The sequence below is a fragment of the Chelmon rostratus genome, chromosome 8, assembly GCF_017976325.1.
Source record: "Chelmon rostratus isolate fCheRos1 chromosome 8, fCheRos1.pri, whole genome shotgun sequence".
Taxonomy (NCBI): Eukaryota; Metazoa; Chordata; class Actinopteri; order Chaetodontiformes; family Chaetodontidae; genus Chelmon; species Chelmon rostratus.
Genome location: NC_055665.1, coordinates 18,993,443 through 19,253,182, shown reverse-complemented (window position 1 = coordinate 19,253,182; position 259,740 = coordinate 18,993,443). Strand labels below are relative to the sequence as shown.

Here is a 259,740-nt window from a genome sequence, read left to right as displayed (position 1 = left end):
CCCTCTCACTCTCTGTCCTCCTCGCTGCATGTTCACGCACAGTGGTTGAGAGGAAAGGCTTGATTCACGCAATAACAAAAATTTACAGCCTCACAAAAGCCTCACTGAAACGCAGTGTTGCTGAAATGTTACAGTCAAATTATTTTTGCATTTTTCATTTTGGACGGTGCAAAATGGAATAACACTTTAAGCAAAAATAGTGTTCCTTGTCAGTGCAATTTTCAGTTATCTCTGTCACTACTATGTGTTTCTATTCCCGCACTCTTCCCTTGTTTTCCATTTAGCCAAAACGCTGAATCAGGCTTTTGATGTGATAATTAGGGAATTTGATTGAGGATGAAGAGAATGATTTTATTGTTAAAATAATTAAACCATTTATTTACCCTACAAATCTATCTATCTATCTATCTATCTATCTATCTATCTATCCATCTGTGTCAGTAGGACACAGATTTTTATATTTATATTATCAGTGGTCTGGGTTGGCTCCACGGAATATTATTTATGTATTTGAGGACGATGTCAGCTGTCAATTGTTTTAGTGAGAATAGAGCAGAACTTGAGACAGGTTTTGTAGGCTACCAATGACACTGTATGTGTACGCGTGGTGAAGGATATCAGTGCTGCTGCAGCAGGCTTCAAAAGGTAGCCGTCGGCCAGCCCTCCGCTGCCACAGTGGAGCCGTCATTATAAAACCTCCACCGGTAGCGCCGGTGAAAACGCAGCGAACGAGGAGGATTTTGGTTAGAAGCACCTAAAGTAGAATTTGAATCAACTGATGTGCCTTTTCTGCTCTAAAACACATTTGCTTTTGAGAATAATTGTTCTGATATTTCTAACCATGAGTGAAGCTTTATTTATTTGTTCCACTCTTGTTGTCAGGATATCGAAAGAGTGTTAGTTTTTCCCTCTGTCTGTGGGACAATGTCCCCATTCTGAGGCGAGTGTGAGTGTAGTGTTGACACATGTTAGTGCTGGCTGATTAGTCGACACATAAAGGACCACGCAGCTCCTCCATCACTATTCAGCCATTTTGTCTCCCTGTCTGTCACACTGGTGGAGTGGATGTATGTGTGTGTGAGAGGCTTTTGTTAAGGTAATGCAGGAGGAGAGAGAAAGAGCAAGGGAGAAGACACCGTGAAAAATTACACAGAGCACAGCCAAGTCCCGATGATACAGGGATGCTTTTTTCCTTTAATGTCTGCCCATCGGGATCGCACACTTTCAGTCGTTTTCCCTCAAAAGTCATGATTCTGTAACAGTGGGGAAATACGTGAAATAAAATGTTTTTAATGATAACTTGGTAAGAACGTGCAGCATGGGTCTGTTGTCTTTTGTGTCTTAAGTGGATTAACAGAGCGGTCAGCGAGACAGGCAGCCAGAGTGGCAACCATAACCGTTGTTTACAAGCTTGTGTCGCTCTGTCGCTTCACATTTTCATACGATGCTGGTTTGTTTTTCTGAGACTTTCTCCTAATAGTGGGGTGGAGTTTGTGCAGAATCGCTGTGTAATCTTTTTGATAAAAGCATGCAAGTTTGCACAGTCATATTTCACGTATTTACACTCATTATATACATTTAAAGCTTCTTCAATATTGCTGCATGTGCTCAGATGGGATTCCATAAAATGTATTGTAACCTGCTATTATTTGAACATAGTTTTTATAGCAGATACAGCACCAAATCCATGATGCTAAATTCAGGATTTCTGATCCTGGACTCTAAACAGCATGCAGCATTTGAAAATAAAAAGTATTGTTTGCCGCATTGTTAGCCTTTCTGCAGAGCACTGCATATATTTTGAAATAAAATTGTTATTGTTAAATTATGTAAAGGATCACAATGAAATCTGTGTTTACAATGTTTTTTTTTTATTATTTTCACATACCATAAAACTGGACCTTCACAATCTCTATTTAATAAACAAATTTCCAGTATTCCTAAATGTGACATTTTAGCATTTTATCAATGATATAACAGGGAGATATGTAAAAAATATATAGATATTAGTCATTTTATAAAGCATTCAGTAACCTATCACAAACACACATTTATTTCATAGAAATAAACTATGTGATAACAGCAGTTCATTCATATCAGTATAATTTAATACCAAGTAAAAAATCATCTCTATTATAACAAATAAAAAATCTGATCATTTCCAGAACATGACTAATAGTTTACCAAATTTCTGAGCAGTCAATCTGCTTCAACAGTGGAGCTATTGTAAATACTTCAAAAGTTGATTACATATGTAGGGCTGATCATGAGCATTATTAGCACCTTTATTTAGTATATACACCAAAATGTTTTAAATAATTGACCATCAACATCAATACAATACTGTTTTAACTTCAGAAAGTAAACAATTGATTATATGATTCCAATATGACGAAGCATGTGTCAAATCCCACAGTGATGCTCCTGTGAACCATATTCAGATTGAACCAAATAAGACCTTCTGAGTGGCTTTATTATTATTATTATTATTATTATTATTATTATTATTATTATTATTGTTAACAATATTATTATTATTATTATTAACAATATCATTAATAATACATACATACATACACATGTTACAGGCAGATTGTCGTAATTCATTACCACAATTTTACAATTGTTGTAGTAGATAAAAACTAAAAATTGTATCTAATAAATTGACTTGCTTGTGTGTTTGAACAGCAGAGCTCCCCCTCTGGCTTTCAGGTGGCCTAACATCTTAAACACACCTCAGTTGTTGGATCCAGTTTGTGGGCAAAGTCAGATGAATGCTGTGAATGTTTGTTCTCTCTGTTTTTCAGTTTGGGCTCCAGTCTGAGTCGTCCGTGCTTTTATTCAAACGTTATGAAGCAAAGGAGTGTTGTTTCAGCTGCGTAACATATGATCAGTTCAAAGGAAAACACACAACAATGTGTTAAATATAAGAATATTGAACTATCGCTCTTCTTGCTCTCTCCTCGAGCCATTTTGTTCCTGTACACAATCGCACATAGGTTCCTAGAAAATCAACCACCGTGCAATCGCCTAAAACAAACGGCTTGTAATCCAGTACAAGCATGAGCTTGAAAGCGCAGGTTTTGTGCTGTGACGTGACTTGATGTCTGTATCTATTGTGTGTGTTTGTGCTGGGTCACGTCAGTGTGGTGATGGAGATATATCAGGAGCCAGAAAGCCATATATTGACGGCACTTGTGATGAAAAACACACTCACACACACACTGTATTCTTCCACTTTTGATCAGACTAGTTACAGCGATCTTTTTTTTTTCTTTCATGTTTCTAATCATGCTGCATAGTTTTTATGAATACACACACCTTTTGGATTCATTATTATGCTGCGTGCTTCTTATCTCTACCGATAATAAACACTCACATCTTTCAGATTTATTATCATGCTGCATATTTCTTATCTCTACAGGTAATACATACCTCTATATGTCTACACTTAACCTTGCCCACCAAAATGATAAGATTTCTATAGTTTCTCAAGTGCTGTGAATTAGATGACGCTGTGATTTACCTTCAAGGCCTTGAAGTAACCTCAATTCAAACAGCATGTTTTATTCTTGCTATTTCCCACATATTTGCCCTCTTTCTGCTTTTTGTTTTGAAAGTGATTTCAATAGACACAAGTTGCCCAAGGTTGTGTGCGAGTACGTGTGATGGAGTCTTCAGTATTAATTAGTATTAGTATTAATGTGTGTGTTACGTTGTCCAGACACATTTGTGTTTGGTGCTTGGGAACGTTCTGTGCAGTGGATAGTTGTTCTGTTCTATCATTAACAACATAATTAAATTTGAGATCATTTTCTGTAGTTATGCATAAAAATTCATTTTGGGTTGAGGCTCATTGGATTTTGGAATCTATTTAGATTCATGGTCCCCTACTTAAACATTAAGACAGAAGATAAATAATATCCACCTCTCCACTGGTGTCTGGTGGCTTTCTTGCCTTCTCTTTTTCACCTGCTATCAACAGGAATATAAACAGCACCAGCTTTTGTTTGTCTTGCAACAGCGCTGAATGAGTTGTAGATTAAGAGCTTAGCGTGAAGGTGCATGAAGTCTATGATAGCATTAAGACGACGGCCTGTTAAGCCAAATTATCTTTTCGCTTTTAAAAAGAGCGTCTTCTCCACGCCATTGAATCCATCAGCTACGTTCAGTCCTGTTAGCTTTGATTGAGGCCTGTGCTATGTGCTGCTATTCACGTCCAGCCGTCTATGTAAACAGAGAAGTGATGGTGTGTGTGTGTGTGTGTGTGTGCTGCAGCCTTTTAAATTGAGGTTTAACATCCTCAATACATCCTCTGTTGTCTATTTTTTTCACACTCTCTTTTTTCTGTCCATTCTCCATATCATGAACACACACACACACACACACACACAGTCAGTCAGTCAGACCTACGGAGGATCAGTCATGCTAGAGGTCTTCTATGGGCAAACATGACATTGTTGTCTATAAGCTGCTTTGGAGCAAGAGGAGAGCTCTAAAGGACAATTCCAAATAGTTTGTTCAAGCAAAAGCTTTCTCACTTCACATGTAGCCTCGGTGTCGGTGGAGCAGGCTTTGTACGGAAGGGGGAGGGCGTCAATTTATTCTCGGTCCAACCCTTCCCCAATGCGAATAGAAACAGCAATTGATTTGCTAATGATAGAGCATTCAGTCTTAATAAGATGGCTATAACAACCTTGTCCTTCTCAGTATTGGAATGTTTGGAAGAAAATTGGCTTCCTAAATTGATTAAGCTGAAGGTGAACTGGAGCCGGCCGTGCAGGATGGCGTTCTACGCTGCGGAAAGATGATTTGAGATAAATGTGATACAGCTGTTTATGTCAGTGTTACTGCTTGAAATTGTTGGGGCTAACCAAATTGTAATTATTGAATGAGTGGAAATATACGTTCAGTCCTGATTTATTAAATGAATCTGAATGTAATCAATGCTCTCGGGAAGCGCTCTGCTCAGCTCAGAGGAGGACGTCTGGCTCCGGCTGCCAATATCAGCATCATCTTTTTTTGCATGCAGACTTTCACATGGTGCAGTTTTACAATTTATATTTGTAGGTGCAGTATTTTCACTCATTTTTGCTTTAACTATTTTTATTCTAAAGTAGTGAATGATTGTATTTCGAAAGGGATTTTTTTTTTATTCTCTGTTCATGTTCTTATTCTATTCATGAAAACATTCAACTTTTTGAAGATATATTTTTGCTTGAGTTATCAGGTTAAAGTGGTCGGATATAAATTTTGTGCATGTTAAATATTAATCAGTGATTGTTCTCTTTAACACAAAAAACAAGACAGTTAATGATTTTTGTTATTTGTCACATTTGAGCATTTTTCGTCCTTCCACACACATCCAGCAGTTGCTGTAACACGCAGTGCTGGCTGGCATCATTTTAGCTTCACATGATTTATGTTTTCTAGTTTATCTATCCGCACTAAAGCACATCTGCTATGTCATGACTGAAAATCAATGTGGAGCACCATTTGAAACTGCACATCCCCTGCTATTTCCCATCAAGCTAACATTCACACTCTCTCGTGGCATGTTAAAATTATTTCTTAGTTTGTAATGATATGACAATAATAATGACGGTCGTTAGGACATGCTGTGCATGTGACACAAATGGCATATAAATCCAGATGTGACTGGCTCTAATGAGCAGCTGTTGACGATAATCCAGCTGATAAATGACTTTTAGAAGCTTTAAACCCATCAGCTCCAGTATCTCTCCATGTGGAGTTTAATTTGAACATGACATCATGAGATGTAATGAAGTATCAGGGAGCTGTGTGGTATAGCTTAGCGCACCAGCCATATACTCGCAGTGTCATGTTGATTGCAATCCAGGGTATGGCCTCCCTCCGTCTCTCCCGTCGTCTCTCTTGTGTTTAATAAAACAGAGAAATGTCATAGAAATGATCTCAAAAACAAAGCAGTGCTGAAGCCGCTCAGATATCTGTGAACACGATCCCTGGCCTTCTCTGTCCGTAGGCTTGCTGTGCTAGTCGCCATGTCGTTGCTTCGCACCGAAGGCGTGATGGATGCAGTGCAAGAAATCTCAGCGTGATCTTTCAAGTCGATCTCAGTGTAGCACATCACACAGCTGTTCTGTGTAACTGTGAATAGCTGTCATTGGGTTTCAGCTGTTTCTTACTCTCAGACCCTCAATTTCCTCTAGGAGAAATCGGTGTGAGTGTTGCCTCTCTGTCTGTGCAGGATAGATGCGGGATGGAGGACTTTTTACCATGGCAACCACTAATGCAGTATAGATGCAGGGACTGAGCCTCGGCTAGTGTTGTAATAATACGGGATTCATGGAAGGCAGGTGAAATGTCATCTGGGCTGTTGTTCTAAATGAGCAAGGAGTGCTTTTGATGTCGACTGTGGTCAACACTAAATCCCACTTGGCTCTGCTGTGGAAATCAGGGTCCTGTATTAGTTCAGCACCACAGCATCCTTTCTAATCAGTTTCCTTTCAGCAGTTTGTAGAGAACATAAGACTCTCTCTCCTCAGCATGGCTTCCTATATTGCATTATAGCACCACTATATAGCATCACTCATCCAGTATTGTCAAGTGCCTCCTTCACATTGTTTCCTATATCGGATTATACTGCCCAATCCTCATAATCCCACTGTAGCCTGAGTCAAATATCTGGTCCCTGCAGTGTCCTCTCACCTTCTTCTAGGATGTGATTTCTGTACCCTCCTCTTCCTCCTCTTCACACACAGGATTACAGCTTTGAAAAGTGACACCTAACAAGTTAGCATTGAGTTTTGATTGAAGTGACTTTCTGGTTAATGACCTTGTCGTGCGTTTGCCGTCAAAAACGGTTTCACCACTGTATATTCTGTGGGGAATAAGGTGATGTTTAGATGATGCAATGTTTGCATGTCGTGTGTAAAAAAAAAAAAAAAAAAAAAACATCTCAGTGCGGTGCAGCAAACTAAACAAACTAGCAGATGCAGACGTAGTGCTGCTTGATAGTGAACTTAAAGCTAAAGCTATAATTGTGAATATTCAATTCACAGTGCATTTTATATGATACATAGAATACACCAGGCCTCTTTCTTTTCTTTCATTTTCCACATCTAAATCAGTCAAATCTAATATTATATGCACAACCAAAGTGGATTTATTACCATGAGAAATAAAGACAGTGTAATTTGACACTGGTCACAGATTGAGACATCCACAGTTTCTTTAACAGAAATGATATGTTTGGTTTGCTCTGGTGCGTGAGAGCCACTTCAAGAAGGCCGTAAGTCACAACCCTCTCCACGAGACTGTCAGTCCAAAACAAACATTCCTTCCATGTGGACCTGTCTTTTTCGCTTCCCTGACCTGCGCCACAGTTGCTGTGTGTGTGTGTGTGTGTGTGTGTGTGTGTGTGTGTGTGTGTGTGTCTCCCTTCGTGTGGGGGTGTTTGTTTTGTCTGCCCCTATCTATAGCTGTGTCCTGCCCCTTTTCTTTCACAGTGAGAAAGGAACCACACCCCTCAGGCCTCTGCCTAGTGTGTGTGTGTGTGGCATTTCGCTCTCTTGGGAATTTAGGATTCTTACTGCAGTCTCTGTTCCTCAGCAGTAGCTACGCAACACCAAATACTTATGCAAAAAATCAAAATAGCAGATTCTATGAAAGCTACAATATGCATCACATAAAGGTACAGGCTTACACATGCTGTATATGTATGTTTGTGTACAATAATATCCACATCTGAGCACACACACTCCTCTATCCTCTACTGCACGGCATACACACATCCATACAGGAAGTTTTAAAAGAATTGTATTTACAGATAGAGGCCCGTGAGTGCACACATACATTAAAGAATACGGCACACAGACACTAGATTGTACACACACATGCATATGTAAACAGTCGAAGCTTGACTGTGACCTGTGCTTCCTTCGTGAATATTATCCCCCAGGGAGACCAAAACCTACCTGTTTTTTATGTGTTTGTGTGTGTTACCTCTGTTATCCCGGGCTGCGCGCTGTCATGGGCTCGTCCTCTGTTTAGCGAGAGCTGAATACACATACACATTCATGCAGTTTGCTCACAATCGTGTATTAAGCTGGATGAGAGCACAAGTCAGGATAATTGTTGGTTCTGCCAAGGTGTATGTGTGTGCGTGTGCGTGTGTGTGTGTGTGTGTGTGTGTGTGTGTGTGTGTGGTGCAAGCAAGTAACAATGTTTGCAGTCTCTGATGGTTTGCTCATGTGTGCTGGTCTGTATTATATTTTTTAATCTGCTTTAGCACATTTCTGTTTTAAAACTGTACGACACACACGGAAAACGCCGTGCTGGACGATTGATTCAGCTGAAGGTGCACGTGGAATTTTTCAGTACTAAAACTCTGACAGTGTTTCAGTATGAGAATATTGCCAGACCAGTTCCATGGAGGAATGATGAAAGACGAAGGCTTCATTTGAACCCTATGAACAGATTTATACAATTAAGAGATTACTTAAAGTGAATTTAACTCAGGCTGCAAGGTGCATAATGTTGGATAGCAGCCAAATATTACCAGCAAAGGCACACAATACTCAGTCAGTATGGACAATACATGCAGAAATCAATCTCTGCATTTCCTGCATTGCAAGTGAGCATTTGACATTTTTTCTGGCTATTTTTGATAAATATTAAATGTACTCTATCAATTACATGCTTTAAATAATAAAATATTTTTATGAGCCACATTTATTCACACATAAGCAAATGTGTTGTTACCATTAGATCATGCTTTCTCTAAAATGTGTGTCTTGATGTACATACCAATCTGCATTTATTAATAAATTGCAGGTGTAAATACTCGTCCAGCGAACCCCTCGCGTTGCCATGATGGAAAATGAAACGGCCTCTCCAGCTGGAAGAACAAGTGCTGTGTGGGCTCCCTGAAGTGGTGCAACACTGGGTCATTGGAGAGCCACAGCATGTTTGGGAACAGAACAGTCTGTGTTATTTCAGCACAGCCTGTTGGATGAAGGGCCATTTCACAGGCATTATGGATTAATCTTTGGCAGGATCTCTCCAGGATCAAACAAAATTGCATGTTTAACCCACGTGTCCTAGAACTGAGATTTCGCTTGTGATAAACCAGGATAGAGAGGATTGAATCTGACCCACATTGGGTTAAACGTCACATACTTCTAAATATATTTAAGCAGCCTGAATGAAAAGATTAAAGTAGTGAGTCTACACATCCTTGCTGAGGTGAGTGCAATTTAACCCCTGAAAAAAATGTTAAATTCAAAACATTGTGTTCCACTAAGTCAGACAATGCAATGAGAAGACGTCAATGGGCCTCTGGCCAGTCTTTTTGCCCAGCCTGCTTTATTATTTGTTATAAATAAAATATTTTTTAATATACAGTAGTGTTGTAGTTTCTGCACTTCTTTCCTTTCACTTGATGTGTAACTACTCTTCCACAAACAGATGCAGCCACCTTATTGAGTGCCTGTTCAGGTAAAAAAGTGACCATTTCAAATGTACAGTTGTATTTATGGCTCCACTTGGTTCATATTACACAGAAACACAGATTCACATCTGAAACCCTAACTTATTTAAAACTGTTTGTTGTATTGGGCTGAGCGTAGAAATATTACCAAGTTCAGGTTGACAGGAGCAATGATTGACAGGTCTAAATTTAACTGGCGTGGTTCAATTTAACATTTCACATGCAGAAAGAACTGTAAAGCAGTGTAGGCCTAGAGATGTGCATATGATAGATTCATTGTAAACACCAATAAAATGTGCACTATAATGAAGTTACATGCTTGTGATCTGTTTTCTTATATTATCAGACTCAAACATAAAAACTGAACAAAGATACAGTGAATGCATACACAGTTTACTTGATGCACAGTGACTTTCGCAGACATCAGAGATTACACTTCAGTAGGATTTTCACACACTGTAAATCTGATTTTTAACCCTGCGCTCTTAATCCAGACCCAGTGGCCACAGAAGGATATATGGTGACAATCTGGTTCTGATTAAAACTTTATTGTAGCTAAAGCCCAACTCTAACTTCAGTGTTGCACCATGTCTTGAAATACTGTCAATCCTCTGCTGTCTTTGTTTAAAGAGGACTTCTTTCATTATTTATTCATTTGGCTTTTGGTAAAAGTACAGGCATTGTGTAACAGAAATAACTTGGAGTTTTGATTAATAATAAATCTATCACAGATACATTTACATTTTGAAAGGTCTGTAAGCAGTGGAGTAAAAGACATCTGCATTTTGATTTATGATGGGTTAACACAGTTCCTTCAGGTAAAAGTGTGCAATATAAATACTCTAACATATGCTCTTCTGATTTTTGTCTTGTACTCGTAAATTCAACTTGAGACTTTAATTATAGTAAGCACAGATATAAATATATGGTTTTAGAAGTGTTATATTCATAGAAATGCTCTGTTTAGTTTATGTAAGCTCTTTTGCACCAATCTTTTCTGAAGGAACTCACATGTGCATGTATTTCATAAGAAGGTGAACAGGTGAACTGCTTTAAGGATTACCATCTAATACAAGCATGATTATGTCTGTATGTGCTGTCCTCTCTGTTCAGAGATACAGCTTTCATGATAATATGTTTAAATGTATTTTATCCTAGATTCTCTTTTGTTACACCAGAACCCACAACCAGCCTTTACCTTTTGGTACAAAGAATATATACTGGAGAAGTTGGAGGCTAAGCGCCTTGCTCAAGGACACTGAGAGGAGACTACATGTCTTATTCAACTCTGACGTCTTCAGTATAATTTCAACTAGAAACTGTGCGTATGCGTGCGTTTTGGAAAATAATCAAAATATCTGCAGCCGGGAGTGTTATGTCACCCTGTTGAATCCTTGTTTCAGTGCATCCTTGAAGTCCCTCACTGTGCCATGATTTTGCACCTGTTTGCTTTTATCTGCATACCCCTGTGAAATCACGTGATCACACGAATCGCACCATTTGATTACACAAATCACGGCGATATATTACAGTGACTGACAGCAGCAATTCTCACTGTGGTTTGAAAGCCATTCAAGATAGAATCAATCATGCTCAGTTACGGTAATTTTCCATGTTGCAATCTAATGACACAGGGTGGACTCACATGTTGTGTATGCTGGCTGTGTTAACATAGATACATTCCCGTAAATGCTAACCAAAGACTGCTGCATTGACTGTTTTGAGTTAGAGTTTGGCTTTCAGTAACCTGTTCCACCCACATACTGTAAATAACGGTGAATGAAATAGCCTGTAGACAGATGACAAGAGAGGATTTTACCTTTGTTTGCTCATGACATTGCTAGCTTTAGAATGAAGGGTCGGTGTGAAGGTGGCACATTACCTGATCTCCACCTTTTATAACGCAGAGATTAAGGGACCATAGAGGACTTGTAATGCATATTTGAATGTCCTACGTGGCCCAGCCACTAACTTACTTACTATTGAGCCAAATAGAAAGTCATCTGGAAATTAATAGCGAAAACTGTGTGATCTCAGAATAAAAGGGAGATCACACTATGCACTTAAAGGACTTCGGCTATGCCCATAGATCACAAATAATTTTAATGACTGAATCTGCTTTCTAATGGAGTCAGGAAATATGATTAATCTAGTCGTACAATATTTTGAAGAAATAATCCTTTTAGCAATGCATGCATTGTTTGATCAATTAAGACTATAATGCAATTGCCTGCACTTAGATTTCCTCCCACCCAAACTATGAAAACAGTAATAATGAATCACTTCCTTGCACTATTTCATTAGTATGTGAGATTTGATTTAATTCACAAACACAACTTAGCCTATTTCAGTAATCAGCAGTTCTGCAGGAATCACTGACAATCACTGACTCACATATCCATCACTGTCTTCATCACTATGAACACACAAGGTGTTCCAACCTGCTAAGTGACTTGTGCTTTTTTTTTTTTGTTTTGCCTGTGGGCTTAGTCACACAGTTTTGTTTAGGAGGCTCATAGCCAAAGAACTGTTGGCTGAACTGATACATGTAGGCTACAATAACAGCATATCGAGTCTATTGAGTGACTGCCAGTCTAATAAAAATATGTCTTGTTGTTGAGTTTTTGTGGTTTGCAGTGTTTGTTCTTCTGTTTTTCATCATAATTTGACCCTTGGCATCACTTAGCAAATAAATGAATAGTAGCTCAAATGAAAAGCAGATTTTTGTCTCTTGTTGCTGACTTTCCACGACTGTGTTTATTGCCAATATTGTGGACAACTACGACTTGTTTTAAATCTGTTTGGTTATTTGTTTATTCTAATGGGGCAGGAGTGATGCTGTTTGCGCTGAAATGCTCACTGTGTCACTCTGCATAGATGCAGGAAATTATCCGTTTTTTTCACTGTCCTAGAGGCTTTACTTGGGGAAAGGAATCGGATTTCCCTTTTCTAGTGCGCCGGAACTTCATTCAATTGTGTATTCATACTCATGCTGTAGACATTGATTTTGGCTAACTTTACTTTAGTAATGCAAACTAAAACTCACAACCAAGGCATGCAGTCATTGTGGTAGGTAAATGTATGTCAAGACGCGTAATAGTGACATGAATCAAAGATTCTTCTGATTTTAGTTTCTATTTTATCTGAGCTCACGGCAGGATATGTGACCACTGGAGGTGTTCTCCGGTCTATATAAACGCGCCGCCATCTTACATTTTTCAGTCTCTACTGTTCCGGCGAAGTTACGACTGATTGACTGCAGAGGGAGTGGACGAGGGCTCCCGCTGACGCTCGTCCTCACATTTTCCTCGACTTTTTCCATTACTGAGTGGTCTTTACTCTCCAGGATCCGAGTGGACGGACTCTCTGTGTTGACAAGGGTAGGCTTCAACATTCAAACTATCGGCTCTGTTCAGTTTCTCCCTCTTTTCTTGTCGGGCTCTTGCCAGTAGGAATGGAGACGGTTGTTGTGTGCGGGCCGGCCGGGGATGCTGCTGCTGCTGCTGCTGCCGCCGCCGCCGCCGCTGCTGCCGCAGCTAGCGAGCCAGCTGCTTTCACGGCACATATTTGGGATATGCCAGCCACCGCCTAAAGGGAACATACATATTTTAGAGGCGATACTTACTGACTTTATCATAGCGCGGGGCTGGCGTTGGGTGATACAAACAGTAGTTGACGAATAGCCAGATGTATGAGATGGATTTTATTGCCGTCCAGTTTATACGCAAACCTTAAACGGGATTCGGGAGTAAGCGCCGATGTTGTGTCCTCGCTTGTTTGAATAGTTAATGTTAGCTAACGATAACCTCGGTTAGTTAGCTTAACTACTATTAGCCCACTTTGCAGCTGGCCACATTCCACTATTCTGACTCATGTTTGCTCCACTTGAGTTTCGCCTTTTGGTGGGTTGTTTTTGCAGCTGGTTTATCTTAACATGCAGTAAGTAATTGGGGAGCTACACGCGAGTAAAGCTCGGTGCATTTGGACCATGCGTACTGCTCTACATGGTAAAACTAAGTTAGCAAACGCTAATTAACGTTAGCCAAGTCACGAAAGCTGTTGAAGTGGGCTAACGTTGACGCCAGCGTTTCATCCAAAGTTTAGCCGGAACTTCAGAAAGCTGAAAACCGATGGAAAGTTTAATGTTTAACGAGGCCTTTGCTGGCGTCGCTCTTAACTCATATTTATGTTTTATATTCACGTTTATTTTAGGTGAAGGGCCCGTGAGAGAGTGTTTTCCTCTCGTCCTTTTAAACAAAGACCGACAAAATTCCTCCCAGCCGCGGAGCTCTGGGAGGAAGACGAGGAGGAGCCACAGTGTGAAATTTGAGTCAGTGGTGTTAGCAAGAAAGTCAGGGCCAGCCAGCAGCTGTGGGGGGACAGGGGGTGCAGCACACTATTGTTCGGATAGTTGAGTTTGTGTAGATATGTTTCTTTTACTTAAATGTTATATCGGGTGTTAAACTTTATCTCATGGTCCCATTGCACGATCATACGTGCGTTTGTTTGCCTGCTGGAAGGAGGGACAGGCGGGTTTTCTACGGGGGGAAAAGTTGGACACCTGGCTGCTTTTCGCCATCCTGCCGATGTACAAAACAAGTGCTGGGATGGCGTGAGTTTGTTCAATGTGGTTTGGTGACTCAGGAGGATCGGGCGGTGGGGTTTTATGGTATTTCTTTTTACACGTCATGGGTTATGTTTTGGTTTCATTAAAAACAATGAGTTGGTCGCCTGACATGTCACCCAGCGGCTCCAGATTTTCTAGTGATTCACGGCTGCTCTGAAGCTAAACTGCGTGCTTTATTTTAGATAATAATGACAAGGCAGGGTCGAGTTTTTACACAATTGCCGGGGTGATATCATCTGTCTGTGGTGTTTTCATGCAACAGAAATGACTGCATTGTGTTTGACTGTCGGGTTTGTGTTTTTGAGAACAGGTTAAAGGTATTTACTTTATTCGTCTTTCTGCGGTCCCTCCTGTGAAATCCCCGGTCAGGTTACACAGCGGAACAAAAAACAAAACTGAACAACCTGTCATCTCGTCAGCAAAAATTTTCTTCTAATGGTGCATTAAAATTTTTAAGACGGATGCGCGGGTGTAGCCTACATCCGAGACCGGTAGTGGTTTGAGGTAATCCACTTGCAAGGCGATTGTTGCCACGAACCTTTCCAGCGGTACTGTCATTACCTAAAACTGTGCGTTTTCTTTCTTAATGACCAACATCCTGTGTGGGTGCGCATTTAGATGGTAATTTGTATTCCGCTTTTAGGTCTGAGCCAGATTTCTAAACGTATGACCTTACATGAAAATAGTGATGTTCATTTAGATTTTTCCCAAAATACATTTCTGATAAAATCACCTGTGCCGTCCATGAAGTGGCAAAGAAAGGATTCTCAACTATCTATGAATGAAAGTTCTTTAACACCTATTGACAATAAATACAGATTAAGTTTTAAGGATTTTTATGTGTTTTTGTGCTGCACTCAGCCTACGCAGTCTTATTTTTCCCATTTTAAATAGATTAATAAATATCGAGCAGAACAAGGATAGGCGTTATCAAGTGGAAGTTGCTGGGATGTTTCCTGGAGCTCGCGTGTCTCTGTGGGCATCCATCATTGTGCAGTTGAGAGACACACCAAACGCTGCAGCGGCTGCAGGCATTGAGCTCACTGTATTGTTGGCAGCCAGCAGTGAGTGTTGCTGACCCTGCACATTAGGTGGCTAGCACTAAGGCCCGTGGCAGCTCCTGTCTCTCTGCTTGCGCCGATAATGCGGCTCGTTTGGGTCATTTACTCATATGGATGTATTGAACTCAGTGTTTTTTCACTTGAGAGGAAATGGGCTGTGCAGAACTTAAGATGGATTTAGCTCTTTTGAAGCCCTGTTCTCTATAAATAGTTCTTTACCCCATGCACTGTATATTTCCTCTTACAAATTAATTTTGTGTTATTGAAATGCCACAGAATGCCAGGGAGAGACTGTGAAATTAGGCCACAAATGTCTGCAGGCCAAAAGAGTGAAATGCAATTTAGAGGAAGTGTGTTTCATATAATTTTTTTTCCCCTTTCTTTGCAGAAAGTAAACCTTGGGGCTCACCTGAACGCACTTTGTAGCAGTCTGATTCAAATTTGCTGACAGAATGCCTGTTTCTTTCCATTCATTGAGAGGAAATGGGATTGGAGAGTTTAGATGTGTTTAGCTGCTTTGAGTTCCAGCTATGAATAAATGGATATGATTTTTCCAACTCTCCTATGATTGAGTTATTTAAAGTTTCTACAAATTAAAAAGGAATGAGCTGATATTCACGGTGCAGGGATTTGACTGAGGATTTTTTTTAGTGTTGCTGCATTTGTAATTAATATATTCTTTTGCTTGAAGGTGTTTTTTAAAATGCTAGATTTCTCTCAAAGCTTACAGGTTTGTTTCACCCATGCTTAGTTAGCTGCTGATGTTTTAAGATAATTGGTAAAACTTGGTATATTAGTCCTCATCGGTGTCACTGAGGACCTGTAATAACCTTTTTTTTTTTTTTTTAGATTATTTGTTGGCGTTGAAATGAATTTCTCATGATAGTTGTCAGTCATCTGGCTTCATGATGCGTAATCCTGATTGAGATGCCCTCTGAGCAATTTAACAAGCTCTACATGTGGGAAACCCTGATGTTTCAGAGAGCCAAAGTTATTATCCTGTATGTGATGCGTCAAATCTCTTTCATTCATACATTCTTTGTGGTTGAAATAATCTTTTCTTGAATCGTTTATATTTGTTTTAATTTCCTGCCTTTGTGTAGTACCAAGGTCTTAGCTTTACTTCATCCAGCTCTGTCTGTGAGTTGTATTCTCTATGCTTTGAATAGAGCCAGCCTGATAGTCTACATTGGTAGCCTTGTCTGCACTGTGAGGCAGCATTAAAACCAAACTTCCTCTCAACAGAAATCACCTTTATGTTCTGTTGATTCTTGTTCGACATTCACACATTATGAAGTCCGGCGCTCTAAATGAACATCATGTTTTTCTTTACAACGTTCAGGGCAGTAAGACTGAAGTACGCTATTCCTGGCCATCCCGTTCTGTGCTGGAACAGTAAGCCTGTCATTTGAGGGCTTTCCTGGGACAGTAGTGCTGTGATTACACTTCACTTTAGAGGGTTTTTGTGCCTGTGTGTGCATGCACATTACCCTGCCATCTACATTCACATTTGTCTGTGCCAAGAGTATAAAATACCTGTTTGATGGATCTAGTAAAGAATGTGACTTCTGCCTTTTCCTCAGCTCCCGATGGGTGCAAATACCTTGATTCATCCCACATACCACAGCCAAGACAACCATCTGACTGGTGTGTCACTCATTAGTCATCTGGTTTCAGTTAGATGGCTTTTAACTGGACCAGGCACAACTCTACATATTGTATTCCACATCTGGCTTCAAAGAGACCTCTCGCTCAGTTTTTTTGTGGCCGGGCTGCAAGCCTGATATCTAGGAACTCTTACTGGAATGGGTTTTTTTGTGTTAACGCTCAGAGTCTGACTGTAGGGTAAGGCTGCCATTTGAGTCTCTCAATTGGAGACCAGACTCTGCTTGTTTGCCCATCAAAAAAACTATCATCGGCTCAGCTTCCAACGCCAGATGTAAAGACCCACATTTTCCACTTGTATGAATGATAAATGGTTCCACTGTGCTCTTTGATTGAATGTTTGATTTGTATGCAGCCTTGTATGGGACATATGGCTCCCATTAGGGCAGGGTTAGGTTATGTGAGGGCAGGCCCGCAAAGCTTGGCAGGATGGTGTGTGAACAGTGAATTTGAGTTGGTGCCTTTGTGGTTAGAAACAGCAGTCCTGGAGCCTGACTCAGAATTGTGTTTTAATGACACAGCTGAGCTGGGGTGGTGTGGGTGTGAGAGGAGGGAAGTAATCCAGAGCAGTGTTTTTAGCTATCCTTGGGTGTATTTGCATATTGGTAGCCATTTAACTCCACAAAACTCCTACACATTCACTGGCACTCATGCCAGACTGCTTTATATCACTTTATGCCTGGCTGTTTCTGCATGTCCGCTTATAGGTCATTTACTCCTCTCTTTGTGCTTTATCTGATTCAATGATGTTACTGTTTTGGACTCCTTACAACGTAGAGTGTTTTGCAGGAAGGAGAAAAAGGAAAGGCCCAAAGAAAAAGCTATTAAAACTGTAGAACAAGGGGAGCAACTGCAATGGTGATCTTAAATATCAATTTTACGATTCCTTTGGCCAACCAGTTTAAAAAGAAAAGGCACTCTGTATTGTTTGTATTGTGGCCTGTTTTTGCTTCTGAAAGAGTTTGTACAGAAACAATCAAGGTGTCGCATAACATTAAGACATGTTGACAGCTGGCAGCCAAGGTTGATATCTCTGAAACGGGGGCTGTGAGGTAGTATTTCCTTTCAGTTTGTGCAACAAAAATGAGGTCACACCTCTCAAAGTAGAAGAGAGCATTTTATGGTATGCCACTCATATTTCATCACCTAAAATGTGTGAATGACCACAAAAAACTTGAACTAGCTAATTATATTTCTCGTGGCCTTTTGAATCTAGCACAATTACTTTACATAGGGACAAAAATCTTCAAAAAAGAGTTGATTTTGGGTTCATTCAATATGAGTTCATAGCTAGTTGACACAAGGTTGGAGTGAACAAAAGCCTGTTGTCTTGAGACTTTTAGCCACTAGTACAGCGGTTGCTCTGGCAGGCAAGAGCATAATGCTGATGTTAAGCAGCTTTTTCTTCCTGTATGTTATAATAGACATATAGAAAACAAAGGCTGTACACTTGGTTGCGCTTAATTCAGTGTCTAGTGCTCATTTGCATTGTCTGAATGTGTTTTCCGAATGGTGCTAAACATACGTGGGCACAGTATCAATGTCTGGTCTGTGGCAGGTCTGTGGTTTTATCTTTGTCACTTCACTGCAGGAAAGTCTGTCTTAGCCAGCACATCTTTCTGTAGTGAGGTGTGAATCAGTTCATGGCTCTTTGTTTGCCATACTCTCGTTTTCCTGTAGTGTGCCTGTTTGGTACTGAAACATGTCCAAACTGGTACGCCATGACTGAAAAGGATTTGGTCTCTATTTTCCTGTAGAATCCATCAAGGAACAACCACTGATGAACTTTTGAAATGGTCTGACAAAAGGTTTTCTGATTCTATGGATACACAGCCCCCGTTTCTGTCTCCTTTTAGCCAGGATTTTCTTCTGCATTTGTCCCATTTCCTGCTTTTGTGCATGCTGTCATAACATTTATCTTTGAGTATGAATTTATAATACCTCTGTTTAAATTTTCCTTGTTTTTCTGAATTAATCCCCTCTCAATTGCTCTACCTCTCTCATGCCATTGCTAGTGTTTACTTTCCTGCAAAGTGTAGTTTCAGCTTCAAAGCCAGCACAGGAATGTGTATGCCCACCCCACCCCCCCTTCGCTCCACCCAGTGCTCCACTTCCCCTGTCCTCCCTCACCTAAATAGTGGCGAGCTGTTTCGCTTAATGGTGGCTTTGTGTGTGAACTGCTGCTGTTTGCATGTCTGACTAAAACAGAGGGAGGAAATCCAAGAAAGGGAGGAGGCAGGAAAGGAAAGAAGGCACTGGAAAGTCACTTGTCTGGACCGTTTGTTTTGAAGCAAGACTGCCGTTCATTTCCAACAGTCTCTTTTCCTGCTTTTACCTCTGCTGTGATCTTTTTCTGATGTTGGACTGGAAGGAAAGAGGACTGGCAGTGAGCAGGGTAGAGGAAAGGTAAAGATGGAAGGTGAGATGCCACTGAGGCAGTTTGACTGACTGCTTCTTTTTTTTTTCTGTTTCAGATCAGGAAGCTGTGTCAGCCGTGGTTTGAGAAAGGAACATGGCTTCCCAGGGTGAGTTAATAATTTTCAGACACACGCTCAAACTCTTTCACCTCCTTGCTTTCTGTAGCTTCAATTTCATTTGTCTGCATTAATCTCCTCACACACACACACACACATGCATTGAGCAGAATGCAGTGTGTTAAACATTGCAGCAGTGCTCCTGGTGTGGATTTATGTTCTCATTAGATCAAAGTGAATTAGTTATTGATTTCAATTTGGGTCTTGGAGCACATGTGAAATCAAACTTTATGCTTTTACTGGTAAATCACACATATCACTACAGTATGGAAATGTGGGGGAAAGGTACCACGAGAAGCAGGTTAGAAATCCATTGATTTAAGTGGCTAGGAACCATTGTTGAGGCAGCTGATACCCTCCAACATGAATATTTGTAGAAATGTTTCAACATAAAGTGGGACACTTGGCTTCATATGACTGGATTAATAATTGTGATTACTATTCTTGGCAATCATTTTGTGGGTGTTGTTATTTTCATTATATCTGGTATATTATTATTATTATAACTCCACACTCTTCCTTAGAAATCACTGACAATAGCTGACAATACCTATTCTTTGCTTTGTGATTTTGTCATTGACAGTGTATACAAGAATTTCATGTGCATTACCAAATTCAATATGTTGATTTCTTCTTATAATTGTCTACTGCAAGCTTAGTTAGACTGACTTTTGCAAATGTTTTTTCCATTGGTTGATGTGTATTTTCTAATGCTTTGCCTCTCTCCAGCTGATCTGATGGAGTTAGACATGGCCATGGAGCCTGACCGTAAGGCGGCAGTCAGTCACTGGCAGCAACAGTCTTACCTGGATTCAGGCATCCATTCAGGGGCCACCACAACTGCTCCTTCCCTCAGTGGAAAGGGCAACCCTGAGGAGGAGGATGTCGACAACCAGGTCATGTATGAGTGGGAGCAGGGCTTCAACCAGAACTTCTCCCAAGAACAAGTACAAGGTAAGTCAGATTGTTCATCTTTTCAGGAAGACCTGTTTGCTGCCCAGATAGCAGCTTGAATCCCAATATAACAAAACAGCTTACAACAAAACAACTATTGTTCTGTCTCTGCTAGACATAGACGGTCAGTATGCCATGACGCGCGCCCAGCGGGTGCGTGCAGCGATGTTCCCAGAGACTCTTGAGGAGGGCATGCAGATCCCCACCACACAGTATGATTCAGCAAACCCCACCAATGTTCAGAGGCTGGCAGAGCCGTCGCAAATGCTCAAACATGCTGTGGTCAATCTGATCAACTATCAAGATGACGCTGAGCTGGCGACCAGAGCCATACCAGAACTCACCAAACTACTCAACGATGAGGACCAGGTGAGTTGCCCATGAAACCTTTGGCTCAGTACTGACTCTGAATAGTTTTTTTGTGTGTCTTGTTTTCCTGTCATTCCCTAACATTTGTGTCTACCTCGTCCAGGTTGTAGTAAACAAAGCAGCAGTGATGGTCCACCAGCTCTCAAAGAAAGAGGCTTCCCGCCACGCCATCATGCGCTCCCCTCAAATGGTGTCTGCTATTGTCAGGACCATGCAGAACACAAACGATGTGGAGACAGCTCGCTGCACCGCAGGAACACTCCACAACCTGTCCCATCACAGAGAGGGTCTGCTGGCTATTTTCAAGTCTGGAGGAATCCCAGCTCTAGTTAAAATGCTCGGGTATGTGAAAGGATACTGTAGCTCACCGGCACAGGAAGGCAGAAAGCTCTGTGGTGGGATGTTTCTATGGTCAAAAACTTTTTGGCCAAAACTAGTTTTTGTTTCAATTCAGAGCTTTTCAAAATGAGCATAATTTTATTTTACTACTTTTTGGCTCAGTGGCCTGTCAACTGTCAATCGAGAAACATGAAAAGTTTTAACTGTCAACAAATCAAAGTCAGAGGATGTGGAAAAGAAGGTCTTTTGAGAAACCTAATCTAATACAGATGCAGTTGTTATTTCCCCGTGGGACCGAAATCTAATAAGTCTTGTTTGCTCTGCAGTTCACCAGTGGACTCTGTCCTGTTCTATGCCATTACCACTCTCCACAACCTCCTCCTGCACCAGGAAGGAGCCAAGATGGCTGTCCGTTTAGCTGGGGGACTACAGAAAATGGTGGCTCTGCTCAATAAGACCAATGTCAAGTTCCTGGCCATCACCACTGACTGTCTTCAGATACTGGCCTATGGCAACCAGGAAAGCAAGGTGAGGGGTTTGTGGCAGTGTGTAGTAAATTAGCCTCTTTCTTACTGTAAAACTCACCCCTAACCCTTTTGTTCTCTTCTTGTGTAGTTGATAATCTTGGCCAGTGGTGGCCCCCAGGCGTTGGTTAACATCATGAGGACTTACACCTATGAGAAGCTGCTGTGGACCACAAGCCGTGTTCTCAAAGTTCTGTCAGTCTGCTCCAGTAACAAGCCTGCTATTGTAGAAGCTGGTAGGTTTGGTCTCCCGAACATTAAATATCATTTTATCTATACTACGTATTCATGGCTGAAGTCGTTTCTGTTGGCTTAGTTTTAATGCATTTATAATGGAAACCATTGCCATGCAAACAGAAAACTGTAGTGATGTGAAATATGTTGTGATGTTTCACACATTATATACGTATGTAAACACAAACTTTCCACCTTTGTCCTTCTCTCCAGGAGGCATGCAGGCTCTGGGACTCCACCTGACAGACCCCAGCCAGAGACTGGTCCAGAACTGTCTCTGGACTCTCAGGAACTTATCAGATGCTGCCACCAAACAGGTGATGAGAACTGCTCCCTATACCATTGAAATCTTTCTTCCTCTGTACTTAAAAAAAAAAATAAAAAAAAAATAAAAAAAAGCATTTCTCAGTGGAAAGATGAGAGAAACACATTAAAATTCTTGAAATTCTTCTGACCAAAACATTGACAGAGCTCTTGGAAAATGTACCAGTCTTCCCTTCGCTTCCTTTTTGCTGACTTCACCATTGTGTTTCTCTCCAGGAGGGAATGGAGGGTCTCCTAGGAACTCTGGTCCAGCTGCTCGGCAGTGACGACATCAATGTGGTGACCTGTGCTGCCGGCATCCTGTCCAATCTGACCTGCAACAACTACAAGAACAAGATGATGGTCTGCCAGGTGAGTGCACACTCATCATGAATGTACACTTAAATCAATGATAAAATTAGTTGGTCACTGATTTCGACAAGTGCTGTATGTAAATATTTAGGTCAGACAGTTTGTCCCGTATAAATTTACAATGTAAGACTAGAAGATATATCCTCCTCCCTTGTACTTATGTTTTCATATCACCTGGTAAAAATGAATCTCTAGTGTCTCTGTTAATCTGCTGTATCATCCGCTTGTCTGTAGGTTGGAGGTATTGAAGCGTTGGTTCGCACAGTGCTTCGCGCTGGAGACAGAGAAGACATCACAGAACCAGCTATTTGTGCCCTGCGTCACCTCACATCTCGACACCAGGATGCAGAGATGGCACAGAATGCTGTCAGACTGCACTATGGCCTGCCTGTGGTCGTCAAATTACTGCATCCGCCATCACACTGGCCACTTATTAAGGTGCACACACACACACACACACAGACTTGCCAGCAGCAGTCAGCCATATAAGCTCTTCATACTGTTGTGTTGGTGGTGAAAATCATTTTACCCTTGACCACACCTTGACTCCAAAATAATGGGCCAAACCTGGTTTTAAATGCACAGTATTACTTCTGTGGAAAGGCGTAGTTGGCTACTCATCCATAGGCAGCCTTGGGTCAGGACTGAATGCAGCGCCTGACTGCTGATGTGGCTCAAACCCGTGGCACATTTTACTTGTTTTGGGCCCGGTCCAATGCAGATACTGCAAAAGTATACCTGAGCGACAAGTCCAGGCCTCTGGTTTATTGAAGTGTATTTGTACCGATGGACACAGAAAATGAGCATTTGCCCAATCTTGCTCTTGTCACAGTATCAATAGAGACAAAGCTTGTCTCAAATTATAAACAGAGTCCTCTCATGATCTGTCAGAAGGAAGGACTATCCAAATGAAAAACTGTCAATGTAACAATGCATTTTTAAATTTATACAGCGATTCTGCTTGATGGCCAACTTAAGTTGAAAATCGGCATAACTGACATGTAATTATGTTCATCCGTCAGGCTACAGTCGGTCTGATCCGTAACCTGGCTCTGTGCCCTGCAAACCACGCCCCTCTGAGGGAGCAGGGGGCCATCCCCAGACTCGTTCAGCTGCTGGTCAGAGCACACCAAGACACACAGAGACGCACCAGCATGGGAGGCACGCAGCAGCAGTTTGTGGTGAGAGCGTGCGCACGCACACACACACACACACACACACACACACACACACACTGTTTAATACTTCTGTGAACACGCAGCTCCACAACAAAACACCAACATGACAGGATTAATGGGATATGCACCCAGTTCCCCAGCACAATTTAAACCTGACCTAGAACTGAGTTCAGATTTGTTACTAACTAGTTGTGCAGCATTTCTCTTGGTCACTTCAAAAAAGATTATCACCAGACAGTTCCCACCACAACCTGCTTAAACCCAACTAATTGTGTTTTCTTTTGTCATTAGGAGGGAGTTCGTATGGAGGAGATTGTGGAGGGCTGCACAGGAGCACTTCACATCCTGGCCAGAGACGTCCACAACAGAATAGTCATCAGAGGACTCAACACCATTCCACTCTTTGTACAGGTACGAAAACATTTTGCAGCTCAGGCTCACTCTGTTCGGTTTGTGTCGTCACGTTCCCATCACACCAAAACACATTATTTAAGTACATTTTAAAAAGTGCACCCACATAATATGACCTTCAGCTCTGCAATGGGCTAAAGGTTCCAGGAAGTCTAAACTGAATATTGTGATTTCATTGTTTAAGCTGTCATTAAGGATTGAACGGGGACTGTGGATATTAAAAATGTCTGTCAATTTTGTCACATTGAAATAGTTTGTAAAACACTCCCTACCGTGGTTTTAACCAGGATGTCCACAAGTTTAATTTATTGTGTGTATGTGAATCTGTGCTCGTTGCATCTGTTCAGATCATGTGCGAGTACTGTGATGGTTGAGAAAATGTTTCTAAGCATCCTGTCTGTGCTTGTGTGTGCAGCTGTTGTACTCTCCCATTGAGAACATCCAGCGCGTAGCAGCAGGCGTCCTGTGTGAGCTGGCCCAGGACAAAGAGGCCGCTGAGGCCATCGAGGCTGAGGGAGCCACCGCCCCACTCACAGAGCTATTGCACAGCCGCAACGAAGGAGTTGGTATGTTCACAAAGTCGCTCACTCATTTTACAAGCTGCTTTTTCACGTAAGACTACTCTCTGGCTACTTAGATGGTCACAGTAGCCAGTCTGAGTGCTTATGATTGGGTAAAACTCTGGCACTTATAAATGATGTTTTTGTGGAAGTTTTCCATAAACTTAATTGATATGGGCAAGTGAAGCAACATGAATGTTGTAACCATAATCATTGCAATACCTGGCCTCTTGTCTGTGATAGCTGAGCATTGCTTCTGTTTGTAGTAAGTATTTTTTTTTTATAAACCGTCTTCCCTCAGCCACCTACGCTGCAGCAGTTTTGTTCCGTATGTCCGAGGACAAACCCCAAGACTACAAGAAACGCCTCTCTGTAGAACTCACCAGCTCGCTCTTCAGGACGGAACCAATGGCCTGGAACGAGGTATGGAGCGCTCAAATTCAACTTAAATTGCTAATCAGTATGTTTGTACAAAATGCTCAGATGCGTGTGCCCTGCTCATCACTGACTGTGTGTGTGTGTGTGTGTTGCTGTGCAGACTGGAGACCTGGGTTTGGACATTGGAGCTCAGGGAGAGCCTCTGGGCTACAGACAGGAAGGTAAGTCACCTCCTCACCTGGCTGCTGGGAGGAGAAACACGGGAGGGGACAGGGATGTCACAAATGCCACAGGCTGCGACAGAAAAGTTTTTAGCTGAGTTTTTTTTCTTTCACTAATTTGACTAGATTCAGTCATTGTCCTCTCCATGCACCTCCTCTGCCCTCTTTTAGTTGATACACAACCACATTTCATCACAGTCCAATGACTGAGCTCCATCGGTCTATTGTTGGTACTGCTCATGACAGGATTGGCTGTTAAAGGTGACACACAGGCAACTTGAGACATTGGTTAAAGGGCAATAAAGATGAGGAGGGAGACTGATTTTATCCCCGCTGTCAGTCAGGAGAAGACAGCTGGCTCTGAAGAAACACAACACTGCTGCTTTTAGATATTGTCACAGTTGGCCATCTAAAAGTTACAGGTGTACCAGGACCTTAGACTGTGTACGGATCAATAGGGGCAAGGGTTGGCTGTGTATTTTCATTTACACTGCTCCTCTTCCTCCAGCACTAACAGCTTTAATTGGCTCTTGGCCAGCCGAATGAAAACAAAGACTTGAAGTTGCTCGCTGCACAGCAGATGGGTTTCTGTTGGTGGAACCAAACTAAACAGAGTGAACTGAGCCACAGGTTTAGCTGAATCCTGTTCAAAGTCCTTAACAGCTGGAGTTTGAAGTGGTTGCGCTGCTAGATTTGTCTGCTGGAGGATGGACAGTGTGCTGTGTTGCTGTGTAGTGTCACGTTTGAATGATCATACTACTGTGTGACCGCTTGGTTTGTTAACATGCTTCTAACAACTGCTCTGCTTCCCCTGCCTCTCCTCCGTCCACTCCTCCCTCCCCCAGACCCGAGCTACCGTTCCTTCCATTCGGGGGGTTACGGAGGGGACTCGATGGGTATGGAGCCCATGATGGACCACGATCTGGGCGGCCACCACCCTGGCCAGGACTACCCCCCTGTAGAGGGGCTGCCTGACCTGGGACACGCCCAGGAACTGATAGAGGGCCTGCCTCCTGGCGACTCCAACCAACTGGCCTGGTTTGATACCGACCTGTAAATACAACGTCAACATTACACTACACTTTCTACTAGGTAAGACTCATCACACTCAGTGGCCTTTTGTTATCCGAAAATAACTCTGAGCCCTTTTGGTGTGGAAACACAGTGGGGAGTTTTTCTGTCTGGATGAAGAGGCTGAGGGGGGAGGAGTGGGTTCACTCACTGTGGCTGCTGCATGTTCAGACTGCTCCTAATTGCAAAGTTGTGTGATGTGGTGTGTGTTTGATGGAGTTTGATCTGTGTGTGTGGTCTTAACCAACGCCTGTGCCCGGTCTCCTTCCCCTCACCTCTTGTTTTTCCCCTCATTCCTCCTTTCTTTTTTTTCTTTTTTTTTTTCATTCTCACTCTCCTCCCTCTGCAGCTGTATCATGTGATCTGGATGAACCTGCATCGTGATTCGCCCATATGGAGGAGGCGGGGTTTCAGAAAGTGCCTGAAGACGACTCAACAGCAAGCAGAGTTTCCTGTCTATGGGAACTCCATTGGGACAAACTAGATTTAAGTGCGGTTCTGTTCTGGTCTCTCAGCCTGACGGAGGGCTGACTTTAAATCCTGACATGACACATGGATTTTGAGCTCAACAGTTGATTTTTGAAAAACCCTTTTTATGTATTTTGTTTTCATTTTTACTTCTTTTGGTTGTTTTTCTTTTTTATTCTGTTTTCCTCAAGTCTGTAATGGTACAAACTGATTCTAGCTTGCTTTTTTCATTCTGAATTATGATACTCATCTCTTGTTTTTGCAGTCCCTTGTATTTTAAGTCTCTGGTAGTGTTGAGTTTTTTTAGTGGTAATGCTCCATCAAAGTAAAGAATCTGATCACATTTTAAATGGTGTCCAAACACTAAAGTTAATCAGTTGAATTGTATTCTGATGATCAAGTGTAACATTGTGTAGCTTTTGTATAAAAAAAACATGAATTGGAAATCATGGTCCAAATATCAAGCTATTTTCTTGCTTTAAAGGTGGACACTGATGTGTCTCTGCTGTTCCAAAGGGGGTGTAGCTGACCTAGCTGGATGGGTGTGGCTGTGGAAGAATGGGTGTAGGAGGGCTCTTATTGGTCTGCTGTTACAAAGGGGTGGGGTAGTTGGAGGAGCTGGTTGCTGTAGCCTGCTGTGTTCTGAAACAATAAAATGGACTGTCATTTCACCTGGATGCCTCCACGTCTCATTTCACCAGCACCTTCAGTCCAGGAGGACACAAGTTACACAGCAAGACAACACTTTTCTTTGAATGCCATTGGTGATGTTCTCAGTTCGTCCATATGTCCGTCCCATTCTCGTCAACACAGTATCTCAGGAAAGCCTGAGAGAATTTCTTTATATTTGGCACAAGGGTTCACTTGGACTCGAGGTTGAACTGATTAGATTTTAGTGGTCACAGGTCACTGTGACTACACAAACCCATTTTTGACCATAACTCAAGAATTCATATGTTTCACACAAATGTCTCGTATGATAAAATGAAGTGATGACATTACGACAAGGTCAACTTCACTGTGACATCATGAAGGTCTTAACCAACATAACTCAGGAACAGAAAGGGATCTGGTCAGATACTGAATTGGTGACACTAATCTTGGGCTCCACCTTCAAACCGTACTGATTGTGGAGACCTTCTGTGCTGCCGGGTTGAAGATGTGTGTGAAACATCTACATTTGAACAGTTTGTAGCTTCTGTGCAGCAACATCCATATTTGAAGCCTTGTAGTTCACCACAAGCCCATTGGTTCTGCTGGTATTGATCTTCAGATGGTTGTGGGGGGGGGGGGGGGCATAAAAAATTTTAAGACTGACTGTATTCCACAGCCTTCTGCAGCAAAGACCATGCAGCACAGTAGAAATACAACAGGGTTTGCAACATGAGTCATACTGGTTGCATGTACAATTAAGAGCAATCTCTTGCCTGCTGTTTAAGACGTTTCCACATAGGTATGCAGTATGTAGCTGTTTCTTACAAGTAAAAAGCCTTAATAACCAGTCAGCCTGATGATTAACACAAAATGGCTAAAGGCACATTTCTAGGTAAAACTACATTTCTCTGATATCAGAAGCTAGAATTAGGCCATCAGAGGGTATGTGCAGAACAAATTCCAGGCATCAGATAACTCAACAACACAGGTGTGACCCTCAGTTTTGCACATCAAGTGACAGCGAGGTGGGGAGGTGAGAAAAACTGATGATCCACCAACTGTGAAAACAAGTGTCCACGTCCACCTGTGGAGGCCACGCACTCTGGCAGGATGCCAGTTCAGTTCGCCTCTCTTCCTCAGATGAGAAAGTGTCAAATTGCAGTTAGTATAACTTGGTGGATGATATTACACAAGTGATCAGTGACAGCTGCGTTTGCTGCAGCATTCGTGAGATTAGTAAGATTTGCATGTAAAATGAGGACCTGGAGTGAAGGACTAAAAGCCTGCAAGTGGTGACCATGTGTACTTTTTTTTTCAGAGGATATGATGTTGCACGGAGGGCAGCTGGGGTGCTTAGAGGGCATTTTCCAGGACTAAACGCAACTTTTCCAACAAGAATAAAAGCATTGCCTCACCCTCAACTCTCCCTGACCTCATCTGGCCTCTTACCAACACACACCTGTTTTCACACAGATGCCCCCTGCAGTGGTAGATTAGATTATTCTTTGTGACAAAGTCCAGGTTATACAGCCAAACCAACTGGGAATCTAATGGTTGATACCAGATGTACCTGGGATTTCTGTGCCGCTGTGACATCAGACCTGTCTTTGTCGAGCATGACCTCAGCCTTAAACTATGCTCGTGCTGCCGGTCCCTGCTGCAGCATGCTCTGTGGCATCGCAGTTCCTGATAAAGAGACGGGTTTTAGCGTGTGGTGGCATTAAGCAGAAGAGAGAAGCCAGCAGTAGCTGAGCAGTGTGTCGCTCAGAGCTGCATTCACCATCAGGCCAAGTAGAAATTTGTGATTATGTCACATTGCAGACACATATGATGGCAGACACGCTAACTAATGAGCTAATGTTCCTCCATTAACGCTGACTGTAAGTGTCTCGATAAACCCAGAGGCCAGTGCTGTGACACTCTGAATTAACTTTCATGCTGTAATCCTGCGCAGTCTGATGGACACTGGATGGATGTTTTGATCGAGCTGTCAAATTATTTTAGCGATACAGCAGCATTTATTACTGTCATTGATCCAATATGCAGATTAGATGAGAGTCATGTAGAGGGCCACACTTACTGAGTGCTCTGATACCAGATTCACTCACGTCTCAAAGCTTTTAGGAGCCTGTCTCAGCAGCTGTTCAACACGTGTTCAGACAAAAACCAAAACTCTGTGAATTTAAACCTACATACGACATTATTGTTTACATCCAGTCCAGTTTCTAACAATGAACTCAGATCAATCAGGAGACTTCAATAAATAACTACACACTTTATTCCAAAACTGACATTTTGAAAGAATGCCTCTAGCTGATTATTCAGAAGAGCTTACATTAAGACAGAGAGAAAGTCAGAAAAGCACAATACCAATCATAAGTGTTTTGAAAGTCCTGAAATGGACTTGAACCTGGTTCTGGTTTGCATCAGGGTTGGTGATTAAAAGCTTTTAGGATCCAGAGGACTCCTGGAGGATTTCAGCAGCCAGTGGGATCACATCAGCATGACACCTGGGACAACAGAAAGAAAAAGAAAAGTTATTCCCTGTAACACTGGCATGTTAATAACCTTGAGACATAATGAACTTAAAGCATTGTCCTTCAGAATGTGCAAACGATGGAGCGTCCTGACTCTCGGATTCCAGCTGAGAGCTCTGTTGCATGTCATACCTCTCCTTCCTACCTCGTGTCCTGTCTACCTCTATACTGCCCCATCTGATAAAGGGAGCAATGTCACATAACGTACATATGCTTGAAAATCAAAGTCTTTCCACAGCTCTGATGTGGCTCCATATTTCTCTAAGTCTTCTGACTCATTTTTTCCAGTAAAATACAGCACAGTTCAGGCTAATTCTGAAGTCTGAATATGGAATTCATTTCTGTGTTATCCTGGACAAACCACCTACATGCACATCAAGAAATGGTTCAGCACAGACTGAAATAGATGTGATCATGAAGTAAAAATCCGAGCTGCAAAGCCATGAACTGCAGTGCCGTCTGAAATCCTGATCATCCCGGACATCAGGCCCTTGACATATTCTGTGCTGCTGCTGGTAGACGCGCAGCCGTCTGGCGTTAGTTGCGTCGTCGTTGTTTGTTGGAGAATGTGCTCAACGTGCTGCCTGACCTTCATAAAACCGATACAAACCCCTCAGCTCAAAGGTCTCAGTGACCCTGTGTGCATGTAAACTGCACTGGTGACTTCAGTTTGTACACCTTGGCACCCCATCAAGTCTCTATCGATACTTTCAGTGCAGGGCTACGTGTTTAATAGCTGTAATGTCTCACCTCTAAAGTCAGTCAGTCAGCCAATCAGTGGCTGCAGAATCGATCCACTTTATTAACATTAGATGGCTGAAAGTGTTTTTGCTTCTTGTCATAACAGCCATGATGTAGCTGTTGTACTGAAATTGTACAGAGGGGTGATGGTCGGGTGCAAACTGGCTCTGCAGTCACAGTGCTGAGGCTCCACTCTGGTCCCGTCCTGGTGTTTAGTTATTTCCTATTTGTGCGGTTGCCATGAAATAGTTACTGTAGATAACACTTGATAACGGTAACAGAAATAACATGCAAACACACACACACATTGAAAATGCTGCGGCTTGGCGAGCACAGCCAACGTGCTCAGACCCTACAGGCTGTCTGTAATCTACTCCTCCTCTCCCTCCCTCTCCTATCTCCCTCCCTCGCCCTCCTCCCCTCCTCTCTTCCTCCCAGGTGTCTTTGAGGGCAGCCTGACAGCCAGGCCAGCAGAAGCCCACCCCCTTAGTTGATTAAAACCTCCATAATTAACCTAATTAACACAGCTCCCAGAGGCCTAAGAAATCCTTGAAAGTTTGTGAATTTGGACGGCATAAATTAGAGCCATAAAAAGTTTTAGAATTAACTTTTGCGGCGCCAAATTGACACTGAGCAGCTGCACGGAGGATGGTGGAAAATGAAATAATTGGTTTTAGATTATAGTGAATGGCTATTACAGAACAATCATTAGCCCCTCACTTGGCTCACAACAACACTTTTTTTCTGTGTAAAATTTATGTTTTGAACCATCTGAGACTAAATCAGCAGAACTCAGTGGACAGGCAGGTTCCTCGCTCTCGTTTCCTTTATCTCGGCGGATTCTTTACAGGAATACAGCAGACTACTTCACTACGATGTTCCCTCATGGATTTATGGATCTCTTTAGAACATGGTCCTTAATACCTGGACTGACCATGTGACATCATAACGGTCTTGTATGAGGGTTCAAATATAGAGTGGGTATAAAATGTACTTCTAGCAGGGGTGAGCTACTCCCTAAACCAGTCGTTCATGACCTTTTTTCTCTGACGAATCCTCAGACCTGACCTGAAGTTGCCCTCCAAAATGTTCCAAATGTGTTCTTTTGAATGGATTTTATTCAAGACTATAAATCATACTAAAGTTCATGAAGTAGCAATCTTTTTTCAGACAGTGATCCTGGGATTGTGATATTTGGCCTTTTTTGCAATTGGTTTGTGAAAAACATTAGTTTATCATCCACAGAGAGCCAGAGTGCTGTGCTATTGTTAACACACTGAAGATGAATAAGCACCTCATACAGCCCACTTCAAAAAACACATGCCTATGCCTTGAAGCAGCACCAGGCGACTTACTAAGTGACAGTACAGTCTGAGGGTATTAATGATGGTGTTCTGGTAAAATCCTGCATAAACTGTAGCTGCTTCCAACATGTTGAGTTGAGTGCTTGCAGAGCAGTTCTTTGGCTACTGATGGCTTCATGTCTGACTGAACGCAGCAATAAAGTAAGGATCAGGTTGTGGGCCTCAAGGCTTTTCTTCAGGATGGAGGCGTGTGAGTGACGCTCCTCCCCTCCTTCTACACGGTTTGAAAAGGCATTCCTCAGGTTGCCATGGTAAAAGCTGAATGACATCATCTGGGTTTGGATCTCAGGCCAGACCTCCCCTCTCCTTCCGTCTCCTCTATCTGCCCCAACTCCTCTCATCCTCTCAATTAACCCCCCTCCTCCTCCCCTCCCTTCCTCTCCTCTTCTCTCTCCTCATCACTCCTTTCATCTCCTGCCCTTTCTCCTAAAACCTCTGCTCCCCTCCTCCTACCGCTAAACCAGTGGGAGTGTGCCAGTCTCAGCCACTTCAAAGGCGAGAGCTGATCTCTGCTTTCATCTGCCAGAGAGGGAGAGGAGAGAGAGGAGACAGGGGGAGAGGAGAGGAGAAGTGGGAGAGCGAGAGCGAGAGAGGGAGAAAGAGGTGAAAAAGAAATGAGGGAAAAGGAAAGAAAATGGGGTGGGGGGGTGGGTATAGAGGGTGACAAAAAGGGAAAAAGGGGGTCACTCCTTTCTAAGGAGAAAAGAGGGGGAGAGGGAGGGGAGAGTAGGAGAGGCCTCTTCAGCAGGACAACAATACACCTTTATTATCGATCTGACAGGGTGTGTGTGTGATTGAGAGACAGAGGGTTTGTATAGAAAGGGGTGAAAGCGACTATTTGTGTGTATTCATTCTGCGTTTGTGTGTGTATGCGTATGCACTAAATGCGTGTGTTTGTGTGTGTGTGTGTGTGTGCGTACATGCACTAAGTGTGTGTGTGTCTGTGTTTGTGTGTGACAGGTCGCTGGTCTCATACATCAAGAGATCAAAGGAAGCACGGCCTCTACAGCGACAAAACCCTTGGCTCAAAGAGGGAACACACACTCGGCCCACATACTCATAAAAGGCAGCCAGATGCAGAGATACAGGTGCGCACACACACACATAGAACACACACACATACACTGCATTTCACAATTGCTGGCATCTTTGGTAAATAGGCAGACGTAACAATTAGTCTGTTTCTGGTATATTTTTAAGCATGTGCCACAATAACATGATCATTTGGGCTGATTGACTGTTTTAAAGCGAGTGAAATGTAATGGACGCGTGTCTGAGATGTCACAGACTTTATTACAGCCCCCTGCTTCACACTAGATCTCACTGTCAATAACACAGTGAAAGTGGATCATTTTGTTATAAATAGGTGCAGAGTGGACAACGCAGTTAGAAATATACATATAAAGATATATGACTTCTTGCAAATCTGACTAATTTATGCCTCCATAATAAAGCATCCTTTGAAACATTGTTTCACAAAGCTGTAATGTACATTACTGATGTACATTACCAAACTCATACATTTTAGAAGGGAGGGGTTACTTTGTCAGGTGTGTGTGTGTGCTGCAGGTCACGTTTCCTGTCATCGATATGAGCTCTTAAGAGACTCCCAAACAAAGATGAATTTTTGTTTTTAATATATGTACATATTTGATCTCCCAGCCCTTTGTGGGCCGTTAAGTGGACACTAGTCCTGTCAGAAGCTCGCATCCTTTCAATTAACAACTAGAAAGAGCTCAGTTTGGACTTCTGTAATGCATAGACATGTTCAGACATGCATAAAAATAATAAGATGAAGGCACGGGATGGAGGAGACATGTACATCCACGATGACTTGTTTTTGGTATACTTTGAGGAATGGTTCCAACACTGGTGACAGAAACTAGAGCCTTATATGAACAGCCAAATATCTTGTTTTGCCACACTTATTTGAAAAAATATGATCTGAGATCTGTGCGTCTGTTATCTATCAAAATGGAATAATGGAAGAATCTTCCCTTATAAATTCCTATTCTATATGACACACACACACAAATGCATTTCAACGGCAGAAACTCCCACCTGTTGGATGTAGATATATCCTGCAGGAGACTCAACAGTTCCGCCCCTTCAGCACATTCTAACCAATCAGATCGCTCTGTTGTTTGCACCTGAAGATGGGAGGAGAGAGAAAGAACATATCGTCAAAAAGCAGGAGACGACACACTGAAATAAGCAGAGTCACGCAGTGAGAGTGGAACAAAAGTGAATGTTGACCTGCTAGAAGCCAAAACAGGAAACACACTTTACACTTTTTGTCTTTTTTTTTTTTCTTTTTGTATAGAATGGGATGTTTAAGTAGTTTTGCCAACACAAAACTGACCACCATGTAAAGTGATATTGGCTGAATCTAAGTTAACAAAAAGGTCTTACCAATCCCCTGCAGGCTACCATGAGTCATCCTGCGCGAGATCAATGAGTTACACTTACGATGAGCTCAAAAACCCGACACCTCAGTGTGGCAGATTAGCGCGGCATGACTTCACTATGATGTCGTGTTCCCAAGCCCGACAGTCATATGATAATACATCACTGTCAACTGAACAAAGCCATACATGCAAGAGGATTTTAGTTTTGTGTTTTCGTCCTCTTTTTCCTATTATTGGACAGATTAGAAGACAAGCACCCAGGACCATCATTTCATCAACAATCAGAAACCAATGATGGCACATTTGTACATTTGAAATATAATTTTCACATTCTCTGTTATCTTTCCACAGCATCGCTCAAAATCATCCCATGGAGCGCTACATTGTAAGAACCACTGCTGCTCTGTGTTATCATCACAGAAGCATTTTACAAGGTACCACGACCAACTGCTGAGTGACATCACACTCATTTGACAGTTCAAAGTAAACAGATCAAAGAGCTAATTTGCCCAAAATACAGTTGAATTGCATGCGCGTGCAAGTACAAACACACATACACACACACACGCACACACACACAGACACACACACACACGCACACACACACACACACACACACACACACACACACACACACACACACACGCACACACACACACACACACACACACACACACACACACACACACACACACAGATCCTGTTGCATTCATCATAATTTTGTTGCTCCAACGATTCATTCTACAATACTGATTCCAAAAAAGTTGGGACTTTTGAAGTGTTCCTGAGTCCATGTAGTAACTTTCTTTATACAATCCTGTGTTCACTAAGTGGTGAACCTCGCTCCATCCTTGCTTGTAAATGACTAAGTCTTTCCAGGATGCTCCTTTCATACCCAATCATGATACTATCACCTGTTACCAATCAACCTGTTTACCTGTGGAATGATCCAAACAGGTGTTTTTGGAGCGTTCCACAACTTTCCCAGTCTGTTGTTGCTCCTGTCCCAACTTGAAACATGTTGCTGTATCAAATTCAGAATAAGCAGATAGTCACACAAATCAATGAAGTTGATGGGGTCAAACATTAAATGTATCATCTTTGGAGTGTTTTCAGTTGAGTATGTATCGAAAAGGATTAGCAAGTTATCACATTGTGTTCGATTTATGTTTTACACAGAGTCAGAACTGTTTTGGAGTTGGGGTTGTATGACTCGACTGCTGAACTTGGACACCTCTCTCATCCCCCCTCTCTTCCTTCACTGATTGTCTTCACTACATCATTTGTTTCTTCTTTTTGTCAAGCTTCTGCTTTTTACTCCTGTCCTGACATGTCTCCCCTCACCATGATGTCTACGCTCCACACCCACCTAGAAACACCTGGTCCACAGACTGCTGTGTGTGTGTGTGTGTGTGTGTGTGTGTGTGTGTGTGTGTGTGTGCAATAAGGATAGTTCTCACATCAAAAAGGAGTCATTTATAGTGTTTGAACTCACAGCCAAGTGAAGTTCTGTGTTAAGAGCTGATTTCATATTACAGTGACAGTTTTTTGTGGAACAAAGGTATTCTAGTAAATAAGAACTGCCAGCAAATGTCAAGGTGTGTGTGGTAGTGACTACGTATGTGTGCGTGCATGCGTGCATGTGAGACCGAGTGGATGTGTGTCCATGTGTTTGGTGAACAGGTTCTCTCTGATCTCTGGTGACATCATCACCTCTGTCTCTGTGGCGACACAGCATGGCTGTTGCTTGGCAACGGGGTTAGGAGGAGACAAAGACGCTCCCCTCACTCGCTAACTTTTCTCACACACACACACACGCACATGCATGCGCACACCCACACATACACACACACATGCACACACACACACACACACACACACACGCACGCACACACACACACACACACACACACACCTTGTCTTTCCCCTCAGGGTGAGGGGACATTTATGTGTGCCTTCCAGCACTGCTGAACACACACACACACACACACACACACCTACTTATAATCCCTCCTCTATCCAGGTTCTTCACCATGTCTTCACCCTGTTCTCCCCCTCTCTACCTGACCAACACATTGACTCTATGAACTATTGAACTCAATGTCAGATTAGAGGCACATAGACAGACAGACAGATTAAGACAGACAGTCACTCAGAAAGACAGCACAGGGCTGTCATAATAGATATTAACTTCAAACACGTGATAATGGACCTGCCAGAAGAGAAAGATCGAGTAGAAGAATCATCAGATCATGCATAAGACTATATATACTGTGTGTGTGTGTATATGCATGCATGTGTATGTATGTATATATAATATATGTATATAAATATCTCACATGTGTGAGTGTGTATGTGTGTCTTTAAACATTTTGTGCAGATGTCACTGGTCACAAATGCACTTTTCTAGCTGCAAACTCACCCCATCTATAGAGAGTTTGAATGGAAATAGATTATTTTTGCCTGCGTTTGACCCTCATGGTGAGCTTTCGGACACATTCGTCCAGCTGGCTCCAGTCCTCATCCGCAGATGAGGGACTGATGGATGGATGGATGGATAAATAAAATTTCTGTGTTGCCATGGAAAAGGTTACAATAATTGGACATAATATGCTTTGGCATTTTGGAGACTCGGCGTTGAGATATTTCAGCCTCCGGAGATGAGAGAGTCGGAAGCTTCTAGACACAAGAGTGGGATTAACAAGCAGTGTAAGGAGAAACACAGGACAGCATCGACAACAGTCATCTAAACATCCTGTCTTGCCTCACAGAACCAGGTTTGTCATGTTGTGTGTGAACACAAGTTACATAAAAATAATCCGTATTAGAAACATTATTTCTGCTGGACAAGTTGACGTTACAGTTCTGTGGGGTTTTATGTGAGAAAGAAAGAATTGAAAGAATTGTGCATGCACATTATGAGACCAATCACGGAACACAATAAATTCTATGCTGCCAGAAGCAGACTTCTAAGTTTAAAAAACATTGTACACTGACAAATCAAACTGCTTTAAAAGAAATAATAAATGCTTATTGCTCTGACAACTTCTTATGAATGCTTTTTCATTTAATTAGCATTCCCCTTTAAGTCTTTCCAAGTTGTGTGCCTTGGAAAAAAAGACAAGTTGAAAATTTCACTAATTCAGACTTGATTCATTCTCCCTCTCTCCTCCTTTGCAGTTCCCAAGCTATTAGCGGGATCTTTGATTGAGATTAACAGAGCCCTGAAATCAATGAAAGATAATTAAAAAGCCTTTGTTGAAGGGCAGGCACTTGTCTGGCTGTGTAGGTGTGTGTCTGAGAGAGAATATGTGAGTCATTGTGTTTCTGTGAACAAGTGTGTGTTGTGGATAGTGAATGTCTGTTGCATTCTTTCAAAGGCGCACATTCTTCTCTGCCAACTGATTGGCTGATTGATAATGAGATTCAAGAAAAGTCGGCTGAGCAAACGGTTCTAAGGTGTCGATTTCTGTTTTTCTATAAAACAGTTTCTTTAAAACTTGAGCTACTAGACTCAAGTACAAAGTGGGGAAAGAGTACTGCAACAGTACTGTGAGGGAACATTTCAATCTTTTAAATTAGCTAATGAGGCGAATGGCTAAATGTGCAGAATGGTAGATGGGTATTTTTTGAGCAAATAAATTAGTTCTGCTCCCAGCACTGAGCTGCTTAGTGACTCATCCAGTAGCTACGAGGAAATGGCTGAAACACCACACATTTTCTGTGTGTGTTGCTCACGGTGGTGAGCAGGATAGAGAATACACACCTCCATGTTACTGGACCTCTTAGCACAGGGGGTAATGAGGGAGTTTGCACAAGAGGACACATTTCCTACTACAGAGGTAGACAGAAAAAGAGAGGGAAGTAAGTGTGTGTCTCTGTGAGCTTGTGTGTGACAGAGTTTGTGTGTGGGTGGTTCAGGTAGCTGGAACTAATTGGTGAGAGAAATCAAACACACACACACACACACACACACACACACACTATTGTACACACCAAACTCCCTCCACCCACCCACCTACATAATGTACACACAACGCACACACAACACATCCATGTACGCCAGCGCACACACGCACAGCCTTCAGTCATATGATCTCAGGGTGACAGCTGACCTTGTGTCGCACGTGCAGAAACTATTTCATGACCCTGCGGCCAAAACATTAGGAAGGCATTTTACATAATTCAGGGGGGTCTGCAGAAAAATCATTTTCTCAAACTGGTCATGTTGACTTTATAAGATGTATTTTCAGTGGCCTTGACCAAGCCTGCCTCTCTTTTACCGAATTGTTCAAATCTGCAAAGCCCTGGATTAAATTCAGTGACTACATTTTTAAAACAGCCAACATTTAAAAAAAAACGTACATCTTAACCATCTGTATCACAACCTAAGTATGGTTGAGTTCAGCCAACCAAGACTCCTTGAAATACTGCCATCATGGTTTCGCAGCCTGAGAAAGGACACAAAACCTGGTCTTTGGTGTCAAAGTGAAATGCTTTACTGTCACGCCCTTATTTTCCCATATACGACATAATCAACATACCGCTTCTAGCACTGGCACTGAGTGTGGGCACTAGTTGTAAATTCTGTATCGCTGAATCATCCAATATGAAATCGCTTCCTGGGAAAACTTGGCCGCAGGATGCATACCAAAGATGTTGTTTGACTGCTTCAAAACTGGCTTTGTGGTATGGGTTTACTTAACTTTCATACTGGCTTTTTAATTAGAGTGAATGAGTAGGGCTGCCAGTGAAAATTCTCTGTTGGTGAATTGCTGCGGTGTCGTTTTATTGTCGTATGTTGTTTCTATTAGGCCAAGAAACTGCCACCTTATCCTGGTGAATGTTAGCTGCAGCTGCTTCACTTTTCTCCATGTCACAGGATGGAGCTTTTGTTATTTAATACGTTTGAGGAGAAGAAGCTTCAGTAAATCTCCACCTTCTTTACCGCAGTGTGCTCTCTTACGAGTCAGCCGTCTTTGGCCTGTACTACAAATCATTTTGACTATCAGACAAAATTGGACAGACACTCAAACAGAGAGTGACAGGCAGATACAAACCAACACTTTTTCTCCCTCTCTGGTTTGCTCCCTCTGTCAGTCTAGTTCTGGTGAAAGTACACTCTATTTTCAGAACAGCAGCACACCAGGGCTGTCTCTCTGAGTGTGTGTGTCTACACTGGGTCTGTATCTATTATTCCAATATTTTCATTCTGCAGTGGCAGCAGTTAATATTTCAACCTCCAAAATACAAACAAACACAGGGCCAAGATTCTTGAATAAAACAGAGGTATTCGAAAATGTTTCAGTGCGGCGATATGAGAAAGGACACACGGAGCACAAACTGATATCGGATGAAATTTCAGACAAGCAAAGTTGACATGTGTGTGAAAACTTCCATGAATGTGCACAGATGTTGGTCTGTTTTTCGTCTGTGTGAGTGTCTACGTGCCTAAATGTGCGCCGTACTCACCAGTCGTCTGATGATCCTAAGTGTTGTGCGTTGGATTCGGGGGGTCTCCGTGTGCATGTGTGTGCGCAGCACGTGTGAAAAGCTTCGCAAACAGGAGGGTGAAAGGCAGTCATAACCCTCTCCTCCGTATAGCTGGACCAGTAGCGACAGACACTGAATACACTCATCCCAGACATCTTGGTTTTCAGTTGACAGCTACAAGGAGAGAAAATCAGTTAATAATTGGAACGATGAAATAACTCCATGCACCATGTTTCTATTTATATTACTCTAGTTACTGTGGGCCATGGGCTGAAAAACAGTGTTTTTTCTTCTACATGTACTTACAGTATATATCATAAATAAAATATCTTTATTAAGATGACTAATTACAGTTGGTGTCTGAGAATGGTATTTTGAAGCTTTTGTGTATACTAATCAAAAGAATATTTTACACAAACACTGCTTGAAATGATTTACTGTATTTCAAATCATTTGAATCAGAATCAGAAGATCCCTGAGGGGAAATTGGGAAATTGTAGGCCATATCAAGTAAATATCAAAAAATGCTACACAGAAGCATCCAGGAGGTTCACTCTAAACTGCATCTTAGCAAGATTGCTACTGGCAACTGACTCCTAAGTAATTACGTTAATGCAGAGTAAATCATAATACTTGCCCATGCATCAGTGATTAGCCCACTACACTTCAGAACTGTACTCGTTTAACACGAGCAAGTTGTGCAGTTTTAATGATATTAGATTCAGGGATCATATCGACGCGTCTGCTCTCTCGATCCCACTAATCTCCCAGGGGGCAGAGGCTGGGGGTGAGTCAGCTGCACCCTCAACCGTCTCATACGCGAACACACACAGACCCCCATCCAAAACTCAATGTGTCAACTATAAGTAAAAACCTCTGTTGTGTCCCTCGAGACCTCCTCTTCTCCCCCTCCCACTCCCCGCCTCCTTTCTTTACATCCTCAACTTCCCAGGATGCCTCACAGCACCCTCTCTCTTTTGCATAGATTCTCTCCATCTTTCCTCCTTTCCTTTCCCCTTTCCCCGTAAATCTCATTTCATCCTCTCACCTCTTCCTTTCTACACCTTCTGTGATTCATCTCAGTCACTGTTTTGTTTTGAAATATTTACAAATCATCTTTAATTTTTTACTGTCCACAAATCTGCAGAAGGCAAGAGACAAAGACCATCATTCACCAGGCAATTCAATTTGACTGTGACTCTAATACCCAAGTTCAATCATGATTCTCAGATTTTGAGTGCAGATAGAGGAGGGAGATATTTTGCATCACATTATTCTTTAATATCTGATTTTAAGTGATTATTCAATCCTCAGTAGTGTGTATGGTGCCAGAAGGTGTGGATGTGTGAATGGCTTTTGCAGCAGCGGTTCCACATTTCTCTCAGCAGAAAGGCCAAGATTGTATCCACAGTTATCTTCCTATTTTTCAGATGGCATCACATTTTGTGCTGGCTCTTTGTAATAACTGTGGTATAATTACTTCAGGTAACTACAATTATCTTCTCTTATCGAACAGACAGGCGATGTGCAAGGAGCATACTGCATTTATATAACATTCATATTAGAGGTCGATTAATCCATTTGGGCAATTGATTGGCAGCAATAGGATGTATAACAAACTATCATGTAGTGGCCGATGGCTGTGCAGCATCCAACAGTCACAGGGACATACATGACTGTTTTACATGGAGGCTCCGTACAAAAAAACAATGTAATGTCACTGTGTGTTGAGGTAATTTGTATTTCAATGACAGTTAACTTTATGTCAGACTTAATATATTTACTTGTAAATTATAAGTGTGATGAGGTTGTTGGATACGGTTGTTGGCTACAGCATGAAACATACAGCATACAGCTGAAAGCATGCTGTCTCTTTATTTATTTAATATTCATCACTTTTACTTAGTTGTCCAATTCAACAGTTACAGTTTCTAATACGGTCAAAGACTGTTCATCTCCGACAGTGCCCAGTTTGTTTTTAATTGGCTGATTAATTGGCTTTTTCCTTCTCCAACTCTTCATTATTACATTAACATTAAAAATCCAGTACGTCGGCAGAAAACTACCAAACCTGTAACTTGGTTGCTTTAGCAGAACTAGTTAAAAGAATTTGACAGAGGACACAGAGTCCAACCATGAAAGTGCATTTTGAGCATTTTACTTGTCTCTTATAAAATACTGTTTATTGTAGGAATGCTTGATTAACTTGATTACCATAAAAAAGACGTACACACTTCTTTGGAAGACCGCTAATTAAGTAAGAACTTTTAAACAAGATTGATCGGTAGTGTTGCTGTTCACAGTGCAGTCAGACGTGGGATTACGTTTAAGAATTCACATATTTAGTCTGAGAGAAGGCTGTAGATCTAGTGACTGGTCTTGATACATTCATCCAGTGTTTGTGAAAATCAGTCTAACTTTATAGACCAGGTCATTTTGCTCTGACACCACGCAGTGGTTGGTGAGCTCTTATGCTCTTATCAAAAAGATAATGTCGTACTGCTGTTGCAAATCATATAAACGCAGTGAATCTGACAATTCAATATCATTTCACAGCTTCCCGGTTGATCAGCAACTAAAAAGACGATTGATAGTGAAAATCCAGAGGGACATTGGGCCATATTTCATGATAAAACAGCATACTTGGGAACCCATTAGCTACCGTTAGACAACAGCCAACATTAGCATTTAACCATTTCCTATTACCGTTTGATAGTTTTAAATGATACGATAGATAAGATGGAAATGAATTCTGAAATGTCAACACACATTTTGGACACATTTATTTAAGCCTGGAAGTAAAACGCACTGGATGTAATCTAGCTTGCAATGACTCAGCCTGCTAACTACTACAAAATGTTACTCAAGGGTAGAAATCATACCCACAGACTTCACTGGCACAACATTAACAAACACATACCCAGACAAACAGGCATGTTCTCTCTTTCCGTATCTCAGTCTCACACACACAGCACACACACACACACTTCCTTGCATAAATAAGCATACATACAGTTTGTCTCACTGTATCAGGCATACATTTAGACACGCATGCATGGAAAATATTTATGTATGCATGCAAGGCATTCACACACACACACATCGGTCTCCGTGAGTGTTGGCCTCACCATGTGAATGAGGTGTGTGCTGAGTTGGCTCAGGGGTCGGTTTTCTAGGAGCAGTTTCTCTGCTGCCTCCATCTCTACTGCTGGACAAGATAGCCTCTGGCTCTATACACACACACACACACACACACACACACACACACACACACACACACACACACAGTTAAATCATTTATAGAGATTTGACAGTCAATAATGATGGATCCAGAGACCTGCCAAGACAGATTCTGACAGACTGATAGATACACTAAGAGAGAAAATAGATTGTCTGCATACGTTGTGTTATTTTAACCCTTCTTTAATATAAAATGTGTTCAGGACAACACAAAATAGAAAAAAAAAATCTTTATTCGTTATTACAAGTTATTTTTGCATCTCATTATGACTTCAGTCTTCTCACCTCTTCCTTCTTTCTGCCCCCCTCCCCCTTGTTGGCACCTCTGCTCATCACTTTGGCTTATTTTAGTTCAGTTCATGCCTACAGTGGAACTTCAGGCTAATTAGCGCTGGAATAATGTGATTAATACTGCCACATATTTTCTCTCTCTCTTCCCAAAGTCACCACTTCTCTGTTATGCTCTCTCTCTCTCCTTCTCTTTTTTCATCTGTAGCACATATAATCTCTGACTGTCTCTCTCTTGACCAACAGAGTAATAGTTTGGGGAGAGCGGTCTAGTCACGTCCTCTCTCCTTATCAGACCTTATTACCCAAATGAATTTGGTTTGGGCAGAAGTTTTCTTTTTAATGAGCTTTGCATTTCTCGTAGAATTGATTTCCGCTGCACATTCTGCTTGCTCCCTTCCCCATCCCTGTCTCTCCTTCTATCTCTCCATCCTTCCCTCTCCCTTTTCTGTCCTTCTCTCTTCCGTTCCATCCAGTCTTTTACCCTGCCTCCCCTTTAGCACCCCCTCGCCCCCTCCCCGGTCCAGGCATTAATATGTATGCATTGGGCTGGGGTGCACACTATGGGGAGATGGGGGCTGGTGTGTATGTCTATATGTGAGCGTATGCGGGTGTGTGTGTGTGTGTGTGTGCGGGGAGGCAAGCTGAGGACAAAGCCAGTGGTGATAATGAGGCCGCAGGGACATAGCCAGACAGGCCCCTCTGTGTATGCCTGTGAGTGTGTGTGTGTGTGTGTGTGTGTCCCAGGGACTCAGGACCTCATCCGCTTTCTCCTGAGTCCACAACTTCAATATTGCAGTTGCTTAAAACTGCTAGCTTCCACTGCACACATCAATGGACACACACTCACAAACACACACACATATACACACATGCCTTTAGGGACATGATACAAGGGCAACATTTTGAGGGAGTTGACTTTGTGATTCTGTGCTCAACAGAGATGAAACTGGTAAATAGTGGTGAATCAATGTGGGAAATACACCAGCCTATAAGGTCCAAATGTATCATGATACAGCAAAACAACTGACACAAGGCTAACAAGGATTTGAAAAATATTGAAAAATACAAGACAAGCCATTGTGGTTGTTTAAAGCTTCCTTTTCAAGGACTGTAGCAATGCGGTGATTCTTAGAAGTATATAAAGTATAAGTATATAAACACTGACATTTACACGACAGATAAATTTTGAGGTAGTTCAGAGCTGAGATCACATCTTCGTGAACTTCTGTTTAATCAACATAATAATGAAAGGCCATTTATGTGTCTTATCAATGGGCTTTTATTCCTGAAATGCGAGAAAGAGACTTATATTTAGTTTGCTGAATTTCCTCAGAATGCAACAGTGACTGTCGTAATGACTGCAAGCGACCGACCATAATCTCTGTCACTCGGGTGGAGCATACTTTGAAAAACAGCACTAATACATGTAAGAACTGAAGGATAGCGCTGGAGGTTAAATTGTGTTTCTCTGCATTTTCTGATCTGTTCTATGCCTTGCTCAAAGGCAGCTTGGTGACTGTTATTTGGGATAGGGCAGAGAGTTCCTTGATCTCATTAGCTGTGTTTGAGTGTTCAAACCTTCAGTGCAGAGCGGACGACAGCAGATGTCTGTTTTAAGATGTTGTGAAGCAGCTCCAGAAGGGCTTGCAAAGAAAGATGGCTGACCTTCCTCCCAGCATGCCCCTCCCCATCCAGGTGGAGTAGTGCAGCTTCTGAGAGGGTGCTCACCACCACTTCTATGAGGTCTGTGTAGAAGAAGAGAAATCATTGCATAAAGTTACTGGATTTATGGATACAATGACTTGCCGTTACCAAAACGTAGCATTCACACTCAAGTGACAGATGATAAAAATACATAAACACTGCAGAGGTAACATCAGAACAGACCCTAACACAAAGCTCTTGAGCTGCCTGTTGCCGCTCCATTGCCATTATGACACATCAAATTTACAAAAACATCAGTGTGCTCACAAGCTCATTAATTCATTAATATAGGCTCACATCATGTATTATAGCCAATCAAACCAAACTACTTCTACATTCCAAACAAACAACACACCTCCTCTGTCTCCTACCTGTATGTCAGAAGTATAAAGAATAACAGTATACCTGAGCCTGACTTGAGTAAGTGTCTGTGGCTGCAGGCTCCCATTTGACTCCGCAGTGGATCGATAGATCCAGCACAAGATGAGGGACACTCTCCCTCATAGGTCGATTAGCATTTCATTGTCACCAATTTGCACAACAGAGAAAAATAGCTGAATTTGACATTTAAGTATTTAAACAGAACTTGAAGCTGTGCTGGGTGAGTTCTTCTATGAAAATCCGATGGCAACACACATCCGCTACCGCAGGTCCTTCATTCCAACAGCCATCAGGTTATTCAACTCAGACGCTGTATAATGTAGCACTGTGCTCAGGCATATACTGTTTGTCTTTGCACTACTGCAACACATCCTTCTACCTCATACATGCTATAACCTGTGCAATATTACATTATTTTCCTGTTTCCTTAAATACTCCACTATGCATTTATATATGTATAGTTATCTACTGTGCAATAGAGCAAATACTGTGCTTAATTTATCTTATCTAACCACGTGCAATTTTTGTTTCAATCCCTGTGCAATTTTTCAATTTCTCAAGTACTTTCCATTGGCAATATATTTTCTATAGTCTTTTGTATCAAATGTACATATACAGTATATAGTCAAAATCTTATTTTGTATTTTTTACTTGCATTTGCTATTTGCCATTTTTATAGATGCTGTCTGTAACACCAAATTTCCCTAGCTGGCGATTAATAAAGTTGATCTTATCTTATCTTATCATCCAAGTGCACAGAATTGAACACATACAGCAACAACAAAAGAGAACTCAATTTAGACACTCATCTAAAAATACATTCTGTTCTTCTCTTCAAATCTCTTCGCCTTCCCTGCCATCTCACTCTATCCCTCCCTAGAAAACTGTCCAATGTAGAACACATTCTTTAGCTGCTAACCCTTGCTAGGCCATGAATAAATAGCTCTGACTAAAGTGCAAAACCATGTTCCTTTGCTCATTAAATTTAACACGACACAGAAGATACTCTCCATTTTGCAGCTCGATCTGTGTAGTTAGTTATTGTAGGCTTCTGTCCCTGAGGTGTTCTCACCACACATCTCTGGAAGTGAAGACTGGATATATTCTGTCCTGACAAGGTGGACATGACACATGTGGTCCAATAAATGTGCACTATGCCTATCAGTAAGTCCAAAGTGGTGCTTCATTTTCTTTCCTGTACACGAACAGTAGCAGTTAAATAACAAATGAATTAAATAACTCACAGTCTTCACTGGGGAAAATACACCCGCTGTTATTTTCCATTCTAATAGATCTTTATTTAGAAAGTAGATGTTGTGTGTGTGTGTTTATTTTTGTGAGTGAAAGTGCAACACTGCAGACACTAGAAAGCTATTAAGCTAGCCCGCTGTCAGTGAGATGTAGTGTTACTTTGTCAAGCTGCCTCACAATTAAATAAACAGACTGTTCTACTTTGGACTGTTCAGTCAAACAAAGACCACTTCTGCTGTTAATGTGATTCGACAATGCAGTCCTGTTCAGATGAAAACTCTGCTCCAGATAGTTACTCATGTATATGTTAATAATATTATCATGTTATTTTCTTTTGACAATTGCTGCCATCACTATGCACAACTTTACTAAACCAAACAAAGAAAAGAAATTACCCAGACTTTCCTGATATTTCAATCACCTATCAACCAGGCTTCATAGCAACAAACCTATTAATCAAAAACAAAATTACTCTGTGAATGTGTACTGAAACATTTAAAGCATATGTTCATGTTAGGAACATACATAAATAGCACAGAGTACATATAAGTACAAGTATATATCCTTCTATAGTTGATATTACTTTGTACCTTTGTTATTGTCTATTCTGTTCTACCTATCTTATTATGATATAAATTGATCTTTAATTTCATAACTGAATGAGTTAAAGCTGTAATAATCTGCTACAATTTTGTATAGACAAAACAGCACTTAAAATATGACCCATTTTACCATGATTAGTTTGACATGACACATGCATTTCACAAGAGTTACAGCACAGCAGAATCCTTCAAAAATATCTACAACTAATCTGCAAAGGTCCCACTATGCACTCATTTGAAATGGGCTATGAAGACAAAGAAAAGTTCTGTTGGAAGGGGAGAGTTACAACTGGGCTAAGGAAGCAGTGAAAAGTTGGAAATTGGGAAGGGAATTTGAAGCGTATCCAACATTATTTCAAAATGCATCCAGTGTTTTCCATTCTGTCACACACTGGCAGTACTCTCAACCATTCAAACCACCTGTCGACATTAAAAATGTTTTGATTTTCTCATGGCGTCAGTGCATTTAGATTAGACCAGCTGTTCCATCCAAACAAAACACGCCTGATCACAGACCAAAGACACAAATCACTAAGCCTGTGTTTTTTTAGGGGATAAAGTTGCACATACTTGGTGAGCCACTGTAAACACACTAGTACCATGTGAGATTATAGTGGGACAGATACATGGAAGTCAGTGGCATTATGCATATATTTGACAACTAAGGACTATGCATGTTTTTATTACAATGCCACTCCTGTGACTGAATTTCACCAGGAACGAAATGCATTTACATTTTAAGATCAACAATATAAATAAACAAATTACTTCAACTAGAACAGACATTGAGATCCACATCAATAATACCAAAGAAATATGATTATGGCAACAGCGCCAGCAAAGCAGAGTCTGTACTGCAATGTAGACTGATAGTGAGATTGCCAGTCGTCTGAAAACCATGGGACAGGTACACGTTCTACTGCAGTCTCCGATTTAAAATTTTGCACTTGCATTTCCAATGCACAAGGCATTTAAGCAGGCTTGAGCCTCTGTGGGTATCCCATGATTAAATTATGCACAACAAGCACCAAGCTGCTGCTGTCATGCAAACTTTAAATACAGGTTGCTTTTAACTCCATATCCTACACAGATTCCCAAATTAAGCTGTGCAAATCATAAGGAGTGTGGGAGAGAGAGATGTCCTGGGAATGCATTGAGCACAAACAGTTCACATAGGCCCATGAAAAATAATTTGAAGAGTAATGTGTGCAGCTAACACAATGACCCTTTTATTCACAGAACAAAAATAGCAAGTGCGGTTGGATGTGCGCTTCGGTTCATTGCACACATGGCAAATGGACTGTATTTATATAGCACTTTTCTAGTCTTACTGACCACTCAAAGCATTTTTACAACAGACAGCAGAGCAGCATTCACCCATTCACACACACATTGATGCACTGGTGGTGGCAAGGTGCCACCTGCTCATCATGAGCAATAACCATTCACACACACACTCACACACAGATGGCACAGCATCGGGAGCAATTCGGGGTTCAGTATTTTGCCCAAGGATACTTTGACATGTAGACTAAAGGGGCCAGGATCTCACCACCGATCTTCTGACAGGATGACCACTCTACCTCCTGAGCCACAGCCACCACATGACACAACTCTTGTTCTAGTCATTATGAATCCATGTTTAAAACAGGGACCCACATTTATTACCACTGCAGATTAATTATAGATTAGAGCAGCCGCTATATTTGTCTCAACAGGAATCTCATGAGAGCATCATGAAGACACATCATGATTTAGTCTTATCTTACTTTGACTTTTCTCTAAAATGACCATTCAGGAGACAGGGGGCTTGACACGCACGCATACATGCACGCACGCACGCACGTTTACTGTGGATGCCTTTTGAAGGTACATGAGGAATGTTTATAGTATCATGGCAGAACACCCAGTAGGAGCTCTGTGGATGTGTGTCTGTGCAGGATGTTATGATGAGTATTGCTTTGACTGACAGGTATGGATGTGTATGCATTTCTAGATTGTTGGGGTGCGTTTGTGTGTGTGTGTACATTTCTGGTTATACATAAGTGTAATCAGAGGAATGGCAACTTCATTCAGTCAATGCAAACAAGTCTGGTTTTAAACGTTATATGTACAAATGTTACTTGCTCATTTTAAGACTAGAAGAATCATTTATGAGTAAACCACTGAGCTCTGTCCTATTTTGGAGTTTGGACTTTGGTTAAAAATAGACAGTCTACAATGCTTTGCAGTATTATCTATTTAAAAACCACTGTAAAATGAGTTCTACTGGGAATCAACAGGATGGATGGCTCAGAGCATTGCTGTATAAGCAAAGTCGGAAAATTTTCTGGGAACAGAAAAAACTGTGAAACTGACAACATATAATCAATGGATAAGGTTTCAGTTAATTTAAATAAGGTTCAATTAAAGGGTGTACATGGTTTCAATAATGCAATGATAATGTAACTTTCCCCAATAATGTATGTGGCATCTGGGTTGGTCTTCTTCAAGGATGGAGTGAAGCATGGTACAGTCAAATTATTTTTAGATTTTATTCAGAATATGTTGTCTAGAATGTAGGCAACCAATTCTTTTGGTTCCAACTTATGTTTGAAACAAGTCGCAACTACCACCATATTCTGTAGTAGACTCAGTATTTATGTACTGCTCAGAAAACAACCTGAATGAATCTACAGGACTGTAAACAACCTGCTAGCAGCGAAACTGTTGCATTCTACTTAAAAAGACACCCTAACAGTATAAACAGGTTGCTTGTCAGTGCCTTCCAAAATGCTAAATATGTAAATATCTGACATGATAGACTTTTCACTGGTATTCACTGCAATGCAAACTGCACCGTATCACTGCAATCTATGCATAGCAGAAACTCCAGATACACTGCAAAACTGTCTTATTGATTTCCATTATGTAAAATAGTCAATACAATGACCTCTTGGGTGCTGGCTAATATGAAGATATTAATATGGAAGACAGATCCTTGTGGTATAAATTATGCCAGAGGGCATTTTTAGTGATTGAACACATATGGACACCGTGTGGAAGAACCATTGGAGAATTCTTTAGACACAGTTTGGGGAAAAGAGTCCAAACCTGAATCTCATTTCAAGTGGCAATTTATAGATGCAAGTTCCATAGAAACACCAGCACAGAGGCAATTACCTAAAATATTCCTCTGAGCTTCTCACAGAAGGTCAAAAGAAATAACAAGGATTGGTGACGGATCAAACCTGGAGAGGAACCTCAAAGACCTTCAAGGATTCTGAAGACACATGGAGCCCCTGAAGACTTCTTTAATTAATTAAAGGACAAGCATGCTTTAATTAACTGACACTTTGTCAGCACCTCGGCCTAAAACCAGCCTCAGGGGTTGCTCAGGATGTGAACACTGCTGAATTGTTGGGGTGTGTTTTCACTGGTCTACATGCTCTAGATGTATACATTTCCTTATCAAATCACACAGTCTGCTTGTCAATGTGCCTACAAAATGAGTCTCAAATTCACTCTCAGTAGAGAAGCTCTATGCTTCATATCCTTATATAATCAGACTGCAACCTAAGCTTGCTACATTAGTTTGCTACATGTTCACAAATTAAAACTGAGCCATCCAGAACCATATAAAATAATAACTTTGTTTAGGAAGTGTCCCTCACTGCCCCATCAAGTTATTCATACCCTCCCGCCTCTCTCTATCTCTCCCTCTATCAAATTGTCACTCACTTCAGCCTCATATTTTCTCCTCTATTATCTCACCCCCCTCCATCCCCACACCAAAATGCACAACATTCTCCCTCTCTGTGTATCCCATTCTGCCTTTCTGTCACCTCTCTGCTAGCCTTTTTACCTCCTATTTTGCTTTCCTGGCTCTATCATCTTTTCCCTCTCTCTTCTCTCTCATGCTTTTTTTGCCATCTTCTTTTCCTTTCTGCTGTTCTGTTCTCCCTCCCTATCTCTGCCTTTCTCTCTCTTTGCTCCCTCTGTCTTCGTTCCCCAGGGGGTATTATCTCAGTCGGAGGCAAATCTGCCCAATTATAAACCTCATCTCCTTTCTCTCTCTCCCTTACACACACACACGCACACACACACACATATCTCCTCTCTGTCTCACACATACGCAGAGGCATAAGCACAAATACATTCACACAAGCCCAAGAAACCACCTCCCTATTTTGCTCTTCTTCACTGTCTATTTCATTGCCTTCCAACACTCACACACACACACACACACACACAAACACACACATGCATACACGCTCATACACCACCCTTCCCCTCCTCTCTCTGTCACACCTTAAAAAGCCAATTATACACGCTTCCTCCCTTCTCCTCTTCTCTCCTCCTCTTCCTCTCCCTTCTTTCTTGCCATCGCCACACTGATCTGGAGTGAACCACAACTACAAGAGGGGAGAAAGAGGAGAAGGGGAGATAGAAGAAGAGCCCAAAATAGAGGACAGGGTAGAAGGTAAAATGGGAACAAGGAAGGAGGGAGCAAGGAAAGGAGATAATGGTGAAGCTGTGCTGACTGAAAAGTGGATGGTAGGAGAAGAGGAAAAGGAGGGACAAGAGGAGGAGAACAATCTTATATAGCAAAGGGCAACAAAGTAAGAAAAAGGAGAGGAGAGGAGAGGAGAGGAGAGGAGAGGCGAGGAGAGAGAGATAGCGTTAATTGCCTGGCCAGTATTAGTGCTGGGTTGACAGTTTCTTGTTGAGAGGAGAGCTGATTGGACGATAATGATGCTGACTACTGAACTGCCGCACTGCTGACCCAATGGAAATAGAGGGAGAGGAAGGGGTGATAGCGTTGGTAGTTTTGGGGAAGCAGGGGGTGGATAGACAGAATGAGACAAAAAATGATGAGTGAAAGAGAGAGACAGAAAGAGAGAGGGAAATGAACACAGTGCTAAATAGAAATTTGAGAAAGCAAGTATTATTGTGTTGCATTTTCATTGCCACTGAGAGTTGCAATTACAGTGTTGAACTGTGGGTCCTGAAACATTTGCATACACACACACACACACACACACACACATAAACACAGAGGCAGCAGTGTTTATAAATGTCTTCTTGCAAATGTATTTAATATATTTCATTCATTCTCCAATTGTAGATTTAGGCTGCATCCCTACATGCATACTAAGCTGTGTCTTACTATTATTTCCTTCTAATTAAAGTCCTAATCCCAAACTAGCAAGAAGAAGCTCTTAGCTCTTGGGTGCTAAAATGAGCCTAAAATGACCTAACTTCTGAAAAGCATCCTCACTTTAAGAGGACACACTCCCGACTCTGGATCCACTGGAATCACTTGCAATCGACAGGAAATTCTAATATTATTGAGTTTCACGTAGCTGAAGGACAAAAAACATTGCCTCCGCCTAATGTACACACACATGCACACACACACAGACAAGGTTGTTGACCTGAATACGCATTGAGCCACAGCAGGCTGGGGAAAACAAGATGTCAACAAGTAGCATGACAATAACTAATGCTAGCAGAGTAGATACATGACACCGGCACTATGGGTCAATGACAGATGGGTCTCTAGGACTCACGTACCTCACTCAGTAATAACAGTATTCAGTACAAACAAGAAAAGTAGACAAGAAGTTTTTTTGTCACAGCAGAGAAATATTAAATCACCCCCATCGCCATAAACACTCCATGCAGTACCTTGTTGGTGTAGTGGTTCCAGGTCCAAGACTGTGTCTCCACTAAGATTACACAGCAAGGCGACTGCATTCTGGATCACCCCACTGGTAACATTACTACTGTTAGCCTATACAAAGTAAGAGGAAGAAATAGGATGAACAGGTTACAGGTCCGCTCATAACATTTTAAATTCCAAATTGAATCCACACTCAAAGGTTTTCTATGTACAGTTTTTTAAAAAAGATTAATGTAATGACTTGAGATAGATAATATGTAATATAAATAGAAGTACACACATTGAACTCACAGCACAATTAAAAGCATCTTTATACTTCACAGCCACAGCTAATGCTAATGAGAGAGGCTGAGTGCAGGAGTGAAGGATTGTCAATCTTCCCTGTTACCTGTAAACTTTTCTGTCATGTATCACAGGGTTAAGGTTAGACCTAAAGCTCCAGTGAATGAATGGACGTCAATTCAAGTAATACCAGTGTGCGTGTGTGTGTGTCTCGAGTGACCACTTGAGATTGGATCTCACTATACTATATATGCAAATAAACACATTCATCATTTCTGTTTGCAAAGATGTTGTACTGACTCGTCAGTCTAAATGGAAATCAGACAGCGTGTTTTGTGTGTATAATCCACGAAAATCCACTTTGCCTGTTGTTTTGGCTTCTTCATGTTTCACATTAAGATATGACACCGTTGGTGTTGGAGTACATAATCTGTGTACCTAATCCTTATGCAGAGGATGTCAGTTGAGCAGGTGTCCCACGACACATTCACGCACACACTGCGAAAGACTGTGGCCATATGTGGCCTAGACCACCACCGAATGTGATCCGAGGGATCAGATCTAATCTGTGTCCTCAATGCGTCCCGGGTGCATTCAAAATAGTACTTGAAGCTGTCCACTTTTGAACAGATCACCCAAGATGCAAGTTAATGCAAGGTGTTTACAGGGTCATTTTGTTCAGATCTTAGTAGGAGTAAACACAATCTGTACAATATACTGGCATCCGTACACAGCATGACATTGATACAGATATTTGCTTTAAGCTAACACGAAATATGCATTGTTGTTCAAATTTAGAGAGCAAGTGAAAAGGCTGAAAGAGACACGTCTGTAATTACTGATTATATGTCCGTTCTGTGCCAGGAAAGTGAAGGGTGCGTTATTCAACAGAACTTAATGTATCAGATGCAGTACCCGATTTACAAGAGGGACAAATGATTACGAATTTTTCGTAGACAGTGTTTCACAAAGTTTCTAAAGTTTCCCCCAAACTACACAACTCACAAAATCAGATCTGATCTCAATGAGGATAACGACAATGCATTAAAAATACCAGGTCTAACCACAAAGGCAAGATCGGTTCATTTATTATCTGCACCTGGATACAGATCTCCTTTTAATACCAGGTGTAAACTGAGTCATAGTGATCAGCATATGTCAGAAAAATTATGATTTTGGGGTACAATGTTGAGCAAAGGATCAAATTAATTCTGTCTATTAGAGGACATTGTAGTTGTGTCCTGTGATAATGGATTGGTTTTGAAGAGAAACAAGGAGCAACACTCTAGTCTCCACTTTCTTCTTCAACCTCTCCCTTCTCCTCCCTTGTTTTTCCTCCTCTTACTCTCTTTCTCCTCCTTACAAAACCTTTCTCCAACAGTAATTCACTTTCCCTTCTCTCTCCTGCCCTCATTTCACTATTTGATCCTCTCTGAGATACACCAGCTCTGCCTGCAGGGTTTGTGTGCCATCAGTGTGATCTGTGTACAGGCCTGATAAGCCTGGCTGATGCTCATCATGTGCAGTAGCCTGAGGCTGAAGACAATGACATCAATTTGCACCTAGGACAACCTGCCCGTCAGTAACAATAAATGACAAAGCTCATTTATTTTGATCTCTATGGACTAATAAGCCATGGAAGGACTATCATGCACATCACTGACAGCATACAGTACATCTGACAAAAAGCAACAAGGAATTAATTTTATCTTAGCGACTCACTGTCCTGCACCTTTAACTTAGAGTGTTCAACATGCATTAGTGGTGTATCTACAGAGTGTGCAGTGTATGAGGTAGGATTTCTGAAAGTATTTGACTGCTACTCCTTCTGATCAGTCTTCTGCCTCCTCGGGCACAGCAACCAACCCTTAAAGAACCATGGTCTTGCCAGCTTCTTGAAGTCCTTTCATGCCTGAAGCAGAACCACTTCATCATCTAGACAAATACAATTAGTTGAGTTTCTCAATGACAAGTGTGATCACCAATGACAGGTGTAATCAATCCAGACCACAGTGTTTCAGGCAGCATAAATCAATCCAAATGTGAACAATACAGACGGCACTAATGGATCCTGACATGACTGCTTCAGACAGGAGTAAACAATCAGGAGAGGAGTTAATCAGGCTGTTGGATAACAGTGTTTAACATTCTGCATCAGCTAGTCCGGGCTGGACAGGCAGCCATGCAGAACACTGATTATTTAGTGAGTATGTGTTAGAGTGTGTGTGTGTGTGCGTGTGTGTGCGTGTGTGTGCGCAGAAAGCATAAAGTGCTTGCTGCAGCTCAAGTGCTTTGGTTTGTCGAAAACAGATTGTACTGCATGTGTTTGTGTGTTCATTAGATTGCGATGCAAAAAGGGTCAGGTGAAATAAATTGTTTACTGGAAACACTGTTATGCTTCGCTGATAACAGTGTGTGTTTGTGTGGGATCTTAATAGTGGAGTCCATATTCTCACTCTATTAACCCTTCCTCCTCTCTATGGCTGACCTGCCAGTCAATTACACCAGCCGTCTAATAGGTCAACACCACTCAGCCTAATTTACATAAATACATCTACGAGGGTTAGATGGAGCGAGTGAGAGGAGAGAGTAGGAAGGAGAGAGAGTACAACTGAGCAGTAATAAACTACAGCAGAACTGCCATAAAATAATACAGACTGTGACAACTGGGATTGATTAGCTGATTGTAAGACTTTATAACAGAGGGACTGATTTACTGACTTACCAGGTGATTTGCTGATTGGCTGAATAAAAATGGATTAAGTGATTTCTTACCATAATGAGTTGAAAGACTGCTGGTAGGATCCTACTGTGTTTGATCAATCTGAAATGGAAAGAGAAAAATACATATTGGAGCAGAGGTAGAAAGTCGAGGGTGAGAAATTAATTCAATTTAGAGGCAATTCACTGCACTGTTCATACACGCACATGCACACCCACATGCACGCACACACACACACTGGGCTGTTTCATCTTCATTAAGGTTGGAGTTCCGCTACAACGACTCCTGTCTAGTACCAGTGGAATTGGGGAAAGAAGAGAGACAAAAAGAGGAGACGTGATGAGAGCAGATGAAGTGAGAGAGGAGAGGGAAGGACACGGGAAGAGGAGATGAGAGTTAAGGTGGGGGAAGATTACATTTGGTGAATAGGAGAAAGGAAGGGAAGATCAGGGGAAAGGGGACAAGATTTGGACAGAGTGGAGGAACAAATGGATTGAAGGAGAGAAAACGAAAGAGTGATGTGGATGAATCCACACTGCAAAATCTGAAGAAAAGCAGAGAGGCAGAGTAGAAGCAAGAGGGAGAAAGGGATCGATGTCTATATAGGCAATGACATTCTGTCTACTTACTGATTAAGGTTGTTTGATTTGCAACCAAATACTCTGTGGTTGAAGGGTCAACATGTATACACACACACCTTGTGTAAGTGTGCCTGTGTTTATGTGTACAAGAAAGTCTACATGCTGTGATGGGAACAAAGTCAGCTTTGTCAGTCGGACTGGTGTTAATGCTGAAGAAAAAGCCGATCCACTAATTTAAAAATATGTCTTCATCTTAACTATGATTTATAGCTTGTCTGGCAGGCTTCAGACCACTTATGGAAACCTTTATTTAAACAAGCTGATTTGACAGCATCCATCATTTTCTGTGTTTGCGGCTGAAAAGTCTGCTTTTCAGAAAGTGACAGAAAAACATTGTATTCCACTCCAGAACAGGAAGTAAAGTTCAGTTAATGTGATCAACGGTGCATCAACTGGGAGGATGTCTTCATTTAATAAAATTTAGATGCTCCAGTAGAAATGCATCTGGTCAGCAAAAAAGAGTAACAAATTTCCATCAGGGGGTGTTGACTATTCTATTGCCTAGTTTTCTAAATGTGTGCTGAGATACACTGTGTTTTCCTTGGTGTATCTGATTACTTTTGCTGCAGTTGTGCAATCTACTTTTTAAACAGAAATCAATACTGTTTTCATCCAACTTAATGTGCGCTGAGAAAAACATTCCCCACACCGCTACAACAAATTCAGAGCAAGACCATCAGCATCAGCAAAAGAAACTGCGATTAATTGGACCAAGCAGTTGTTCCGGGGGGGTCAACTACCTGAGTTTCATGCAGCCCACCTGCTTCACATTAGAATTGTTACATTTTACCAATTTTTACTTTGCATACTTTGCCATACATGCCACCTTGAATGGATCTTCTCTTGTCTGACCTCAGATTAATATGATATTTTGACCTACAATGCTGTCATATAATGGATGTTGTTTGTTTGAGGCCTTATTCTTGAGGCCAGCCATATTGCACCTCTGATCTAACAGCATTCAAATGCAGTGACAAGGTGTTTGTAACCATCTCCATTGTTGATACTGTGGTGTGGTCCGGAGGAGCAGGTTGCTTGTAGATACATGGAGTTGTGGATATTGACTATTTCTGTGTAACAGCTGTTTTTTACTTGTCACTATGAATGAATATAGAGACAAATGATGTACTTTATATCTAGCTCTGTACCCTAAGTCAGGTTTTTTATGAAGGAGTAAATATGTGTGTTCGTGTGTGTGTGTGTGTGTCAGTGTTTGTGTTTGCAGATGATGGATGGCCTCCCATTAGGTAGGTGACAGGCTGAGAGATGAGAGGACAGGCCAGACCAGCACGACATGATAAACTGGACCACCTTTAAACTACCAGCCATACATCAACAGACACAGTGCACACCACCAGACATCAAACAAGCCGGAGCACAACAGACCACCTATAATAGAACAAACACAGATGAGACAACCCTTTCTGCATTAGTCACACATCATCAGTATTAGCTTTATAACAGAGAATAAAATAACTATCACATTATGAACAACCAATAAGCTAAATTAACCTCTACTCTACTGGTCATATAATTCTGCTGTCTGCTCTAAAGGTTAACCTTGGATGATTTTGAAAGAGCATCGTGGACCTTGTTACTTCAAGTAAAAAGATAATGAACACCAAAGATAAAATCCAGAGGTTATGTGATAGCATTGGAAGTTTTAGTCAAATATCTACTAATATATCACAATGCGGCGGAGGAGGATGGTCCAATGATTCATAAATGACACACCTTAATGAGCTTTTGTATCAACTAAAGAATATTTTAGTTGATACAAATATATTTTTATGCATTTATTCACACCAGAAAGCAGCCCAGTAAAACAGACTGTTACATGCAATCACAGACTTCTAGCGTGCAATGGCCACCTTGGTGTTGTTAAGACCACTTTTCTCTGGTTCAGAGAGACTTAGATGTCCAAATAACTACTGCAATGTGATGATGTAATGGTTTTGCAAGGTTGAGTCTATGTCAAGCTATTAACTAATGATAAAAGAAAAGAAAAAAGGGAAGAATTATGAGCTGTTTAAGACAGAGATTCTTCTGCAATTACAATACAATAGCCAACCCAGTTAAAGAAGAAAAAAAAACCTGATACCTGGGTGATAAGCCCATCATGTGTGAAAGGGCTAGGCCAAATCCACACACAGCTGGCAGACAGACATACCTATAAGGACACTGAAACATACTTCGGCACACACACATGTAACCACACAGCATACGGTTCTTTGGCTAAAGGTCATAGTAAATGTAGTTGTTTGAAGGTGTGTCTGGGCTGTGATAATGCAGAGAGAAACAGCAGGCTGCCTTCCCAACGTTAATGTCCCCAATTTACCATCTAATTACCGCTCGACGGGCTTCATAGCCACACTTATCTAACCAAGACCCAGGCAATTTAATTTCTGATTGTATAACCGTAGTGATGGAGGGAGAGTTGTGGAGAGAGGGCACAGAGAAAGAGGGAAATGTGGACTAATGTTAATAAATTAGAGATGGTGAGAGAAAGAGAACGAGGGAGACAGAGAAAAAAATGTGAAATACTGTTAATAATGTCAGAGGAAAAAGAGTGAGAGAAAAACATTTAGAGAGAAGAGTGCTGACACCAATTTGAAAAGTTCACGTCACTCTACTTGTGTCAAGGAAAGAGGGGGATGAGGAGAGGTGGAGGAAGAGGAGGATGGAGACGAGAGGGGGTAATATTACTGATAAGAGAAGTAGGGGCGTATTCAGCTATGAGGATGAACTTCGAACTCTGGGAGGGTGGGACGGATGGATGGAGATGGAAGGAGAGTGGGATATTAGGGATAAGAGGTTTGTTGAGTTATTATTGCTGAAGTAGATAATATAAGTGGATGGAAGCAGGGGAAGAACCGAGGAAAGGACAAAACAGAAGGTTAACAATCATGGTTGCTGTAAAGATGGAACAAAGGACTATGGACAAGCTACAATATTTGGCCACGGACTCTTGCAGGCCTATAATCACTTAGTGATGCACAAATATTGATAATGACTGTACTTGTCAGACTAAGTGACGAAAAGGTAGTTGTCTTAAATACAGCCGAAATAGTTTGAGGATGAACTTTGTACCTTTAAGGTAACAACTATGTTTTGCAACATAAAGCATGAGGAAAACTGCACCCTTTTATCTCGTACTGTCACTCGCCTTGTCTTCACAGCAAGGAGGTGATGTACACCGACTCATGCTGCCTCGTCCATTAACACTTCATGCTTTCTTGCCTCATCCCTCAGTCATTGTAAATATTTTCTCTCCTTCCCAACGTTATCTTTCCCCCATCCAACTAACTCAATCTCCCTGACTATCTCTGTCCTACTTCCTTCCTCAATGCTTCCTTCCACCCCTCCATCCACTCCTTGACTTCTCCATTCTCTCTCTCTGCCCCCTTTTTTCACCCTCAATTTCGGTCTCTGTCAACAGCAGAAAAGAGAAGACAGATGACCAGAGAATCAAGACTTACTGACAGCTGCTGTCAGAACACATCTATCAAGCACACAAACATCAGCGCAAGCACAAGTGAGGTATGGTGCACGTAGGCATGCAGGCATGAACACACACACACACACACACACACACACACACACACACACACACACACACACACACACACACACACACAGGTGAGTCATCTCATGGTTAGCCTAGGGATCAGCAGATTCTCGGTGTAACTAAACCAGGAAACACATCATTACCCTGTTTTATTTCAGTGTCAGATGCCTTTTTCTTAAAAAATACATGTTTTTAAATACCTGAATGGTAAATTACTTCAGCATCATGCAGTATCGAATTTTGCTTTAATGGCAGCAATAATTTTGACTAAGTGTCTTACATATTTGAAGAGTGCACAGTGTACTTTTGAACAAAACTCTAGCTAGTGTGCGAAGATATATCAGCACAATGTGTCAAGTCTTCACACATCTTAGCTGATACAGCACCTTATGCCTGCCACTAACCTGATTACTAATGCAGAAAACACTGGCTTTAGGAGGGGTGAAAGAGGTCTTGTTGAATGTGGATTACCAGCAGTGGTGCATCTGATTCTGCTATTAGCTCTGAATGTGCATCAGCTACAGCAATAAATAAAAGATCATTTGTGTGTATCTGCTTCTACTAGTGGGTAAAAATCACTGTTAATAGTGTGTGTGTGTGTGTGTGTGTGTGTGTGTGTGTGTGTGTGTGTGTGTGTGCAAGGTTGTGAATAAAAAACAGTCAGTAGTGATTCACAGTGCTGAACTGGGAATGACTGGCCTTGGCATTAAAACATTGCACACAGAGCACCTAAAATGTGCCTGTGTGTATTTGTGTGTGTGCCTGCTAGGACTCTAAACCAAAATCTCAAAAAACTCAATACTACCTTTGTGTCGGATAGAGAACAAGAAAAATTAAGTTAAATGTATCGAGAGTCAACAAACATATTGTCCACATAAATAACATTTCTGTTACTGTAAAAGGGAATGATGTATGTTCAGAGGTGGATCCACGACTAGAGGAACACCTATAGGAGCATCTATAGAGCAGGTTTACTTGTGAGTTTGTGTTGTTGTACACAGGACTACTTCAGTAGATGTGTAATACACAGTTGTCTGTACTCTTCAGTGCACTTTCTTGTGCTGATAATAATTGGGATTGTTTCCTAAATGTACAGTAAGGTCACACTGGGTACTGAGACGCCGTAACAGTGTTCTGTTGTGAATGTATGTGATTGAAGTGTGTGACTGATTGTGTGTACACTACCTGCAGATCTGCTTGCTGTGTTCAGTCATCGATACAAGGAGTTTGAGTGCGTAGAGCGGGATAGGCTCTGCTGCTCGAAGAAGAGACTCATACCTAGACATAAACATGCATGAGTACAACGTTTGACTTTGGTAGCATTAATAATTAATGTACTGTTCTGATCATTAGTACCAGAGTGTAAACTGGAACAGATTTGGAGAGAGGGGTGGAGAAGAGGGGGATGGGAGAACTAGAGTTTTCAGAGAGGGAGAGAGAGGGAAATGTGGGAAGAGGAGCAGAGGAGAAAATTTGAGAGGCAAAGGGGGGAGGAAGAAGAGAGATGTGAGGGGTGGGGGTGGAAATAAAGGTGAACAAGAAGTACCGCATGAGGCAACCATGAGAGAGAGGAACATTTTAAAAAGGGAGATAAAAATAAGAACGTTATAAGAGGAGACAGTATAGATCCACATAGAGGATGTGAAGGAAAGCGAGAAAAACACACCGCAATTGTCAACAGGAATTTTGTATTTTTGTGACTCTGTCATGATGCGAACTTCATTTGTCTATTTCTGCCCTCCATAGATTTATCATTTGATGCCAACACTCGTAAAGACATATGCTTGTCAGTCAGCTGAATCTGACAAGTACTAAGATGTGACAAGGGCCCACAGACGCAGGACGCCAAGACACAAAATGCTGTACTGTATATATCACTTTAAAGTGCTAGTGGTGTGAATACTCTACATCTTTACCATATTACTAGGATTCAAAACACCACTGTCACCTGGTAATAAACCCCAGGAAAATGAGTTAATCATCATAGAAAATATAATGAATAGATTTTCCTCTCAAGAAATCTAGGTGTGACATTACCACCTGCTCTTACAGACATACAAACACTACAATAATGTTTGACCTGGCAGCCACTGTATTACAGCTGTTTTGGATTGAATATTGTGTCTATGTACAGCTAGTGTTTATCAAAAAAAGTGGGGCACTTGCATAAGCCAAAGCCTGTTGGACTTCATGGAACACTGTCTTGTTTGCTAAGAGAAACGTTGTTTTAAAATTGAGAAACACATCACTAATAATACCACTGACACAAAAGAGAGGGCAGGAACCATTCTGAAGATGGTCTGACTTACACTAATTGTATTAAACCATCACATTTAATTTGGTTATGTTGTGCTGATGTCAAAATGCTCCTCATTGGATGTTTAAGTTAAGTTAGAAAGAGTCAGACCAACCTGGGAAGCAGAGAGGTGGTCATGAGAGTTATGATTTGACCACAGGACTTTCCACCATCTATTCCTCCTGCTGTTCTTTCTGCTTCCTCTCTCCTCCCTTTCTTTTCCTCTGTCCCCTCATCTTCCTCAGTTCCATCACTCTCCTGGACCAGCAAGACAAGACTGAGTTCGGACAGCACCCTCAAAACAAACACAGACCACTCCACTGGAACACACACACAGAGAAAGAGGGAGAGCATTAATATAGTATTCAAGAAGGGTTTAGAATACTCTGTGTGTGTGTGTGTGTGTGTGTGTGTGTGTGTGTGTGTGTGTGTGTGTGTGTGTAGTCCGCAGTAGCTTCCAGCCTCCACACACTAGCTCAGAAAATGTTGCTTTGTTGCCTTCTTGTTTCCACAGGGACCATTACATGCAAGTGACATTTGACAACTGCATAAAATCACATGGCCATCACTCTACTTGGAAATTCTTGATTTAGAGACAAGACTAAAGCCAAAATGTTATATACAACTTGAAGACGTTGGAGCTCAGGATTCAGGAAACAAGATCCAGGGCGGAGAGGAGGTTGTGTGGCTCAGGTCCTACCTAACTGATAGCAGCTTAAGTTGAAATTAACAACATCTTCCTGGAATCATATTCTCGTTTTTCCTATTATTATTATTCCTGTTTTACAATTTTTCAATAGTGTTTTACAGTAATTTTGTTGTCATAATTTGTATATACTGTAGTTTTTTAATGTTTTGACCAGTTCAGTGTGCGAACATTAATGTACTTAATCTAATAATTTCTTTCTACAGCTAAATTAAAATGTACACCGACAGCCTAATAAACTGAGTAAAAGTCAAACAAGTAACAGAAGTAAGACAGTATGTTATTACACTACATCACTACATCATACAGTATGCAGTACAAATACACAGGCAGTAAAATGTCTACACACAAAAACAGAGGAGGACTGAAGGCTATAAGCTATTTTAGAGCAATGTCATGTGACATGCCCACACAGAATAACGTAATTTTACCTTGAGAATATGGCTCCATAAAACATACTCCTACTCTGCCATGCCGGGACCCACAGAAACCAAAACCTAATGACTCAGTGAGGGTCAAACCAAAACACTGCAGTGGATAATTACAATGACTCTTTTCACTGAGTACTGCAATTCACTGATGCAGAGATTTTTATGACCATAGAAATTCAAGGTTTGCCTATCTTGCTCATAAACTCCCTTCTTCTTTGCCATCTCTTTTCTCTACACACCTTTCTTCATCCATCTATTATCTATCTTCCGAACATGTATCTATCTAACGTCTATCTATCAGTGGATATATGTACAGTATCTGTCTTCCTTTTCAAGATTAATTTTGGCATTTTTGTCTTTGGTTGATAACAGACAGGAAACAAGAGAAAAGAAAGGGGGTGTGATAGGCAACAAAGGTCCTCGTCTTCTCTTGTACTTTTTCCCATCTGCCATTTCCTCTGTTCTTTTTCCTTCCTCCTCCTCCCTTACTCTGACATTTACTTCTATTTCCACTGTGTCTTGTTCTCTCTTCCCTCTCTCAAACATGGCCCACCATCATTCTTACCATTTCTGCTGAAAGCCAGTGTTGTCAGAGGAGGCAGGATGGCATCCACAACCTTCAGGAGACATAAACAGACAAAAAAAAACTTGACACATATCACACTGCACTGGTCCTCCATTAAAGCTAGAATCCCTCAGAGTTAATTACAGTCTGTTGTTTTATACATTAAGGTCATCTGCTGATAATGTCTCGGTGCCATGGATATGAAGCAACTTAGGTGAAAACAGGCTGTAATTCTGTGGCAGCAGAAACTACAGCCAATGAGCAGAAGGCTTTTATATGTAACAATATAAATATTATCAGTGGTTCAATTTGGTCCCATGTTCTCTCCTTTGAAGGAAAAAATATATCAATAAAAGCAATTTTAGCTTTTCCTCTGAAAATCTACTTAATATACAGCAAATCTGAAAACAGGATATACTTTTACATTAAACTCAATAGACGACACTGTAATTTATTAATTCAAATTACTATGGAAATGCACTATTGAATGATCTCTTTGATCACACACACACACACACGCACACAAACGCACACACAGGCACATGCACACACAAATGTACTTCCACAACTGTCAAAGGCCTTATTTAGGCATGCATTTGTATTGCATGAATTTGCATGATTACTAATATTACCATAGAAACAACACTAATGCTGAGTGAGTGTGTGTGAGGTCATTACATTGAAAGCCAGAGAAAGGAAACTACAAAGGATGTTGTCCACCACTTAATGGTGTGTGTATTAATATCACAACCATCAAAAGGCTGAATAGTGTGTGTGTGGGGAGAGAGGCTTGGTGCAATTTCTCTGAACTGTGAACTGCGAGTGACATGCCCCCTCACTGCCTGAAATCCTTTCTTGTCCCTGTTCTCTGGTTCTTTCTCTCTTACTTAGTTACCCCTCTGCCCATTGCACAACTTATGCAAAGAAAACAGTTTTTCCAATCACCACCACTGTGATGAATTCCTTCACTTTACTTTGCAACCAATGTAAAAACAGTAATAGTATATAAACAGTTGTGCCCTGGCAGAATTTGTCAGATGTGTATCTTTTTTTTTAATACACGAATCATCAGTCAAAATACTTTTTTTTTTTTTTTAATGGGATTCAAATTAAAGTATAAGGCATCACAGAATAGATGACCATTAAACAAAACATAGCAATAAAGTCTTTTGTGATAGTTGTGGATGAGGCCTTTTATTTTCTCAGGTGGTAAAGCTGCCCATTCTTCTTGGCAAGAAGTCTCCATGTCCTGTAAATTCTTGGGTTGTCTTGAATGAGCTGCATGTTTGTGATCTCTTGAAAGTGGCTCAATGATATTGAGGTCAGGAGACTGTGATGGCCACTCCATAACCTTCACTTTTTTCTGCCGTAGCCCCTGAAGGGTCGACTTGGCTTTGTGTTCTGGATCATTGTCATGTTGGAAAGTCCAAGTCAGTCCCATGGGCAGCTTCCGGGCTGATGAATGCAAATTGTCCTCCAATGTTTTCTGATAACATGCTGCATTCGTCTTTCCATCAATCCTGACTAAATTCCCTGTGCCACTGAAGCTCACACACTCCTAAACACATCAGAGATCCACCTCCATGCTTCACAGTAGGGATGGTGTACTATTCATCATAGGCCTTGTTGACTCCTCTCCAAACATAGCGTTATGGTTGTGACCATAAAAATCCATTTTGATCTAATCACTTAAAATGACTTTGTTAGAGAAGTTTTGAGGCTTGTCTTGGTGCTGTCTGGCATATTGTAAGCGGGCTGTTTAGTGGTGTTGGCGTAGAAACGGCTTTGTTCTGGCAATTTTCCCCATGGCTCAGTATCCAGCAAAGTGAGTGCAGCCCTGTTTGAAATGTACAGGGGTCTCTAAAGAGCTAAGAAACTCATTATCTATTTATACACAGCTACTAATTACAATCAAACAAGTCACACGTGTGGACACTTACCCTTAACAGCCATTTAAACCTGTGTGTGTCAGCTTGTGTGTTTATTATTAAGCTAAACATTCAAGGGTATGTGTCTCTATCTCTATCATCTGACCACTATCCCTAAATAAAAGAAAATGTTCAGGCATATTTTGCAAAAACTGCCAGGGTGTGTACATTTATGAGCACAACTGTTAAGTTGTATTATGTTGTACATACTTTTATTTGAACTTTTTACTATTTGTAAATCATAACCAATAGCTTCTGAAATTCTACTTCGGCTTCTTGTGGCAAACAAACTGACATGTGTACATTGCTGATTAGGCAGTGCACACAACTACTTTTTTACCCAATATACCTGCTGTGCTGAAGCTACTATATATCATTAATTCAACAACAAATGGGCTATTGTTAGCATGCAGCTCTTAGATACAGACAAACCCAATATATCTTGGTCTTACTAGAAGACTGAATGTTTGTCATTACAGCAGACGCAGCTGAAAAGAGGATGGTGGATTTCTCTATTTGCCAAAGTGAGAAATAGTAGTGTTGGTCAACTTTAAGTGAGAGTTGTTTAGTAAATTAATTTAAGTATAAATACTGTTTAATACCACCAGTTGGCTCAATTGTCACTCAGTGCCTGGTGATGCACTCTATGTATTGAATCAAAACCATGTGGCAGTGCTATAGAGATTGTTTTGTTCCTATGTGTTGTGTTTTTTTTCCTTTTATTTTCCAAAGTAAAAGCTTAGCACCTGTTCTTTTTTCTGAATTTCTAAATTCACTAGCATAACGCAAATAGACCCAAAAAATAATGAACCAACCATTGTGGCTGAATGCACATTTAGTGCAACAACATGCTCAGTGACTGAACTCAATTTTAAATTGTATTTGTTTACAGTGGTTGGTTCAGATTTGTAAAGGTTTGTGTAGCCCATAAAGTGTTTTTAACTGTTTTTCACAGTTCAGTGACACATTAAATTAAGTGGGACACTTCGTGAATTCCTCCCCATCATTACTCGGTTTAAACAGGTACATAGCTGTATGCGTGTTTAACTTGGCTAAAGGACAAATGCAACATTTGCCATAGAGAGAAAGCAGCTTGCGTAAAAAAACAAAAGAAAAAAAAGAGGGTTGTGGATGCAAAACTTACTGCAAACTTTACTTTGTGACAAGGATTCAGAGAAGCAAACTAACTCAAACATGACTGTGTGTCCTTGTCCAGCGGGCAATAAAAGTTAATCTGAGCTGGCTGGTGGTAATTAAAGTGTCTTCCTGTGTTATTGACAATCAGTAGCAGCAAGCCCTCTCTTGGCTCCTTTCCTCTATTCCTCATCACTTTTCTTTTCTCTCCCTCCATCCTGTCTGCTTCCTGCTGCTCTCCACTTCCATACGTCAATAGTCATTAAACACAATCTCATCGTCTCATCCCATGCACATGCTCTTATGCAGACACACAGACACACACAGACACAGACACACCCACACACACTAACACACACACACACACACAGAGCGGATGAGACACTGTTGGTTCAATGGTTGATTAGTGTCTTGTCTAATAGTGCACAAGTTGACCCTCTGTCCTCTGAACACTAACAGACAGGTTTAGTAGACTGGAAGACAAACACTGACTATAAAACCACTATATGAAATGTGCAAAAAGTGGAGATATTCATAGAGACACTTTAATACACAAGGCAATTTTTATATATGTATCACTTATGTTATTCGAAATGAGTCAACAGTAAAAAAAAAAAAATGTATGTTGGAAACTGACAGTCTGAACTGTGACAGAATACCAGGATGATGACAGGTCATCTCCATTAGACAGTCAGTAAGGTAGACAGACAGACAGACAAACATTCAGTCAGACAGTGAGTCAGACAGGAAGTCAGTAACAAATTTGCTTGCATGCATACTTACAGCACTATGATGTGGAATGGTGAGAGCATGGTGCTGACTCAGGACTTCCATAATGGACAGAGATGTCCTAATCAACTCCTCACATACAGCCGAACCTAACGGGGAATCAGATATCATTCTCTACTGAATCATCTCCTCAGTAAAAGTGGAGGATGACCAACTGTACAGACTGACCAGTAACTGAACTGCTTGCACTGACAGCTGGGTATATTCCATTTGTGAGCTAGTAACTGGAATGTGGTTGCTATTATTGCCTTTGAGCAAGGCATTGAACCCCCTCAGCTTCCCCAAAAGCAGTACACTGTAGCTGACCCTGCACGCTGCACCTTAGCTTGTGCACAAGTATTTGACATTCAATGTCACATCTGTCTCTTAAGGCTACATGTAAGTGGGTGTCTTGTGAGTTACAGTGCAGCCTTCAAAACTAAATGTTATATGATAACATATGTTTGTTTTTACAAAGTGACACTGTTTTCCAACTACAGACTATTTCATTCATTACTTTTAGTCTTTATGTAAACAGTTAAACATGCTCATTGTAACACTTAAGCTCCAAGGAGAAAGAGCCAATAAAACAGAATTACGGCTTATATAAACGCACCGAGCAAAAAAGTGATGTGTGTGTGAAATTTATAAACATTGCAGTAATTGAGGCAGTAACTCACCCAAAGCACTGGCCAGATTTGTCTCATTGGAATCTATGGAGGTGATATAGTTCTGTGTGTGAGAGAGAGAGGGTACAAATGGCATATCACCTACATGGTAGAGCAATAGTTTTTCATGTTTTCTAAATTGTTTGTTTTTCATTTTTTAGATTTATCCCTGATTGAGTATTAAACGACTACAATACAGTCTGCTGTTTATGTTATTGTAGTATTTTAGCTTGTCAAATGAATTAGTGGCACTACTTTTTCACATTCAGTCTGTAAAACAATTACTCTGCTGAAGAGACAGTTAAAGAGTGCTTATCTAAACATGACCATTGGTGATGTATTATTACTGTATACCAAACACTTACCAGCAGCAATCCAATTTGAGCTAGAAACTCTTCAGTTACTATTTGAGATCTAAAGACCTGTGAGAAGAAGCAGGAGGGTGAAGAGCAGGAATACACAAAACATTATTTCTTTTGTTGGCTTACACAAACCCAAATGATGTACAGTGTCACAGCACCTGGGAAATACTGTTCTAAGCAATAACCTTGCAGGCAATAGTGCTGGAACATTAAAATCACACAATGAAGAAAACTCCTGTGGGTCCAAGTTACCTGTGATGAAAGAAGCTCCAGCACTACAGACATTGTAGGCAAAGTGTGTTTCAGCTGTCTGCTCTGAGCTGCAGATGGATGTCTCCTTCCGATCACACCTCGTAATGCACATAACACATCCTCTTGAGAAGGAGACAAGACAAGGGGACACAAGAGCAGATGAGAAGGAATGAGAGTAGAGGGCTAAAGGGGTTACTTCCTGCAATATAAAAGTACATTTTCATAAAAACATAGTTTATTCTTGTAAAATGTTAAACAAAGAGAAGAGCACAAAGAGGAGCATTTTATCATTGCTTGCAAAAACTTTAAAGTTTCCTACCAACCTGAAATTCCATGAATGTTTACAGGATTAAAAATTAAAATTCTCAAACACAGTTGTGGATGAATGGAGTAAGGAAGGGAGAATGTTGCATTGCTAAATTGATTTGCAAATTCATATCAACATGCCATGCAGAGGGGTATTTTTATTGTGTGTGTGTGTGTGTGTGTGTGTGTGTGTGTGTGTGTCTGTACCCAGTATCAGTGGTGCAGTGCTACTCAGATACACAATCAGTAAATCCAGACACTGAGACAGGTATCCTGATTGGCTGGGATTCTCTCTGAGGGGAGTGGCCTTGCGCAGGTCTCTCTCCATGTACATCACAAGTCTAGACAGACAGAGACATTGTACATCACAAAATGTATGTAGCATTACTTATAAATTAATATTGCACGGTTGCAGGATTTTCTTCACTATGACTGTTTTTAGTGTTTCATACTGTCAAGTAGTCCACTGTTCCACTCATTGTTAGTTGCTCAGAAGTATCAACCACTAACATGTAAATGATGAAGATACATTAACAATAAGATTGATGTCAAGGAGCTAAAATATTGTGACAGAATGCATAACAAGAAGGGGCCGGGAAATACACAGACAGGCCCTGGGAACATTTTTATTCTTGTCAGACTGCTTGTATTGAACAGTAATCAATAATATTCTATTCACAAATTCAGAGCAGAGTGGAAAGGTTACCGCTGCTAACTGATATTCATTACTGCCACACAAACACGCCCACACGTGTGTGCACAAGCACACAAAAGCACAAACAGCATGAATGCAGATACATGCAGAGAGATTCAGATAGGTCATATTAGTTAACAAATATTGATTCTACAGCAAGCTTTAGAGTGGCATTGGTGCAGGGGCAGTGGGGGATTACTAATTCAGTATTTTTCCTCATATTGCTGCATAAAAATTAGCAGCCTTGGTTTACAGTTATATGAAATCTGACACAGCTACCGTTAGCATATTAGGCGTCGAGTTCATTTCAGGAGAGTTCTAATAGCAACTGCTTGATTTTTCTATGATTGGTTTGGGATTTGGGCAAAGCAAAGCCTTGTTGGTGCCACCAACATTAGACCCTCAGGTATGAAAACAATTACTCCCGAAATACCTTAATAGCACCTCATAGATAATAAAGTCAGTGACAGAATCAACAATGACAAAGCACAATGAAAACAAACACAAAAAGAAGTTCCAGTTCCATGAGGGTCTGCTGCATGAATAATTTCAATTTACTACTTTAAAGGACACTGAGTAAAACCAGTAAATTCAGCATCATACTGCACATCCTCAAAATCAGCTTTTGAAAAACCAGGAACACAGTCCAAGTTTATTTTCAGCTCACATTTTCACAACAATCAGGACTGCACTGTGAGAGATGGCAGGTCCACTAAGTGTTACAACAGAGGAGGTGGTATGCAACAAACGAATAGTGGGACAGATTTAAACTGTACACTTGGCAGAGGACATGTGCAGCAGTAACGTAACGAGTCAAGGGTAACTCAAGTATTCCTACCGAGTAGTTTAACTACTGTATGTGTGATATGAAAACAACTTTGTGATTCATTAACACTATTAGACGAGTAAGATTAAGCAGCTGATGTTCTAGCCTGTGCCTGTTAATCAAAGTAAGAGTGATAGTAAGTTCATGACCATGTGTTTGAATTTTGGTTGACCCTTTGGTTTACATTTGGTTCATGCATAAATCTATCTTCAGTAACACTAAAGTCAAAAATATTGTATGACCTCTTTAGGGCCCTTTAGTATATTTTCCCATTTACTGTACATGTATGTCTGTCTGAGTGCCTATTTGCCTGTCTGAATCTCTAACCAGCTCTATGCCTGCTTGCAGTCTGTCTACCTATTTGTCTCCCTGCTAGACTTCTGCCTGTGTGTTCCTCTGTTAGTCTTGCAGCCATTTTTCCCCAATTGCTAAATAAAGAGAGACAAACTTGCCACCTCTCTGTCAGTCACTGTGGGAGACTCACGAAGTATTCACACACAACTGACCTACACGTGGCCTGCTCTGTGTGTGTGTGTGACTGCCTCTGTTGAAAGCCATCACACTCCACTCCCAATGGCAATCTTGACACTTCCTCAGTGAGGCCTGCGTAAGTTTATCTCATACAGACAAAAACACACACGCGCGCACACACACACACACATTTTCACGCCACTGAGGAGCTAATTAAACACAACGTGCCTGGGTGAGAGCAGGACTGCGGGAAAGACGTGTGTCTGTGTGTGTGGTTGAATCATGCAGAGTGCTCAGTGGGAGAGAGACAGGCAGGTCAACTCTGACAGCTCTAACACAGTGAACAGAGGGAGAGCGAGTGAGAGGAGAGAGATAGAAAGAATGGGAGTGAGAGGGAGAGAGAGACAGACAGGCAAGGAAAAAGAGCTGAAGAGAGTGAGAAACAAAAACACCGCCATTCTGTTTTGGAGTCAGGTGTAAAAGGAGGTTGTGTTGGGACTTTCAGGAATTTAGTTATTCTCATATCTAATCATTAGAAAGCAGAGCCATCATAACAAGGGATCAAGCATATGATGCTCTGATGTAGGGCTATAATGTCAGAGAGAATGGCCAAATCAAAAAGATCCTAAATGAGGTAATCATGCTGCTTCATAGCCATTTCCTAATGCAGACTATCTCTCTCCCTGTTCTATAGGACGTAGACATACTTTGATTTGTATATGGTATCTACGACTACTGCTACTCTCTATTCTTTATGGTTCAGTGTTAAGGAAGCAAGCGTAACAGAAATGAATATGCTGACAGACTGCACCTTTGGAATGCTACTGCCAGTTTAAAATTCGGAAATAAAATGTTTCAAAAAGTGACATAGATATTCCTAAATCTGTCCACAACCAGTTTGTTTTTATCGTTTCCTCTTTTCAGTTGTGCACTGCATTTTGGGACATGAGTGTTCATCAATGTCACACTCAAAAAGCAAGTGAATTTGTTATGCACAATGACACCTTTGAGGACATTTACTTTTGTCATATTTTAAGTATGAACCCATTACAGACTCAAATCCATTTAGGGCTGTTATGTATGATGGAATTGGAACACAGCTTATAATTCAAACTGTATAATACTGTAAAAACTATTTAAACATTTAATGACTGAGCTCCTCAGCAGATGCCAAGGAGAGGTTTTGTGGTTATTTCCCTCAAAGGTAATTAAGTGGTGTATTCAGATTGGCACATCATTTTGGTGAGTAAAATAATTAGAAAGGAATGTAAATAATTGGTTGTGGCGGCATGCCTAACTAATCATACCTATACTGTTTTATGGAAACGCTAATCTGGCAGTTGACATGTGGAACATGTCAGAGAGCAATAGCTGAGAAAGAAAAAGAGACTCAGAATGAGAGAGAGAAAGAAAAAAGAGAGAAACAGAGAGATAGAGATAGAGAGAGAAGAGACAGCAAGGAGAGAGACAGTCATAAGGATCCATATGTCAGTAATCTAGGCCATCTTTTTCAAACTGAAATACCAACTGGACAGAAATTACCAGGGGAACTGGCTGTATATATACATGCATATGCATCTGATCATGTGGGCTATGCACATTCACAGCTGCAAGTTAGTGTAGGGTGAAACACAGGACAACCAGCTAATGAACCATTTGAAGTTTCAGTAATACAGCAGCACAAACTGAATAGCCAGGGTACATACATTTCTGCTATCATTCCCACAGCTGCTGTGCTAGTTAATGCAAAGGTTACGCAGAGTATGAAAAGAAATCTGAGTTCTTGTATCAGAATGTGAAACCTCTGCTTCAAGCTAAATCACTCCACAGAATCATGCATGCTCAGATGTGTTGGTTTAATGATCTAATAACTCTTTAACTCAGTATATTGCATAACATGTCCACACAACAAATAACGAGTCAATTAAATGTGAGAATTAACTTTTTCTCTGCCCATATTAAGGAGCTGTCTATTGTCTATAACTCTCAAACAATCTGAAACGTATTGATACAAGTCACTTTCACAGTCAGTATTTTCAGATTTACTAAAATACTGAGGAAGTAGTCTTAGAGTGGGCTACACTGCACTGACACTGCATGGTCAAAATGAAAAGCTCTTAAACCAACAGGACTGAGCCATCTTCCCTCCCCAGCAATCAATAAAACACGCTAGCCACATGAAATGACTCTTGGACCAACAGGGCTGCTTGGCTGGAACACCGTATAATACACACAAATCAACTATGTAAAGTAACTGATATGGTAGTTAGTACAAGTACCAATTTCTTTTAAATGAATATCACAAAAACATGGAGCACAATTTTGGATTTGCCCCATCACACTTTATGCTGAAGAGGGAATTTACGGTAGTTTTAGCTATAGTGTAGCTAGGTGAGAGAACACACTCTGAACGCTACAGTTAAATAATTAAAGGGGAATCCCACCCTGAAATAGCATTCACAAATGCTACTTGTTTGTTCTCTGACAGTTCAGTCTATGTGTGGACACAGGCAACTACATTCCAGAGAAACTAATTAGCCAGTGGTCTGACAGACTGAGACTGAGACCTCAGTACAGTCGTAGTAGGAGGAGGCTGCAGGGGGTATGCTAAAAGCTGTTTATGAAGACCTTCGAATATCCATTAGACATACTGTATGGGTCTCTTTTCATACCATACTTGGTAACAGTAAGTGACAAAATGTTAGCCACTTTCTAGTTGTTGCTCATTTAGTCAGATAAAACAAATGTAGGCATAATAATCTGACTAGGAAGACGTTTTAATTTAGTATTACTGAGGGAGAGGCCTTGTCTATGTGTGTGAGTGCACACCATTGTGTTCGTGTAAGTGGGTGTGAGTGAGTGTGTATTTACCTGTGTTGACAGCAGTAAAGCAGTGTGTGTGTGTTGTCCTGTATTAGCAGCAGCAGAAGTAATAATGCTTTGGCTCGCGTTACTGTGGATGGACTCTCTAGACAGCGCAGCACCTTCAACACCAGATCCTACAAGACACAAACACACAAATGAATAAAGCGAAAGTCTTGCTGACTTTCCGGCTGTGAATCTTTCTGCTGGTGCACAGTCCAAGATCGAATACTTTGCAATTCAAATGCAAGTGTTTTCACATTGCAAAGTATCACCTAAATGTTTACGTGGTAACAGCCCAACTAGGTAGGCTGATTCAGAGGTTGAAGAGAAAATATGTTTGCATACTGCAAATAATCGTATCAACATATATTACTCCAATGTATCCATATAATGTATTCAAATAATAAATGATTCAATTTAACATTTTCCTTCTTTTTTGATTCTGCTTTCTGCGACTCCACATTATCATACAATATGGGCATTGCGCAGACACATGCATAAATGTGTATGCCTACAGCTACCTTAGACATCCATTCACTCAGCATAAACACAGCTGCGGTAACGAGTTGGAAAAATTTGTGACTGGCCAACATTCATTACCATTATCATTATCACCAACACTATACACTTCTGACTGTGTGTGTGTGTGTGTGTGTGTGTGTGTGTGTGAGAGAGAGAGAATGTGCATGCATGTGTGTTTATGGAGCGACACACCAAGTTAATTAATTTCAAAGCCCAGTAGTAGTGTGTGCCTTGCTGATAAGTCCCTCCCCACTACCCATAATGCTTTGCTGATGTAGAAGGCTGCAGCACGTTCATTCAGCCAATTAGCCCAGATACTGACACACTCGACAAATTAGCGTATGTGCATGCGTGCAGACACACACATGCACACAAAAATATGTGTGCACACATATATACACACATGCGCACGCACGTGCACACACACACACACAGTCACTTTCTCACCCACATTAAACAAACACACACTCTAACAGACAGAGTTCTGTGTAAACAAACTCTTGGACTGTCTGTCTTTGTGCCAGGGGAGAGAGAGAGGATAGAGAAGGAGGGTGAATGCATATCAGTGTGTAATTAGAGCAGAGTTGAAGTACTAAGTTTGTATTCTGGTGTTAAATTGGAAATGCTCAATGCAAATACATTCAGTTCAGAGTCAATTACCAATGCCAGACTCCAACTTAAAAACCTTCAAATCAATTTTAGCCCTTCTGCCTTACCGAGATTAGCACTTTGCATTCACACTAGATCGGCTGTCTTATGAAAAATTAAATAAGCAATTCCTGACAAATTAGCAAATTAGTTCTTGCACAGTTCAGCATCAGTTCATGAACTGTATGGAAGAAAGAAAGAGAGACAGGCTGAGAGAGAGAGAGAGAGAGAGAGAGCGAGAGGAAGCACAAATAAAGATTTAGAGAATTTGTAGCTAGTTTCATCTGTTCCTCATGTTTTTGTGTTTTCATCCCTCAGCACCTGTGTAAAACCCTCCCTGTTGGTGACTTTCCTTCGCAAACTCTAAAAATCAAACCATATCCAGTAGTGAATGTCTAAATGTCCTGTAGAACTGCTCTGTATCAGTAAAATGTAACAGTAAAATTATATGGTTGTTTGTGTCTGGGTTTCTCTCTGTAGTTGTGTTTGACATTCTCCAATATGTTCTTACATTCCTATGCAAGTGTGCATAGGAACACTTACCCTGTTCTGTGTGATGCGGTGTGTTTGGATGCGTGAGGTGAGTAGGGCAGTAGCCATAGCTGTGAGTAGGTGCTGCTGGACCCTTGCCCCTGTTCCACCAACGCCCTCTAAGACTGCCGCAGGGCCACAGGTGTCAATCACTGCCAAGAAGACTGCAGGAGTGACCCTGGTTAGCCTTGAAAGGGACTGGAGACATAGAGAAAAACAAATAAACATACATGTACACACCAAGGTAATGGATATCATTCACGGGTTGGGTTCCCATTCCCATGTAATATAATGTTGCACCTGAAGTCCTGTTGTTAAGTAGTTAGTGCCTTAAAAAGTTTCCAGACTTTACCCACCAAATATCTCAAGTAATTTGTTGTCATTTCACATTAGAAGGTCATAATTTTCATTATTAAAGGTCAGTCAGGAGAGGCAAAATTTATAACAATTTTTCACCAGCAATCACAAAATACAAGCAGTTCAAAAAGTTCAGTCAGGCATCTTTGCCTGCTTTTACCTTGAGTTTCCATTAAAAACTTCAAAAACATTTTTTCCTAATTTGTGTCAACAGCTTGTCTTTTCAATGTCAAGTACCTGAGTTAATCACCATGTTTTGGCTGTCTCTATGCATGTTTGATGTCTGTTTGTGTTTGTTGGTTCCACACAATGTTAATAGGTGCATAAGTACGTATCTGTACACACAGTCACATGTATGAACGTGTGTTTCATGCATAAGAACTTACAGAGATGGCAGTAACTCTGACAGCCTCCACGGTGGAGTGAGTGAATAGGTACCACAGGGCAGAACCCATCTCTGTGGTAACCAGGTGGTGGGAGGGGCCAGAGACAGTGGTGGAGATGTTCTCTATGGCTTTTGCAGCCATGTGATGAACTATGTTATCATCCTGTGAGACACACACACAAACATTTTTTAATAATTTGTATTCCCTTTGAAACAATGGCCAATCAGTTTATTTTTAAGAGGTACACATAATTAACAAAAATAATAAATTTAAGTTGGTACTGACAACTATATCTGGCAAAACCAATCAACATTTCTTAATAGCAGAGAACAAAGAACATCTCCTAACACAGTAAATGTTATACAGGTGGCTATAGTAATGGTATAGTCCATTAAGTAAAAAACATGACTGATAACACCTACAACAATATGACACACAAGACCACTGTCCAGACGACTTTTGCCCGAAAAAAATATTCAAATTATTTGAAAATTGACTGTCTAGTTGTCCTGGTCCGACCTAAGACAAATGTTATTAGAGTCCATTTAAGAACTGTTCTGCAAGAGGATTTAGGACCATGAGTTGGTCAAACATTTTGCAGCTAGAATCCAAAGTATTAAAAACCAACACTATGACACTGACCCCAATGACCCTCCTTTGCATAGTCAACATGTATCAGACAATACAGACCAAAAGAACATAATGTTGTACTAGCATTGGCTGAAAAGCTTCTTGCATTAACCAACAGGGCCAGTACAAATACGTAGCATTAGAACAACCAAGAGGGGATGTCTTTGATTTCTACTAATATAAAGATTAGCCTTCATGTTTGCATGCATCCTAATAGCGGTAGAGTATTTCATAGTGCTTTGTGTACAGGGGAAAAAATTACTGGATAAAATATAATGCAATTCTGAATGATTTCTGGTTCATTGTATAGTTACAAACTCAAATTCAACTCGTGAAAATGTCATAGATCAAAAGGCAGAAATGAACAATACACAATTAGATCAGCTTTCAACACCATCACCTCAATGCAAATGAGAGAGAGGGTGCACTTGTGTGTGCATGTGTGAGTGTGTATGAGTTGGTGTGCAAGTGTTTGTGCGTGGATAATTATGTGTATACTTTATGTGCCCATACACCTTTGCCTCACTAGAGAATAGTTGTTTGTGTTCATACAATAGGGCCAGGCTAATGAAATCTCTGTGGCTGAGGAAATGAGTTTTTCCAGGAAAGTCATTGTGGAGAAAGGCAGGAAGTAGAACAGAAGTGATTGCCTCTGTCGGGTTATTATTGTGTTTCACTGTGTTACATCATTTAGACTCTACTCTCCCTAGATATGAGATACAATAGAGCCTATTCATTCATAAAAAAAAAAACTGTTAACTGTACTTTGTGGTAAAGGTTCCTAATAATAGCTGAAACATTAATTTCACTATGGCAATTTATCATATTAATTGTGAGGGGTGGTGCAGGTGACAGATAATGACATTATTATACTACTTAGTTGGTACACATTTCACACACAACTGCACTGACTGACCACACATTTGTGTACATACGTAATGCACAACATTTAAGAAATGAGAGACAAAATCCAACAATACCAATGATACTCAATTGAAACTGTCTAATATTAAACTCACTCCCTACAAGCATGAAAACTGTCTGTTTTTAGTTTGTTTCTTCACATACAACTGCATCTGGGGCTGAAAACTGCAGCTTTAAATCATGTCATATACAACAGACCCATCTGTTTGCTCAGGATGCTTCAAACAGTCATAATTTTGGAAAAATATGGCTAAATTAACTGCTAACGTTTCATGCTATCCCTCTCCTCAAAAGGCTCCAATCAATCAGTATATGGATGGACAGCAGATGCAGATGATGTGGATTTTCCTGCAGGAACGGTTTGAAAAGTTTTTAAACACATTTAGAAGCACGACTGCCATGAAAACTTGCCACCATATGAATGTATTAAAATAGACAAGAATTTAAACTGACTAAAGCTGCTGTTCATCAGAAAGAACATTAACATATGTACTTTTGCAAGAAGAACAAAATAATGTCTCTACTGCCCTGCTGAAACTGCATGTCCAAAACAAAGTGAACCTTTTAGAATTTAGAAAAAAAAAAAAAAAAAATCACTCATGGAGGCAGGGATGTACCTCTGACATTTAACAATGCATCAATGGTCAGGCTGTGATCCACAGTTATTTAACATTTTATAGAAATGAAAGACACATTCAACCACATGGGAACTCTAATCATAACTGATAGCTTAAATAACCATCTATTAAACCAATATAGGACATCACATTGTGTATTCATCACCAAGGGACTACGCAGCACGACAACATAATGAATCCTCTGGCACCCCTCCGGGAACCAGTAGAATGGTCTGTTCCAGCATTCCCCAGGCTGTGCGGGCCAGCTCACTAATGAGCCCACGGGGGAGCACCCAGTGTCTGTGTGTTTAATAGACTGTAGCCCTGCCAGGAACTACACAGAGAAAAAGAAAGGGGGGGGGGGGGGGGGGCGACTGAAAGAAAGAGAAACAGAGAGAGAGATAGAGTGAGAGAGAGATCCTTATATGTGAGCTCATGCAAGAAACTCCATCATTATGATGCAGACAGAGAAATGCAGGAGACAGAGGAAAGAGTAAGTTATTCTCATTATGATTTCTCCCAGTATGAGAAACAAGTTCATCCAAGAAATGCAATCATTATATTTTACTCAGTGTCCTACTTAAACCTCACATCTCCAGAAAGTCAAGTTTAAAGAAATTAAAATAAAATCTTTGCAATGGCTTTCCCAATAACTTAGCAACCAAGGTCATCTAAGACTTTTTTCTTTACACACGAGACTTTGCATAGTTTGAACGTAAATGATGAGAGCTCTGTAATTTTACAAAACAGATTTGAAATTGTACAATCACAATTTGATTGTATAACATAATAGATTAAGATTTAGATGATTAGATTTAGATTTATTTGTCCTTTGCAAGGAAAATTATTCCCACTTTCCGTACAGGCTCAAGAATACAAACTCTGAAGATACATACATGGATCCAACAACATATAGCCACCACTTGCACATTCTCAAACTTTACATGTACAAACACTCAAACTCAAGGCATATTACAATTTGGATCTTATATTCCCAGTGACTGGGGTCTGGTGATATGGCGTGTGCTCTGCGTGCAGTGGCTGTGCTGTTGAGGTCTTGGAGGTTGGGGGTTGGTAGGTCAATGATCTTGGTGGCCTTGTGTGTGATTTGTAGAAGTCTGTTCCAGGTGGGGGTTGACAGCATATTGAAGAAGCAGGGGGATCAGTAGAGGAATATAGTATTTTTTCTCACAATATCACAACTGCTTAGAGAGCTGGTCTGTATTCATCAGACCAAATTCAACCATGTTAAGAAGTTCTTTGTCTCGCCCCTTCTCTGCACTGTACATAAACATGTTTAGGTAATTGTTGAGCAAATGTTTTAGAGGAAGACTAAGAGTCTACAGCTACATCAGGTGCACTGTAAGAATGTACTTGGCAAAATATGAATGTCAACATGCTAATACTCTGACAATGACAGTGGCAAACTGAGATGGTGAACGTACTAGCATGCAATCGAGCTAAACATGCTAATAGACCTTTTTCACAGCAGATACTTTGGCATGTCATGGCAGAAAAACACAAGTGTAATTGATATCATCAAAAACAACTGCATTCCACTGAGGTGAGCCACTTCCAGGATCCCTTAAAGGAACTGAGGCATTGCTACCAAACTTTGGTTGACCAGTGCTTTTCTTGCTATGACAAAGTCAAAATATCTGTTGTAAATAGGTCTAATAGGTCATTCACACTGAAAACAAATAACAGCTGAGCTTGATGGGAATGCAATAAATTTGCAGGTACTTGGTCATAAACATAAGCATACGTAAAGTATTCGACAAACTGAATTTTTGGCTCGGCGGTAGCATGAGAGGAAAAGGTAGGGGGTCACCAAATAATTAAGATTCGTCCTCTTGGGATACTGAATATGGCAATCCATTCAATATTTGTCAAGATTTTTCACTTGCAACCAAGAACGTCAACTTCATGTTTGAGTTAGAGGAAATGTCAGAGGGTATAGGCCTTGCTTTATCAATAATTAAATTAAATCAAATCAAAACCTGCCTGAATGATTTTATAGCCAACTGGAGTGACTGCACTGCACCATGTCTCCTCAACCTTCACTTCACAAGACTCACTCTCTGATGCTCACAGAGTGCTCTGTTAGTTTGTTGATATAGTAGCACGAATAAGTTCGATAGCATCTTGTGTTTCCCACAGTGTGGGGGAACAAGAGTCAGATTCTGTGAACTCAGACAACAATGTACTTAATTTCTTTCTATGCTACTATAAAAAACAGATTCATGATCTAAATAAAGGACTTGATTAATTAAGTAATTGAACTAAAAATGCTCGATAAATATTTCAGTGTGTAGTAAATGTGAAAAATATTAGGACATCCTGATAGAGTTGCAGAAAAAGTTTTGGACAATTCATATCTTAGTTATCAAGATCAGGAAGATCTTAAGGACTCAACTGCTTCTCTACATTGCCTCCTCAATGACTAGTACAGATTTTTAAAAAATCAGTAAGGGACAAACATTTGGTAGATTTAGAGCGTGAAACTGAGTCTTCCAGAGGTGTCATGGGCAGATCTAATTAAATGACATACCCACTCTCACACTTCCTCACTTCAAACATTCAGCCATGATTTCTGAGTAGGTATTCAACCTAATTTAAGACCATTAAAGACAGATATAATGCTCTGGCAAAACACATATTCTTTCAGGTTTGCTGGATTTTAATTTGGCACTTGCAGGAAAAAATACATGAAGTTCCATTTATTTTATCCTACTGCTATATCCAGTTTAAACAGGATTTCCGTCTTTTTTTCTCAGGCTTCAGCAGGACCAAATGGCTTCGTGGCAACTGGGTTAAATTAAAAATCTTCCTTATTCTGTAGCTCAGGCCTGGCTGACAGATAAGATTTATGCACTTTGAACCCCTGGCTAAAAAAAGTTGGAAAAACCTCTGTTTATAGATGAAAAGAGTTAAAAGGCTACGCAGATATGGAACAATAAAATCCTATCTTAAAGTGTCAATCAGTAGATTAGTTTCATATCCAAACATGTTTGCACCTGGCCTCTGAGTCTCAAGTAGAAAGAGATACACATCAGAAAAACTACATCACATGACTTGACGCAGGATTTGTGTGTGTGCCTGCGTTTGCACAAGTGCGTGTGTTCACATGTCTGATGTGGTTTCCCTGTGTAATTAAGGTCCTTTAGAAGCCAGTGCACCTGGTTTTGAATGAGCCCCTATGGCAGAGACACAGACACCATCTATCAGCCTCACACAGCACATCTAACATCACTAATAGCCACACTCAAAGAGAGAGAGAGACAGAGTGTCTGATTAGCAGGCTAACAGGCAGACAGTGAGTCGTGAAGCAAGAGGGAGAGACATGTGGACAAGAAAGAAGAAAGCAGCAACAAGTAGAGGTGCAAATACACAAACAGGACAGAAGACAGAGCAGCAGACAGACACACAAGTGCATGTAAACTAACAGGCACACAAGCAGACAAACAGATGAAGAATGGACATACAGGTATAGAGGGACAGGCATACTGACTAAACAGAGACAAAAGACAGTCCGGAAAGACAATGTCATATAGGAAAAAGGACAAGCTATTGTCAAAGGAAAAAGGGGAGAAACAGGCAGGTGGACAGACAGGCACACAGTGTTATGAGTCAGTACACTTCTCCTGTGTGTACAGGAAAGTGGCACTCTTGTTTTTAAAAAATCTTCCAATCAATACAACACAGTAACTGTATACTATTACGGTATATTATACAATGACTTTCACTCCGTGTGTGTGTGGGTGTGTGTGTTGGGGTGTGTGCCTGCATGTGGAGTGGTCATCTTATGTTAGAGACACAAGGCTAGGACCCATGACTGTCTTAGAGAGTCCCCCTCTGTTCTCCTCTCCTTTGTGGAAGATAGTGATAAATCATTAATAGGCTCGACACAGCTGCTGTGTGTGTGTGTGTGTGTGTGTGTGTGTGTGTGTGTGTGTGCGTGCGTGTGTGTGTGTACGTGTATGTGTGATTGTGTGTGTGTGTGATTGTGTGGGTATATGTAAGGGGGATTTCTGGTTTCTGCCCCCTGGCTTCTATCACTGTAATACTGTTCACACATCATTTCTGGTGCACACACGCACTCACGCACACACAAACACACACACATGCGCGAGTGCGTGCACACACACACACACACACACACACACACACACACACACACACACACAGATTTTTCATCATAGGCAGCAGAAGCATCATCTTGTTCAGGCTCATAAATAATTTCCTGCAGCTCAAGTCTGGCCTGGAAACCTGCCTTTCACTCCATGCCATCCACTCCCCCTCTCCAAGTACAACTCTCTTTCTCTCTCTGACTCCCTGCCATCTCTTCTCCCGCTCCCACTACACTGATCCTTTTCTCTCTTCCTCTCTGTCTCTCCCCACCATCCCCCACTATCCCCCTCTCCATTGCTAAAACCACCATGCTCACTCTGGCTCTGCGGCCTCCCAGTCGACCCCTTCTTCTGGTACAACGATCTCTATCCCTCTCTCCAGTGCTTTACTTGTAAATCAGGAAAACCCTCAACAGCAGCGAAGGGGGCTGGGGTGATCCAGGGCGTCAGGAAACGCATCAAAACCACACTGCCTGGAGCGCATTAGACAGGGTCTTGGTGCTGTATCTCAACACTGTCATGCAATAAGCACTGTGTGGCACTCGATTTACATTAAGCATTAAGCAATAAGGATACAGCTGGTCATTAATCAGACAATATGGGTTTTTTGGTGAACAGCCGAGAGTAGTTCAAAGATCATGTTTGTTTGAAGTGATTTGAAGTGATCAGCAAGGCAAACTGCTACCAACTTCACAGCTCCTATACTGTGTAGCACTAAACAAATTAAGTTTTCAGCTCAAGGTAAAATGAAAACAACAGCCAATCAGTGTGTCTGAATCTTAAAGTAAATGGCCCCATCCAACATGCGACTTCTCTTTGGAGGGCTGTTAACTAGCTCAAATAATTTATCTAAAGCTGCACCAATCAATATTTTTCAATTAAAAATGGATGAAATGAACATGTGGCGTGTGAAAAGTGCTGCTGTTGTGACAAAACTACAGACAGCTGTCAATAAACAAGAGCATTTCAGCTCTTTTTAGCTCACTGTTTTGGTTCTTCAGCTCACAACTCCACACTCATCCAACTGGCTTCCAGAGCGGCATACATCCATGTATGTATCATCATCCGCAGGTGCACTTTACCGTTTCCTCTTTTGGATATACTACATACTGTATATCGTTGTTTCCCTACAAATAACACACAGCAGTATAGCTGTGTGCTCCAGCTATTATTGTTTATTCAATGGATAATTGATTTGCTTGACTTTCAACTTACTGTAGCTGCCATACAAATTGTACATGTTACCTCATCCATAACCCTTCTTCACCTCCCCATCTGTCCACTCATTCTTTCACCTTTTGGAGCAAGCTTTTCTTGATAGTGTTCTGACTGATGCCTCTTCCCTAAGACTGTTGTTTGCTTGCTCTCCTCAATGCATCCCTCTGATCTAAAAGACCACAAGCAAAATGCCTTCAAAATCACATTAATACACACAATATACTCTTAACCTTGAAGCAAGTGACTCCAGTATAAATACACTGTTTATGACATTGACATTGCTTTCTTTTGTTGGACCAGCAAATAAAAACATTAAAAGAGTTGAGCTGAAAAGATAAAGGTTGTGTAGGTGTATACATTGGGGTGTTGGTTCTCAATGGGACTGGCAGTATGAGCAGCCTTATGCTATTTGTCGACCTGTTTGACATAACTTGAAAAAAAAAAACCCTAAATCTTTGTTTATTCCTATATGTCTGTCTGTCTGTCTGTTGTCTTCTCTTGCTGTTAGGGATGAGCAACTCTATCTCTGCTGTCTTTCCGACCAGATGTTAAACTCTGTAAAGCCCATGGCTGGATTATCCAGGCAGATCACAGCCTGAGTCCCTCCTGTGCACTCTTCCCACTGGCTCGACCACTTTTTTGCCTCATTTCCAAATAAAGTGAAAAATAAGTTTTCAGTCAATTATTTCATTCTACACAGGATATTCAGTTTGTGACAAAATGTCATATTATGCATTTGTTGTAACCATGTTGTCAGTTTGAAATGACTTGTTAATATTTATTTCTCATAATTATAAAAGATTTACAACTGCTTTTTCAAGTTCCAGCAGTGGACTGTCCTTACAGACTGACTGCGTTGTTGTGGCTGTAGACCTGCATTTAATCGTATTCCTGCCATGCCAATACAATTTCAATGACTCTGGACAGTAGCTATGATTATAAACTATATTTAATTATTGAAAAATACTAATTTGTGGTCCAAAAGTATCTTATTTGATATTTGAGAGACAGAGAATATATGTGAATAGATTCTGACACAGAACAGTGAAACGAGGACTGAATGTGTAGTATTTTATTTATCATAACATATTACTTATACTAGTTCTAAGGAGTAATGCCCCTGATCAATGGCTACTGTGCATTGATCAACTTAGAGTCATTGCCAGCAAAGGTTGATTTTAATATATGGTACACGTGATTAACCAGTACAGTGCTATTTAAAAAATAAGTTAAAAAAATGCCTCAATCTGACAAATAACACTGTGACTTTTTATAGCAGGATACTCACAGTGACAATAATGTTGTTGCTCCTATCATAGAGGTGTACTAGGAACTCATGCCAGTGACCCATTATTCACCAACGCCCTTGCACTGGAGCATCACTCCAAGTTTTTTATGGAGGCAAACTATTCCTAAGTGGTTGTTTCTTATCAGTTGCAATGGACAGAGGAGACAGACCCCACATTCATGCTAACACTGATGCTGACTCCCCGTTTCACATATCTGATATGCAATCTAACAAGGCGTCACAACACATGTCTCTGTAAAAGCTATTTAAAGAAAACAGTTAAATACTGACTTCTTGTTGAATTTTACAATTGGTAAATATAAAGATTACTGCTCACCAAATAAAAGCTTGTTGGAGGGGTTGGAGACACATCGTGTAAAGATATGAAGAGCATCCACACACTCCAAACTAAGCAACACTTTTCAATAAATGAACATTGAACAAATCACAGTGTGTGGGTGCTTTTCATATCATATAAATGGCAATGGTTACATAATTGTCTAAATGATCTTGCAGGGGCAGGATTTCTCCAGCACCTTGATGTAATGCAAGCTATTGCACATGATGAGCGACTTGACCCTGAAGTGGCTCTCTGGCTGCAGTCCATCATTATGAGTGGACTGGAGAATGAAGGCATGGCTTTGCTGAGTCCAATTAGGAACGAACAGGAGCTCAGGGGTGACAATGATGACAACATTGACATTGTTGATGACAATCTTGACAACAGTGATGAAGTTCAAGTCAAAGAGGCTGCTGTTGAGCCTCAAGTTCACATAGAAGTCAACCAGCCAGTGGAGACAGAAGATCTCCTGCCTGGAGGATCCAGGAAGAGGACAAGTGAGGAAGATGATGAAGGAGACGGAAGAGGCAGCAAACAATCCAGATACTGACATGAGTTTGGAGACAGAAAGTTAATCAGTGAAAACTGAGCTTTTTTATCTTTTTTTTTTTGTTTGTTTGTTTTTAGTGTAAAAACATTTTTTTTAGTTTTTAGTGTAAAAACACAGCTGTACTATCCTAGAATGTTTGAGTTTCTAGAGATTTACATAGCTTTATATAGCCGGTATTTAATATAGTGCTTAAAAATGTTAAATTCTGAGGTCAGACAAAATCCAACTATATCTCTACTGAACTTTACATGGTAAGTCTACCACAGCCTGCTAGTGTTGCAGCGCTGCTCTCCTGTACAGCAGCTGCCCTCTGCATTGCAAGCATTTCTCTTCATATGTGAGTAAAAATTTGGGTGTGAATTTGTTAAATGCTGTTACATTTTTATAGATCAGTGAAAATATTCTATTCCACTGGTCTGGTCATTAGTGGTCATTAAACATTTTTAAAAAATATTTAATACAACATGGACTTAATAACAACGTAGAGTCGAAGTAAGGATGTTCTGGTCAAATACCTGCAATATACCCAATAAGTAGCAACTGTTCATTAAAGCAGGCTGTCAATAATTAGAATGTGCTTTCCTGCTGGTTCTCAATGTTTTATACAATACTCTATGTAAGTTTGCTCATTTCCAAAACTATTAACACTTTGAAAAAAGTAGTAACCACAATTTGCTTGTCTTTAGTACTGATGCTTATGCATTTTTGAAGCTGTTCCAAAGAATTACACTTTCAGACTGTTCTCCCCCAAAAAATGCTGTATAGGTTGACATTGCAAGCAGGTTATTACAGTCTATATTTACGGCAACCCCTTGTGGCCATAGTAAAAGTGACTGTGAAGTGAGTGTGAGCATATAAATGTATATATGATTCTTTCGCCCCATAGCCACTGATGTGAATATTTGAGCCATTTTTCACAAGTCTGACACTAAAATGGCATTTTTCAGACAGACAAATGAGGAGAAAACTAACTTTGTTTGACCTGTCTGTCTCAGCAGCACACTCTCCCGAGAGCTGAAGATCTGGAGCCAACATAAGCTAGCAGATAAAAACGAGCTGCAAATAAGGCGCAGGTATTACATTTGTACGGTATTACCATTGAAAATAAACTTGTTAGTGATCTCCTAGTGGTGGACAAACCATGCAATGGCAACTGTTTCTAAATTACCTCAATCATATACATAGCATTTCTGCACTGTTGTTGCTTGAGGGGCACTGAAATTCTACACAAATTCCATTGTCAAGTTTCATTTTCCCCTATTTTGTTCACATAGCTAATTATCAGGGGGCAGGGGAAAGCAAAAGGAAGCAGAATGCATTAGTTGCTCTGTGGGAGGCTCATCACAGCTGTTGTCTAATGAGTGAGAGGCGAAAGTGGCAAAGAGAAATTCATTCACACGTCCTTGTGAAATGGGCGGTGAAATAAGTGACTAGCTGCAGGACAAGTGCTTGAGGAACTGTAGCTGGGGAGCTAAACACTAACATGCTAGCTAGCATGGAACATGCTTGCACTAGCCAGCCAAAATATCCTGCTGAGTTGCAGGTCGCCAAATTGGATGATAAGTTACAGCAACACTCGTTATTCAGGAGACATATTGCATCATCAACTCCAGTCATAATTGTGTAAAAAAACAACACGCCATTTGTCTCTGGAAGCAAATCCAATGATAGCAGCATTTCCATTGCAATGCATTGAATTCAACTGTTTGTGATCAGTGCTGGTGTGACCACGCCCTGAAACTGACCTAGGCATGGAGTACAACGAAGTACAATAAGTGCGACTACCTTGTTAGCTCCAGGAAATGTAATGCCCATGAGACAAAGTCACGCTATTTAGACATCTCTGTAATATAATAGCAAATATACTTGTGCATCCATGGGAAAAACAGCCAGTCAGGAAGAGGTAGAAACAGAGAGAGGGTGGAGAGAGGAAGGGGAGAGGGAGGCAGGCTGGGTCTGGGGATGAGTGTCTGGTCCCTAAGGCTGTGTGTGCGTGTGTGAGTGAGTGAGTGTGTGTGTGGGTGTGTGTGTGTTTCCGTCAGCCTACTCTCACAGCTCAATAATGATAAATAAGTCAACCTCCTCTCTCCTCCCCTCAACCTCTCTCCCTGCTCCTGTCACACACACCCCTCCTCTGTTCATCTACCCCTCTGCTACACTCCCAGTGGTAATGAAGCAACAGTAGGTACTAGCTGACAACTGTGCAAACCAGTTTCATCTATATTCATTCTGCTATATTGGGCCACCACAGTAAGACCCCTTCTACCTCAGAGAGACAAAACAGCATCCATCCACCTCCTCTTCCTCTGCCTGTACAGTATTTATCAGTCTCCCCACCCAGCAATATCTATCCTTATTCAGCAGCAATAGCCCACCATATAGGAACAAAACTATAATATCTTATGATGTGATCTGGAAGCGCTCAGCTGTTACACAAGTTGATTTGCAATGAGTTGAGTTGCAATGTTAAAACCTTACCATGTCTACAATGAATTAAAGAGGAAACACTAAGCACTTATTGCTGAAGTTAAGAAGCAGAGGCCAAACCAAAATACAACTCATTCTCTAATCATGAGTTTATTACTAACATTGATACATTACATATGTAGTTCTACACATTTTAGGCCAAATTATCACTGGAACTGTGTAATTTTGTTAAGCAATTATACCAAAGAAAGTCAGAATTTATAATTTTTTGTAAGGAAGCATTAATAAATAGAAAAAGAGGAGAAGAGGAGAAAAGAAAAGAAAAAGAAAGCGAGAAAGCCGGGAAAAAGGAAAGAGCCATCTAGATTTCTGCTTGTGTTTCTGCTCCATCTACTGTATGTATGTGTCTGGAGGGTCCTAATTGCTGCTGAGGTCAGGCTGCTGAGCAGTAAAGGGTTGTGTTTGATGCAGGTAAGAGTGTGTGTGCACGCTTGTGTGTGTGACTGCTCTGCATGCCCTTGACTTGCAGCTGGCAAACAACGCTTTAGGCCCCCACAGCTGCCTCATCATTACTGTTCACAGGGATCCCCTGCCACACACACTTGTGCGCACACACACACACACACACACACACACACTCGCAGGCACACATAGTGAGAGAGACTTAGTCACAGCTACACAGGCACAGACACAAAAACAGACACACGCAGACATACACAGAGATACTCACCCCTTCCCGCAGGCTCCTCATTAAGCCAGTGTAGGCGGCAGCGGGAACGAACCACAGTCCCTCTGGGGAGCCTCTCTTCTCCTCCTGATAGAGAGACATAGAAAAGACAGGGAGAGAGGGTGAGAGGAGGGAGGAGGAGGGGGTACGGATGGGGGGGCGGGGGCAGTGGAGGAGTAGAGTGGGAGTGAGAGAAAGGCAAAGAGATAACGTGGAGGAGATGCGAGTAGAGAAGAGTGAGGAAAAGGGCAAGAAAGGGCCAAGTTGGGGAGGGGAGAAGGGAGCAAGAGGAGCCATGACATCTTGATTACTTGGTTACCGTGTCTGTGTGTGAACATGTCTTCATAACTATTCAAATTCAGCAGATTTTTTTTCTTAAAAATATTGATTTTACTCAGACACATAGTATGTGTGAGCATTATATATAATGTTTCCTTTAGGTTTGGCTTGTTTGTGTACTCGATCATCTCACTCTAATTTTTACATGACAAGAGGTAGAAAAAAAGAGTAGAATTTAAACTTAACCATACTCCTGAAAAGTTATAATTAAAAATTTACAGGACTGCAAAAGTCTGCAAAGTATTTTCAGTATCAATTCATCACTCAATTACTCTTAATTAATAATTTAATTTATAAAATGCCAGCAAATACAGTACAAACAGTACAAAACCCCCAAAGATACTGAATTTACGATCACATGAAACTGAGAAAAGTTTTTTGTTGATTGATTGGTAAATTATTCATCTGATCATGATGAATATGAGCACTACCTTTCCTGACAAAACACACTATATGTAATGTCACACCAGTCTTATATTCCACAAAATTGTGATTATTTCAACCAATATTTTTTGTCCTTTCATGGAACAATGGCCCATTCCATTGCTACTGTGCTAGGCTCTAGGCTATATCTAACCTTGAGGATAAAGACAGCACTGGAGGCTATAGCTAATCGTTGTCATTGACTGGTGCTGCAGAAGAAGAGAGGAGCAAAGCATGTGATTTTACCAGGGGACACTTAAAGGGCCATTCCATATTCCTCAAATAAAACAGTTTCTGCTGCTATTAAACAGGCAAAGTGATTCCACCTGTCAGGAGGAGTTCACATCCCGTGTTGCGGATTTTCATCAGAACTGTGACAATATTAGCGACCGCTAATGCTGTTAAAAGAATATTATTGTGTATTATTGTATTCAGTGGTGGGTTTCAACATCATCTGGTGCAAATAATGCCTCAAAGAACTTTATTGGTGTAACCCTTAATGTTTTCAGCAAACATTTTGCTGTCATTTGTGGTCATGCACTATTTCAGGAAACATTTTGCCATACCCAACTGTGGTCATCATATGGGAATAGTCTGATAACTTTTTAATTCAACCTTGAAACTATCAGTCCAAAGTCCAATAAAAGTTCAGGCTGTCTGTGGTGTTTGTCCAGTTTGTAAGCTATATCTAACCTTGAGATTAGAGGCAGCAATGCAGCTGATCATTGACACTGAAAACCGACCAGACAGCCAACCTGCCAGTCCCCCAGGGGACTCTTAAAAGACTCAGTATAAATCAAATAACTGCTGGGTTTTTAGAGCTATCAATTCCTTGAATATCGCTGCAGGAGAAATATCAAATTCTCAAGTCAAAACTTAAATAAGGGATAGTCTGAGAGGAACCCACACAGCCAGAAGTTGTGCTAATCATTGTCATCGACTGGAAAACACAACAGCTGGAGATTTTTAAAATCCAGTCCTCTGTCCAAAGACAACATGCAGGTAGCCTTCCAAAAAGAAGGCACTACTAACCTCTACCGAATCACCTCCATCGCTTCACATAAGAAACCTGTTCTAAGCACTCTCTCATCTTGAAGATAGAGCCAGACCTAAAAATAAAATTTTCTGCCACTCATAAGTTAAGAAATAACCTAAAAAACACAAACCTGGAAGGTACAACAGCAAACCACTGCCATCACAAAAAGCAACCGGTACAAGAAGCCATTCATAGCACTGCATATCAGTCTGTGGTTCTTTGAGCTCTACCAGGGACATATTTTGGCAGCATATCAACAATACAGCAAGAGGCAAGTCCATGAAAATATCTCTAAACAAGTAAAGCATCTTTTACAATCCACTCTAAAAATAACAGCCAGCACAGGGACGTACAACACAAATAAAGTGAGCGCTTCTGTGCTTCAGTTACAGCTTCCTGTACAAGTCATAATCATATAAGACTTTTTGGACAGACCTAAGAGCAAATCATTACAGTTGTTTAGCCTTCTTGTTCTCTGCAGCAGGGAGAGAAAGGAGAGGCCAGAACTTCTGGATTGCCTTTAAGCAAAAATAATGCTGCTTTGTCTTTCCTCATGAGGTACAAATATATTTTATGGTTCACAGCAGCTACCAATGCTACCAAGGTAAATTTTGAATTATATTACATCTCTGGTAATGCTTCATTCACTAAATTCAAGGTTCCTACAATTTTTCAATTCCAAAATTCCAATTCCAGAGTACAAACAGCTAGATGTTAATTATGTAAACAGGGTTCAACATTAATCATGCTTCATCAACAAGTTAATACGTGGCCACCAAATATCCCCTGTGGCCCCCCTGTGACCACCAAGCTTTATCAGGTCCTTCTTGAGAGTGAGACTGTATCTCCTAGCAATTGGTAAATTAAAATGAATGCCCATACTGGAAGCCTTGGCCAGCGAGTTTCCAGCGAGATATTATTGAGCTTATTTAGTGATGTTGCTGTTGTAAACATTACCGTTGCTGCTCTACAAACCACATTTAGTTATATTTATAATATAAATTACAATTCTGCTCTGAATCCCGAAAAAGAGTGTGAACAGTGAACTGGACTGTAAGGGGATTATATGTACAACTTTTGCTTCACACATTTTAATTCTGTTAAAGGTCCAGCGTGTAGGATTTAGGGGGATCTACTGGCAGAAATTCATATAATATTCATAGGTATGTTTTCATTAGTGTATAATCACCTGAAAATAAGAATGGTGTTTTTGTTCTGCAGGCTGTGACGTACAGACATAGAGGTGGCTCTGTGTAGGAGTGTGCGTTCAGTCACACACTATACTTCTTGCCTTGCTTTCCACAACATCATACAACTGGCCCATGCTCTCTCACACAGTGGTAAACATTTTGGCTGCATTGGCTCCCTACCCCAAACGGCATGAGAAATACTCTGCTTGTATGATCAATTTATTTCAAGAAATTCTGAATCTTATAGTTTAGGAAACAGAATACGGTCAATAGTCTGGAGACACAAATGTTTTTCCATACTTATCCACCTGGAAACAGGAAATGGAAATGACTAAAATCCAGTTCCATACTTTGCCATACTGGACAGGAACCCTGTAAATTGTGGAGTCACTCAAATCAAGCAAACTTCATCACCCTAAAACTTTTGCGACATTGAAAACAATACCACCCCCATTGTGCTCGAACTAAATATCATGATAAATATTTTAGTGCTGGAAGAACTAAACTATTTAATTTAGCTTTTTATATTTTCGTTACAGTCACAAACCCCATAAAGGTTACACTTTTAAGGTGCTGTTTAACAACTGACCCTGATCTCTAAGAAAAGTACAGGAATCATATAATCATTTCATTAAGAACACAGGGGCAACAATGGAAAAACACTAGCTCTTCCAGGAGCTGAAAAGTCAGTATATTAAGAGCTTCTACTAGACACTGATGAGATTTTCCATGGCTTCAGGAGGGTAATAAGTGTAATCAGGCAGGGTGATTGATTTTCGAAGGTTATCCATCAGTTGTATAAACAAAAATCTTAGACTTAATCAACTTGCCTGGCTAGATTGAGGTTAACCAGAAATAAATTGGGATCACCTCTTCTAATGATGTCAAACGAGGCCTCCTCCACTCTTTCTCTCGTAATTTTCAGGGCTAGGGGTCAATTCGCTTTCAATTCAATTTAGTCTGCATGCAAATTTATACTCTATTACCTAATGACATAGCACTCAGCTTCATTCATTTCGCTCAAGATTGGCATTTCTTCCTGAAGTAAGAAGAAAATGTCTCTTGATCTTTGTTGCATCTGACGTCAGTGTTGTGCTTGGCTCACCTGGACTCATTAATCGAATGAAAACAGTCATTCCACATTAATTACAGAAGAGAAACTTTTCTCTGAAAGATAATTTTCACTTTTTTTAAAAAGCCAACTCTTGGAGGCATCCTGAAAGTGTTAGGTGCATATCAATACATAAACACAATGTTATGGGCTTGTTTGTTTTAAGTGTGTTAAGTGTTGTAAGTTACAAAGCACATTATTTGCAGGGCAAACTAGAGGTGAGCAACTTCACAGTTTGCCAGCATACTATTGTTTGAGGTTGTGATTTATCAGCAATATGAGCCACAAGTGGATCACTATTCATTGTTTTTCTCACAGAATGCAAAAATATGAATCAATCGATGAATTTAAATAGCTTTTCTGATTAGCCTTTTTCATTAGCAGGTTTAGAATATCATAGTGAGCCTCAGCAATACTGAGAGCACTTGACTGAGGTTTAATTCACCACCCTGACTCACTACATGCCGACTACGTCAAAATGTTTGATTGAAATCAGCAGTCTCTGAGAGGCCCAGCTGCATTTCACCATTGATCTATTCTAGTGTGGACCATTCAAGTGACTTACAATACCACAAATTTAATACTCTGATTTGAAAAAATAAGAAGTCAAACAGTAAAAAATGCATTCCCAAAGAGAGTTAGTGAATGATTGCTACAGACACGAGAAAAGTATTCACATTCTCTCAATGCGAGTAGTTGGATCCTCTTTGATTTTTCATCAATGCTTCAAACTAGCATATATTATATTACTATTCAAAAGTAAATAAAGTCATAAAGTGCAGTCGTTCTAAAACTGTGGGGAGGTGCTCATTTTGTTAGGAAATGATCTCACATTTATATGTTCACAGCAATAGCATTAGTGGTTTTCTTTGTTGTCTTCATATCTCTGCATTTTTCTGATTTTTTTTTGACCTTTCAACTAAAGTCATAAACCAAATAAAAGAAAAATCTAAATGCTGCCCAGTCAGTTTTGACCTGTCAAATAAAAGAAAAAATACCAGAAAATAACCTTTAAAACGGGAAAAAAGATTACACTTGTCAGATATGGAACTACTGCAATATATATCTTTTGTGTGTATGCAGGCAAGATCGCATGTGCACCCATTTCTGTCTTATACAGTGTCTGTTTCCTTCAGATCAATCTACTACAGTATCTCTCTCTCTCTCTCTGTATATCTGTCTCTTCATGTTGGCTGCGGTCATGCAGACTCTACCTGAGAGGCGATGAGGTACAGGAACTCCCCAAGTGGTGGCAGCAGGAACTGCTTTATTTTACTATTCCTGAGGTTGTCTCTCAACAGGTCTGTTAGTGTGGACACAGCCTGGAAAGAGAGGAGAGAGGGAGATGTAGTTTCATCAGCACTTCTGTTTTTGCTGCAAAATCAAATGAATAAGTAACAACAAAACATGCCCTAGAAGTGGAAATTGGAAAGGAAAAACATTTACGTGTTTCAAGTAGCTGTTATCATTTCACAAAAGTGAAGTCTCAGAATATCACAGGACTTGGCTAAATTGGAAAAATTGAGATAAACTACTTAAAATTCATCATTCATATGTGGTTGAAAATATATGATAATAATCTGCCTTTAACTTTCTTCAAACATCTTTGCATAAGTTCAAGATATCAAGATCAAGACAAAATGTGTTTTATTCTCAAGAACCAACAATCCCAGCTTGGCTGGACGGCAGTCTTACTTTTAAACAGCAGACAGAGCAACTGGCAAAGAAACTTAATATAAACTGGTTTCTTACATCTGAATAAACATGCTTCTGTCTTGAGGACAGGAAAATCATTGAACAGTCATCCATCATGTCTGTGTTGGAGATATCCTATAGCTTTATGCAGTTATCATTGTGCTTTGCATTTCATCACAGTACACACATATTGTACTCATTAGTGTGTACTACATGAAAAAGTGGGCTGGTCCTCACCACCAAGGATAGAACAACATCCTATAATTTCGATTCATAAAATTCTCATGCAAAATAAACCAGACCAGATCTCAGGCCTGTTTAACTTGAGTTACCCCTCCGGTAAATACTGAACTTGGGAATACTGCCCTCCACTACGATGCTTATAGATGGAACACATTGCAGAGGATTTGAAAAATTGAATGTCTCATCCCACTGGTCAATTCTAAACTTTAACTTTGAATCTAGTTAGGCTAAATTCTTTTTACTTTGTTCTGTCTGGTTATGTTGTATGCATTTGTCCTCTTGTTTTGTCTGACTATGTTTGGTTTTCTTTCTATGTGTTATATTCAGGTCCGTCTTGCAAAAGAGATGAGAGAAGAAGAGATGAGAAATGAGAACACTTGATTAAAGAAATTCTAAATTATATAAATAAACTTCGTAATAAATGCTCGCATGAAATATATGAACCAAAGACATCAGCAGATTTTTAATGATTATCTGCCAGACCTGTGCTGAGGCCATCTGCACTTTTTCCTTGGCTCAGGACCTTTTTGCCTTCAGTTTGGTCTTTAGCAAGTAGAATGTGTCTCAGTTTGACTAAAATCAGGTGGCTGACCTGGCCAGTCAAGACCAAAAGACAAAACAGGAAAGAGAGTGAGCCACAACAATCTCGGTAAAAAAAAACACTAAAATGCAGAGACACATCAAAACACACGGTAAGGGGAACACACATATCAATGTACACACATGCACTGCATTTAGAGCATTAAGTTTATGCACACGCATAACTAGGTACATACATTCCTGCAATCAACTTGTAAGAAACGCACACCAGGCTCACACGTGCACGCAACCACACACATGCGTGCACACACACACACACACACACACACACACACACACACACACACTTAAGTATATGCAGAGACAGCCTTGCTGGCTGGCTGCTTTCTGGCATTAGCATTACTGCCAGCTTCCCCCTCTGTGATCTGATGCAAGTTCTGCCTCACTCCTCTATCTCTCCCTCTCTTCTCCACTTTTTCTTCTTCCATCTCTGTTTGCCATGCCAACTCCTTCCTCTATTGTTTTCTTCACTCCTTCTGTCTTCTCTCTTTCTGCTCTACTTTGAAATGTCCTCTATGTGTGTATCACGTAATCTCTCACCCCCCCGACAAACACATCTCTCTGTCACACTCACTTGCTTGTCTCTCACCTCCTGCCTCTCTTTCTCGTTGTAGGGTGAAAAGTGGTAACAGTCTGTTTGTCATGTTCTCTCTCAACATATCTTCCCCTTTCCCAGAAGAATTATTCTCTCCTTTTATTTTTGCCCAAGAACCGTGCTGTACCCTCATGCTGAGCCATCGATGAGCATGGTATTGTATCAGTTTGCCACTGGAATCCTGAGTAGGTCTGATCATTATTGCGAGTACACTTTGAGACTAGGACAGAAGCCAATATGTTTTAGCTGACCTTATCTAAAGTTATTTATACATAAACTATAAACTCATACCGTGGTGTGTTGCTATTAACACAGTCTGTGACTGATGCGTGCTCTAAAAACACTTGGTTTTCTGCCTCTTCTCACATTAGTGCTATGCGTTCTTCTCTCTCACTCCCTTCCTGAGCTGAACCCACTAATAACACAAATGGCTGAGTGGGGAGCTGAGATTTTGTGTTTAAAACTGGTCACGCAGCTGCTCTCAGGCAGAGGGTGCTGAAATGCACCAGTGTGCAACGAGCCGGAGCGGAAAAGCAAACATAAACACAAACACGCACAAGCACACACACACACATCCAGAACACATTATCATTATCTCAGCATCAACATTCCCTCAGATAATGCACATGAATGCACATAAGAAAATGTGCACTTAATTACCATCCATAAACAACACTCATATAATGCCGCAGTGAATAAAAGGACATCCCAACAAAGACACACTGAAGTTTTTCACACAACATATATATATATATATAGCATGAATAGTTAATGTCTACACGCAAGAAAGAATAGAAAAAGCAGGCTGGTGGATAATCTGTCCTATAAAGACGAACTGCACATGACTTTACAGCTAATACGAGGCTTGTCTCTGCTGAGGTGAAAGTAGAGACTGGCGTATAAAGCAGTAGTGCAGCACTGCAGTCAGAGGTAACCCTCTTATCTTCAAGCACCCAGCTTTCCACCTAAATTTGCTAAACTTTATAAATTTACATGCTAACTTTTCACTGAAATGTCTTGAGATTGACAGCTACAAAATGTAAATATGTTATGGAAATATGTTGTTATGTTAAAGTGCGATGGCGGATGAGGGCTACTATATGTTAAATGTAAAACAAGACAACAAATGCATGACTTAGATATACAAAGAATGTATTGTATTAAAACAGCTTGATTAATCAATCAAACATCTAATCTATGAGATGTTGGACCTGGATTAGAGCAGGCTCTGAGAATATCTTTACCAGATCTCTCCCTCCAGGAAACGATACTGCCATATATTCTTTTTGACTATAAGTAAATGAACCTACACTGTATTGGAGGTTTTAAATGGTATTTATCAAAATTCATTAAAAGTCAATTTTTTACACAACTCAACTGATTCAAACTCTGATCTTTTCCATGCAAGAGCTATTCACAAATGCTTCCAGTAGTGTCTTACTGGAGCCAATGGCCTCTGAATGTGTGTTCCTCAACATTGCTGTGAGCTTTAAGAATGTGTTTAGACTCCATATCCCCATGAAACACCCTGCACAGTGGAAGCTTTACCGGCTAAACCGCTGTAAAAGCCACAGAAAACTTTAGAAGTGGTGATAAGTGAAGGGGAAAATCATATCTACTTGGTTTTGAAAGCATCGCATACGCATACCCAGAAAAATGTATTCTCAATTAATTCTATTCGAGGAGAGAGACACAGACAGCGAGAGAGCGAGGGACAAAGACTGGAGGACAAGAGAAAGCAGATGGACAGACAGAGTAGGACAGAAAGAGAGACAGAGACAGACAGAAGTGCGTGTTTGTGTGTTGGGGGGGTGATCTAAGCATATAGCAGTTACCATGGTAACTAAGCCCAGCCCTGACACTCCAATCAGCAGGACTGCAGCAGGAGAACCCCTGCTGAGAGAACACACACGCACGCACGCACGCGCGCACACACACACACACACACACACACAGAAAAATGCAAGTATGTGCTATTTTATTGGTCATCTGTTAAAATCACTATAACACAAAAACACACACAAACAGAGCATCTGCAAGCACACACACATACACACAAATAGGGAAACAGAACAACACAGAAAAACAGAAAACTACATACACAGGACCCCTGCTGAGTGCACACACAAACATATCTCAAAGAAGCCCATGCACGCTTACAAACACACACACACACACACACACACACTCGAACACACACAGAGAACCCCTGCTGAGTCTATAGATGGACACACACTTGGTCATAGACACAAATAGACAGACACACAAAGACACACAGGCACAAACGTACAGCTCTGTCCTTTTTTTAACAATTTGTCATCCTACGGTAGCTGCAGGGAGGCAAGGAGGGTAGCGGAAAAAATGTTCCGCCATTTGTCTTTAACAACAAGCGCACCGAAAAAACACTGCTATGCCATAGTCGGCCATTTTGTAAATCGCCGTGACGACTCAGCAGCAGTGAAGTGTCAGAACAAGTGGAGAATGAGAAAAGAAAAAGACAAACCAGGAAAGGGAGCGGATGTGGGATCAGAGGTACTCTAGCCGGAATGGATTTCATTCAGAATAAATAGACGTGATCGAGCAGACGAAGAGAAAAAAGGAGAAAAAAGACAGGAAAAAGGTGTTTAGTTCTGTTCAGGATGAAAGGATCAAATGTGGGAGAGAGGCTCCAGATCTCACCTCCATACAAAACTGCTTTTACGTTGAATTAGTTCAGCACCACTCTTTGAATGTGTGTGTGCGCATGTGTGTGCTGTGAGGGGTCTCTGTAAAGTGTCTGGAGTGCCTGTGTGTCTCTGTCTAAGAAAATGTGTGTGTGTAGACAAGTGTGTCTTATTACCTTACAGCACTGTCTTTAATATGATCATGGGTATTACACTGTCGCAGCTACATACACATAGTTGCCAGTTTATTAGTTACACATAGCTAATGCAGTCTAATACAACAGTCCTGCATTAATTCCTTCCTTCATGAAGGTTATAATGTGCAGCTTTTCTTGAAACTGTTTTAGAGAGCTGTTGATTTAAATGTCTGGTCATTTTGCAGGCTGCAGTTTTTGGTTATTGAATTGTGTTATACAGACAAGTGTGTCTATCATTTATCATTTTGTCTACCCTATTCATATCAATGAAGGTAGGCTAAATAACAGAATCACCTCTCTCTATAATGTGATACAATGCAACAGTGACACAAACTACAGCCCCCAAAATGATCAGAAAGTTGAATCAACACCTCTCTCTTCTTCATGCGTACAATCTATAATTTTGTCATCCTGACTGTCAGTACTGTAATTTTGGTCTTTTCTGAATGCACAACATCTATTCTGTCTGTCTGTCTTGAAAGAGGAATCAGAAATCACTCTACTGAGGAGTAAGAGAGGAATTCCTCAGTTCCTGAGGGTTTCTTCGGGGAGTTTTTCCTCATCTGAGCAGAGGATCTAAGGACAGAGTGTGTCGTATGCTGCACTGATTGTAAAGGCCCTTGAGGCAAATTTAGGATTTGTGATTCTTGGCTATATAAATAAAATGGACTTGGCTATTGGATTGCATTAGGCAGCCAATTATTTGTATATTTATACAGAAGTTTCACTTGCATCATTACTGCAACTATGACAAAAAAGTCCACTATGGTGACATTGTTACTATTACATAGTTTACAATTAAAGGTCACGTAAGAAAGGACAAACACAAAACCTATAAAATCAAAGCACAATTCATTAGTCTGTGATTATGGTAAGAGTGAAACCATTGTAACTCATACTACTCTAAAATGTTTGATCAGAAAGTGGAAGCTATTACAGCCCATTTTACCAAACTGTAAAATGGAACAAACATTTATGAGCGACGTACTGTCTAAACACCAAACAACCTATTAAAAGCCAGTAAGATCTTGTCCGTTGATTTGTGTGTGTGTGTGTGTGTGTGTGTGTAAGAGAGAGAGAGAGAGAGCTAAGGAGAGGGGCAGGAAGAGACTGTAGTGTGTTTAGTATTTCTGAGGTTAATGACAGACTTCTGTCTGTAGGTGTGTAATGCCACCTGCTGGCATATACTACTACCATAAAGTTATAGAGAACAGAAGATGTGTTCCCATCCACATCTTCTCACATCAGATTTTCCCCTTCATGTTGAGCTAGACGTTTTATGGACGTTTGTTTACACCCCTAAACAAATGCAAACTGGGATAATATCCAAACAAACATTACACAACTATAAAATGACAAAAATCACAAATGTGCACAGCAAGATTACTCTATGTAAAGAAACAACTATACATACTGTACGCAGTGCTGTACTCATTATTCTTATGGTTTATGTACGTTCTTAAACATAAACAAGTATTCCTACTTTCTGTTATACACACATTGAGATCTCCAGCTGGTATGTACTGCCACCTCCTGGTGAAAATTGGCACCTTAAAAAGTTGGGAATTCCCCTATTGTTTGTTATTGAACACTTTAACATGTCTTTGACCATTTACCATGTTTTGGAGTACAAATGACAATGGATTTGAGTGATTTCTTTGGCCTTTTCTTCAGTGCCAGTGTTGCTGCTGTACTAGCCACTAAAGGCTAAATAAACAGACATATACTTTAATCCTAGTGCTTGCAAAATTCAACACTAAAGGTGTGCTTGCGGTGGAATCAGTAGATTTCCATTTACATGACAACATTTTTTGTGCATGTGATTGTCTATTATTCATGCTGTGAGGTAATAAATCTGTTTACAAAGTCACACTGAAATAACGAAAGCCCCCATAATGTAAATCATTTAGTTAGGCTTAGGTTGGGTTAAGGGTTAGGCTTTGGCAAGTAGAGGTTATGGTTAGGGTTAGGGTCTCCAGGAACTTAATCTAAGTCAAATTAAAACCCTCTAAAATGATGAAAACCCAACTGTGTAAATGTGTGAGTGTGTGTGTTTGTGTGCATGTATGTGTGCTGCAGACCTCAGAAACAGGACTTTCCTCTTCGAGTTCAGTGCAGTGCAGAGCAAGTAGACCCATCACTCTGAGAACTCTGCTCCGTCTGAAAAAAATTCATTTAAATAAAAAAATGTGTGTGTTTGATTATGCAAAAATTTCAAGAACTAAAATTCTAAAACTGGTCCAGATAAAAGTGTAGTTACGAAAAGGAGGATATCAGTTTCCAGTCCATGCCTCATGCTTGTAAACTCCAAAAAAATACAGAGAGCACAAGAACTTTGTAAACACCCACATTTTGTAGCTTTATACCTTGCTGTGTTTAATGTTACAATAATAGCAGTAACTTGGAAACACAGTTTGTAAGAACTGCAAAAGAAAGAGGGAGAAAGAGGAAGAGAGAGGAAAGCCAGCGAGGACGACTCCTAATATGCCTGTCTGGCCCTGATGTTTGTTACTTTGGTGCAGCCAAAGTAACAAACATCCAAGTGACTGCTACATCCAAGTGTGTTTTCAGCCAGCAACCTTTCTATCGAAGTTAAGTTCTGCCACATTACTTGCATTTTGGGTACCTGAGTCTCAACAGCTTGTAGTTCAGCTCCACCAATGATTATTTTAGTTGGTATTTTACTTTATATCACTAGTGAATCCTTATCCAACATTCTGGCAAATTTAAAGTCACACAGTCATGTTCCCTGATTTACAGAGAGAATACAGTACATGCATAATGTACTCACACATCCCAGTTAGGAGCTTGTCGTAATTGCTGGGTCAATACTGGAAGCTGAATGGAGGGAGATTAGAAAGACAGAGAGAGACAGAGAACAAAGAAAAACAAACAAGATTTAGAACCTAGTCTGTAAGAAAATATATCACAGCAAAACATGGATTTTAGATTCTTCACGACTTTTAATGGGCTTGTTCAAATTTGCTATGTTTGTGAACACAACAATTGAAGGTTTGATGGCTAAATAAAACTGATTACTGAATGGACGCCATATGTCTTGAAAGTGAATTACATCCATTTATTATCCATACCACGTCCATATGTTTTTTGTGTGTATTTTGGAAAATATGTATGTGCTTAGGTATTTCATGTTCAAAGTCAGAGGAAAGACAAATCCTTTTTTTGCCCTGAATAATTCTATTAGACTCTGTCCTTGTCACTGCACTAATGACCCCCGCTTGACTAATGACTAGCTGGGAGCAATAGAAGGAACATCACACATGTTACTCTTCCTTGTGGAGCTCTTTGCTGATAGGTGGAATCAAATGGCTCGAAAATGTGTAGATAACTTATATATTTTATGTGCTTACAAAAACACAAAAGGAAAAAATAGGACATTTTACAACCCCAACTCCTCTCAGCTGAGAGCAAGGACTTGAGGTACCGAGGTCTAAAATATGACCCATAACTGCAAAATGATCTTGTTAAACTCAGTCAATAGTAATGCAACAATACTTCAACATGGATCCTAAGTAAATACATGCTTTCCTACCATTGTTGAGTTAATCAGCCTGTTAGCAATAACTTTATGTCCAACCACACAGCTGAGGTAGCACAGCAGGTTCAGTCTGGATCGAACAGCTGTGGAGAGAGGAGGAGTAGGAGTGGAGGAGGAGGACAGAGGAGCTGAGTAGTTCTGTTCTCCAAGGGATGAACAGAGCTGTAAGAGGAAGACAGTCCACTCTTCATCACGCAGGGACTGCAGTTTCTCAACTGGAGGAGAGGAGAAAAAGTCAGCCACAAGGCAGAATGGGACCAATGGCCGTACACTTCATTGATCATCTATACTTTCTGCAGGACACTGATAAGAGCTCATTTGACACTGACTCGAAAAACAAATGTACCATACCTGAATATGCTGGTACACAAAGGGTTTTGGGATCATATCGCACTGGAGGACTCTTAAGAATCTGGTAAATAGAAAAAGAAAGCCACACAGTGAGCCTCAGTATGAGCCGTCTGATCTTCATATCACAATTCCCATGCTGATATATTCCTCACTACCTAGTAACCACGTGTCACTGAATTCAGTTTGCAAGCATTTTCAATGGAGCAATGAGTAATGAAACATGGATAGTTGGAAATGCTCCTCGCAAGGACACTTGCTACTGATCATAGTTTAATAGCTGCATTTTAAGCATCTGAAAACACCCTGAAACCTGAAATAGCCTGTGTTCGATAAAATTGCATGTCTGTACCTTTGGGTTGTCCATGATTGGGGTGACAGTCAGATCAGAGTCAGTATGGAGAATAGCTTTCACACAGGATAAGATGTCAGTACCAGTACTGGCCTGGGAGAGGAATGAGAGGAGAGCAGAAGAGATATTTAGTATTGTTTACTTAGTATTTAAATATCTACCAGCAGTTTCAGTGAATATGTAAGTGAACATCTTTAAGTCCTTAGTAGGAATAAAAATAGCAGTAGCATTATTTGGTTTAGGCATGGTAACTAAGTTGCCAATTTACCAGTTACTCATGCTATGTAATTATCATGAACCACTCTTCTCTGCTGTTGACATGTTTTCACAGTGTTTGGTGGCAGTAACCTGAGATGCAGACGTCTGGTTCAAACGATCTGAGATACTGCAGCCTCTCCTTGAGTTGGCACAGGAGCTAGAAAAACAACAGGGAGAGAATATTAAAATATACTGCTAGTTGCTTATGGCTAACAGTTAGATATACTGTATGGCATGCGGCTGACCCTCTGTAGCTTAACTGGCAGAGCCACTGAGGCCACTCATTCTAAAATGACACTTCATGTACTATATTGTACTGTGTACTTTCCCATAGAGTTTTGTAGAGGTTGTGTGTCCAAGACAAGAGTTTGGATGGAGTACAACTTAAAATATTTTAACACTTTTGAGATTCACATTCTTCACAAGAGAAATTGAGGCTATCAATTAACTTACTGGGTACAACCCAGGTTTAACAGGTATGTCCCTGGCAAAACAGGTGGACTGGTGGATCAACTGAACTCAATACCTGAGCAGAAAAATGGCTTCAGTGTTGTCCTCATCCACACCACTCTTTGGCCTGAGCTCTGACATGTTATCTGGAGGAGGAAGCAAACAACATACTAAATCAGATTTCAGAGGGTACATCACAACACATATGTCTGAGACACATGTCAGTATTTTAAACAGGGTTAACAGTGAAACAGTGGAAAATCCAAATGTTTGCTGCTGAGGCTAAAACAACAGGATGGACCAAATTTGGCTTATCTAGAAAATCAGGTTCCTACAGCCATGTTCATACAACCGTTATGATATCAGACATCAGAGAGTTACCTAGTGTGAATGACTTATTGGGCTGCAGTGTGTGTAACAACTGGGCCTCAGTTGGCTTGGGATCATCTTCTGTCTTTGCCTCTCTCCCTCCTCCTCCTCTCTCCTTTCCCAACTCTCTATCCAAGCCTTGGCTGTTCCTTAAGGCTCCAATAGTTGTGTGTCTGACAGCTTGTTGGCAGTCAGTGCGACTATCAAGGGGTCTGCGAGTTGCTGCAGTTGTCTGTGATGAGGTTAGTGTCTTAGGAATTCTATGGGCTGGCGTAGTGATGGCCGAGTGGTTGTTGGGAGGCTCGTCTTCCTGCCCTGCAGAGAAGGGGCCAGGGATCCTTTCGTGTCTGTGGAGGAAAAAACATGCCTCAAAACAAACTATTCAACTGAGGGAAAAAATAAAAAAAATCAGCATATCAACTGCTTTGATTAAACTTTATGGTGATACTGCAGGCACCTTGTTGTGCTGTTGAAATGTATTTTGAAACTTTCTGACCTCTGCCGGTGGATTAACAGGCTACGCTGGGCTTGAATGACACCTACACCTAACATTAATGTGTACATTTCCACTCTTTCACAAAGGTGTATGTAATAAAACATAATGTATCTAGAAGCTGTAGGAGCTGTACAGAAATAATAATATATCAACATACCTCAAGTTAGCTGAGCCAATCCGCTCAGAGCCATTTATCTCCTCCTGATGCCCTTCTTCATCCTCCTCATCTCCCTCTTCTGCATCCTCTTCCTCCTTTAGTATTTGTGTCCAGAAAGGGTGGTCCAGCAACTCCGGCCAGTCCATCCTTAAGAACAAAAAACAAGAAAACTAAACATTAGGACACAGAAACATGACACTTAATTCAACATGTAATAAAAAGCAGCAGTCTAAAGTAATTCAGCTTTGAAGTTTAGTAAATTTCACGGCCTAAGATTCTCTCTTACTGTCCATTTGTAACAACTACACTTGCTCTATTAATGAAACCTCTTTTTATGGTGAAGTGCAAGATAATAAATAAATAAATGTGTTCATGAACATTTAACCAACTGGACTGGGAAACATAAATAATACACAACAACAGCATCAGCAGCATAGTGATGTTAAGACGATATATGTTGCTACCTTGGGGACAGTTGAGCAAGAAACTCCAACTTGCTCCCTATAATTTCAAATTTAAAGTGTGAACATTGTATTGTCATTGGAACCGAATGAAACTGTAATCTACCACAGAATGTACACCCAGATAAATGTTATGATGATACCAGTAACAGCATTAGTAGAATAGAGCGTGTGCAGCACCTGTGTGTCTTATGAACCTGACCTCTTATCTGGGTTTTTGTTGAGCAACCCTTTCAGAAGATTCTGGAAGTCCTCACTGGGAGGAGTGGATGAAAACACTGTAACAAACAACACCGAAGATAACTGATTAATTAACAAACAAACAAAAAAAAACAACTACTCATTAACAGCAACATGCAAGGGAAAGTTGCCCTTAATGAGGCATCATAAAGCTGCAAACATTTCTATTGTTAATCTGCAACAAAAATATTCATGTCAAACATCACATCTGTGTGTTTGTATGCAACAGAGTGTGTATTACCTGTCTGTCTGGGAGGTGGTGGCTCCTGGTGTAAAATTGTTTCTTTCAGTTCAGTGTAATTCTCAGAATGGAATGGAGGTTTACCTTGGAAATGAAAGAAAAGTTTGGCTTTAGGTTTACAGCACTGTACAGTATAAAACAGTGCAACTGTATGTTGAGGTCATGGCTAGTGTCTTATTGCTTATCAACTGCTGTACTGTTCCGCCTTCTTTGCAGTTCAGTTTTTCAGATTTTCTTTTCATCATTGCTGTGCCTCGATAATTACACGTTTTTTTCTAAAAAACTTTTCAGTCCTGTTCATTATCATTACCATCATCGAAATCATCATTAATTACAGGTACCCAACATAGCACAACAGAGAAAGAAATAGGAAAAAAACATAATTTTAACCCTATTCAGTGTATGCTTGTGTCAGTGTGTGTGTGTGTGTGTACGTGTGTGTGTGTGTGTGTGTGTGTTCACACGCGAGTACCAGTGTACATGTAGTAGAGCATACAACCCAGAGCCCAGAGATCAGAGCTCATATTGGTCTCGGATCCCTGCAAAACCTCTGGAGCACTGTAGGTTGGACAACCTGAAAATGTTTATGCATATCCACGCAGTAATTAGGAAAGACAAAAACAGTAAAAGAAGATAAGCATCTAATCGTGAACAAAAGAGGTTTTGATGTTGAGTTTTAGTCAACAGTACATTTTTTTTAGCTTTCATATTCATGTTGGTCATTATGTGATAAATTGTGAAGAACAGTAAATATGTTGGACAATGTTAAACTAATGTTTTAAATTACTGTTAAAAAGTGAACTTCTTTAGATTTAGTTAATATACAGCACAATTTCCCCACAATGCATAACATGTCTCTGATATGATCAACATGTCAGCTGAAAGCCCTGCTTGCTGGTTCACATGCTCTCCAGCTGCTAATGAGATTCCCTCAGCATATATAAGCTGTGTCCCAACACACAGCACATGTATGGACTCTTCATGGTTAATCCACCGGTTACCCTGTCCATCAATCAACAATGCAATGTATATAGAACAAACACATTGTAAAGAAAAATAAAAATCACCTTGTAACCTTTTCCTCATGTTGTCAAAGTTCTCCTTGTTATTTCCTTCCCCTGCCTCCTCAGTTGTAGAGAGTAGGGTAAAGAAATCCTCCAGTGTCTCACCCTCTGCCTTGGATATACAGAAGTTACCAAACTTCAGAATGCCACTGCCATCCAGTAAGATCTGTGGAAACAACAAAAGGGGAGTTACTGTACTGTACTCTTATACTGTTAGTCCCACATACGTGTGAATGTGAATGCAAACCTTAGCAGGGGTCAAGTCAGAGAAAATGATTCCTGATTCATGGATGTGTTTCAGTCCTTTGACCAAGTCCCATCCAAATCTCCTCACCACATCTTCTGGGAGACATCCATCTTGGCTAACTACAGACTCCAGGGAACCACCTGATAGATGGACAGAGGCAGTGAATAAAAACGACAGGAGAGCAAGTATGAGAGAGATGCAGGAACTTAGACAGTGCCTGACATGTGTTGGATTGTTTAAAAAAAAAAACAATCCATTCTGTGTAAAAAAATAATATATAGCAGTTTACAATCAATGTAGAATTGAAAGTGAATATCTGCAATGAACCAAATAAACCAGAATATAAGGGTATTTACTATTTGTGAAATCACATCACTTTGAAGGTGCTGTAAGATTCATTTCTCATGCCACATGTTCGGGTGGCCAAAAAACAGCAGCAAGTTATTACATCTAATGGTGCATGAATGCTTATCAAGAGTGCCAGATATAATAACTGACCTGTACAGAGCTCCACTACCAACCAGAGGTGGCTACTGGTCTCATACCACTCATAGAAACATACTATGTTCGGATGATCCAGATCATGGCTGAGACGTACCTTACAAGGGACAGATACAAGACATCAATAAATTTGGATAGCAGGTATTCTTTATATTATTCACAGGCAGTATGTCCCCATGATCTCAGGACTGTTTGGCAGAAAATGTAACACGTCTTTATACTTAATACAGCTTAATGCACTATCGCACATGGTTAGTGACGTCAGGCCTCTTAGCTTTGTCTGTGCAGATGATGGCTACATAGTTGAGATTGCCCTTCTTTCTTCCTTTGTAGACAACAGAGCTACTGCCTGCCCCAAGCTCCTCATACAGGATGAAGTTCTCCATCCTCTGTGGAGAAGAAAGGACAGACCTAAAGTTAGACTCATTAAACATTACAAGAAAAAGAGAGAGATTGAGAGCAGGGTTTGCCTTTAATGAGGAAAACAAGCAGAGAAATATCAGACATAAAACCGCACATGCAGTATTGTATGACCTCAGCTTTATCATAAATGTTGTGGATTCGCTGTAATGTCATCCACTCCGGCAGGATACATGATATTTGAAATATGTTGGTAAGAATTATAGACCATGTAGTTATTAAATCACCATAAACTGAAATATTTTCAAGCTGTTGCTTACATGCTTTGACATTGGCCAACATCTGCCTTAAATAAAATAACAATAATAATAATAATAATAACACGGGGCTACATTTGAAGATAGTGTCATTTAACATTTAACATGGCTTATATTTTTTGCACAACTAAGTTACTATATGAAATGGCTTCCTGTAAATATAATCAGATGATTACAATTACGCCTAATTAACCCAGATGGAGGGTTCAACCTGTCCTGAAAGAGTTTGGACTTTCTGCGAACTAGATAGAACACGTAGCTTAGATAGTTAGATTAAATGAGCATGTTTGAAATAACCTCGATAACATTAGTCAGCTTCTAGGTGGTAAATAACATTTACCGTTACCTTCAACTGTCAGTTGAGGCTAAAGGTTGGCTTGTAACGTCTGTAACGTTATCGTCTTTTCAGAAGCAAAGGCAGTTTGTTCGCATGAAAAAGGGCAGAAATTAACTGCAACACCTAAAAAGTAACGTAATTACACGAAAACTACACAAAGCTACACACACGGCCACAAAAAAGTTAGTCAATAATACATTTGCGCTTCCTCACCCTTACTATCAAAGTATTTTAGAACTTGTCTCTTCAACGACCCGCTGTTTGATGGCGGAAGTGTGACGGACCACGTAATTCTGTCTGGAAGAGGGAAGTCTGGAATTCTTCAGAAATAAATGCAACTAAATCTATTCACAAAAGTCATTACGTGTGTGAAAAGAAGTGTGTTTCTTTTTGTATAATATTCGCACACAACACGACACAAGAAAATCGTCGGGTTGATGGAAAGAGTTTTATTGGATTTTACTTGACCACCTCCAAATGGTATATTCCAGTGTTGCTATGATACAAGAGTGCACACAACAGACGGCGCACGCTGAAACGTATGGAATACAATAATAATCTCCATTAAAATGATATTTAGTAAAGTATGTTACACAAATGTAATTCACGTCTCAACAACAACAATTTGTAAAATACACACATTTTCAAACCCACAGCTTGGTCTATCTGGTTTTATGTACATTTAGAGGCTCGTAGAATCTCTTTTTTTGCCTTCATGTATATACTTTTTCATATTTCCTTCATGTTAATAACTGGTTACTTATTTTTTGTTTTACAGCCAGTGTAAAAAAATTCCTATCTAAAAATCAGTGTCTTCAGTGTCAAAATGCAACTGCATGAAATGTACGGTATATTGTTCACTTACACACACACACACACACACACACACACACACACACACACACACACACAATCAGACCATCAGAGAGACAATTACGTCATGCATTGAATGAAACCGGCAGCAGGACACAAGGCACCCGTGACACTCCTGAATGGTTTTTATGCAGTCTGCAACTGTCGGAAATTTTGTACTCATGTGCGGGTTCAACGACCCAAAAGTGGTGAAGTCGGAATTTTCTATTATAATCGAGCAACAGCCACCCTAAAACGTCGTATCCACTCGTATTTTTTTCTGACCAAGCAATATGTTAAGGTGAAAGAATATACATTTTCAACTTGACCACTTGGTGAAACCATTAATCAACATGTGACCATAAAAATTAAGTTTTTGCCAATTATAAAATAAACCATTCACACAATCATGTAGGCCTCGGACAACCCCAATAGAACGTGTTCAAATAATTAAGTAGGCCTTAAGTAAAAACAAGTAGATATAAGAAGAATTTAAGACAGTAAACGTTAGGTTGCTGCACATCGACGGAGAAAGCACGACTGTGGAAATCCTCAGTGCACACAACTTCAAACTTCCTAAACTGTAAAGTTACATAAAATTCGTAGAAGGACCATTTCCTGTGAGCTCATTTTATTCTACAAAATAAAAGTAAGAAATACATTCAATTGAAAAAATGCTTTCCATCACCTGATTGTTGCAACATTGTAGAAATACATCAATAAATGTAATGAACACAAAGTTCAAAAGTAGCCAGTGTTAATAACTGGTGACTATTTTGCTGCCTTAAGGACAGCTCTTTATGTGTGGTGATGCTACCACAGCCAGATTACTCAGATTATCAAGAATGTAGTTGTTTTATTGAGCAGAATTAAAAAGCAAATAAATAAAGTGATAGCTTCCCTTTAACTCCAGAGACCTAACCAGTCTAATACTGTTGACCTGTGAGGCAGCTGTAATTCAGTGGTTCACTTTGCAAATCACCGAATGACATATTGTATCTGCAATGATTAAAAAGCTTTTTTGTCAGCATCACATTATAGTGGGATATTTACAATTTATCAATGGTTGTTCTTTATAAAAATGCCTTGTGGAGGCGAACATTGTCAGCATGACACTGTGGTCAGATTTAACTCAGGTTTTGTCACTTCTAAGTTTTCCATTATCACCCTTTCTACACCCTCAGACAAGCAGAATTCACAAACTATCTTCTGTAGTGCATTTATCTAATGGAGTGTAATGTATTTATTTTTGCAGTTTAATACATATTGTGGGAAACATACCAGCACATACAGTACCAAAACAGCCCATTAAAAATAGTACTGTGGAGTCCGATATATAATATTAAAGCATTTAATTTTGACATCCCTCAAACCGGATGTGGCTCCATATTTTGTCTACCTTGCCCCTGATCGGCTCAGCAGCTTTGTTTCCATCAAGCGGTTCAGTCGCCTCTGCTCAGGAAACCAAGCGAGCGGCTAAAGTTTGGCGGACAGGCACCGGGCTGACTCTGCCTTACTCGCCTTTAACCCGTCTTGTTTTTCGCCTTTTTGTGTCTTATATTCTGACACCGGTGTTGTGTCGAAGTCTGCTCCTCCTTCATGTAGTGTTTCACGTAGCGGTGCCCTCCGTGGTTGGGGATAGGGCTTAGGTCAGGTTCTGGTTAGGCGTAGCAGAGATAACTGGTTAAGGGTACGGGTAACGTTGGGGTCCGGTTAAGCATCTCAGAAACCGACTGGTTGGGGTTAGTATTAAGTTTAGGTTTAGGTTAAGGTAAGGAGGACCCGGTATCGACGGGGAAACACACTTCGACACAACCGCATCATCGTTAGTGAGTGAGTCGCGCTGAATGAACCGCTCAATTGTGTTAAACTGTAGTCGCCAAACGGAGAAAACGGGATTATTTTGGGTCTTCAGAGGAGTCTGCGCTGTTCACTGAAGCGGTAAGGCGGTTTTTGTGTGTTTGTGAACGTTTCAGACATAAAGTTTGATGATATGGTGACAGTGAGCAGGTGCGGCGGTAGCTCACTTGTAACGGTTACTCACGCGACGAACCCTTCACACTACATCACCTGTGATGTTTTTAACCTCCATCAGTGAAAGTCGTGTCTTCTTCCTTGTTGCAACCATCTGTTGAGTAAGATGACTTGCCAGCCCAGCTGTATAATTGGTGGCCCATGTGGTTTTGCTTGAGAATGGGCTAATAAGTAGTTTCCAGTAGTGTGTCTGACTCAGAAGTGACAATGACCAGCCTGGAGAGTGTCACTGCAGCTTGTGGGCACCTTTTAATAAGATTGACTTCAGATCTGGGTAGCCCTAATCCCATCCACAGTAAAGCTGCCCCCCCACTCATTAAAAGTGACTAAAGGGCCCCTCAGTCTCCATAAGCAGGCTGACACAGTTGCTTCTGTTAAGACACCTCTCAGAGGCTGAGAGCAAACATTTGCCATTAATGTTAAGTAGAGCCATAATGATTAATCGCTTCTCAGTTATTAAATTCATTGGCAACTATTTTGATAATGTTGATGAATCAGAAATTCTGTGGTTCCAGCTTGAACGGTTTCTTTACGCCTCTAAGACAGTAAACTGTAATCTATGGGTTGTGGACAAAACAAAACATTTGAGGACGTCATCTTGGGCTTTGGGAAACACTGATAGACATTTTTGTCCACTTTCTGACTTCTATAGACTGAACAAATCATTGTCAATGGAAAAAGTTGTAAATTGCAGCCCTTATGTCAGCTGACATGTTTATTATTATTCCAGCCAGTCAGTAGGATTACTGTCTACATGAATCAAACTTGAGTTAAGTTTTTAAGACACGTAGTTTAGCTAATCATCACCATAGTGAAAAGTTACGACAGTAAACATATACATAAGTCACTCTATATAAGTGTTCATTTTAAAGAAAGCAGTTGGCTTTCCAACTTCTGTGCACTGGAATGCATCGGTTTACTGTTCTGAGGCATTTGTTTTTAATTTTCATTAAATGCAATTGTGATGTGAATTCAAGTAAAACCCTTAAAACCTTTATTGATTTCCTTCATTTGAACTGAAGGCTAAAAAAACTGAGGCTTGTGAAGCTGTACTGAGATGTGGATTGTGTTGAAGAGGCTGCAACACAATATCGTACCTTTAGTGTGAGAGGTATTGAGGGGTCAGTGATTTTACTTCAGCTACTCTGCTGAGGAGGAGGGGTTCTCGGCTAGTCCAGAGAAGCTAAATAAGGTTCCAGCTGGTTTTGCCAAGTACCAGCACATGATCTGTGGCAGGCCTGTGTGCCCTCTCACTGCTCAGACACTCGGCGGCCCTCACTGTTAGCACAGAGACTGTTCGCACAACCAGAAGCTGGACCTGAACACGTAGCTCGCATGTCAGACTGATAGAACGACTGACAGATGGACTGCGGGGGGTGTTTGTTCTTGTCTGACCTCTCTGTCTCAACCCCCCAACACACACACACACACACACACACACACACACACACACTCAAAGGCTTGTAGGCATATGGTAAATCACTTATCATACTTAGACATGTGTGATATTAGTGCTTTGCAACCCTAGCACCCCTTTCAATAAGCCAAAATGAGTCTCCCTCTGAAAGACTAAACAGTATGCATTCATTCATTTTGGCATGACATTCGAAAAAGAAAAAAGATCAGGTGACGGCAGGGAGTGCCATGTTCTACTCTTTCTTGCAAGTGTGCTAGTGAGTGATGACCTTATGTACTGGTAGAAGTTTCTCTGAAAGGACAGGGAAAAAAAAGGCAAAGGTTGCTTTTTTTGTACAAACCACGCTCTCAGTATTAACTTCAAAGCTTGTTTACCACACACTATCACCGCTGAGAAACTTTATGGATTTATGGCTCGCAATGTATCTCTGCCACATTTGAAAATCACAGAAAATCATTTGGACGGTACGACAGTGAAATGTAGCGGAATACAAACTGCAAGAAGAAGGGCTAGAGTGAGCACGTGTGTGAGTGTGTTCAGTCTGATTTTATCACTGGGTTGCCTTTGGGATTGGTTGTTGCATGTCTATCACGACTGACACTAGGACTGGACTGACACATTGGCACTGTGATACTGTGGCCGTCTATTCCAGCTGTAACAACAACAGCACCAAAAGAGGTTTAGCCACAGTGGCTTTTGTACAGTCCTCAAGATTGTCACGTCCGTCACAGTAATTCCACAAGCTGAAGTAAGAATCGATTCAAAACCTCAAAAACCATCAGCTGTGTCTGCAAAACCTGTTTGCAAACACAGCTGATAGTGTAGCTGTTGTAATGTTTCATAGCATATAATGTGGATCAAAAAATAACCAAGAGTGAATTAAAGATAAATGAATATGATACAGCCTGGACAAATGTGGATGCAGTTGTAGTAAGAATAGTGATGTATTTGGTTCACAATTATGGCCTTTGGTGTGATACAGCACACAGTGTCATAGATGACCTGATACTGTTAAATCTGTTAGTAATTTTGATGCAGTCAAACCGTTTGGACATGAGAAGATGAGGCACAGTTCACTTAACTGAGCTGTGGTGATGTGACTGTCCGTGTGAATCACACTGAAGTGTGTGTCAGACTCAGACCCGTGACAAACTTTCATATCTTCAGTGTATGAGGAATGCCACATAGGTGGAGCTCACTGCGCCAGACAATTCCCATACAGCACTGCAGTCACTCACAGCATCTTATGTTAGATTTCAGCTATCCAGTGTGATTGCTCAAAGGTTTCTTTTGCCAGTCTTTCTCTTCCCTCGTGTGGGAAAGCGCATTTATGGAACAGATAAGTGTAAAACAAAACAAACAGAAGTTAAACCCAGGGCTTGAATACACTGTAGCTGTTTCTCACTGCCAGGCTGCACAGTAATATCAACACTGCGGAAGGCTGAGAGGTTTAGGAAGACTCCTCTGCTGAGGCCCAGCAGAATGAGTGATCAGCCTGACACCATGTACGGCTTTCTGAGCTGTAGTTAAAGAGTGTCTGCACTCTCTGCTATGTTGTTTGGTTTTTCTCTCTGCCTTCCTGTTGTCTTGTTGAATATGACAGAGTGTATATGGCAGACCTTGTTTCTGTACAACCTGTTTTTTTTTTACACTACTTCCTCTCTTCTTCCATCTCTCACTCCTCTTTCATCTCTTTCTTCCCTCCACCTCTCTCATCATTCTACCTCTCCCTTCCTCCACCCCCCTCTTCATCTGTACTCTTCCTGGATGTGATTTCCTCCTTTCTGCCAGGTGTGATATGAAAGCGGGGACAGTCTCTCCAGCAAAGCTTTAAAACAGGCTGTGCTGTCACACATTCAGCTGTGAACAGCCATCAGTCCAAAAACAAAAGCCATTCTTTTTTTTTTTTCCACAAGCACATCACTCTTCAGCCAGGGGGTGTTCAACTCTGACTTTACATGAAGGGATTTGAAAGATTTCAGAAAGGATGTCTCAACTTCCTTTGACTGATCACGTGACTTGTTGGTCTTTAAAATCCAGCTTCCTTCCACTCATCTTACCTTAACTTCTCTCTTTGTCTTCCTCTTTGCCTCTCTTTCCTGTGAAGACAATTGAACTAAGACTGTGTGAGTAGAGTAACGGTATTAAGCCTCTCATGAGAGGTTTGATACCATTCTTAGCCTTGTGAGAGGCTAAGAAATGAATGAGGAGAGTGTAGATGGAGGGAGTATGTCAGGGACAGTTGCAGAAAAAGGGCACCGTATGGATGGAACAGATTTTCTCCTTCACGCTTTTTGTCTTCACTCACGATCAGCCAATCACGTCACTGAGACTACAAGTATTCAGGCATGCTTTAATGATGTGATAAGCTCAGTGGTACAGAGCAGGTGTGCTCTGTAAGTGCTCTAGTAGTTGGGTGCAGGAGCTGAGGTGTTTGTGAGAGAGATGTCAATCAGGCTCAGTCTGTACACGCCCACACAACATCTAATTAGTGACAGGGAAACACAATGAAACAATCGTAATAAAAGAACTGTTCTGAACAAATGTACAGATAAGTACTTTAATAAATAAGACCAAAGTACACAAAATAATTTACAGCTTTTATCAGCCTTTGCCACTGACTGAAGAATGGAAACATGTGACACTGATGTCTTTGAACTACATTAGCTTATTGTGAGATCCTAGTGGCCAAACAATAGAACACCTAACAGCCAGTATGTAGTAATGTAGTTGAGACAATCACTAATACACTTTTATAGCCAGGGGTAAGCTAGGCTAGCTAATTGGGTAGGGGCAAGATTTTTATGTTTTTTTTGTTTTTTTTTTTGTGTCTTTCATTGAGAAGAGAACAGTATTTACAGCCAAAATGGCAGCATTTCTTGAGCCATGAGTATTAATCAGCAACCCAACAGCATGACATCCTTGCAGTGGTACAAAATGTGATAAATGTATTGTGTAGATTTCAGCAAAAAATCCTAAAAAGCCTTTTCCCATTTTACTCTCTGCTGCATATCTTCTTCAAGTTATTCTGTAGATGTGTGTGTGTGTGTGTGTGTGTGTGTGTGTGTGTGTGTGTGTGTGTGTGTGTGTGTGTGTGTGTGTGTGTGTGTGTGTGTGTGTGTTTTAAGGGGCCCTCTGGAGCTCCATGCACAGAAGACCATTTTAAGTGTAGAACATCAGTTAGGAAAAAAGTGAATGTACTGCTAGAGACAGTCAATGTAAGCTGAATGTTAATGAGCGAGTGAGGTTCTCATGAATGTTGAAGCCAGGAAAAGTGATAGTGAGGCACAGTTTTTCCAGCTAACTAGCAAGCGACTAAGTCTCTTCTACATCAGTGGTTTTCTTTGATAAATTTTTCTCTGAATTTTCTTCCCTGTCAATGACCACCACTGCCATGAGCCATAAGTCTGCACACCAACGACAGCTGTGCTACTCAAACTCAGAAAACAGCACTGAGTGTTGTTGGGTGTTGCATAAGTTTCACACATTGGCCAGTTGCCTATCAGCATGAATATTAGTAGCATATTAGTCTTTATTAGTCATTATAAGAACTTATTATTGGTTTATCCTGGGTATGATATTCTACAACTACGAGGTCAATAAGTTTGAGTTTTCCCTCGGTAACCTCCTAATTACTGCTTATGGACGCCAAGCAAAGAAGTTGTTTAACATGAATTGCAATCTTAATAAGCAAACCCTGAATGACCCTAACCCCCCAAATAAAGCATAAATAAGTGTTTTATAATGACTGATAAAGAGCCAGTATGCTACTAATTTGTGTGCTAATAAGCAGCTAATTAATGGTGAATGTGTATACGTTTTCTTTTATTTTTGTGCTACCTTGTATTTGTTTATAATTGTATTTATTTTATTTCTGTGTCATTGCATCTGTTTTTATGTCATTTCAGCACTTTAATCAGCTGAATTTCATTCATAAGTTCCATCTCGCAATGATCTTAATTTTGCTCCTGAGTAAAAATTCTGACTGTTACTGTTTTTTTCTCTGGCCAAACAGCGGATATTGGAGTATTGATTGGATCCATCTATCATTAAGTGGCTGACAGGATGGGCTTCAGCTTGGTCTGACCTTCATTTACAGCTCGTTCAAAGATTTTGTTGGATGTTTGAATGTCTATGAAGTTTTCAGATGTAAAAATTGCATTCTTAAATCCACAAAAACAGTTTTACTTAACAGATACTGTTTACTGAAAGTTATGCTGTAAAACAGACCCTGACAATGAATGCTTTTAATGCAAATATTTATCATACTATCACTAGACAACACTTCTTTCCATTACTCAACTCAATATTTTACTTTGTTACTATCTGGAACCAAGAGCAAGCTTACAGACATTGCAGGCAAGACTCTGGGACTTTCACGTAGTCTGATTAGGGAGAAAAGTATGGGGGATAAAATGAATCTCAACCCAATCAAGCTAGAGGGAATTACAGTTTGAGCCTAGGCTGAACCTGTCCGGTCAGATCGTGACCAATTAAGTTGAGACAGAGAATAAAAGCTTCTTGCCTTCTAATCAAACAGAACCTGGCGCTCTGGGCTTTTCTGTTTTCTGTATGGCTACTGTGTGATTAAGACGTTTCTGTACACAGGATCATGTTGACATTGCAGTTCCCAGTAGCAACCAGTATTGAGGAGTGTCTACTCACCTGATTTCTGTCAGCTTATAATTAGTGGTGATTTTATGGCAGAAGATTTTATGGAGGCATTTTATGTTTGTGTCAATGTTTCTGATGACTGAGCAGGAATGTTTAACCCCTATCACCTGTTTTCTCAAAGGTGACAGAACATATACAGTATATAATTTTATATATAATTTTATGATATGTCTTGAAGATTCCTGATCCCTAGCAATAATCAATCCCCAAACCCTAGAACAATCAGAGGAAGTTGTTTATGGTGTAGGCAGAGTTTCCTGTGTTAGAGCTGTATCTTATAGCCAGTCACTCACAGCATGTGTTCACAGAGAGAACCACTGAAACAGTTATCCATCAGCATGTCCTTCTCAATCCCATTAGCCAGGACACACACACACACACACACACACACACACACACACACACACACACTACCAGCACTACACTAATGTCAAAGTGCTCTAAATGATCAGCTGTTGAAAGTAAGGAAACCCCCTCCAGCAAGGACAAACCGCAGCACTCAGCTGCTAAAAAGTGCTGCAGAGGCATGCTTTGTGAATGGATGTATTGACTGGCACAGTACCCAACTCCAGACGGGCTAATGTTTGCAAACATTCAGGGAAACCAGCTGCAAACTGTAGCAAAGGTTTGTGGATTAACAGACATTCAGCCGTGGTCTAATTGGGAAAGTGCAGTAGGGTGTGTTCATGAGTGATCACTAGATAGATAATTGCTTTGTATATACAGTATATATACAGTGTATGATTAACCAAAATAACCACACATAATTCTGTGTAGGATAGTTTCTTACAGTTGACTGGCAGTTGAACAACAGATGGTACATTGTGGGTATTGCGTAATATCAAACATTTAGTCACCGAATTTGCAGCCAAGATAGTTTTGTTTGTTTGTTTTTTTTAGTAAGAATTATATTTTACAAAACAGTCAGTGAGGATTAATCAAGTGAGGATTAATCTTAATCCTGGAAAAAGGAATAAATGTGGAACTGCTGCTGTTCAGCACTGAGCAGCTCTACAAGGACAGATCCTAGCAAAAAAATCTACAATTTAATATGGCAACATCCTATTTTAAAATCTATCATCTATTTGTCTTTCTCTACACTTTTCATTATACTCTTAATTTATATTATTACATTAAATGTGGTGCTTTTTTGATTAAATCTGTGTTCGGTGTTAAGAAACTGTGGAGCTATTTTTGCATACAGTATTGGGAGGATTTGCATGTTAGTATAGAGGAGGACACACAAGCACACACACCTCAGTACTATTGTGGGTTAAGGTGCTGCTGTCACATCTGCCACAGAGCATCAAGCATACTGTTGTGATTATTGCTGTAGGGTTGACATATTAAAACTTGTGTTTGTGTTGAAAGGCTGAGTTTCTCCTCATAAGACATAACATTTGTGTATTATTATGTGCTTGCGTTTTGGCATGTGTTTTCTGTGTGTATGTATTGCAGCTTATTTGTGAGTGTGTGACAGTAGCATGACATCGCGGGACATTTTTGCATGTGTCCATCATTTGAGTAAGGATATGAGTATATATAATTTTCCTGGAGTTTGCATTAACAGTAGAACCTCACTCAAGTGGACTAGTCTTTATACACCGGTTATGTTTCGTATTGGTCGTGGAAACTCACTCAAAATACACTGCAGATGTTGAAAATATGTTTGAAAATGGACATTAGCCTGTTTAAGCTATGTGTGCTGCTTGTGTGCATCTACAGTTTAAGGGAGGTGACAAGGTCTTATGACCTAAAGGTCTTAAGGAGGTCAGGTCGCAACAGCAAAACACTCTGAGCCACTGAGCTGTCTTTTATGGTTGATGTTAGGTGTGGATGGAAGGAGTTTTAAGTGTTGTTAGTGATAGAGGTTTGTCTGATGCAACTCTGGTTTCTTGTAGGAGCTGAGAATGAATACTTGTGGCCTGTGTTGTAATGTCCATATTGTTGCAGTGTAAAGAACAGTCAGGGGTAACTGATTAACAGCATGCATTGAGAAATCATCAGTGGGAGGGATTCATCATTGTTTGACAGTGTTCTCCTCGACAATGGACTGAGAATCAACACACTGCCTGTACAGTAAAGGCCATACAGTACTTTTGGGGATCATTAAGAGCAATTGGGACTGTAATTAGTGACTTGCTTTCTAATGATTTGATCATAACAATAACAACAGAGCCGAAAGCTAAAATGAAATCAAACAATAAAAGCCTACTATACCCTTAGGACCTGCAACAAGCCATTCATTTGAATTTTTGATTAGAATTAGATTTGGTATCAGCAGTGAGGACGCCAGTGGCCTAAATACAGGTCCTCTGGTTGCAAGTAGCTCTTCCTGCGGATAACATCGCCTGCTAAATGTAGTTTGTGTATGTCTATGCCCTTTTCTCATTAAGAAATAAGTTGCATTGGCCAGAAGCACAACATGCGCCTTTTTGGGCTAGTCATTGCATGTAAAACTGAACATGCACTGAACCAACACTGCAAAAGCTTAAAATTGGAATGTCAAGAATATAAACTGAAAGAAAGTGGAAAACCACACCTTGTCCCCTGGAGAGGAATTACAGTTACTATTGTGTTCTTGTTGAGCTCCATCAGCCCATAGAAATCTTCCACTTCCTCAAAACTCAAGCCAACCCTGTCAGTGTGAGCCCTGCTGGAGGCATGTACAGGGTGAGACTGTTATGGCCATAACACATAAGATCCTAGTACTGTTGATCCTGGTACTGTTGAACTTTAACTTGGAAATATATTACTGTTTGGTCAGCGTTACTGTAGTTATAATGACGTCATTCATTCAGGGAACTGGCTATGAAGTGGTTCTGTTTTAAAGCCTTGGAAACACTTTTCATTATTTCTCGTGTACATTATTAGTCACCTTCTGTGATTCTGAAAAGGGTTTGGAGTGGTATGAAGAAAAAAACATTTACTTTGCAGTCTGATTAGATTTTCACATCCAGAAAAATCTCATTTATAGTAGAAACATTGCAGCCTGTCATATGTTCTGCAGTGACTGTATGGTTTGTTGTCATTAGCAACAATGTTTGGGCATTTGGATGTCCTAAATTATGGAAACTGTGTGACCTAAATAGTTTTTCCCATAAGGCAACGGGATCTGACTCAATATCTTGTCTGAAAAGGAGGCAGTGGTGGAAAAAGAAAATTGTGAGAAATCGAGATGTACAGCTGCGAGGTAGATGGTGCATATAGAAAGTAGCAGACAGGAGAGGAGGGTGTGGTGCAACGAAACCACTGCTGTGTTTTTAATCATGATAGAAAGCGAGTCGAGGTGTGCATATCAAGCAGCTTGTCTTGAAGTGTGTGTGTGTGTGTGGTTTGAAGACCTGACTATTAATAGAAAGTTCCTCTTCATTGCTTGGCTGGCAGCCTGCTGAGTGATATGATTGTGTTGTACTGTTGTCCGCCTTTTAGCTTGTCAACCAGGATTTTTTTCTTTTATCTTTAACATATATTTGCTTTTTGGTAGTTCTTCTCATTGAGTCTCACTTGCAGTATTTAGAGAGTGTAGTTAATATAGATGTCCTACTAAGTAATCACCCAGTGATTGAGCTATTCACTAAACTTAGTTCCAAAGACAATTATACAGCTATATTCTATATCTGTACAATGTTTTTATTGCTCTTGAATTGTATGCTTCATTAGATCAACAGCATTAATTTGATGCTTATGTGCTTTAGGTGACTACATTCAGTTGCTTCTTATTGCATCCTCTCTTTTGCTATTCTATTATATTCAAAAATAGACTGAGTTAAGAGTTTATATGGGGCACCTGCCACCTGTACAATACAACAGTTCTGCAATAATGCCATAATATGTTTGTGAAGCTGGTGTTATTTGTCTGTGTGTCAGAGAAGTGTTGAGAAGTGTCCATCCCTTTTTAAGAGTCTGAAAGTAGAGCTGTAATGATTAAAAATTAGTTGATTGACAGAAAGATCATAGACTATGAAACTATTATTTTGATAACTGATTAATTGTTTCAATCATTTTTCAACTGAACAAATCCCAAAGTTCCAGGCTCTCAAACGAATCCAAATCATCATAAACTGAATATCTTTGGGTTTTAGAGTGTTTAAACAGAACAAGACATTTTAACATTTTCACCTTGGACTCAGGGAAGTTGTGATGGGCATTTTTCATTGTTTTTTTTTGACATTTTACGGACAAAGGTTGAAACTATTAAACAAATTATTGGCAAGTTAATCAATAATGAAAATAATCATTAGTTGCAGCCCTAGTTGACACTCAGTCTAATGCACTTCAATCCAGTGCCGCAAATACCTCCCGTTATTACCCCCAAAGATAATAGAGTAGACTTGACATCTTTCTGACACATGTCATTAAACGCAGAACATTGTAAGTTTTCAAAGATATGATTTATTACAGGGATGTTGTTTTGGATTGTATAGATTATGCACCTAATGAATTATTAACACAGTGAGGTCTTGTCTATAATTATCTACACTTTAGCACGTGCTCTGCTTATGAACCAGTCAGCCGACATGCAGATGAGTGTGACACCATGCCTATAAATACTACTGTTCAGCCTAATGTGAGTAAGAAAAAGAGAGAGGGTCGTCTCAATTAAATCAAGGAACATGTTCGTACATGTTAAACTATAAAGAATTTCAGCTCATAAACCCAAACTCATAATGGATTTCTATCCGATAAACTTTATTATTATTGTTGTTATTTTTGTTATCATGGTGTTTTATGCTATGCATATTTTGAAAATTTTTTGTAAATGCAAATTAAGTCTTCTCCTCCTGTGTCTTTCCTTTCTCTTTCAGGTATGCATTGAATAACCTCAAGTCTGTGGTTCTGGTTCTGCTACTCCCTCCTCCCCTGTACACAAGCTGACCTGTTTTGTCCGCTCCAGTCCAGTAATGCACCAAAGACAAATCTAATTTGGCTTTGTCCCATTCCAAGTTTTGTCCATGGCTGGTTGTGTTTTCAATCGGTAACCACTCAGCGCCAAGCTGGACCCGAAGACTTCGCCTCCCCACACCTGTTCCTCTGCCCCGCCCCCTACACAGTCTCCCAAACACACAACTAGGCTCCGTGACCCAGGGTTCCGATTGGTCAATGAAGAGGAGGAAGAGGAGGAGTATGTCAGTGAAGCAAGTCTGTCAGCTGCACTCCAGGAGCTCACAGCCACCTACAGAGATGCAGAGACCATTACTGGTAATGTTGCATGCATAGGTTAGGTAGACCAAACTTACTGGAATCCATTTGGCAGTGTTGAATCAGCACTAGATGCATAAATACATAATTCACCTGTCACAAAAGCACTCCATTGAATTGTCCATCTGTGCCGATAAAATAGCATATGTATCAAAGAACGTCTACATCAGAGTGAACCTAATTAAAGGTTTACAGTAGTAACAGCGCCCCAATTTGTAATACGTTTTGGAATATGCTGAAAGAATGCTGTAGGCTGAGGAAGATGGTGTGTGAGAGTGGGGCATGTAAAGCTGTGAGAAACAGTCCCTCTCTTTGACCCCTTTCTAATGTCACATCCTGTCAGTGAAGCAGCTCCAGGGGACCTCAGCCCTGTATAGAAGCCAGCCTGTGTAAAGAGCTCCCAGTGGACTGTCTCTGTCAACTCTTTCACTCATCTCCCCTCCTCTTTTTTCTAACTACTCATCCTTCTCTCCGAGGGAGCAGAGACACTAATGTCTCGTCTCCAGTGGTCAGAATGTAGTTGTGCTGTGCTGCAGCTCCTATCTCTTTACAGTCCGAATGCGTCCGTCTGGACCAAGTATCTGGCAGACGCTTTTAACAACTAAAGTGGTGACACATGAAATATTAATTGACATTGATTTTAACGTTTTTTGCAGCAGTCTAGACTGTCCCAACCTGGGGAAAAAAACTGATGACAGACAAATCTTTTAGAATCATAGTTTTATGATTGGACAGAGCTGAGACTCGCTGCAGTCTACAATGCATTGCCATTATACCAAGTGATGAGTGATGAACACACCATCTTGTGTCTCTTGTGATGAAACTTCACTCTTTGTTCATTAAGGAGCAAAGGACCCTGAGGAACAGTAAGGAATGGCCCCAGCAGAGGAGAAAAGGAGCTGGCCAAAAGCCACTTCAACAAGGCCATAAGGGTGGGCAAGCACTAGTACAGCACCAGACTACAGAGCCAGTTCAGCAGACTGTGGCAGTTCCTTATACACACAAACAAGAGGAACAGGGCGCTCCTGTATTTTCCTATAGAGTACACACCCTCCTACCCATGACTATTATCTCAGTTCCTTGTATTATCACCAAAGTCCCTTAATCGTACCCTGTAACAGCCATGAAGAAAGATATGTGGAGCCTCAGATGAACTTTCTCAACTTGTACACTCAGAAACTTGGCTCCACTGTTCACCCATCCATCTATACAGTTTCCAAACCAGCGTATCCTTTCACAGGGTCTTGCAGGCCTGGAGCCTACCCTATACATACATTGGGAAAGAGTCCGTTTACCCCCTGGAAATGGCATCAGTCTATTACAGGGCAAACACATACAGACAAATAACTATTCACAAGTGTAGGCATTGCAGAGTTGCCAGATCACCAATTGGAGAGAGAAAACCCATGTGTGGTGTGCACCAGCATAGTGAAGGTTGACACAGATAATAATCTTGCAGGGCTGATACTTACCATCTACTACAGCTGCCGTGGTGTACTGACTTCTTGGGGGCAACTTCATTTTAATATACTTCCGCACTGGCTTCACCACTCAACTGTGGTTGTTGCTGCTTACTTACTACATATAGTTTTGGGAAAAGAATCACTGATATCCCAGGGCTGCGCTGCAATGGTATGCTTCTCTAGGAGAATCAGTTGCTGAGTGTTGTGTGTACTTGTAGATCTGTGAGGTCCCTGTTTTGGGAGGAGGTGCTAACTTACGGTGACTTGATCAGTACATTAATGGCTGCTTCCTAATGCATGCTCCTCAACCATTCTTAGGTAAGCAGGTGGTGGACAAAGTAAGAAGAACACTGCTGAGTGCAGTATAATGTAGTCAGTTACAGTAGCCATGCAAAACTTATTTGAAGCTTATTAGTTCCAATTTAGTTGAAACTGTGACAGGTGTCAGAGAAACTTTACAGGATGTATGACCTTGTTTATCGTACTGTGTTGTATTACAACATAAGATGTTTGTCAGTGTTGGAGAACATTAAACTAAATTGATTGATCACAAAATAAGCACCCTAGAGAAAAAACAACATTGCATTGCAGCCACTGTTTCACGTTTCTCTTTCTCCAGTGCTGAGGCTAAATTTAGATCCCAGGTCACAAGCGTTGCTTGTTATTTCACATCTTAACGCTGTTTGTTTTTTTATCTTTGTTCTTAATCTCATATCCCAGGGCCTCTAAATACTTTTATTTTGGAATGTCAAAGATTGAAAAGAAATAGAAAATTTAAAAATTTTGATTTACCGTGCAATCAGTCAGAAAAACTGACCAGAAACAGATTGGTAACATGTGAGTGTAACACCTAACAATGCAATTTGTAATTTGTGTGTTTTTCTGAATCAAATAGTGAAATGACATACAAATGTTGTGGTAATATCTACTGAAGTCATGTGTCTTCAACACTGAAGTCATTCAAGGGCGGGACAGTTGAGGAGGTCAGGTCAGTGCTGCCATCTGCTGGTGTGATAACAAACGTAACTTTCCATTCAAACTTAGATGTGTAATGTGTTACATTTTAAATTCTTTCTTCCTCCTGTCCCTGATGCTCATCCCTCTTCCCTCTGTCTGGCACATCTCCCTGCCTGAGTCTCTAGTTGAATACTTCCTTGCCAAGAGGGAGTTTGTGCGGGAGTGTGTATGTGTGTATAATTTCACTGAGTCTAGAGGATGAATGAACACAAAGAGCTGAATAGAGCAGCTCATTGCCATGGGGCAGTTCCTGGGCGTGAGGTTAATTCTCCGTGGTTACCAGCCAGCAGTGATGTAAAGAGTTGAGTAACTGAAATTATGGGATGCTTGGTGAAAAGAGTGAGATCAGGAACAAACGGGCAGGAGACGGAGGACAGAGAACTTGAGTGAAGTTATGTAAGTGGACGAACAGAGTAGAATCCAAATTGCTGAGTCTGCTCTCTTGACTCTGATCCAGTCACGGCATGTGAAAACATCCATTGTACTGTAATGTTCTTGGTTCTTGGTCACTGTTTGCATTATCTCACACACATTTACACACAGAGACAGGGCCAAGTGACTATTGACCCAATGGAAGTGTTATCGACTTTATTGGAGGAGGGTAGCCATTTGTTAGAATTTGAGTGAACTTGGGCTCTGTCAGATGTAAGACACACACATTAACTTACCATTTTCTCTTTGTTGTTCTGGCTCATTTGTCAGGCTCATAAAAGGAGAGTTGTTGGCATGTGACGTTGCATGCTTTCATATCTGACACGGCCACATGTTCTGTCATGTCCATGCCTCCTTACTTGTTTCCAGCTCTTGCATCTGTGTTATTTGAAGAATAAGAAAATATCTTTTTCAACTTGCTACTCAGTAGTCATATTATAGTTATCAAAAATATAACTCAAACTTAACTCTTTGGATACCAGAAGGATTAAATTACAATTCCTCCAGTAAAACTGCCTCCCTCCCTGATATTCCATTCATATTTTTTTTTATCAGAATTTAAAGGCATAGTTTTGTTTTTGAAGTGGGATTATATGAGGTATTATCCAGTCAGTATATTATCTACAGTATATCGTGGTCAGCATACCCACAGTTTGGAGAAGCAGCAGTACATCAGTGTAGTTAGCTGGACAAAGTCAGCAGCAAAACATATTTTTGCCACCTAAAAGTGTAGGCTGTATGTAGAATATTTTCACTGCTTCACTTGCCGTCAGCCAGTCCTTTCCGAAGGGACACTGAAGCTGTTATGTCACTCTCTCCAAAGCCACCAAACTTCTTTGACAAAACAGTAATTTTACCTCACAGAACACAGGAGTTGCCGGTCTACCACTGCCGCAGTCGGCTAGTTTGTTATTGTGCGACTTCGGGGTATCCGAACTAACCCTTAAAAACACTGAAGTCACACCATAACACAAACAAGGTAACTAATTGAGGCAGGGGTAGTCCAGCAATACCTGTGTTCTACCAGGTAAAATTGTTGTTTTTGTTCAAGGTGTTTGGTGGCTTTAAAGAAAGCACAGATGGACCATTGGAAAGGGTAGTTTGACAGCAAGGTCAAACAGGGAAAATATTCTAAATATAGCGCACACTTAAAGGCAGATTGAGTAGTATTTATCTCAAACCCCCCCCTCTAGGATTTGTGATACATACTACTCGACAGCGAGATTTACAGGGTTGGTGACATTTGAACACCTTGGTTCAGTGCATAGGTCTTGTCAGTTGCCAGTGATATTTGACCACGTTGACGGACTCTCTTGTATGTGCGTACGCTCTGTGACCAGCAGCGGCTTTCAACTGTAGCCCAGTCTAATTCTGGACAGAGTTATGCTGCAGGCTCCGTGAGAACAGCATTGACGCGTTTGGTTGAATGGCTTCAACGGGGGAAAACTGCTTCTAAGTGTTAGTAGATTATAGTTTTGCCCAAGTCATGCACCAGCTCTTTCCCGAAAATACATACCAATGCTGAATTCAAACTATCCAAAATATAACTTTTCAGAAACGAAATCAGTTAACATCAAAAAGTGATGCTGATGAAATACGCACATTAAAAACGTCCACTAAGCACCTGAAAAACCCAGAGGAGAGAGATGCTAAATAAACTTTTTATCCAGAGTCAGATTGTTTCTCTGGATTGGTTCAACATCAAGTCACCAGTGGTGGTGCATTTTGTTCAGAATTGTTATTATAAACTGGTAGAAACATTTCTTAAATAAAACCTCTGATCATTGATCCCTTGCTTCCTAGTGCTGCTTGTGTCTAAGCTACTTGTTAAACACCCTAACCAGTCAAATTTACAGGACATTTAGCAACGAGTAATTATAAACTGATTAGTGTAAGACCTTTATACACAAGCTTAGGAACAGATTCACTCATATCAGGTGCCATTCAGTGCCAAACACGCTGGGATCTGTGGGATTACATGAAAAGCACCCTGAGTGAGTTTTTGGCTGTTCCCCTGCTGCAGCTTTGCTCATGTTGTACAGGCCATGCTTGCTGATGCAGCTGGGCTAAATCTGTTCCATGACTTTTTCCTCTGATGGTTGTGCATGTTTTATACGTGTGTATACTCTCCTTACTTATATAGTATTTTTCTTCAGGTCTCTGTCTCTCCTTGTGAGAGTTTAATACAGAGGAACTGTCTGCAGGGGCAGCTTGAAAAACCAGCAGTAAAACAGTGGGAACAGCTTCAGGACTTCTGTAACCTACAATGTGTTTACACTGGAGCAGGACAGAAAGTGTTTCTAGTTAGTGCAGCTTGTAGGAAGAGTCCAGCTGGGTCTGTTGGCTGTCAGAGTGAGGAGGGGTGGGCAAATGAGGGGGCGGTCCATGTGCCGTCATTGGCATGTCAGGCATTACGAACCAGTTTGGCTTGGGTCTCTTCTCCTCTTCACTCCTCCCTTCCTCCCTCCCTCTTCTCCTCTCTTTCTCTGCTGTCTCTTACACCCGGTGTCGTCCTCTAAAACTTTTAGCACCCTCTCTTTCTCGTTCTTCCTGTCTCTCACCTTCCCAACGCTCTCTCTCTCTCCTCTCTGTGTTATTTCTTTCGTCCTTGCCCTCTCCTGGTCCAGTGGAAAATGTGATTGGAGGGCAGGAGAGTTGGTGGTTGTCGGGCTTCAGGCACCATGAGTGAGTACACTGTGCACGGCATGGTTTTCTGCCAGTTTCAGCTGGTCTCTAGTCAAGTTTATGACTGCCTGGCTAACATCTGGATAGCGTTTCTCTCCCTACCGCTATCTCTATATCTTTCCTTTGTTTGTCTTTCGGTCAGTCTTCCTGTCTCTCTGTGAATCAGTCAGTTGTTTTCTCTCTCTCTCTCTCTCTCTCTCTCTCTCTCTTTCCTCTGGTGAAGGGAGCTTCAGGGATTTGCCTTCCAAGTTAACTGTTTAACTTTTTCAGACCTTAGCTTGAAAAATACAAACTTTAAACCTTGCATTGTAAGTTGTCTCCATTCCAACAGTTAAAGGAATTGTTCTGAAAGGTTAAAAGCTTGTACAATACATTGTACAAACATTGTCAGCTTGGCTCTTTCACTGTTATTTGGCCACAAGTGGCAATACTGTACTGCACTAGCCTACAGGAGGCAGCCATGTTTGACATGAGAGGCTTTGCACTTGGATTTGTCCTATTCTGCTTGGCAACATTTCTAAAATCTTATCCACACCATCTACTGTGTGTGGCAGGGTTGAATGCAGCCCATGTGCTTGCGTACCCCTCTTCTCTTTGATGACCTAATTGTGGGTCTCAGTCCAGTGATATTACACTTAGTTATAGTATACATGCAGTGTTGGTACCTGCGGCAGTAAGCAAGTTCTGTTTTAACACTAGTGTATCTGCTTGATCTGTAATTATTTTGTTTTGCCATAGTTGGACCAAATTCTGCCTGTTTTTGGATCTGTCAAATTGTCCATTCTTGTCTGCTTGTTTCAGTAGCCTACAGAATGATCTGTTTTTGACACTCTCTGCCTTTCTGACTCTGTGCCCTCTGCACATGTTGGTGTGTTTACTGCTCAGTCTGACAGTGAGAGAGCGGCCTGTTCTTGCATTTGAACTTGAACATTCGTGCTCTGGTAGGCACTTGCTTCAGCTAATGTTGATGTGACCCTGCAGGTTGTGTTCTGTGTGCCAGCAGTCTATATTTACATATAAAAGTTGGACTTCTATTGGTCACATGCTATCAACTGTGTGTTCACTGATCCCAAATATAATGGAAAAGTCAAGTTCAGTTTAAACCTTTAAATGGTTTCTGTACAGTGTTAGATATAGTTCTTGTGTTGCTCATTACTGGTAGTCTGTGAAAGATATCATGTGATACAGTTCATTGTCTGTAAGGACGCTCTGAGCAACAGCAATAGGGAACAGAGGTCACCAACGCTTAGCATGTACGCTCTGTTGCCTTGTATTTTGAAAAATCCCGGCAAACTTTTTCAGACTTTTTGCAACTTATTTAGAAACAGTTTTTGTTAGAGAACTGAAATTGTGTGTGTGTGTGTGTGTGTGTATATATATATATATATATATATATATATATCTCCTGTTTGTTTTACCAAATTCAACATACACATGGACACACATACACACACTTTTTACTGTCTCCATTGACCTTTTGTCAGCACACACAGCACAGAATGGTGCGCGCTATTATTATCCTCATCCACATCCTATCAGTACTCATTTTAGGAGCTGCAGTGGTCATATTTCATATCAGTACAGAAGAGAAATCTTGTGATTCTAACCAGAGAGTATAGACTTTATATGCCTCCTGGCTTCACAGGCACACAAATTGAAATCTTAGAGAAGCTGAGTAAAAAAGAAAAAAAACAATGACTAGGAAACAGAAATAAAATTCAGGTCAAACATTTTTGGAGCTGTCGATCTGCCGCGATACTGTATTTTTTGCCTAGTAAGAAAAGTGATAACGTGAAAGAAAGATTAAAACCAAATGTATTTTACCAAAAGTCTCTATCTGAGAATCATCACACTATTCTACAGTGGCACAAATAAGTAAAAACGTCTAATGGCATTGGAAAGAATTGCAAATCAGTACTTACTTCTGTGTTGAAACCTCATTGGCTGTGCTTACTGAATGATTCCCCAGCTGCTCTGTGTGTGTGTGTGTGTGTGTGTAAAAAATGTATACAGTCACATTGTGGGGACTTATCTTCCTTATGAGGACAAGTTCACATCCTCATAACAAAAATCATTAAATTTTAGGGTGAAGACTTGGATTAGGTGTAGGTTAAGGTTAGGGTTAGAGTTGGGATTAGGGTTAAGAAAGTAGTTCTTACTGTTATGGTTAGAGTAAACCTCCATGAAATGAATGTAAGTCTATGTAATGTCCCCAACAGTGATGGAAAGACGACTCGGTGTGTGTGTTTCCCCCTTTTCAGCACAGTCAGTCATTCAGTCTGGATTAGCAAACTGTGAGAGACAGCATTGTTAGAGAGACATGCATGTAGACGGACAGACAGACAGACAGACAGAGGGAGAGACAGACAGCGGAGGGGAGTGACAGAGCCAGAAATAGAGGGAGGCTGAGAAACAAAGGACTTTTTTTTTACTGTATGTTAATTCTCTTGTGTACGCCACTTCTGTCGATCCAAGAGCTTCTCAATTCCACATTGCTGTAGAAAAAGTGACTCAAACCTAAATTCTGTGTGAACAGAGACTGTGCACTCTAATGGAGTCCTAAACGGATGACCCCTTTTAATAGCACACGAAACTGATGTGTAAACAGGGAGGCACATAGCTGAACGCTTAGGTAAGATTATGTCGTTTTCTACAGCAGCACACAAATGTGGTTCTCTGGTTGACTCAGTGGTTTTCAGGAGAAGGCTGCTGTTGACTTTGTTGAGGAGGTGCAGAAAGTTTGTAGACCGGTTTAGCTGCCATGTCAAAGAAGACTTCTTGTGATCTATAAATGGTTGCAGGTCTTTTATTATCTTTTTACTGCCATCGGGAATAAAGCTGTTTATTAGTGTGAATAGTACATTTTCTCTGTAGTTGTTCTTATGTGAGAATGTTTAAAAGACTGCCTTTACTTGTTCATTCTTCAAGTGTCTATCCTTGTTTTATCTATTCATCTTTTCTTAGACAATAGAATAGTCTTGTGCATTTGCTGTTCTGAAGTGATTTGAGATAATTATTGACTCTTGATCAGCTAGCTACACAGATATTGGAGAAGTATATATGGTGGAATTTGACAAACCCTAATATATACACAAAGGAGACATTACTATCTTCTGGGGTTTTGAGTATGGGTGTAAATAATATAGGCTGGGAAATCAGTGTGACAGAGAAGGTTGTGGCACAACAGACAGGATTTTATTTACATGTGTTGTAATCTAACAGCCAAAGGGGATGAACTGTACAGCTCTGACCCAAGTTAGCATTTGATTAATTTAACTTAGGATGCAAACTGACACAAATGAACCTGACCCTCATTTGGCCTCCATTTTCACAGTTGATGCGAGGAGCAGGGGGTAGTTCCTAAAGTTACCACTAGAGGGCATCCTTTGCTTTCAGTTCTTAATGGACAGATGAAATGTTGTTTGGATGGATTATGAATGAGGAGAGGACCTCTAATCTAAATTGTTTCAAATAACCCAGAGATGACATTTTTGGCTTGCTGCCATCATAAATCTTTATCCCTGCTGAAGACAGTATTATCTCTCTCTGCTGCAATTATGTAATGTTTATACTGTATATCATGACTTTAACAATACATGTTGCCTCAGAAAAGAACAAATACTGTACAGCTTCTATCTTTCTCTCTGTGCAGATGTGTGTAACAATACTGATTTGCCGGAGCTTGAGATTATCAGCTTATTGGAGGAACAGCTGCCAGTCTACAAGCTGAGGGCCGACACCATCTTCGGCTATGAGCAAGATGATTGGCTGCACACGCCACTGGTGGACCACGACTCTGCCCTCGACCTGACCAATGAACAGATAGAGGAGACCCTGAAATACTTCTGTAAGTTCATCACATACTGTTGTTTTAGATGATTTAGTGTAAACATACAGTGTCCAGTTTTCTTCTGGATAACATGATGATGGTACAAGAATTTGACTCTCTAATACAGAAAAGTAATTCTGTTAAAGCAATAATCATAGGATTTAAGTGTTTTGTGATCCCACATCAGACAAACCAAGACCTGTTGTGCTTGGTATTACTGCCCTCTTCTTAAATATTATCAACAACAAACTTATGTCAAACACTAGGGACAGAAAATAAGATTTTTGGATTTAAGCTTTTAGAAGCTGTTATTAGAGGGTGACAGTGAAAATCTAAGATTGAGAGGTGAAGTATTTAAGATTCATACTGACCTTGAATGAGTAGGAATCATAGAGAGAGAGATGGCCATCTGCCCATCAGTGTGGGTGCGACAGCTGGCCATGGTTGCCACAACAAACATACCTGATGCGTCTCTCTCGCTCTCTCTGCTGGTTGATGTAGCACTTTCTCTTGCACTCAGCCCTCTGTTGTGTATGTATGCACGTGTCTGCTCTTATCACAGTGAGAGCTGCCCTGTGGTTGACGTCTATGTAAAGATACACGTCCACACACTGCACATGGCAAACCAAGGGAACGTAGAGTGGGTTTTTTACCATCAATAATTCAGTTCTAATTCAAGTCTGCTTGAACTGTGACTCAGGGTAAAAAAAACAGTTTCTAAAAATAGATCTAGTGTGTTATGAATAGGCTTAACCAAGAACTGTAACGTCACCTTCATGCCCTACGCCGACATGGTCACTTTAGCCTTGACATTCATCATAGCCAGCCAGGCTGAGGGGCAGTGACAAGGTCATGTTACATAAGAAACAGTACAAGATACTCAGCAAGGGGTGTTATGCTCAGCATTCAACATAATAAAGCTTTTTTACTTTATTATCAACTGTATTCGCCTCACATTTTCCCCAGTTATCCCCCACCTGGCTTGAGGCATGTTGCTCCTCATTATTGCCTCAAACAGATGGCCGGATATTGACACCCTTAGGGCCACGAATAAAGCCGTGTTTCACTGGAGCTACAAATACGAACCATCATAAAGCAACCATATACAGTAGCAGATGTTATGTATGCATTTATTTATGCCTACTTGTGTTATATCTCCCAAGCAGTCGTTGGTTTATTTAAGTATGTAAGCTGCAGCATGAGATGGACACATGTTTGAGGATGTGATGGCATGGAGGGAACTGACCAATGGAGAGCAGTTTCATGCTGTGTCCCACTAACTAGACAAGCTGTCTGATTGATGGTCTTCCCATAGCTATTCTAGCTATAATGTAGCTGCTGTGTCAGTATTGACAAGTATACAGAAAAATAACAGTTAATGCATCGTGGATATGGAGTACCACTTTTAAAAGACATATTTAGCCTTCTTTTCTTTTTTTTTATTTGACATCTGTATTTATATAGATAGTATTTTTTCTTCTTTTGGGATTATTTCATCTTTTCTTGGTGTAGCAACTGCAAACTTACCCAAACATGATATTTGTCAATATGTGCATTATTTCTTTTGATACGAAAAATGGATGCAGGCCATTGTCATGCAGTAGTGGCCATATATTTGTTCAATAATAAGAAGTGATGAAATGTAACTGAATCTGTTCCCAGGGGTTGATGCAACTCCACTGCTTGACACAAGTAAAATCAGTTATATGACCCCTCTAGCTTGTGAGCATTAAACTGTGCAAGTCACTGCATTAGCTGGAGTTTAATACATAGTATTAAAACCAGCTTGGTCTTAGTAAGCATCAGTTTGTGAGTCTGTCATTAGCCTGATAGCTATTGGTCCTGGCCTTGTGTTAGCTTCACTGTGCAAGTATTAGAAGCTATTGCGCTGTACAAGAGCTTTCCATAATGTGCATCACAGCAGTCTCTGTTAGCACTTTCAAGCTGGTTGACATTAAATTTTGCTCATATTGTCATTGAAATTGATCTTATTTAGTGTTTTCCTTTTGTCCTGATGACACAACATTGTTCTGTCTCCCATGCACTGTGCATGTGCTTGTTTCATCACTCCCCGGCTAAAATGACCAATCCGTGAATACCCATTGTGTTCATTCATTTTGGGTAGGCCACGTCACCCCTGCCGACGCTGCACTGCTTTCCTGCTAGCTGCTTTTACATGCTGCTCAGCCTCAGGCCTTGGAGTCTGAGCCTGTTACTATAGAAACCACACAGAAGGACAAAGTAGAGGAGAGGAGGGAGAGATGCTTACATACGAATGGGGGGCGGGAGTAAGCTAGTGATACTGTGCCCTCTGATTGGCTCTAGGTTTTCTCCAACCCCGCCCTCCCCACTGTGTCATGATTAGCATCATTTCTGCTGCAAAACTCGTGACTGCTGCTGCTGGCTCTCTCTCACTCTCTGGATGTCTGTGTTTATTGAGTCATTGTAAGAGATGCGGTGGTCCATGTGTAGAGCTTGAGCTGTCACTGAGCTACGAATGTTAGACAAGAGAAGATAGTGGTTATAGTATGACCTCAGAAGGACTCAGCCCGAGGACAAACTGGTTGGAGCACAGGAAGATAAATTGACAGGAAGCTATAAATGGACGGAGGCGCGAGAAGGGAATATTTGGCAGATTTGCTAAAGCTGTGGAGTGAATGAGCTGTGGAGTGAAACTGATGGACAGAAAAGAAGGACAGACAGAGACCAAAGGACAGAGAGACCGCACAGATTCACGGATGAGTCCAATTGCTGAAGCTGTGAAGAATTAACGATGGAGAAAAGGACAATAAAGTGACAATGGTTTTTTATGCTGACAACTCATGACGCAATTAACGGTTCAACAGGATGACAGGCAGAAACGGCATCAGCACCACAATAAATATGGAGCATAATATGCTGACAGTTTGCTGCTAATGAGTGTGGGGCACAGAGGACAGATGATGAGAATGGGCAGATTGTCACCAATAATGACCGTGCACCAGCTGATAACGTGCTGGGGTAGCAGAACTGGATACTGACTGACTGACTAACGGACACAATCAGTAACTAGTTTGTCTCCTAGCATGCTGGGACATTGGATTTGCCAGAGATGTTACAACTAAGTATGCTGGGACATTGGAAACAATACAGCTGTGTGTCAGAGCAGTGAGGATGAAGAGACGAGGCCATACCAGAGGCCAGAGGTTTGTCAAGGCAGACTACTATGAACTGGACTGGTACTATGAAGAGTGTACTGATGGTAAGACAACAGCCTGCCTCTACTACTACTACTACTATATACTAATAGCACTGGAATTACTGGCTATGTAGAGATAATGAGAGAAACAACACAACAAGTATGATGTTGGCTACACAGCGCATCGGATCCAGATCTCAAGTTGTAATATAGCTATAAAGAATCAGATTCCAGACTTCCTACCTCACCTACCAAGATGCAATTTCAATGCAATTAATTCTGTTCCAAAGTTCATAAATATGAGATATGCTTTGGTAATGCCATGCGGATGTGTTGTAACATTGTTTGGTAACCACTGGCCAGGTTTCATGATGTGTCCTCACACTGAGGCTAAAGAGAAGAGAGATAGTGGCCGGATTAAGCTGGATTGGTCGATATTAAACAACGTTCCTGAATAGGTTGACATTTCTCTCGTCAGCATAATAGAAAAAGTGGATTATAAAGTACTTTAGCTCAAAGAAGATAAAAATGCCTTTATAGTCCTTCAACTAAACCCCTAGTGGTGTCAGCTTAAACTGATTTCTTTCTACTAGTTTTCACCCAGAGAATGTGACCTTGTGGACTGGCAATAATGACGAGAGAAAATATCAGTTGAAAAGTATCAATGTTACAGTCAGGACAAACAGCAGAATTAAAGCTGCAGCAGGCAGTGACTGCTTAATACCGTAGGTGTTGTAGCAGGTGCTCTGTGGCAGCTGAGTCAGTGTGGCTTCTAAAATAGGGCCTCACAGTAGCCTATATGACTCGCTGTGGGTGTAAGTGTGCTGAAAAAAAGAGATAGTGGATAGAGAGACTCCTAGAAGTCACAGGTGGCAAAAACAGTTTATTGTGAGAAGAGATATGTAATGAAGATGTAAGCAGTAGGTAGATTGTCTGAGTGACAAAGTGAGGAACAAATAAGTGGAATGAATAAAAGATGGCTGAAAAGTTACATAATTCCCCATTAATTGTAGAATTTGCAGTGATGTGCATTTATGTAATGTACCCCAGTTTTTTACGACACCTTGTTGTATCGTCTCGCAGTAGCTATAGAGCTATAGCATGTAACCTGTGTGGATAATGATGCTATAGATTTCTTCCCCCACACACGCACAGCCAAGACATGTGGAGGACTGATGGTCCCTGGTCATGTGACATGTGTGACTAACAGCAGGTTATAGCAGTGGTTGGTTTATTAGCAGCCTGTTGGTACTCTTCCTCCTCCATTGTCTGTCTCTCTCCTCCCTTGCCTTGTAAGGCAGCCTTTTTGTTTTGTTTTGACAGTATCATATTTTGGTAGATTTAATGTACTGAGGGACAGAATATGGTCTATTACTGTAGTTGTTATGTGCACTGTGTTGTGCATGTGTGTCAGGGATGCTCTGTAGAAATTATTACATAACAGTTTGAGACAGCTCAGCACCTCCCCAATGTGAGATGTGCAGCATAAACATCTGCAATGTTATTTAGCCATGGCAGCTAACCCAGGTTTGATTTCCTGCTAAACACAGATCTTACAACTGTGCTTGATGCCAAAATGATCAAATAACCAAATGAGAGGCGAGGTACAGTTTCTCTGATGAATATTCTGGTGGAGCGTAGAGGCAGAAATAGAAAGCAGCTGGTTTGGTGTTATTCTGAGATATGCAAGGGAGGGATGTGGAAGTAGGTTGGCTTATATTTAGCCCAATGATTTGCATGCTGCTCTAAGCCACCCCTTGTCAATAGCAGCCTGCCAAATATTCTTTGGCACTTTTAGAAGCCTTCAAAACAAATGGCTGATTGGATGGAGGGCAAGCAGGACAGAGGGCTGGGGCTGAGAAAGAGGGCAAACTATTCTTCCCGAGGAGATGTGATAGGGTGGAGGGATAGTTCCAGGAAACAAAAAAAGACAAGACATGGATTTTTGTGCCAGCGTTACATCTTAATGGGGTTTAAGAAACCATTAAGAAACCAGTGCAAACAAATGATGTGTGTGTTTCCAGGTGTACATAGGTATTGCAACTGTCTCCCCTTTATCATGTGCATTTTCATGTGCTTTTTAGACAATAAGTCCACATATATCACTGGAAGAGTAATTTGATCTGGGAAGTTTTGTTAGCTTTACTCAAAAATGACTTGCTGTATTTTAGTTTTCTCTATATCTACGATTTCAGAGATTTTAGTATCCAGCTCAGTCAGCTAGTAGGACAGATAGTAGTCCCTGGCCATTGCTGCTCTCTTGGAAATGTTGTTACAGTTTCTGTGCCAAAGAAAACAGTGAGTAAGAAATCCAAGAAGCAGAGGAGGGCACAAGCAAAGAGATGTGGATCCTTGAGCCAGAGCAGATAATCATGGTTTTACTCAGGTGGATTTCTTCAACAGGGCAAGACATGTCACTGCTACTGATGTTGTTTGTGTAAATTCCTTACCTATTTTAGTTGTTTTCTTCTGAACTACTCTACAAAGCATGCCACCAGAGACTGAACAAACAAATCCCATGAAAAGATGGAAGGGTGTATGAAAGGGAAAATGGAAAAACAAGTGGAGTGTAAAGAGTGAATGTGACCAGAAAAGCAATGGGAGAGTGAGAAAGAAGCACTTAGTGGTGTTTGTCCATGACTCCTTTGTTGCCTGCAGCATTGCATCCATAGGACCATTGAGTGGAGTTACTCAAGCATGCCGAACGGAACTGAGCAAGCATCAGTCTTCTAGACCAATTACAGTAATTATAACACTTGATCAGTGACTAATGACCAGAAAATTGGGTCGCTTTGATGTGGCCTATATTCATTTATGAAGGATGGGGTGTAATGGGTCATACTCTGCTCGGACATGTGGCATTGACATACAGTACAGTGTAAACCGGTATTCTCTATTTGTCTTTCTGAATGTAAAAAAAGTTTGGAAAGAATGCTATGCTATGGTGGACATTTCTCAAAAATAGCAACTATATATGCATTTATGCTATATATGTATTTAGTGGTATATTTTCAATATACCACTAAATACTGTACTGAATGATCTTTTCATAAATGCCAATGAACATTAATACTATTCAACTTTTCTTTGGAGAAATTATTAAAATATACATGGGCCAGGTTGTTTGACTGAGCAGTATCAGTAGACCTCTTGATGCTGAACCACTCAGCCTCAACTGAACCATTTAAATGATGTGATAGTGTTTGTAATCTACAAGGAAGTCTCTCAAAATGAATGGTTAACTGAAGTGGAATAACAAACAGAATGTGTTGCAGGGTGAAAACACTTGTACAAAGGCTCCACTAGTAGTTGAGGTTTGGCATTGGACTAGTCCTTTTGTGTCCATTTTCCAGGATCTCTTATTGAACGAGCTTGGCTCACTTCTGTCTTTTCTTGCAAGTTGGCAGTAACAGTCTTTTTGTGCCAGTTTTCTGAGCAGTAGTTTAAAATGCCTTTTCTGTATTTAAAGTATTTTTGAGCCTAAATATCTATTCTAGTTTCTTAGTAATGTATTTTCCCTTCACTTCAGTTCACTTACATTGGAAATCACTGGACTTCACTGGACTCCGGCCCTGTCTTTCTTCCAAAATCCACTTCCTGTATGTCTCCACTGTAGGAATGAAGTGAATGTAAAAGATGAAATCAGCATTGTATCATTGCTCTCACAGTTTCTGTGCAGTTCACATAGAAAACAGGGTGCACTGTCAGTTTATATGACTGCAGTCTTAGATGTACAACTATAACAGCAACAGGACAGGCTTTCCATTCTACATATGTTTGTCCTTTATCATGACTTCACAGTATGACAGATATGAAAGCTGGCTTTGAATGTCCCTTTATTCATGCAACTGTTTGCCACCAAATTCAGCTTGCTATCCCATGAATCTCACCTAGTGATATAGGCTGGAGGTTAAATGTGTGCAAAAACAGTTATTCCCTGCATAAAGGTTCCACTCTGACTGGCCCCACCCTGGAAACAGGTGCAGGTCTGTTTTTGTTCACTCTGTCCTATTGTCACCATAGAGCCTGACCAGGACTGAACCAAGTCGCTGGCACTTGAGGGGGGGCTGGGGGTTTGTAAAAAGGACTTTCTTCAATTGGATTTGAATCTTACCTGAGGAACAGGTGTCTCTCTCAGCTCTGATCTGCTCCTGTTAGTACCAGCCTGAACCATCTCTGCCCTTTAAATGGAAAAGGCTGACAGTTTGAGGATTGCAGCATAAAGTAAAAATACTACATCTTATTTTAAATGCTTTTATCTGTTGTGTTAAATCTATTTTAACCTTGTTTTAGGACCTAAAATAGCTGATAGATCGCCTCCTTTTTACTTGTGTGTGTGTGTGTGTGTGTCTACCCCCCTGTCTGTGCTGAAGTAGAGTAGGCCATTCACTGACCAGTCACAGAGGAGATGAGGAGGAGTCAGGTTATCTGGATGTCTCACGGAGCTACCACAGGAGACAAATGATACTTTTAGAAAGTCACTCGGCAGACATTATTTGAGCCTTGACAGATATACACACAGACGTCGACAGTCATGTGTCCTGAACGGTTTTGAGAGACATACTATGCACTCTTACCGTCTTCTTTGGAGCAAATACTTTGTTAGATGTGTTATTTCTCATCTAGGCTGACACAGAATAGATAATGGTTCATACTTTCTGACACACCCACCCACACCCTTAAATGCACACAGCACAGGTAGGAGCCATGGCGTTGCACGTGCAGACTTTGGGAATTAGTAGTTAGCATATGGTGCCAGAGTGGAGGATGGCACTGCTCACAGCTGCTGGCACCGAGGACGAGCTGGAGTACTTCGACCAGACAGCAGAGGACGAGGAATATGCTTGTCCAGCCAGTCATGCAAGCACAGAGCTGGAGGAAGAAGAAGAGGAGGAGGAAGAGGAGTATGTCTGTTTTCCCAGACATGGAAGCACTGAGCAGGAGGAGGAAGAAGAGATGGATGAAGAGCAACAAGTTTTGTGTGAAGGTAGCCTCTGGGCCTCTTCGTAATCGAGGGCATAATCTCTGTTGTTCTCTTCTTGATTCTGGCTAGTCTGTGCGTTAGCTTGCTCAGTGTATCACAGCTTTGTTCTGTGTTATTTCAGTTGTTCTGAAGCTAAGCGTTTATTTGGGTTCTGAAGGGGATTGTTGGCTATTCGTGTAACATTTTAAAGTGCATATTGTCTCCTGTGGACTGTGGCGTTATCCTGCAGGTGCAGTCCCGAATGTTAGTGTTGGTGTATCTGCTCTCAGGACAGCATGGCTCATCTGCCTGCTGATTTGACATGTGGGCTCGGCTCTTTATCCCAGCTGTCACTTCAGTGTTGTGTTAAGTACCAGCATGCTCTGTGCTTAAAAATGCACAAAGTTTCTTTCTTGATATTTAAGTTTTTAGCTTTGTGTGTAATCATGCTGGGATTTGTTTCAGGGTTGAATAACCATCCTGAATTTTTCACAAACAGGGCTGATGATGACACAAAGGGGTGTGCATTTTAAGAGATGTGGGTATAAACTGAAGGTGCTGTATCGTACAGGTAAAATATAAGACTCCTCCGTGATCTGAAAATAAAATTAAACTGCTAAAGTGGGGTTATATTACAAAAATAAGCATGAATGAAGAAAAATTCTGGCATTGATTGGTGGCTGATTATTTGTTCATGTGTGTAAAACGAGGCATAAACGAGGTTTATAGAGGCAATTCAGATTAATATCAACCCAGGTCCAATAAGGAAATGGTGCACATTGATACACATTTACATGATATTACATTTGAATAGCTCAGCACCGGCTGTCTCTCCAGTATTGGCTTAAAGAGCAAGGACTCCTTTGTGCTTGTTGTCTTGGCATTTGTTTGTTGTTGAACCTGTGTTGTCTGTTGTCCAGTAGCAACAGGGGGACCGATGGAGCCAGAACTCCAGACTTCTGGTTGCATCAGCCCCTCTGCTGCAAAGCAGATAGAAAACCAGGAGTCTGCTAATAGGTTAGGGTTACTGAGCTTTAATGACCTTTCAACTCAGAACTCTGAGGCACCAAACTTACTGACTAAGGTAGAGCCCATATAGTTCTTTAACATTACACCTGTTGTGAAAGATGTAGAGGGCGCAGAGCAAGCATGTATGTCTTAAGTTACCTGCTCTCCATATAAAACACCAAGAAAACATCCCGATCACCTTCCAATATTAAGTTACACCTGCTTTTACTCAGTCCACTGCAGCCTTCTCTAACATGTGTCTTTATGACCAGAGTGGATTATTAAAGTAAATCAATAAGAGCCTGGCCTCAGTGAAAGAGCAAATCACAGCCATGTTGTCATTTCAGCTCAACCTGGTCTGATGTGCTATAGCAACCCTGCTGGATACTGTCTTTACACAGCAACAGGTAGAAGGGAAGGGCCATGTCCCCTGCCATTATCAAGACTTTCTGTTACTATTTAAGTTAGTTATTTTCAGTTGCACCCAATTATTGATCCAACTTGGGTGAAGTGTTACCATGGAAATAAGCCAACATGTCCGTCAATAGAAAGCTTACAAACATAGACACAGAGAGAGAGTATGACAGGTAAACAGGCTGCACCTTGTGCAATCAAGTATACAATCTCATTGTAGGCCAGATAGCAAACAGATAAATGTAATGCATTTTGTGTTCGTGCGTGCGTGCATATCACATACACATATGTGTGTTTTCTGGTTATCCTCATGCTGATTTGTTCCTTCAGTAACACTCTGTGCCTGAACAACTACCCAGGAGACTAGTTTGTGTGTATGTTTTTTTTTCCATGGCCAGGTCTGTGAGTCTTTACTGCATGTCTGTGTATCACACTCAGGCAGATTTTTATTATCATCTACATGTTTGAAATGAGAAATAACCTGTAAACCTTTTATGATCACACTACCTGGATTATGACTGTTGTATCATTTGTTTTTATTCATGTTAGCAGTCCAGCTTTATGGTTGGCAGTCTCTGTCGGTCCACTACTTGTTCCAGACTGGAATACGTCAACTACCGGATGGAATGTCATAACATTTTTGTGCATATGCTTGATGGTTCTCTGAAGATGATTCCTGCTGACTTTGGTGACCCCTCAAATTTTACTCTGGCGCCACCATGAGGTTGAAATGTGTGGCCCTGAGTGAGTTGTCCCAATAACTATTTGATGGATGGCCATGACATTTTCTAAAAACTTTGCTTATACACCAACTTTGCATCTAGTGTCATCATCAGGTCAAAATTTTAATGTTTTTGATCAAATCCTGCAAAAATAAGAAGTGTTGTTGCTGTTTAGCAAATGTTGGTATACTAACAGTGGGTTGCAGGTGGTGCAGTGGTTAGCACTGTCGTTTACAGCAAGAAGTTTCTGTGCTTGAGCCCAGAATAAGGCTGTCTGTGTGGAGTGTGTATGTTCTCCCTGTGTCTGTGTGGGTGTACACCAGGTGCTCTGGCTTCCCCTTGCACTCCAAAGACATGCAGGTTAGCTTCATTAGTGACACCAAACTGCCCATAGAAGTGAATGTGGCTGTGTTTGTCTCTATGTGTCTCAGTCCACTGGGATGAGCTACAGCCCCTCACGATCCTCCAAACGATAAGCGGTTTTAGATAACTGATGGGTGGATGTTATACTTACATGCTAAACTAACATGGTGAACATGGCAAATATTACATTGCTAAAAAGTAAAAATCTAGCATGCCGATGTTAGCATTTACTGAAATGTAAATGTACTGGTGTGCCTCAGTACAGCCTCACAGACCCATTTAGTATGGATGTACACAATTTCTGTAGACTTTTGTTCAAGTAGAATCTCTTTGGCTCATCATAAGCATTTGCAATCCAGAGTTTGTTGTGACCTGTGATGTGTTCATGGACAGAAATGGTTCAAATCATGAGCCACCTTGTAACCCTTAAGTAAAAATCAAGGACATACATGTTGAGGTGCACTTGTTTAATCAAACAAAAAACATCTGTGAAGCTGCTCAGTGTCATGCACGCTCATTCAACCTTGAAAACAAGAGAAGAGCAACTTGTTTAATAATGGATGGTAATGACGGGAAATATCCCTAACTACAGCATAGCCGGCTGAGGCTCTGTGTCAGTGTTTTTCAGCAGCCACACACTGCCTGAGATGCATAAGGACATGAAAATATGTAGTTTGCATTGGCCAACTCTGTTTTGCATTCTGAGAGGCCTCTGAATGAGCACTGTGTGAGCACATGTCTGATAATCACATTTGTCCTTCTAAAGTAAAATATTATCTCTGTGGAAGCTGAAATAGTTAAACTGTTCTGTGTTGTAATAGTGTGCATCATGTTATCTCGCTGTGTCTCCTGGCATGACACCTCCACACAGTGTAACATCACACCTCTCTCCAACTGACAGTGTTAAAAGTGACTAACAAGACTGTCCAAAAATAAAAAATCCTCATTCTGTGGAGATAATCCACGCCAAGCCATTTTATCTAGGTTGATGTGGAAATGGAACTTTAGAAAAAATTGCAAACAAACTGGGCAACAAACCAAGACCCACGATAAAAATCAATGTCGGAAACCAGTTACTCTCAAGGAGCAGCGTACTAGCACTGTTGTTTTTTAATTCTTTCAGTCAATGAAAGATGATTAGTTGAAGTCAGGGCTTTGTATGAGGGTGGAAGGAGTTGATAATGAACTTGAGCTCATGTAGCTAAAACAGCAGTGCTGCACCATGGCTCATTCAGTAGCTTATCTTTTCTGCATCAAAAGGCCTGCAGGCCGACAAATAGGTAGGTCTGTATAAGGTGTAGTATGTGGGTGTGTACTTCTTTGGAATATAATCTGATTCCTGAGTTGAGAACAAGAAGAAAGTTGAAAAGAAAGGAGGTCGCAGGAAGAACAGGGAGGCACCGTTTATGTGTCAGTCATTTTTACTTCAGTGTGAAATCCAACACGTAGCAGCCTTGTGTTACAAACACTGAGAATCTTACATAATTCTGCGTTAGGTCATGTGGAGTTTGTCAATGTTTAATAATTATTCATGCTTTTTAAATGCTCATGCAACATATTCTCAGTCACCTACATTCAAAAACTCTCCAAAATGTGTGCTATCACACAGTTGTAAATATTGTAAAGGAGGGCTGAAGTTGAATGGATGAATGTTACATGGGCACGAATTGGATGCATGGTTTACTATAATGGTTTATTATTGAGTGCATTGACTGTTCAGTAATCTTAATAAGTGAATTTTCTGTTGAGACTTAAAGACTATTTTCTTTGTGTCTGTGCAGTACTGTGTGCTGACAGAGTGGGCCAGATGACGAAGACCTACAGTGACATTGATGCTGTCACACGGCTACTGGAGGAGGTGAGATCATGTCGGGTAAAATCAGTTAAAGCAGAACAAACATGAAGGACGGCAGTATATGCAGACTGTCGCTTTGGTCAAATGTTATCATCTGATCTCATTGCCTGAACACAGGTTTCTTTATGAGGTTCATGACAAAGGAGGTTTGATGGCACCATATCATAAAATGAGTTTCTGCAGCTGATATTCAAATATGACTCATCCATGTGAGAATATCAGGCAGGACGTCGCTACAGTGAGGAGCTCAGCCGGCTTCCTGCATAAATAAAAAGTGTGACTGTTAAATGAATCATGAAATTCAGCCAGCCATCCAACTACTGACTAAACATGGCATTCGGAGATGTCATACCATCAACAAACAGACCAGACAACTGTTTTCACCCTGTGAAAACACCCTGACATCACAGCACTGACCTCCATAACTGTGAAAAGTTCACTTCCTTGTTTGACAGTGCGTTAATATTCACTATTCAGAGTTTTGCAACGCTAAGATGAATCTCCGGATCTTGCACAGTAGCATGTCACACTTAAAGACCAATAATATTATTGAGTTATTGATTGCAACCAGGAGTGCTTGACAGTCACAGTTTCATTAAAAGCTTTTAATTATAGTTCAGTGGTGCAGTCTGGTGCTGTTGTTGGTAGTAAGGCTGAGATATCAATTGTCCTTTTTAAAGACACTACAATTGTCCTTGGACATTAAGTTGTGTTTCAGTCACCCTCTGTTGTTTTTTCATTCCACCTTTTCCCTCCACGTTGAGGTATTCAAGTCAACCCTCACTTTTAAATTTGCCTCTGCTGCATGTGCTTCACATACATTATTCTTAGAGGACATGTTTGCACTGCCATCCTTTCACAGGAATTGCTTGACAGTTTGGGAATCAAATTTATATGCTTAAAGTGGGAGCTAGCCAGTTAGCTTAGCATAAAGACAGGGGTTAACTGTTAGCCCGGCTATGTCAGTCTTCTTATCTGTTACGAACTCAAGAAAGTGGACTATTCCTTAAATGTCTGTAACGTTTTCAGCTGTTTAAACACTAAACAGAACTTTGTGTCGGTGCAGAAAGAGCGTGACTTGGAGCTGGCAGCTCGCATCGGACAGTCACTGCTGAAGAAAAACAAAGCCCTCAGTGAGAGGAACGAACTGCTGGAGGAGCAAGTAGAGCACATACGAGAGGAGGTACAAAGCCAGAGTGTGTGTTTTTGCTTCTGTATTTGGTGGTGATCAACTGTGGCAGTGTATGTCTTAATTAATTTTAGTTAATTTTATTAGGACCATAGTGGTGATGGTGCATGTCTTAGAACGTGCAAAATCATTGTTATAGTCTCTGTGGGTTTGTAGTCGTCTTTTACTTGAACTGTCCTCTATCTCCATGTCCCCATCTTTTGCCACATACAGGTTTCTCAGTTGCGTCATGACTTGTCCATGAAAGATGAGCTGTTACAGTTCTATACCAGCGCTGCTGAGGAAAGTGAGGGGGAGTCTACCACCTCCACACCGTAAGTCTCCTTTCACTCACCTCTTCTCTCTTTCGACATACAATATTACGCTGTGTAGTTATGTGCTGAAATTCAAGTCTAATGCAAACTAGCACACATCATTTATAGCCCTCCCCTCTTAAGCTTTGATAAACTGTCAGATATGAGAGCATGTGGCAATAATTTTAAACAGCATCAAACATAATAAAATCTCATGAGGTTTTTCTTTTTCTTTTATTAGAAACTTGTTTTCCATTGCCCGTGTAGTCAATCTCTGTTTCTGTGTGTGGAAAAATATAATATGATAGTGGTAGACTGAATAATGCAGCTCAAAACTACAGAGGCCATTCCCACTACTGCATATGATGGCCCTTTCATACGGTTTTATAGCTTAGTAATGGATAACTGATTGGCGTACTGGTTCACGTTTTTCTTTCACGTGTGTTTGCAGTGTGCGTCCGCGTGAAAACAATGTGTCAACTCCCACTTTTTTCCCCCTGGACTCCTTGCAGAAGAAACTCAAAGATCTCGAGGAAGAAAACAAATCATTGCGATCTGAGGTATACGTGCACGCTCGCACATAAGCGAACAAACACACACACATAATATCTTTATAAATAGTTAATTCATATATTTTCTGTTTTACTTTTTAGCGTTTTACTTATTTAAGTAAATCTATATTCTTGCATACATTAACATTTAACATTGCGTGTAGGTATTGTTTCCAAAAATGATAAAAACCCATATAATGATGTTCAACCCAAGAATAATGATCATCAAAATCTAATTTATTTATTAGTTTATTTATATGGGACAGTTCACATTCATCAACACTGGCGTTTACAAAATCAATGTATATAATTTAGAGTTAGCTCAGCTCGACAGCTAAACTACACAACACAATAAGAAAATCCCAAAGTGCATTTAATTGAGTTAGTTGGCAGCAATGCGGTTTGTTTTCATTGAAATGCGTTACAGTCTGACTGTGACCTTCTGGTTCCTGGGGTGATTAATGATGCCTGCAGTGTGATTAGTAATGTCTGTTTTTTCAGGCCAGTCATTTGGAGACAGAAACTATCTGCTATGAGGAAAAAGAGCAGCAACTTGTCAATGACTGTGTCAAAGAACTACGTGAGTACTGGACTGACTGGAATCATACGCTCAATGTTATTATATCTGTTAACCTCTTTGTAACTCTCTAACGGAAGTGAGACAGTAAGGCATTTCACTTTTGATGGACTCCCGTTGCTGCTTCCAGGTAATTCCAACCTGCAGATTTCCTCTCTGGCTGAAGAGCTGGCCAGGAAGAGTGACGACGCCTCCAGACAGCAGGAGGAGATCACGCACCTCCTCTCCCAGATAGTGGACCTCCAGAAGAAGGCCAAGCTGGTATGAAACCCCCAGTGGCATCTTTTTTACTAATAATGTGAAATATCTATTGTATGTTCGTTGTACTCATGCCCGTGCACAGTGCAGTGTTTTTCATTTCTGTTTTGTCTGCTGTGTTTGTAGTATGCCGTGGAAAATGAGGAGCTGACTCAGCACTTAGGTGCAGCCAAGGACGCCCAGCGGCAGCTCACTGCTGAGGTTAGGCAATCCACAACCCACCGACCAGGGCTTCCATCAACAAATATGTTGCTAGAAGAGCCTGCCTTGGACTAGATCCTGTTTTTTAGTATTATACAGGGTATTTTTAATGATTTGAGACTTGTAGTACTACCTTCAATATCAATATAACCTCATAGTCTTAGTCCCTCGAATTCAGTTCCAAATGATTTCTTAGGTCCATACAGTATATATACAGGAGTTATGTGTAAAAATCAATAATGGTTCAATATCAGACATTTCAGACGCCAATTAATTATTCCCAAACTCAAAGCCTGCCTGCAACTAAATCTAATGAGAATCTGTTGATGTAGCAGTTTGTTGATTTACTTCAACTTGTCTCTCCTGATCGTTCTTTTCCCTTCCTCCAGTTGCGAGAGTTACAAGATAAGTATGCAGAGTGCATGGAGATGCTTCACGAGGCTCAGGAGGAGCTGAAGAACCTGAGGAATAAAACTCTACCACTTAGCACTCCGAGGCGTTTCCATTCTCTGGGTCTGTTCCCAATGGTGAGCTCAGATACATGAACATGTCTGTCAGCATCACAGCATCTCCATGGTCCCAGCAGCGACAAAATCCTTTTGTTTGTTTTTTGGCCATCTTCTTCAGGACTCTCTGGCAGCAGAAATAGAGGGCACCATGAGGAAGGAACTTCAGATGGATGATCCGGACGTAGAGGAGCAGAGGTATCAAGAGAAAACATAGATACAGAGTTGTGGGTGATAGGTCTAACTTCATAATGAAATGTTCAGGACTGACGCATTAAACCCTCAGCTCTACATTAATGTGATCATTTTTCCCCAGACTGCAACCAAAGCGAGTGTTCCAGACAGTGAAAAACCTGAACCTGATGCGTCAGCAGCGTTCATCGTTAGCCCCCTCCCCTCTCAACATCCCAGGCTCCAACCAGACATCATGCCTCACCTCACAGCGTTCCAGCAGGGTGGGCACGCCGCACTCCAACTACAGTAGCGAGATGGGAAGCGGGATCATCCTGGACAACAGGACTAGCAGTATCCTGGAGAACCCAGATGATGGGTACGGACAGACTGACTCTGCAGCTCACATCGTAGATGTCTATGCTTCGGCGTTAGGCTCTTTTTGTATCTGATTTTCTGCTGTTTAGATCCTTCTTTGCTATTTATTTCCTGTGTCTTATTCATTTTCTCCAGTTCCTAAAGGATGCCACTTAGGCTGTCAGTTCTTTTGATGTACAGTATATCCATGTTTATTGGTAACCTTGCCGATTGTTAGTTTGTTTCTGTGGTTTCTGGTTTGTGTCGTTCTTGTGCTTAGTAACTAACTCTGGCCTAAATTTTACATTTCAGTCATAACAGGGACCAACTGGGCTTAGAAAATAACAAAACTGAGAGAGAGATATTCAGCTTTTAAAAATCTTTACTGAAAACCAACAATGCCAACTATGTCCCCCTCCGCAGGTCAGAGGACTCTAACAAGCGGCCCCCTGGCACCCCAGGGACCCCAGGCAGTAAGGATCTGGAGGCAGCCCTTCGCCGTCTGTCCCTCCGCCGTGACAACTACCTCTCAGAAAAACGCTTCTTCGAGGAGGAGAGGGAGAGGAAGCTGGCTTACCTAGCCAAAGAGGAAGAAAAAGGAGGCGGAGGGAGCAGCGGAGGCACAGGGACACCGACAGAGAGCCTGTTGTCACTGTGCTCACATCCCTCTCTCGGAAGTGTCTGGTCAGGATACTCGTTCACAGCGAGATCCTACCTGCCGGAGAAGCTGCAAATTGTAAAGCCGCTAGAAGGTGATAATTCCTCTCAGAGACACAAGTCCTCTAATCCTCAGAATACCGCGCACAATAAAAAAGAAAGTGTTCCGAAACATCAGCAGAATCAAAACCAGAGAAATCCAAATTGTACATTTCTACATTATACTGAGATGAGTCAGACCGAATCACAGAACCAAAGGCAAGCCCTTCAGAACCAGCAGCAACATCAATATCTGATTTTTCATAACCACAGTCCGTCCAAAATCTGCCTAAGTGCCTCACAGGGTCCTAAGAACCTGCAGAGGAGCTCCAGTTTACTGGAGCTGAGCAGCCGGCCGAGCTCACAGTGTCACCTCAGAGCTCCACTGGCTTTAGTCACAGGCCTGCTGGAGGTGCTGGAAGAGCAGGAAGGCAGTTTAAATCTGCAGCACTCCTTTTACTTCAGACACACACGGGCACGCTGCTGGTTTGAAGTATAGAGTAGCATACAGCCTGCTATGTGCTTCTGTTTGAAGCACAAGTTTGTCAAAAAAAACTTTTAGCACCCCTTGTTAATTTACATATAGATTTGTGCTGAATATATTTTTCACTTTGCAGATTTGAGTGTTTTTCTTACATTGGAGAGATTCCACAAGTATGAAAATGTATAAGAGAAAGGGATATATACATATATTGCATAAAATACCTTAATGCTTTAGCGTAGGAGAGATTTTATATGAGAACATTGCATTTTACCAGTGTTACATTTATCCCAACACATCAAAAATGGTGAGCACTTTACAGTTTTTTTGCAGTGAGTGAGTCAGTATGTGGTATTTTAAATGGCACTCATATTTTTCAACACAGAAAGATTTCTTATGCCTTTTTTTTTTAAGATGATCTATAAATTCAAAAATTATTGGAGAGAATGTGCTAAAATGACTTATTTCCATACTGTATTGGTCGTGGAGTTTATAGAGTTGAATTGATAGAATATTTGCTGTCAGATATTTAGCTACACAATGATTCTGCTATGGATACAGAACAGCTATTAGCACTTAAGATACAAATTTCTCTACATATCTGAACATTGATGGCCAATCGGGCAACAGCAGCATTAAACATTCATTTTATTTATTTTTAAGTCGCATAATATGCAGCCTTTAAAGCATTTACCACTTCACAACATTAGTCCCTCTTGAGGGGATGTAATTTTACAACTGTGGCACCACCTAGTGTTGCATGGTGGCACTGTGAGAGGGAATATTTAAACAGCAGCTAATCTGCAGGCAAAAACATGAACATATGAAATACTAACATGTCCTTTTGCTTTTTAAGTAAAAGGACATGGTGGCATTTAACTGACAAAAAATTTGTAACAATGGTCAATTTCAAGTCTAATGATGGTTGGATGAGATTTGAGAAATAATCTAGAATCTTTCTCAAATGCTTATGTTATTCATTTCTCGGTAACCTCAAATTATTTGCATGACAGTGTTCTGCCTTCATAACTGTCTTTAATAATTGTGGCTGCTGTCAGATGACTGTCCCGTACCCTTCACAAAGGCAGCAGTCCAGAAAGTAACTAATATTCTGGGTTGTGACAGCATTCTTGCTGTATGAGACTTCAGTGCCATACTACTGTTCGTATGTACTGTCCATCCCTTTCACTCCTCTGTTGTTCACCTTTTTCTTTTCTTTTTCGGTTTTGTCTTGTCCTTGCACTTTACTTCTCTTTCTGTTCAACATGTCTGTTTTCTTAGTTGATGATTTCTTGAATAAACTCTTACTAGTTCTGTCACCTTCCCTCTTCTCTCATTCTTTTTGTGTTGGGTTGAGTTAGCGTACTGACATCTCTCAGAGGCCCTTCGTGTGTCATGAGAAAACAACCACTCATTGGACTTGAAATGAGACCAGTTTACTAGCTGCAAGAACACTGAAACAGAAAGACGCTGCTTGCTGCTGTGTGTCAGTCAGTCACTGCAGTATGTGTGACAGTCTGTATGTGCTGCATGAAGAAATATTGTAACAATCACAGAACATGCCTTTGCCTGTCTGTGAACATGTACAGTATATAGGATGTGGATTGTGTCACTGTTTTGATATGCATGACTGTCCCCTCTTGTGTGTATGTCCCTGTCTGTCCGTGTCTGCTTGCCTGTGTATACATCTTGTTTATATACCTTTTCACGTCTACCAGTAAACAGCTGAAGTATATTTTGATCTGTTTTTAGACATAGAAATGGCATTTACTGAATGCCCTACAATGTCAGTATGTCTGCATGCAGTGCAGCGCTGTGTTTGGATGCAGGGTATGATACTGTGATAAAATGTGAAGTTTACAGAAGTTACCACAGGCATCATCCTGTGAGGCTGGTGTGATTTGGTCAGTATAGCATTTGGTGTCACGACCTGACCTATTGTGAGTCGGCAAGTTACACTGAATTTGAGCACCACAGACTCCAATGTAAAGATAAGTACTGAAATTATGCCTGCAGTACTACATACCAAATTTTAGATATAATTTATCCTAGGATAACTATGTGGAAGTCAAAAACAAGCAGCTTCCATGATTATAACCAACAGTCACAATGAAAAGGCCTTTTAAGAGCATCTAGTTTGCCCTTTTTTTTTTTTTTTTTTTTTTTGACATTTTGGGATATATGATGACATGAAAAAGTTAATTTTAGCCCAGTTCTGAGGGCAATCTATCAATTTGGTGAGATGCATTTGTGGCAAAGAGCTGCTTTAGGTAACATCAGTCTTTATCTGACTTTTTCTCCAGGCTCTGCTACTCTCCATGCATGGCAGCAGTTGGCTCAACCCCACATGGGTGCTCTGCTGGATCATCGGCCCGGTGTGGTCACGAAGGGCTTCCGCACTTTAGCGCATGAGCAGGAACAGGAAGACGGCTGGCAACTGGACCAACCGGAGGAGGACGAACTTTCGTGTGACTCTTTTACTGGCTCGCTGGGAGAGAGCTCTGCTCTCATGGATCTGCCTCGCTCTACCTCTTCTCCCTCTGTCTGCTGCAACACGAAAAACGGAGACGACGATGACGATGGCCAGTCAGAAACATTGCAAGGAGAAATGTGCAAGGCTAGAGAAGCGATTCCAGTAAAAGATGGACATGTTGCAAACATGCCCCTTTCCTTCTCCAGACCCTCCCCAACTTCTTCTCCTCTCCCCTCTTCCTCTGAGATGAATGGGCACGTGGACCTCAAGGAGCTCCAGGCCTTACAGCCCGCCACAATGGACCGTATGCCTGGTGAGGGAGCACTTAGCTGAGGACACTGCACTGCATCCACCATCCCTTGTAACCCTGGAGCATAGGGATAAAGGGGAGGGGGGGTGAAGAGGAGGGGTGGGAGGGTGAGGGATTAGAGAAGGCTTTCGCAGGACATCTCACAACCACAGTGTGACATCCCTTCCTGCACGATCACGCTCACGTGCACACACCCGCACACCCACCCGTCCCACCGGCAGTCCTTGTGTGTGCATCGAACCCCATCAGAACAGAGTACATGTATTTTTTTGTTCATTACTTCAGTTCACTTTACATCTTCCTTCTCATTTCACACCTTCTTTCACTGTCACACTTTGCTTGATTTTAACCAATCACATTTCTTTTTCAATCTTCAGTGTGATGCCTATCCTCTGCAACACATCTTCTGAAGTCTATAATTCATTTCAGGATGTCTAATTATTCGAATATAACTTGGATAATCCGAATCTCTCACTGGTGGCCTGCAACAAAGACATTTTTCTTGTGGTGTAATTCATAGAAATTTCATTCAGAAATTGGTACCAATTTCTTCCAGCAGTCAGAGCTCATAGCGCTAATACACCAGTGTAAAACACAAACACATGTATGCAGAATATTGTGGCTTGGTTCTAGTATGTAGGCACATATGTGTCAGATGTTGTTTGTGCAGCTGTCCAAGTCACATGAACACATGACACCCACGGCTGGTTAATATTGGAACTGACCTGTAGCTTCATATACGTTATTATGGATCCCACTGCTTTTCTTGGCAAGACCCGCCCTACTCTGCCTCAGATTGGCTTACTCTCATATTCTTCAGCCCCTACCCAATCTCACTCCTCATGCCTAAACCTGACCAACCCAACAATGAAGGGAACCAATCAGAGGCAGAGTGGGACGGGTCTTGCCGAGAAAAGCAGTGGGATCCAACATAAGGCATGATATGATATTTAGTTAGGTATTGCAGGCATGAAGGAAATCCAAGGAAAATCACATTAGACTGTTCATTTAAATTCATCATGACCAACATGAATTCATAGGGATGGATTCAATGAACACAGAATAATAGAATTTGGCATCACCTATCTGTTCTTAAATTAAGTTGTCAAACCACTAAACCAAGCCGAACAGGCATAAGCAATATGACACTGTATCATTGGTGATCCAAGAGGGTTGCTAGCAGTCTTAGACAAAATTTTAGACACACACAGTGCTCATTGGTGCAGAGTTTACTCACTTCTTCCTGCAAACTTAGTTTTCTATTCATTCCTTTTTTACAAAAAATGGAAATACTGCATTACCACGAGAGCACATATTCTTGGCCATACGCTTCACATTTCAGTGTTTAGCTGCATTCCTGGTGCTAAAAGGTCTCTGTAATCACACCATCTTTCCCACAATATTTAGTGAAGGAATAAAAGGTGATAGTTCAGGGTGTCAGTGTCTAGAAGAAGAGTACTGACTGCTGTTTGAAGACAGGCCAATCCTTAAACACTGACATAGGCAGACATCTCTCAAAGTGAAACACATCAGGGTGTGCTTTGTGGATATTTAGTGAATCTTTTTCATGACTGAAGAGAATTTGATTAAATAATCTTTCACCTGGATTTACCAGACCATTTCACCTCCATCATCACTTCAGTATCTCAGAAATTGGGGGGCTAATATGCTGGTGGGTTCTTGCTTTGGGCTTATAATATGATCATGGCCTATTTTTCTGTACTTTGTGTTCAGTGTTTTTTTTTTACAGTGTGACTTGGTACTTTATGTCTCAGTACTGACACCCTTCCCCTCTGCTCTTTTCACCCTTTCTCCTGTAGTTAATTTCCCAGGGAAGTGTATGTCCCATACAAGCTCTACATACACCTTCACTACCTGCAGGATTCTCCATCCCTCTGATCAGCTGACCTCTGTGTCGCAAAGGTAAACACTTTAAATACCTGACTTCTTTTTATTACTGCTGTTCTGTGTAGGATTGTCATTGTGTAATCCTTGGTGTGTACAGCTAAGTGTAGTGTACTGTTATGAACACAAGATGGGGCCATTTTTCTTTCTTTCTTTTTGTATTAAAGCTTTACCAGGGGGCACATTATGGAGAGAGAGCAGCTGCAGTTATACAAAATAAATACTTATTGTCACAGTTAATGTACTATAGTGTTACTTGATCATGACTTGAACAAAACTTCATTGTGTGCTTTAAATAATGTAGCTGCTTCCAGCCAAGGAGCAAATTCTCCTCTTGTTCCCCTCCTATAGCTTTTGAATCAGGGCTACTTTGATGCCACAGTGCCTTGCTGACTTCATAATCTAAGTCCCTACTGTCTGATTGGCCTTGGCAGGTCAAGTGATGAGGAAGATGAAGTGGAGTTGTATCATATGGCTGTCATGGCCGGAGTAGAGCAGACCCATTGAGTGCACCCACTGTGGTGAGGCAATGCATGGAAGTGCATTCCCGAAGACTGTGGGTGTGTGTAAAGCCTCTAATGTTCCCTGCCAACATGTTCCTAACTAACAATCCAGCATCTGGCACAATGCTGTGACGCCAATCACTGATCAAATCTAACTTTGTCAGGATATGAGGGTGGATGTGCATTCTTGCCCTTTGAGAACAGTATATGGTGGAAAAAAAATCAAAGAACAAAGGTCCACTTCCAAGGTTTCAGGGTTTTTAACTGCATCTTCATTCAGCGAAAGGAACCGCCACATGTGTCATCATGTGACCTTAACCTAGACCTTTGGTCAGTTGATAACAGGTGGTCACATACAGGGGGGAGATTGTAACCCCAGTCTCAATTCAAGTCAGGCCTGTGGCATTGGATGCCAGAGATTCAACATCTACAACAAGCCAGTCAACCCTCTGCTGGTACATCCATAAAGACCTGAGTCCTGGGTCCTCGCAGTTTCCGAATCCAGTGGCTTAATCAGCCGTTGGGGCAGATAACAGCAGCTGTCTGAACAGCAGACCCAAAACCAAGGACATCATTCAACGCCAAAGGTCTGCTTTGAATCAAGAGAAGGGTTATGATATCTGCCTTGTATATGACCACTTTCCCATGTGACCCAAGAACCAGGTAAAGGTCATGTGATGACACCTGAGTCAGCTTTTCACTGCGTACCTACTTATAATCAGGGCTCTAATACTTAACTCATTGTGTGGTACATTGTCTAATGTCTGTAAGCTGTGTTCGTAAGCCTTGATGCTCCTGACTGTGGTTATTATTTGAAATATGTGGAGTTACTTGTCTTAGACAACGGGGCTGCTGGTCATAAATAACTTACAACCTCGCCATATCCCCACAATCTCAGTCACCTGAATGGAAAAGGTTTTAATTCCTGCATGGTAATGTTTTAGGTCTTGTCTGTATGATTTTAATTGTCACTAATAGCTAAGTATTAAGACTTGATAACTCTTGTCCATTAATGTCTGTCCCTGCACCCAAAATTCCCCCTGTTCCTCCTCTTTCCAATTTCCACTGTCCTCCTTCATCCCTCTCGCCACCCCTTCATCCTCCATCTCCAGCCCAGCTCTAGCCTCTTGTCAGAGCAGTGCTTGTATCAGCTCCCCTACCCCCATTTCCTCTGCCCCACCTACACCTTCCTACACCCCCTGCTGCACCCCACGCCGCCTCTCCCTCTCCCTCTCATTAGCCGAGTCCTCCACCAACCTTAGGGACTCCACCAAGACCACCAGCACTTCTCTAGGCCTGGTGCGCCTCCTGCTGGAACATGGAATTTCTGCCTCAGTGTATGACCCCCGCAGCTGGGACCGAGGGTTGGATGCCAGTGGAGCCTCAACACCCGTGGGAGTAGCGCAAGTGCAGCAGAGCAGCAAAGCAACAGGGGACACCGAACCCAGACGGTTGGTGAAACGCCCAGACACCCTCCTCCTTCAGCCCTCCACCCCACCTAACTCCCCTCGCTCCAAATCTGCCGCCTCTACCAGCACCTGTCCAGTTTTTCAGTTCAGCCCTTCCAATGAAGATCCGCCATTTTATGACACCTTCCTCGCCTCTAAGCCAGCTCGTACCATTCTGAGGGAAGTGCTGGGGGAGGCAGAGAGGGAGCGAGGGGGCCAAACAGATGATGACAGCCAAACAGACGTGCTTAAGCTGCGACTCGTGGACAAACTGAAATTTTTCCGCACCCTCCCCCCTCATGCTGCTTCTGCATCATCTGGGAGTGCTCTATTAGCCCCCTTTGGATCTGCTGGACTGGGCAACAGTGCCCTTGGTGGGGGGCTTCCAGGTTTGAATGCAGGGCTGAGGAGGAATCGAAGCTATCCTGCCATGGTAGGAGCCAGTATGGCTATGAAAGACCCAGGAGGGCCCCCCAGCACAGAAATACTCATACCACACACGATGCAAACCCCACATCCCCAACATGCAGTATGCACACAGGAAATGGGCAAAATGCAAGCAAACCACGCACTGGTCACAAAGGCCATCCACATACCACAGACACTACATGCACTAGAAACAGTCACACCACAGACAATAATACAAAGACACACAAGGCCAAGCGACGGACTGCAGGATTCAACAAGCAATGACCATCACGCTGACGATGAAACAGGGACATAATAGGAGATACTGAGTGTATTAGCCCGTATTACAACAGACGATATGATTACATATACAAGTTTATCTACAAAACCAAATACCCAACACAACTATACAGACATCCTTCAACTTTGGAGTACCCCAGACCAAACAGCTACACTGCTGAACAATAGAGTCCACCTACAGACTCAACTAAACCATAAGGCATCTCTCCTAACCAGTCCAGACTCCAGCTGATTTATTTAAATAATCATCAGTCTGATCAGTGTAAATGAATGAAATGGTGGTGAATAAACCAATAGTGGCTGACACTGTTACACTGTGTTATACCCATACTGTCAGACCACACCAACAACGATGGAGTATGTTGCCTTCCTCATTGTCTGTTGTATCTGTATATTGTATAAGATGTATATGCAATATACTGTGTCATATATAGTGTGATATTAAAAGGCCCAATCTGGTGGAAGTGCAGCAGAGCTTTCCCTCAGCCCTCTTTTCTTCTCATTTTCCTTCTCAAGCTGAATGAGTGCACTGTTGGTTAAAAATGGTAACATGAATTTTAAATGTACGGTACTGGCCCGAAATGTAGGATTGTTTTTTTACCTCCTATTATCTATGAATAAATGGAGGTTGCATATTCCAGGACTACACAATTACACACTCATTACAACATGTTACTTTAGGAAAGTGCTGTGTCATGAGTTATTTGGAGCCCTGTTGTCAACACAGAAATCTCCAGAAAGCATTATCCCCATAAAAGAAGATCATAAACGACAGGTCTGTTGACAGGACGCACAGCGAAGTGTTCAGTCTGTGGTTCCAGCTGGTGGGGCCAAGGACAGACGAACTGTACTGTCAGTACCAACCAGGAAGAGACAGAGAGAAAAAATATATTCTCTCCCCTTGTAAAACTACAGCCATAGTAAAGATGGCAGCTAGTCCTGAACGGGGGCTAGCCAACGACCAGAGGCTTTATTTAGCTAAAAGATTTTTTTTTTTTTTTAATTTTAATCATATTATACTTTTATTCAAATGCAGAAACTCATTCAAATATGGTTAATTTTATTCCCGAGTGTTAAACATCCCCCCCCCCCCTTTCTGTATGTATTTAATCTGTAGTTTCAAACTAACCCAGATTGGGGCTTTAATGTGTCATCTTGCTGTGACTTACTGTTCTTATGTGCCTAAAACATCTGACATACTGTATCTCATTGGAGTACCGTTTGTTTTGTTTAATTACTTTAGAATTTGAATGCAGTAGAGAGTAAATCAGTGCGCACGCACATTCATGTATTTGCATGTGAACCTGCTGACAGTCCCCTCACATGCTCATTTGTGTCTGTTTCTATTCCCGGCTCCGTTTTTGTCTCCTCATGAGTTTGGAGTGAAGCATCCCCTTCATTTATAATCCACAGGGTCATGTAGCACACAAACAGTAAAACAGGCCAGGTCCAGGTGTACAGACACCTGTTAAAACACTGTGACTGCAGAAAGCAAGAGGCAGACCTGCAGGAAAAAGCGGTCATCCTAATGCAGATGGCAGCTGTAACATCAGAACGTAAAGCCTGTGACAGGCACTGCTGCACCCCGAGCTTTCACTCCAAGCCAAAGTTGCACCTTCATAAAGAGCAGGCGGGACCACAACAACACAGAATTAAAGCACGTCTGTTTGCAAATCAGTTATCACGTATTACTTTTCCCCCATGTTGCTCTCATAGACCTGAACCATGCATACTGTACATACTGACAACATAGAGTTTATTTTTTCCAAAATCAAGCTTGTGGGTGAAAAAAAAGCAATATTACTCATTAGAAAACATGTATGTTTCTGAATGTAACTGTAAAAGGAGTGAGTGGAAATATCCAAATGTTGGTTAGAAGAGCAACAGACGAGCTGGGGGGAAGCTTTTAGCATCACTGACCCTGTTCCAGTGTCCATCAGACACCTCGTACACTTTCTGTCTATTATACACGACTTAAGAGAAACATGTCTGCCTCATACAGCATTTCAATTCTAGTCTGTAGAAGGACATTGGGACTGGGCCCCTGACTGCTTGTCTGACTCACAGTGAATGGATGGGAATGGCTGGCTCTGATGCTGGCAGTGAGCTGATGAAATCCTTAATGATTAAGGGGTTAAACTAGCAATGTTATTGAGTGGGAGATTAATAACCATTAAATATATTTATTGAATACTTGGATTATTAGAAGCACGCATATAACTGAATGTGCGTTGTACATGTTTAAGTGAAGGACTTTTGCAGATAGTATTTATATTTTGACATTTTGAATCATTTTTCACCAGACAGTTTATGTCATAATGGTGAACTGATGGACATTTCTCTGGCTTCATAGAAACATTTCCATTTAAAACCATTACTTCACAACAGTCGTAGATTTGGGAGAAAAAAAACAACAACAACAATCAATTTACAGTGTTTAATAATGATACCAAGTGCTAAGACTGAAGCACCCAGGAGTTGGTGTGTCTTGTTTTTTCTGTGTGTCAGCTGAATCATCTGAATGTACGTTATTACAAACAGTAACCCTGCTGTAGGGCCATATATTTGTGTACAGTATGTTGATTTATCTTCATCAGTTTGTGTTAACTTCAGTAGGGTACATTGTAAATGTATGCAACAAATATAGTTCCGCTAACTTTTTTCTTTTTGAAAGAAAGTGTAACAGTAGAACAAGAATACATGGGATTAAGTTGTTTTTTTTTTAGTTCAGAGGGAAAGAAACTTTTCTGTTCAGGGTCTGAAGTGTTCTATTCTACAGAACGGACTGTACTGTCAATAAAAAGAACTATAGAAAGACTGATTTGTTTGCCTTATTCATCATAGAAAGATGTAATCATTTTCTGCTGCCTATATTGACCTTAAGTTTTGCTAATTTTATGTATATCCTGGTTCAAGCATGGTGAACCATACAGCCTTTGCTGTAGAGGTTTGGGAACAACCCTGCTAAATCACTCAATCAGGGCTAGGTGATATTGATGTGACACTCATAAATCACCATAAGAATTATTTTCCTACATTTACCACATTATGGCAAAAGCATGCAATCTCACTACTAGGCAATTTATAATACTTCATTACTGACTCCCTGCGTTTGCAACCAGATCTGCAGCTAGTCCAGGCACCAATCGTCTGCTCCATCCACCACACTGGCTCACTGTTACAGCTCGCACTCAAGTGTGCGGAGCAGTAAAAGCAGCTGCTCCTTCCCATCTCCAAGTCGCCGTCAAACCCCTGCACTCAGATACTCCTTTGAATCTGCTACCTCGTCCTCCTTTTGGTACAAATGAACAGGAACATCTTTTAAAGAGGAGCCAACATGAAAACTGTCACAGTTCAACAGCACACTGGGCCACTCCCCACAGACAGTGACACTCACAGCTTTGTAGACTCATCAGCAAATAACACAAAGATCCTGCAAACACATCAGTCCAAGACCAATGTTTACAAGTGAATCCATCATAACGACCTACTGGTGGTCAAACAAGCACCATGAAACTAGATTTGCATCACAGCATGGAGGTCTTTCTCTGTCACACACATCATAATTGTGTGCCCTGTGTGCAAAGGACAGTTGGCTTTTTTCACTCTCCAGGCTGTTAATTTAGGGTGATATGTATTTTTTTATCTGCCTCTGACATCATTCGGACACAGATGTGCTTCATCACATGCGCCAGCTACAACTCCAACATATGTACTCTCTTCTCATCGACTCTTCAAACAGCATCTATGTGACCCTCTGTCTCATTTAATCTCCTTGTCCATTCTCAACCATAGTATTTACTTTTACTTTCAGTTGTGGTGGAATAAATAAATATTTTTATTTATCTAATTTTTATTTGACCAGGTGAGTCCTGTTGAGATTAAAAATGTCTTTTTCAAGGTAGACCTGGACATGATAGTCTGCAGCATAAGTAAAAACACAGTTACACTGACATCTGAAGGAATCTGCCTCTAATTCTTTCTAAGTTTTAAGTCAATTTGCAACCTATTCCATGCCGAGGGTGCAGATTACAGAAATCCCCTTTTTCCAGCTGTACATATACTGATGTAGTTACATATTGGTTCCTTTGAATAGCACAGGAGTGCAACGAGGAACTTTTGTAGCTCCAGCCATTCCAGTTCCAGCTTTATTCCACAGGGAGGCAGTGTGTCACAGAGAACAGAACTGACAGCTGGTGTAAACACAGACCACGGCCAACTCAAAGCCTGGAAAAGAAGAGAGCAAACCGGCACTAAAAGATCATGAGATACCTCCAGTGTTGGTCGAACAAACCCATATGTGCTCCTCCGGGCCTTCGAATGAAGCTCAGCAGATCGTTGTCTTGGGCTTCTCCTCCGTCCTGCCTTTCCTACACTATGTCTCGCTGAAGACGATCAGACACAACACAGAGTGCACCGCCGCTCTCTTTCTGTTCAATTCTAAACTTAAAATGCAAAATAAAGCATCAAAGAATAATAATAATGTCCTCTTTTTTAATACATGAATTCGCAAACCAGAAGTTGCAAAAGTGGAGAGACATAGTAAGATACGACAGAGAGCCACTCAGACGACGGACGACGCAGGGCTGCTCTCTATCTGGATGGCTATATGTGGAGAGAGGGGGCAGATGGACACAGGCATGACTGGGTGGTTGTGAAATAGTTTTTGATGCTCAGTGGAGGACGAGCAGGTGTGTGTGGTCCCACAGGGGAAATGACAACATTCTGCACAGTTGAGTCAGGACGGAGAAGTAAAGACAAGCAGGACGAATGAGATGACAGAGGAGGAAACTAATAATTTCCCCCTGGCATGTCGTGGTCAGCTTGTCTGGTGGTGCTATTTTCTGTGTAGATTAATGCTGTTCAGAGGAAGGTGGTCGGGTGGAGCAACAAGAATGCAGCAGACTTTGAGAATACAGCAGCCAAACCATTTAGATCATTGTTACTGCAAAGTGAGTGGACATCATTGAGATAAAATATACAGAATGTGCCCCAGGAAGTGCCCTTAAAGGTGACTCACAGATATGTGTGAGGTAGAGCGAGTCCCTGCCTCCGCTGGCCCCGTCTACTTGAGCCGCGGTGCATGCTTCAAAGCCTGGATTACGCAGGAGACTCTTGGGCACGGAGTAGTGACAAGCAGCTCGGAAACGAGGCCTGCTTCAGTGACGGTATGGGGAATAATGTCCTTAAGAAGTCAAGCATGATGGGCTGCAGGGTCAACGTCCCTCAGCAGTGATCCTTCACATGGGGACAAGAGGGAGGGGTTTTTGCCTTGTGTAATAGAGCAAAATGCTGCCCAAAAAAAAAAAAAAAAAAACCCAAACGTAGCCTCTGGAGACCGAACGCGATGAGGCAATGATGAAGGAGAAATTTACAGAATTTACTGAAACTCTGCACACATGATTACTAACTGTGGCTGCTGTGGCTCAGAAGGTGGAGCGGGCCGTCCACTAACTCTGAAGATGCTCCCGGTGGAGGGGCCGGCGCCTTGCATGGCATCTCCATCGCCATCAGTATGTGTGTGTGTTTGTGTGTGAATGGGGGAATAAGAGGCCAATAGCAAAGCACTTTTCCCTATAAGGTATACACTATGGAAGTACATTTTCTTTGGTTAACCGCCAACTCTTCATCTAGCGCCACCTGAAGGCCAAATGTTTTACTTTTTCTGAGAAATGACTCAACATCTACTTACGTGCACAAACATGCAGTTGGTATTTTTATGTGAGGCGTCTCAAGTATTGGATGGATTGCCCTGACATTTGCTTCAGACGTTGATGCACTCCATAGGGTGGATAGTAATAACAAGTTGTGCCTTCAGATATTCACTTGATTGATTCTCGTGGTCACTCTCAGTCTCCTAGACCCACACACACCAACACCGCCCCCCCACACACACGCACATGCAGACACCTACCAACTGCAGGGTTTAAAGTGCAGCCATTAGAGGTTTTCTAGTCCAGTGTAAACAAATAAAACACATGTTCTCTGAGCAAACGGAAGTAATAAATGTGTGAGTGAATGTTTGAGATACACAGTGTTTCTTTGAGTGATACTGGTGATTCAGTGCAAGTGCATAGATTAAAAGAATTAAAGATTACATTAAAGATTTTTGTTTTTCTTATATTAATATAAAAAAACTAAAATCTTGCTTAATACCATTATTGTCAATTTATCACTAGATGCTCATGCATATATCATTCCATTGTGTAATTATTTAGGAAAAAATATGTGAGCTAAATTATGGTTCAGCAAATAACTACTTACTAACTACTTCATTCACACGTTTACATGTTTATCTCTTTGCTGTTCATATGATGTGTGTCTTTTCCCCAGAGTTTCTATAGATCTGGCCTCCAGTATGTCAGTGAAATTCCATTATACACCTCACAATTTCAGCATTTTGAAGATGGCACACAAACTGAATGCTTTTGTCAATAACTTTTTTCCCCTCCCTGCTACTTCTGAAGAAAATGCAAAAACATGGTAACCTCTGCACAGTCTGACTAAATGTTTATCAGTGACTTTCAGCCTGACACACTAAATGCAGCATCTGACTCTGTGATGACAAAGCAAATACTAAAAAGTCTGAGGAGGTTCAGGATTTTTTACAATTCTGTATTTTAAGTTGTTTTTGAAAACATGCTTTTACTTTCAGTACTGGAAAACAGCGTCACTAACAGTAATTTTGGTAGAAATAACAAACATAAATATATAATAATAAACAGCTGCCCTAATCACGTCTATTAACCATGCATAACTCATGTTAGTTAACCACAGCCAGAGCTTCTATCCCATCCATTTATATTGTCATAGTATGGACAGAAATCTTTTATATTTCTCATTCTGTACATTTTCTGCAATCTTCCAGCCTAAAAAAAGTCAAATTTTCATGACCTGTTTATTTCCTCTGTGGCAAAGTAGTAATGAATATCCTGTAGTTCAAAGCCAATGATTTAGTTCTGCTACAACAGCATGAAACATGTTTAATACACAGCACGCAGCATACAGTGGTTACAGACGTTCAGTAAGTGTATCTGTTTGTTCCTTTTATCCAGCCATTTACTGTAGCTGTGCAACAACCAACTGAGAGAAATAACTGAGCGCAAGAGCAGAAAAGCCAGCAGGAGACTGAGGAAGAGGATGGACACACACACACACACAACTAATCAATCTATTAGAACACTACAGACACACACAGGGTATTTAATACATCTATATTACACCAATAAGGGTGGTGGCAGTTGCACTGTGTGAGTTTTGAAGCTTGAAGATTTGAGAAAAATATTTCACTGTACAAAGACCAAAACAAAAATTATGAACGAATGAATACAGCTCACAACGTCAAACACCTGCTCAAATCTTGTGGAGCACTTCTGCAAGAGCTAATATTTACAGTACCTACTGAACAGACTACAGGACCTCTGTGGAGGATTTAGTAGCATCCTGCACTAAAGCTGCAGACTGCAACCAGCTGAACACAGCTCACCTCATTCTCTCCTTCCGGGCATGTGGGACAACCTACGACAGCTACTAAAAACACGAAAAACACGAAAGGCCTTCTCTAAAACCAGCGTTTGGTTTGTCCGCTCTGGGCTACTGTGAAAATGAAAACATAATTATGAATATTATATGCCATTTCTGCTAATAGATGCCCCTAAATGCTACACACTGTTCTTTATTGCAAGACAAGGCAGTTACACATTTACAGTCTTAAAGTACCTGATTTAACTTTAGCTGAAGAGCGACAAATTACATAATACATAACAACGGTAAATGCTAAAACACTGTAACATTAGCACAAGTACAGAAGAGTCATAAACTCAGTGAAATGACTCAGTAATGTCAGGTAACCAGAATGTATCTAAACTTTGATACCATCAGCTAACATTAGCCACCATAAGCTACTGGTCATACCAGACCAGAGTGCATTAAACTGACCAAAGGTGTGTTTTCTGCGAATAAAATTACTTTTTATTTGTAAGATGAAGAGTGGATGCTTCTTTCAAAAGTTACAGAATTTCACTTTATTGCATTAAACAGAAAAACACTTCAGTCCCTCTTACAGATTTGCAACAACTGCAAATTCACGGATTTATGTAGCCTATATACAATACGAGCTACAGGAGCTGCATTCTGTCAACACTCTTCTCTATGTTCTACTAATGATTGCATCATGGCTACTGATGTGCAACTTCCATCTCCTTTACTTCAATTTTCAGCAGTCAGCTGAAGTCCGCAGCACCTCTTTGCTGTGCAGCATTCATTTAGCAGTCCCCTTTAATCCGGTGTAGCTGGTTTTACTTATGCAACACTGAAGTGATTATTGTGTATTTGATCACTGTATTTGCAATAAACACTAATATCTTGCACATATTCCCCTCTAGACATTTCAAGCCATGACACAGATCTGTGTAATAGATCCAGTTTACTCATGTTTTACAAAGAAATACTGACTTTAATATGAAAATGTGTGTGAAGCCATTATCCAAAATACTGTTGTATCTTTAGAGAGCATTTATCACACTTTTATGTAATCACTGTAATATTGTGATTGTTCGAGACAATATGAGCAGAAGATAACCATCTTCAATTTATCCATTAGCAGCAGGTCCTGAAGGAACAACTTAATGAGAGCGGACGTCTTCCACTGCTGTGGCCTCTGGATGTGAAATGTGTGAAGCAGGTCTCCTTCCTCCTCCCCTGCTCCACTCATTACAATTTCATTGTGACATTTTTAACAATATTTACATTTGATTATTAGAATTTGCAAGACAGCAAATTGAATCAAGTCAAATGAATGCATTTCTCTCAGTCTGTGTGGGAAGCACACATTAGCTGAGATCAGTTGCCGTCAGCCTCCTCAGGGTGAAACTGTTTTGTCTTCTAGTGACAGTTTCTGAAAAATTATACTAATCTGAATGATGAGTAAATGACAAAACACCTGACAACATAAACTTAAAAGCAAAGTAAAGTTTGTTGCAGCGCTTCTCCTCCAACACGGCAGGGAAGGGAGTTAGATTTTACTTCACTTTCACCAGAAAAAGAAGCAGAATTACTTCCAGCCACTTTTAAACTCAGCTAAATTAACCTGAATGTGAGCAGCATAGATCCAGGTCCAACTGACCCGTGTCATACAACATGACGAGTGCATGGTGGAAAAAAACAAAACAAAACAGAAAAAGCAGAAAATGGCACACTTGACCAGGGCACGTTTAATTTTTGTCTCCAGGTATTGATTAAACCCCTAGAAACTAATCTCTGTTCATCCAAACAACTTATCTAGAAGTTTATTCTATGAAAATAAATCCCTTCATGCCTTGTATTGGCTTAGATGTAACTCTACGCCTTTGCCATCATGTGGCTCCAACCACCCCTCCGCCACTCGCTTGCAGCTTTGACTCTGCGCATCAAACACACAAACCTCATCAGCAGTTGAGCTATCTGACAAACTGTTGCCGTAACTTTCATCGTCAACAAGCCAAAGTCATATAAAAAGTCCTGTCAGCGTTTGACATGAGTCATCAAGTAACTTAGCATGCTAATGTTGGCTAATAATATCTAGCACACTGCAGATTTGTTTGAACACAGTCAACAGATAAAACATGAGAAACAGACTGGCAGAATCTGGCGAAGACGTACTGAAAGCTGCTGCTGGAGGGTGACGTAGTGCAGCTTGGGCGGTGCTTCATTTTGGCCTGTCCGTTTTACAACATTGTGGCCGGGCCACGAACTTACTCATATTACAGCTAAACATCACAATAAAATATGTTTCTGAAAACATTGCCATGAAATTGGCAACAGAATCTCATCAGCACTGCCTGGTTTGACAGTTTGATCTGATTTTCGCAGGCCTGCCGCGTCGCGCCGGAAGGACCCATTTGCGTGAAGTTGAGGATGAGTCGTGATTATGCAAATTATGCAAACAGTTACGGCGACTGGTTCATCAACTTGCTATACAGAATCCATGCACTGCGTGGCCAGACCTGCTCTCTCTAGAAAATGAATAGGATACATCGGTTTGACATCCGTCAGTGTGTCTGCACCTTAACACAGGAGAAACTATAAATGTGTCATTCAGATTGATTTAAGAGATGTGACACTGAAACTGGTTTATCTGTGATTTTCTACTTTGGCAAACACTAAAAAGAAGATGGCTCACGACTGAATGTTAAATAACTGGTACTTTGTCATAATCTATGATGTTCTGTGAATGCTTCAAAAACAGAATAAAATGTTCTGTCTCGTTAGGAGTCGGTGTCCAGATTAAAGCCCTCTCTGCACGTGATTGGTTGGTTCCTGTTGTTAACTGCATACATACCCTTGTGCACAATTTGAATTTCTCAATGTTGTGTTTTCAAACAGCACACAGCAGAGAATGGAAGGTGGAGACTGAGAGGCGGATGATAATGGTCATGATGATGGTGATGATGATGCCGATGGTGATGATCCTGATATGTAGTTTAGTTTACTTCGGCCCACCAGGATGTAACCAGTTCATATGTGAAGCTGCGGTGAGGTCTTTTATTTAGGAATGTGACAGTGATGACATTTCCAGTACAGGGTTATATTTAGCCGTCTCTGCTCGTATCGCCTGCGTCATCAGAAGGATGTAGAACAAGATGACATGACATGAAGACAGAGATGTCGCTTTTATTTATTTATGTGTATGTCTGTGTGTGTGATGGGGATCATGTTTGTCAGAACAAAGTATTTTTCAACGTTTATCATTGCAACTGAGAGAACAGATGCTGCATTTAATATTGCTCCATTAATTCACATGATTTTGTTTATTCTTAAACAAAAAGCCATATAACATAAAATAAACAAGCGTCTATGAGCGATGAAGCATGCAGCGACACACTCAGTTGTGTAATAGCAGGTCTATCGTGCCAGGACAGATTTGTGAACTATAGCTACAAAAGTTGTAGCTTGAAGTGTGCACTGAACTACAGTTTTTGCATTTGCATATGCAGCTAAAGCAAGGTTCACATCAGGAAACAAGTACAGTACAATACTACATAATAGTACTAGTATTTCTACTAGTAAATCAGAGTTTAAGGGTCTTAAGAAATAGCTTCTGTATTAAGTAATGACCCCTGCTCTCTCCAAATGAGTCTCCATGTCTCCCATCCCTACATCCCACAACAACCTCACCAGCGTTCACATAATCACTGTGCCGTTATGACGACATGTCTGCCAGGCTGCATTGATATCATTATGAGAGCAGGTATACAGGTCTGATACAACAACAGGAGACTAAACAACTATCAACTGTAGATGCTGCACAGTCGACGTCACTGAGGAAAATAGTGTTTTAGACAATGTAAAAGAAGTCGGATACTTTTTTCTAGTCACTGTGCTTCCTGAAGTGTGACCTAGCCCCTTGGATGAGAGGCAAAACGTTTTCAGGGTTCTACAACCAGGTCCAGTTGCCCTTGATTCAACCCTCCTTGGATCATTAAATAGAGAAAGAGGGGGGTGGACATGCAACAAGGTCCGTGCCAAATTAACCCTCAGAGTAGCTGTTGGTTGTGATAAAGCTGAATATCCTAAAGGTCTTTGTCTTCATCTGAAACAGACAAACTTTCCATCTTCTAAATGGTGAATGCCACTAGTTGTTGAGCTTCAAGAGGCTGTGATTATCCCACAGTGCATAATGCTTCACAGTAATGTAAACTGGTGTCAAACATCTAGCTGCAGAGACCACTTGCACCATCAGATGCAAATGTGAAAGGCCTTAACAACCACAAAAGCGTCAAGCTGCATTTGTCATTATCACCACTGTGTCAAGAACTGGCTTAGTGTTTCAGGTTCTATGCAAGAACCTAAATAGCAATGATTTGAATTGAAGCTAACCTAACTGAACAACAGAGTGTGGACATTAGTGATGTTGAGGGGGTAAACCGGGTGTGTGGATTTGTGCAGGTGCAAAATGAAAAGAAGCTGCAGAGAGCCAGCTGGAAAACAGGAGATAATGTGCTGATGGACCAGCTGTTAAAAACTTTGAAGTAATCTACTCACAATAAAATGAGATGAGAAGAAGAAAAAACAAATTCTCAATAACAATTACACATTATATGCTGCATTCATTACAGTGTCACATCACAGTTGTCTGTCATCAACAAACATGGAAAAGTCATGTTTGTCCTGTTAAATAAGTCAACATAATTAAACTCGCTGTTCATGACTACAGATTTCATATGTTGGCAGTAAGCTAGTGAATTTTTCTGGTGATAACAACGTGTCACCACGGTTGCATTCAATAAATCCTAACTTGATCAATTCATAATGACAATCTGATATTTTACTGTATATTAAACAAACAGATTTCCAGGTCCACCATCTACACTTTATAAGATAATGACTGAAGCTTGCTGGCTTTCTTATCTGTCCTCCTCTCCGGTCATTTGGATATCGGATGGATCCTGCTGATCTGTGTACTTATTACACATTAGGGTAATATTTTATGCTGAATGTGAGTGACGTGTGTTTGTGTTTTATGGCTCCTATCTGCTGTGGTTATGTCCTAATGTCTTTATGGCTGCTTGCGATGGTCAATAACAGAGGAAAGCCAGAGGAGGAGGACACGAGACAGAGGATGACAAAGTGCTCTATGTGTGTTAACAATCTGTGGTACAGCAGTAGCTGATCCCTGCTGTCTCTGGTGGGTCACATTTTGTGTTTTTGGAGTTAAGATTTCAGCATTTGTGCGCACCAAGTCTTGAGTAACCAATCAGCCGATCTCGCTCTGATGGGCAACTGCTCTGACTGCGGGACCAACACATGCTTATTTATAGCAGGAAAGCCTCAGACAGCCTGACAGAAGAAACAACCTGAAGTAAACAATATCTTACAAACAAATCTCAACCATTTTTTTTGTCATTGTGTTTTGCAGCTGTACCCCCATGGGTTATACTGGACCCTGCTATTATCCTCCATTTTATAAATCAAGGTTGAGATGATTGCCTGAATCTCTGTGTGTGTGTTTTTGTTACATCACGGGGGCCTCACCAGGTATAAAGTCGGACCTTGTTGGGACCAGTAGTCCTCGTGGAGACCAAAGCCTGGTCCTAATGAAGCAAAACATAATTTCTAAGGTCCTGGTTAAGGTTAGGGTTAGGGTTTGAGTTAGACTGTCCGCAATGAACGGAAGTCAATGCAATGTCCTAACAAGGATTGCTGCGCAAATTATATGCGTGTGTGCATGTGTTTGCATGTGTGTGCTCCAGACAATGGCTCAAAGGCATATGCAGTGATTGTAATTGTTGAGAGCTGAAGCAGTTATTGGACTATTTGCATAATGAGTTTGGGCACCATGATTACCATATTCAGGATGCTTGACTCTAACCTGAAGTGGCATTCTAATAAAAACGTCCGCCGTTCAACTATTGAGCAATGTCGTGCCAATATCCCACAATCAATTTTGACGGCTCCTGTTGAAAGAAACACTGCTGTGCTGCAATATTTGGAGATCTCATTCGATAAGCTTGACATCATCTGCTATGTTCATAAGACATAAAAGGCCAACACACACACATGGCACACAAAACAGCACTGCAACATACACACATTTAAATTCATACCATACCATGATAAGATACATTCATGGAAACACACAAAAGAAGTGACTCACACACGTACAAACACAAAGGCATTCTGCTGCTGGTTTCATTGTTTTGTGCGGCCACTTGACTTTGAGTTCATGACAGCTGTTAGTATGCAAAGGCACGCTGCTTCGCTAATCAGCACTGCTCACGTCATGAGCACGCTCTCTTTCTCTGCATCGGTCTCTGTAAAAGCAGGGTGGGTCACACACACAGCCTACATCACTCTCTCCTAAGAATTTTAACATACTGTTTACTGGAAAGCTAAGATTCTTGTGCTTAAACTGAAAACACAAAAATGAAGCTTCGTGATTTTCAGTGAAGAGAATTAATCAAACACGGTCCTTTGTGTAAAGCTCTGGGGATCAGCACTCTCACAGCTCCTGCTATTAAATCGGAAGTGGTTTCCACTTTAACAGTGCTGATACACCCTAGGAATAAAGAGGACTTTTTAGAGGTCGTCTAAATCATGATATAATTCAAAAATTTTTAAAAAGATACAACACCCTTGTGTCAGATTCAAAAGTCAAATCTTCCTCATTTATCTGATGGCTGAGCACTGAGCAGGGAGACATCAGGGATGGAATGAATTCACATTCACGTGTTCAAGCTTTAAAAAACCTTCAGAAACTTTCCACAAGTTCAGATACAGATGTGGTGGAAGGCTCATCGTTAACATAACACATGCAGTTTCTATTTACATTCTGCAATGAACTGACATCAAGTTGACCCCTGTGGTTCAAACTGTCCCATGTTCATGCTGGAAAATCAGTAACAAAACATCTATCTGCACTTCTGTGCAACGTGAGTCAAGAGAGGGAAGAAACTACAGATTTGAAGTTTGCGTCTGTGGAGGGAAGATGTTTCATACCCAGCAAGCATATCTGTTTTTCTACTGCCACTATTTAATGTTCATCTCTGCATTTTTGACAAAGCAATGAAAAGTGACAAATGAGTGCAGAAAGTCTGTAACCACCATTTCACTATCAATTAATCTATAGGGGTTTTTTTTATCATTAACTGATCAATTGCTTGGTCCATAAAATTTCAGACACAAAAGATGCTGAATTTACAAAGATATGAAGTCAAGAGAAGCAGTAAATCCACACATTCAAGAGACTACAAACAGCCAATGTTTTGGCATTTCTAGTTTGTAATTAATTTCCTGTTGCTCAACTAACTGATCAATTGGCTAATCACTGCAGGACAAGAGTGTAGTCTTTATGACTAAAATAGAGAACTAAAATCTGTACGGTTTGAAACTCTTAAGGGCATGTAAGCCTAATGTTGTAGTGGTGAGTATTACATGGACCTGAGTCTCTGTATGTGGCATTATCAGCATTGTAATTCAACCTTTACACAGCAATGAAAAAAACATTAATACATTGTTCTTGAATACATTTGTGCCTATTCTCATGCTACGTCCTATTGTGGAGCCGTCTGATAGACGTGCACCATTTTTTTAAAGCCTTCTAGCGGTCGTTTTTTTATTTTTTTTATTTTTTACGTTGTATCGACTTCCCCCCCTCAAGTGCCCCCATGTCGATGTTATCAAGATACCTTTTACACCTGATGGAGTCAATAGAGAGCAGGGTTACATAAGCTGGAAAAGCTGGAAATAATTGGTGATGTTTGGGTTTTGGAGCATATTTTTGGTGGATGAATAATTTGTTCCCCTCTGTCCTGTAACGCTGGAGATCTACCTACATATAGATCTATCTACATATAGATCTCTCTATAAATAGATCTCTGTATATAGATCTATCTATATATAGATAGCTCTATATATAGATCTCTCTATAAATAGATCTCTATAAATAGATCTCTCTACATATAGATCTCTCTATATATAGATCTCTCGATAAAGATCTCTCTATATGATCTCTATATAAATCTCTCTATATAGATCTATCTATAAATAGATCTCTCTATATAAATCTCTCTCTATATAGATCTATCTACATATAGATCTCTATATAGACATCTATATATAGAGATCTATCTATAAATAGATCTCTCTATATATAAGATCTCTATATATAGATCCGTCTATATATAGATCGATCTACATATAGATCCATCTATATATAGATCTATCTACATATAGATCTCTATATAGAGAGGCTACAAGCTAACCCTCACAGACCGGCTCTCCCCAGTCTCTTCCTCACCAACACCAGGTCTCTCACCAACAAAATCGACGAGGTCCGTCTGAGGATAGTCTCTCGCTGGATGGACAGCTGTGTTACCGTTATCACAGAGACCTGGCTGGACGGTAACATCCCGGACGCAGCAGTGGAGATAGCGGGGCGCTCTCTTTCTCACCAACAGGCCTCAGGTGGTGAGAATAAGGAACATAACATTATCCCCTCTGGTCCTCAGCACGGGCACGCCACAGGGTTGTGTGCTCAGCCCAGCCCTCTTCACCATGTTTACTCACCACTGTGCTGCCATACACCCCACCAACACAGTCGTGAAGTTTGCGGATGACACTACAGTAGTGGGTCTCACCTCAGATAACAAGGAGACCCACTACAGAGAGGAGATACGCCAGCTCCCCCAGTGGTGTTCAGCCAACAACCTGGTGCTGAACACAGGGAAGACCAATGAGGTCATTGTGGATTCCAGGAGGTCCAGGAAGACGTATCACGCCCCCCTCCTCATGGACGGAGAAGTGGTGGAGCGTGTGGACAACATCATGTTCCTGTGCCTCCACATCACATCTGATCTTTCCTGGTCCATGAACACCTCCCGCCTGGTGAAGAAGGCACAACAAAGGCTCTTCTTCCTCAGGAAACTGAAACGGACTGGACTCTCCTCTCGGTTGCCCGTCAGTTTCTACAGGGCCACAATTGAAAGCATCCTCTGCCTTAGTGTGACAGCGTGGTATGGCAGCTGCACGGCACAGGAGAGGAAACAACTGGCACGGTTGGTTAAAACTAAACAGGGCATCGTGGGCTGGCCCCTTCCTGACCTAGACTCTATATATGAAGGCCGGGTCAGGAAGAGGGCAAGATCCATTGCCACGGACCCCAGCCATCCGGGCCACAGACTGTTTGTACCTCTTCCATCAGGAAAGCGGTACAGGAACATCCACACCACCACTAACAGACTGAGAGACAGCTTCTTCCCCAGAGCTGTTAGAGCTATCACCCCCAGCAGCCCCTCACTGCAGTGAGAGACTGTGAGAACTGTGAACCACTGCACACCGCACTTTCACACCTACACCTACACCTGCACCTGCACCTTCTGTGTACTTAACTTTAAGTACACACACATACTTAACTAAATTATATACATTTTAGTATATTGGCACATTTCATTTTCATTGGTATTTCATTTCATTTCATTGGTATATTTTATTGACAATAAAGAATCTTGTATATATAGATCTCTATATATAGATACATCTATAAATAGATCTCTATATATAGATCTATATATATAGATAGATCTCTATAAAAAGATCTCTATAAATAGATTGATGTATCAATAGATCTCTATAGAGAGATCTATTTAGAGATAGATTTATAGATAGATTTATAGAGATCGGTATATAGAGATCTATATGTAGATAAATAGATATATATATAGATCTATATGTAGAGATCTATATATAGAAATCTATTTATAGATGTATATATAAAGAGATCTATATAGAGATAGATCTATATATAGAGATCTATATAGATAGATCAATATATAGAGTTCTATTTATAGATAGATCTATATATAGGGATCTATTTATAGAGAGATCAATTTATTGAGAGATCTATTTATTGAGAGATCTATATGTAGATAGATCTATATGTAGGTAGATAAAGATAAGAACGAATAGAAAGAATCAAATTAAGATAACAATAAAATAAACCAACATGCAATAAAAATATTCGTAAATGCAATTAAAAATATACAATCGGACCTCATCGATTTTGTTGGTGAGAGACCTGGCATTGGTGAGGAAGAGCCATCTTGGATCTATCTATCTATATATAGATCTCTATATATAGATCTCTGTATATAGATCTCTATACAGAAATCTATTTATAGATAGATCTATATATAGAGATCTATTTATAGTTAGATCTATTTATAGATAGATCTATATACAGAGATCTATAGACAGATCTATATATATAGACCTATAGATAGACAGATCTATATATAGAGATCTATTTATAGATAGATCTATATATAGATAGGTCTATATATACAAGATTCGAGATTCTTTATTGTCATTGAGCATGACATGTCAATGAAATTTTAATTGCAACCCCATGTTAGAAACAGATAAGAAAGATAAGAAAGATTAGAAAGAAAAAAATTAAGATTACTAGGGGGGAGCCCACGATGCCCTGTGCAGTTTTAACCACCTGTGCCAGCTGTTTCCTCTCCTGTGCCGTGCAGCTGCCATACCACACTGTCACACTAAGGCAGAGGATGCTTTCAATTGTGGCCCTGTAGAAATTGACGAGCAACCGAGAGGAGAGTCCAGTCCGTTTCAGTTTCCTGAGGAAGAAGAGCCTTTGTTGTGCCTTCTTCACCAGGCGGGAGGTGTTCATGGACCTGGAAAGCTCAGGTGTGATGTGGAGGCCCAGGAACATGATGTTGTCCACACGCTCCACCACTTCTCCGTCCATGAGGAGGGGGGCGTGATCCGACTTCCTGGACCTCCTGAAATCCACAATGACCTCATTGGTCTTCCCTGTGTTCAGCACCAGGTTGTTGGCTGAACACCACTGGGGGAGCTGGCGTATCTCCTCTCTGTAGTGGGTCTCCTTGTTATCTGAGGTGAGACCCACTACTGTAGTGTCATCCGCAAACTTCACGACTGTGTTGGTGGGGTGTATGGCAGCACAGTGGTGAGTAAACATGGTGAAGAGGGCTGGGCTGAGCACACAACCCTGTGGCGTGCCCGTGCTGAGGACCAGAGGGGATGATGTTATGTTCCCATTTCTCACCACCTGAGGGTTAGGGGTAGTGGTGGGTTGGTGAGGAAGAGCCTGGGGAGAGCCGGTCTGTGACGGTTAGCTTGTAGCCTAGCACGCACGCCGGCTCTCTTGCCACGCTTTTGTTTACTGTGCCTCCTCCCTGTCCTTGGCAGCAGTGGGGGGATGGTGGTGGGCTCTGGGGTCCGTAGCAGCTCCGGTGGAATAAAGTCCAATTTAGGGGGTGTGTGAAGTCCGAACTGTACTCCAAAAATCCACAGTTCAGACCTGCTGTACTGTGTCAGAGCTTCAGGAAGAGTAGTAAAGGTGGAAACGAGTCAAAACAAACAAACAAAAACGTAAACACGGGAGCTCAACCGCTGCGTCTGCACGCGCCGCCATCTTGGATCTATCTATACATACATCTCTATATAGAGATATATTTATAGATAGATCTCTCTCTATATATATAGATCTATTTATATATGATCTATTTATAGAAATCTATTTATAGAACTCTATTTATAGATAGATCTATTTATAGATGATCTCTCTCTATATAGATCTATTTATAGATGATCTATTTATAGACAGATCTATTTATAGACAGATCAATATAGATAGATCTATTTATAGACAGATCTATTTATAGATAGATCTATTTATAGATAGATCAATATAGATAGATCTATATATAGATAGATCTATTTATAGAGATCTATTTATAGAGATCTATTTATAGATAGATCTATATATAGGGATCTATTTATAGGGATCTATATATAGATAGATCTATATATACAAGATTCAAGATTCTTTATTGTCATTGAGCATGACATGTCAATTAAATTTTCATTGCAACCCCCATGTTAGAAACAGATAAGAAAGATTAGAAAGAATAAAATCAAGATAACTACAATAAAATAAACCAACGTGCAATAAAAATAATCATAAATGGAAATAAAAATATACAAGACTGAAAATATACTAAGGCAGTAAAATATACTAAACAATAAAATATGCCAGTGAACGTGAAATGTGCCAACAGAATAAAATATACAAGCAGAATAAAATATACACAGTGTAATGTACCGACAGAATAAAATATAACAGTGGAATGTGGAACGACAGCAGCTGAAATATACTAAAATGTATATAAACAATACACAATAAAATATACCAATGAAATGAAATGAAATGAAATACCAATGAAAATGAAATGTGCCAATATACTAAAATGTATATAATTTAGTTAAGTATGTGTGTGTACTTAATTAAGTTCACAATGGCTATGGAGGTAATTATTAGGGCTTCCAAGTGGGTCGTAGGTGGGGAGAGACGGCAGAATGGAATGCGTCTTCCACCAATTAGGGCTTATATGGATGATATGACACTGCTAACCTCAACAATGCCATGTACAAGGAGGTTATTAGATAAAGTCAATCAGAATCTCAAGTGGGCTAGTATGAAGATTAAGCCTAGTAAGTCAAGGAGTATTTCAATATACAGAGGGAAAGTAAGTGATAGGAAGTTTGCTATAGATGGTGAGGAAATCCCAACAATTAGGGAGAAATCAGTCAAGAGTCTAGGACGGTGGTATAATGTGGACCTGAATGATGTTGAACAGGTTGCGCAATTTAGAAAGGATGTTGCAGAAGGGCTGGAGAGAATAGATAAATCAGGGCTCCCAGGAAAACTGAGGTTGTGGTGCTTGCAGTTCGGCTTGTATCCTAGGTTAATGTGACAAATGTCAGTATATGAAGTCCCATTATCTGTAGCAGAGAGAATGGAAAGGCTAGTTAGCTCTATATTAGAAAATGGTTGGGTGCTCCCAGGTGCTTAAGAAATGTAGCTTTCTTTGGGAAAGGAATGCTTCAGCTGCCAGTATCCAGTCTAACAGAGGAGTTTAAATGCACTAAGGTTAGGACAGAACTTTTGTTATCTGGGAGTAAGGACATGTTAGTTAACAACGTGGTTCCAAATCCTTCTGGGGGGAGGAAATGGAACCCAAGGGCAGCAGTGCAGGAGGCAGAGGCAGCTCTTAGGCATGCAGAAATAGTAGGAAATGTTCAATTTGGCCGGGGAGGCTTGGGGCTTGGCCCAGGCAAACCAGTGTGGAACAAAGCAGGTCTAAAGGAGAAAAGAAAGCTTGTAGTGGAACAGGTGCGTAGGCAGGAGGAGTTGTTAAGGGGGGCAAAAGCAGTTGGTCAGGCCAAACGGGGACAATGGTTGAATTGGGAAGGTGTTGAGAAGAGGAAACTTAGTTGGAGGGACCTGTGGAATATGGAGGAAGGCCGTATTAAATTTCTGATAGGGGCGACATACGATGTGTTGCCAACCCCGCAGAACCTAAGTCTCTGGGTACAGGGCGATCAATCATGCCCACTCTGCTCAGGAACAGCAAGTTTAAAGCACATTTTGTCAGGTTGTAGAATTATCTTATCACAAGGCTGGTATACATGGCGGCATAATCAGGTGCTGAGAAGCTTAGCCGCAGGCATTGAAGAGAGAAGGAAGCAGGTGAATTCTGGAAGTTCTAGAAAGAAGAGGTTCGGTGTGCAGTTTGTTCGAGAGGGGGAGAAAAATAGAGCTGCTAAGTCAGGGAGAAGGCAGGTAGGTGGCTGCCTGGTAGGGGCTGATGATTGGCAAATGCTGGTCGACTTGGGAGGAAAGCTAGTTGTGCCCCAGGAAATAGTTTATAGTAATCTGAGGCCGGACATTGTCTTATGGTCTGTGAGTAAAAACACTGTATTTTATTGAATTAACAGTCCCTTGGGAAAATTCAGTGGAGGCAGCTTATGAAAGAAGACCAAGTATGCAGATTTAAAGACAGAATCTGAGCAGAGGGGATGGAAGACCAGGGTTTGTCCGGTTGAAGTGGGGTGTAGAGGTTTTGTTGCAGGGTCAGCTGTTTCACTGTTGAGGGAGCTGGGAGTGCATGGGCAAAATTTAAGGAAGACAGTGAGGGAGATGTCAGATGAGGCTGCTAGGTCTAGTCAGTGGATATGGATCAGGAGAAATAATAGCAGTTGGGGGGTGAAATAGGGGCGGTGAGGGAGGGGGCAGAGGACATGCATGCCTAATCCAGCAGGAGAAGAGGTTAAAGTCTGAACAAGACACCTCTCCTCTGCTCTGCTTTCCCCGCCCCATCTTCTCGCTCTGCCAATAGGAAGAGATCCAGGAAGAGGAAGTGTAGATAAGGTGGGGGTGTGGCCAGCTAGAGTCTCTATTTGGGACCATGTGGCCTGTTCAGGTGAGTTTGCGTTGTAAGTGTCATGTCTCGTCAGGTCTGTTAAGTGTTTTGTTCACAAGCGTCATATCTTGTCTTACACTTCCTGTTGTATTGTGAAACCTAACTCTCCTCTCGTTTCAGGCCCCTTGACTTCCCGGTGTGTTTCCCGCCTGTCTGATCGTCTACCCCGCCCTGATTGTCTCCACCTGTTCATTGTTACCTCGTGTATATATAGTCCGCGTCTCCCTTTGTCCTGTGCCAGATCGTCTTGTGCGTTATGTGCCGTATTGTCTCTGTCACCACAGCTAAAGCCTTCCCAGAGTCTTGTCTCTTGTCCGTTTTTTGACTGTGATCCTCAGCGTCCTAAGTCTTGCCCTTCTGCCTTATTCCCTTTTGGATAAGTGAATTTTTGTTGTAAACCTTTTTGAAAGTTTTGTTATTAAAACCAGCCTTTTGTGCTCGCCCTCAGTTCTTGTCTCGTGTTCTGCTTTTGAGTCCTGAAAGCCCTGACCGCCCTGACAACGGGCTTATCAGTAAGATAAAGAGCTGACTTGTTTTCTTATTCTTATTTGGTTGTTTTCCTGTTTTGTTTGCTTCTTGAAGGAAATGTTAGGGTTTGTTTTCCTGCTTTGTTTGCTTTTTGAAGGAAATGGTAGGGTTTGTTGCTTCTTGAAGGAAATGTTAGAAGAGGCTGTTAAATCTGGTCTGTGGATTAGGCCTCCACCTTCAGCACCCTCTAAATTTTCTAACCCCTACCCGAACAAGGGTCTGTATCCAATCCCTACTTTCATCTTTGACTCTAACTCTTTATTTTCTACCCCCTACCCGAACCAGGGTTTGTATTCCCACCCCGCTTTTATTGGTGCAGTTGGTGAGAGGCAGGGGTAGATGATGGTAGTGTGGCAATTGGCAGTTCCATGTGGCATCTAGGCCTGTGGTAGCATTGTAGCAGCTAACAATAGCTGAAGTGGTGGTAGTATAATAGTATCTTAGCAGTTAGTATTGGCATCTAGCAGTTAACATTAGCAGTATAGGTGAATCTAGCTGTATTGTCTTCTTCTGTTCCTCTTAGCAGGTAGCAGGTAGTATTTAGCATTAGCATTAGCTAAATGGTAGCATTGGAACTGTATTGTCTTCTTCTGTTCTTCTTAGCGGTTAGCATTAGTATTAGCAATAGCTAAATGGTAGCATTGGTACTGGCCACTACCTGGACAGGCCTGGGTCAGTTGAACGTGGCAGTGCTGTTTGGATTGTGTAGGAGCAGTGTGAACTGGCACTAGGGGGGGTGACTCTGGGACGTCGGAGTTCACCGCCTAGCCTCCTGGAGGTGTAGTGGGACTAAGTAGGCGAAACACTGTTGAAGGGAGCTTTCCACCTGATGACCCCCAGAGACGTGTTAGGAATCACTGCTCTTTGGCATGTACAGATTAGGGGTCCAAGGTTCTTCACTGAGAATGAATCCTATTTTTGAGCACAAGTATCTTGTGTTTAAATTAACACAGAAGGTGCAGGTGCAGGTGGAGGTGTAGGTGTGAAAGTGTGGTGTGCAGTGGTTCACAGTTCTCACAGTCTCTCACTGCAGTGAGGGGCTGCTGGGGGTGATAGCTCTAACAGCTCTGGGGAAGAAGCTGTCTCTCAGTCTGTTAGTGGTGGTGTGGATGTTCCTGTACCGCTTTCCTGATGGAAGAGGTACAAACAGTCTGTGGCCCGGATGGCTGGGGTCCGTGGCAATGGATCTTGCCCTCTTCCTGACCCGGCCTTCATATATAGAGTCTAGGTCAGGAAGGGGCCAGCCCACGATGCCCTGTGCAGTTTTAACCACCTGTGCCAGCTGTTTCCTCTCCTGTGCTGTGCAGCTGCCATACCACACTGTCACACTAAGGCAGAGGATGCTTTCAATTGTGGCCCTGTAGAAACTGACGAGCAACCGAGAGGAGAGTCCAGTCCGTTTCAGTTTCCTGAGGAAGAAGAGCCTTTGTTGTGCCTTCTTCACCAGGCGGGAGGTGTTCATGGACCAGGAAAGATCAGGTGTGATGTAAAGGCCCAGGAACATGATGTTGTCCACACGCTCCACCACTTCTCCGTCCATGAGGAGGGGGGCGTGATCCGTCTTCCTGGACCTCCTGAAATCCACAATGACCTCCTTGGTCTTCCCTGTGTTCAGCACCAGGTTGTTGGCTCTATATATAGATCTCTCTATAAATAGATCTCTCTATATATAGATCTATCTATAAATAGATCTCTATATACAGATCTTTATATATAGCTCTATCTATATATAGATCTCTCTATGTATAGCTCTATCTATATATAGATATCTATATATAGCTCTATCTATATAGAGAGATCTATATATAGAGAACTATAGATAGATAGCGTTATATAAATATCTATTTATAGATAGATATTATTCCTTTCCTCTCTATCTATAGATCTCTCGATCTATATATAGATCTATCTATATATCTATATATTTCTTTTTTTGTCACGCCATTGTGCAGTTTTCCTTTTAAGCTTATCCTTTTTATGAAAAAGGTCAGAAAATGAACCCGTTCACCCGTTTAGTTCATTTAGTTCATTTTATGTGTTATCTTCGTTAGATTTCCAGCATGTTGCATGAGTGGACACATGCAGGCTGCAATCATTTTTGTGTGTGTGAGGTTATCATTAATGAAAAGTTCAGCAGTGTTAAATGTGATTTATTATCCCACCTGTGCCACTAATGACCCTTACCAATCATGCTGCTCTGCATTCTTGCAGGAGACCATTACGATAATAATCATAGGAAACAGCAGGCAGTGTGTGTTAGTCAAGAGTGTGTGTATTAGCACTGATGTGTGGGTGTGTTCTTGTGAGCCGAGCAATGTATGGGGCTCATTATACATATGCACATGTACATATATGTAATAGGCAAACATACAATTTTGTTCCAGTTTTGTGAATCATAGTGATTAATTTGTTCCTATCTATGTGTACCTGTGCATGTTTGTGTATGATCTCTGCTGGAGACTGGCTGATAGAAGGCTCCTGGCTCTATTTACTGACCAACAGAAGAGATACTGATTATTATTTGATGATTCCCAGGCTGGGCTTTTGTTGCCCACCAGTTATTGCGGCATTCAGAGTCAAAAATGATCCACAGCTGCTGTAGATATGAAATTAGGCTCTGGCAAGTTTGATCAGATGTTAGACTGCGGGCTGGAAATTGAAGCAGGTGGTGAAACACCACCAGGCCCAGGGGCTACTAGCCTCCACCAGGCCCATCAGCAGCTAGCCACCACCAGGCCCAGGGGCTACTAGCCTCCACCAGGCCCACTAACAGCTAGCCACCAGGCCAGCCCAGGAGCAGCTACCAGGAGGAGTCCCCATCAGGCCAGCCCTGGTGAGAGTTTGCAGCAACTTTTGGATGTCATCACTTCAGTACTAAAGAAAATTAAAAAATGGTTTGATAAGAATAAACTTTCACTAAATCTGAACAAAACAAAAATTATGTTATTTGGAAATTGTAAAATACACGATCAAATACAGGTACAAATAGATGGTGTAAACATTGAAAGAGTACAGAGTCACATCAAACATTAAATCTAAACTGTCTCGCAGCATTTCAGTTCTGGTTAAAGCAAAGCATGTCCTAGATCATAAATCACTCTATATGGTGTACAATTCACTAATTTTTCCTTATTTACAGTACTGTACAGAGACATGGGGAAATACATACAAAACTGCACTTCAGATACTTTTCATACTACAAAAAAGAGCAATGAGAATTATTCACAGGGTTGACTATGGGGCACACACCAATGAATTATTCTGGGAGTCTAAAACTCTAAAACTGTTTGACTTGGTGGAACATCAAACAGCCCAAGTTTTATATAAAGCAAGGAACTATCTGCTACCAACAAATATTCAGAGAATGTTTAATGAAAGAGAGCAAGGTTATGATTTAAGAGAGAAATCAAATCTAAAGGTTGGCAGAGCTCGCACAACAAAGAAAAGTTTCTGTATCACCATTTGTGGAGTAAAACTGTGGAATAATTTGAGCACTGAAATCAAAAACATTTCGAGTATAATTCTGTTTAAATGATTCTCCAGAGGTACATTGAATAATTTACACAAGGTGTTTGCTTGCTATTTGAAATAAAAATGTGGCAGGAAATGATACACAGTGTTACGAAAATTAATTATTACATTAATTATTATTATTAAATTATTAGTAATGAAATTAATTAGAACATATTAATAGTTAAGATATAGGGGTAGGATTAGATAAATTTATACTTCTTCCTACTCCCTTTGGCTCATGTAAACTACGTTGCTTACGAGATGTTACTGTTTTGTGTTTTTTGTTTTTTTTAATGTGCACTTATTTCCTTATGATTCCTTATGATTATTATTATTTATATAGGTACTGTGTATAGATATGTATGTATGCATGTATACATGTATGCTTTTATTTTAATTTTTTGTACATTGTTGTTTACGTGATCGAAATAAAGTTATACTACTATACTACTACTACTACTACTACTACTTTCTGTCCATGCCGATGCAGTGTCTCCAGGCAGTGTGTTTGTTTCTCTGGACCTGTGTTTTCTTGGCCCGACATCCTATGGAAGGTGGCCTTGTGGGAAACCGGTGTCTGTGACGTAGTCTGGTGGGTGTGCTGTGGGAAGTGAGTCTCTCCCGGTGTGTCAAACAAGTACCAGCACACCACCACAGAAAAGTGCTTTGTGCTATTACGGGTAGTACAGTTACTTAAGTCAGTGTCTACATAAGTTCAGGTTGCAGCATAGTAGTTACTGAAAGAATGTTTATTGTGTTTGCTGCCACAGAAGAGAAATGTTACGACAGCATCTTTCAGCATTCTTCATAGCAGAGTTGGTCCAGACCTACTACTGTAGTTACCAGCTACGAGTCAGGCTAAAGTCAGTAAAAATAACCCTAACCCCCCAAATTTTTTACCCAGATTGTAGTCTGCCCCTTGTACAATGTAAATCAATTAAATGCTTCCCCAATAGTCCAATCATTCTAGCAGATTTGTTGCTATAGTGATAGTTCTGCCACATTATGTAAAGCCTTTCTTTTCGTTTTTTTCAGCCACATGGTATACATTTGAAAGAATAGATCCAGTAGAATTAAGCCTATTTTCAGTGACATGGATTATGATACCTCCTGATTTTATAAGATTAAATGACTAATCCCCACAGTGTTTACAGAGAGAAACTGTACCACTAATCAGCCTGTGTGTGTCCAAACCCGTTAGCAGACACCAGGAATTAAGACATTGTGAGGTCAATTTTTTATGGTGTCCTGGTGATGAATGGACTATGGCAGTGGTTCTCATTAGTTCTGCTCTCTCAGGTCAAAAGGTGCTTGCACTGTAACTGTATTGTTTGAATCATAGTTTCAAAGGTGGCATAGTTCTATGCAATACATCCATTCTGGCCATCAGCTCATGATGCTTTTATTACACCTTCGGTGAGGTTGTCCACACAAAAAATGTTAAGGCCTCTGTAAGAATAAACTCATTCTGACTTGTTTACAGTATCATGTCATAAGTGAGGCTGCTCTTGGTTTAAATCATTAAGATGATTTGAATAGACCACTGAGGGGAAGTGAACACGACTTTTTGGCTGTGTTTAATTTACACAGAATCAAACAAATCTGACAGGAAAGCACTTTGTTTTTCAGATGTGATCATCTCACGCCAGTCCAAGAACCAAACTAGCAGCCACAAGATGGATGGACGGATGCAACGAGCTGGATGATGATTAGAATAAGAGATAGAAACATGCGGACATGGGTGGACGGATGTCGATGACTAAAGATTAGTTCCACACAGATGGATCAGTAGAGTAAATCTACAACTTAATAAGGAACACTGGATGAAATCTTTACTCAAGGGTAATGAGTTCTCAGTTTAAAGAAAAATAAGTTTTACATCAGCCGAGTGGGAGGAAATAAGTCAGAAACTTGTTGAAAAGTTCAGGAGACGCAAACATTTCAGCAGCGAGCATCATATACAGTCTGGAGGACTGGCAACACCAAGACATAAGATTCAGTTGGAGCCACGAGTCACATTTTAACTGAGTGTTTTGTCCTGTCAGGCACCAACAATATTGTGACTAATCACTACTTTGTGGGTAAAAGACTCTTAATGATTTCTGCACAAGGAAAACAACAGTTGGATAACAGCCTGTTCGCTGCTACTGTGGTTATCAGAATATTGCAGGTGGTAAGAGCAGAATGCTAGAGCAACAATTACAAGCGGAGAAGTGGATTTCCTTAAGACAAAGGACAGAAACCGCAAAAATGAAAACCACCTCAAGGACAACTGATGTTGTTTTGATGGCCTCTGTGTACCCTCATGTCTCAAATCTGAACTCATGCCTGTTTTCCTTCAGCACTTAACACAGCGCCCTTAACACTTGATTACTGAAGTTTGTGTCAAAAAGTCAGAGCTGAAGCAAATCTGTACACACAGGTACATACAGTATGATACAGGTTTACATTTACATTTAAATTCAGTGTTACTAACACCATCCAATCCAATACAAACAACGTTATAAATCCCACTGGGGGCAATTTGTTTGTAGCAGCTTGTACACAAGTAACATACAATCAGTCAAACAAATAAATGATACAGGGGAGCAAACTGCAGACATAGTCTGTAAACAATATTAATAAATCAACATGACAAACACAATAAAAAGATCGGATAAATCATTCACCAGCGCGGTAAAAGAAAAAAGCCTACTGAGCATTTAGTGGTAGAATTGCAGAGGTATAGAGGCTACTTTCACAAGCTGATGGCGACAGAGAAAATTCACTTGCATGTTCAAAGAAGCCAAAATACTATCCGCTCTCTGGAGGATTTGTTGGTTACAATATGAACTGAGATCTCTTTGTTTCACTCCGGTGATCACAGTGCTGCTCAGGCAGTTTGTCTTTTACTGTGTGGCTGTGAAAATAGCAGATAAAAGAAGCTCTCAATAAAAGATGGCTGAAAACGACAGAGGGTGATGGGACCGACAGAAACGGAATTTAGGTGAAGGTGAATTCTGCTGCCCCAGTGTTCAGATTAAATTTAAGGTGATTATCAGAAATAGGAGCGAAATATTAGAATATTTGTTACCACTATCTCAGATGTCCATCACAAATAAATGACCATAGTTTCACTTAGAAAACACTGAAAAAATATGCTGCTTATAACTCCAGAACTTGACTAAGACCAACACATTTTTCATTTCTTCAGTATCAAAGGGACCCACTGGTGGTTGCTGGGATTTGCTGCGCTGCAGGAACATACTGCTGGCGTATGCTTTGCTGTGTTCAACATCACTAGCAATATAACGCTGGGATGAATAGTCTTTTCAGGTATTTCAAAAACTTACTGATGAAATATCTCGTAAATACTTTGTAATAATGTTGCTTTTGACAGCTGGAATGGGATGTTGATGGTACAATTTAAGACAACTCAGTGTGACCAACATTCATTTCAGGTCAGGTCGTTTCATCTGTCCATTTTTTTAACAGGACTGCACGTGTCCATGGAGTTAAAGGTACAGTGAACACAACACAGACGCCACAAGAGCAGACTGCAAACCTAAAACCTTAAGTTAAAGACTTACAGGTAAAACCCTAACATTTCTGTGAAACCACCACTGCACATAGTGTATTCTGCTAAAATCCACACTATAAGCCCTACAGAACAGAACAGAAATTAATATTTGATATGGATTTTGGTATGAGCCTCATAAGAAAAAGAAGCTCATTCATTTGAGATTACAAAAGTGGAATGTGAAAAAACATGACCTCTCACCCCCTGCACCCCCCCTTCAGCAGCTCCTTCAGCAACAGACTGCAGCATCCAGTGGGTAAGAAGGAAAGCCACCGCAGGTCCTTCATCCCCACGGCTGTCACACCGTTTAACTCCAGCATCATTTAATGTAACACTGCTACCAAACCTATTTTTGCACTACTATGTTATCTGTGACATCACATGCTAACATCATTACATCTGTGCAGCTTGTCCTGTTCAGTATTACATATTCTTTTACTGTGTAATGTATTTTTCTATCGTGCAATAGTACAAAAACGCTGTATTATCCATATCTTACTCACATCTATTCAAAATCTACCATTCTGAAACTGAGCCAGCCTTCTCAAGGCAGTATTATTTCTATACTCTTTTGTACATAATGTACATATATATAGCTGATTTTATTCAGTATCCTATTTTATTATCTTGTTGTTGTTTTTCTATGTCTACTTTACACACACTAAAAACGTACAGAAACAGAAAAGCACATGAGATGTTCGGGGCATCTCGTGTTGCCTTATTCACTGTACTGTAGATGGTCACTTTACCCCGAGGAACTGCTGTAATTCACGTTCACATAAACTGTGATTCTACTCTGCCCTTATTGATTTGCTGCACAACATATATACTAGCCCTGCAGGTGAGTAATAAACTCTACTATTGTTTTTTTTTTTTTTTTTTCATTAATACAAATGTTGGCTGTTCTATGTGCCCCCCCTGCCCTTTCTTTGTTTGTCAGCTCCAAAACAGACACCAACTAATTGGTCACGGATTATATGAATAAATCAACAATCTGATCCAAAATGTTGGAAACAACATTTTTGGGGCTTTCTGTTCCACAAGAATAATTGATTGATTGAACTGTATTAACGCTCAGAGAGATTGTTGGTGGAGCTGAAAGGCAGACAAGGTCAACACGCGCACACACAGGACCTGATGTGGCAGCACAGTGATTCTACCACAGCGTGTGTGTCTTTTAAATGACTATCGCTGTCCGTGTGCATGTTAGATGAGCGTTTCTTTGTTCTTAATGAAAAACAAGTGACTCTGCAGAGTGACTCAGAGCCAATTAAACCTCTCTCCTTTTCGCTGTGCCTTTCTTTCCTTGAGCCTCCCCAATCATCCATCTCACCAATCAGAGCCTGATGCTGTCTGCTTCAAGTCGTCTGGATCAGGACCAGCAATCCTCCTTCACAAATGTGTGTGAAAAACAGAAAGATCTTGAAAGATGAAAAGACAATGTCAGTGTATAATAGGCTATATTAGAGGTGTGATTAAGTTAATGTTCGGTTAACAATGAGAACAAGGGTCATATGAAGTTTAGGAAACATACCAGCTGAAAATTTAATGCCCACGCATGTTTGGAGATCAAATTCTCTCAGTCGTGACAGAAATATGTAAATCTGTTTTGTTCCGGTGACTGAAAGCCAGATGCTGTCAATTTGAGTCCAGAACGGTTAATATTTCTGTCCTCTCTTCTTCCGTTTAATTTTGTTCCGCCTAATTAACAAATTCTTTCAATGTGCTTATCTGATCACATGTGTGACGCTGTGAGATCATTGGTCGGCAATTAACAAAATATAATCAACAAAAAAAACAACAATTGTGACTGGCAATCCCTGTCAGGCCCATTCCTAAAGGACCAGACATGAAAACCTGTTGTCATTTGAGATGTGCTGTTACGCAGTTCAGGCTGAATGTTGGCTGTAGTATTTAGACTTTATAATATGTGAATAGAGCCCCCAGGCCTGTTGATGTGCAGTGAATCATGTATCTGGATTGCTGTGTTTGTCCAGTGCCCACTTTAACTCAATCTAGCATGAAAAGGGTCCATTATACTGTGACTAAACATTTCCACTTTTGTAATCTCAAATTCAGCCTTTAACTTGATGGAAACTGAAGGATTATAAAATTCACTAAGAAGTCTTACAGACTTAAATGCTCTATTCTGCTGATAAAAACAGGATATTGACTGAATCAGCTGAAAGGAGCATCCTGGAAAGGCTCAGTCATTCACAAGCGAGGATGGAGCGAGGTTCACCACTTAGTGAGCACATGATTGTTTAAGGATGTTACTACGTGGGCTCAGGAACACTTTGTAAGATGTGGTCATTAAACAAAGCTCGTTTGCAAATGACAAACACTCTGTTTTTGATTATATTTTACACAGCAGCCCAACTTGTTTGGAATCAGGGTTGTATTTGAAGCGATGTGATCCTCTAACGTTCATGTGCTTTTCACGTACAGAAGCACATATTTGGCCAGTGTACTGTGTTAAACTATTGGTCAGTTATAAACATTAGTAACAATTTTGCTTCATCCTGAATGATTATTCTTAATATTTAAAAGGAATAGTGCGACACTTTGGAAGAAATACAAGTATTCACTTTCTTGCTGATGGGAAATATTATAGCCAGGAGCCGCTTATCTTATCTTACTACAACAGCAAGTTAATGATTCAACAAATAAGATAGAACACATTAATCAGCGAGCTTCAGAGGTGCAGGTAGGTGGACTTCTTACTACCTTCGGACGGAGCCTAGCGATCTGTTTCCAGCTGCTTCAAGCGTCATGTTTACTGTACAGATATAACTGGCTTCAATCTCTGTTGAACTATTCCAATAAATGTGCATAATGTAATGAAATTATAATGAAAAAGAAGATAAGTAAACTTGAAATCCACTTGTATCCAAACAGTCGACGAAATATAATGCTGTGATAAATAACACTGATGCTCAGAGCAATACTGGAGGGTCCCATGAACCCATTAAGAAACAGATTCATCATGAGAGGGCAGACCGTTGAGGTATATTTGTGTTGCTCATCCAGCTGCTCTCTATCAAATTACATAGAGAACAGAGTAACAATAGGTTGTTGATCCAGTGATTCATATGCAACCGTCGTCTGCATTATGATGACTGATCACCAAACCCACACTAATGACAACACCGTGTGTGCCTGTGTATAAAATGAATGCAGGACTAAGTGCACCATGTCCATAGTACTTATGTGCATGAGCATATCTAACCCTTGTGGTGATACAAAGGTCATTGAGTGTGTGTATGTGTGTGTGTGTGTGTGTGTGTACACTGAAAGTAAAAAAAACAAAAAAAATGCCATCTACCAACACTGTGTCAATGTTATATAAAGACAGATAGTACATGAGAAAGGACAGTAAACACAGTGCGTTTGATGTGTTTGCAAAGCAGACATTATTACACTGGGGGGTCTGTGAATGTATATACTGAACATCTATGGAGCTTCTTAGGCTTTCCTTGTATTACTGGCAAACAAATACCCCTGTGTAAGCGTGTGTGTGTGTGTGTGTAGCAAGCATGTTATCAGTCAACGCTACAGCTCGCCTGTGTAACACTGATGCTCTGTCACATCTTACATTATATTGATCACTGAGGCAAACATGAACCCACCAGAGCTTTTCAATCACTGGCTGGAGACCTAATCATGACACACACTGTATAAGGGAATGATGAGGGGACAATAGTCTTATCGTCATCTTGCTTTTGTACCACTAGTTCTTTCCCATAATAATTATTATATTTAATTCCACTTGATCATTTTGGTTTAGGTCGAGTTGATCCACTTAGAATGACTTTTTTCCTTTAAATTTACAGTGTGAATTTATTTTCTGTGTGTATAAAGCTTTGTATGTTATTTAGAAAATGGAAAATAAACTGGCATCCATTCAGAAAATGAATGATATTTAGCTTAGCAAACATAAGCCATTAATTCCCACTAGCTATTCATTTTTGTTCACATCATTTCAACACCAGCCGTGTTTCATAAGGCCTGCGGGGGCAGATAGCTGGTTGGGCTAGCTAGCTCTGTTCAGTCATAGCTTTTTATTTATGTTTCCCAAGAAGTTTCTTTCTCTGCCTCTATCTCCTGAGGAGGTCGTAGGCCAAATCTCGCCGTCTCGCTTCTGATACGTTTAACACCTGCTGGGAACAAGCAGTTCAATAGTTTCACAGGAGAAAAGAAAGAGGACAAAGTATCACACAATGTACTCCATAAGACAGCATCATATTAACACAGCTTCGCTCTGCATGCTGTCAGTATATAGTGGAAACTATTTAATGTAATGTAATTTCTTGGTAGAAATGAGAGTAATGCTGTATGAAGCTGCTACAGTCAAATGACAACAACTTCTCAATCCCAATCTACTTGCTGGTCCCCGTGAACAATCTGGCACTCCTTTTATCTGCATACACCAACACTGAGCAATGTCTGGCAGTTATTTCACTGCTGGCTGACTCACTATTGACCATTTAGATGATCAATTTTGATTAGTTCTGGTCAACATGTGTTCACACGGTGAGCTCTGGGACAGTCTGACAGTTTCAAGCCGGCTCAAAATGTTTTCTGGAGCTTCACATGGGAAGACAAATGCGATGAGAGGAGATGTTCCTCAACAGAACAAGGTCTCACATCCTGACAGTGGAGGCACCTTAAAAAAAACAAAACAAAAGAGGGCATCGCCTTACATTTTAACCAAGTGCAGCAATAATGTCATACTGTTTCTCTCCAAGCACTTTTCATCTCTTCCTCCCTCCCTCTCTCCCCTTGGCTGGTCTCTAAGGTTTCCTGACTTCATTTCCACTTTTCAGTCCATCTTTTGAATGTGTGTCTCTGTCACCTCTTTATTGGTGCCATGCTGCCTGGAGGAACGAACACGCGCACACACACACAGTTCCAGGTCCTGATGCAGACGGACTCACATGGTGACACCTCACACACCTTGTCGGAGGTGAACAATATATTCAGTCCCTGCTGGTTAATCACAGGAGGGAGTAGCTTCTCCTGAGTCCATCACCCCGGCACCTTTTGGTGGGTGTTAGGGCTTGTATTGATTTCAGATATAGGGACGGTGAGCAAGCTATGAGTAGGACTGCAAGCACAGAGAGCGTGTGTGTGTGTGTGAGTCAGTGATATGCTCTCGCTGTTATTTCATTATCCATGTGATGATGGATCACATAAGGGCCAACCTACAGAGGCCAATCTACCCTGTAGTGTTGCTCCCTGAAGTAATTTTATTATATCAAGAGACATTTTTACTGTTTGTAGTATAGGCAGACATAACAATCAAAAATGGCATGTTTTAATTTGATTCACTTATTTATTATTATACTTAAAATTGACCTCTCTTGCCCACATGTCTTCTCTCTGTGCTGATGTACTGTCATTGAGATGTCTTTACATCATGTTTTGAAAACATGGTGAGGTGGTGATTTCCAGTACATTAAACTTTGTGTGTTAGTCGTGATCAACCCAGTTATCAGAAATTATCATAACTTATTCCTCTGCAAGAAAATCCACATGTTTATCATTTTCAGGTTACAAGAAAAGCTCTATTTTGCACTGCACATCGATGTGAAAGACATGTGCACGTCTGTGACCTAGACTGTGACCTTCTTATATATCTGTACACATTTGTCTGACTATCCTGTGAGCTGCTTTTTAATACATCTGTACACCCTGCTGCCGTCTGTACAGCGATACAGAAGAATCCGCTGCCGTACCACCAGACTACAGGTCAGCTTCTTTACTCAACTCATCCTCCGCACTCCACCATAACAAATAGTTTGTCTTGTGTAGCAGGAAAGGTAATACAACTTGCATTAAATGAACGTGGATCAAAACTGATTTAAAATGTGTGGTGTGATAGTATAAACAACTGCCTCACTAGCCTGCTCATGACCAGAGAAGCTGTAGCAGAGTGATACGTTTCTCACAGTCGGGGTTAGCAGTGAAGTGGCGCTATGCCAGATAACATGATGCAAAACATTTTAATAACACCTCTCTAATCAGAGGCGTTATTTGGATGGGTTTCACTGCTTTTCATTCAAACAGGAGACTGAAATAACTGTCACACAGGAACTTTATTCTGGACAGCTCTGCAGTAGTCACAACTGACCCATTAAAGTTATTTCCCTGCCTTTTTCAGAATAGGATGGTATAGAAAATTGATCAGTTTTATGAAGTTTTAAAAGACTGCACAAGGAAAATGTCATGCTTGACATTGTTCTTCTTCTTGTTTTTCCAGCTTACAGTATGTGTTTCCTACAGCTGTGACTAAAAGCATTCACACACACAGTATGTGTTCTACATTATAACGTAGCTTATCTATCCTGTTACCTCCCTGTTTCTATTGGTCTCTGTCTTGTTCTTTTCAGTAGATGTATATGTTGTTGCATTTGTGTGTGTAGCCTCTCATCACACTATTTCCAACACATTTTCTTCAATCAAGCAGCAAAAGTCCTCCATTTCCTGCCAGTGACAGACTGCCTCCGGCTGGCAATATAGCTGTCTAAAGTAAGTGTCAACAAAAAGGAGAAAACAGAGGAGAGGAGATGAGAGGAGAGGAGAGACCCGGTCTCCTCTTCAGTCTCCATCTCTAGCATCTCCATCTTTGTGAGATTCAGGAATCTCCATCACATACACTGTGGTGCTGATTCAGCATATAAAAACTGTAATGAGGACAAGACCTCTCAAGTAATTCAAAATCCATCGCAGATAAAAGGACTCAAGAAAAGGTGACAATGATCTGTATAGTGGCACCGATGACCATTATGCTCTGGACTCCCGACACCAGACAAAGACAACACAAAGACAAGGTAGCAATGCTGCACTCCCACTTCATCTAGTATGAACTGAATTTAAAGGATATTCTAGTCAGATCTTACAACTCTTAACATTCCCTCGGTCTGTTTTGTAATGTTTGAAGTTGAAAAATCAGCTAACTCGGACTTCGTCTGCAATATCATGTGTGATCTCATCCAGCAAATAATGTCATAATTTATTTCTCCCATCGATAAATAAATTGAGGATTTTTTTTGTTGCATAAGGTACATGAGACACACCTGTACCCTTTCATTCATGTTATGCACATGACTCTACACTTTCATACAAATATATTTTAGTTGGAATACATTCATACATGTGATGCTTTGGAGCACTTGGTTGTTTTTCTGTTTTATAGTATGTTATGCAAGACTAAACCAGTCCACCCCAGGACAGCATTTTGCAGCTCCTGTCTGCTAATAAGAACAGTTAAGGATATTTCCACAGACATGCAGGAACATTTAATAACATTTCAGAAGGAATATTTCTCCTAATAACAACACACTTCTCCCCTACTTAACCGAGAACCACAGAACTTTCGATCATTTCTGTCTCTCTCACACACACAAACGGATTAAGAAACGTGTTACTGATATTGCGCAGGTTACACACACAAAACACACCGTGATTTTATGGCCCAGAGAGAAGCATTAGTATTGATGAAAGGATCTATTAGAGGAAGCAGTTAAATGTAGTCTTGCGTTATTTCCCCTGAGAAACTCATTCTTACGATTCATCAATTAGACCTCACAGTTCTGCACAACAGGCCTGAACTCACAGATTGTTTATTTTCATTCAAATATCTCACAGCTATTACACTAAACTCTCAAAATAGTAGAAAATGTAAACTTGTGGAGTCTTTTTCAGTTTAGTTAGTAAGTTTCATTGCAAAGTCAGAGGGAGCAGCTGAGTTCAAAAACATTATTTCCTCTGAGAAAGCAGGGTTCAACAAGCAATATCACACAGCAACACCTGTGCAATAACCCAGTCTACTCATTATAATCATCAAAGTTTAAGAAGACCACAGGAAACTGAGGTGGAAAATGTCAAATGTGCTCTAATTTCTTTGTCGATTTGACCTCCCATTCACCTTCAGACCAGATAATGACTCTTTGATAGCTTTCTACTGGAACACTTTTGCGCTGCCTCACAGAAAGACTGAGAGAAATGCAGGAAAAGGGTCTTGTTTTGAAAAACAATCATTTGGTTGAGCCTGAGCCTGTTAGTGGCAAAAAACTGCACTTTTAGTGGACGTGCATTGATGGAGCACAAATGCTCAGAGGGATTACGTCGCAGCCCATTTTGCTCAATACTGGACCAATTTCAAAAACTGTTGTCCCCTCTCGTCACTTGGAAACAAAAACATGTAAAAATAGGGATACTGAAATCTTCCAGGAAACGTGGATAAGCACACAACCGTACTTTCAATGAAAATGAAATGTAGGTCAAGCGTGACAGTGAATAATTCAACAACGATGTGGTAATGATGGCAAAGAGTTCAACAACCCACCTCAGCCACAGAGAGAGTGATCTGTACTCTGAGCGATCTACAAACATGTTTGGAAATGCTTAGAATTTTGCCCTGAAGATGCAGCATGAATATTACCTAATCATCAATTTGCTCTCACTCCAAGACAGCACGTTCTCAGTTCTCACTTTAGCACCAATCATGTCGAGAAAGAAAGATGTTGACATATTTTTATTTTGAAAAAAAAAAATGTAAAGCATTATTTTCACAAGAATTTACAAAACAAATATTTTCCATTTTCTCCTCCCTCCCATTGCTGCCTTCACAAAATAATAAATCAGAAAATATCAGTACAGGGAATGATAAAACAGAATTCATGGTAATAAAATAACAAACATAGATACAAATACATGTATATATTAGAAAATAAAAACAAAACAATAATACATATATTTCTATTAGAAAATATAAATAAGCAAAATTTGTGAATGTTTCAGTATAATATGGGCTAATTTACCTTCATTTCTAATCACTACCCTCCAATATGTTGGGGAGTCAGTCATTAAAAGTAAAAATTACAGTTCTGGCTTAATTATGGGGAAGGGTCTGAAGGCTTTCAAATAAAATACTAAATACTAAATCCCTTCATAAACTAAATTTCTGAGTCAATCCTCTATTTGAATACAGTATTTTTCCAATTTGACAGTCTTTCAATAAAGTTTTACAATTTATAGGACCTTCTTTTATTTCTTTATTTTGTAATGTGTAAATCTTTTAAAAGATATGTTTATATCGAAATAAATATATCTATACAGCTAGTTTGTCTCTTGTATTGGTTTGCACTCTTACGGACATAATACACAAAACTGATAATAGAATGGTTCAAAACAATGTGCTTTTTTTTTCAGTTTTGGCCAATTTTTGGCTCTAATATCTGTAGCCTTTAATTCTTGTTTATTATTATAATGAAGAACACTATGCAAGGGTGTGCATGAAGGGTGGTGAGGAATATTTGGAGATGGAAAGTCCTCCTAATTGGTGCAAAGCATGTCCTTGTCAAAGCAGGGAAGCACTTAAACTAAACATTGAATAGTGTCTTTTAATTATGGGGCTTGGACCAGTCTTTGATGTGCCTATTCAGAAATACAGTAACCTCTTCTCTGAGACCACCTGACCCAGACAACAGGCCTTCCTCGAGGCTTTTGTCCATCAGATTCACATTAAGCTGAGAGACTTCAGCAGAATATCTGCTATCAAAGCAATCCAGAAGACGAAAGGCAAAATTAGAAAATCATGAAAATCAGTATTATCACATTAAAAGCTAAATGGGCTTTTGGCATGCTTTAAAGTGCTGCCTCGAGGTCGAAGCGCTCGTCTTATTTTTCGACTGTGTCCCATAGTCAGTCCCATAGTTTGTCCTCCATATTTAGAATTGTCACAGACAGACTTGGCCAGTCTGCCACAGAGTCTGCATTGTTCCAGCACTTGGTAACTATGTTTGTTTGTTTTTTTAGAGATTATTTGATTAATGTTTTTATCATCAACATAATTTCTGTCCCTGCACACTCCCTCCCTCTGTCTGTCTGTCTGTCTTCATCTCTGCCCCCAGCCTTCCCTTCATGTCTGACAATACAGAATGAGCCATTTGATTAGAGCAGAAAAAAAGGGTCCATCTACTGAAGAGGCTTCTGTCCCACACAACGCTACAATTAACTCAAGTACCATGACTCACGACAGGGAGGGAGGGACAGAGAATAAACATGAATGCATTCCTTAAAAAAAACTGTGTACATGCATGTTTACTTTCATGAGAGCAGTGATGTCATTATGGACCACAGGCCTGTGTGTAGCGCCTTGTTTAGATATTTTCAGACTGACGGACTCGTCACTCATTCTAGCGGAGGTCTTATGTCAAAGTGTTACATTGTCCACTTGCCATCAAGATGAGAGTGAAAACATGCAAACAAAGACTGCCTCTTAAAAATTGAGAGCAAAAAAAAAAGAGCTGCCACAATGAATTTATTAGTAATCAACTATTAAAATAATCAACAACTATTTTGTTCATCGATTAATCAGTCTGAGTAATTTTTATAAGGAAAAAAGTCTAAATTATCTGATCTGTGAAAGGCACCATACTTTCCATTATTTAGTCATCATTCGGTCTTCCTAAATGCAGAATATGGACAGAACTGAGTACTAGCTTGACTCTGACCTTGTCATCTCCCACAACCATAAAAAACCACATAACATCCAGTCTAAGGAATGACCACATCTGTGCTGCCACCGCGGTCACCCCCCAGCTGGACACTTCAGACCATGAGAGGAATATTCTCTCATGTGGAATGAACACGGCATTTTGCCAGATACGCAGCAGCGGGCAAAATAAGCAAGGTGTGCAGCGGAATCACTTCTACGTATTAAAAATCACAAAGTAAACAGATAGCCAATACATGGATTTAAGCACAGACTGGCAATGAATGCAGCTGAGTTTAAACCAGGTGTATAACTCAGGAGCTGCACCTGTATATGGGGAGAAACTAGAGAAACTGAATGTGGCCTAGTATCATTTGTATAGCAAAAGCCTTATCAAGCTCCCAATGAAGCCAATAATGCAGGCTAATTAGCATGTGAATAAGCACGTCTGAGCAAGACTAAAGTCATGTTTACATCACTAAAGCCAACTTAAAATAGCCATACTGCCATATATAACAACAACAACCTCAGGGGAAATATGCTGCTAAACCATTTCTATCATTCCCTGTGACTCTGTGACATGAGTGTCCATGTTTTACCACTGCATGACTTGGCAAAGTACCACAATGTACATCCGGAACAACAACCATAGTAAATGAGCCCAGACACTACAAGGACATGATTCCCAGCCCACCCCTAAACAAAATATGGTAGCTAGCTACGTTAGCTAGCAGCAACTATAGAGCAGCAGCAGGCTAGCAGCTAGCAACCGCCTTCAGGTGGCCCGCTAGCTGACAGCAGCGCACGGGGAGCGCCACATGAACGTACAACAACTTAAAAGAGCCAAAACATCAACCAACAACACGTCTGTTTTGATAACAGCAAATACTTAGCTTGTTGAAGTGAAGCAGCGTCGTTCTCTGGACCGCAATGGACAGTAAATCTTTCAGAGTTGAACCAAAACTCTCCGACCTCTGACTTGTGATGCGTTTGAAGCGCAGCTATGAGATTTCGTCTCCTCAATACTCAAATTCAAGATATCTCTAATTACATTATTACTAGAAAGAATTAACCACACAGTAGCAGCCAGAATGCGACTGTAGCTGTATTGAATTATAATCCCAACCAGGTGCACCACTAGGTCCAGAGGTTCCCATCCCTCACATGTTTCGGGTCGGGTGAAACAGCTCCGCGTTTTTAAATCCACCGCCCAATTTCAGGGGGTGCGTTTGTTATTTTCACCAGCACAGCCCGTCACGTGAGTGTGGTAGTGCGCCAGGTGGAAAAGCAAAGGCGTTACTGATAACATTAAGGATGGCTGTGTTCTATTCAAGTGTCCTAGTGAGTGTGGACCCTGAAACCCAAGGAGCTAAATGGAATTCAGCCATTATTCATTTTATCATTTAGACCACTGCCTTTCCTACTGGGACTTGTCAGAATATCTGCTGTGGAGAAGATGTCCAGACATGTGTGTGGATTGTGTAATTTTTAATAAATGGTATTTTGTGGTGGAATATGCACTATTCTAAGATGATCACAAATCACTGCAATCACTGCAGCAATCACCCTGACTCACCCATCAGTGGAGTCAGAGGTTAGACAGGTGGCAATGACAGTGTTTAGGTGCACGCGCCATCAAAAGTTAAACAGCTGCTGATGACAGTGTTAGGAAACAGGCTAATCTTAGCCTCATTAACATACTGGAGTAGAGCCACAAGCACACCTGGGACAGACCCAGACAGCCCACTAACACAGTCACTCTCTTACACATTTACAGATGACACTGCCAGTCTTCAGTGCAACCTGTCTGCAGCAGAGCCAAATGGTAACAGTTAAGATGCATCCCTTCGAAAGCAAGTAGATGTTTTGCAGCATGTGGCTGAGGACGTGCACAAAATATCCTTCTCGAGTCAGTCAGTGCAGTTCTGAAAATACCAGATCCAGATCATAGCTGTGAGATGCAACAAACAAGTTTCGTGACACCAATGTTGTTTATCATTGGCTGGTGACACAGTTTCAGCTTCACACTCTAAAAACTTGGTCTACAGTAAAGTATTTTACTTGAGGGACACCAATAATAATGACAAAAATAGACCCATCAAATATAAGATTATTAATTTAGGCAAAGATCCCCTGGGAGCTTAAAGTTTCAAGTCCTGAACTACACAAAGCTGAAGAGTGAAAGTATTTTTCAAAACTGCTTCGGAGACTTCCTGCGACCTCACCAGTAGCAAGAATTTTATACGATTTGGACAAGCTCTGCAGGCAAATCAGTATTTAAATGTGCCTAACAGGAATAATTGAATCCTGGCAGGTGAAGGCAGCACAGCTGTGAGTCTCCACTCCATACAAGTCACTGCAAACCTCAAGCCCTTTCTAACTGATGAAGACATAAAACATCTTCTCAAATATCTCAATATGGTTTGAATTGCAATGAAGACCCCGCAGAGGTTGTGTTTAATGATGTGGATTTAAAGGCCATTTGCATTACCACTTTGTGTTATTACTGTGCAGCATGTACCATTTGATGTACGAATGCCATTCAGCCTTTTTCCACAAAGCATATTTATCCGCTTACTTTTTTTCTGGCACCACTTTCAGAGATTTCTTTCATCAGCCATGGAGAAACTGAATGCCAGTTTTAAAAGGCCTTTTAACTTCAATCTTGAAGATTTTGGTACATTCCAACATTTAATTCAGATTGTTCAAGGAGACCTTAAACCTTCTAAATAATGTTTCTGACAACATTCCTTAAACTTTGAGCCAAATTCTATTAACTTCTATCAGACTTATGAAAACTTAACACAGTATTTAAAGCCATTATATTCACTGGATCTATGTATTTCATGTAGGAAGTTACAGAGAAACATACATAACACAATAGAGTTTTACTAAAAGCTTTAGAATTATTTTCTGACCCACTTGGGGTTGATTCTGTCAGAAGTCTTTCAGTGATCACTGGTGGTATGAAGAAAAGAAAGCAGCAGAGAGAAATGCATTTCCTTTATGAAACTGCGATGCCCTGTCATACCTAATCAATGCCCCCTGGCTTTGATCAAGCAGAGTTATTTCAGCCCTGCTGAAACTGGACGGGCACTGAACTGTACTCTGCCTCTGTTAGAAAACAGCCTCACTCACAGTGGAAGTCAAAATATTTACGGCCTTGAGCAGCAGAGTGGGGCATATTTTACTTTTCTTTTCATATTCTACATTTTTCTATTCCCTTCTCCTGCCTCAGCGTGGTTATATCTGTCCATCTATCTGTTTCTGTGTGTGTGCCACGTACATACTCGGACACGCAGCGATGCATTGTGCTTCATTTTAAAGAGCCTTTCAGCTTCTCTTCACCTGAAACCACTGATTCAACTGGTGTGTGTCTGTGTTCCTCTCTTTATTTCTCACACAGGTGAGCGAGGAGGAAGGCACACAATTAAAGCTGTCACCTTCATCCCCAACCATTTTTTTTTCATATTGCTTAGTACGTGCGTGTGTGTGCATGTTTGCACATGTGTGTGCATGCGGTTGTGCGTTTGCAGTTTGCGTCCTCAGTTGCGTCAGTGCTGTCAGTTTCTGCGCCAGCAGCAGGCTCCTCCCACCAGCCCAGGCCCCTCCTACTTCCTGTGTGTCAGTATAAAGCCTGGTCTCCTCTCTCTCTCTCACACACTCACTCACAGCCTGAACCCTGCAGGAGCAAAGCTGAACATCAACATCTTCTGACTCCTCTGGTCCATCCCAACCACTGCAGGTAAGAATATGAAGCTGATTCTCATTTACGTCCTCCTAGTTTTTCTGTTGCAGCAAGATAAAAGAGACATTTACTAAAAATGCTTTTTTGTGCAAAGGTGACTGGTTCTTTGACGGTGTATCATTTTATTTACAGCATGCAGAAGAAATTGTACATTCAATCTGAAAAGTTGAAAAAGAGGAAGCTTTTATTCAAATTCAAATTTATTCCAGTAAAACTTTTACAATTTATTTTCCCCAGTTCCTTTAGTTCATTGAGTTGTAGCTTTAGGGGAACATACACTTTATAACTTGCAACATAGGTATATGAGACACAACTCACAAATGATGAAGAAAGTTAAAGACGGTGCATTTCAAACATTTACTTATGAACGAGTGATTAATGAATGAAGGCAGCAATTGCAGGACAATCAAGCTGTTTAAGGGCTTGTGTGTTTTACTGTCTGAGTGTGCAAAAAATCGCAGCATTTGACTTTTGCTCATTCTATCAAGTGTGGAGCCAAAATTTTGTGTGTATATGTTAGATAGTCATCAGTGCAGCACAAATCATAGGCGGGATCGTGCTCATGAATAGAAGAAATTGCAAAGGAGTGTCCAAAAAAGGCAAAATATTCGTTTCTTTGTAATAACTGAGCATAAAGGTGTTTGAAATAAATTAAAAAAAAAAAATCTATGTCCTTTTATTCTTTTTTTTTTTCATTCTGATTTTTTCCTGAGAGGAGAGGGCTTTCACACACATTACTGTACCACATCATTACCAGCCCACTGAATAATGAATTAGACACAATGACCAGCTGCTAACAGGAATTATATTAGCATCAGGAGAATGACTGTTTACACCACCACTGTGTCAATTTAAAGAAAATTATTCAAATGGACTGTTGTAGTGAGTTTCAGTGACAGCATTATACAAATATCATTTGGGTTCAGACTGAGTTGCATGCTTTCAAGTGAAGAGGCTGTACTGTAGGTGGATGTTGATGAAGAGAGCTGATAATGTATGTAATCATCGTGCCCAGTGAACGGTAACTCGAGGAAGCTCTGGACTCACTGAACCAATGTCATCCGGGCTGCTGAGACACACACCGCTCGGAATTCACATTTTGTTATGAGTTTTGATAGTGTGTGTGTGTGTGTGTGTTTGTGTGTGTGCATGGAGAGAAGATCAATTGCTGAAATAGTTCTTGTAAAACTAGATGCCATCCGTGTTGAGATCGCTGTTAGACCCTCCTGTGTGTGTGCTTTCCTCTGCATGAGTGCAGCAGAAGGACCATTCCTGGAAACACTGAGGCAGTCAGAGAGAGCGGGGTTTGGAACGATTTGAGCTCCAACGGCTCAGAGCGACTGGTGCTGTTGGTTTTATCTAATTGGATGATTTGCTCTGGAAGAATGTTCTGGCACAAAGCATTCATCACAGCCAATAATCATAATAATAATAATGATATGCTGCTTTGCCAGGTTCCAAGATAAATACAGTGTTAGAACATTAGAAATCCATTCTGCTAAATGTTTGCAACCATCTTTTTTGTAGCTTTTGTTTATTTTGCACAATGCATATTTTTCACACTGATGTGACCATCTTATTTTTCACTTATATTCTATCCCTGTTTTTATGTTCATTCTATGTCTTTTATTATGTGGTTATGTAATTTACGTGCTGTAAAGCACTTTGAGCTGCATTTCTTTTGTAAAAAAAAGCTGTACAAATAAAATGTATTATTAGTAAAGTTAATTAAATCTATAATTGATGTTGACGCATACAGACGAGAGCAGATTATGAGAAGACGGGGGCTGCCAAACAGGATTTAGATTTCACCTCCTCTTAATGTCATTTTTCACTATATTTGTGTTTTATGTGAGTAGGAGGAAAAGAAATTGGGGAAAATAATCATGTAATCAATTCCCAAAGTGCTGACAGTGGACATGTATTGTAACTGCACTTCACACCAGCTCTGCAGGTGTGTTAAATATTAAATTGTTGTGACACTCAGAAGTGGGGGCGTGTGTGAGACAGACAAAATGATGTTTGGCCTTAGGGTCCATCTGAACCATCAAAGGTTAATCTTGCTCCCCTGCTTCAATGTCTCTGAAAAGATTTATTGCTGCTTTCTGCAAAACCTTCATTGCTTGTGATTTTTTCCCTCGCAGAGGCACATATTTAACGAGCTGATGGGAGAAAATAAGAGATAATGGCAGGCGATGGAGAGACAGCACAGAGCCTGATGGGAAAACGACCGTGTTAGCTGTGGTGGATTTCTTTTAACTTTGTTATATGTTGTCCTCTTTTCTCTCTCGCCAGTCATGAATGTAGGTATCTGTGTGTGTGTTCTCCTGGCTGCTTTATCCAGTGGTTCCCTGAGTCTGCCCTCACATGCCATGGTAAGACACACACACACACGCACTAGAAGTTTCCTGATATCTCTGCATGGATTTGGATTTTAGTTTAAATCCATTTAAAGTTACAGTGAAGTGTTGAAATTTCAGGTTTTGATCAATCTTTCCTCTCTCTTTTCTCTTGTCCTCCAGTCACAGAGAGCTGAGGGTGAGGTCCTGGCCACAGACAGCCTGCCTCCACACCACACACGTCAGGCCCGCTCAGCCCCAGCGCCCCCCTCAGGGCAGCTAGCCAGCTACAACCAGCCCCAGGCGGACGCAGACGCTCGAAACAGCCTGAGCCAGCTACTGGCCAGACTCATCTCCAGGAAAGGTGAGCGCGGAGAGGAGAGGCGGATTGAAAGTGTAACTGGAGCGAACATCTTCCCCTGCGGTCATCTCCTCTCATCACATGCAGAACGTTCCTCTCGTCTTGTTTCGCTCCAGGCTGTGTTATTTCCTCTCTTCCTTACATCCATCCTTCTGTAATCTGCCGTCAGTCATGCTGGGTTTGAGTCCCACCATCTGGCATTTCCCGCCTCCCTCCATCTTTCCATACCTCCTCCTTGTTCCTTCCCTCTGTCCCTCCAGCAGCCTGCTCCCTTTATTTCCGCCTCCTTCCCTTGTCTCCTTCCCTCCTGACCTCACTCTCTGCTCTCTCTCTCTCTGTCACTTTGTATCTCTGTTCCTCTTTCGAGTCAACACTGTGTGACTGGGAGACCTGCTGAGCTCACTGGTCTCGTGGAGCACACAAAGGCAGGACCAGAAAGAAAACAAGTCAGCAGGACTTACTCCATCAGCCTCATTCAGAGTCAAACATTTCACATTACGCAGCCAGGACAGGTAGAAAAATGTGCGCTGCAGTCATGCTCCGGCTGAGCAGAATAACATCTTCCTGTCCTCATCACATGACATCCCTGTCCCTGTCTCCTCCAGGCTCTCCATACCAGACCAGATCCTCCCTCACCAGCAGAGCCAGCGGTCTTGCCCCCAGCCATAGGATAAAGGACAGAGATTACCTTGGCTGGATGGACTTTGGACGACGCAGTGCAGAGGAGTATGAGTACTCCTCCTAAAGGCGTGGCTTGCTTTCGCCCAAACCTGAGTTACAACCCACAACAACCCCCCCACCCCCCCAAAAAATGTCAAAGAATTACGAGCCCTTTTCACACTGCACTTACTGTAACCAAGGGCTGACTTGACTGATCCTAGAATGAGTTTAGCATCATTACATAGAAGCAGAGAGGAGGAAGATCCTGCAATCCATGCTGACGCTAAGAGCACTTTCCAAACCGCTCCTCACAGTGTGTCACAATTATATTCAAGCACAAAATTTAAAGGATAAGGCCTCTGTATTGTTTTTACTGTCAGGAAATCAAATGGAGAAATCAAAACCAACAGTGTGTTAGTCCGTCTCTCAACACCTTCTGAATTCTCTACTCGCTCTGTGGCTCTCAGCCTCGAGCCTGTTTGTTTCTATTGAAGGCACAGATGATTAAAAAATGCTCACAAATATATACTTTCATTTTTGCAAGCACTCAGTCATTTAGTAAGAGCTGTAGGTTTTAGCAAATGCTATTCAAAAAGGGGACTATTTTCTGATGCAGATTAACACAGAGTTGATGCTCTAGTGAGTGTCCCAGCAGCAGCGGGGTGTTTGAGTGGTTGAGTGAAAATATGCGTTTTCATGGTGATGAAGGAACATGTCAGCCAGTGCAACAGTGTGGCTCACCGATGTGTTTTAGTAGTTTGTGGACAGCAATGGAGGCCTATGGCACAGGTAATACTCATTTGACCATTCAGCTCATTGTTGGTACTGGTCTCCATGAGATTTTGTTGACAGTAAGAAAAATCTAGAATATCAGCAGGACTATCCTATAAGACCAACAGGGGTCAAACACAAGGTAAGTTAGCTTTTACTGCTTTACAGCTCAACAGATATTTGCTCTTTGACAACACTGAGCAAATTTATATTTTCTGAATTGACATAATTTCAGCAGATGTTGAACAGAAAAGAACTCACCATGAACAAACACACCGAAAAAACCTGCTCATTTAAATACAACATTCAGTCTCATTCCAATGAGGAACTAGTTTCTTAGGCTCCAAATTTAATGTCACTCGAAGTAGCGTTCAAGACATTTTACTAACAATTGAAAATGTTTTGAAGCCCTTCTATTGGACCTTAATGAGCCACTTAGGGGTCTTCAGCAAACTGGACCAAAAGTGGGATTTAATCATGTGTCTTTGATTGGAACCTTAATGCACCCAGCTAACGGCAGCCCAGATCCTCAGTTCACTTCAACTTCACCCAAGTTCACGGTAAAAAAGTCTTTTCATATCAGACCATGTGCAAGTAAAGACTACAGCAGTGTGAAAATGACATTAAAAATGTAGCAGAGGTTAATTTTACAGCAGTGGCATGGAGTCAGTAGTAGTCAGAAGAAAGGAGGCTGACGCAACAGCAACTTTTCACCCCAAACCCCGCCTGCTGAAGGTAACCCTGGGCTAAAAACGTGCAGTGTGAAAAGCACAAGGTGTTGTGTACATGAGATGCTTGGGAGTCTCCCTATCATTGCATAATGGCCCTCCATGGCAGATGCATTAAAATCAGGATTACAAGTACTGCATACATGAATAGAAGAGTGTTTTTGTTCTTTTTAAAAGATTATTATATATGTATGTATGTATGCACTCTTAAAGGTTAAGTCCCTGTAACAGATAATATGTTTCTACCAACTTTCAGATTCAATAAAATTCAAAATAAAGCTCCAGCGTCCTCCGATGTCACAGAGAAATGAATTCGTTTGGCATTATGTTTGCACAGTTGGTGGGCTGATCCCAAGCATTTTATGTAGCTGCTGCCTGCATTCAGGGGTGTACAACAGAGAGAAATGCTGGACGTCTGTCTGTGGGTGTCCTTCCACATGAGCATTTGGTGCAATTCACCAGGGCTTCTTAGACTGTATGATAGCCAGGACATTACCATTAATGTCTATTGCAGACATAGATCAGGCATTCCCAGGATTAGCACTTGGAATAATGAGCCAGTTGCCTGACAGGGAGTTAATTGAAAACTAGGTTGAACACTGTTTTAGAACTGGCTCTGAAATTTCAATTAGCTTTATATTATACACGAGATTAATGTCAGACATCTGTGTTAGGAGCTATTGACTGCACAGAAGCTGCTGTAAAGAACAACGTGATAGTCTGTCCCTCTGGGAAATGAAACTAAGCTTTGATACGCTGCAGAAAGTCAGGGGACACTTCTTATCTTACTGTGGACTTCAAAAATGACCAGGTTTTAACACATACTGTAACTCAATGCCTCCAGGTGAATTAAATCAAATGCTAATAAGTGGAACATAAACCTGAATGCACCCAGTTGTAGAGAAAATATAATCAAATCAAACCTTTTAGTTTGGAAATAAAACTTGTCTCCAGAAAAAAGATGATGATCGGGTATCTGATGTAAATTTGTAAAATGGATATGAAGCAATATAAATGTATGTGTATATGATTTTTGATGAAAACGTTGTTTGTGATTTATCAATCACTCTGGGAATGAATAAAATACTACAATGACTTATGAGTAAAACTCAACTGGCTCCACACACACACACACACACACGTCCTGCAGCATACTGTCCACACTGAACACACATATCAAGCTTGTTTTAAGTTGGTCCATACATCCACTGAGTGTTTATCAGAAAGGTTTACAGAGGGTAGATCAACTATTAACTACAATTACACAGAAACAAAAAGTACAGAATCACAAATTCTTTAGATTTGTTTTGAACGGCGGCATCACAGCAAATCAGAATCACATGAAGGTGTACTAACTTATGAAAAGCACTTTCACACTCTGCTTTATATGCACGTCTGGAGGGAGGATACAACCAACAAACCAAGGTCATATCTCTCTCTCACACACACACACGGACAAACACACAAAACAGCCTTTAGAATGATGTCAGTTAATAAGTTGTTACCCTCCCGTCTGAAACTCATAATAGGCCTGTTTACCGTCTCTTATACAAGAGCTCAAGTGGTTCGTATGTGCTCTACTGCTGTTGTAGCACACTGAGAGGGAACAGTTGCAAATTCCCACTTTGTTCTACTCACTGTCCTAGTTTCAGATGAGTCAGTCCACACAGACACAAAGTAAAGGCAGAGCAGAATACGACAATATATGAACAACATGACAGACAGCTGATCACATGTTAAATTTTTGACATATAGGTGTGTTACGTGCAACACCAGCACTGTGTTTTTTGTGTCTCTTCTCCCCCTTCCCTGTGTTCTTTCCAGGTGATTACAGTACTAATACACACACCTGCGTGGGCTGGCCCTGCTTGCGATTGGTTCCTGCTGGCCTATCACAGAGGGGAAGACCTTTTAAAATGGAGGACGTTGCTGGCCCTTCTCGCTCTCTCGCCATTCTTGTGCTGATGTTGCATTTGTTTAGTTGTGTGGTGGTTTTTGGCTGTGGTGGGAGGTTACTTTTCTATTTGGGACTAGGTAAGTGGGTGCCCGATACATTTTTACACACACACAGGTGATTCCACTGTCTAAACTCACTAGGTATATTGGTTGTGCCACCCCTGTATTATTTTTGAGATGTTCCTTTGTTAGACAAGTCAGGTAGGCATTTTGTTTGTGTCTTATTTTCGTTAGACAGTTCAGTCAGGCCTACTTTTGTTATATTTATTTCATTTGTTTCGGCACAATCACTTTGTCCCATCCTCCCCCACCTGAGTGTTTTTTTTTTTTGTTACAATAAACCACACTTTTTTCACTTCCACTGTGACTTGTTCATTTCTTGATTGTCGTGTTGTCGTCTGCCTGGGCTGACCAGGTGGACGTAACCCAATTGGGGGCTCGTCCGGGATCCTTTTTTCCTGAGCTATGACAATCAGAATTGTTGAGTCAAAGTGGTTGTGTGATTGAGAGCAAGCATGAGCTTTAGTTTGCAGGACTTTATTGATGATCCTAGTTTTGAAAAACTTGATTCATGCCGCAAGGATGATTTGTTATGTATTGCAGCACACTTTAATATTCCTGTACAGAAGTATAGTGTTAAAAAGGAGATCAAAAATAAAGTTTTAGAGAAGCTAGTGGAGTTACAGGTCCTTACAGACCCTCTTGCTTCTGTTCAGGCAGAGGCTGAGGCTCCTCCAGAGGAAGTTTCTGTGGCTAGACCAAGTGCTTCCTCTGTGCCAGATGATGATGGGGGACAGCAGGTTGCACAGACCACACCTCATGTGGATAAGACTGTCCATGAGGGTCCTCCTGCAACCTTGCCTCGTTTTGAGCCTTTCTCCCCAGAAAGTCATGGGTTTAGTGGCGATGCCAAGTTAAAGGTTCGTTTAGCTCGCCTTCAACTAGAGGCACAGGAAAAGGAGAGCAGGCGGAAAGCAGATTATGACCTCCAACTGCAGGTTCGCAGGTTAGAAATAGAGGCTGATAAGGAAGTCAAGTTGCGGCAGCTTGAGGTAGAGGCCATGAGAATTTCCTCGTTGCAGGTGATGGCACACACATCTGAGAATTTGGCACCTTCACAAACAGTTTTCCACAAACAAAGTTTCGATGTTAGTAAGAATATTGCTCTGGTCCCAACATTTCGAGAAGCAGAGGTTGACTCTTATTTCAGTGCATTTGAAAGAATTGCAACTGCACTAGAGTGGCCAAAGGACAGGTGGCCTATCCTTCTTCAATGCAAGCTGGTCGGTAAAGCACAAGAGGTTGTGGCGTCTCTTTCCTTGGAGAATAGTTTAAAATATGATGTGCTGAAGGAGTCAATTTTGCGTGCCTATGAGCTTGTGCCAGAGGCTTACAGGCAGAAATTCAGAAATCACAAAAAGTCATGTGGTCAAACCTTTGTTGAATTTGCACGAGAAAAGGGGGTTCTTTTTGACAAGTGGTGCAGTGCTAATGATGTCAAGAACAGTTTTGAATCTCTTCGTGAGCTGATGTTATTAGAAGACTTTAAGAATGCTTTGCCTGAGAGGATGGTGGTTTTCTTAAACGAACAAAAAGTGACTACACTGTCTAGAGCAGCTGTCTTGGCTGATGAGTTTGTTTTAACACATAAAAATGTGTTCATGTCTTCTTCCCGTCCTGACAGAGTCACAATATCTCGCCCCATGAGACCCGAATCTGGCCACGCTCCTTTTGAAAAGTCTAAGGTACCACAATCAACCCCTCGAGACACTCGTGAGTGTTTCTATTGTCACAAGAAGGGTCATGTCATCGCTGATTGTCCTTCTTTAAAGCGTAAGCAACAGTTTCCCTCTAGCTCCTCACAACCAAAAGCCATGGGTCTGATTAAGACTGTTTCACTTCCAGACACCGAAATGTCACAAGATGACGTGGAGGATGATGAACCTGATCCCTGTTTCAAACCCTTCATCTCAGAGGGCTTTGTTTCACTTACTGGAGATCCAAAAGATCAACAGTCTGTAACTGTCCTTAGGGATTCAGGGAGTGCCCAATCCCTTATTCTAGAGGGCATCTTGCCTTTATCATCTGAATCATCATGTCACTCAAGTACAGTAGTTCGTGGTGTTGAAATGGGTTTTGTACTTGCTCCTCTACACAAAATTCATCTTCAGTCTTCCCTGGTCAGTGGGTTGTTCAAAGTGGCTGTCCTTCCTGCTTTGCCCATTAAAGGTGTTGATTTCATTCTTGGCAATGACATAGCTGGAGACAAGGTTGTGCCAGTCCCCGAGGTAGTAGACAGTCCCGATCTAAACCTCGAGTCCGACAACACAACCCAGAAATGTGAAATCTTTCCTGCATGTGTGGTAACCAGAGCCGAGTCCAAGAAATATGGTGTTGACTTGTCTGATTCTTTCCTGGTTGTTGAGCAGGATCCTGATGCTGTGATGGAAGAGTCTGAAAGTTGGGTAAAGCTACCAAACGCTATCAAACCTGCAGATGCTGCATCCTCCTCTTTCAGTCCGGAGGTTATGAAACTACCAGCTACCCGAGATGAATTCATTGCAGCACAACAAGGTGATACCACACTTTCAAAATGTCATTCTTCTGTTCTCAGCCCTGTGGAGACCAAGATGAAGAAAGTTGCCTACATTTATGATGATGGCCTGTTGATGCGTCGCTGGGTTAACACTGCTTCGGAGGAAGATGCAAATTGGAGTGCACCTTACCAGGTTGTTGTGCCTAAGGCTTATCGTTCGCAGGTGCTGTCCTTAGCTCATGACCATCCATGGTCAGGACACATGGGGGTGACGAAAACCTACAACAGAGTCCTTAAACATTTCTTTTGGCCAGGACTCAAATCTGATGTTGTCCATCATTGTCGTACTTGTCATATATGTCAAGTTACAGGGAAGCCCAACCAGGTTATCCCCCCTGCACCTCTTTGCCCCATTCCAGTAACGGGAGAGCCATTTGAAAAAGTTATTGTTGATTGTGTGGGACCATTGCCCAAGACTAAGGCTGGAAATCAATTTCTACTAACAGTGATGTGTGCTTCCACCAGGTTTCCAGAGGCCATACCACTCCGGAAAATAACAGCTCCAGTTGTCACCAAGGCTTTGGTAAAGTTTTTCACAGTGTTTGGTCTGCCGAGAGTGGTTCGATCAGACCAAGGGACCAATTTCAAGTCTAAGGTGTTTGCCCAGGTGCTTAAAACTTTAGGCATTGAACATAAGACATCCAGTCCTTACCATCCCGAAAGCCAAGGAGCACTTGAGAGGTTTCACCAGACCATGAAATCCATGTTGCGCAAGCACTGCCTTGAGTCTCAGAAGGACTGGGATGAAGGTGTCCCATTCATTTTGTTTGCCGCTCGAGAGGCTGTACAAGAATCACTAGGTTTCAGTCCCGCTGAGCTAGTGTTTGGACATGAGGTCCGGGGTCCTTTGAAGGTCCTTAAAGAGCAGTTGATCACACCAGAAAAAGGGGTCACACATATTCCAGAATATGTTGCTAAGCTCAAGGATCGCCTCCAGCTAGCCTGTTCTTTGGCTAGAGAGGCCCTGACTTCTTCCCAGGTGAAGATGAAAAAACACTACGATCAGAGAGCGACAGCCCACTCATTTCGGCCAGGTGACAAAGTCCTGATTCTCTTGCCTGTTTCTGGTACTGCCCTCTCAACAAAATTTTCTGGTCCTTATGTTATAGAGAAAAAACTCAGTGACACAAACTATATCATCAAAACCCCTGATCGCAGGCGGCGGACCAGAGTGTGTCATGTCAACATGATGAAACAATACTGCTCCAGAGAAACCCGGAATGAGTCATCTACAGATCACAATGTACAGACTGCTGTCTCACCTGTGGCTTCCATCTCAAAGGTGAGCTCTCTTGATGAAGATGGTGATGATGAGTTGGTGATGCACAGTGCTACACCACAGGGGGCAAGACTCAGTAATACTGAAGTATTGTCCGATTTGTCCCACTATTTGTCTCATCTCTCTGATGACCAGCGTTGTGATGTTCAGAAGCTCATCGGTGATTTCCCTGATTTGTTCAATGACATTCCCTCACAAACGTCTGTTATTGCTCATGACATTGTTCTGACAAACCCAGCACCGATAAAACAGCATGCATACCGGGTCAATCCCACTAAGAGAGAAATCATGAGAAAAGAGGTTGACTATCTCCTACAGAATGGCTTTGCAGTCCAAAGTTCCAGTCCATGGAGTTCTCCTTGCCTTCTTGATACGAAGTCTGATGGAAGTCCAAGATTTTGTACTGACTTCCGCAAGGTAAATGCTGTCACTGTTCCTGATGCACATCCGCTACCACTTATTGATGACTGCATTGATGAAATCGGTCCGGCACACTTTGTCAGTAAACTTGACATGTTAAAGGGATACTGGCAGGTTCCTTTAACTCCGTGTGCCTCTGAGATTTCGGCTTTTGTGACTCCTGACAGTTTCCTCCAGTACACTGTAATGCCCTTTGGTCTGTGCAATGCACCTGCTACTTTTCAGAGGCTAGTGAGTAAAGTACTGGGAGGTGTTTCGAACTGCAGAGCATATCTGGATGACATTGTGGTGTATTCAGATGACTGGCTTAGTCACATGACTACACTGAGGGAAGTCTTCACCCGTCTCTCCAGTGCTTCTCTTACTCTGAACCTTGCCAAATGTGAATTTGGAAAAGGCACTGTGCTTTATCTTGGCCAACAGGTTGGACGAGGACAGGTGCGTCCTGTGGATGCGAAGATCTCTGCCATCACAACGTTCCCCACTCCTACCACCAGAAGAGAGTTGCGTCGTTTCCTGGGGATGGCTGGCTACTATCGCCGGTTCTGCAGGAACTTCTCCTCTGTGGCCGCTCCACTGACCGCCTTAACCAGTCCTTCAAAACCATTCAGTTGGTCCAGTGAGTGTCAGCAATCTTTTGAAAGTCTGAAAAGTCTTCTGTGTTGCACTCCTGTTTTGTCCGCACCCGACTTCTCTTTGCCCTTCAAGCTGGAGGTTGATGCCAGTGCAGTCGGAGCTGGGGCTGTCCTTCTGCAAGAAGACCACCAGGGCATCGCTCATCCTGTGAGTTACTTTTCACGAAAGTTCAACAAACATCAACTCAAGTATTCTACCATCGAAAAAGAAGCTCTTGCCCTACTGTTTGCACTGCAGCATTTTGAGGTGTATCTCGGGTCCAGTGTGAAGCCTATCCAGGTTTTCACAGATCATAATCCTCTCGTGTTTCTCTCCAGGATGCAAAATCACAACCAACGTCTGATGCGTTGGTCCCTAATTGTTCAGAATTTCAACCTCACAATCCGTCATAAAAAGGGATCTGAGAATGTCCTGGCTGATGCCTTGTCACGTGCATTGTAGTTGTGTATGTAAGTGGTGTTGAATGCACCCTTGATCTTGTCTGCTCTTGGAAGCTAAGCAAGGGTAGGACTGGGTAGTAGTAGGATGGGGGACTGCCTGGGAATAGGCTTAGGTGCTGTAAGCTTGGTTCCAAACATTAATGTTTGGACTTATATGGGTGGGGGTGTTACGTGCAACACCAGCACTGTGTTTTTTGTGTCTCTTCTCCCCCTTCCCTGTGTTCTTTCCAGGTGATTACAGTACTAATACACACACCTGCGTGGGCTGGCCCTGCTTGCGATTGGTTCCTGCTGGCCTATCACAGAGGGGAAGACCTTTTAAAATGGAGGACGTTGCTGGCCCTTCTCGCTCTCTCGCCATTCTTGTGCTGATGTTGCATTTGTTTAGTTGTGTGGTGGTTTTTGGCTGTGGTGGGAGGTTACTTTTCTATTTGGGACTAGGTAAGTGGGTGCCCGATACATTTTTACACACACACAGGTGATTCCACTGTCTAAACTCACTAGGTATATTGGTTGTGCCACCCCTGTATTATTTTTGAGATGTTCCTTTGTTAGACAAGTCAGGTAGGCATTTTGTTTGTGTCTTATTTTCGTTAGACAGTTCAGTCAGGCCTACTTTTGTTATATTTATTTCATTTGTTTCGGCACAATCACTTTGTCCCATCCTCCCCCACCTGAGTGTTTTTTTTTTTTGTTACAATAAACCACACTTTTTTCACTTCCACTGTGACTTGTTCATTTCTTGATTGTCGTGTTGTCGTCTGCCTGGGCTGACCAGGTGGACGTAACAAGGTGAAACACTTTCTACAGCAGATTATTTGCTTCAGGTAGAAAATATGATGAAAGAGCACAGACACCTTAATGCATATTATAAAGCAGGGAAATAATTAGACTGGGAGTGTTTTTTGACTCATCATTACATCTTTTGTGTTTAAGTTATGTCTAATGTATTCTGTTGATACATTCAGACAAACTGCACCTGAGGTACACGCCGCATCACTGTGACACGAAACACTTCTTGGTTGGTCGTTTTATTTTCTACCATCTTCATGGCATGATCGTAATAATTTGCTCTTTACTGCCCCCATATGGACACAGAGAAAAGTACACTCATGTCACATATTCGTGTTTCCAAACCAAACAAAAACAATCTAAAAAAACAAAGAAACCTGTTTTACTTTGATGGATCCGTTTATTTAGTCATTTTAAATACATTGATTTCCATCATCCACGCTCTCCTCTGGTCCAGCAATGCATGAAAAGTGACATGCACACATTCACACTTGAACACATTCACACATAGAGCCATCGCTGGAAGATACATTAACAACATTCAACACGTTAAAAAAAAAAAAAGAAATCATATCAGTGGTATAAAGTTCATAAACAGAGAACAATGCTAATTACCATTTACCATTCACACTTAACCAAGCCATAGTGTCAGAAAGTGAGAAGCCACGAGTCCCTGCTGGCAAAACGTCTAATACAACAAATGCAGAGCAGCCTGATGTTTGACTGATACATTTACGTCAGCTTTTTTTCAGAACTTGTCACAGCTTGTCACATTTGAAATTACCAAAAACCAACAGCTGAAACCAGCTTTTTTTTTTTTTTTTTAGCTATCAAAGGGCAAAACATAAAAATGTTCTCCACATGTGACTTGTGTCTGGTGAAAGAAATAAAAACAGGATAAATATACCAAAGGGCTTTTCAGCTCTTAAATCAGGGACTATGTGGCGCAGCTTGAAAGTGCAACAGAAATACAAAGGTGAACACACATATAATCATTTATTCCAGAACAAACGTATTGCTTTCACCTCATTAAATGTTTTTTGTCACCAAAGGAATTCAAATGAAGATGCATAACGGATTATTTTTCATTTTTCATCCCTGCCTGTTGGCATTTGAGTGAATTAATTTGGAGACATAAAATTTAGTTACATGAAGAGACATCCTTACATAATACAACACCCAATCATATATTTACATGATAGTAAGAGGCCTGCAAACCCACAACTGTACCGTAAAACTGTACAAACTCCATCATTTAATGGAATAACGACGTAATGATATTAAGTGCATTCAAAGTGATGGAAGGAAAAATCATCAATGGAATCTCTATAGTGCTATTATAATATACGTTATCAGTTAATATTTGGCACTAACTTTGCCCAGCATGGCTACACCGGTCTGTTCCGCCTGACAACACTGGTAGGTAATGGTTTGATTGGCTGGAGCTGGCTAACATTAACTAGTGTTCATCTCTCTCAGAATCGTGGATTACATGGTGATGCAAAATGTACATGACATGATCACAAATGATGACCACATTAAAAAGATTCTAACCGTTATTTGGCTGGTGTGTTCATGATGGCTGCCACAGGATGCCGGACACCGTTACTGCGATAATTCATGTCTGCACAGCGCAAGGCTAAACGCTCTTGAGGCCCGTAATGTGAAATTGCATCATAAATTATGTGCAACAGGAAGCGTCCAGTGTGGCCTTTGAGCTCTAGCAGTGGCAGTGATTTGTAAACAGCTTTTGGCTTAGTGGAGGAGGTGAGCTTGGCACCAATGTGTGCATGAGTTTCAAGAACTTACAGGAGATGGATGAACTGTCTTTACTCTGTTCTGAAGGAGCCAATTGACATGGTGTGAACTGCTGCTACTGTACATACAGCTCCATCAGTAAGCACTAGCCATGTTGTTAGAGATATATAAAGTACAGAATAGTTACTGACGGGTTATTGCTGGTTGATTTGACAAAGCCTGCTAGGTGATATGGACTACTGGACACAGCAATTAGACTGTAGCCACCCTGTCTTCTTTGAGTTACATCCCTCACACACCACTACAAACCTTAACACAAACTGCTGCTGGAGTTCTTGTGCATTCAGCATTTTTAGCAGCTTTTCTATGATCCACTCCATGTGAGTTTTTTCAAAAACGTACTCATAGTACCACACATTTGACTGACTTAAATGTTTCATTGCATCTTCATGAGACCAAGCTCAGAAATGATCAGAGGAAGGGTCTGTAGAACACTAAAACCAAGCCAACAACATTGGAAGTAAAGAGATGGTCTGAAACTAAACCTAACAACACTGTCACGATATGCTGGTATGACTACACACACACACACACACACACACACACACACACACACACTTCAGCTACCAGCCAGAGTCATGTGAAATCATTGTCATGTATTTTGAATATGCATTATTGTTATCATTTGCGCATCATATTTGAAGAAACTATTTATTCTTTCTTTTTTACTGAAGTTCAAATGTGTTTTTAGCCTTTGCATTAGAAACTTCTTGTTGCATGGTATACTTCACACACAGAACACAGTATATCTCTAGTATTGCCACGCTGACAGAATGCTAAACGCTACAGACAACTATCTGTGTAGAGCAACACAGTCTTTGGTCACTAGAATTAACATATCCGTTCAAGTACCACAGCTGCGTGTCAAACGAAGCTAAACAAAGCTGCTAATGGCTAATTATATGTGCATTTGTAGGTATGAATGTGTGTACTCAGTGTTGATTATCGAACATTGGTAAATCCGTCAGTTTGGCTTCTGGCTCCACATTTATTCCTCTTTTGGTCCCTGTTTTCGTTTTAACAACTTCATTCAATCACTGTTACGATGACAACACATTTCAGTGGTGGGCTCAAAATGCTTATGTAAACTAAACCATAGGTATTTCTTACTTTTTTCGTGTTTTTATGAAGTGGCGACCTCCTACCACTCGTGGCTGACGGAAACACTGAGATTTGTGTGTAGGTCATTGTGTGTGTATGTCAGTGGAAATGTCCCATGGCCTCAGCAGCCTTCACTCTCACTACAGGATCTGGATCTTGGAGCAGCATCACTAAACCTGAGGATGAACACACACACACACACACACACACCCACACACACCCACACACACACACACACACACACACACACACACACACACACAGAGAAAACACTGTCAATACCAGCAGACAAACAGAACGAGCTTACATTTAGAAGAAATGTGCGGTAAATCACCTTTAGTTATGGTGCCCATGTTGAGGTGGGAGAAATGCTCCTCTGGAAGATTTCCCAGCAGAAACCCTGATAAAACACACGACCACACACAAACAGGTTATGATCAAAGAACACGCGGTTTCAAATCCGCACATCAGCTCAAAAATCTCTGGCTTCATTTTCATGAGTGTTGTGGGTGGTTGGGGCCAAATAGTGGAGATGTTGCTGCTGCTTTATTAACTTTGTGAGTCCAATGATTAATAATGTCAAACGATGAAGATAAAAAAAAAACAGCAAGATTACACAGTGTTATAGTCATACCTATGAACATGGCGGCTCCTGCTCTGACCTCAGGCCAGTTGCTCTTGAAGAACTGGATGACTGAGATGTGATAAAAGTTCAGCATACCTGGAAAGTCCTGAATCTATGAACCGAACAAAATGCACAGAACATCAAACAAGAATAACTGTCTCTTATGTAGTTAAACAATATCATCTACTTTGACCTTCCATAGCACTTTCTCAACTTTTAGGAAAATTGCACCAAAAACTAAAACAAAAAACTAAATTTAAAATAAGAACCATCTGAATACATTTCATACTCTGTCAGCATTATGCTTGACTGTGCGTGTCTCACCAGGTACTTGGTGAGGTCATTGATGAACTCGCCGTAGTGCAAGCTCTTGTCATCGAGGAGGTGGTTCTGAAACATGGCTGTGATCTGCTCTGATCCCACAACCGGAGCACACACTCGCATTGCATACTTACATGCCTGGACAGATGCAAAAAAAACAAAATCCATATTTGTATTAAACAACAGAGCAGTTTGCCCTGCACGTCAAAGATTCATCCACAAGAAGACAAAACTCTTGTGAAGGTTTGTGTATGTGTGTGTGTGTGTGTGTGTGTGTGTGTGTGTGTGTGTGTGTGTGTGTGTGTGTGTGTGTGTGCGTGTGTGTGCTTCCTACTTTACCTTGACCACCTGTGGGTTTGGGTCAACCAGGTGTAACAGCAGGCTGACTAGAACATTGTGGATCTGGTCTTTGAACACTGGTTCTCCTGAGCCAAACTTGGACAGGTTCCCCATTAGATGGATGGAAGCACAGCGGATCTCATCATTCTCCTGCATAAGCAAACAACTTCAACACTACAGAACACCACCAGACCTCAGCTCTAAATAATTAAAAGACACTGAATACTGAAGGTTTCATTTAAGATCAACGCTGAAATAATGACTAAATAACAATATCACATACACACAGACGGAAACTTAACAATACAGTTTGTATCATCACACAACATCCTGAAAGATCTAAAAGGAAACTTACACTTTCCAAGAATGGTTTGATCTTCATGAAGATGTAGACAACCAGTAAGTGGACGTTCTTCTTGTCCAGATAGAGGAGGACTTTAGAAAGACCGGACATGGCTTCAAGCGTAATCAGCTTACCTGCAGGAAAATCAAGGGCCAGAAATGAAAAAGTGAAATTGCACCAACAGGCTGTAAATTTAAGGAATGACGGCAATAAATCAGGAGGAGAGCCAGACAACAGACTAATGTAACTTTCTTTTTCCTGGATAGGACACTGTCAACTTACCTGGATCGTCTTTCTCCTCCATGCCTGAACTCATGGCTGCAAGCAGCTCCTTGGCATATTTGTTCACCTGGTGGGAGAAGGCACCGAGAGGAGGAAGAGGAAGTGAAGGTGTGTCCAGAGGATCTCACATAAATGTAAGTAATCTTGTGTTCTGTGTGTGAGCGTTGCACCTTTTCAGGCGATCCCACGGCTATATTGCCCAGCCCCCGCACAGCCAACATGCGGACAGTGCAACAGGGGTCTGATATCCTCTCCATCATGTTGTTCATTAACACATCTATTAACATCAACTCCGTCACCACGTGGTGGTTTAAGAGCTGGACTCAGTAAATGAGAGAGAAACAAAACACGTCATGTTATTCAAGTTCTGCAGGTCAATGAAAGTCGATCGATATCTTTTATGGTGTGATGACATTTGGGGCTGCTTTGGCTCATTTCATACAGGTTTACTCCTCATTTCACTTAGCTCAATCAAATACTGGAAAAATGAAATGAGAAAAATGAAAATATGAACATGGTAATGTTTCACGGTGCATCACCTCAGAGAAGAAAGCAGTGACGGTGATTCTCTGGCATTCATAGATGTTGTTCAAGGAGGGACACAGACACTCCACAATGGCGGGCAACCTGGGACCAGCATGCTTTGACATTGCCCTATGGACAAGACAAACATCATCAAATTTACTCAGGCTTTACCCACTGAATGGATAAATTATTTAGGACACAATTTTACTAGTTATGGGAGAGGAAAAAAAGAGGAAAGAAATTATATTTTAATCCTCCAATAAAAAATAGTGCAAAAAGCAAAGCACAAACACAGTGTTTATGTTTTAGTTTCAATAGTTTTAATATTAAGCTCACAACATATTCCTTTATCAAAGGTATTTAAACATTTTTCCACTCCTGAGCAATATATTGAGCATCACACATTTTAAACACAAGTCATTTATTTCACATCAGTATTGATGAAGAAATTTGAAGTGAGTGTTTGTACCTTGCCAGGAGCGTAACTCCAGTAATGTGTGCATTTGGTTCCTTTATTGCATCCCAGGCCTTGTCTTCATCCATTCTGTTCATCACCTCATCTAACTGGGCCCGTGCTAACAAGATTCGCAGGGCATCAGCTGCTACCCTGAAACACAAAAAAAACAAAACAATCGCACCTAACTGATTCAACACTTAAAAACTTCATCTCCATTTTACCAGCTACAGTGAAAAAGATGCCCACCCTGCTACATGGACCGAGGCAGCATGTTTGGTGTTGTTGTCCTTCGGTGCTGAGACTCCGACACTCGCTCCCAGTCTGACAGTGAGACACGAGAAGAGCTGAGGGAACAGGCTGGCTGCCGGCTCCTGACTCTGGCCATTTAATAACAGTTCTTTGAGGCCACATGTCATCTGCAAACAAAGAACACACACGCCTGTACGTTAACACAGGAGAATCACCCACTTCTGCAGTTTCTGTGTGGTGTGGAGCTGCTGCACAAGATAGTTGAAGAGTGCAGTGTATAACCTCTGTAGAAGCCATTCTATAGTGGTCTTTATTAAGTTCAGTTTTTACTGTGAATTTTAGTTACACTTAATTTAAGCAAACAGTAAATTATGAATACATTATGTTATAAATATTAAGAAAAGAAAACCATTCATTTATCTTAGTGATGTTTGGATATGGGTGGAGTACCTGTATATGGCCTGACCCACAGGTGTGTGTGTTTTTTAGCCCCTTTGTTCTGAGAGGGTGAGGAGAAGCGTCACGGCAGATGTTTTTTGACCGTATGGTCAAAATCATGCCCTTTGAATTTTTGTTATCTTGCTTCATATTGTGGACTGTGGATACACGTCAAACTAATAGATGGCTCCTATCACCTAAGTGGTAATTTTTATTTGTTATCTTCTTTGAAAATTGTCACTACAACCTCAAAGATGGCTAACTTATTTGTATGTAATAGCGTGTTTACACATGAGGAGTTTCTGCTGTGTTTTTCAGTTGTCAGCTTCACATGCGTCTAATGGGACAGATGCACTTCTATTTTAATTAATACACACATCCTGTGTAGACTCATACTGCATGTAGGCCTAAAGAGGCAGCTGCTGCTGTGCCATCAGCTGCTTTTCCCTGTGTAGACTGTGTGTAAAGAAAACGGTGAATGAACGAAAACGGTGAAAGTTAAAACTACTAAGTTCAACAACAGTACCTCGCCAGAGGACATAAAACTGAATACCTTTCAACCCTTATGGGCACTACCTACATGATGTTGGACTTGAAGTTAATCATTTATGAATATCATAAAAACAATATCATAACCTTTACTGATAGAAAGTATTCAGAGGGACTTACAGCCAGTGGCTGATTGGTGGCCACCTTTGTTGTCCCTCCTCTGACCATTGACTCTTTCTTGTCGACGTAGGGCGCCATGATGAGTAGCTTCTCCATCACCATTTCAATGATCTGTTTGGCTACGATGGGGTCTGCTCCCAAGGCCATCCACATCTCACTGGTCCAGCTGTACAGAGAGAGACAGAGAAACTTAAGGTAAAGTGTCTGTTGAAAAAACATACGTAAGGAATTCTTTGTCCTACAAAGACAATAAAGAGCACCTGGCAATCTAAAAAACTAATTTACTTGAAACATTTTGTGGACAAGCTGAGCTAGTTTATAAAATCATACGTTTTGGATACATACCTGTCATAAGGAAGTGGTTGGTTAACTAGTGTACTGACAACAGTCTGTAGATGCTGAGAAGCCAGGATTAGTACCGTCTGTCCTGCTGCCACTCTCACCTAAACACAGGTACAATGAGACAGTTCTTTCAGTGTAGTTCTAAGTTAAGCAGATAAAGAACAAAGATGGACAGGTAGTCATTAGGTACTTGTGAAAAACAAATGATAAAGTAAGATTTAACTACATAGTAAGCTGATTATTATTGCAAAATAAGCCACAAAAGGTAAATCGAATCTTTATGTCTAGGCTATTCGAAACCTAATAAGAATAACACAAAAGTAAGAAAGCACTTGAATAATACATATGTGTGAATATTGTAATACTCATTCTTACCTGCTCCTCTGTGATGCCCTGCAGACGCACATGAAGCACCTCCAGCATCTCTGGCACCTAACATACACACCATACAACACAGACAAAGATACAACAAGCACTGTTTAGTAACCCAGTACAGCAGGTGTGTGTGTGTGTGTGTGTGTGTGTGTGTGTGCATGTGCGCGTGTGTTACCAGCTCTTGTAGTCCCCCTCCTCTGTTCTTGAGCAGAGTATTTAGGATGACAGATGAAGCTCTGCAGCAGTTTGTCTGACTGTCGACCAGCCCTTCAAACAACATGAACACCAATGTTGTCAGCTGCTGCTGCGGCAGACGCTTACTCATCACCTGACAATCACAGGAAAAGATGCAGTCACACAGTTTTAGTGTACAGGTTTACCACTTTGCCTACTAACTTTACACAAAAAGATAACACTGATTGTATGAAATAGAGTTCAGCATAATTAAGAAAAAATAACTGGAGACCGTTTGTCATTAATCTATCGTGTGCAATACAAACTGAAAAAATTCAATATATATGTCATGTTAAATTCTAAGACAATTTTTCAGACAGCCATGCGTGGTAGTGTACCTTGGTGAGGTCAGAGCAGGTCTTATATAGAACTGAGTGGTCCGGGTTTTCTAATCGGTCTTTGATGGGCAAGAGACTGTCCACAGCTTCATCCTTATAATCTAAGGAGAAACCTACACACAGAGAATATTTCAAAAACTAAAATCAAGTCAAAACAGCAAGTTTTAAGAAAACTTGTCCTTGTATATCAACATAAAATGCTTAGGTGAAAGCTGGACTATGTGGATTGAGTAAAATAACAGTTATCTAAATAATTATTAAATGAGTGTAAATCAAATTGGCATCAGTAAAAGGTCAGGGCTCTGTACCTTCATATCGTAGCTGTATGTAAAGCAGCGTGTATATACAATCAACAGCAGCAGTGCGTACAACAGGGTGAGGATCAGAACATCGTGGAGACAGTCGACCCAGCAGAGCTCCAAGATTGTGAAAAGACACCATGTTCTACACACACACACAGTTTGAATGAGTAACAAGAATTTCACCTCCATGGTTATCAGGGCCGTGCGTGTATGTGTGTGTGTGTATGTATGTACCTTGACAGTCAGGTTATCCAGGTAGTAAGCCAGTAAGTGAGCAGTAGCTGTGACGGCTCTCTCTCTCTCATAGTCATGTCTAGAGCTCAACCATGATTCAATGTGCTGCGCGGGACAGTAACACACATTATGTCAGACAACACAGTGCTGCAGTATACAGCCAGGAGAGTCACATCTTGATGTATGGAAGGTCACTAAAGCCAATTCTTTTTAATGATGAGGACCACCACTTGCATCCACAGTGTTAACTACTCAGTTTCTTAAAATGTACAGTTAGAAAAAACACACTAATACAATGACGTCGTCATGAGAAGAGCAGATTAGTCTGAAACACCACGCTTCACCTTGAAGACACTCTGCATGCCATCAGGTGTGGGATCCTTGGCCAGTACACTTTTCAGCAGCTCCTGCAGTGCAGTAAATGTGTCCTTGTACAATGCCTGTACATATTCAACAGGAAATGTTAGTTTGACAACATGACAGCAATTTAAATATGTTGCACAAGGTGATTTATGAAGTATGTCTGTTTCAAAGGTTTGTGCATCTCTGAAAGACGAGGTTTGGCATCTAGTTGTTCAAACACACATCTCCGTGTGTTTTACTTCACCTTTCTCTGCTTGGGGTCCAGTATCTCCTCTTCTTTAGTTTTCTCTGGGGTGTGTGTCTCAGGTGGCAGCGAGAACACACTGTTCACGCACACCTTTAGCAGGTCGAAGCTCTCATTCTCACTCAGCGCAGGCTCCAGAGGCCTGAAGCACTAAAGGTCAAAGGTAAAATACTGGGATGCGGCAGTGGAAGAGAATTCAGGGGTAACACAGATTTTTGTGTGATAAACAAAGTCACCGTTTCAATATGTAACTCAGTTCAGTTTTGCCTTGCATCTGATGTGTGTCTTTAAATTGCAATTCTATAATTTATACTCAAGTTTTATTAAAGAAAATGTGATGCAAACTTTACCTAATAATAAACTAACTGTGCCAGTATCATAAAACTCAGCCACAAAAAGTCAAGTACTTGTACAAGGATACATTAGGTTGGCACAGGTGGTCATCACAAGATGGCGTACTGGAGTCCTCAATGAATCAGCTGGCTCTGCCTTGATAAAATCCTAACCAGAGTACACATGACAGCAGGAAGAGAGATCAGATAACTGTTATAAAAATAAAGATATATATAAATGACTTGTTTTAATAAAGTATGAATGAATCACCACTGACCAGCATGACAGTAATGAGCTCCTGTTTGCGAGAGAAGACGTAGCCTTGTTTCTTCACACACTCACTGATGGCTTTGGCTATGAGCCCGACACTCTGGATCAAGCTGAGCTTCATAGTCAGGTCCTGAAACGGGGAAAGACACGCAAATCCACGTCAGAAAAATAGACAGGCGCACAAGACATACAGCTGAATAAATGAGAGGAAGAACGTAATTGCATTTTCCAAATTGTTAGGAATGCAACCAACAAGGCGAACTGCAGCCCCCTTCAGCAGATGCAACTGCAAGTGAGTGAGCACAAGCAAAAACGACTCAAAATCATTCCAGCAATATAAAAATGAATCAATCAATCAATCAATCCGATTGTGCCATTGTAGATTGATCCTCCATGCCTCCGGATGGAGAGAATTTTGAAATCAGAGTCGTGTGATTAGAGGAGATTGGTTTAACAGCAAACCACCTGCAGGCCCCGGACTAAGAAGTGACAGAAGAACTCAAGGCCTAGAGACACAAGAGGTTAAGAGTGAGCAAGAAATTCCAAAAGCCCTTTTATACTGACCACAAGTCACTGGTGAGCACTTAAAGAACAAGCCACCATTAAGCAATGGAGGAAAGACAGAATGAATTTGACAACCTAGTGTGTAGATCATAGGGAGATGGATCTGATAGCGAAGAAGTTATTTTATTGGATATACCAATGTCACTTGAACTTGAGTAGAATAAAAAGATCACTGTACAGCAGTTTCACCTTTTAACTATTTGCATCATACAAAACAAAATGTTTCAGCTGAAAACTACAGGTAGTAGGTAGTGCAGCATGTAACAAGGAGCTTTCCATTCAAACCCATTTAAAATGACATTAGTAATGTAGTGGCCATGTTGGTCCTTTACCTGGAATCCAATTTAACTGACTCAGTTCAAGTTCATCACAGCCACTGCTCTCAATCAACATGGAAATGATAAACTTTTAAATAGCCACCATTCAAGCCTGCATGGGGTCAGTGTTTGGTACTCAAAAGATTTTTGGTGGTGTATCACTTAAAGCTGCATTTCACTGAGGTAGAGCATTTTTTACTTATTACGATGAACACATTTCCAGCCAACAGTGCTGAAGCAACTTTAATAGTGACCCGAGTTGGTCTGGTTCATATCAACTGTGAATGTTTGAGATGTAAAATGCAGTCTTCAAATTAAACTGTGTTTTCGCAATCAACATGTGCTCCACCACCACAATGATTAATTTTAATGATGGCTCAGTCCTGAATGCCTTTAAGACATGGGCACTGAATTTGGTGCTCTACTACTGTGACATATGACTGAGATATAGCAAAGAAAAGGCTTTGAGAAAAAGTAGCTGCTTTATTGTATCAAGCTGAAAACTTCCAGTAAAGATTTTAGTGACAGAACAAAGGAAAGATACAAAGAAGAGTAAGGTCGGAAGACAGGACCCTGGCATTCCTGTGACGATACCTTTGTCTCTACTTTAATCCCCAGAACCTGTATGAAATAGATGTGATAAAGCCATGAGTGCACAGACAAATACAGCCTTCTTACCTGCAAGGTTTAATTTATTTTAATTGTGAAAGTGCAACAGCTATTGCAAAGCAGTAGGTCTTGGGCACATGGACTGTGTGGGCATCTCAAAGCACACCTGCAATTTTTGGATCGTGTAGGTGCAAAGTACAAAAACGATGGGTGAAAGTGAGTATAGATCAGAGGGTGTGGTTATCAAAAATACACTCAGTCAATCACAAGACTAGAAATCCAACATCATCTTATAAGCGAGTAGTCTGATGTGTGGCCTGGTGTAATTTACATGAGATTTTATAAGGTAAACACAGTGGACGGCCATGTGCAATGGCACTGCATTCTTTTTGTGTGGCACATCACAAATCTGTTGTGCTACCTGCAGGGATTTAATGAGCTGAGGAACACCTTCAGTCTGATTTTACTGGCCTTCCTGCTTTAATCACATTAAATGCATCTACTGATTGGACAGTGTTTACTTTTTTTATTGTTTATTTATATTTTAAGCATTATTCTGCTATTGTTGCACAGTTATTCCAGGTATTTTGTTTGCTCTTGTTAATAAAGACACCAGACGTCAGAAACAGATGTGGTTCTGAGTCGTCTTCAATTTGAATGAATCTCCCACCTGTTTGCGCCTCTCTTCTCACCTGTGCACTGCATGCTCTCCGCTGAGCACAAACATACCACATAGCCGGGCAAAGCAAATTTCATGGTCAGGAAAATGACCACGTACACAAGTAAATGGGTCAGTGCTGGTCTAAATTTAGAACTTTTTCAATGGACACGCTGACAGTGGGTCCATTTCATGTTGAAGCTAAAAATATGAATTGAAATTAGCTGAAAAAGTCTTAAATCAGCAGGCTGCTAACAACCATCTGTGACAACTGAAATAGCTTTGCATGACAATCAGCCCTGTAGCTACATCTTATTACCACAAGCCTTGTTTCTCACTGTCATTTGTCTTTAACAACAAAGTCATGTCACCTTAGTGTTTACATTACCTTGGTATTGAAGTGTTTACTGATGCAGCGAAGGATGTCTTGATCAATGCGGTTCAATATCTTTTCTGGAGGTGCGTTCAGAGCCACTTGACCATAACACAAGATTAATGTACTTTTCACCTTCTCTACCTCCACATCATTACGCTCCTGAGGAGAGGGAAGGAATTAGTAATGAAGACAGACAATAACAAGAAAAGTAACACAACCTGATTGAAGGGAACTGAGTCATATCACAAAGCTTCCTTGTACTTTGAGAAGATTGAAGATGCTTGGTGACTTCTTGAAGGCGTCTGATTTGCCGAACTCATCGAGCTTGGCCAGAGTTCCCTCTAAGTGGCTGTTGGCACACAGGCCGATGCCCATTGCAACTCCCTGATAGATATAGATGACAGAAACCATAGGTTAGACCTTAAACCTGTCATATGGCATCAATCATTGAGAGACTTTTTCAGATTTCTTTTTCAACGCCACAAATCTTCAGTGTGTTTCAGGTACCTCTCTTTCGACCGCATCATTGTGTCGTGCTGCGAAGAGGATCTCCTGCAGCTGTTTTTTAACCACCTCCTTATTGAAACACTGTTGGAGAGTCACTCCTATACATCGATACAGGAAACTCTAGAGAAGGACAAATACAAATTATATTATTGTCATATTTGTCCTTTTAATGTACTAAGTAAGTTTTTACTTACTATTGTTAAATAAACTGCTTAAAGTGTCCACACTTCACTCTTTGGTGGGTTTAACTGTCCACCTCTCTGTGTACACACTTTGTGGCTGTTAGGTCATGTGGAAGCATGATTCTGTTTGAGGAAGTCATGATCCATAAAGGATATGGACCACAGTTCAACACAGTCAGCTTTTCAGGTTATATTATGACTATATTATATACATGACTATATTATGACATGAAGCGCTCAATCAGGCTTGCTGTGGGGGCTTAGCGACTGGTCAAACCACAAACTTATTTACATTTATTGTCTGTCGCTGGACAACTGTTGGTAACTATTACAGAGCAATAGCTTGCTGTCAGCTTGCTCTTGATTTGAGGGTGAAAAGGTCGTTGAACGCACTTACCTTCTCCTCTAAGGCGTTGTTGTATGTGGAGAGGTACCTTGTTGCCTCAGCTGCCAACTGACACACCCACTTGTCATCATCAATAGTTGCCAGGGTTTTAGACAAGAGCTGAAGACAATTTTATCACGTTCAGAATGACACACATTAATGCACATAAATGGGAATTATCAGTTGTATCAGTTACATTTCTACTATATCTATCATCACCACATTTTGGTTATATTCAAAACACTGCCGCATTGTAATGTAATAATGACATAATGTTCCCATATACAGTAAAGAAACACACCTTCAGCAACTTTTCACTCCAGCACTTCTTATCCAGGCTCTCTGCCGTTGACTCTGGAAAGAACAACATATAGTCAGACTACTGAGGAGAAAAGTACTGTACATGAGGAGTTAAAAGGAAAAAGGACCAGACTTAAGCCTTAAAGTCAACTCTGGTGTCACTACAGGAAAGCAAAGCTTCCTCAAGAACTATTACTTATAGAAATAAATACATAGAAAAGATGTCCACATATTTCCATACCCTCTAGCACTGAAAGCAGAGGAGGTATCTCTTTCTCCCAGAGTATCTCTGTATTGGGGTGAATGTTGACACTGAGGATTTGGAGGAGAGAGAGGGATGGAGCTCCATGACCTCTGCTATTGAATGGGAACGCTGCATTCACCTGGGACATATCAAGGCAAACCAAAGCACAGACAGATATAGACAAACAGATACCAGTAAGGAATGTTAAAAATGTTGAGCTACCTTTTATTAAATTGAATAAAATAACTGAACGCATTTGCAGTTAATTGGCAAATGACTGCATTCTGTTTAATACAGCATCCCAATGTTTTTGCAAATAGGGATGGTAAATATACAGTAAGATCAGCTCTAAATATTAACATAATAATAATCACAGATGTGAACAGAACATTAAATGGAAAATCAGACTGTACAACTAATAAGGATTATGTAGCATTATAAACAATGCTGGGGCTGCAATTCATTGATAATGTTTAATTACAATCTGTCACTCCAAACAGTTATTAGATTGGGTCTTTAGCGAGCCTTTTTTCCCCAATACTGTGGCTCCATATGAAGTCACCAGAGTTTGAACAAACAGTTGTAGAGTTGGATTTTCTTACCATCAGTCTGACCATTAGTGTTTGAGGAGAGGGCAGATTGACTGAGGGAGAGAGATAAGACACATTTAGCTTGGAGTGGATCACACAGAACTACAAGAATGGCAACTTTCAAATGTCACATTTTTAAATGCTTAGAAAATTGATTTGTGATGCCATCTTTCCCATAATCCTCACCTTCTTTTTATAACTTATAACTAACATGGAACACACACGGTATGTAACTACCACATAGATGCAACCGGTGAGGAAATATTCCTCCTACCTTCCTGTGTGAAGTCTATGTTGAAGCTGGGCTCGTGGTTGTTTTTCTTCTTGGTGCCCAGCACTACCAGACTCTTGCACAGAGGAGTGGTGGCATTGCTGTACTGTGAAGGGGTCAGATAGTACAGCAGCTTTGGCCACAGCACCTAGAAACAACAAAGCTCAAGCTTCATAAACATGCAGCTGCTCCTTCCCCTCCCATCTGCAACAACATCAGCAGTTCAATGGTTTTAGGCGAATCAGTGATCAACAGACAGACAGATGGGCAAACAAGTTGACAGTCAACATACATCAGCTAGTCGTCCAACAGTGGTGGTCAGGAGATGAAGGGTGTTATCACACATCGTCCTCAGGGCCTCATTAGTCACCTCCTCTGGATCTGTGGGCTTCTGGTCCCGCTGGAGACACACACAATCACACATGGATGAGTGTTTTATGTTCCATTCTCTCAGATGTCCTCCTTTAATGCTACATGTTTCACACCTTAACAACTGGTCACTTGATTTTCAACAACTTCTTACAAAAGGCTTCAACAAATATGAAACACCTGCACAGTACATCATCTGCTGCACTGACAACTTGTGTGTGTACCATCCATATTGTCCTTTCATCTCATGGATGTACATGTATGTGTCTGTTCACTTAATTGTTTTCTTCAACTTTTAGTTATTTATTATCTTTGTTAAACATTAGATAGAAAATCTAGAAACACTAACTCTCATTGTAGAAGACTAATGAAGTAAATACAACTACCATAATCACACAAGCCACATACACACAAATTAACGAAGCTGTTATGAAAGGCAACATCCATACAAATCCATGGGTGGATGGATGGATGGATAGTAAATATAAAAATGGAACACAGCAGTACCCGATAGGTGTCATGTAAGGCACAGTGTTGGACAATAAATCGAACCAGTAACTCCCCTCCCTCTAACTCCAGGTAGCCATGATGAGCCATCGCGCTGATCACCTGGATCACATGCTTCTTGACCTGAGACACAGAGAGAGTCAGGCAGAGTGAGACATAACAATGGCATGATTAAATGTCAGACAAATTGTTTTTTTTTTTTTTTTTCACATAGAGGGTATGTGTGTCTACATGTGTGTTACCTTATTGCTGTGGTCAGCCATTGGTTGTCTGATGCTGGCCAGAATCAGCAGCTTCTTACTCTCCATTGTGGATGCTGCAACACACACACACACACACACACAAATACACAGACAAACAACTTGATAAGAAAAAAAAAAAAAAATCAGTGGATCAATGAGAGGGGATTAAGTAGTCTATGAGCCTGTGCTTAATACTTAAAGGGACAGTTCACCCCAAAATAAACAAAAACACATAGACCTATAGATTGTTTTGGCTTGAGAGATGTTTACCTCTCATCGAATATAGTGGAAATAGATGGTGCTGGGCTTGTGTTGTTCAAAGCGCCAAAAAAAAAAAAAAACATTTGAGAAACTATGTAAGCCTATCATGTATGAGTAGATGCTTCCCTCTACACAGTGACATTTATCCAGCCTAGATGGATAATTGGCACTACAGGTATGAGGAAAAATATGTATTTTTGATTTTGGGGTGGACTGTCCCTTTAAATATAATTCAAGGCACACAGAATGACTGATTACTTTTAACTGCCCTCCTTAAGGCAAATCAATCTCTGATGCCTGTGGAGTAACAGGTAAGTGTGTATGGGGTGAGTAGGGGAGCATTTTCTCACTGGTGGAGTTGATGAGGTGACGAAGGACAGCCAGGGAGCCCACCCTGCTTCGCTCATTACTGTTCTCCAACTTCTGAAGAACAAACATAACCAGCCGGTCTGGGAAAGACTTAGCTGGAGGGAGAGAAGTGGAATTAAAAAGAAAGAAATGGACATGAGAGATGTATAAACTGTCATAGAAATACAAAAACAACAGAGAAAAACAGGAAAGACAAGAGAGAGAAGTGAACCAACTGTCACAGTTAACATGATTATCTCGTGGTGGTCACTGAGTCTGGCACACAAATGGATGATCTCATTACTGTTCTTGTGACTCGATGCTGTGAGACAACGTTCAGCTGTTACGCCACACTTAACTTAGTCACCACTGTAGACTTTCTTATTTACTGTATTAAAAATTAGCATGATTTAATATAGAGGCAACAACAGGCAAATGTAACATGTAGATACACACATAAACACCAGCTGCACTGAACCCAACTGAAGAGCTTTAGTACCTAGTATGCTGAAGCAGCGCAGGACCTCATTGTGGTTCTTGATTGTAGGAGGGTTGCTGTAATCAACAGGGGCAGACACCTTAGAGGGAGACAATGGAAATGTTAGACTGTTCTCAGGTACAGCTGTTACTGTATATGCCATGATGTGAGATCTGGTGATTACTGACATTTTGGCTCCATGAAAAAATAGCCACAATCATATAATAAAATGTCTTAAGCAACACAGGGTTTCTGTCCATGTAGTGGTAGTAATAATAATAAAATGGCAGTTTTTAGTGACTATCTTTTGTTGGTGCAAAGGAGTGGCTGATTATGCTCTTTATGTAGCACTAGGTCACACATTAAAAGCTACAAGTTGGGGTAAGATTTTGAAGTGGAAATCAGAAAAGAACCACATGTTAAGGACTGCATTTTAGGCACTGCTGCTGTGATCACATTCTGGTGAAATAATCTCGGTTCCCACCAGGCAATCCGGATCATACACATATATCACTGGCAGAGTCATTGTGGTAATATGTTGCAATAGTCAAAGGCATCAGGACACGCTTCAGCTGAGTCACACGGTCATGAAAACATCTGACTGCAACAACTCCCTGAGTCATTTGACACATCTAAAAGAATGCAGCGTAAGGTGAATTCAAGATGCAAAAGGATTGATCCAGTCTGTCCACTGTTTAGCCACAGATATGCAGTTTCAATGTGGTGAACCTTTCTGTCACTAAAGAGGAAGACTGAGACACAGGGATTGGAGCACACAGAAAATGCTACAGACTGTTGGAAAGCAGCAACTTTCAGCAGTCAGACCTGTCAAATCCGGGTACAGCTAATGTGATGTGATAGAGCTGGGAAGTATTTCATGCTTGTAGCTTGCAGAGATCTGTTACTGGGCACTTTCACTTCCATAACCCCCAAAGTAACACTCTGTGATACCTTGAGTGAGCTTTCTTTTGGTAATGTTTTTTATTGTGCAGCGGTGACAACAGATTCACTACAATGCAAATAAACAGTGCATTCTGAGTAAAGCTCAAGGATATTCCTCTATTTGCACCAGTTTCTTGTGATTCACATTAACTGGCCATTCAAAACGCCAAATATGAGGTAATCAAGGACACCATGCCTGTTTTGTTTAACATCCCAAACTACTTACATCTCTTAAGTCAATAACTCTGTAAAATGAGAGCTAAAAAGCCCGATCAACAATACCTGGTTTGGATCTATGAATCGACGAGCCCAATCTCTCTATGAGCATGTTTTCTGCCAAGTTTAACCTTTTTATGAGCATCTGTGTCATTCGTAGGTCACCTGGTTCACTCAAGGCCAAAGCTGCACAATTCATTTTAGTATGTACTAAACGTTTACCTGTTGATGCAGTGCAAAGAGCAGACTGTCCAGTTGTGTTTCCAGCACCCTGCTGCCCATGTTGACAGAAGCATCAAGCACTTGGCACAAACTCTGAGTGGGGGACAGAAACAAGAGATTCATCCGTATTAAAAGACAGGAGGCAGTTTAGACATGGACAAAGAGTCATGGTCCACAAAATCCATTATAAACAGTCCAGTGCGCTCAGCCCACACCCACCTTGCTAATGACATAGTGCTCGTTATTTTTCTTGTACAGGGACAGGATGGCAGGAATGAGTTTAGGAATCTGCTCCTCCAGTTTATCACTGGCCATCAGATGGCACATAGAGCCCACTGCCTCTGCTACTGTTAGCCTCAACTGGAACACACACACACACACAGACAGAAACACAGGATGTCAGGTGGCAGGCATGACAGAGATTAGCTGACATGGATTCACTGACTTGTAACACCAACTACTGTAGGTGTGTAGGGAACCTTATAGTACAAAACAAAAATGGTTTGTCCAATATTGTTAAAGTAGGCAGCAAAATAATGGCATACAGCAGCTGGATTTGTGAATGTTGCCAAAGTGAACCATAATTAGCTGTAATAGGTTCCCTGCCTTCTGTAATGTAACACAAGTGCATAGTGGTTAAATTGTTAGACTCAGTTAACATGGTTAAGTATAGACTCAGTACAAACACAAACAAGAACTTGTACTACATTTGTATTTTCATTGGGCATTGCTTTTATCAATGTATGCCTGTATGACTGCTGTCATCAACTTTGTATCTAAAACGCAAATGCTTTCGATGCCTGTTTAGCCAACTTCACATTGATTTGCAGTGACCTCACCTTAGACTCCCTGCTTTGCAACCAGTTACTGAAGAGGATGTCGAAAGCAGCATGGATTTCACTGGAAAATGTGTCCTTTCTGACTGTGGGATCTGGAGCCTTGTCCAGATTGGCGAGGTACTCCAAGATGCTGTCGCTGAAATGGCACAGAGCTGGTGGGATGGAAACACAACAGTGTGATGACAAAAAACAGAAAAACAGTTAATATACTTTTTAATTACGCAATTTAAAAATGTACCTCAGGGAGGTTCTTACCAGAAGAGAAGACCCACTTCATATTGTCCTGTTTGGCCATGCTTAACATGGGCAACATGGTGCCCAGAATAGCATTCAGGAAGGGTACCATACCATAAACTAGAGAACAAGGAGAAGAGTACAGCATTGATTACTTAGCTACCACCCTCTTGGTAAGGCAGTGACACATACACTGTAATCCTTTTTTTGCACTGATAGGATCAGTGCTAAGTAAGTGTGTTTGTGTTTGTTCTTCCTTATGGCCTTTACAAGGCACATGTGTGGTTTCTTTGTGTTTGTGTCTGTAAATATTTTCTTACCATTTGAGTCAGAAAGGTTGGCTAGTGTCTGGACCACAAAGAAGTGAGGCAGCAGCCCTGGCTGAAACTTGCTTAGTATCTCCTCCATGATGTCATTGATGTGCTTGTTACCCACAGCAACCAAGATATTACTGGCTGCCTGCTGCCAATCAGGGATGACCTCCTGATTCAACCAGGAAGATGGGGAGAAAACAGTAAGGAATAACACTTATCATTTGATCTCTACAAGAAAGAAATGAATAATTAACATCTACTATTTTACCTTTGACCGTGTCATCTCATCGGAGGCCAAGGAGATAATACTCTTTATCCTGGGATAACTGACATCCTCTATCCTGCAGCCCACAATCAGCTCAATAGTCTGAAGAATCACAACTCTGTGGGTCACCACCAACTACAGGAGAATGAGGAACAAGGACAAGAGAAGAACATTTAAAAAACAAAACAATATTATTCATGCTGCTTGCCTGACATCTGTGAAATCTGAAAAACCCAGGCTGAAAGTCTCTCTCTGACAGAAATGCTCATACACCTACTTATTGTAATGTTTACACCTTGTGCATGTGTGAAACCTCTAGTGGAAATGCCTCCACTCTCAAGCTGTCTGTGAAACAGGTCGGCAAACCACATGCTAAGGGCTCTGAGAGGCCTTTTGAGTGTGACCGGGTTTAACAGATTAGCAGCAGACTATTGTTAGCAAAGGTTTCTGGACTCGAGCCAAATCTCTAATAAAAGCACAGACATTTCCATCATATAAATACCACATTTTAGTGCTTGCTGCAATCTGGCTTAATGTTCAAAAGGACAATATTCTCCTCTCATAAGAAATCAAAGGCATGGAGGCCTTCCTCTACAGCTTCCAGTACCAATGCTTTCACAGGTATTCTTTATGATGACACTCTGAGAGCTTTTGCCAGAATAGACTTAACTATTTACCTTTGGGTGTTTCAGAAGGTAGTCCTGACACATGGCTAACACTCTGTCTGGATGCTGCTTTCCCAGGGTCAACATAGACTTTCTGACCTGTTCCTGGACCTCTGAGTCTTTATCAGTGGCTGCATCTAGTAGAGCCAGGGTCACCTCTGGAGGGAAAACACAACGGAACAGAACAGAGACTGAGCTGAAGGATTACAATGCAGAGAGAGGAGGGACATGGAGTCAACGCAAATGGCTAGAACAAAATGTGCATGCAGTATTGTGTTAAACAGAGCAAATGAATTAATGCACAGATAGAAAGAGAAGAGAAGAGGCTCACGCTCCACATCTGTCTCGTCCATGGTGAACAGCAAGAGGGCTTCCTTCCTGGAGCCTGTGGCTGAGGATGTAGCTTCCCTCTTGGGGTACCAATGGGCAGAGGCTGCCTGGAGTTACATACCACAATATGAAAGGTGGATATAAATATATCTTGGTTGTAAATCAAATTTCTACAAACTGTCATGTGGTTATTTTCTGTGAAAACATTATATGATCTTTCCCAAGACATACTTTGCAGATTTCTTCTCTTATTCACATGACTGAGCCAGATGATGATGGGTTACAGCTGACACCGACCTTTGTGACAGCTTCAATAAAGCAAACACTGAGACAACATAATTGTCTTCAACCGAAAGCTATCGTGGTCTTTTAGGACACACTAAATTTGCTTTAAAACTGTCACTACAGCTTTCTACGGTTAAGCTACCTGTCCGAGCCACTGCTTTAGCTGCCAACACCAGCACTAACAACACGTATACGAAGTAGCTAACTGGCAGAGTAACTTTTAAGATTACAAGGTATATGAGGATGACATTAATCACAAACACAGTTTATAGTTTAGCTAAATTAAACTGTAAGCGCCATGTCTTCTATAGCTGATGTTATAATTTGAGCTCCCAGCTTTGCCCTGTTTGGGTGGTGGTGATGCTGCAGCAGCTATCTAGCTAGCCCACTGACAGACGTTAGCATGCTAACCTAGCTGCTGCTGCTACGGAAGAGCCGACAGCGTCCTCACATCACAGATTCAAGGAAAAAAACGCAGCCCTACTAATTAGGATAACTTACCAAATCCCAGTGAGCGTCTGCGAAACAATAACCTCTCGCGACAATGTGGCTTCTTATATCGGTTAGGCTTCCCTGTCAGTGGCGGAGTGTGTCTCTCTGTCACTGCAGGTGTAAACACGCCCGGTCATGTGCTTGTGGTCAGCAGGAACGTATCAGGCAGGCAGGGGGCGTCTCCACAGAGCCAGCATCACAGCGCTGAGGCTTCTTTACATCTACTGGTACCGGTACTGTGCTTGTCAGACAGGACTGGACTTTACAATCAAATCTATGTGTGTCTCATGTTTGCATGTCTCTATTTAGCACCATTACGGTTTCATCCACGTCTCGCTCTGGAACTGAGCAGCATCACTGAGATTATTTACATGAGTCAAAATATGTAAAAATATCAAATTTCAGGTTAACTTTGAAATAAATTAAGAACCAAAATGTCTTTAACAGATCAAATTAAAGTGAGGTCTACATGTTGTGCATAAAAATGATCCCTGTGAGAATGTGTTGTTATTATATAGAGATGATTACTATTACACAAACACTGATACTACCAAAGCATTCGTGTTTAACCGACATTGTATGTTGGTAGTTGAGGTCTGCTTTACATAGTGCGGAGTCATTTAATCTGATGATCCATTATTGTTTTATAATCTGTTTATATAAAGATAGTAATCAGAAAAGTAACAGAAACTAGAGCTATCAGATAAATATAGTGAAATGAAAGACACAACATGCTCTCTAAAACCAAGTATAAAGTAGAATGGAAAATGGAAATGCTCAAGTAAAGTACAAGTTCCATTAAAATTGTATTGGCGTGCTGTTTTATATAGCGGTGCTTTTCAGATCCTTGATAAAGGTATTGAATAATAAAAATGTGTCATGCACCACTCAGCACCTTCAGAGTCTCAATTGCCACATCTTTTAGCAGTCAGTCTTTCATGCCTGTCTGACTCAGACGCCCCTGCAAACCAAACCCTCCACTTCCTCCTAGATTTCATTCAGTGCAAGACCAACATGGGCAAAAGGGCCGAGGCAGTTCCATAAATAATCCTCCTGATGGGTGAAACATGGCTGTCACGGTGTGAAAGCAGCTGACAGGGACCTAAAACCCTACAATTTTATTTTTACTGCTCACAGCACTGAAAAATGACATTTTAAAATATTCAGCAGCAATGCTGTTTCCAGAAACAGTGTCTCAATGTAAAGAACACACTGTAGCTATTTCTCAGAATACGATGTTACACACATTTCATCTCACATTCATTTAGGATGACCATGTGAAGGAAAAATCTATTAACTCACCTTCCACTCCTTCACATGGCGAGTCTTTGACATTTTCATAACTTTCATTCATCACAGTCATTGTGTCACAGTATTCAGCTTCACATCTTGAATTTCAGTTTTTGCTTATTGTTTGCTAGTCCCGATGTTGCCAAGCACATAACACAGCTTGAGGATTCAGGGATGTTTTGCAGAAACTGTTTACAGCACTGGTTTTATTTATCTATTTAGTCTCAATATTCTCAATATTTATGTGGCATATATCAGAACATATACTTCCAACACTGTCTTAGCTGCAGAAATCTAAATAATTGGTAGCTCTTACTTGTGCTGTACATCACTGGTAGCAGGAACAGCATGGCCTGCCTATGTTTGCCTGTTGGGTAAGAATGCTTTTGTTGTCTAGTCAGCACAACTCAGCAAAACACTCACATCTGTCTAATAAAGTCTATAATAAAATCTGCAACACACAAAGAAGCCTCACCTGCTGTTTCCTATCCACCTAAGATAACTGTGACAGGGAGAGGGTCTATATCAAAGCTTATATAGGGACACAAGAACAGTGGCGAATGGGAAGAAATAATAATTGAACACAATATCTGAATTTCATAACAGCAAAAGAAAGGGCACATGGAGTTGTAATTTTGTGTTCGTTAAAACTAAACTTGATCACAATGTTTAACACATCTGCACTTGTGGGAAGTGGGAAAAAAAGTTTGTGAACTGGCCTAAAACAGAAAATAAAAAAAACAGATGCATAAAAAAAAAATAAAAAAAACAGATGCATATTAAACCATGCAGTGACGGCCTCAGTCTGCTGCTTTCCTGGTGTCAGTGCAGCTATTTCTATTGTTCTTAGTCACCTGCAGGATAAAAAAGCACAGTCTTGTCTTTCCATCACTCTCAGAATAGATACTTTATGTGATTCTGATTTTCAGAAACAAAACATTTTCCATTCTGTGTTAATGATTTTACTGCATGTTATGATGAGATGCTACCAAATGCTTTTATATCAAACGCAAAGATGTATATACAACCATGTACAGTGTTCCATACAATATTACAATAATATCAAAACACATTGATACTGTCAGGAATATTGGAGTTGGAGTTTTTCACTTTAACATATTTGATTACTGTAAGTATTAATATGACTATAAATACAAAATAACTTAGAACATTAGTCAGTTTTGTTAGGTGTATATATGCTTTACATGTCGCCTATTATTACAGGTACTTTAAAGGAGGCTTTCATAATAAAAGTTGCTTTTAATTACAGGTCCCCTATGCGGCCAGTGTTAGTTGCCGACGTTATGAAAATTCTTTCACAAAAAAGTGCTTAACAGTAAAGCGGGCTACAAAGTCAAACATGGCTTCAAGTTCAAAGCCTCTCATGACAAATATCTCTCATGTATGGTTTAAAAACAATAAATATCAGTGAATAAAAAGTATATTAAGGTTAGTTAGGTTTAGTTCTAGCTGAAATGCCCTTTAAATGCTGCTCATTATTGGCATACAGTCAGAAAATAAGATGCTCAGGCTTACATAACAATCAGAAGAGCAGCCACAATGCACTGTTAATAAAAAGTTAATAATAATAGAAACACATATGAAGAAACATTAACACGAACAAATAAAATAGCTGCATTACACAGAATATCCATGATGTGATTCAGAATGAGTAAAAATAAAAGAAGACCTTGTGTCTGTGTACAACATTCAAAATGCAGTAAACATGTGTTGTGATAGTATGGCAATTTGAGGATTGATATGTAACATCAATGATTTTACCCTGTAAAACACAGACATCAAGAATACCCTGTGAAAGGAGATTGCGTCTTTTGTATGGCACCTAAATTGGAGCAGACAGAACAACAAAAAGACTATTAAATGGCTGAACCTCCAGCGTGCAGCCTTCATGTCAACTGGAGGCTGCACTCCTTAAGCTGAGGAGAGAACAGTGTTGTCAGGCTGCCCGCCGTCCTCTCGCTGTATCAGCACAGGCGTCTGAAACAGCCCAGTGAGTGAGTGTTTTCCCTGCAGTCTGTCAGTAGTGTTCGACCCTTCCCATGGCAGTTGTGTCCAGTGTAGAGATGGCTGGCTGCTCTGAGTCAGTTATTAAACTGAGTGATTGGTTGATAGCTTCTCTTGTTGTTGTTGTTGTTTCACACTTCTTATTTGTTGTTTCTTGCTTGTTTTTTTTTTTTGGCCTCATGCATCGGCATTTTGCAGGTCTCTACCTGGCTGTATTTTCCTGTAGGAAACACATGATTCATCAATGAGATATTGGTAAAAACACATATAACTGTATAGAAAACGACTTAATAATTACTTAACAATTTACTCTGGTAAATGAGCAGAAATGCTGTAAGATTATGTTTTCTTCAGGTCAAACACTGCTGTTGACTGTCTTGCAAACAGATCTAGCAGCTGTTCATGGTGATATTTTGCTTACAACTACATTTAGTTGTTGTCGAGTGAAAGGAAGCGGCAGGTATCTGAACAGAGGAGAGAAGGTTTGAACTCAGTGGGAGTGAATGAACGTACTCGTGTTTTGTTAGGGAGGCTTTGTCGCAGGTGACCTCCGTGAGCTGCCCCGCCTCCTTAGTGAACGTCTGAACCCCCGCCAGTTGCATACTGCCTCTAGGAGTGGATATACCCTTTAGCTTCACTTCTCTGCACACACACAAACGAAATATGATGATGACAACTTGACGTTCTACAAAAAAATAAATGAATAAAAAAGCTTTTATTTGGTGGAAATACTTTCCAACCTCTACTTACCCATTAGTGGTTCCCTCTCCGTCCTCAGGCATTTTCATGCCCGGGACTTTCTGTCCAAAGAGCTTCACAGAGATGGACATGAGCAGGCCGCAGTGATTTCTGTAGCAGCAGGTGACGTCAACCACCAGGAATACCACCAGGAAAATCACCATGACGATGGCAACAACCCAGCCTTTGGTCATGCTACTCGCTTTGGAGGGAGACATTAGTCAGAATCAAGATGTCCTAACTGAAAGTATGGAAAATATCCTCACAGTGGCATGAAATGCATTGTTGTCAGCGCTCCCAGTTCACAGTTTAAGGCACATTTCAAGCCACATTCCCGAGTATGTGTGTGTGTGTGTGTGTGTTGTGGGGGGGTCTCGACACATACCAGGCTGTTCTCCAATGGTGAAGTTGAACGTGGCAGGGACAGAGGAACCATTAGCATTGATCGCTATGACTTCCAGTTGATAGTATGAGCCAAATGACAGGTCTTGAAGGGAGATGGAGTCAGTATTGGACGGCAGCTGCATCTCTTTCCACTCGGCCCCCTCCTTATTCTGAGTGAGCATAAAGAAGGAGCATGAGAGCACTGAAGGACACAAAAACACCAAGTTCACATACTGATACACACTCTTGTCTCTTACCTGCCCGTATCGTACACTGAAGTGCTGCAGAGGAGATCCACCATCATCAATCTGTTTCAGAGGGACGGAGAAGGAGTTTTTCTCTATTTTCATCCCATCAACCGACAAAACTGGACTGTCTGGTTCACCTACAGGCAGGAAGCAGAGAGGAAGGAAAGAAATCATGACATTGCATTTAAATTCAGCAGTCATGAATAATAGTTAACACCTCATCTTTGGATGTAGATGCATCTGCTTATGCAGGCTATTGTTTTTAGAAGTATAGTTTATTGTTTCGGAGCTGAGTGGAGGACTGTGTGCAATTTACCCTCTGAGGACGGATGACAGCGGATTACATGGTGTCATCAGCAGCATGAAAGAACAGGGCAGGCGGCAGATGATGATGTCATGGAAACGTTATAATGATGTTTGCATGAGAGATGAAAAAAGATAAATTAGTGATGGCAGATGAGGAGGAAAAGCATTGGTTGCTACAGGCTCCGCATGTTGCATGAAGTATGTGTAACACTTACGTATTCCCTGGGTGCGAACTGTCTTTGTATCTGAGAACTGTCCCACTCCCACTGCATTCAAGGCAGCCATACGCACTGTGTACGTCGTGTACTGCTTGAGTTTGGTGATAGCTAGAGGACCTACAATAGCAAACACACACACACACACACACACAGAAAGAAATAACATCAGCTGGTGTACATGATTTAGGTATTTATGGCGGAATAGAGATCATGGTTAAAGCAGTTTAAAGCAGAAACGATTCACTGACTGATTTTCTCCTGAGAGGCATGATGCACCACAGCAAAGCCTCCATGAGGAGCAAATAATTTACCTGAAACTGGGACGACGATCTCCTTCCACTGTTCTGCAGCACTTCGCCTCCATTGTAGAATGAAACTTGTGATTGGTGTTCCTCCACTGATGGGCAGGGTTTTGAGGGAGAAGAGGACTGAGGTCGGTCCAGATGAGACTGACAGATAGTGAGGCAGGCTGGGCTCGGCTGTGAGTCAGGAGGGCAGAGAGGAGGGAAGGGAGGACGGAAGCGGGAAAAACAAATATTGGAATTGCGCGTTAGATGCATGATCGTAAGTGAAGATGAAATCTACTTTTGTTTCATGTTGTTTTTTTTTCCAATACACAAAGACAGACATAGACTCGTACTGTGTATTGCAACATCTCTTGATGCATTTCCAGAGGCGCTGACAGCCATGCAGGAATACAGTCCACCATCAGAGGGCACCACGTCCTCAATCACAAAAGCACCATCAACAACATGGATGCGACCAGAGATAGAGTCCTGACAGAGGGAGGCACAAAACGGAACAATCAAATATTAGGCCAAACATCAATCTGTAATGACAATGCTGAAATTTAGTGAGGCTCTAACATGGAGCTGAGTGGAGTGTTCTTTGTCATATAGCTCATGCAGCTCTGGGGCTGCTCACAACTGCATGTACGCACGTGTATGTGTCCATGCACTCTTACCAGTGTTTGTCCATTGTGCTTGTTGAGCCAGTGCAGCACAGGCTGAGGATGGCCAGAGACGTTACAGGACACAGATACACGCTCACCCACTGACACGCTCTGCTGCTCTGCTGACACAAACACCTCTGGGGCCTCTGAAATACAACATCTCTCTTATTGTAACAGTTACCACCTCACTAGAATTTAAAGAAATGCATCTCATTATAGTACAACTGGATAAAGCAACACGTCAACCTGGTTGAAAATCTTCATCATGCTCATGATTAATATGAAAAATGATATAATAACTGAACTAACCAAAAACATGAAGTGTGGTGGTGGCACTGCTCTCAGATATCTTGTTGGTGGCAGTGCAGATGTACTCTCCATAGTCGGCCCTGGCAACAGACCTTATGGTCAGCTGGCTCCGGTCTGAGTTAAAGTGATGACGTGAAGGGTCAATCGTAATCGGCCTGGGAGATGAAAAATGCGTAAAATACACTTAATAACACGTAATGTTGTAGGGATTTGTTATTCATATGGATTCAAAAGACAGTGTTATGCAATCCAGATACTTAATGGAGGATAAGAGGAAGAGTGAGGCCAGAGGAGGGAGCGACGGTGCTACAGAACATTAACAAAGCTGATGAGGAAATTTCTCTGCGTTCACCCACTGACACACAGATAACATGTCATGCTACATTAGCAACAGGCCTACTGAGAGTCAGGGGCGCTTGTCTACATATCAGCACAAAATGATAGTTTCATTGCTGATGATGGATTGTCCGAAGCTGAGGCTGAAAATAAAAACCATTTAATGTTTAGGAAAAACATCTCAGTCAACTGAAATGAAGGAAAGCAATGAACTGCAATGAGAAAGAAGTAAAGAGAAACAGGTCTAGATCAGATAAATTATTTCCATATTATACTTATACTGTAAATTATCAGCATGCCGATGCATAACGTACCTCTCTGAACAATACTTATGGTGATACTAAAAAAAGTAAGCAAGTCAGTGCTTACATGGTCCAGGTGATGTTGGGTTTTGGCAGACCGTCCACCAAACAAAGCAAGGAAACGTTGGTTTCTGGTCCAGCCAACACTTTTTTCTCCTCTTCCTTCAGATGCACAATAGAAGGTGCTGCAGGGCGGAAATTACATGTTGGCCCAAAATTGCACTTGAAATTTAGTGTGTCATCATTATGACTTAAAATACAAAGTGTGTTTGTCGAATAAAGTGCCTGACACGCAGTGTTGTCTTACACACATCAGATTTTGCAAGAATCAGAAAGGATCTTTGTGTCTTTGACTCTCTTTCAAACCCCTGCCACTGTTTATCGATGTGAAAAAGTCACTGACCGTTGACAACAACAGAGACGGAGAGGCGGTCATCGACGGGCCTTCCTCTGATCTGGGCGTGACACACGTATGTCCCAGCATCCTCTCTTTTCACTTTTTCAATTAAGAGCGTGTTATCGGGCAGCTGACGCACCCGCCTCACCCCTGAAGTGAGAGAAAATGCACAGACAGAGCGATGGCAAGAAGCAAAGGTGGAGACAAACACATAAAACAGAGAGTTATATTTCTGGATGAAAGTCCATTATTCAGCCATGTTACTGCAGCTGGGCAAAGCACACTGCAGAGCTCTTTATGCTGCACCAGATGGATACCAATCAGCAAAAGAATCTTTGATCTGTGTGTAAAGCATTAATGTTAGCTATAGCAGACACAAATCTAAAATATATTTCTGTAAAAAGTCAAATATGCAAAATACTGTTCCATCATACGCATATGGTGCATGCCTGTAAAGGTGACCTGATAGGAATATTGACAAGTGCTAAAAAAGTGTCCCAGGGTGCTGGTCCTACCATCAGAAGGGATTTCTTGCTTGTCTCTGAGCCAGTGAACAACCACCGCTGGCTCTCCAGTCACCAGGCATGGCACCACACCGTCTTGGCCCTCCAGAAACTCATGGTAGGTGCTGGTGTGGCTGAATGATGGACCCTCTGCCAAAAGAGGAGACGCTTAAGATGCTTATTTTGCACACAATAAAGCAACAAAATGAGTGATATCATCATCAAATTAAACAGGGTTTGGTTCATCAAACAAGACCTCATATGTTGAATATAAGCAACTTGAAGATTTCGACAAAAAATAAATAGATCTGTTGCGCTGGACAGGTTCAGCAACAACTGACTGTTCAAGTTTGTGTGTGCAGTCGGGTGTTACGTACCATGAATATACAGCTCCATCGCAATGCTATCTTGGTGTCCGCTCTCAAAGTCACACAGACAGGTATAACTTCCTGCATCCTCCATCGTAGCCTTCTTAATGTTCAGTTTAGAGGAGGTCTCATCCACCCAGAACACCTTTTCTTCATCTTCGATTTCTGCGCCATCCTTTTGCCACGTTATGACTCCATCTCCCCCAGCTAGGACAGTAGGAAGAGAGAGTAGGAAGAGAGTGAAAAAAAACATGGAGGCTCATTTCCTTGAGGAGGTTCAAACTGAAACATTTCACTCGCATGGACAAGTTTCATTAGCCATCAAATGAAATTCAAATGACTCACCTCTACACAACAGTAAGATCTCATCTCCTACCGCAACATCTGGCTTACTGATAATGATTTCCATCTTTGCATCTAGAGGAGGAGAGAAGAAGAAGAGTTTGGAACCCGCTTTTCACAAAAGGCGCTTAGAGAGCGTGTGATTAGATCCCCAAAAAATTATCCATGCACTGCTGCTAAATCTGATCTAATAATACACATGCTGCTCAATCATTTCAGTGTTTGTTAGGAAGATTTGGTGGTCTGCACTGTTTTAAACCATATGCACAACATCTTTCAAGCTTCAAAATGACAGTAGAACTGATGGTTATGCAGGGCACAATAGCTGATGCTCTGCAGAGCCAGATTAAACTGATGGCAAAACAGATTGATCCAACATCCACATCAGAGCAGGAATACCTCTTTTAGAGCCAAAGTGATTATTAATATGTGTAATGTTTCACTATAAAATATGGGCTGACCTAACAAATGTTCTCTGTGCTTTAAAGTATGAGTTTATCATCTACAGTAAGACATAAAACTCTGTAAAATAACAAAGTAGGTCAAAAAAGACAGATGTGGTTTGAAACACCTTTAATCTGAAGTGAATATATGAACATTAACTGTTTAAACTGACAGAGTCCAGGTGAAACTTTTTTTTCACTATTTCTACAGATTTGTGAGATAATCAGATATTAATAGTCAGATATAGATTACTTCCTCAATTATTGACTGTGTACACTTTGAAATGCCAGCCATAAACTTACATTTGCACAGTGTCTCAAAACTTCAGCCTCTTACCTGTGCCGTACATGAGTAGCAACAGCAGCAAGGCCGTCCTCAGGGCGAGAGCTGAGTGGTTCTTCATGATTGCCAGTCAACACAGCTGGAGAAGACGCTCAAATGCTTGCCTGATAAAGTTTACAACATCAACCAAAAATCTGCTACACGCAAAGAAACTTCAAATATCTGTGACTCAGTCTCCCACTAACATGCAGACACCTGTTGCTTCCTATTCTCCCAACATAACTGTGATGGGGAGAGGGTCTGTGTCGAAGGTTATATAGGGGCACAGCAGAGATGAGAGGAAGCGAGAAAAGGGTGGAGGAAGGGGGAGAGGAAGCATTGGTCTCTCATCCCTCCTTTAACCCCACAGGGTTACTGTTGGTCATTCATGAGGACAAATGGGAGGTGACTGAATGACGTATGTCCCTCTCTCTTTCCTTTCCTTTACCTATCCTCTATCTGTGTCATTTTTTAAATATATTTTTACCCCTTTTCCCTCTCTCTCTCTCTTTCTCTCCACCCTGTCTATCCCCTCTCTCTCTCCCTCCAGGCTACCGGATGAAAGCAGGGGAGGCAGCCCCCCCCCAGGGGAAGAAGAGATGAAGAAAGATATTTTTATCATTTCATCGGTTTTTCCTCTCTCATTTAAAAATGGTGACATTGTTTTCGAGCACAAACACGTATGCCAAATTCACCACGCTGCCACCACATGCGGCACATGTGCTGAAAATGTACTTCCTTTAAGGCGCTGTCCTCAACTTACCCCAGTGACACCCACTCTACTACAAAGGAAACGTGTCCGTACTTTGAAAAACAGTGTGATTGCAAAAGGAACTGAATTTGATCTTTTTCAAATCTTTTTCAAGCACAAGCTTTTGTTTAAGTAGTCAAGTCAATACCAAATCAAAACAGACTTCAAAGACTTCAATCAAAGCAAAACTTAGGACAATAAAGTTGGTGGTGTGTAGAAATGAACTCAAGAGAATTGGCATGAAAGAGCATACAACATTTTTACTGTTCAAACTGTTGTTGCATTGAAAGCACAGGTGTTACTAATAAGAGTAGTGGTGGCCATGCTGTATTCTGTCACGCTGTCATGACTGCTGCGAACAAAGACCACATCAGCTAAATGGAAAGCGTCTGACAAGATGCCACAATTAGAGAGAGCTACCGACGACAATTAGCAACCAGCAGACTGATAAGTGTGTGTGCGCTTGTGCAGTACTGATTCACGTCGGGATGTGGTCACCAATCATGATTAGAGCTTCACTGGGAACACACACAAACGCACGGCGACATGCAAACAGGCTTTGTCTAATCAGTCATCTCTCGATGTTCAACTGACCCATGATCTGACAGGAGCTGAGCGCTTTGATGGAGAGCATCCTGGACCCAGTAAGCATTAAGCTTACGCACACACACACACACACACACTAAGGCAGAGAAGGGCAGAGACTGGTTTTGTTTCTACCCTATTCTGAGAAGGACTGCAAAAAATAAATAAGGTGCAATTTTATGAAAATACAAAAACAGATCTCACAGACACAGAACACATTTTTAATTTAATATTTTCAGCATTAAGACTGTTTGGTCCAGTTGTTGCTGCACGGTAAGTAGGCAATGACAAAAAAGAAGCAAAAAGCCTCCTAACTTTTGATCTCTGGAAAGTCAATCTGCCTTTTGAACAGGAGACATTTTGACTTGTCACAATAGGAGAAGCACAGGTGTTACTAAAATAAGTAACGATGGCTTTGTTCTATTCAGGCGTCCCAGTAAGTCGCAACAGTGAGCTAACGTGCACAATATCAGGACCCTGAAACTGAAGCAGCTAAATGGAAGCATTAATTTCATCATTGACGTGCCTCTGTGACGTGACAAAAATCACACACTGGGTTCATAAGAAAACTCTTCCGTCAGCTTTGGTCATCACCCGACATTTGGCTGATCAACCAAATGACCGTCCTCATGACGCAAACTCGCACACACCCAAGCACATGGCTGACGTCACGGCCCTTTTATCTACCTGGAGTTGTTGCCCGCTGCCAGTCAAGTTTCGTTCCTCTGGGTGCTATCACTTCTATTGGCCAACAGCCAGCCTGCCCCTCCCACCTCCCCCCGATAGCCTATCAGTGTCTCCACGCTGCTGTCCAGCAAGCCAATCAAAGGGCAGAGAGTCCAAAGGGGCCACCTATCAGGTTGATTATCAGGAGGTGCTATTATGGCTCATTAGAACGGAGTGTGCTCGTAAAGAGGGCTGTTAACAAGGGCCATTAACAAGGGTGGGCACTCACTGCCAGCTGCTCCACATAACTGTTGATTTAGAGGCATTTTTTGTTCCTGACTCTGGTAATTCATAAAATTTGGCAAAATTCATTTCCACATGTAGGCTTGAGCAGGCCCAAGATTCATCAGCAAACTGTAAAGATTCTCAAACATCTTTACGTAGTGACACAGAAACCAAGGTTTCCAAGACTTCTGGCTCATATCCAAAAGCCTGTTGATAACCAAGTATTTCATAATGTTTAAATGTGGGTATGTTTCTCCTTCCAACAGGGAATGAGGACTTTTCTCTTGTGCATGCATCTTTACCGCAGCCTTGCAAACTGTCGGCGAGGCAACGCACAGAGCAGACCATAAACAGGCCACAGTCCATGTGTCGCATACTGCGACATCCAATTGATACACATTTCCTAAAAACCTGAATAAAATCAGAATATTCCATGTCTTTACTGGAAAACGCTCCATTTGAAATAAGGCCTAATTCAGAGTATTCAAATGAGACAGATTTTGGTCAGCTGAGCACAGACTCAGTGACTTGCTAAAGGACACATCGGCAGGGTGTCTGCTTGTGGATGGTGCACATGTGCCATGTACTGGTGTGTCTGTTTTTAGTTCTGTCCACAAACACGCAGACAATACGCAAAATACACTGTATACAGTAAAAACGTAATGCATTTACATAACACATTTTTGTGTCTGCGCACATGCGAAAACAATGTATGCACAAGCGCAATCACATGTGACACACAGACTGACAGAAACAATGATGAGACTGCTGAAGACATGAGGACGAGACAGGCAGGAAGGAGAGAGACAGACAGACAGACAGACTCTCGTGACTGGAGAAAACACACCCTCACTCTCCGCTTTGTGTGAACAGAATAGACCTGTGTGTGTTTGTGCATTTCCTTAAGTGTCTTTACTAAACAGATAAGCTTGGCCCACTGGTTTATATAACTGAAACCAGAGTGAACAGTCCTTTTCACGAGGCAGGTAGTGAAAGGAACTAAACTTTACACATTTTCTCCTCACTGATTCCCACTTTTATTTGAACCTCTTCACATGCTATGTTTGGCAGTCAAGACCACAAACGTAAATACTGGCGTAAATCCCCAAATCTTAAAATCCTGATCCTGATCACAAAAATGATGTCTTGAGCCAATCCAGATTTCAGTTTTTGTTATATGGACTCTTGCCTTGTGGCGACCCTTCAATCCATCAGGATTGACACACATTGTTCCTTTGAGTCTGCCTGAACTCACGTCAGTGCTGTTTGTAATATTGTGTTTGACGAATGGACAGAATATGGATGGATGCAGATTATCAGGGCACAGGGTTAATCATGGCAGAGCATTTGAGCCTAAACACAGAGATTAACCTTCATGTGTGCCAACTCTTCAGCAGAATTTATTTATCTATTTAAAGTTATGTTTTATAATAATTTAAACAGGACAAGAAACCTTGGATTGAGGTTAAAAACTAAAATACTAAGTAAATCCAAATTAGGAACAATCATGCATCAATCATTATGCTACAGCTGTGTTTTTTATAACTTGGTGAGATGAGTACATAACAGTTCATAAAGCTGGGGTGTAAAATATATGATGCTCTATCTTTCAACAGTTCACTCAGCTTACAAGTGTATGTAGTCACAAAATGTCTAATGTGCAGAGTAACAACAGGGATCTGCTCACAGTTAGATAATACAATATTTCTAACGACAGAAAGTATTCAGTAACAGCTCTGGCTTTAATCTTTTTTTCTTTTTTTTTTTTTTTAAAGCTTTCCTCTAAACATGATTGCCAGTGATCTAAATTCTAAAGGATTTAATCACAACAAGAGCAAACTCTTTATGGTCTGTCTATCTAAAAAACACATTTATTATGTCATTAGCTATTACAGTCACATACTGCTTACTCCTCGCACGCAGAGCCATGGTTTGTGCTCTGCAACATCATCACCATTACTAAAATAGCAGCAGGCCGGCTTCAGAAACAAAAGACGTGCTTCCTTTCTCTTCTATTCTGTCTGTTGTCCTCAGTGTGAAAGTGACGGCTGCTCGCTATATTTATCCAGTTTATATTTATACACAGAGGAGACAATAAAGGAGTCGCCTTGAGGTCATCAAAAACTCTGTGTACGCCAACTATTGTTGTCACATAAACAGCTAATAAACAAACGCTACAGTATGTTCTCCTGTGCACCGTGACTGTGTGTCACGTCTATTCTGGACCTTTTCTTCCACATTTCTTCAGCTGATAACGGGAGCGACCTGGACCATTTCCTGCTCTGTGCTCCTGCTTCCTGACTCCTTGTGCCATACAGGAACCTCATGGTGGATTCACACTGTGAAGAGAGACAGGTGATAGACATGGTCTCCTAACATCTGTCTGCTTGGTTGGCTCTGAGCACCCGTGACTGTCATACGAAACTGTGGTGGCCATGAGTGGTACGAAGCGCTATTACGGTAGTAGCCATGTCAGTCATCAAACAGCTGGGCAGTCTAAACAATCCCGAATGTTGCAATTAAGTCTCTCATCACATCTTTCATCTGAACATTGAGAACATCTAAACCCACTCTGGCAGATGCAGCTGCAGATGTGCTCTTGATGTTCCATCGCTACAATTAAAATGCAGCCTGCAACATCAGATCGAGCACACGTTTCAAACTGCATCATTTTATATCAAGTGGAAGAGCTGAGGGGAATGCTACTGAGACATGGGCAAAGGCATTCCGATGAGGGCTGAAGTTTGAGGAGTCTAGGTGTCTTGACAGAATGTTTGCTGCTTATATGTACAGCAGTTTGCAACTAACTTCTCATCGTACAATGTGTGACAAGCATTTCAGGTCTGTTTTCTGATTGAAGAGTGGAAAAGTGCTACAATTAGCGAAGAAGTACTCTTAATTCTTCACTCATTCAGTCCACCATCAATCTGTCATCTGAAGCCACTCTGCGTGGTTCATTCAGACTATAGACAGGCTCTGTCAATGTTACTGTACATCACTGAAATTCAAAATACAATCAGCAGCAACAATAGAAGGAAGACAGATGGTAGGCTGGGGTGCAGTCAGTTTGTCTAGAAACTAGGCATCTTTACAGACTAATCAACTGTCTTTTGTAGGCAAACAAAGCAGCTACAACCCTGATCCCAAAAAAGTTGGGACGCTGTGTCAAACATAAGTGAAACAGAACATGATAACTTGCAGATTTTTTTCGACATATACTCAATTAAAAGCAAAGCAACATATTTAATGTTTGACCTCATTAACTTCACTGATATTTTGTAAATATCTGCTTATTCTGAATTTGATGCAGCATCATGTTTCAAACAAGTTGGGACAGGAACAACAAAAGACTTTGGAAAGTTGGGGAACGCTCCAAAAACACCTGTTTGGATCATTCCACAGGTAAACAGGTTGATTGGTAACAGGTGATAGTATCATGATTGGGTATGAAAGGAGCATCCTGGAAAAGGCTGAGTCGTTCACAAGCAAAGGATGGAGTGAGGTTCACCACTTTGTGAACATATGATTGTATAAAGGATGTTACTACATGGGCTCCAGAACACTTTGTAAAACCATTGTTGGTAAAAACAGTTTGTTTGCAAAAGATTTTTGCAATAGGGCTTTTACCTAATGAGAGAACCTACAAGCTGCTTCTGCATCTTTGCACTCAAGTCTTTTAGATGGTGACAAACTTTCTCTCCCTACATGTATGTGGCTTGGATGAATTTAAACCCATTAACTTGCTCAGGCAGGATTCAAAATAAATTTGTCTTCCATCAGTTCAATTTAGTAAAAAATTACAATAATAACATGCTTCTGTTGCAATGGGGCACTTCAGCTAAAGTGTCCATTGACATTTTGAAATGAAGGGGAAGTTGTTGACCCCATCCCGGCTCAGCAATACAAACAATATCTTACCAGAATGGAGGCCTGTTTATTTGACTTATAGTTTATTTTGCATACCATCACATGAGTGAATGAATTTGTGTCCAAACACTGCAGCAGGCAGTGAGCGGTTTGCCAGCAGCTGATATTTTACTAGAACTTCCGCTAAGGATGTTTTCTTCCAAACACATGCGGCCTCTCATTTAGCAGACATCATTAAAACTGGCAGCCATGAATGGCCGCTGTGCTTTGGATTTTTAGTTGTCTAATGCTGAGAGAATAAAGAAAAACAGAGTGAATTAATATTTATCTGGTAAGGAGCTTGTGAGTACAGGACTCACATGTGAGAAGCAGGTCATCAGCAGCACTCATGGATGAGGTAGGTGTCCAGAAACACAGTGTTGGGCAAACAGGCACGTAAGCCCTCCATGCTGCATTACTGTAAGCTATTTGTTAGTGCGTCTTATCTTGGCCTCAAGTGTTAACTGAGACCTTTTCTTTTGTTGAGCTGTTGCCTTGGGGAGCTGATGAGGGGAAAAGGGAAGATTTCATGTGTAAACACATACAGTAAATCCTCTCTCTCTTTAGCACTCTCACAAATAGGAAAATAACAACCACTGCGCCAAGTCTGGCCCATCTGTTGAAAGAGTTGAGGGCGCTGCAATCATTCAATATGAGGCTTCAACAGTCTGAGTTAAGTCAAATTAAGTGAGTGTTTTCCAGTCTTACAGTCTTTTAAATACAATATCCCTTGTTGTATTTTCCTGGACAGTGTTTCCGTCCTGAGCAACACATCAGTGGCAACACAAAGAGGAATATTTTTCACTAAGAACATAACGTTTGGAATATGTACGCTTCATCAGAGTAACTCAAATTGTTGAAGCCACCAATTAAGTTTGGTTGAATCTTGAAAAGTATTTTTGAGGACTGTGAATGTCATCGAGCATCAGTAACACTGGAATGGCATTAGGAGCCAGTAGAGACAGGAGGGTATATTACAGAGACCAAAACTATGTATATGTAATGAACATATGTGCATGTCAGTGTTGCTTTAAGTCAGACTTGAAAAGAATATGTGAACCCTTCCTTTAATTTTTTACTAAGTCGTAAACCTTTCAGAGCTCTGTGACACTCGTGAGCATGTCTCTTTGCCTCCCAACTTGTAGAAGTAAACTTCTTGGCCTGGAACTGATGCTCAAACTGAACCTACATGTTCAAACTTCAAATTTAGCAAAGCCCAACCACAGTGATCCTGAACGCTAACACCCATGTGCGCCTGGCATTCTGACGATGTGACTGGGAGCTGGTCAAACCTACGTGACTGTCTGAGGCTCATTCAGGGAATTCTGCTGTTTATTTTGTTTATTTTTTTTGGGCCTCCCTGACTACATCCTATTGCGCTCCACAATGCGACTCATACCGTCATCCCTGTCGCCCCCCCAGAACACGCCCACTCCCAGGCATGTGTGTCTTGTCATGCATACAGGAAGAGAGGCGTGCAGCTGGAACAATGGAGCGACATGCAGTCACATGAGTGACTGCAGCCAGGAGTTGTATTACAGAGAAACACAGATGGGACATTATGTGATTTTGTTACCCAGAGTAGATTAACTGATGCTGTAAATTTGAGGAATGACCTGAGCTGGCTTATTAAATGTGTATGTTGATGTTTTTGCCTGGATGAAATGTGCTCTCGACACATTTCTGCAGCTTTTCTAACCAATAAATGAATACAGAAAGAAAGAAACAAGCAAAAAATAACATGGTATATTCAAGCAGAAACAGGAGAGGCACGAGAGGCGCGTCGAGGGAGGTCAGGCATGAGTCAGTGCCCACCTCCGGAGGCCTGAGCGGAGCAAGGAGCCAAATCCAGTAAGACCACCTCGGTACTGTGTTCCCTGTTGTCAAAAAGGCCTCTGTCAGTCTCTGAGGTTGTGTTCGGACCCAGTCTGGCCATATTTACTTGAGACTGCTGAGCCAGCTTGCACTGCCTCTTGCTCTTTTTCCTTTTATTGCTCAGAGTTAGATGAATAAATTGATACCACACATCAATATTGTGCCGCTATTTCCATGTCTGTGCAGGACGCATGTAGCTGATATCAGAAGCTAGTTAGCTTAGCGTAGCTTGAACACTGGAAAAGGGTAAACAGATAGCCACGCTATGATCAACAGCAACAAAATGTGTCACTACTTAACACGTTGTATCTTCTTTGTTTAATCCGTACAAAAACTGAAGCGCAAAGATGACAATTTACCATTTTACTAGGGGTTATGTGCCAGTTTGCCCACTTGGCTGAGAGTAGAGACTCAAGAAAGTTACTGCTCCCAGCCAGAAAATACTCCAGCACATAATCCTGCATAAACCACACATATTGCTATTTCCCAAACTACTGTAGCCGTCATATGCTGTCGAGGCATTCATCATACAGAAAAGGGCATGGCTTCATCGAAAGTAAGTAGTCCACTTCCTCCTGCTCCCCCTCCCCGGCTCTATGTCTGACTCTGTGTCTCTACGTGACTGGTCCAGGGTCTGTCAGTGCCAGTGGAGGCCGCCACGGCAGCAGATAACACTAACTAGCTTCCTGCCATTACTGCTAATTGCCCCACGGCCCGGAACTGTGCAGACACCCTGGGTGGGGCGTGACTGAGGAGTGTGTATGCCTGTGTGTGTGTTTTACAAATTTAAGTTATTGTCATGTCTGCAAATGCTACTGACCTGTTCACATGGCGGAGTTTGTCACAGTATATGTGGTTGATGTGATGTCGGTTTTGTTGATGCATTCACAGTAAATGGAAGAGATGATGAAGGGTATGCAGACAGTGGAGGGATGGATGGAAAACCTAGTAGCCAGACAGAATGTGTATGTTGCCACAAAGAAGATGATAAAAGGTCTATGATGGAAACTGGCTTTGCAGATCTGAGATGGTTGACATGAATTAAATTATTTGAAAATCAGTTGTATTTTAGAGAAGACCTAGATGGGTTCAGTCTGATGAACATAAAGTTGACACATTACATGGATAGATGTCACAGAGATGTATAAAGTATTTTTTTTACAAAAATGGAATTTAGGACAAAGCAACAATTAAGTAAGTAAAAGAGTAAACTGGGTATATTGGGGTATCTGTTAGGAAGATAAATCTTAAGAAACACACGCCCAGTGTTATGCACCACACCGTGCTGCAATGTACTGTAGGCTATATAACAAGAGGGCATACAAGGGTGATGGTGCATCAGCGTTCCTGATGACTTTCCTGTGTCATACAAAAAGGGAGGAGAGGATGTTTAGATGTTGCACTGTATGTTATCACTGGTCTATCTGCAGATGTCTGCAGCAGGCTATATGACCCTGGGGAGGGTTGCAGCAGGCTCTATGTATCTAACAAGGACATCAAGCATGGACAATTTAGCTATTCAAATTATACAGAAACATAATTAAATTGTCAGCTTCAGGGCATGAAAATTTAATGAAAAAAATCTAAGTAGGATAGTTTCTTATTAAAAGGTCAATGGCTAAATTACAAACACAAACAAACGCAGATTAAGTTGCATCATATGACATTCACTTTCACACCCATTCCAGGTTGTGTTGTTCCTGGAAATGACGACCTTCTTTACACACACTTGCATGTCTGGCCCCCATGTTCTCAAAGCAACTTCCTCCCCACAATTTTCTTGGGTTACTCGATCAGTAAATAAGCTATAATTTTGTATAGCTTAGTTCTTCATCACTATTTTACTATTTTTTCTCATATTGTTATTTTGTATTTTGTATTGGATTTTTGCCTCTCACTTGAAAGTTGTCCCTTACTTGAAGGTTGATCTGTACTTGAAAGTTGTTCATCACTTGTAAGTTGCACATTACTTGAAAGTAGTTCCTGTTCTTATTTTGCATGCCCTTGTGTGTATCTAAAGTATCTATCTATCTATCTATCTATCTATCATAAGCTAATTGAGAAATAAAGTTACAGGGACACTGTTTGAATCCCAGCTTGGGGTCGAGATTCATATGAACTCAGATGTGCTCAGTGTGAATTTCGTAACCCTTGGACAGAAGCAGCGCACTCCAAACACTGCAGCTGATCAAAAACTTTGGGTTGCCCTCAACTGGAGCTTCATCGGATAAATGTGAGCATTGCTCAAGGCGGAGGAAGTCAGCAGACTTAAGAAGACGGGCGACTGAGTGTTAGAGACTTTAGAAAGATTACAGGATCTTCTGAGGGGTTATTGGCTATCTTGTGTAAGTGTGTATGTCTACAGTATGTTGATGAGAAGAGGGCATCAAAGCAGGCTAACATCCTGTGGGCAGCCCAGGGCAGGACCAGTGGGCAGCGAGGTGGGTGTCCTGGAGCAGGCACCACACCGTCTGCCTCGACACACACACACACACACACACACACACACACACACACACACACACACAAACACACACCCCTCCCGGGCACAAAAGGCCACTATGTAATTGAAGTAGTGTCAGAACTCAGGGGACGGAGAGATGGGAGGGACACACAAACACAAGCACACACTCAGAGGAGCTATTCTACAGCACTGACATGTTTAACTTAGAAATTAATGTTACATTTACAACATTTACAACACTGTGTACAATTTAAAACTCAAATTAAGGAGGGTCAGGGTTACGGATTTTACTCAAATTAATTGTTGAGATACAATGCAAATGATTTAATAACTTTTCTGTTGCATGACAGAAGACAGCTTACTTAAAATGTCTAATTATTACGAGTTAATAAGAGTATAAGAGGGGGATGTGAGTGGTATTTCTCATTTCAGCTGTTCACAATTTAAATTTGGTGTGAACTAATTTCTCATTGCTTTAGTATTTTTAATCTGGCCTAGAGTTGATCAGTTGAAATTAAATAAAGTGTTAAATGTGTCTGATGCTGAAGCACAATAGCAAGAACGCCGGTGGTAAATAGTTTGACTGTGTTACACATCCTACACTCTTCAAGTTTGACGTTGTATGAAAATGGAAAAACAAAATCAACCTCAAACTCAATTGATATGTATATTAAAAATATAAACACATTCACAATTTATTTAGATTTCCTCTGCCAGGGAACAAGAGGCTGTTGCACTGTGCTGGTAGAGGTGTGTTTCTGTTCATAGAAATAACATGAGCACAGGAAGAGAGTCTGGCTATTCGGCATACACAGGTATTTAATAACATTAATGATCAGATGTACCCTATGTGGAAGTGAAAATCTGTGCATTTATGTGAGTAGTATAAATGTTCAGTCTTGCTCGGCTTGTCAAACAAGTCTTTTCTGTAATGCACGGACATGGAATTTGTGACAAATGTGGGAACTACAGTATGTATGAATGTATATATTTTGAAGAGATCATTTGTAATGTAGATGCTTTATGGATATTTTACCAGACTAGTATTTTATTCACCCCGTTAAGTTTTCAAAAATAACTCTTTTATTGAAAAGATAAAAGAAGACAAGAAACTAAAGCGATCAATTTTATAGTCAATTTTGTCAAGGATAAAAAATGTAATAATAGAGCCTTTAAAGTGAGAATTAATTTACATATCAAAATGTCATGAATACCTGAGTGGTAAAGGTTTTTTTTTTTTTTTTTTAACTTGCATACAAAACATTTAATCACTGTTCAAACATAATGCCAAACCAAGACAATCTGACTTCTCAGGACTTTATGCAAGCTATATGGAACAAACTATCATAATTGGGGGAAGTGATCACTTTCAAATTTACCAAAATTTGAGTCTTGAAAAATTCCACTGTGTTGCAAGCATGTGATTCTCATCTCAGTGTCTGGGCAACAAAACAGATTTGAGATTTCTTGTAACATCATCTCTCTGTGTTGTGATACTGTTTAGTGTATGTTTCTCGTTAAAATAAAGGGTCCCCTTTTAAAATCTTTTCATCTAAATCTAAATTTGCATGTGTGTCTCTCTGGATCTATCAGTCCATAATCTGTCTTTGCCTCGGTGTCTTTATGGGTGACTGTACTTGTACTCTGTGTGGGACTGGCTGCTGAGAGTCTGCAAAGACAGTAATGATGCTTTGCTGCCATCTATAGCTCGAGGCAAATAAAACTCAAGTGAGTATTCAGTGTCAGCGAAATTCTGCTTTCTACAATGTATGTTTGACAATGACCTCCATGACTCGTGCCAGGAGTTATCTATGGAGGGTTTTGTCCCTCAGGCACCTTGTGCCTCTCCCTCTGTTGTTGCCTGCAGAGTCGAGACATGTTTGGACAGCTTTGCCCTAAGTCTCCACTTATGTTTAATGAGACAAGTGTGGCAAAATGCTGGAAGGAACTGCTTTGGCGTATTGCCACCATAGGTTAACAGGCTAACATGCATCTTGAGAGGCAAGAACGGTGGGAATACTTTTAAAGTCACAAATATTCAATATTCAAATAAAGGTAAAAAAAAAAATAGAAATAAATATGATATTATAATGATCTTTAGAGATGCTATCCAAAGGCAAGTATGAATGCTGTCAGTAAGGTTCATATTTTCCATGTAGGTTGGCTGGTATTAGTTGGGTTTTCTGTCTGTAAAAGCACATTGTAATGTCTGCTCTAGAGAGCTGCTACATAATTAAACTGTACTTACTTCTGTTATCAACTTTTTAATGAATGCATTAGAAAGAAAGAAAGGTGCATGCTCACACATCCAGCAGACAAAGAGCAGCAGATCATGAAACAGTTGTACTTACAGGCTTTCTGCCCTGATTTGTCCATAAACTCCTGAGTAAAACATTGTTGCCTTTAACTTTCTGGAAGCTTGACTTTTTTAAATCTACCACTCCTTTGCATCTGCTCTTTGTT

At 41.0% G+C, this 259,740-nt stretch overlaps 6 protein-coding genes across 13 annotated transcripts; 3 read left to right on the top strand and 3 right to left on the bottom strand.

Annotated features, from left to right (window-relative positions):
- The first annotated feature begins 12,712 nt into the window (after window positions 1-12,712).
- Window positions 12,713-27,406, top strand: ctnnb1 (catenin (cadherin-associated protein), beta 1). Its single transcript, XM_041941678.1, has 17 exons — window positions 12,713-12,852; window positions 19,300-19,350; window positions 20,089-20,313; window positions 20,429-20,682; window positions 20,786-21,024; window positions 21,348-21,549; window positions 21,637-21,781; window positions 21,993-22,096; window positions 22,320-22,454; window positions 22,689-22,892; window positions 23,477-23,635; window positions 23,924-24,043; window positions 24,459-24,609; window positions 24,905-25,026; window positions 25,142-25,202; window positions 26,048-26,294; window positions 26,623-27,406. The coding sequence occupies exons 2-16, from the start codon at window positions 19,338-19,340 to the stop codon at window positions 26,257-26,259; spliced, it is 2,346 nt and encodes a 781-aa protein (XP_041797612.1). The 5' UTR covers window positions 12,713-12,852; window positions 19,300-19,337; the 3' UTR covers window positions 26,260-26,294; window positions 26,623-27,406.
- Window positions 27,407-29,733: 2,327 nt separating this feature from the next.
- On the bottom strand, window positions 29,734-109,073 carry ulk4 (unc-51 like kinase 4). 2 transcript variants are annotated; one of them, XM_041942652.1, is made up of 36 exons: window positions 108,936-109,073; window positions 108,685-108,784; window positions 108,187-108,326; window positions 107,943-108,105; window positions 107,348-107,449; window positions 106,876-106,959; window positions 106,597-106,672; window positions 105,934-106,080; window positions 105,293-105,627; window positions 104,988-105,057; window positions 104,552-104,618; window positions 104,204-104,296; window positions 103,855-103,915; window positions 103,498-103,718; window positions 102,736-102,782; window positions 102,026-102,104; window positions 95,166-95,273; window positions 89,856-89,939; window positions 77,002-77,163; window positions 76,271-76,456; window positions 74,564-74,691; window positions 69,909-70,042; window positions 69,396-69,517; window positions 69,147-69,203; window positions 68,794-68,845; window positions 68,129-68,223; window positions 64,284-64,335; window positions 62,697-62,901; window positions 61,471-61,563; window positions 56,130-56,178; window positions 53,078-53,183; window positions 45,048-45,214; window positions 43,067-43,168; window positions 39,918-40,112; window positions 34,099-34,187; window positions 29,734-29,905 (listed from the first exon to the last, which is right to left on the bottom strand). In XM_041942652.1, the coding sequence occupies exons 1-36, from the start codon at window positions 109,071-109,073 to the stop codon at window positions 29,845-29,847; spliced, it is 4,170 nt and encodes a 1,389-aa protein (XP_041798586.1). In that variant the 3' UTR covers window positions 29,734-29,844. The 2 variants fall into 2 exon arrangements, with proteins under 2 accessions (XP_041798586.1, XP_041798587.1); XM_041942653.1 differs by lacking the exon at window positions 95,166-95,273.
- A 2,970-nt stretch (window positions 109,074-112,043) lies between these two features.
- LOC121610494 (trafficking kinesin-binding protein 1-like) lies at window positions 112,044-161,233 on the top strand. 5 transcript variants are annotated; one of them, XM_041942633.1, is made up of 16 exons: window positions 112,044-112,494; window positions 133,130-133,324; window positions 145,736-145,812; window positions 146,876-146,992; window positions 147,212-147,312; window positions 147,743-147,851; window positions 148,344-148,422; window positions 148,550-148,680; window positions 148,804-148,878; window positions 149,268-149,405; window positions 149,506-149,582; window positions 149,701-149,934; window positions 150,336-150,664; window positions 153,393-153,875; window positions 155,693-155,795; window positions 157,393-161,233. In XM_041942633.1, exons 3-16 carry the CDS (start codon window positions 145,762-145,764, stop codon window positions 158,450-158,452), a joined length of 3,087 nt encoding a protein of 1,028 aa, XP_041798567.1. In that variant the 5' UTR covers window positions 112,044-112,494; window positions 133,130-133,324; window positions 145,736-145,761; the 3' UTR covers window positions 158,453-161,233. The 5 variants fall into 5 exon arrangements, with proteins under 5 accessions (XP_041798567.1, XP_041798568.1, XP_041798566.1 ...); XM_041942634.1 differs by lacking the exon at window positions 112,044-112,494 and adding an exon at window positions 123,701-123,880; XM_041942632.1 differs by lacking the exon at window positions 112,044-112,494 and adding an exon at window positions 129,300-129,477.
- A 40,758-nt stretch (window positions 161,234-201,991) lies between these two features.
- ccka (cholecystokinin a) lies at window positions 201,992-208,025 on the top strand. The gene is made up of 4 exons (XM_041942651.1): window positions 201,992-202,067; window positions 204,366-204,445; window positions 204,593-204,773; window positions 205,376-208,025. Exons 2-4 carry the CDS (start codon window positions 204,368-204,370, stop codon window positions 205,513-205,515), a joined length of 399 nt encoding a protein of 132 aa, XP_041798585.1. The 5' UTR covers window positions 201,992-202,067; window positions 204,366-204,367; the 3' UTR covers window positions 205,516-208,025.
- An 8,000-nt stretch (window positions 208,026-216,025) lies between these two features.
- On the bottom strand, window positions 216,026-237,388 carry mroh1 (maestro heat-like repeat family member 1). 2 transcript variants are annotated; one of them, XM_041942807.1, is made up of 45 exons: window positions 237,272-237,388; window positions 236,487-236,592; window positions 236,168-236,313; window positions 235,494-235,625; window positions 235,232-235,394; window positions 234,933-235,031; window positions 234,678-234,829; window positions 234,058-234,198; window positions 233,839-233,931; window positions 232,480-232,558; window positions 231,983-232,096; window positions 231,372-231,445; window positions 231,130-231,252; window positions 230,546-230,653; window positions 230,257-230,401; window positions 229,995-230,035; window positions 229,390-229,531; window positions 229,150-229,202; window positions 228,861-228,968; window positions 228,282-228,401; window positions 228,036-228,158; window positions 227,787-227,933; window positions 226,726-226,752; window positions 225,258-225,380; window positions 225,069-225,148; window positions 224,648-224,789; window positions 224,385-224,480; window positions 224,041-224,145; window positions 223,813-223,948; window positions 223,505-223,617; window positions 223,108-223,260; window positions 222,933-222,989; window positions 222,561-222,658; window positions 222,216-222,381; window positions 221,106-221,275; window positions 220,872-221,009; window positions 220,417-220,531; window positions 220,048-220,194; window positions 219,878-219,944; window positions 219,608-219,729; window positions 219,253-219,402; window positions 218,917-219,051; window positions 218,602-218,704; window positions 218,302-218,367; window positions 216,026-218,143 (listed from the first exon to the last, which is right to left on the bottom strand). In XM_041942807.1, the coding sequence occupies exons 2-45, from the start codon at window positions 236,506-236,508 to the stop codon at window positions 218,067-218,069; spliced, it is 4,911 nt and encodes a 1,636-aa protein (XP_041798741.1). In that variant the 5' UTR covers window positions 236,509-236,592; window positions 237,272-237,388; the 3' UTR covers window positions 216,026-218,066. The 2 variants fall into 2 exon arrangements, with proteins under 2 accessions (XP_041798741.1, XP_041798742.1); XM_041942808.1 differs by lacking the exon at window positions 226,726-226,752.
- Window positions 237,389-240,720: 3,332 nt separating this feature from the next.
- ncam3 (neural cell adhesion molecule 3) lies at window positions 240,721-247,269 on the bottom strand. 2 transcript variants are annotated; one of them, XM_041943265.1, is made up of 17 exons: window positions 246,761-247,269; window positions 245,984-246,055; window positions 245,648-245,845; window positions 245,283-245,420; window positions 244,774-244,917; window positions 244,438-244,555; window positions 243,733-243,887; window positions 243,436-243,569; window positions 243,112-243,247; window positions 242,783-242,950; window positions 242,469-242,588; window positions 242,264-242,266; window positions 241,957-242,084; window positions 241,701-241,869; window positions 241,328-241,517; window positions 241,091-241,186; window positions 240,721-240,797 (listed from the first exon to the last, which is right to left on the bottom strand). In XM_041943265.1, exons 1-17 carry the CDS (start codon window positions 246,825-246,827, stop codon window positions 240,755-240,757), a joined length of 2,079 nt encoding a protein of 692 aa, XP_041799199.1. In that variant the 5' UTR covers window positions 246,828-247,269; the 3' UTR covers window positions 240,721-240,754. The 2 variants fall into 2 exon arrangements, with proteins under 2 accessions (XP_041799199.1, XP_041799198.1); XM_041943264.1 differs by having other exon boundaries at window positions 241,091-241,219; window positions 246,761-247,263.
- Between the last annotated feature and the right edge of the window lie 12,471 nt (window positions 247,270-259,740).

What these genes read in the sequence shown, in the direction of transcription:
- ccka (XM_041942651.1), top strand. Translation starts at nt 204,368, where the DNA reads ATGAATGTAGGTATCTGTGTGTGTGTTCTCCTGGCTGCTTTATCCAGT. An exon ending in GTCTGCCCTCACATGCCATG is followed by an intron (nt 204,446 to 204,592) that starts GTAAGACACACA and finishes CTTGTCCTCCAG; the next exon opens with TCACAGAGAGCTGAGGGTGA. An exon ending in CAGACTCATCTCCAGGAAAG is followed by an intron (nt 204,774 to 205,375) that starts GTGAGCGCGGAG and finishes TGTCTCCTCCAG; the next exon opens with GCTCTCCATACCAGACCAGA.
- ulk4 (XM_041942652.1), bottom strand. Translation starts at nt 109,073, where the DNA reads ATGGAGAACTTCATCCTGTATGAGGAGCTTGGGGCAGGCAGTAGCTCT. An exon ending in CTTTACTGCTGTCAACACAG is followed by an intron (nt 70,043 to 74,563) that starts GTAAATACACAC and finishes CTGTCTGTCTAG; the next exon opens with ACTTGTGATGTACATGGAGA. An exon ending in TCGTCCGCTCTGCACTGAAG is followed by an intron (nt 43,169 to 45,047) that starts GTTTGAACACTC and finishes GTGTGTGTATAG; the next exon opens with AGCCAGAGGCTATCTTGTCC.
- ncam3 (XM_041943264.1), bottom strand. Translation starts at nt 246,827, where the DNA reads ATGAAGAACCACTCAGCTCTCGCCCTGAGGACGGCCTTGCTGCTGTTG. An exon ending in GCTACTCATGTACGGCACAG is followed by an intron (nt 246,056 to 246,760) that starts GTAAGAGGCTGA and finishes CTCCTCCTCTAG; the next exon opens with ATGCAAAGATGGAAATCATT. An exon ending in TCAGTGTACGATACGGGCAG is followed by an intron (nt 241,870 to 241,956) that starts GTAAGAGACAAG and finishes ATGCTCACTCAG; the next exon opens with AATAAGGAGGGGGCCGAGTG.
- ctnnb1 (XM_041941678.1), top strand. An exon ending in AACCAATGGCCTGGAACGAG is followed by an intron (nt 25,027 to 25,141) that starts GTATGGAGCGCT and finishes GTTGCTGTGCAG; the next exon opens with ACTGGAGACCTGGGTTTGGA. An exon ending in TCTGGGCTACAGACAGGAAG is followed by an intron (nt 25,203 to 26,047) that starts GTAAGTCACCTC and finishes TCCCTCCCCCAG; the next exon opens with ACCCGAGCTACCGTTCCTTC.
- mroh1 (XM_041942807.1), bottom strand. Translation starts at nt 236,508, where the DNA reads ATGGACGAGACAGATGTGGAGC. An exon ending in TCACCTCATCAACTCCACCA is followed by an intron (nt 231,446 to 231,982) that starts GTGAGAAAATGC and finishes TGTGTGTTGCAG; the next exon opens with CATCCACAATGGAGAGTAAG. An exon ending in GGAGGAGAAAGACGATCCAG is followed by an intron (nt 219,730 to 219,877) that starts GTAAGTTGACAG and finishes ATTTTCCTGCAG; the next exon opens with GTAAGCTGATTACGCTTGAA.
- LOC121610494 (XM_041942632.1), top strand. An exon ending in ACAAATCATTGCGATCTGAG is followed by an intron (nt 147,852 to 148,343) that starts GTATACGTGCAC and finishes CTGTTTTTTCAG; the next exon opens with GCCAGTCATTTGGAGACAGA. An exon ending in AATTGTAAAGCCGCTAGAAG is followed by an intron (nt 150,665 to 153,392) that starts GTGATAATTCCT and finishes CTTTTTCTCCAG; the next exon opens with GCTCTGCTACTCTCCATGCA.